The sequence below is a fragment of the Falco peregrinus genome, chromosome 1, assembly GCF_023634155.1.
Source record: "Falco peregrinus isolate bFalPer1 chromosome 1, bFalPer1.pri, whole genome shotgun sequence".
Lineage (NCBI taxonomy): Eukaryota > Metazoa > Chordata > Aves > Falconiformes > Falconidae > Falco > Falco peregrinus.
Genome location: NC_073721.1, coordinates 38814705 through 39034349, shown reverse-complemented (window position 1 = coordinate 39034349; position 219645 = coordinate 38814705). Strand labels below are relative to the sequence as shown.

The 219645-nt window shown below is 44.2% G+C and overlaps 2 protein-coding genes across 13 annotated transcripts; one reads left to right on the top strand and one right to left on the bottom strand.

Moving 5' to 3' along the window:
* The first annotated feature begins 8848 nt into the window (after window positions 1-8848).
* ZSWIM8 (zinc finger SWIM-type containing 8) lies at window positions 8849-72049 on the top strand. 7 transcript variants are annotated; one of them, XM_055793798.1, is made up of 27 exons: window positions 8850-9947; window positions 33576-33729; window positions 34864-34958; window positions 40780-40952; window positions 42733-42840; window positions 45677-45758; window positions 47050-47170; window positions 47521-47722; window positions 48608-48783; window positions 51159-52167; window positions 52971-53102; window positions 54039-54218; window positions 54890-54925; window positions 55526-55709; window positions 56841-56939; window positions 57902-58026; window positions 59189-59420; window positions 60216-60368; window positions 61140-61362; window positions 61554-61843; window positions 62612-62835; window positions 63118-63600; window positions 64195-64363; window positions 66792-66875; window positions 68565-68684; window positions 69642-69820; window positions 71026-72049. In XM_055793798.1, exons 1-27 carry the CDS (start codon window positions 9770-9772, stop codon window positions 71227-71229), a joined length of 5415 nt encoding a protein of 1804 aa, XP_055649773.1. In that variant the 5' UTR covers window positions 8850-9769; the 3' UTR covers window positions 71230-72049. The 7 variants fall into 7 exon arrangements, with proteins under 7 accessions (XP_027645698.2, XP_055649773.1, XP_055649771.1 ...); XM_055793796.1 differs by having other exon boundaries at window positions 66702-66875; XM_055793797.1 differs by lacking the exon at window positions 54890-54925 and having other exon boundaries at window positions 66702-66875.
* Window positions 72050-79767: 7718 nt separating this feature from the next.
* On the bottom strand, window positions 79768-216636 carry NDST2 (N-deacetylase and N-sulfotransferase 2). Of its 6 annotated transcripts, XM_055793803.1 has the most exons (17): window positions 216464-216636; window positions 211803-211973; window positions 163797-163870; window positions 132091-132151; window positions 104479-105877; window positions 97025-97112; window positions 96675-96829; window positions 94988-95173; window positions 94467-94595; window positions 89238-89420; window positions 88338-88434; window positions 86952-87075; window positions 85261-85435; window positions 84851-85021; window positions 83390-83499; window positions 81826-81928; window positions 79768-81666 (listed from the first exon to the last, which is right to left on the bottom strand). In XM_055793803.1, the coding sequence occupies exons 5-17, from the start codon at window positions 105469-105471 to the stop codon at window positions 81541-81543; spliced, it is 2640 nt and encodes an 879-aa protein (XP_055649778.1). In that variant the 5' UTR covers window positions 105472-105877; window positions 132091-132151; window positions 163797-163870; window positions 211803-211973; window positions 216464-216636; the 3' UTR covers window positions 79768-81540. The 6 variants fall into 6 exon arrangements, with proteins under 6 accessions (XP_055649778.1, XP_055649782.1, XP_055649777.1 ...); XM_055793807.1 differs by lacking the exon at window positions 132091-132151; XM_055793802.1 differs by lacking the exon at window positions 211803-211973.
* Window positions 216637-219645: the final 3009 nt, after the last annotated feature.

The window sequence follows — 219645 nt, the reverse complement described above, 5'->3', positions numbered from 1 at the left end:
ATTGTGAGATGGAGATCTGTTTAAGAGGGACAAGTGTACTATTCAGACTTCTGAACACTGTGGTTTTTTAGAACCAGTAACCAAACACACCAGAGGAAAGCTCCTTTGCTTCAAGTTTACTATTTTGTTATCTCTAGCAAGACTCAGGAGATTCTGTGATTCAGCACAACTGTACTGAGGTCTCAACAGAAACCTTTGTAACTCCCCAAATATTTAAGCCACAGCTAGGTTAAGACTAAAAATAACTTTGTTGTCCTATAAGGCCTGTCTTCACAGTTACATAGTTTTAGCAATTTGCTTAAACTGATGCAACTGTTGTTGGCACTTAAGGGTAATGCACTGTTTGAATCAGATGCTTCTGTTCAGGTGAGGCAGGACTGTCTGTCTACACACAAGATGCCTGAAGAAATAAGCAAAGAGTGGGCCACTACTCACTAAATTCCTACTACTAATATTATATTTAACCATCTTGAATAAATATAGGTCACTAGATTCAACACTAATGTGATGACAAAATTATACAAATCTACTTCTCTTCCTGCAAGAAGACATGGGACTTACCTTGGGAAATGCGTTAAGATTTTGGATGGTTAAGTTTTACAGGACTTTGTCACAGCAATTTGCAGGCACATGGCTGAAAACGAAGGTCTGCCTAAAAAAGGCCTTTAAGTCAGCTCACAAAACACCAGCTGTCAGTACCTGCTAAGGGCTGGTCACCTACCTAGAGAGGAGAACTGAAAATAGAACCAGCTGATTTAATCTGGGTATCTCTAAATCTCCTAATGGAGAATGATGCCGTTCAAAGAGCTTGCCTCCTGAATACATCAAGGATAGGAGATATGCAAGTAAAACAGAATGAGATGAAAATTCTTTACCTGTAAGCATCCAGATAATTTTAAGGATCTACTGATTTACAGAGCACCCTGCAATAGGCACTACTTGCTCAAGTAAGTAGGTCTAGGAAAAAAAAAAAATATTTTCTCTCTTGCTTCTTACAGAAACAGAAAAGTGACTGAGAGGTGTTATCTCTGCAGCCCAGGTAATCATCATGACAGGCATAATGTTTTTGTTAGTGTCTCCTCTTCCTTACACTGATGAGGCCAGTTAAATATATCACTCTGAAAGCGCTCACCCTTAGCCACACTCATGACCACAAAACTTGTCAAAGTGCATTTTCTTAAATGGAGTGCTGCCATGTGGTTGTAGCAACCACACTTTTTGTAAGAGAAAACCTTATGTTGAATTGACAATTCGATTGACAGTTGAACCTCCTATTGAGTTCTGATGGGGGACAGCATTAATTAAGTTTTTTAAATGAAAAACCTCAGGTCCCTAACTCCAAGGTTAGATTATTTTTCTGAGGAAAGGCTGTGCAGAATATATAGACTATTTCACCGTCCACATAATATTGTATAGTGTTGTTCTTGCACTTCAGAATCACCTATTCTTAGCAATGTTATTCCTATATTTAAGGGCTAAGGTGTCTAATTTTTACATTTTACAAGACTTAAGTGCTGAGAGGCAGCTATAATGCAAATTTTGCTATGGCCAGTTTCATCTGAAGGAGCAGGTTTCATAGCATGTAGAAAGATTCTTGTCCTGAAGATGTGAGAAGCATGTAATACAGCAGGGCAAGTTACCTCTGAGTTTGCTGGATTACTTCGATTAGCCAAGATCTGCTCACATATATTGCAGAATAGCATATGTTGGTCTTGACATGAATGAATGGGCTTCCTATGTCTCCCTACAGTGATCCTTTACTGACCACCCAACTGTACCCTCAACAGCAAATACAGATACCTGACTTCTACAGCAAAGGCGTGTTGAGAGTCATCACTTGCAGGTTTTTTTCTGATTACCATTTTTGGTTTCTAAATCTGTAGGTTAATAGAGGAGGAATGTCACATTTAGAAACTTTCCTTGATTATTTTTTGTCAGACTGAAAATAAGCCAAGGAACCTGTTTTACTTAATGTCTGCATAAAAAGAGGCTTCTCAGAGTATTTAGGAAGATTTCAAGTCTGTAACATTGCTAGTTAGGGTAATACGCTCTCTAGACAAACTGAGTTATTGATTGTTGAGTTTCTGTAAATGGGATATCCAGCCTTCTCTCTAGACAAAGGAGAGAGATATTACTGCTTTCACACTCTTTTCACCTTAGCTGAGGAAATATCCAAACATGATATCAACTGGAAAAGAAAAAGAGGACTTGCAGTGTAACGTTTTTTTTCTTTCACCTCTGAGAAATGAAGAACATCTCTTTGCAGTTCCTTTTAGCTTCATTTAGCTACTCCTTTAATTTATCTGTGAACTTAGAGTGCATATTAGAGCCTGCCAGCCTGTCAGCTTTGGTAACGGCAGAGGGAAACAGCATGAAAAAGAAAACAAATGCTCCTGAAGGTTACTGTGAAAGAAATAGGAACATATACTTGTAACCTCTGAAATACAAGATGCCAGACAAAATACGCTCAGTAATCCCTGCAGGCAAGATCATCTATAAATGGCATCTTATGCTTTCTGAAGAGTAGCAGTTATGGTCATACATGAGGTCTTAGCTATAACTGTTGTCTCCTGCTTTATAACAGTATTTTTAACGGCTGTTGCAAAGCGTTCCCCTACTGACTCCGTTTCCATGTATATGTGTACGTACCAGTCACTTGTCTCACAAACAGTGAATTTACTTTTGAATAAGGCTTTAATATAAGGCATATGTTAATTTTCTATAAAGTTCCAAAGAGAGAACCTTGGACACCATCAGTTCAAAGTCTCCTGTGGAAAGGATTAGCCAAAGATTGGAAACTGCTCAATCTGAACGGAGGAAATCTATTTTCCAGGGCTTGTGATTCCTCAGGGCAGCTTTGCTTTCAGCTTCCCAGTATGCAGGGTCTGGGAAAGCTCCATGCATCGTGCACAGCCGCTTGTCTAGTTAGAACAAGGGTATGCGAGCTGTGTGCTGTCCCTTCTTTTGTGCTAAAGCAGTATTCGCTCCATCTGTTCTACAGGCCCAGTGTTGTGAAATAAATAACAATGATGGTCAGCTGTAATGTCTCTGGAGATGTTTACTATTAGTTATTAACTGTGATCAGTATATTGTGAAACAGTGATCTTCTAGGAGGCACAGGAACTAAAGATACAAGAATTATCTGCAGTTTGCTGTAGTGTCGTAGTGCCAGAACACAAGAAACTATTCTTCTGCACATCCATGTATTGCTTAGACACAAAGCCATATGTGTGCTTTAAAAATTTGCCTTTGCTTGTCATTTCTGAGTGCATTATCGCACGTGAAAAGACAATGAAATCTTTGCTGAGTCAGAATGTAGCTGAACAGCTGGGTCCCACCGCATCAGCAGTGATAAAATCTCTAGAGTGCTTTATTTTGTTATTAGGTCTGTGTTAGATTCAAGCCATAGCAAGGATGTGGTTTACTTTCTGTGCAATCAGAAATAAAACCACGCTGGATGTGACTTGTAGAGGACCACATGACCCACCAGTGAAAAACAGACACTTCTGGGGTGTAATGCAGGCTCTCTTTCATTTTTAGTCCCCAGTGAGAGCTTAAGACAGGAAACAAATGTAAATGTTGCAATTCTGCTTCAGGGTATGTGCGAGCGCTCATACATGTGTCTCTCATATGAAATGCTCCATTCTGAAAATTATGTATAACAGAGGCAGAGGGATTCTGCACAGCTATTTCTTTCTCTGAAACAAGGGGGTGGGGGGAGTACATCCCTGCAAGGGAGGCACCATCTTAGTGGCAACCTTGTCATCTCTGCAGGATTTCTTACTGATTTTCTTTCTTCCTAGCAGAGGACTGCTGAAATTGTCAGATACTATTTTTCATGGTCTCTTCAGTAGGGAATATAGTTTTTATCTGTTGGGAGACCACAAGGGAAAAAAATACATGTCTGTCTCATGCAATAAGTTGGCTGGAAAAAAAAATAGATGAGTGTTTATGAACACCCGTGCCTTTCCAAGCCATAGCCCTGAGGACAAGAAGAAGTGAGTAATCACACCTGTACTCCCTTCACATTAGCCAGGGGAACAACACACCCAAGTCTGGTCCGCACAAGCCAGAAGACACATTTTTTTCAGCCTCTTGAAATGCATTTTAAGATAGAAGTGCAAGTGTTTACCCTGCTTTGCTTGCCTCATTGCTTTTGTCACCTCTTCCATGCTTTCAGCCTGTGGTGTTTGCCAAAGTGAAAACAAGATTTCTTTGAAAATTTCCACAACTTGTGGTATCTCAGAGCTGGCAGAAGAAGGAATGGGAATGAGGATTGCTCCAATTTAATGCAGTTAAACATAAGTTGCTGAAGCCCCTTATAATTTGAAGCATGTCACATTAGTAAATCTGTACTACTTTTCTCCTCTGTTCTTTCTTGATGTAATGTGTTCTCTGCTGGATTGTGGTAAAAGCTAACAGTCTGTGTTACACATAATGTTGACAAAAGATACTGGTGAGTAGCACTGGGCTTATGCCAACACTGTATCTCCCTGCCCATTGATGCCAAGTACCACAACATCTAGGTCAGGGTGCCGAATCTCACCTGTAGTTACCTCTTCATTCCTTGGACACAATGTGTTTAGTTTATTATTTTTCTCTTCTTTCATCTCCTTTTCCCCCACCAAAATATACTTCAAAATTTAAGCTTTTTTTTTTTTTTTTTTTAATTATTCGTTTAGGCTCCTGCAATCTTCTAAATAACTTTTTCCTCACCAGGGAAACACTTTTCCTGCAGGTGAAACCCTTCTTTCATGCAGTGTTCCACAACGTATTGTGATAACTTCATGTATCTGCTTTCTCATCTGGCAGATTCTCTGCAATGCCCTTGACTCAGAGTGCCCTTGATCCCAACCTGCCAGAATTCCCATTTTCAGGCAGGTGTGTCTCTCTCAAATTACTGCTGGTGCTGCGCACTAACAGGTCATTTGGAAGTACAAATTGATCAGGCATCAATGCAGGACAACGTTTCTGCCTGATGTGAGACAACTTGCCACTGTGCTATGGCACATGGCCTTGTACCTGGCTCAAACGGTGTCCTGCCTCTGCTTACCTGCCCAGTGCACCTGTGGGATGTTGACCTTTGTGCATTGTGGCAATGCATGTGGTAGATTTCTTGGAAGAACAGCCTGTTACCGACCTTAGCCACCACCTGGGAAAAAGTCTTGGGAGAAGCACCAAGCCAGTGTCAGGATGTCATTTCCAGCCTGGCATTAGCCAACTGTTAACATGGTAAAAACCATGACAAGCCAGTTTCATCTCTTTATTCTTTTTCAATATTCAAACAGACAGCAACCCTGTGGCACACGGGCCTCACCTTGTTATATGAAATTTTGTACACACTGTATAAATTTGTCTTCATTGTCTTTTCAGTGCATGTGTCTTTTCATTTGCTTCAAAGTTGTTGCCAGCTGTATCAGACACAGGGAGTTCAGGAGAAGGCGCAGGAAGGTACAAAAAGCCCAGAGTAGGGTAGCGCTGCACCTCCCCAAACCAAAGCTGGGGAGGCAGCAGGGCAGGCATACCCTGCCAGGATGGACAGGCTGGGGAGTTGTGGCTGCAACACCAGCCTGGGAGCGTGGCACGCATGAACCTCTGCAAGTATGCATTCAGACAGAAATGGTGGGAGCAGAGAGCCTGAGAGCTGCTTCTTGGCAAAGAGCCTGGCACTTATCAGAGCACCCAGAAACAAATCAAGACAAAACAGATCCATCCCAACTTAATGACAGGATGCAATAAACAAGGCTTTCTTACCTGGAGTAGTCTTCCTCATCCTGTCTTCCCCAGCTTCTAGAGATGGGGCATCTTCTTGGAGTATTTGATTTAGATGCTTGACAGTGGGAGCATCATCCTTCTCCCCCATAGTCTCTTCTCTTGTAGTGTTCTTATCTTCTCTCTCTCCATTGGAGGACGCAAAGTGTCCTTGAGCTTGGGAAGTCCCAAATGCTGCTGCAGAAGATCCCTGTTGAATCTGGAAATTATTTCTGCATCTTAGTTTAAGAGGTGATAACCCTCCTGAAACCACGGAACAGAAGTCCTGCTGACAAGGAGCATTCATTGCTGACAGTCGCCTTGTGAGCCCAGATCAGAACCTGTACCCTGCACTGGCTCAGGTCACCAAGGTGTCCACATGAGCACCTGAGCAGATGCTCAGGTAATTGCATCATTCCTCAAATTCTCATAGAAGCCCATGTGTGGAAATGTTCTCCTCCCAAAACCAAACAGCTCCCATTCTCCTGCTTGGTAAGACTGCAGCGAGCTATGCTTGAGGAAAACTATCTTGTATTGGAAGAATGAAGACAATCATCAAGTTTGCAGGCTGCACTGTGAGCGGCTGTTGTTTTGTCCTTGGCCATGACTTTGGGCCACTTTGGGTTGATCAGGAGGTCAACATTTCTGTTTGTTAGGTATTACACTGCATTTCCAGATAGTCTTAATCCAAGTAACTCAGTAGAAGGTGAACAAAACTCCAATTCTGGTAAATTCATAGATGAGAGGGTACTCTAACTAAATCTACTTGAAAAAAAACCAAAGTGATATTCCCAAACCTCAGACCACCAACAACGGAAAAAAGGAGAAGCAGCAGCTATGGGCTAGACGACGAAGTACCAAATCGTGTGGTACCAGCTGCAGTTACACTGATGAAGGTCCAGCTTCAGACATCTGTGGAGAACTTTCTATCAGTAGAGTCACTTTGCACCAGCTCAGCATTGACATACTGCAATAGTGTTTTGAGGATATCAAGTACCCTATCCCTGTTATCTTTGTGGAACCACAGCCTAAACATTTTGACTTTGCAGAACTAAGGGCAAAGCATTTTACTCTACTTGATGCTCTAAATCCCCAGGCCCGCTAAGTATCACTCTCGGCCTGCCCCTGCACTCTGTAGAAAGGGACTGAGCACAGTAATTACCTAATTGCCCAACCGTGTGTCATTAGCTTACAGGGTAATTACAACAACTATTGTTAATTAATAGTATTCCTTGCTAGCTGAAAAACAGGTTCCAGGCAATCCTTTTATTGTTACCAAGGAAGAGTCTCTGAATTTCAGAGATCCTGAATTGATTTAATAGGCTTTGATACACATATTTTTGTGTAACAGACTATTAAAGATAGTATCACCCATCAGATGTCAAGCCTTGCCAAATGTACGTGCGCACAAGTATAAATGAGCTCTGCCTACGAAATGAAAATGTATACAGACAGCCTGACGGCAAAAAATTCAGAGATAAAAGCACAGCAAGCCTATTAATGTTGTGAGAGTTTATTCAGCTAAAAATTATTTATTTATGTAAAAAGACTTGAAGTCAATACTTTTCTCATGTATCTGACTATTACCTCAGATACACTTTCAAGAGGATCCCTGAAAGGAATTGTGTAACTATTTTTAGAACAGTAGCTTTGGACAAGCCACACATTGTTAGATGAAGTCTGGGAGAAAAATTTGAAGACATGGAGGCTGTGGACTCTCCCTTTTTCTTTACTGGTAGGAAAGCCACTGCCTGCCTTTGCTCAAGGTTCTGGCCCTCCCCAGAAGTTACACTACACTAGGAGGCACTGAAGGATCTGACCTTTACACAAGTAAACATACCTTTTACAGTTGATGGACTTTTTAGTAATGTATCTTTGTGTTCAAGATCTGAAACTAGTAAGCATTACTTATGTAAGAACAAATTATGTAGATAGTCTCCCCTGAAGTCCAAGGGGCATTTTTTCAGATCCACTATGAGGGCCCATCAATTAAATAATTTTTTCGGATCAAGGACTATAGTGAATTAAGATGAGGAGATGGTGAGTGTTCCAGATGCAGTTCATTTTCCCTCACCTCTAGGACTGCCATTTCTTAGTATGTCATTCCTTTTTCCCCTAGATCTTTTTTTTTTCTCTGTCATTTGCTTTTTTTTGCTCTGTACAGACATGGGAAAGGAGCTGCAGGTCCAGCACACAGCTGTTTGGCTGATGCTTACTCAACCTACAGAGAAAACTTATCAATTCATACTTTACTGGTCAGGTCTCACAAAACAAAGTAAAATTCTAGAAAAAAGCCCAAACAGAACATCACTCGGGCCACTTTCAGAGCAGGTAGGATATGGGAACCTTACCCAGCCTCTGCAACTCCTCATGGAACCGCCATGCATGTTACTGTCTCTGTTCTGCTCTTGGAGTTGTTCAGACTCCAGCAGCTCCCCCAACACCCGCCTCCACCCCTCCGCCCCGGCTGGAAGGTGAAAGGCCTTTTTGGCCTGGCAAAAGAGGTCAGTGCAGTTTGAGTGGTGTTTTTGAACAAGCATTATTCTTTTAAGAGCCATATTCCCCTCACATTTTATTTCCTTTGTGTTCTTTCCTCGGTCTTCTTTCCTTTGTTGGTTTTTTTTTTTATTTAGTGGAAAACGTTAGGGGGAAGTTTAGTATTGTTTTCACCTCCCATCAGATGATCGCTGCTGAGTTCTTTCTACCTCACGCAACTTCTCTGCAGTACGTCCTGGGGGCAACCCCCCGCCACTACAGCCTAACTCGCGCTCTCCCGCTGCCTTTGGCGGTACGTGCAGCCACGACGGGCAAGCCCGTGCCCCATTACAGCCCCTTCAAAACAAAGCCGCACTGCAGTCCCCGGGCGCATCCGCTCGCTAAAGAGCCGGCCCAGCGCAACGGCCCTTCCGGCGGGCCGCCTGCCCCGCAGCGCACCTGCTCCGGCCGCCAGGCACCCCCCCGCCCCCAGGCCGCCCACCGCAGTGCCCCGGCCCCTCAGCCTGCCCCGCTGTCCCGGCGTGCCCTGCGCGCCCGCCCAGTGCGGCGGCGGAAGCCGGAAGCGCAGCGGCGGAAGTAGGGCTCAGCTGGCGGGGGGGTGTCGCAGGTGAAGCTGGGAAGCGCGGAGCCATCTTGGTGCCCGCGCCGGGCAGAGACCCGCTGCTGCCGCCGCCGCGCCAGGACAGCGAACCGCCACCGGGCCGGGCACGGGGGGGCGTCCGCGCGCGGGGCCCCGCCGGCCATGGGCACCTAGAGCCGCGGGGTGCAACCGCGACGGGAGCGGTGGCGGCGGCGAGAAGGAGAAGGCTAAGGCTGCCCCCCGCCCCTACTCGCCGGCCACCAGAGCCGGGCTCTCCCTGCCTGCCGCCCCCATGAGGCCGGAGCCGCTGCCCGCCGCCCGCTGGCGCCGGTGACCAGCCGCCGAGAGGTCGCGCCGCCCCCGCCGCGGGCACCCTGGCCCCGCTGGGCCGTTTTTAAGCCTTGGCGAGCGGGAGGGAAGTTGTGTCCCCCGCCGCCCCTTCCCGCCCTCCCTCCGGTTCCTGCGCCGAGTGAGACAAGCACGACCCCGGAGCGCTGCCCCGCCGCAGCCCCCTGCTGTGCCCCGGCACCCCTGAACCAGCTGGCCCCGCCCCCGCCCCGGCCGGCGCCTGGGACCCCCGCCGTGCCCGGCAGCACCTGGCCCGCCCGGCGGCCCGCGGGGGCTGGCGGCCGCCCCGCCTCAAGTACAGCTCGTGGACATAAGCATTTTTTTAACTTTTTAAGGAACTTGGAGGGTTTTTTCCTTGTTATTGGTTGGTTGTTTTTTTTCCCTGCGATTTTTATGAGCTTCCCCTGCGTCGCTTTCCTGCTTCTCCCACCTCGGCCAGCACTGGCTCTCCGTTCCCGGCACTGTAGGATGGGGATCGAACCAAAACTGAGGCGTTAAGTCTCGCAGGAGCCCGCCAGGCCATCCACCTGTTAAAAAGTGAGCAGTGCTGTGCCTGCCTTTCTTCTTTTCCCCTCGCGTTGCCTGTCGGATGTGATGGAACTCATGTTCGCAGAGTGGGAGGACGGGGAGAGGTTCTCGTTTGAAGACTCGGATCGCTTTGAAGAAGACTCTCTTTGTTCCTTCATCTCTGAGGCAGAGAGCCTTTGCCAGAACTGGAGAGGATGGAGGAAGCAATCCGCTGGACCCAATTCTCCCACTGTCAAAATGAAAGGTGAGGTCGCCCAGCTTCATTGGGATGCTCCTGGGGGTCGTGGGGCAAGGGTGGTTGGCAGGCGAGGAGATCTTCAAGAGGACTGTCAAAGCTGGGAAGAGAAGATACCTGTGGGATCATCATTGGGATGATTTTTGACCCAAGTGAAACTGAAAACATACAGGGGGTCTTAAGTCAAAGCTGTCTTTTGGGGAGATTTCATGTGCATGTGCTCTGTAGTATTGTAGTGCTGCTTTTCTGAGGAGGGTTTGTGGGCTTGCTCTTGGGAATCTGGGAATGGTTTTCTATAAACAAACTACTGACTTGGCTGGGAATAGCTATACATAGGTGCCCACTTGCTCTGACTGCGATACACTAAGGTTTCATTGCGGTTTTTGTACCTGCTGTAAAATTCCTTGTGTAGAGGCATGCGAGCCATCATTGTATAGAGCAGTCTACTTTCCTTGCCTGTCTCTTTACAGTTCTCTTTTTTTTCAAGTAAATCAGCAAACTTACTTGTGCAGTAGTACAGCAAGAGGGCCTTAAGGCTGTCACAAAGAAGTCGGCAAAACCACAGTGTGCCTGCTTCAAGAGTTGTTGTATTTCCTTTCTTTTGATAGTAATTTATTTTTAATAGTAGACAGGAAAACAGATAATATTAGCAATTAAAAATTATTTAAAATTACCACATAGCTACTAAATCTTTGCTTGATTATTGTGTTGTGTTTTTTTCTAAAGTGAAACGTAATTTCTCTTTTATCTTGATGCATCTTGACCCTAGAATTTAGGTGGAATTTACAGCAAGCAGAACCAGATATAGAGTTAGCAGAAATTACACAAGCCCTTTCTACTTCCTTTTATCTTCTTTCTTTTCTTTCAGCCCAGTGTCAGTACTTTTCCTGTTATTGCTGACCTTTGTGACCATCACCTGCCTTATATATGTTTCCCTATCTGGAACTGCAAAACTTCGTTCTCTTCTGAATGTTGGCCTTATGTGAACAGAGAATGTAATTTATATTGAGTCGTGCTGAAATCTGGCCATGGTATGCTGTTACAGCATATATATTTATATATATATATGTATGAGATAGATGTTCACTTGTCACTGGATTAGGACCAGAAAGTACACTTTCCATTAACCACAGGCTTTCTGGAGCAGCTCAAGTTTTAAATCTTTAATATGTTTGAGAACTGTCCCTAGTCCCAGGTATGTAACTACCTGTGTCTCCTGAGTAGTCAAGATTAGAGTTGAGAGTAGGATGGAAACTTTAAAAAAACCTAACCCTAAACAAGAGGGAGAGAGAAATGCTGAATACATGTCCAAGTTGGATAGCTCTCTTGGATCCTGCTGCCGGGACACATTTGTTTTGGTATGGAACAATCTACTGGTGTAAAGACGGGGAATAGTGTTGGCGTTGTGTTTTTTGAAGCTGTGAATCCAGTGATGCAGAAATAAGCATCGGGCACAGGGCCAATCATAAACTTCATGTTTTGCTTTAAGACTTGTTGCATATGTGTTGTGGCTTAACCCTAGCCACCAATTAAAGCACCACACTGCTGCTCACTCAGTTCCCCCCCTGCCCCAGGGGAGAGAATCAGAAGAGTAAAAGCATCAAAACTCATGGGTTGAGATAAAGACAGTTTAATAAGTAAAGCAAAAGCCATGTAGACAAACAAAATTAACCAAGGAATTCATTCTCTACTTCCCATCACAGGCAGGTGTTCAGCCATCTCCAGGGAAGTGAGGCTCCATCACCATTAACAGTTACGTGTCCCCCGCTTCCTCCTCCTTCCCCCAGCTTTATACGCTGAGCATGTCATATGGTATGGGCTATTCCTTGGGTCGGCTGGGGTCCACTGTCCAGGCTGTGTCGCTTCCCAGCTCCCAGTGCAGCCCCAGCCTGCGAGGAGCCCAAGAGGCCTTGGCTCTGTGGAAGCAGTGCTCAGCAATAGCCACAACATCCCTGTGTTACCAACACTGCTTTCAGCACAAATCCAAAGCATAGCTTGTGCTAGCTACTATGAAGAAAAATAACTCTGTCCCAGGAAAAAACAGCACAATATGTTAACTTGCTGGATAGGGGCTGAAGTTTTGAAAATGTGAAAAGAAAGACAACTCTAGTTTGGCAGAGGTGTATGAAACCGGTTTGTTCAGATCTACAAGTCAGACTGATGTTTGAAAAGGTGATAGCTCTTGCTCAACTTCTGAGATGCTTTTAGCCGACTGTTCTCCACTGTATGATTGTGTGTTTTTCTGGGTCTTGGCCTAGTTCCTTCAGCTCTCTTGACCAATTTAAAAACAAGCATCAATTGCGTGCTCTGCTGTCATCCACTTGTTGCATTAAAATGAAAAATCACTTAAGTAGATTGCATGTATTTGCAGTCCTCAGTGTCTTTTGTGACATGAGAAACACAACAGCTAATGTTAATGCTGTGATACTTGTAATTATTTACACCATATTGAGATACGGCTGTTCCGTGTTCTGCGGACCTGCATAGGCAAGGGTTGTATTGCTTGTTCTTGGTTTGCATTTTTTAGGTTTTATCTGTTGAGAGACTTAGTTCCTTTGTACAAAAGTTTTACTTCAACAAGACAGACATTGTGATAGGGTACCCTTGCCTGCTTTAAGGCCTTTGCTAGCAATTCCCAGGCTCTGGCCAGAGTTATTTTGAGAAGTATGTGAACATGGATTTGCTGCCTAAATAATTATTTATCCACTCTACGAAGTCACATATGATATTACCAACATGGAACACTTGCAGGTATTTAGTGCACACAGTGTGTTGCCAGCAAGTCTGGTCTGATGAGGGATCTGTCATCATCTGGGATCTCCTTGGATTTAAGAACTCCTGTACCAATTTAATGATTTTTTAACACTTCTTTTTGACAGTGTTTTTGTAGTCAGAAAAAACAGTTTGTATTGAGAACTTGCTGGGTCCTGAGGCTGTCAGTTGCAGTGAGTCTTCTAAAATGTGATCATTCTGAATTGAGCTGTGTGGTTTTGTTTCCACAGTTTACCCATTTTGCAGTGGTTTGTGATGTGTTTGTGTATGTAAACAAAAAATGGGGTAGACACTGAGTTCTTAAGTGTTAAATGCTAAGGGAAAGCAAGAAGAACTGTATTCTGTTAGCCTTGTTGTCCAGTTTGGAGCTCAGCCTGTATTTTGATTTGGAATGAGCCAGACAAGTTATGTAATAGAAAGGATTTCCAGCGTTTTCAGTTGTTTTCACTTTGTCCTTGTGAGCGTCCAGTTCTTCATTAATTAGTTCAAAGAGAATTCCCCTGAGACTGATGGAAGTGCTGTTGGCTGGGGAGTCCTCTTAAACAAACTACCCGCATGCACTCTGGGTATGGCTTGCTTTCTTCTTGCACCTTTTTATAGTAGTCTTGGGTATTTTTAATATTATGATTGTTCTTACTGTGAATTTAACAATAAGATTTGGGGTAGCTTGTTGCAGATACATACAGTATTCACTGCAGAGAGTCGCCACAAAGTTGAGTTGACTTATGTGTCAGTCAACCCACCAGCTTGCTAGAAAGATGACTGAGTTTCTCTAATACAATCCTTGGAATGGAATTCTTTATGAAATCTGGTATCTTGAGTAGTTGTCTCAGAAAAACAGGACTGTAACTGGTTAATTTTCCCTCATCTAATTTTCACTATGGTAAAGTCCTCTTACAGTCCTTGTATATGACTGTCTAGAAAGGAGTTTTCTCTTTAAATGTAAAATTGCTAATGTGCAGGAGGAATGCATTGTGTCTGCTTTATGGATGCCCTTAGATCTTGAAACTGCTCTCAGTCTCCACTGATTCACCTGTTCTGAAATCTCAGAGTAAACTTCAGCAAAGCATGTCAATTTTGGGAATACCAAGAGTCCTCTTAGAATTTTGAACATTTATTTTAGGAATGACTTGTTCTCTTGTTAGACTGCCATGATTGCTTGTTTTTACCCCTTGGTTTTTTCATTTTTAATGAGGTAGTGCTTGTAACTTATAATTGCCAGTATTAGAATTAATTGCATTGATTAGAAGCTTTCAGCAGTACTAGGCAGATGGGGTCTTCAGCTCTGAAGTTAAGGTGAATGGATGTTTTGATGAACAATGTCCATGCAGTGTATTCAGAACCGTCTGGTTCCCTGAGTCTGTTTGTGGCTCCAACTCAATTTCTTCCATATCAAATTATGTTCCACCAATTTGTTACCTTTCTACCAGTAAATGAATGTACCCATTTGCCTTTTCTCTGCTTTTCTGGACAGTATTTTCTTTCCCAGAAACCATTATAAAAGCCGTTGTGATAGTCTCATTTATCTTCTCACTTTTTAAAGCAGTTGTATTTTTCATTGGTAATTGAAATAAGTCTAGTGTTTCTGCAAATGTTTTGTTATCCATTGTCTTCACATAAGGATTTTTGTGACAGAGGTCTTAAGAGTACACTCATTATCTCTCCAAACCCACTGGTGGCTTTGTTTCTTCTTGAAAGCTTCTAAGCTCTTTCCCACCCTTATTCCTTTCTATTTCACAGTTTCTGAAGTATAAATGTTTAGCAAACACTTAAGAAGTTGCCATAAATACTGTAGGATTGCTAAATGGTGTGTTCGCAGTATTTTTGCTCAGTTTGTATTCATTCATTCACACCAGCTTCCACTGGAAGCGTGCTGATGAGTTGTGTTGAAACTATTCTCAACAGGCAGCTAGTGAAAAAGCTGGATTATTTTTTTCTTTCCTTTGCTGTGAGTTTGAACCATTGTAGACCGTATTGCAAGCCTCCCTCAGACTTAACTAAGGATTGATGCAGGCAGTGATCATCTAGAAAACGTTCTCATTATCCAGCCCCAGAGAGTTTATGTTCTTCCAAACTGTTAGGAGTGCCCACAACGTTAAGTTCTGGGCACAATGCCTCAAAAAGACAAGCTGTAAGAGAGGGAGTCACTGGCAGACAATCAACAGAGGCTGAGCTGAGGATATGATGGGTTTAGAGAGACAACCTGATCAAACTCTGAGCAGTGTCTACACTGGTAAAATGCAAGTGACTGAGTTTCATTAATTTATACAGACAAAGAATAAATGGCTTTGCAACACTTCATCCTCAGGATTGCCAGTAACTAATAAAGTTAACACTTGCTCAAGCAGTAATTGCAGAAAACAGCAGGAGAAATGTCTCTTTCAAATTCATACTGTGCTCTTCAGACTCTTGTTCTTTTCAGAGAAGAATGTTGGTGTCATCCAAAGTGTGTCTGCTCCTTGAGCCTGGTGAAGCTGGAGCTGAAGACTTGCCGTGGTTTGCTGCCATTTTGCTACTATTACTGTGTGTTATAAAGTTACTACTGATTTTCCCCGCCCCCCCCCCGTGTTATTTGTGAGGTAGCTTATGTAATCAACTCACACTTCTGGGAGGTACAAGTGTATTAAGTCTTGTTTGTTGTGGTTTTTTTTAAATTTAGTACAACATGATAAATCTGTTTTAGCCCAAATATATTTTGAAATATCCAAGTTCACTAATAATCTTAAAACACAAAACAGTAACAGTTGAGCAAAAGTATTGTATAGCTCCCTAATGAGTTTCTGAGATCAGATGCCTGAAAGGTAAAGGTGAAGTGGAGGCTTAGCTGCTAGCAGAAAATAAGTTTCTTTACATTTTCTCACCCTAGTAAATGAATTGCACCTGCTTTGTACTCTCTTCCATAGTGGTTGATGTTGACTTGCTGTGTAGCAGAGGCAAAAGCTCAAGCTGAGGAAGGGGCTGGCTGGGTTGTAATACAAAGGTGCAAAGGGGACATTGATTCATTAGAGTTGAAGACACCACAGAGAAGTTCCAGAGACAGTAATGTATCAAGACTGACTGGCATCATTAAATGCACTGCTTCAGGGCTGGGGTGCAGATTTCAGAAGCTGTCTAGAAGTTTCTACTAAACACAAAGGTGGTTTCAAAATGCAGTAATACCTCTGTCTTTTGGAAGGATGACATGTTGAATGACTCTCGCACATTTGTCTCTTCATTTGCATTTTCCTGTGCCTCTCTGAGACAATTGAATGTGTGTAGCCTGTCTTCAGAAATGGGTACTGGAGAAACCACATAAGGAAGCTATCAGGAGAAGATGCTTTTTTCCTACTGAGATTTTAAATGGCCAATCCAGTTTTAACTCTCTTGTGGTCTTATGGCCGTTTCCTTTCGAAGCTTCTCTTCCCCTCACAAGAAGTCTTGCACATTCTTTCCCTATTTTAATGCCTCATCTTTCTACTGGGAAATGTCACATTTTCTCCTGTCTCATCTTTCTACTTACCTTTCTTCCTGGCTTCCATGGATTTTTCTTTTTGTGTATGTTTTCTCCTTCCTTTCACCTTGAGGAGATCCCTGTGTTGCTGAATGACCAGAGATCACAGATGCTCTATTTGCATTTCAGGCTGATAGAAGCTACAGGGGTTCCTCTTCTCTGTGTCACAGTTACAGCATGTTTACTTTTGGAGAAGCAAGGATAAAGATTCAAGTTTGATCCTAGACTCAGGATTGTTCTCTCCCTTTGCCTCCTATCCCTTTATTTATCTCCCTCCATTTCTTTTCTTTTCTTTTTTTTTTTTTTAACCTGTTCTTCATCGCTAAAAAGTGGGGTTTATTTTTATCTATTTTTCATCTGTAGGTAGTTAGGTCTGTCCTAAGGTAAAGCCAAAATGAAGAGAAAACATCTTGGGATTTCTCTCAAGCTACACTTCAGATTTGAAGTGTGTGGTTATCTGGGCAAATGTAATTCTACAGTGAAATGCAAGTGTCTTTCTCTGGTTGAGTATTTTACTCAGAATAACATATGTTAAAACAGCTTTTTCTTTTCATGCTTAAGAGTTTTTTTTCATGCTTACAAGTACTTCTTATATCACTACTTTGAATGCTAGCACCAAAGGTTGTTTCTTTGTTAATGTACTTGAATATCTCTATGATCTGGTGCTATATGCAGGGAGAGCAGGCAGGAGACTAATGTGGTGTGTCTTACAGCTGCCACAGAGGGCCTTGTGTTTTGAGCTGTCCCCCCTCTGCGTACCTGGGGTCACTCAACAGTGAAGCAGTGGGCAATGAAGCTGGAAAAAAAATAATTCCTGCAGCTTCTGGAGTGTTGCTGATAAAGGCGAGGAGCAAAAGAGATCAGATTTTTTTTTTTCCGGATAGATTATAAAACATGTAGCAGATTATGTAGTTTCTGCCCTGTTGATAACCCTGGAAGCTTAAAATTAGATTTAAAATTAAAGCTTAGTTACTCTCAAGATGCATCTTTGTTTCTGGGCAGATTACTCAATTTCAGAACCTGCATTTTTTGAGTCTGCTTTTTGCTAATGTCCTACAACATAAACGCATTTCTGCGACTCTTCACTTGACCATTAGAGGTTTTTTTTGCAAGCTGCTGAGTTCAGAAAGTCATGGGAAGTTTCAAGAAGCCAAGGCAGGTCTGTTCAAGAGGCAGAGGTGTCCTCCTTGCTTCATGAATTGCATTGGGCTGTTGTCAGTTCCGTGTTCCACTTGATCTGGTTTGATGTTGCTTGTAGTCCTAGTATGGCGGCATGCTCTGTAAGTTTGAAGAGCCATCAGTTAAATGTGATTTAATGTTCAAGTTTACAACTTTGGAGTCTCTGTTCAGTTTGAGGAACAGCAACAAAGCCATAGCATCACCTATATGCAGGAAAATAGCACCTTTGGTACAGTCTGTGTTTCTTTGAGGGAGCAGAAGCAGGCATCAGTGATATGAACAGCATCTTTTATGCTGGTTATAAAACTGGGAGCAGAAAGCATCCCCCCTTAATTGTCTAGCATCCTAGTTAATACACAGTACTTTACTCCAGAGGAAGAAAGGAATGTATAGCTTCAAAGGATGTTTCACATACTTTAATAAATTTTGGAGTAAATGTTCGGCTGTTTAGAACATCTCTAATTAGTTTGGCTTTTTTGTTTGTGTTATATTTTTAAGGAACATTTCCAGAGTCCAAACCAGTTTATTCTTTAGAATAATGACTTTTAAAGTGCAAGAATATCTTTAAGGTTTCATTGCTCTTTTTAGACTAATAACTTTCTGTCACCTGTCTAATTGTAAGACTGTAAAGCAGTTATAAGAGTAATTTAAAATAGTGTTATGGCTACAAGTTATTTTTTCAACTTCATTTTAATGCACTTTATCTGCATTAATCTCTTTCCTCCCTCCTTCTGTTCTGTGACACCCTTTCAAACCTTTCAAATATAAAATTCATAGCACATATGTATGAACTAGCTAAAATATTAGGCCTAGATTTTTTTTTTTTAAGATTAAAGAACTATGATGCATAACATACTAAATATTTAAAATACTAGTCTAATTTCAAAATACCATATCACACATTCCTAAGTTACCTCCTCTGAAGCTGTGTAGTCTTGAGCAGCAAGTACAGGGTTACCAACTAGAAGCTTCTCATACTTTTCATAATTTGTGTCTTTTGATGCATTCTTTCTTCTTGGTTTCTTTGCCTGTAGGATGGCAGTAAAATTCTAGCAAGGCTGTGGATAGTTGTGTAGCATTTTAAACAGAAAATAGTGAAAGTGATGTCTCTGAGCACACTTTGTGATGGTGCTTTAAATGTTATGGACAAGGCATGTGGAAACTGCCGTTTTGTTTATGTTTGGTTCATCTATGTTTGTTTTCATACAGCTGGAAATGTACTATCTTTGAAAAGAACAAAACAAAGGAGCCCTGTCAAGCTGTGATATACCTATGACTTAAAATCTTCTGGAATTGCGTATTTTGAGAAAAATGATGCTGTGAAAAGTATGCGGTTGTAATGAAATATTGTTGCTATTTCGAATCATGATCAATGTTTCTAGATCACTGCAACAAAAACCTAAGAAAGGAGAAAAGGTCAGTACTTACCAGTATCAATTAGGAGAAGGCTGAACATGTTTAAGATTTATACAACTGGAAAATCTGTGTATTGATTTTTCTTTATTTACCTAAATCTCTGCAAATTACTGAAAAAATTTGGAAGTTAAGACATCTTCTTCTCAGTAGAATAGGGAAGTCTGAAAAGATTGCAGAAGTAGCATCTTTAAACAAATTCTCAACGTCCTCATATGGCTGCTGCTAGCAGGGGACCTGAGTGTGATTTCTTGATGCTGCAGTGACTTTTATGCCTTTCTTCTGTCTGCTAGGTTTAGTTTGTGTCCATGAGACACACTGTAGAGCTTTCAACTTCTTTTTCATATGGGATAAGAATTGACGTATAAAAGAAAGGGATAAAGGACTAGGATGGAGGGAGGAAGAAAAAAAAAATCTGTCCTCAGAAGAAATCCTGTCCCTTTGTGGGAGGAAAGCTGGATGCTAGAGGGGAGAATAGACTTCAGGGAATGAAAAAGAGGAAGGACAGAGACCCAAAGCAGTATAGAAAAAGTAGCCCAGACTTTTTACTAAGATATAAATAGGTAGTGTGATAAGAGAAATACTACCTAGAATTTGTATGCAAGCAATGAGAGTCTTTACTCTCAGACTACTCTCAGCAATGAGAGTCTGGAAGGCATCCAGCTGTACTTTTTCCTTCCAAATTAAGATACTTGTGAGGTGACCCATTGAAGCTAGTGGGCAGGTGTACATCTGGGCCACCAATTCTGGCTTCCTCCTCTGTTCAGAAAAATGAAGAATTTTAGTGGATAATCATTGTTCTTTGCCATTCAGAAATACTGGTAAACACGAGTAATTTATTGGCAGAGATCTGAAAATCAAAACACCAATGTTTTAAAACCCAATTAGTATGGTTCTTTGTTTTTTCTCCAGATAAACTAGTGGAAAAAGTTAATGGCAGCTTTTTGAGTTCATTAGGCTTGAGATTGCTAAAGATGCTGCTTTGAACATGTCCTCCCAGCCAGAACTAAAGAAAAAGTGAGGCAGCCTTAAAGTGAGTGTAGTCAAGCTACCATCTGGACTCTTTTTTTTCGATAGATTCATTAAAACAATGCCTACGTGCAGCCAAGCCATTCTTAATGGCATCTCATCAATGTATGTGACAGAACAAGATTCTTCTTTGAAGTACAGAAAAAAATTGCTGAATTTGTGAGTATTGAGTATTGTATGACCTCATGGAATCTGTCTGTGTCTTGTTTTTGGTCTTTGTAAAGCTTCAGGTTGACTGTTCTGCGTATATGCTCGTGTTTGCCTGGCTTTGTGTATCATAAATTGTGATTCTCAACACTTACCCTTTAGTCCTTTTCTTTTAAATATCCCTATACTGGAATTCTTACCTGGTAGATCTGCGTCTGTCTCATCCTGTGGAGAGTGTACCAACACAAATCCTTATTAATCTGTGTAATTGAACTGCTTGAATGCCCAAGTTTCATGCTTTTAGGAAACACTGATTGCTGATGTAAAAATTATTGGTGTTTGACATTTAAGCTTCATGGTAGTCCTGCTTGTGGGTTAGTATGTAATTAACAGGTGTACAAATGAAATGACTTCACAAAGTATTAGATTCTCAGAAGAAGCTGTCTATAGGTTGTCTTTTAGTGATTCTCTTGAGCTGTTTACAGTTCCTGCTGTATATTGCATGTAATTGCATTTTCTACCTCATATTTAGGTCAATAAATGCTGAGATGGGAGAAAAAGGGAAATGCAGCTGTAAACTTATTTACCAGAGCTCTAGGTGAAAGTATCTATAACTTACACCTGCATGTAACTTTCATGCGTGGCTTGAAGAGAAGGTGATGTGACACAGAGAAGTTAGTTGTATTTGACCCGCCCGAAATGCCTTTGGAAGTTTTCACTGACTGATTGCATATAAAGCAGCAGTGCGTGGGGTCAGCTAAGCTGCTTATCCTTCTCAAGGACAGGGAGTTAGTTTCCCCTAGCTAGTTATGAGCAGCATTTCAAGACTTCTGTGGACATTTTCAGAAGATGGTTGGCTTTGCTTCAGTCTTGTGGTGGAGAGATCTCAGGAGGTATTATGCATTTGCCTAAGCAAATTCATGCAATGGGCTGTAGTTGATCAGTGCCTCACAGTTTTCCAGTGCTACTTTTGTTATTATTTTTGTGCACTGAAAGTGATAGGCACGCTTGTAATTTAACTCCTTCTCTCTAAACATTCTGTAGCTGCCTGCTTCATATATTCCTTGGTACCCCCATTTTGTCTCCCCCCTTTTGTTCTCTCTATAGGTGATGCGAGGGAAGTGGGAAAGAATTTCTCTCTTGTTAGAGGAGGAATCTTCTCCAACCATAGGATACTAAGAAATGATCAGATGGGTGCCTTACTTGGAGTGAGAGGAGATGTAATAGCTGCGGGGTGAGAGCTTGAGGAGGGCTAGGGATGCCGGCTCTGGAAGCCTGTCCCCCGTAACTGTCCCAGTTCAGGCTGGTGGGGACTGCTGTGCTGCGCCTTTGAACAGCGGTGGGAAAGCTAGAACTGAAGGACATTGCTGAGTGGGCTCTGTAACCTCCCAGAAGCCATAGACCTAGGGTTAGATTTGGGGAGGTTTTTACAAAACTAAAGGAGATAAAAAAGAAGAGTCAGGTAAGATTTTTTTCAAAAGCATTTAGATATCTTACTTCATTTGACTCCTGTCTATGAAACAGATTTTTAAACCTCTAATGGTTTCCCGTTTGTGGTATTAAGAGGTGGTATCTTCGTTTAGTTCCTGACAGATATTTAATTAATTTTTTTTTACCCTAGAGGTGAGAGTGCCTCATTCTTGATCTGTTCTTTTCAGACAATAACTTTCCCATCAGCCCCAGAATAATTGCCCTGATCTCATTCTGATATGCTCAGTAATGCAGCTCTTCAGTCTTTGCCAGTGCATTTGTTTAGAGGCCAAGTGATACTGCTCTGGGATTTAGACACAGGCAAAAAGCTGGTTAGAGATTAATTTTGCATGTAATACTCAAGGATGGATACTAATGGTAGAGAGCAGCTCATTCAGGAGTAGAGGCTCCATGGTGTTTTGTGTGACTTCCTCTTGGCGTCTGAAAACACACCAGTACTTCTTGATAGAGATTGAGCCTCAGCTGTGATGCAGTCTGACTTTTCGATGATTGTTTATGTTCCATTGTCTATATTCAGAAAAATATCTTGTCCCTCTTGGTCTTTATAGTTTGTTTTCTTTTTTTGTTGTAGCCTACTGGAGATAATTTTGAATTTTCAGCTTTTAGAATACCTTTTGTGGGGCAGAAGTAGGAGTAACTGGTGGTATGAGCCTTGCTTCTAGGGAAGGGGAGCTGTTTGGTGCCTGTGCTCTGAGTACACCATCCCGATTATGCAGTATGCTTTCTGCACGGGGTGAGGGAGCGACGAGTAACAGTGCAGGGGAAATTACTTGCCTGAAGCTGATCTGCTTCATCAGCTGTAGAGTTATTCTGAATGCAAGCTGCCCATTTTGTCACGAAACCTTGGCCAGCACTGGCATGAATACAATGTTCTGTAGCACTGTCTGCCTTGCTTTACAAAAATCTGCTGTTCATTTTAGGATTTCTAACAGCTGTCGATTGCTTGCCCAGGCTGCTCTTTTTTTGAAATCAATTCCTTTTTTTTTAGGGAAGGAAATGGAAGGGTGTTTGGATTAAGAATTTTCTTGTCTGAAATAACAGGAGGTTTTCATGTTGTGGATGCTGTATTGCCTGCCTAATGCTGGTATTACGGTTGTGGGATCTCCGTCATGTTGGAGTGGGCGAGAGTTTAGAAAAGAGCTTACCGACATTTTGCTCTTGAGATGCAGAGCTTATGAAGAGACAAATAGATCTCATCAGCATAAGGCATCAGCATAACATCGAATACTTCAGTTTCATTGGCACAGCCCTGTGCAGAAGATTTTCACAGTTACTGCATAGGAGAAGCAGTAGAATTAAATGGAAAATACACCTTTCTGATCTGGATTTGACTTGTGTGTGGAGAGGTTCTGACATTTGTTCAGAGCAGATGTTTTCTGTAGGTAGTTGTACATGCTTGCAACAGAATCTTATGTGAACCATGAGGCAGAACTTAAGTGACCAGGATCTTGGGAATTAAGAGTTTAGTGACGGAGGAATGAGCTGATGTTTTTGTTCTGGAGTCACGAAACCAAATAATGAATTTTGGTTTAATCTTTATTTCCCTCCCCCATCAAACATCTCTTTGGTTACCAAATATAACTTGTAGCTTTCCACCTTCACCTTGTCCTGATGTTCTGAAGACTTGATTCAAGTGTTCTTGGTTTTTCTAGAGATCTGGTGTCTAATGTTGTAAGAGTGTTGTAGCTATGACGTTTTAAGGATGTAAGGAAGACAAATCTGAAAGGAAAGAAGGGAAACCTGTTCTTCAGCCAGCTGACCTTCGGAGTGCAGAAAAAGTTTTCACATGTGCAGCTCTTCTGTCTACTAATTGCAGAGGACCTTTGAGGCATGATTATACAGCTGGTTGTCTGCTTAACAATTAAAGTTTACTTGGGCATATTGAAACTCTTTAGTCATGTTTACCAGTGGTGAAAGGAGGAATAACGTGATGGGGTGGTTATTTTCCTTATCAACATCTTATGATGCTCTGGAAAGAGGATTCCTTCAGATATTTTGCTTTTTGAAAGCGTTCCTGCTGACATACGAAACTGCAGACAAAGCTGGGAGGAGTAGAAGCAAGAAGCTGCTCCAAGAAACTGTATTGAGAAGTTTGCCTCCATCTTTACGTACATTGTAGCCTCTTGCCATGAGGAGCTGTTTTTTGCCACATTTTTGAAAAAATCCTGTAGCAGAAAGCATTGGCCTTTTTCTTCCCACATAGGTCTGCTCAGCAGTACCAAGCACCCTAGATTTCCCCTGGTAATGCCAGTACTACGTTATTTGGTTAAATTGTAATTTCTCCCTATTGATTAAGTTGTGACATGAGTAACAGTATCCCCACTGGCTGTTGTTGCAGCAGGATTATGGTAGACACTGATACTTTGTGGTATGAAATAATGTTTCTGCATCATTTTGTGGAAGTTTCCAAAACAAAATTGTGTTTGGATTGTCTGGCAAGGTGATCTGAGTAGCTGATCTGGCAGTCCTTGTGTGGCTCGGGGTCTCATCTGGTGTGGCATGGGGGCTAGAAGGTCTGATTCTCAGGGAAGAAGCCTCATGGAGAGAGTGTGGGAGGAAAACCCAACCATTTCCTCACAAATCTCTGGAAATTCAGGGAAAGTAAATACTGCATTTATCAGTGTGCGCCATGCAGGCTAACATGAGAGTCCCTACTATTCATCTGGGTCTGCTTGATTGTTTTAGCTTTAAAAGGAGGGGCACGGGGAACTAGAGCACCGCAGAGAAAGCCTTTCTGAAGTTGCATCATGACTGCTTTGTACAGCATTAGAAGGTTTTGCTACTGGTAGAAGGTTTTTGCTAACAGGAAGAAATGACGAATTACTGTAAGGAAGGTTGAGACATGGCTGTGGGATTTTTGGCAACTCTTACTGATCTAAAGTCTTAGTGGGTTAGGACTCTTGGACCTTACACACAGGTGCTGCATTTTCTAAGTTTTAGTTCTCAGATCAATTATTGCTTAGCATTATAAAGCCTCACCAGTTTTCTTTATGTAGGGCTTTTTGGTGCCTCAAGGAATCTTGTGGAAGTGTCACCAGGAGTTGGCATAATACTTGATGACTTTATGATTAAAAAGGTGTAGCTTTAAAAATAATACTACAAAGGTGAAATACTTTTTATCTCAGTGTAATATTGAAACAGCAAGAGTTGAGCTGAGTATGTGGGATCCCTCCTCTGTTAGGTGCTCAGATTCTCTAACAAAAATTGTGTTGGGATGCAGTCTCCATGCTTGATGTTAGCAAGATTGTGATGCCATTTCTCCACAGGTGAGCAAAGTTAAGTCAGCTGGGTTTTGGTTGTTTTTTTAACTCTGTATGCATGCAAAGAGTGAGTGTAGGAAACCACCATGAAATGGGTTTGTCAGAAATGTTTTTTTAAAGTAATTCAGATGACCTGAAGGGGAACTGCAAGCCTTAACAGGTTTAATTTAAAATTACTGACACTTGAAAAAGACCAGCCCACTCATCCACTCCAAATCCACAATGTGATTTAGTATTGTATTCTGCAAATCTACAGGGCTTGTGTGCAAATAAAATATGAGGGGTTTTTTGTTGTTGTTATTTTGATGTATTTTAAGGTCTGTCTTATAGAGGAAACTAATTCTTGCTTCCTAAAATGTCTTGAAGGCAGAAGTCATGGTGTCAGGATATGTTTATGCAGTCAGCCAAATAATATACTTCTCCCTTTTGAAGGCAAATGTAAATACAGCAACAAAAAGATAGTCTGAGCCATGAAATATTTTGACTTACATGTATGAGCTGTTTGTGATGTAGCGTTAAGCAATTTTCAGAAATCAAATTGAGCTGAAATTTGACTCTGTACTATGGCTTTTGCTGTAGATGACGGAGACTTTGGTGGTGAATTGGACACCCTCCTGTGATAAAACAAACCTTTTTGGACTGGATTGAAGAAAAAAAAAAAGCCATTCTTAAAACATTGTGATGGTTGTAACAGAATTTGTGTAGTAACCGTTGCTGCAGTTTGTCAGTTAAGCGTGAGGTTTCTGGACCATAATCTGCCCATCTGGATTTTTATTTTTAACAGTTTTTGGCTATGAATCTCATCAGTCTTATCCAGTAAATGCTAATGAAAAAGTTCTGTTGCTTATTTGTCTTCTCAACTGTTTTGTACATAAAAATGTCATTCTGTGGCTTAGGGCTGATGTAGGCCTCCCCTCAATTCTTCTTTTTGCTTTCAATGTGGTCTTATATATGTCTGGTTTTGCTACCCTGTGACATTATTTTCAGTGTAATTTCACTGCTGCAAAATGGTTATGGGATCCAGATAGAGTTGTGTAACTCTAGCTGAGGAAATAAGAGGTATGAAAAAGTCTTGTAAACACAGATCCCATTAGAGTTTTTAATACTGTTAGTAAGCTTATGAGGGTAGTAGCAGTGGAGGAGGAGGAAGAAAACAGCAAATGAGAAGCAGACCTGCTCTTAAAAACAAAAGATACTTAGTTGATAACTTTCCTTCCTGAGAGTTCTGCACTATTGACAGGCAGTAAGAAGGGTAATGTGCAAATTTAACAAGTGAATTACATAGGTAGAAAACCACAACTGAGTAACCCTGATAGTTGTTTGCTTTATCCTGTGAGCAAATGCATGTGCTAGTGATTCAAACTGAATTTTGATTTCTTCTCTGGAGCATTTTGCTTGTTTGTTGATCATTTAGTTCTCTCTAGGGCTATGTTTTCAGTTAGAAAAAAAAAAAAAGTGTGTGTGTGTGTGTGTATTTTCATTCTTGCACAGTGACAATACCATCCTGCCATACAACCCTAGTGGAGAAAGCTGTATTTTTAGAGTTTTTCCTGTGGCTAACTTTGCCTGAAATACCTGATGATTGCATTACAGTGCCCTGTCCTTGCTAGCTTTCTAGATCTGTACTTGCTAGCCTGTTATAAGAACGTTTTAAAAATATAAAAACATTGAGAGAAAACCAAAGGAGCTCTCAAGTCAGAATGCTCCCCCCAGTCATCTTTTCTGAGCAAGCCTGATGAACCATCAATCAGCGGCAGTGTTTGTAGCATCCTTTCTCCATTGCTTGATCCCTATTTTTGTCTTATTTAACCTTCTTGGTCTGTCACAGTGTGTGAAAAACTCACACAGACGAATTCCACCAAAGGCTACTGTTCTGCATTTGTTGTTGGAGCTGGCTTTGTGAAGGCTTAGGTGTTTTGCAGGGAATTGGTTTGCAGCGGGTAGTATCGGAGAAACAAACAGCTGAAACCTTATTCTGACTTGGTACAGCAGGTGTTCTGGTGTAAAGGACTTGTTTATTTTCTTAAGATTGGCACTGCCTGAATACTTGAGGAACCAGGAACAGGTATCTTCAGACTGGTTTCCTTAGTCTGTAAAAGGAAAATAAACTACTTTTTAGCAGTATTGTGGTTTGCTTGATTTTTACAAGGAATGTTGTGGATTTTTTTCTTTCACTATAAATTAGCATGGAATTACTAATCTGAAGCAGAGGAATGCTAACTGAGGACAGCTGGGAGTCAGTATTTGAATATTGCACTATGTCTTCAGCTTTTCAGATGCTTCATTCTGCACGTAGTCAAGCTAGACCAGGACTGGGTATGGATGCAGGTCCTTGTGTCTGTTCAGCTGTCAGGGTCTGACGTTGCAGGGTCCTGGTTCAGTCTTGGGGTCCTCACCCCTGGGCTTGCCAGTTTGGTTTCTTCTCTTGAATTGTGTTTGGGGCAAAAAAATTCATTCTTGGTGCCTGTTCAGTATTTGGCATGTCTGCTGGGCTGCCGCAAAAGCACCCATTAGCTCTAATTGTGCTGAAGCAATTTGTGATGTGTGTGCTATGAACACAACTTAGACCAGCTACCGTGATTCAAGGGAAATGCGTTACTAATTGTAAGAAACAGAATACAGTCCTGAAAGAAGGCATCTTGAGTGAGATTTTTCTTCATTACCTAATGTGCTTTATTAGATAGTCAACTCTCGGCTTGTCTATCTCATCTTTCTTCTGCTGCATGGTGTAGCTTCATAGTTGCTCCAGCTGTTCATCTGTGAGCTGTTACAACAGAATTTTCTCATGCTGTTCAGTTTAGTTTGAACTCTTTTATCCCAAATATTCTCTCCCCTCACTCTGACCCATTTTGGCACGGGTGTTTAAAGGTGAATGCTTCTTCTGTTGTTTCAAGTGCTTGTATGTTATCTCTCTGTACATTTAAATCTGTTGCCTATTTCAGTTGGGGTGTTCATGGTAAGTATTTAGTTTCCTTCTGGAGCTTGGTGGTTGTGGTTCAGTACTTCATGTGTTCCAACTAAAGTCTTCATATGTTCCAAGTCTTAAGGCACAGACTAGAGCAGTTGCAATATTTCTTCTACTCAAATGGAGAACTTTTCCTTTACATCTCTGAAAACACAGCTATCGTTTTTGTGACTGCACTATGAAGCTTAGATTTTGTTGTGCTTAGTCTGATTTGCTCCTCAGAGTGTAATCCCAAGACTATTAGAGGATGCTCTTCATATTCCACCATTTCTATGTATTATGTACTTGTGCATTGTAGGTGTGCTGAGTTTTTTAATAATGTTGCCTGAAGTTTGGGAGGTTGTATGGGACAGGTATTAGCTACCCATCTCACAAGTCTGTGCTTGGAAGCCACAAAGGAGCAAATGGGCAGAAATGTACCCTTACTGCTTACATAGGCTGCAAGTATATCAGGTCAACACTTCTGACGAGATTCCCTTTCTGATCACTTCATAGGGCTGGGACCTACCTGGGCAAAATGTTAATGTGACAGAAAAATGACTGGTGGTGGGGTGTCTGTGACCCATTGAATCAGTTCTGCCCTTAACTGAACGCCTTGTGGACAGAGCTTTGGAAGAGAAATGCTTTTGAAGGAAAATATCTTATTTTCAAACTTTTGCAACATGCTTCTGTTACATACCATGTGTCTTCTCCTCAGTTCAGAGGTGAATTTTGTTTATTTTTAAAAACACATGTAATGTTTTTTATAGGATGTTGATTATGTGGTAAAATAAGCAATGGCCTAAATACCTTGGATCTAATTTATGTGAAATGAAAAGTAAATTTGTAATTAAAAAGCTCATGTTTCATTTTGCAATGTTCACCTTGGGGAACTTTTTTTAAAGTTACAATCAGAGTATTTGTCTCTGAGTATTACAGAGTTGAAGACAAAGGTGAAGTTTTCTGATGTTTCTTGCAGAGTTTGAGACTTGAAGGAATATATTCCTTTGGCCTGTACTTCTTAAAGACATCAACTCTGAGAATAAATTTCTAGGAAGGAAAAAAGAACAAGAGAATAAAGTAAAACCAACACCAGAATTTTAGACATAAATGTAAAAAAAATAGAAAACAGCAAGAAACCAAATAATTTTGAAGAGTTTTTATTTAGCTATGTTACGGTTAAATGTAATGCTTGCTCTGCTTGCCTGTATCTGAGAATTCTTAGCACTTTTTGGTTTTCAAGGGTATCAGAGAGAGAATATATCACTGACCTAAGAGACACTTTACTGATAGGCACTCAACAAAATAAAATGAGCAGAAATGCTTAAAGTGCATTCTACAGTAACAGAATTCTCTTTCTACATGGCAAATCCTTTAAAAAGCAATGTAATAGTTAACCATTTTAAAAACAATGTTAGTAGAACAGGTTTTATAACACCCCCACGTACCTCCTTCACTGGTCAAGATTGCACTCTGATTATTTCCTGTTAGTTTTTCTTCTCACTTTAGCTTTTGATACCAGAAGTGCTTCACTTAATTTTCTTCATCTCCTTATTCAGAGTACAGTCGTATTACTTTGTTCTGCTCTGTTACGTTTTGGACTGAAGCCAGCGGGAAAGGTGAGGGGAAATGTGAGATGGGGGCCAGGGGATGGCTATAAAATCAAAGCTATAGACATGTCTCTAAAAAGATAATGAAGCCTAACGTGCCGTTTTTCTTAAGGTATATATAATAAAAGCAATGCATCCTGTCTTTGCACTGTGCCTTGTCTGTTGCTGTGAGATTTGTTCACTTGCATTTGTATTTATTCAATTACATAGTTTCTTTTTAGGATGTGTGTCAAATGAAAGTAACCTAATGGAAATAATGTAATTAGATAACAAATACATTCATTGCTTGGTCCAGTTGGTTTTCCTTTCAGATCCATTTAATAACTCTTTGGTATTCTCATGGCCCCTGTTTTGTGGATTATTCAAGCAGATTTGTCTATCATAGAAACTCATTTATTGTACTGAAGGAGTAATAGCTCAGTTGGAACATGACCTGTTTTTATGACTAATTGTTGACTGCAGCTTGTTACAACCTACCCTGTATTAGGAAAGCTTAAGCAATGTGGCTACTGTGTCAGTAAGCCCTGCTGGGACAGAAGTTGTTTCCACTGATGAAAATGCATGTTTGTGTGCATAGCTTGTGTTGGATGTTTTGGGGTTAAGGGTTGGGGTTTGGTGGTTTTTTTTGTTGTTGTTCCAGCAGAAATAATTATGTCTATGCCAGAGTTTTAGCTGTTACAAAATGGCTATAAAAATCAAACCTGTAATTTACATAAAACAGTACCAAAAGGGTAGGATAGTCCCCATCAAAGCTGCGTGTTTCACATGGCAGTAAACAGATCGAGATGTGATTTGTTCAAAATGGTTTGGATATGCTTGATCCTGCTTCTCACGTAGGAGGTATAGATGAGATGGCCCCTCAAAATCCCTTCCTGACCTGGGTTTTGCTAGGCGTTTAACCTGTAAGTGAGAATGGTTTGAGGTTGCTTATGCTTTGCCTGTGACTTTATTCTTCCAAGACTTGAAATTATTCCTTTGTTCTGCCTGGGTCATCATGTCTGCTTCCCAAGAGGAAGCACTGATTTTTTGCTAGTTTTGCTCCACAATTTAAAATGATCTTCTGCCTTGGATAGATTTGTCTTCCAGATTTGTCAGTTTTGTATTACATCTTTGATTTCACTACTGTATTGTTTTTTATATTAAATTTGCAATCTTCCTTGCTGTCCTTAACTTTTCTTTCTGAGCAGAAGCTGTGATGCTTTCTCCTTTCCTTTATTAGCAATTTTTTTTTTCTTGCCCAAATTTATTATAGGACCGGAGAGTACCTTTTATCTGTTTTATTGATAATACCTTTTGTTACATCTAGGTAAGAATCCACCAACCCTGGATTTGTGTACCTAGAGATAAACATTGAGAATGGTTCTCTCTTTGTTTAAGACTCAAAGGAGAGTATTCAGAGTCGATTTTAAGCACGCAACTCAGGCTGTCCTGCTGACTGTACAGGAGGCCTAAGGGGAAAAGACCCTCTGATGATCCCTAAGTGTCTTACCTTGGCTACATAGGGCACTAGCCCTTGGAAACTTAGGGCAGCTTAACTTCGTAATTTTGGTGTTTGTTTTGTGTGCCAAGTTAGCTACTGTGAATTCACTTGCCCTCAAAGTATCATTGAAAAATTATTTTCTACTTTTCAGTTATTTTCTACTATTTCTTTTCCATGTCTCTTTTTCCTTGTAGAAAATTCAGTGTTTTAGAAAGATGCATGGTTTTATAGATAAGGTCATTGCTTTTTAGATTATTTTTTCCCCCACCAGGTTTTACTGCTTTCACCTGATTCTGAAAAAGTCTGGGCCATGTGCTGTGCCCGTCCGACTGTGGGTTATGACACACCAGATAATTGGCCACCTGTCTTCTGATTACTGCTAACACAGTACAGCTGCTGAATCAGTTAATAAGTTCAACACCAAGTCAGCCTGTTACCTTAGTTCGCTGTGTAAAACCATTGAAATCGAGCTGGCCGACTTGTGCTGGAGCAGGTGAGGAGAGCTCATGTTGTCTTCCCAGTTTGAAGAAATGCTTTCTCAGGAGAGGTAATTTCAGTAACACTTGTCAAAGTATTTTTCTTGAGCTAGTTTAGTTTAGCATGAGCGAGAACAGCCACATTATGTAATAGAGAGGTTGAGGGGCGATTGCAATGATCGTACTACTGCTCCTAGTACCAGTACTACTCTACTAGTACCACTGAGACCTAGTAACTGTGTGTGTGTCCTAGTCCGTTGCAACAGTAAAGTAAAATATTTTTTAAGAGTAAGGTGTACTGATAAAATAATAAACAGAATGCATTTGCTTTTGTTGCTTTTGTCTGTCTTTAGCATTTCTAATTTAATCTTCTAAACCCAGCATCAAATCCTTGTAAAAAGGAATACCATGTAGGCTGCAGGCTCGCAGCTCTTCGAAGAATGTGCAGGTGTTTCACCTGGTAGTGAAGTCTTTTTTGAGTCTTGTACCTTGTAGAAGCTGTTTAGGTTTTATCTCTTTTCTAGTGTTGTGTAATGAAAGACTTGGATGAAGTGCCTCTATACAGAAAGTGCAGTTAAAACCACAAGAAATACCTCTGCTTTCATTGCTCAGAGGAATTTCAAGCGCTGAAGTGTCTCAGTTTGGACTTTCTGTGGTATCTCCTACTACTGTACTAGCAGCAATGATATTTAGGTTGGCTATGTTGCACTAATTAAAAACAGTATTTTGTTTTGTGTTGTGACGAATTAAAAACAGTAAATTTTTTTAGTGACTTGATAAAAGCTGTACACCTGTTCTGGTTGTCAGAAGTGGAAATCTGATGACTTTTCTGCCAAAATCTTGTTTATTTGCTAGCTGTAGAGAAAGGGACGCTCTACTTTTCTGTCGTTTTTCATTTTACAATCTGCTACTTTCACATTTGTGCATGGGATTATAGCACTGTAAAACAGAGGCTCTGTCTATAACATAGAGTGAAAGTCACTGGTGATGGAGAAACAATCCTGACGGTAAAAGACTGACTCTATTTGGGAGATGGGTGTGCTGCCTAATGAATCTAATTTCACTGCAATCAAAAAATCACAAATGTGGATGTTTGAGAACTATTTCCCTTCCATATTTATGTAATCCTTCCACTTTGACAGGTCTGCTTGGTACTGGGGGAGTTGTTGGCTGCTTTGCTGTGTGCGTGTGCTTTCAAAGCCCTCTCCTTCCCTGTCTGTTTCCCAGCTGTTCCGACTGGAGGTTGTCTCTAGGCAGAGGGTGAGAAAGCGCTTACTGACATCAGGGCTTAAGTTTTCCTTTGATATGTTGCCTGGAGGCTGGTGGGGAGGGAAAGCTGAGGGCCAGATTGGTTTACATTCTGGCTTCCAGTGGTGTTTTAGAAGCTGGTTAGGGAGGTGAAGAAACATAACATTGAATATCTGAAACTGAACCAATTAGGCTCTTGGCACCAGGGTTTGGAAGACAGAGGAACCAAGGCTGCTGTGGCGATGGATCAGGAAGTGATCTCAGTGAAGCACCGAGGTGCTTGCAGATAAGGCAAGTCTGGCATTTTGTATGGAGTGTAATCCAGCTCAGAGTGAAGCAGAAACATAAGACTCCCATAGCCCGATTATAAGAAATCTTCAGCTGCCCTTAAAAATGTAAAAAGTGAAGTTAGTTTGGTAGAAAGGCAGTGGTTAAATGTATTTGCATAAAGCTCTTGGTGCCTTCAGCTAAGACCCTCATGAGCTCAGTGTAGTTAGCACTGGACAAACGTGTGAATTCACAGCTGCTTCTGTAAAGAACTAGAAATATAAAGACAGGTATCATATGAAGGGTGGTGGCGAAGGAAATAAAACAAATACTAATTGAAATTAAAATCTTGCAAACGGTTGAATACTGAATGTTAACAAAAAAGTTGATACTAAGGTTACTGGATAACCTTTCCATTGCCATCTTGTGCATATAGACTGCAATAGTTCTCTGCGCAATCACCTGGTGTTCACAGGATGTTGCTGCCATATTCTAACAGAAATGTATGAAAAATACTTGGTTACCTTAAGTTTTGGTAAAAGGCTTCAGTTTTGTCAGGAGACAAAGTTGAAGTCACTGATGTCTGCTTGGCTAACGTAGCTTTCCTGACAAACTTTTTTGGGAATGTGTACCCATGCCCTTAGGGGGCTGAAAACGAACGTGAAGTTGGCAGGCAGTCCTTCAGAAAATTTCTGTGCTACTTTTTGTCTATCTGAATTGGTCCTTGAGCTTGGTGAGAGAAGTGGAAGAACTCCCTGCTCCCGTCTCTTTAGCCTCTCATGAGTTTTATTCTTTGAATGGCTAAGTGCATTTTGCTTCTTGTCTCGTTAGATGGGTTGGTGATCCCATTGGTGGAACTGTCTGCAAAACAGGTTGCATTTCACATTCCATTCGAGGTGGTGGAGAAGGTTTATCCTCCAGTGCCCGAGCAACTGCAGCTTCGAATCGCTTTCTGGAGTTTCCCAGAAAATGAGGAAGATATCAGGTAACGAATACTATTTCATTGATACTTCAGGAAAAGTTCTGTTCACTGCGAGAGAATTGTTGCCCATTTGATATCCGTTATATTTGCTGCTTCTGCTGTTCTCATGTGTGTTTTGTAATATGTGGATGGATTACTGTGTGATATGCTATGATACGGGGTTTTATTTCAGGGTGAGCTGCCCTGCACGCATCCCAGGAAAAGCATGTACACATGCAAGTTTTATGTGTAAATGACAGCAGAATAAATGCACCCTTTAGTTTGCCTGATAGTAACTATTCTGTAGAGTTTTGTCCTTACGTTATTCTTAAGCGGTCTTTCCAGTTTAAATCTATTGCTTGAGTCAAGAGCTTTAACTGGGCTCAGAAATTTCTGGGGAGGACTGGCTTAGGGTGCTGTGCAAGCCTTTTGTTGGTGCAAGTGGGAGAATCGGAATTTGCTGAGTACATCAGTGATCAGAGTGGATACAGTCAGGGATGACTATATTTCTTATGTTTCCACATAAATTGTGTGAGTACATAGTCAAAAACTCGGTGCTTTTAGATCTTTTACCCATGTGTTTATGCTGAAGCTTTTATACTACAGGAGGCCTACCCATGTAAATGCGCATTCAGAATTTTTTTGCAAAGTAGTGATATTACACTCCTTTTAGAAAGAATCATCCTGAAAGTTCTCAGATGCATTCATTTAATGATCTGGTGTAGATGGTGCTGGTGTGATTTGTAAGATCACCTGTGGGGAATCAGAGCAAGCCAGCTGGTTGTACGTGTTCATTACTCTGATGAGCACAGATGTGAAAAAATGGCATGTGAGCCTGCATGTAAATCTTCTGGAAGTACAAGGATTTTTTACTGTGGCATGCTAACGTTGGACCTTAAATTGATTTATACTGTATATAAAACCTTAATTTTAGGGTATGTATGAATTTGTATTTCGGAGCCTTAGTTTGGAATTCCTAGAAGAGCCAGTGGCAATACACAAACCCAGTTAGGAAGAGACTAATGATTTTTATGGCTGAATTGTGATGCAGAAGTGGCGGAAAAGAGCTGGAAATGTCAACAAAGAATTTAAGAAGATAATACTGTGAAGTTTCTAAAAAACTGATTGATCTTGATATGTTATGTGTATCTCTTACAGATTGTACTCGTGTTTGGCGAATGGCAGTGCAGATGAGTTCCAGCGAGGGGAACAACTGTTCCGGGTGCGGGCTGTCAAAGACCCTCTCCAGATAGGTAAGGACATTGCAGCTCCACGTATGTAGATATTTCAGATTCCCAAACCCATATCTGCAATGGGACAGCAGTGCTATGACTATGTCTCAAAACAAGCTTTTCTGTCATCCTAGACTAAGCTCCCTGCCCCATATGTTCTTTGTGATGTGGTGAGCTAAATACTGTGTTTATTTCAGCCTCCATCAGCTCAGCTGTGAAACTGAGTGAAAAGCCAGAAATGTTTTGAAAATTAGACCTTTAATCTGACTCAGCATTTTGGAAAAAAAACGTAAATGCCTTTGCCTCCGTAATGCTTAAATTCCACATTGATAAAGAGAACTTGGTTTTTTAGTCATATGATCAAATTAATGCCTTGCCTAAAGTGCATGTATGGCAGAGAGAAAGTTTGCAAGGTTTAATTATTCTTACAACAAAAGGATTGCTTTAATAATACAACTAAAAATACTACTTGTAGTATTTTGGCAAAGCAAATCCCTGTTTTAAAACAGTGGGTTTTATTGCTTCTCCTCACTTCTCGTGTTCTTTTTATGTTTTATGGCTGTAGAAACTAATCTTAAAGAATTGGACTCTGGATTTTTCATTAAAGCCTTTTGAAGTAAAGAAAAACATTGAGCTGGCTTTTCCAGTGTCAGCTGTTAGGAAGGCATTATGTGAAGTAAAGACACTGGTATGTCAAGGTGGGCCATGTCAATCTAACGCAGACGTATTGGGTTTTTCTGCAAGTGTAAGCTTCAGAAATAGAATACTAATTGGCTTGTGGGAACTGAGCCTGGTTGTAATAAGAAAAATGATAATATCAAAAGCAGTGTAATGTTAAGGAGGAAAGTTCCTCTGTTTTCCTGTGATGAGGAATGGAGACTTCTATGGACCTGTTTATTTGCTAGCACCAGTAATACTTAACTCTCAGTGATCAGTGGAATGAATGAAGTTAGGTGAAGAACCCTCAAGAAAGAATGAAAGTGACTTGTACTGTAAAAGTTTGGGGAGAATGAAAGGAGGAGATAGTCATTGAGATAGCAGATTGCAGAAGACTGATGAACTGCTATCTGAATATGGGGTAAAGCATCTGAAAGGATTTTACCTAGTCTGTTGTCTACTGTAGTAACAGTAGCAGGAATTCTTGGGAATGGAAGTGAAGTACTTGCTCATACTTTAGGTATGTTGAGTTGTCAGTGAGACCAGAGAGTAATTTTGGAACATCAACGAAATTGAGCTAAATAGGATTAAACTGACTTTTGAGTGCATTTGTAAGCTCCTGATATCAGGACTGAAATGCTGAGAGACGCCTCTAAGGCATCTGCTGAACTTCAGGAAGGCAAATGTTTGAGAGAGGCAAAATGAGCTAAAATGTAACTGGCTGAAATTCCGTAATTCCTGGGACTTTCACTATGTAAAAGGGCAGAGTATTTAGTATACAGTGGTAGGACTGTGCTCAAAACTTGTTTCGATAGTCAATTATAAGGCAAGGAGGTGTAAAGCAGTGTAACTGAGCAAAGGCTAGAAATAGCGCAAACCCTGTGACTGGGGGAGGAATAGGGAAAAAGAGGAGGTGGGAAATGATACAGGGGAGAGGAACTTCTGAAGTACACATATGGCAACTCTGCTTCTTGGCAAAGGATTATGTGCGTGGAAAGGGAAGTAACTCTGTTTAAACAGTAACGTTGTTTCCTCCTTAGTAGAGGAACTTTATCCAATGGAGGGATTTTAACTCAGCCCCCCCCCCCCCCCCGGCTATGAGTTGCAGCCCCAAAACTAGGCAGTACAGGTGGGGTGGATATAATTTCAGTTGTCTGCTCCAAATGATTTTAAGGCTTGTGGTTGCATTTTTGACTTTCATATACTGACAAATGGGAAAAAACCCACAGGAAACGAAGCAGCCCTTGAGAGGGGCTTTGATTTGGAGGGGGGTTGGCCAGTGCTTTGTGATATTGTGATCAATAGGACAAAGCTTGAAATGTGTTGTGTGCTCTTTTTGTCCCATTTGCCTTTGCAGTATAAGATATGTTTTTGATTTAAACATAAATGAGTAATCTTAATCATCTTGCCCACATGCAAATCCATATCCATAATTTCTGAACAATAGCACCTCTTCATCACATTCCAAAACCCCACTTTTTTATGGCGTTCTACTGTATATACACAAAGAATTGGCTTTTACAGACCTTCTCCTGCGCATTCCCTTTGTAGCAGTCATATACCGGGCTCCTTGCAATGAAGACATTATTGCTGTTCTCAAATAGGTGTGTTGTAGTTGCTGATTTCAGGCACTGACTTTCTATCAATCTCTTAATTTCTTTTTAACAATTGAGGGAGCCAGTAGCAGGTTCATTCTGGGTTCTAACTTTGTATCTCCTTGAGTAGTGTCTCGAGGTCTCTGTTTTTTAGAGATTCTCCTATCTTGGTTTTAAACAAACATGTCCACAATTGCCTTGCGTAGTTGCCTGTCTAAAAGCTTTTGTTCAGCTTTCATTTTCCTATTTCTGTTAGTCCTGAGAAAGTAAGAGAGAAAGTTCTTAAATTCTGTGCAGAGGTGTGTTTGCTGTAATTGTTATAGGGGCATCAGAACTACCAAATGTCAATGAAGAAACCCTGGAACCTGTATTGCAAGAAGTATACTTAGCAGGGTGTTGTTAACTCATAGGTCACCTAATAAGCAACTGGAATGAAAAGATTTGAGTACCTTGGGGTATTTCAAATTTGTGCATTTCTACCTGAAATCATGAGGACTAATAGGACCTCAGAAAAATTAATAAACAGAACTGGAATTTCACAATAAGTGAGTTTCATGATAAAGTAAATATTAAATGCAAAAGACATTGATGTAGCTAGCCTAAAATTCTGAAAACCAGTGGGGAGCATACATTTCTTTTGAATACTTTTCCTGAAAGATTAAGTTTCAGGGGTAGAGCAGTGAGAAGGATAAGGTATGGACTGAAAAAGAAGTCATCTCTGTTTTGTAGGTCCTAGTCTAAGCAGCAGTTAATTATTTCCAGCTTTTATGTTTGATCAAACCATGTGTCTTAATTGAGTATCAGAGAGGACAGTGTGCTGCTCTCCCTTCCTCACTACATGATAAAACCTGCTTCATGGGTTGCAGCAGATCACTCCTGGTGCTCTCTGTGCATAGCTAGTGTGTTTTACAGTGCAGGTACCTGACACATTCTCTGAAGTGTCGGTGCTGGATGCTTGACATATTCTGTGCCTGAGTAGTAAATCTGGTGCTCATAAGAAGTCTAAGATGCGCTTTCTGTGTAGAAAGCCTAAATGCATTCACAGAAGCACCAAGCTTGCTCTGTGCCCACAGTGCATTTAAGAAAAATGGGAGCCAGAGAGGTGAGACTCCTAGCAGAGTGATTCCTCTGGCTGCAGCTCATTCTCGAGGTCTCCTGGGGATGGAGCTTGCTAAGAATAGGGTATAGATTTTGTTTTTTTCTGGTGGGCTACATCCAGTTGCAGAACGAATGCTGCTGGTACATGCAGACATGTTCTTGTAATGTATTGTTATGCATGGAGTAGATAAGCCATTATTAGGCAGTGGGAGCAGGGGATGGGTGGAACAGAAGAACATTCTTGTGGTCTCCATGAGGTGGCCAGGTTGCTCACATATGTGGTAGATGTGATTCTTCACATTTAAGCAGGAGGGTAGGAGCTGTGGTCTGCAGGAAAAGGCAATAGTTGCACTTTGGCTGTAAACAAGTACAATATGATGACCATTTCTTTAAATGGTAGCTTTGGGCTAAAGCATTCTGGAATTGTGCCCCTCATAGTCACCTTTTCAGTCCTTACAGTCTCAGGCTTGTAAGCTGTGCAGCGAACTGAATTGTGGCGGTTTTGCTGGTAAAAGTAACCATTGATTTAATCCAGACTTTTTTCCTGGTATGGTTTCCTGTGCCGTCCCACAAACCGTTGTTCAGTGCAGCAAGGCTGGTGGTGCAGAAGAACTGGGCAGAGCTGCTTGAATTAGCGGTGTCAGTGGCAGACATGTTAAGCTACAGTTTGAGTTGGAGCTTATGATGTGTCTGAAGCTTATATGATATGATGCTGAAGCCCTTACATTTTCTTTGTCACTTTTTATAACTGTTCTTCCCTCTTAGCATTTAATCAGTTATCTGTCTTTATTATACAAATAAAAAATCCATGGTTAGAGCCTGGTAAAAACGTGTAGCTGTGACCCATTCTTCTCTTAACACATTTTGAATACTTCTTTTTCTCAGTGAAACAGAATTGCTACAGTTTCAATTTCTGAAATGCTTAATTTGCTTTTGTGAAAATTAGGGCATTTTGGCATTAGCCTGAGATGCTTCTAGTATGACAGAAGGACTAGCTGAACTGTTTGGGTTATATTATCCAAGTGTGGAACATAAATTAGAACTGTAGCTAGTAATAAGCAGTGCAGTAATTTTGTGTGAATGCCGCCTTTTGTTTTGGTTCTGTTCCAATTGTTAAAATGGCTGAAGAATTTAGGTGGTATTATGTGTACTAATCAAATTAATCACCCACATCAGGAAGAGGATTTGAATTCTGGTGAACGGGAGAAATGAAAAGGTTAAGCAAGGTAAGAGCAAGTTTGTATTGGCACGGGGATTATATTTTGAGGAAGAAATAGCGCACATTGTTTCAGATGGGATTTAGTCGGTCACATGCACTCCTGAATGCCATCATTATTATAATCTCACAATATCATAATAAAAACTTAGTAGCTTGGATTTATAATGTACTTCCCTGTGCTGACGATGAAGAAACTATTTCAGTCACCTGTCCCAAGCCATATTTTTTCTCTTAAGGTAGATTGTTGAATTGAATTTTGGTTATGGCTTTGATACCCTTGGTGCTTTCTGTGCTTCATTAAAACTGAATTTCAGATCAGCAGAAAGGTTCTGAGGCTGACAGTCAGTGCTGTAGAGGATGATCAACTGGTGACAGGGACCTTCAAGACAAGTAGAAGATTCATGCTCCTGATGTTTTTTTCCTGCTTGTAACACATGTGCCTGTGGATAACCGTTATCTGTAGAAGAAAGTGCATTATAGGTACAACTGGTATGCGTTGTACGTGAGTTTACATGAAAACAAGCCTCAATAAAGTTCTTTATCAGCCTGCCTGAAATGAGATTTGTGATTTGTTTCATCACAGATTAATGTGGCTGGATTCATTCAAGTGTGATTGCTGAGATTTCCCTTTTCCCTTGACTTTAGTCTAAGCAAGAGTTTTGTGGGTTTTTTTTTTTTGCTTTTGGAGTACAAGGTTTATAAAAATGGGATATTTGCAGAATTGCAAGGAAGTATATAATTTTTGAGAAATGGATAGCTTCTGAAGCCACAAAGTGAAACTAAGTGTTCAGGTGTAAGTGTAAAGTTTCCCTGTAAAATTGTGAAAGGTTAGTGACTTGAAAATAATTCTGAAGAAGTCACCTAGCCTGTTCTGCACAGTTGCCAGAGTTAATTAACATAGAAATCATGCCTGAAATATGTATAGTCTAGCTTTGACCCTGTGATCAGAAACCCACGCTTTTCAGTCATGGCTTTATCCAGTTCTTTTCTTCATTAAATATTAATAGAAATAAACATACAGGTAAATGAATGTATTGAAAGCTGCAAGTTTTGAACCTCTTATAGCACATTATGTCTTTCTGCTAATATTCTGCTGTAGCTGATGGGGAAAACACAAATGTGGGAGACTCTGGATCCATGTCCATTCCTGTGTGGATGTTGTTGCTAGACATGTTGTTTCAGTGTTTAAATGGCACGTACCTAGAGTTCTGTGCTAACTGAATCTGTCTCCCAAGCACTGGAAGGGTAACTTTGGACTTTTGAATTTTAACAGGCTTCCATCTGAGTGCCACTGTGGTACCCCCACAGATGGTGCCACCCAAAGGTGCGTACAACGTGGCGGTGATGTTTGACCGATGCAGGATCACCTCGTGCAGCTGTACCTGTGGCGCTGGGGCCAAGTGGTGTGCTCACGTCGTGGCGCTCTGCCTCTTCCGGATACACAACGTAGGCCTTTAAATACAGTTCTGCTCTCCCCTAGGCATCTTCTCTGAGTCTCTCCTTATTACAGTTTTATGCAACACACACTCTTTTTAGGGAAATTGTTCTTGGCACTCCTTTTGGTTACAGATTGTGCAAATGTGCGCTCACAGTTGCAGTCTGCAGAGTGAATTGTCTGAGGCTCTAAACTGCAGCATGTCCTTTGATAATGTGCAAATTGCTAAGGGTAGATACAGAGTCCTTTTTGGCTCCTTCCTGTTTCTCATTTACATGCTAAATTGCTCATTCTTTCTTCAGTTCTGCAAGGAGTGAAGGGCCACCAATAGTTAGTCTTTTATTAAAAGTCTTTGTAAATATGGGATTTGAAAGCTCTTTCTTTAGGTTGTTTGATCAGAGTGCAGAAGGAAAGTAATTTTGATCACTCCTGGCCTTTATGCTCACTAGTTCATTTTAACACGTACTGAGGCAGGTAAGTGTCATTTTGACCTGTAGATATCAAGCAGTCAGTTAAGGTTATGGTTTTATTTGACTGCTTCTATTCTGTGTGGCCTTGTGGAGAGTGAAAAATAGGTCTTTCTTGTTCCAACCAACTCCAGGTGAAAATGCGTAGAATCAACATGAAATACACAAGTTGGGGGTTCAGTCTGGCATACAGATTCATTTCCATTCAGTCTTTGGGAAGCTGAGAAATACATCTTAGGGAAGGATTAAGCTTAGGTGATTGAAAGGAACAGAAGATTTTTCTTCTGTCACAGAACATTTTATAGATAACATGCTTATGATCAACTCCAGATTCTCAAATAAGTGCTAATAACCTGCTGAAGCTTGTTAATATTTCTCAATGGACAATTTTAATAGGCTTAAATTGATACTCGTGAAATCATCGGAATATTGGTGTACTTTCTGTACTTAGGACTGGAGAGTTGGCAAAAAAATGGGTTCTGCTTTGAATTATTAGTCCTCATTTTAAAAGGTGACTGCAGAGAGTGAGGATAAGAGGGAAATTTTCATTTATATTATTTGCACTCAGGAAGTTTGGACCCTCTGTAAGATAAATATAATTCTTTTCCCTCCAATCCTTTCTTCTACCTGAAAAACACTAGTGAAAGGATTTTTTATGTTTGTATGTACTGATTGCTGACACTAGCAAGTTACAAGCCAAGGTATATTTCTCTATGTAGACAATTCAGTATCAGAAGCATCTTTCTTATCAAACTGCTCTTGCCTGTTGCCAGGTTAAAGTTTAGGTAGGTGCCATTTGGGCATTTTTTTGTTCTGTAGAGTGAAAAAGGTTAAGGAACTAGTGGTGTGTTTTATTATAGTCTAAGTTGTTCTGAGATACAGAAAGAGACTGATTTTAAGATTGAAGAAAAAAACCTCTAATGAGATAAATGAGGTGGTTGTGATTCTGTGAAACAGCCCCCCACAGAGCTGGTTGGTTTGCCAGAAGCTTAAAGAATAATGTCCTATTTTAGAGGTTTGTTTGTAAAATCCCTGCCAGTATTTGTGCAATTGCTAGCAACAACAGAACTTAAGCACATCTGTTAAAACAGTTTCCTTGAAAAGAAACTCTTAAATTAAAACAGTTTTTATAAAGCCTAGACAGCTTATTTGCATGTTATCTGCAACACACCACATAATTACAGGAAAAAATATTGTCCATCAAGACCAAGCATGATATGCATCAGCATAGCTAACTGTTTGTGACACTTCATCCGTTCAGTGGACACAGCTTCATTAAGTCTGACCTGTTAATGGTGGTTTATATCTCCTTTTCTTTCTTCAGGCGTCCGCGGTATGCTTACGAGCACCTGTTTCTGAGTCCTTGTCTCGGCTACAAAGAGACCAGTTGCAAAAATTTGCTCAGTACCTAATCAGTGAACTTCCACAACAGGTAAATGGGGACAATTGATAGGACTGACTTTTTGTTAAACCCAGTTATCTTTATTCTGGGTCAATTTATATGATGTCTTTTGTTGCAAGATAACCAGTTATGCTATTCATTTGTGAGCTCTGGGAAGGCTTTCAATTACTGCCCTTTCAGGTTTGCCATTCTATTATTTGAGAATTGTCTACTGCCAAGTAAAAGATTAGAAGTGTCTGAAAAGGAGAGAGTGGTGGCTATTCATATTAGCATAAATATGTGCTTAGCTTGTGGAAGATCAAGCACAATAAAATAAATGCATGGTGGTGAAAAACTTAGGTCAGCACAAATCGGGTTGCTTCTTTTTTGTGTGCTTCGTTAGTGAAGTGGAGAAGACTACCCAGGGGATATGTTGTGTATGCCTTAGGTGGGCGCTTTCTAATGCACCCCACTGGTGACCTTTTGACTGCCCCCGCTGTAGCTTCTTGGTAATTCCTAAGAATCATTTGTATTAAGGAAAGTAATAGACATGAAATTTTGATAGTCAAAGGTAAAATCTGCTCTCTCGTTCCTTAAATATCTATGTTGTTCAAGGTCAGGTCATTTGTATCCTTTGCCCAAAATGCTTGCACAAAATACACAAGGATAGCTAAGTGATTGTGAAATGTCTGCTTTAAAAATATAAGGGCTTGACAACTTTTTCATGCTGGTTCGACCAGAGGAGGTTGAGAAAAAACTGACCTGCATGGGTATCTGTCACATTTCAGTAGCATAATGTCTTAAGTAGGAGTTAGATTGTTGTCAGCATGTACCTAAAATTTAATTTATGGTGCTGTGCTTGGGACACTAAGATATTCTGTTGCTAAAATGTACTCTGAATTTCCTACAGAAATAGTAATCCTCTTACGAGAGGCAATAAAGGAATCATATAATACAAATGTGATATTAAAATACGACTTTTTTGTTGCTAAGAGTTCAGCACCAGTAGTGTGTACTTCTTGCAGCATTATGTAACAGGCACAGCTTTTCTTCTCTCCTTAAGGACTCGGAGCTTTATGTCACATAGTCTGGGGCTTAAAAAAGGAGGGTTTTGAAAGCATGTTTCCTCAATAGCATGTGAGTTATTTACTTTCAAATATTCCATGTCTGTTCCTTTTTACTGGGTTTATTTTGCTTTTGGTCATGTGTACCAGCCGTGCACCCAGGAACATCTGGATTATTTAATTATTGCTATCTTACCAGATAACTTGATGGATGCTGCCCAACAGAAAAGTTTGGGCACTATTGGCAGATGCCTCTTAACCTGTGTTGTGTAATTCCCTTGAAAAAGGCAAGGCATGCCCCATACTCTTTTCAACAATCTCATTCCCGGTCTTCAAGATTTCTGGGTGGAGATAGATACTCCGATACCTTGGGACCCCATATTTTGACTACATGATGTAGAATTAGAGTAGGCTGTACACGTGATTCTGTTTGATCTTTGTTTTCAGCTTGTGAATGACATCATGATACAGTAATGTAATGCTGAATGACTTTCAAGTGTAAAGGGATGGTGGTCTGTAGGAATGCAGCTAGATAAGGAAGTGTTTTTCAAAATCTCTGTAGAAAGTGTTTTCCATATCTATAAAAATGTCAGTGATTCTGAGCAGCTGGAATTTATTACCCAGTTCTTCTCCCAAGAGCTGTTTCCCTCCGTGAAGCCAGTACTCCTATTCCAATTAAATATTAATATCTTGGCAAAAATGCCTGAAGGAGATTCACTGCAGGTCCCTGATGTTTCAACCTTAAGGTGTGACATTGCCTAGACATGTAACTTTTCTGCTTTGTGGTAACTTATAATTAGTGGGAAAAAGTACAGGACTAGCTTAATGTTGACTTTGTTCCTTCAGGTGGCTGAAATGCAAAATACCCTTCTGAAGCACTGTTATTTTTCCATCTGTATGAGATGGATCTGTATTATTTGAAAATATAGGTGTACTGAATGTGTGAATGTGCCTTGCTTTACAGTAAATGTGATCTTTAACCTCCGTTGTTGTGTGGAGAGAGGTGGGGGGATATCGGATGTTCTGTTGCACGTTAAGTCCTAACTATATGCCTGACCTGTTGTAGGTGTGCATGCTAAAGGCTAAATGGAACTACGGTTTCAGCTCAGACTTAGTTTGGGGAAAAAATGCTTTCTACTGTGCGTTTTTCTTTCAGAAAGAGCATATTAAGGGTATATCTACTTAGGATTTTGCAGTCAGGTCTGAGCCTTCTCTGCTTATGCTCTGACATGTCCAGAAGCTATGATTAGTTTAGTGCTGAAATTGCATTAGTTTACTATTAAGTCTGAGCTAATATTTAGATGGTCCTTTTGCTAACAGAGTGGTAGATAAGCTAAAGTCTGCCCTGAAAGTTGTGTAATGCAACTTATAGTTTGATCCTCTGTTCCCATTAGTTTGGGTTTTAGAGAAATTATTTAGGAAGGAGAAATAAAGAACATTCAAAGTGCAGGATAATGCTCACCTTGACTGCAGTCACTTCCATATCTCTCAAAATCAGCTACAGTATCACTCTCTGTGGGCTCCTACTCCTCAAGAAATAAGAAAGGAGATGATAACCTATGATGCTTTTGTTTACTTCTTAGGGTGTGGATGTAGGAAGTAAGCCTTACGTATAGGTTTGCTTTGAGAAAGGAGAGGAGAAAGTGTAACAGCTGTTTTGCTATCGTATAATCTTTAGCACCCTCTGTTGTCCTTTCTGAAAACATGACTCTGTGTGTTTCATACACCTGAAATTACCAGAAGCATGAAAATCCAAGCAGAACTTTGGATGGGTAAATCAGGATAAGACACGTGCATATTGAAAGTTTGCTTCATGTTTTCAGATTCTCCCAACAGCTCAGCGCTTGCTGGATGAACTGTTATCTTCTCAGTCTACTGCCATCAATACAGTGTGTGGAGCCCCAGGTAACCTTGAGATATATATGATTTCAGTAATCTGTGTCACAGATAGGAAGTGGGTATATTTCCGTTGCTTTGCATTTCTGAACTGGTCTGTTACCATGTAGCTTGGATTGCGGGTGGAGGTCAAGGAAAAGGGCTAAGTACAGGCACTTGCATCTGTATATATGGCACAGCAACAGGCAGTTGTTGGTGTAATGGATGCCTTGGAGTGCACGCAGATGAGCGAGACATCAGGCAATGCATCTTTCTAACAAAAGATTTTTCTTTTATATTAATTTTTTATATTAATTATAGACTCCTGGAAATGTTGATTGGAGGGGACCTTTCTAATTTGGAACAAGGCTGTTTGCAACACTAGATTGGGTTAGCTGTGCCTGGGCTTGCTTAGCCAAGTCTTGGTTACCAGAGATGCTACAGAGTATTCCTGTTTTAGTGCTGTGTTATCCTTTTGGTCAAGATATATTTTTTTTTCCTAATGTCTAGTACCAAATACCCTTATTTATCGTCTGCTACTACCAAGAAGAGTTCATCTACATTGTGTTTGTGATTCCAAGTAGTTATAGGCTGTTAATGATCACCCATCACCCTCTCCTTTTTAGATTAAATTAGCCCATCTTCCTTAATCTCACTTCATAAGTCATGTGCTCCGTGCCCCCAGCTATCTTGATGCCTCTCCCCTATATCCTCTCTAGTTTCTCAGTATTGTTCCTGGCCTGGGGGACCCAAAACTGGATACAGTATTCCAGGTGTAACTTTACCAGTACCAGGTAGAGGGGGATGACTTAAGTTCCTTACATCTGCTAGCTGTGCTTTTCTTGATGTAGCACAGTTTGCAGGTTGTTTTTTGTGTTTTGTTTTGTGTTTTCAGCGAAAGTTTGCCATTGGTTTGTGTTCAGCTTGGCATCCACCATAATCACCAAACCCTATCAGCTACTCAGCCATTTGGTTTTCAGTCTGTACTGATGCATGGGATTTTCTGTCCCAGGTACAAAAGCGTACATTTTTCCTCAATGAACGTCGTGAGGTTTCTGTTGCCACAGTCGTTGAATTACTCCTGTCCCACTGGTTGTAGTGCTACCATTCAGCATGCCAGCCATGTCTCCCAGTTTAGTGTTGTCTGTGGTTAAGGTAATGTTATGACAGCATTTTAAGATGGTTCTGAATAGTGAGTTCTGTAATGGGTGAAATAAACTGGGTAACTGCCTGTGTACTCCCTATAATCTCTGTGGTTGGGCACACAGAGGAAAATACCTTTGAAGCCTGCAGACTGTATATGTGTTGTTCTTTTGTCAAGATCCCACTGCTGGACCCTCTGCATCAGATCAAAGCACCTGGTACTTAGATGAATCTACTCTGAGTGACAACATAAAGAAAACCCTTCATAAATTCTGTGGACCTTCTCCTGTTGTTTTCAGGTAAACTGTTTCCCATTGAAGGGAAAATGTGATGTGGCATGTAATCTGCAAGCTCACTGTACAGCCTGCACCCTTACGTGATGCCATGGACTGAAGGATGCTTCATTTCGTGGTCACTCCGTATTTTTGCATATCTTGTCCAATGTTATTTCAGTACAGCACACTGTATGTGCACAATGCCTTGCTTGTGTGGTGTTCTCAGTCTCATTATGCATTCTCTCTTTTAGGTTCTGCATGTCTATCCTATTTAAGGTGTGAATGTACTTCTGGATGTAGAATATATTCAGGATTTTGTGTGGCTGTACTTGATTTAATTTGTTCTCATTCTTGCTCTTCTGTTTTATCTACAGTGATGTGAATTCAATGTATCTCTCTTCCACGGAGCCACCAGCTGCTGCTGAGTGGGCCTGTCTCCTGCGTCCCCTGCGAGGAAGAGAGCCTGAAGGAATCTGGAACCTGCTTTCCATTGTGCGGGAGATGTTTAAGAGGCGGGATAGCAATGCAGCTCCTTTGCTGGAGATTCTGACTGACCAGTGTCTCAACTATGAGCAGGTATTCAAATGTTTGCTCGGTGGGAGGGGGTGGAATTCTGGGGAACCAGGATGAGCCAGTGACTGGTGCCGTATGCCTGTACAATCCATGGTTGAATAGTTATTATTTTTCTTAACAGTCTGTATGCTTTATGGACATGTGCTTCTCCACACTAAAAAGGTGTTACAGATTGCTCTTGTCCTGACTTAGTGATGTCCTGTTAACACTCTATCCCCAAAATACCTTGATCCTTTTAACATGAATATATGGAGTCTGGTCTCTTTTGTTCAGCATGTTTGATTTAATTTCTGTCTAGTCAAGGTGATTTATTTTAATGGGTTTGTTTCTAAACAAAGTACGTCATGTATGAGCTGTCATTTTGATAAAACTGAAGAAATATGTTGGGTGGTAGAATCTCAAATTCTTTTGTTATTTTTGTAGAAGATCTCTTTTGATGGGTTTAAGTAATACTTTTTAAATTTTTTTAAAATAATATTGGGAAAGAGGTTTCCTTTTACAGTTCAGGACACTGATCTCACACTGAAAAATAAATTGCGGTGTAAGTTTCCTTATTACTCTATCACATACCTCAGCTTTGAGCAGGGGAAAGCAAATGCTTCATTTGTCACGTTTGTTCACTTTTTCCCCGCTAAGTGTGAAGGCCTTTAGTAAAAGAAGCTCCTGAGAGTGTTTTGTTCTGTGGGCATGTGCCTTCTAACCAAATACATTTTGAGAGGTCCTTAGTTCTCACAAATCATACTGCTTTAATGCTTGTCGTTATTTTGGAATGAAATGAAAACATGGTCCTAGCTGCAGATCCCATTTCCTTGTCGTTACAAGGTTAAATGAGAGCAAGGGATGAGATGCTGGCCACAACACAGCTCCACTGAACATTTTCTTCTGCAGATAACCGGCTGGTGGTACAGCGTGCGAACATCTGCATCACACAGCAGTGCTAGTGGGCATACGGGACGCAGCAACGGCCAGTCAGAAGTAGCTGCTCATGCTTGTGCAAGTATGTGTGATGAGATGGTGGTTCTTTGGAGGCTGGCTGTCCTTGACCCAACTATTAGTCCACAGAGGTGAGCAACAGAATTAGATCCAGTCTCTCTTTTATTTCTGTGATATTCAAGCACACTCAAGAATTTCTTCCTGTGCTTTCTTGCGTTTGTATCATTACCTCATTACCTGTTCAAGAGCGCTAGAATTACTTTAAACTTTAATTGCTATGGCTGCTCACTTTTAGCAGCATCATGTAAGGTGAATAATTTGTTTTCTGAGAGCTCACTTTTACATACAAGTTTAATTCTGCATTTCAGTTTCCCAGTGGAGAACATTTCTTTGAATGATAACACCAGCTACCAATACATTTTGATGTTTTCTAAATTTAACTGTTCAGCAGTTTAATGGATTTCTGTTTAGCCCCATCATTCACTGTTGTCTATTCCAAGATGAACCATTTTTTGCTTTCTCTGCTCTTAGGGAGTTTATTCTCTGCAATGTATTGGTAAATAGTGTCACTGGTATCTGATTTTCAGTCAGTGTTTTCAATTGTCTGAGGAAAAATTGTGTGGCTTCTACAGGTTTCTAAACCATATTGTGCCTTGGAAAATCACTGCCATCTCTGTTTAGCAATGGTTGAACCGTGGTGGAGGTACTGAGGGCTTATGTTGAGATAGTTGACATTTAATAATTTTTTTTGTACATCTGGTCTACAAAGTGGTGTGTAAAATGTACTGAATTAGTTTAATATGCTATAAATGCTCAGAAAATGTTTTTCAGAACAAATGAAAACAGGGTGGTATTTTCAATACAATTGCACGTTAACGGGATTTGCTTTCTGTGAATTGTTATGTAACATTCATAAAATGCCCTATCTATGTAAAGTACATCAGGGACACTAAAATGGATGCAGTTTTTGTCTTGTGCAGTTTACAGTATGAAGTAGCTAAATATAGGAGATGAAGATAAATCAAAAACTGTAGGAAACTGGGAGTGAGGCTTAAAATAAACACAAACATCAATCAGATCACATAGAAAAGCCATAAAAGATTTTGGTTTTTAATAAAGTATGAAGTTGTGCGGTGTGTATTCACATTTATTTGGCACAGTTCAAATTTGCTCAGATCTACTTGAGCTCATGCATAATTGAAACACTCCTGCTTGATTACCTATTCTGTTGGTGTTTGAATAGTCACCACGAAGAATCCTCTTCTACCCGTCCTTGCTGTTCTTTTGAGTGAGAAGGAGACTTGCTATCTCATTCCTAATTCATTGCATTCATCCTTATGTTACCTTTCCTGAGTAGTTCCCTCTTCTTTTTTGTTCTGAAAATCCTCCTTGATTAAGCCCTACCGGTCTGCTCCCTTGTTAATTCATTGCTTCCATGGACAGATAGAAGCAGTCCATTTTGTTTAGTCCCTTTTGTCCTAATACCCTTTACACCTAAACTGGGTCACCCCATTTTGATCTGACTTTTTGGGTTTTTTTTTTTTTTGCTTTTGATGGGAAATCTGAGAGGATTGAAGTGTTGAGCTTGTACCCCAGATCTCTGAAATCAGTGGCAGTAACAAGATGGCAGTTGATTGAGACACTGGTGCAATTTCTAGAAATGTTTTTTCCTCTTCTTGAATTAGGGCACCCAAATGTGTAATCCATTGAGACTGTCTTGCTCCTATGCTTAGGCTCTGTGTGAGATCTGGAGCTGGGAAACGCAGAAATACTTTGTTCTAACCATGGTAATGTGGGGCACGGGAGTAACTGCTGTGTAATTTAAGTCTATGTAATCCTACCAGCTTGCTGCTTCATCAGAGTTATTTAAACATCAATTATTTTTGTCTTGCTTGTTCTGTGCCTATGGCTTGCAACAGTTTAGTCTCTCGAGGACAGCCTGCTAAAGCCTAAATTAAATTGTTGGGCTCTAGGTAGGTGTGTCAGGGTAAAGAGGTAAGTGCCTGGAAGGCAAATTAGGTGGTCCTCTCTGGCATTGTGCTCCCCTGGGTACGTTGTTTAGATTGTACTTTGAACGTCTTGACTGGAGTTGTTCACAGGGTGGTTTCACAGCTGCTGCAAACTGTTTTATGAATGTTTCCAAGAGCAGTTCCCCATGGTACTCGCTGGTCTCAGAGTGCTGAGGCTCCCATCACTAATAGCTCACTTGGGGCAGAGAAGCAAACGGGGCAGACGCTATTTAATTTTAAACCTCTCAGTTTGTATCGTGCTTTCATGTTGGTATCTTCACATTTTGTTTCTGTATCATGGACCTGTCTAGGACTTGGTTGTTAATATACACCTCTTTTCTTTTTTTTCAGCCTGTCTTCTTACTAATGCTGTCTATATTTAATTGATCAGAAGATGTTTCTGACCAAAAGGAGAGGAGGTGCTCTGTGGGTTAAGAGGTAGTTGCGGCTTCATTTTGTGTCCGCTTTCTAACCTGGCCTCTTGCTTCTTCTCTTAGGCGCAGGGACCTTTGCTCACAGCTCAGACAGTGGCAGCTGAAAGTCATAGATAATGTTAAGAGGGGTCAGCACAAGAAATCACTTGAGAAGCTCTTCCAGGGTTTCAAGCCAGCTGTGGAAGCCTGTTACTTCAACTGGGAGGAAGCTTATCCCATTCCTGGGATCACATATAGCAGCACTGACAAGAAGAACTCGTTCTGTTGGGTAAAGGCCATCCAGCAGAGGAGCTGCCGGTTGCAGTGTGCAGAAACTGCCTGTGAGTCTGGGAGAACCCATGGACAGGAGCCTGGGGGACCATGTCTGCAGCCTGGGGACAGGTTGCGTCCCTCTCCCCAGGAGCCAGCAGTCCGTCCAAAGGAACTTACTGGAAAGCGGAAAGTTGTCTCTGAAACACCACAGAGGGTTCTGAGACGACTTTCAGCAGAAGGTGATAAAGCTGTGTATAAGACTGCAGTGGGTAAAGCAAAGTTGCCAGTGAGCAAAGGCTTGACCAGTAAACATAGTGGGAAACGTCGCATGAGCAGTGAAGACAGCTCTCTGGAGCCGGACTTGGCAGAGATGAGCCTGGATGACAGCAGCTTGGCTCTGGGGGCAGAAGCCAGCAACACGTTCAGTTTTACAGAAAGCCCGCTGAGCAGGAGCTACAGGGATGCCTTTGAGGAGGATGGTGGGGTGTACTTCTCTGAGGGACCTGAGCCCAGTGTCAGGAGCAGTTCGATGGCCAAGAAATCGCCCAAGGATCCTGTGGGGGAGATGGGTAGCGGTGATGATGACCTGCCTTCTGCAGATGAGAACAGTGGTGGTGTGAGCCTGAAACCAGAAGAAGTGGGAGAGAACGGTGCAGCAGGAGGAGGGGATGACGGAGAAGAGGAAGACGATTACCAGGTATACTATTTGAACCCACAAGAGGTAGCCAAGGAAGATGATGACAAAGCTGAAGGGGGAAATGAAGAGGAACAAGATATATTTGCTGGTATAAAGCCTCTGGAGCAGGAGAACCGGATGGAGGTGAGCTGAATCTAGTTCAGAACACTGTTTTGCAGTTTTATGTATTGCGTACAGCACTGTCTCGCCACCCTTCTAGCTGTCACACTTAACCTAGTATGTTGTTAAATCAAGTGCTTAATTATAATGTCGTCATAACCCATTGTATCATAAGGATCTACAGTTTTAATGCAGTGGTATCACATATGTCTGTTTCCCACAAGCTCCCTATTTCTTTGCGAACTTCAAGTGTGTCCTGGTTTTAGCTGGTCCCATCTCACACTCCAGGATTTACAAATGTAGGCAAAACTGTGTGCTTTTCACCTTGTCTCACTCTTGGAAATGGCAAAATTGAGCTGAAATGAAAAATAAGTAAGACCGAGACATGTCCAGCAGGAAAAATTTAAATCCAACCATGTAAGCAGAAATCCTCTGGAAAGCCAGAGGCAATCTAATGGACTGTCACATTCCTGTAATAACCTCAAAATATGTTTAGAGCTTGCACCTATATGAGCAAGCAGCTGAAATGGAGATGCATGGCAATAGTTATAGTCAGTCAGTTTAGGTTTTAGGTTTTTTTGAATTATTCTCTGATCTCTTGGAGCGCTTGGAGGGAGAATGGGACTTAATCATGGCAGAAAACGCTTTTTAGGGGAGTGCTTAAAGGGATAGTGGTGCAGGTCCAGTCAGGGAAGACTCCGAGAGCATCTGCTGCTGAAGTTAATTGTGAATTGTGTTTGCAGAGTCTTTGTGACAAGTGGCTTGAGCAGGCTAGCTCCAGCCTGGGGGAGTGTGGTTTGAATATGACCATCTGTTCTTTCTTGCAGATCCTCTTTGCCTGTGCAGAGGCCCTGCATGCACACGGATACAGTAATGAAGCATGCCGCTTAACTGTAGAGCTCGCCAGGGACCTACTGGCCAACCCTCCAGATCTCAAAGTGGAGCAGCCACCGACTAAGGTAGAGAGAGCTTGTCTGGTTTTGAGGGTAGAGAGTAAGTTAGAATGAATATGTGGGATGGATACAACAGTATTCGCAGGCATTTCTCATTTGCTGTGATTCAGGGCCCTTCGCTGATGCTTCCCTCTGGGTTGAACTTCTCTGAATGTCATTAATGTGCCTGATCACTGTGCATGTATGGGTGAATAAAAGGGAGAAAGAAAATACAAGGCCATTCAGCAGAACTTGGAGTCTTCAGAAACCCAAGTTTACTTAAAAGCTTCTTCATTTTTGCTTATGCTCTGGAGAGAAGCTTGGTTTCTGTATTAAAAGCTGCAGCTCCTTTTGGAATCTGTTTTAATTCAATTGAACAAAGCATCCTGTTTAATGTTAGCTTCAAAGGATGTTTTGTTGCAGAGATACCTGCTATTGTGTGCTATGAGATTATACAGCAGCCATAAGAAGTCTTGATTTCTGTGCAGCTTTGTGCAGGTGACCCTGATTCCCTCCAAAACCTTAGTCTCCTTTTTCATAATGTGCACCACTGGAAATGTTAGAAGTTTTGCCGTTTCAAGATAGAGGGTTGGAGAGGAAAGAAATAATCATCAACTTCTGGAAAATCACTTGTCGTGGCACTAAGCAGTGTTTGTTGTATGGAAGGATTCCCTTGGAAGGGACAGGCGTGCAACATCTGCCTGCACAGCATCACTCCAATAGTGGACATATGTCTTGTCCACAGGCCAGATCTTCCACTCTGTCGTGCTGGGGTGAGATAAGGGAAGTAATGATGTTCATCGATAACCACGGGGATTTCTGATTCCTCAACAAAGGGAATACAATTTAAATGCGTTTTGTTCTTTCTTTTGTCTACTAATTATTGTAAAGGGTAGGAGGACAAGCATAGGATCATTTAGGATGTTTAGGAAAGTGTCCTATCACAAATTCCTTCTCAAACAGGGCAAAAAGAACAAGGTATCGACCAGCAAGCAGACGTGGATGGCAACCAACACCTTGTCTAAAGCTGCTTTCTTGCTGACTGTGTTGAGTGAGCGGCTGGAGTACCACAACCTGGCCTTCCGAATAGGAATGTTTGCTCTGGAGCTGCAGAGACCACCTGCCTCTACAAAGGCTCTGGAGGTATGAGACATCTTAATCAGGCAGTATCCATAAGCAACGTAGTTCTGCTTGAACACTTTTGCTTATGTCGTTTCCATTTCAACTCCTGAGGTTTGGTTATGGTTTTATATGCCCCCTTAAAATTGATTGCAGTGGGGCTAAATGGATTGTTAGAACAATTATGTATTAGAACCCATTAGCATCTGTTGTTCTGCCGGAACAATGATTAGAAACATCATTTCAATCTGACGTTACCTTCATTGATAGGATGCTCAGACCTCACGTGCTAACAGGCCTTTGATTTCATATGAAGCTATACGCTTGAAAATGTTTAAATGACTACAAAATCTTTTATGAAATTATTATTTTGATTAGAACAGCTTGCTTATCTTAAATATGTTTCCAATTTTCTTGGCTAATCTGGGGAAAATAAAGCCATTTGTAAATGGAATTGTCCATATTTGCATTGGTGGTTTGAAACTTACTCCTTAGGGTGAATTGGTGCAATTGTTACATGTTCAAAAATTGTTGCTCTTGCTGATATCTCATTTGTTGGCAAGTGAACATATGCCCTGTGCGGGCATATTATTTTGGACATTGCTTGATTACTACTGGGCTTCATGTTTAGGAAAAAAAGTGTCCAGTTGAGACCTTGTCTGTGTGACCTGCAGCTGTCTTGCTTTTCACTGCAGGGTTGTGCGGTCCCTGGAGGTGTGCATTGTTGCTCGGTATCCACCAACTACACTTGCTGCACTGATTATCTGTACTTCTTATGGTCTGATTAGAAGAATGTGAGATTGGCAGTCACTTGTTACCTAAAAGAAAACAATCATTTTCACATGAGAAGAATAGAATGCAGAAATGGCCCGGAGTAGTGAAACGTAATGGTCGTCCTGGTGGCATGCGTGCTGCCACACCATGCCCATTCTTCTGTTAGACAGTCTCTGTGGTCTTGAATGGGTATATTACTTCACGTAGCATACTTCCTTCCTACAATTAAGAGCAATCACCTTTTCCACTAACTTATCCAAACACTTCTCCTGATGTTCTTATGAAAGCTTATTGTTATTTTTTCTGTATGCAGCTCAAAAGTGGTAATTTGAGTTAAAAAAAATTGTATATAACTATGAGGCAAGATTTGGTTTAGATTTCAAAATCTGTGTTCAGTGTGGGGAGAATGGTAAAGGTGGCTAGGGTGCTAAGAGTTGCTGTAATTTAGTGATCAAATAAAAACTGTTGCTGTACTTTATGTATAGGGAGTAATGGTCCACTGCCCACAGGGCCTGTGCTGATGACAGCTTCTTCTGTTTCCTTGTGGGTACTACCAGGTGAAGCTGGCATATCAGGAGTCTGAGATTGTAGCCCTCTTGAAAAAGATTCCCTTGGGCACTAATGAGATGAACACTATTCGAGGAAGAGCTGAAGAACTGCGAGAAGGGACACTATGTGATTACCGTCCTGTCCTGCCTCTGATGCTGGCTAGCTTTATATTTGATGTCCTGTGCACCCCAGGTACTGTCTGCATTGGCTTGAGGGTGCAAAGGGCATGTTCTGAAATGCCAGGTCTTGAAGGGTTTTCAGAGAGAAACTGATTTCTGGATAAGAACAGCCTAGTCTTGATTCTTTACACACTGTTGCTTGCACTCCCCTCCATGTTGCTTTAAAGGTATTTTGTGTCCTGATGGAACCATCTCTCCTCCTGCTTACGTTTTGAAACAACTGGCAACTTACCACATTTCCACACTGTGTGTGTGTGTCCGTAAAATAGTTACAAATTACTGACTTTTACGCTGGTTATATTCAGAGAAAGGAACTGTGTCAGATATAGTGTGGCCAGCAGGACCAGGGCAGTGGTCGTCCCCCTGTACTTGGCACTGGGGGGGCCGCACCTCGAATCCTGTGTTCAATTTTGGACCCCTCGCTACAAGAGGGATGTCGAGGTGCTGCAGTGTATGCAAAGGGCAACAAAGCTGGGGAAAGGGTCTGGAGCACCAGTCTGATGGGGAGCGGCTGGGGGACCTGGCGTGGTTCAGCCTGGAGAGCAGAGGGCTCAGGGGGGACCTTCTTGCTCTCTACAGCTGCCTGAAAGGAGGCTGTAGGCAGGTGGGGGCTGGTCTCTTCCCCCATATAAAAAGCAATAGGACAAGAGGAAATGGCCTTAAGTTGTGCCAGGGGAGGTTTAAATTGGGTATTAGGAAAAATTTCTTCACTGAATGGTTGGCCAAGCATTGGAACAGGCTGCCCCGGGAGGTGGTGGAGTCACCATCCCTAGAAGTGTTCAGAAAACATGTGGGTATGGTGCTTAGAGGCATGGTTTAGTGGTGGATTTGGCAATGCTGCGTTAACGGTTGGACCTGATAATCTTAAAGGTCTTTTCCAACCTAAATAATTCTATGATTCTTTAAATCTAGCATTTAAAAAAGAACACAACAGCCTGGTATTAGAAGTCCGACTTGGAAATATACCTGCCTTGTCTGCAGCCTTCTGAGTTTCGAGAGAGAAAGGTGCTGTGATCTTGAAACTGGTACAAGGCTCGGAATAGGACCTCGGAAGCTCTGCAAATTCAGAAAGCTGTCAGAAATGTCTTGTGCCTTGAGGTCCTGGTTTTGAAAGCTGAGCACTAATTCTATTGCCTTCTTTCAGTGGTTTCTCCTACAGGCTCTAGACCTCCAAGCCGTAATTGGAATAATGAAATGCCTGGAGATGAAGAGCTTGGTTTTGAGGCAGCTGTTGCTGCTCTTGGTAAGAATTTTCTCCAAGAAAAGTCTGTCTTCATCCATGTTCTGCTTACTGCCTCATTTTGGGTGGTGAGAGTTAGTAGTTCATTCCAGTTTGGTGCAGAAATGAAAGTGTGCGCCTATTTGTAAGAACCAGATGCAGAAGGATTCTCCATGCTAGGGCTGAGGTGCCTTTGAAAAAGGTGCGCTGTGAAAAAGGGACGGGGGATATGGGACAGGAAATGAATGTTGAAGTAGTAACATGAATTTTGCCTTTCTTGGTTGCTCATTTGTTGCGGAAGATGTATTGCCACCTTCTTAATGGAGATGGACAGTTTCAGAGAACAAAAGACAATAATTTCAGGAGAGGTTAGACAGTGATAGTGAAAGACTAGCAGAAGATCTCTCGAGCGTTATCGTATAATTCAGGATCTTAGCATAATACTGGATTCTTGCCTCATTTATCAACTTCAGCGACAAAGCAGTGATTATATATACTACGTTGTCAATACTGTATGCCTGTTTTAAAGCAGCATACAAAAAGGAACAACAAGGCCTGTCCTCTGTTGCCTCACCTCTGAAAGGGGGAAGATGAGTTCTTTATGGAGTGGCAATGCTGCTTGGAGCATCTGCAGAAACTGGAAAAGTTTGTTTCAAGATAGAGTGGTGGGCTTGCCTGGACTTTTCCTGAGGCATATGTCTGGTTGGTTTGACAGCTGTAGCAAGCCTAGTATTCTGGGGACAGGCAGCAGCTCCTGTTTACTGGGGACAGGCAGCAGCTCCTGTTTACTGGGGACAGGCAGCAGCTCCTGTTTATTCATGACCTATTTCTGAAATTAACAGAAAAATAGAAGGCGGGGGGGGGGGGGGGGAATCCCCTTTTGCCTGTGACAGTGAGGTGACAGTCTGAGGAACAGATAGTGCTCAAGATGTGGTGTGGTCCCATGAGCTTACTTGTCTCTTCATCCCCTCTTTTCTGGCCTGCAGGCATGAAAACAACTGTCAGTGAAGCAGAACATCCTCTGTTGTGTGAAGGCACCCGAAGGGAGAAAGGGGATCTGGCACTAGCCCTGATGATCACTTACAAGGATGATCAGTCTAAGCTGAAGAAGGTGAGCTTCCCTTGGAAAGGGGAAAGGGAGATGCAGAGCAAACCACGTTTGGGTTGTGATGGATTTGATAGTTTTACCAGTGAACATAAGTTACTGCATCATGTACTGATGATTACAAGCTATGTTGTGATGTTTAAATTCTTCTGCTGATGCAAAATCCGATTGGGCGCTGCCCTGGAAGGGGCACTCTTTCCATAGGTCTCGGGTCCATTTGGGAGTTTCATTCTCGCTGCTTTTAATGCTTTCTCTTACCGGCTAAAGCAAGTCCTTTGTCCCAGGGGTTTTCAGTGTGCACTCTCTGTGTGATCTGGGGATTGCTTCTGTTTTGCTGCAGGGCCGTTGGCTTGCTAAACAGTGTATCTTGCAAAGCCTTTGTTTCTTAACCTCTCCCCTCTTTGATATACTAGTTCAGTCCACCTGTGCCTTAATCTCCCATGCAAGAGAGATAGTAAAACTCTTCCCCTCCACCCCAAACACTGCTGAAGCTTCAGGAAGAGTTTTATTAATCTTTTATATTCAGAAACACTTCTACCTGGTAAAGATATTATTAGTGCCTTTCTGTCTCCTGAAGGAGAAGCACTTTTGCTATACTTTTCTCCAGGGAATAACAGGGACACTGTGATATCAGTCATCTGCAACTAAATGCTCTGTCACACTCATGGTGTTCATCTTGTGTCGACAATGAATAGTAGAAATGGCCCATAAGATGTGGTCATGCATTGATGACCCCAATTATCAAATAAAGACGAGAAGGTGTTATTGTAGGCCAGGAGAAGGCAGTTTCTGTAGTGGGTTTACCAGTTTCTCAGCAATGGTATGACAGGATTTTTTGAATGGTGAGCACAGAATTTTGGTAATTTAAACAAGAAAATCTAATGACTGGCAGAACTAAATATAGAGTCCTCCATTCCGTTCTTGATGTGCCAGAATTCTTTATTGTGAGTTTTGAGTGCTTTTCAAGTAAAGTCAGTGACTGTTTGAAGTGAAAATGGGGATATTACTGAGTACGAATGAATTTTTGCTTCCTCAGTAATGCAGACCACATGGCCCTCAACTGTGCATTGTACATCTTCAGTGCAGGAAGGTGATGCCGACTTCTCTTTTTCTTTTCTTTTTTTATTTTTATTCCTTTTTTTTTTTTTTTTTTCCCTTGCTGTTAAAGATTTTGGACAAACTCCTGGACAGAGAGAGTCAAACTCACAAACCACAGACACTGAGTTCCTTCTACTCATCCAGCAAGCCTACAGTAGCAAATCAAAAATCTCCTTCCAAACACGCTGCCCAGTCCACTGCAGCTATCCAACAGCTCCCAGGGACTTCTGTCACTCAGCAAGCTGCTGTGAGCACTGCAGTCCAGAGCAGTCCCGAGAACTTCGTGGAGAAGAGCGCACAGGGTAAGAGATGCTTTGTAAGGGCTATGCTGAAACCCTTCTGTTACCTGTGCAAAACTGGAACTGTACATTTTTGTCTGTTTGGGGAAGTAGTCAGAGCGATTATATTACCATCTGGCTGCTTGGTGGTTGCTAGAATGTCATTCCCTCCCTTATCTGTTCGGCTGGATCCATTTCTGTATGCATTCTTACTGCATAGAAATTCAAGCTTTCAAGAAAATCAAAATCTTCAGCTTTTCCTATCTTGAGCCTGTTGTATAACTAGTTAACATAAAACTACTGTGACTCTGGTTTTTGGGTTTGTATCACAGAGGTGCAGGATTCCAGAAAGTTATACACTGAGTCAGGTACTTTCATGCAAGATAACTAATTAAGATGGCTGAAGGGCATTGGAGATAAACCCGGTTTTCTTCAAGCTATGCTTCTACTTTGGTGGCAAACTTCAAGTTGAGCAGCATTTGGTGGAAATCAAGTGCCCTCTTAACTGTCCCCAAAGAGATCAATACTAGCTGAGGATGCCTGCAGTAAGGTTAGGATTGCTGGAGCATTTTTATTCTAAAAACTTTCCCTAGTTGCAGCAAATTTTCCGGATCTTCAGTTATTAAGATTAAATGTCCTTGACCTGGTATCGGATGATATGCTTAACAGTGTAAGAAAACGGAGATAATCCTGCTCCTAAAAAGATACAAACATCAAAAGATACAGGATTTTTATAAAATTAGTGGTATTTAAGTGGCCACGTCTGGTTTTAGAGATAAAGAAACAAATGATGTTGTTTACCTTGTTCTGCCTATGCAGAGAGCTCTCAGAGGTCCCCCTGTGAGCCAGCTGCAGAGGCCACTGTCTTGAAACAAGAAGGAAAGGTCCCCAGTCGTCTGGCCCTTGGAAACCGTGGTGGATACAACGGGAGGTGCTGGGGTTCGCCTGTCAGGCAGAAGAAGAAACACACAGGTAGGAACGGACTAGTTCGTATGCTGTCTACTGCTGTGCTAGGCAGCCTGCTGGGGTTTCAGCAATTCCCTTGCTCTTTTGTTCCACTTGTCGCTTTTCCCATACTACAGAAGCAGTTGGTTGTCTCGGAGGTGTTTGGCATGGAGAAATAGGTTTTCCTCCACAGATTTCCTGCCCCCTTCCTTAGGGCAACTTACCGTACCTTTCTCACGCCAGATACATTCTGAGTGATGGATTAGGTATTGGAGCTGAATGGTTGCTGGACTCTGAGAACAGAGCACTGTGCTCCTGGGTCCAGAAACAAATTCAGAGGAGCTGCTGCCTCTCTACACTTCTCTTGGGGAGAAGGTGTAAGTTAGAGGCTGAGGATGTGATGAACCTTTGTGTAAATTGTGCAGCGTATACCAGAAGGATTTTCTTTGTATACGGTCTGTGGAACTTGACTTTATACTTCTTGTGGTTATACTCTGTCACAAAGCTTGGCAGATGGAGTGAGGGATGTTGTGAAGGGGGAAATAAAGACACATTGTCCTTGGACTCTTCTGCTTTTTAATCCAAACACTGCAAAATGACACTGATATCTGTGGCCAAACTGACTAATTTAGTCTCTCTTGATTTGCAAAGTTGGATGCCTGGCAGCTGTGAGGCTGACTGTCACTACTGGCATGACTGATCTTAGTTGGGACTGTAGGTGATGTGGGTAAGAGTTTACCTGTGCACATTGCATTTCCCAACCCTGGTGACGTTACTGTGTTGGTTCTGGTGCTGTAGGCATGGCTAGTATTGACAGCAGCGCTCCTGAAACCACCTCTGACAGTTCTCCAACGCTCAGTCGGCGGCCGCTACGTGGGGGATGGGCAACAACATCCTGGGGCAGAGGACAGGACAGTGACAGCATCAGCAGTTCTTCAAGTGATTCGCTGGGATCCTCCTCTTCCAGTGGCAGTAGGAGAGCCAGCGGGGGAGCCCGTGCAAAGACTGTGGAAGTTGGCAGGTAACGAATGATATGAACACACAGAGGCAACCTCTAGGCCTGCTGTCAGGGAGCTAGGACGTATGCATCGGGAAGTAACTTCCTTGGGAGAGTTTGCTTTGTTTCCCCTGGACCCTAAAGACAGGAACTCTGCTAGTGAACTCAGGGGTACTTGTTGCTGTCTGAAAGGTTCCTCTATCTTTATCTTCTAGGTATAAAGGGAGGCGGCTGGAGAGCCATGCTCCTCATGTCCCAAACCAGCCCTCAGAGGCAGCTGCTCACTTCTACTTTGAATTGGCCAAGACAGTCCTTATCAAAGCAGGTGGAAACAGCAGCACCTCTATCTTCACCCACCCTTCCTCCAGTGGTGGGCACCAGGGACCACACCGCAACCTTCACCTCTGCGCCTTCGAGATTGGGCTGTATGCACTAGGGCTGCACAACTTTGTGTCTCCCAACTGGCTCTCTCGAACTTACTCCTCCCATGTCTCTTGGATCACAGGTTACAGCAAAACTTTATTGGGAACCTTACTTTGGGGCAGGAAGGAAGGAAGGGAGGGAGGCAGGCTTATTCCCCAGAATGTTGGTGCTGATGTGCTGTGGTAGCCATGTAAGCTGCTGGCACAGCTGGCAGTAGAAGCTGAGGGCCAGTGTTTTACACAGTGGTCCTTGCTTTGGCCTGGAAAGTTCTTCTGACCTGTTTCTTCTCATTTGTACTGCAAATGCTTCAGTCTTCAAAGCCGTAGACCACTTCTCACACAGAGACTGGTCTTCAGTTTTCCTTCAGGAGTCTGCTGAAGGGAAATGTTTGTCAAGTCTGAACACGCCCTTTGGCTGTGTTCAGCATTTCACTTTCCTCCTCCTCCTGTTTGCACCCAGACCTACTACCTGCTTACTATCCATGGCTTCTAGAGCCTGAAAAACACCCTTGAAATGTCATGTTTTCCTGACGTGATGGAAGTAGAACAGCAGTCCAGGCTGTGGTTTGTGGGTACTAAAATCACCTATAGAAAATTCCTCCTCACTGCCTGAAATGCATCGTTAGCTTAACTTTAAAAACAGTACCCTCACGCACTGCTTGCTTATCGACGGCTCTTGCCTGTCCTGTGTTTTGGAGGAAGAGCCTAAATTTGACTTGAAGCCCGAGGGGAAAAACTGGGGTCTGCCACTGCTCCTGAAGGAAGTGGGGAGTGCACCTCCTGTTGAGGGAAAGCTGACTGGAACTGTGCTGGGCGTACAGTGGTGTGAGAGTCTTCTCTCTTCCTCTTAGGGCAGGCCATGGAGATCGGTAGCGCAGCCTTGAACATCCTGGTGGAGTGTTGGGATGGACATCTGACTCCCCCAGAGGTGGCATCGTTGGCAGACAGAGCTTCACGGGCCAGAGACTCCAACATGGTGCGGGCAGCGGCTGAACTGGCACTCAGCTGCCTGCCCCACGCCCATGCCCTGAACCCAAATGAGATCCAGAGGGCTCTGGTGCAGTGTAAGGAACAGGTGAGCATCACGTGGGGGCTAGCTAGCGCAAGGCGATTCCTACTATCAAGGACGTGCTGTTACTTGTGGGATAGGCTCCTGTGCCACTGGACAGCCTTAATCCCAGTTCTGTGGATTTCTTATGTTTCATGAATAACTCTGATTATTCTGCTGCGTAGCTGTGATCTGTCTGCTCCCCATAGCATCAGTCATTTTAGAGTGCCTTTTACTTTTCTGCTGTTTTGCCTCCTTGCCTTTCTGGTTTTGCGTTCTTCACTTCTGCTTTTCTTTCCCTGCCCACAGGACAATCTGATGCTGGAAAAGGCCTGTATGGCAGTAGAAGAGGCAGCCAAAGGAGGTGGTGTCTACCCAGAAGTCCTCTTTGAAGTAGCTCACCAGTGGTACTGGCTCTACGAACAGACTGTTGGCGGCACCCCGGCCCAGAGAGAAGGTGCCACTGGCTGCAGTGCCAGTGGTGCGCGGGCTGCCTCTGAAGCAGCACGTGGGTTGACAGACAACCGGGTGACCTCTGAGCCAACCACTGTAACAGTGGCAGCTGCGGTAACCGCCGCAGCAACAGTCATGCCGGTGATCTCTGTGGGGTCCACCATGTACCAGCAGCACACAATGGCAGGGCCGGCGATGGCACATACACACACGCAGGGTCTCCACCCTTACACCACCCTTCAGACTCACATCCCCTGTAATCCCCAGTATATCGGACACACTATCCAGCACATGCCGCGCCCAGCTGTCTTCCCGGTCCCTGGCTCAGCGTACCCGCAGGTGAGTTTTGCCTGTGCCTTGTTCATTTACGGTGACTTTGTGTGGCTGTTTCCGGAGGGAGTAGGTTGGACTGGGGAGAGTGTGGGGTCAGACCTGCCGTGGCTTGAGATCTAGCCTCTGCTCTCGCTCACTGGCCGAGTTGTGGTACTTACTTTGGCTCCCCAGCTCAGCTTTTGCATAATGAGGACCCTTCTGTGGGTGCATTTGAAGTCTCAGGAGAATACAAAATATAATACAGCAGTAGTTTTTAATGTTTATTGCTTTAATGTTTCTCAGAAAGCTTGTCTTCTTGAGAGCTTGCAGGCTAAATAGAGACTACGGAGGGAAAACCAAATGAAAGTTATTTTAACCTCTGCCTATCTTTGAAAGTTCTGGGAGTGGTTTTCTGCAAAGTGATCAGATTTAAAAGGAGGAGCAAGCAGATGTAATGGTTATGTGGTGCAAGGTAGTTTCTGTGCTGCTGCTTCCTGTGCTTCCTTCTCCCTGTCGGATCGGACTTCCCATGCTCTGGGGTTTGTGTGGGGACAGCGTGTTTTGGACTGCCTCTAAATGGTCAGACGAATAGACATGACTGTTATTTATCTTCTGTTTTAGGGTGTCCATCCAGCATTCATAGGAGCGCAGTACCCTTACTCAGTAACAACGCCATCACTGGCAGCTACAGCAGTGTCATTCCCTGGCGTGCCCGTCCCATCCATGACGCAGATTGCAGTGCATCCCTATCACAGTGAGACAGGACTGTCACTGTCTTCCAATGTAGCCAGTAAGTGTTACAGCTGTGGGCTGTGTGTAGCATGGGTTTATTTACCATGCCTCCTAGCTGTGCCCCAGTCAAGTCCTGCTGCTCACTGACCACAGGTGGAACCAGGGTTCTTGTGCTGAAATGTTCTGGCTAAATCCACTCCACCCTAAAGATGTGCACGCTCAGGGATGCATAAGGGGGCTTGACTCAGCTAGCAGAGCTTTAATTTCTGTTCAACTAAATTTCCAGTATGAGATTATTTTGGCCTCTCGGACTACAGTGTATTTGGATCCCTCCTGGCCTTTCTGACTTCTAACTTATTAGAGCTTTATTCCCCCTCTCCTTTGGAGCAGGTGAGCATAGATGATCTTGAGCAGGCTCTTGTGGTTCCTTTGGGTCAGATGAATCGAGAGTGCAGGCAGCAGGCAGACTTGTGCTACAGTAGCGCTAATAGAGGTCTTTCCTGCCCGAAGGGAGTGGAGGCAGCCAGTACCTGAAACGGGGAACTTGTAGACGGGACAGATGTTTTGGCAGAACCACGTCAGTGGCAATCTGAATGATTGCTCACATGTTGTGTTGGTGCTAGAGTGGTGGTGAAGACCCATCTAGTAATGTGTGGCACTGGAACAGCAGATGTTGACTAAACTGTGGACATGCCTCTCATTGCCGTGGGGTTTTGCACCAGTGGGTCGGGGCTGACCCAGGCTTTGTTACCCCCTCACTGGGGAGGCTGTAATGTTTGCCTTTTTGTACATTTGCCTGTTAGTGCTTCATAACTCACTAGGTGCTGGAAGACTGGTATGTGGGAAAACACTTAAGAGCTGTGTGGGCCTCCTTCATATCTAGATTATCAGGAGAATCTTTTCAGTTAATTTTATCTTGCATTTTGATGCCAAAAAGCCACTGCAAAAGCATGTGGGATAGTCCTAAAGGCCACAGGATCTGAAGAGCATCCTTTGCTGACAGCCTTAGTCCTGGGTTGTTACTGTGACTTCTAATTGTGAGAAACTGTTCCTGTACTCCTCAAGAGAGCGATGAATCTTTCAGAACTGCTAACTCATCCTGGAGCACTTAATGAAAGGAAAAAACAACCCCACCCTTTCCAGTTGCCATTGTTTGTCTTGCATAAACTTCTGTTTTCAGTTCTTAAGCTACTGTTTCACTGTTCCTGGAGTACCCGGTCACGTTGCGATGCTTGAGCTCTGGCAGCAATTCAGCTCGCTCTTATGAATTATTCTCCTTGGCCAGACTTCTAATGCAGCATGGATTTTGCCCCACTTTGTGGGTTGTTTGGCACTGTGTGTCTGCTTGGTGGAGGAGGTCAGACAGATCTTTCCTGGAAGGCACATTGTTCTCTGGTATTCAACTATTTAATAGTAAACATTTTAAATAATCAAAAAGAAAAAAAAAAAAAGAAGCTGAAGGTGGCAGGGGAAGAGGAGAAACTGGAAGTTGGAACATTGCCCAAGCTGGTGTAGTATCACCACAGAGAAGCTGTGAAATAAGGGTAACAATGTGCACGCACCTAAAGGCATCTCTGGTCTGGAATTCTGAAGCAAACCTTGCTTTTTCCTCTCTGTACCTTTCTTGAGAGGGAAAGTTAGATACACTGGAGCCCCTTGCCAGAGCACAGCTTACTGGCTCAGTGTTAACTGCTGTCTGCACAAGTTTAGGTGGTACAATGTAATGGATTTTCCTGCGATTTCCCTTGATTTTGCCCGTACTAGTTCGGTGTCTGAAGGTGACAGATTCTCAAGTGTCCTTGCTGTTTTTACTGGTGATACATGCCAGTGGATGCAGTGGCTGTTCTTTCTAAGGCTGGACTGGTGGCTAGCTGCCAGTAACGCTGTTCCCGCACCTGCACGGTAGCTGGGTGGAGTGATAGCTGGCTTACAACAGAAGTGGAGGAAACCTCATGAAGTTGGACTTGATCTCTGAGTGACTTAATGCTGTTCCTGCTCAATGATTTTCCTCAGCAATTTCTTATCAGGTGTAGACATGCACATGCTTGTTTCCTTGGGCAAGAAATCAGAACCAGACATCTCATTTAATAATAGCAAAGTCAACACATGTATCGACATGTAAAACATGAATGATGTGCATACTCATGATATACTGCAAAAGAGATGGACAAGCATGTGACTGACCCCCTTCGGGCCCAGCTTGCAAACAAAACAGAGATATTCCTGGCCCGCTGTATTTCAGGTGTAAGTCTGTGGTTTTTGGTTGCTGTATTTTCTGTTTAGGGGAACAGAACACTACATTGGCAGGGGGCGGTCAGGTGAGGGAGATGGTGGCCCAAGTAAACCTTCTTTTAGGCTGGCGGTGGGTCCTAATGCTGCTGTTTTGCTCTCTTCAGTAGGAAGTGTCCATGCAGGATCAACGTTCCCAGCGATTCAGGGGGCTTCCTTGACAACTCTGTCCTCACAGCCCAACTCCCTTGTTACAGGGGGTTTTCCTGCCGAGGATGAGCAGCACAGTCAGCCTGTGAGCCCCCAGGGTCTGCACTACCTCCACTCCGCATACCGAGTTGGTAAGGACGGCCAAGTGGGTTTCTGTGGCCCCGTTGAGAGGGATTCAGGGCAGGGCTGCAGGTTTTCACTGTCATTTGGCAATTTGCTACTGCACCTGTTGGGGGCGATGGCATCTTAGGTACATGGGGAAAGCAAGTTTGTGGTCATAAGTGGAGGCTAAAAATGGAGGAAAGCTATAGAAGATTGAAGAGTAGCTGTCGAGTGCCAACAGAGTAGAAGAGAAAGCTAGGCGGGTTAGAGCTGGGGAGAGCCTTGCTTTTCAGCCAGTGTACGTAAAGGCTCTGAGGATGTGATTGTGCAAGTTGTGACTATGTGAAAAAGTGGAGTTCAGCTCCTGCTGCTTGTGGGTGGTGAAGGCAAACCTCTCGTCTAATAATTGGTTGAACCTTCAGAGGCACAGAGAGATGTGCCCTGTGCTTCTCCAGCTAGGCTGCTCAAGGCTGACGTGGAGGGAACTTGGATTTTGTGGAGAGTGGGTATGTAATTAGCATTCCTTTCCCAGTCACCCTGGTTAGGAGGAAAAAAGAGTCTCTGCCTCAACTGCTGTTGGTACCAAGATAGCAGTCTCGGGGGTTGTGATTAAGTTCGGATTGCAGTAAGCTACTTGTCGTGGTCCAACCCAGTGGATACTTGGGGAGGGAGGAGGGAGCCTCCAAGATAAGCAAAGACAGCAACAGGGCAGCAAAGGAACAGAACCAGCAAGAAAATGGAAGAAAGGCTAACTAACTGGAGGTTGCTTGAGTTTTTTCTGTTGAACGCTAGAGAAGAAAGTACTTGTTAACCGGAAAGGGATGCAGATGTCGTTGGAAACTTAGCAGCGGTAAGCCAGTGAAAGGCGTTTAATGGAGTATCAGAGAAAGGGGGGTGGAGAAGAGACTCTGGAAGATCAAGACATGTGCCTTCTGGTATTTAAGAACTGCTTTCATGGGAGGATTTGCCTGAAGAGCTGCATGGCTGAGGACTTTGCAGGCTGGCAATGGTGCAGCTCAACGTTGGCCTGTTGCCTTTGCAGCAGAGTAGATTGGTTTCGGTAGCTTCTCTGTTGCAGTTGTGTGTGCTGCTCAGATTGGGCTTGGCTCTGTCGTTGCAGTTATTACTCTAGATCTATGCCAGGGGCATTTTGACAAAAGGGAGATCCAGCACTGGTGGCAGAGTTGCATTGTTTCTGAGGTGGAGTGGTTAAATTTGGTTAATTGGTTAAATTTTTCTTTCCCCTACTTTGATAGTCTGGTCAGCTCTGGATAGTAAGACTGTTGTTGTAACAGTGCTGGGTTAACGGCTGGACTTGATGATCTTAAAGGTCTTTTCCAGCCTAAACAAGTGTATGATTCAATGGAAATTTAGAGCAAACGCGTTGCTTTCAGGACACCTCTTGTAGTGCAGCCATTGGGGCTATCGGCTTGACCCTGCTGTAGGTGCCAGTGGAGTGTCTCTTTGCAGCTCTAGTGAGGTGTGATGGCGGTGCAGATTTCCCAGCCTGGAGCAGTAGATCCAGATGTTCTTGCAGATAGTTCCTGTGCTGACAGGCTCCAAGACAGGCCTTTTGTTTCTCTCTGGACTCTTTGCAGCTAGGGAATTCTCTGCTGATGAAGGGCAGGCCAATCAAGTTATGTTGCAGTGAGTGAAATGCTAGACTAAGTCTTACTGGGCAGAAGTGCTGCTTGACTCTGGCTGCCCCTTTCTCACAGGGATGCTGGCTCTGGAGATGCTTGGCCGAAGAGCTCACAACGACCATCCCAACAACTTCTCCCGCAGCCCACCCTACACAGAGGATGTAAAATGGCTCCTTGGGTTAGCTGCGAAGTTAGGTAAGGCTCAGAGCAGTACTTAGCAGAAATCCACTTGCTGGGATTTGCACTATGGTGGGAAAAAGCTCTCCAAAGAGTGAAACTTCAAAGACTGGGTGAACCTGATACCTGATCCCATTTCTGAGAGTGTTTCGGAAGATCCCTACTGCTCTTTCATCCAGGCAGTTGTCCCATTTCTGGGTTCTGTAGGCATGCTGTTGAATTTTGAGGCACTGGATGAAGTGCATGGGGTTGGACAGGGCTCAGAGCTTGTATCTCTTCCATTCTGTAACAGTAACTCTTGCTTTTCCCTTTCTACTGTCTTGCAGATATTCCTCTTTCTTATGTATATTTATACCTTCTGTGAAGACCTTTTATAGCAATAGGTGCTCAAACCACCAATTGTTTGGTTTTTTGGTTTTACTTCCACTTTGCTCTTGGATCTTTTTTGTCAGCTCATATTTTTAATTCTTTCATAAGCAGTGAGAACTTAAAAAAACCCCAACCTTTATAAACAGCCTGTCTGGTGGCATGGCTTCTCCTGCTGCTGCTGGGGGAGGTCCACTCTAGGCAGAGGTGGGGAAGCTCGACTGTCTCCAGCCTGCCTAAGGCCTGTGTGCTGGTGCATCTAGGCGCTTCCTAGATGAGCGGTCAAGTGGCAGTGGGAGGAGGTGCAGTGTGTCCTTGCCTCTGTAGTTACCTTGCCACATCAGTTTTCTTTACTATCCCCTTTAAAGACAGGTGAACTTGGGAATACCAGTGACTGAGGTAGTACCTGGTCTCTACTCAGACCTGATGGATGTATCGGAATGATCTCTTGTCCCCATGAGTTTGCTAGACTGTGTCCCCTGAGCCTGCTGGAGGATACATTACACTGAGAAGAAGGTGCTCTAAATCCAGGTTCTTGCTGGGAAGTACCTCATTTCTGGTGTGTCTCTTACCTTAACACTGTTGTTCCAACTTCTCCTTCCTGTGCAGGTGTAAACTACGTGCATCAGTTTTGCGTTGGCGCAGCCAAGGGGGTGCTGAGCCCTTTTGTGCTCCAGGAGATCATCATGGAAGCTCTACAGAGGCTCAACCCTGCCCATGTGCACAACCACCTGCGCACCCCAGCCTTCCACCAGCTGGTGCAGAGGTGCCAGCAGGCCTACCTGCAGGTAACGAGTGGGCTGCCTGCCTGCCTGGCAAAGCTGCCGGGCCATTGCCTGCCTTGCAGGACCTGCCTCTGTGTGTGTGTGTGCGTGGAGGGGAAGGGGCCTTTGGTACTGGTAGCAGAAGCGGTCCATTGCCTGACGCGTCCCTCAGCAGGGAGAACGGGCATTGCCTGCCTGTGTGGAGGCTGTGTACAAAGGACCTCATTGTACTGCTTCTTCCACGGCCTCTCGCCTCCTGTATGCTCCACAAAGGATAGGGTGGTTCTGTGTTCCCTGTCCTTTCTTCCTCACTCCAAGTGCTACCTGTACCTTTTAACTTCTGTACTTTTTCTTTGCTATGGTTTCAAGCTCCCTCTCCCCCTCTCTTGCTAGCATGTGGTTTTTTGTTTGTTTTTTTTTTTTTTTTTTTTTCTCTTGTCTGTAGCCTGTCTTCCCCTCATCACGAAACCCTGGCATGGTTGTCTGGTGTGCCAGTGCTGGCACTAATAGTGGAAGTGGCTTGGTCAGCTACCAGTATGGATGAGATATCTCAGGATTTACTGAAACCAGGACAAGTGTGTTTCAGTGAGCCAGCTGGAACACCAGAGTTGCCCGTTCCTTAAAACAGTGTAAACAGGACGCCCCAATGTACCTGCTTCTCTTGAATGAATAACCAGAAGGGTGATTCTGTAGACCTGTCCAGTTTGGATTAGCTGTCCTATCACCTAGATATTTTGGAGAAATGACAGCTGCTTCACTTGAGCTCAAAAGCTAGATTTGCAGTTTTGGGGCCTTAGTGAGAAGCTGATAGACGTGACAGTGTTAAGCCTACAGGTATTTCATAGCCTTACTCATCCATACCCCTTAGCAAAGGAGAAGTTCAGTGAACATGCTGGGTCCCCACGTGTAGCCTGCAGGGGTGCAGTGTTAGCTGGCCCTTTTGTGCTGTACTGCGGCCCAGTTTGGTGCTCATGAAGGAGAGGACACCTGCCGGTGCCATGTGCTTCGTTTTGGTGCTCTCTCTCAGCAACCACTCACCTGGGCTGCCTTAGGGTGTGCGGGCAGCACTGCTGTCCCTTTGAGCTAGCTCTCCTCTGTCTTGAGACCTCTCGTGGGGTAACAGGATCATGTGATGCGTCACCCTGGGAGCTCTTGAGCCCTCCTCTGAGTGTCACCAGCACGAGGGTGGTGAGCAAATACCTTAAGGCTCTTTCCCTGTTCCCATCCAGTACATCCATCATCGGCTGATCCATCTCACTCCAGCTGACTACGATGACTTTGTGAATGCCATCCGCAGCGCCAGAAGCGCCTTCTGCCTGACTCCCATGGGCATGATGCAGTTTAATGATATTCTCCAGAACCTAAAGCGCAGCAAGCAAACAAAGGAGCTGTGGCAAAGGGTCTCTCTGGAAATGACCACCTTCTCGCCGTGACAGCGGGCGGAGCTCCACGGACACACAACCCTTTGTCTCGCATAGTTGTAGTTCCATTTACACCATCCTTCCTTCTGGTGTCTTTTTTAATTTTAGTTTTAACTTGTTGGAAACCACTGATCTGATGTATTTATACCATGACATTCCTCTCCAGCACTGTTGCGTGTTGGCGCTCTGCTTTGCTCGCTCTTCCTCCTCCTCCTCAGTGGGCTGCAGGCTTTCAGAAGCATCAGGAAATGAGAAGGAAGTTGAGCTGGCTGCCCTGTGGTGTAGTCACCGCTTTTTTCCCTGAGCCCCTGGAGGCTGTCCTGCGAGCAGTTTGCAGTGTGATTACGCACGTGTTAGAGGGGTGGGGATTCTGTCTTAAATATTTATTTTGGCATTTATAAATATGTAAACTTTTTTTTTTTTTAATGGGCTTCTCTTACTCCACACACCATCTCTTGGGAGAGGCTGGGACTGCTGTGCACAGCCAGTGCTCCCTCCATGCCTTCCAGCAGCTCCTGCAGAGAGGAGCTGAGGCTGGCGCAGCAGGGCCAGGGCCACAGCTTTCTGCGGCAGCTGCTGAGGGCAGAGGCTGCAGCTCGGGCAGTCGGAGGCCGGGACTGCGCTGAGCTGCCTGGAGGCTGCCAGAAGTGCTTGGGCTGTTTCTCAGGAGTGTCCCTCACTGGGCGCTGCTGGCTCATAGGATGTTTTGATCCTGGTTGTTCAGAGTTGTACAATCGTGTTTCTTTTGGCTGGGGTATTACTCTCCTGTAATCAGTTTCTTATCCCTTGTCTCTTCTCGTTTCCTGATTAAACACTCGTTTTCTTAGACTGACTCTCTCTTCTCTCTGCTATGATGTTGACAGTCTGATGGCGCTGGCCTGCTGCGTGTCATGGGAGCTTCTGTGAGCCCTGGCAGGTCGCTGTCCTGCCTTGGGGAGCAGCAGTCCAGCGTGCAGCAGGTGGCCAGAGCTTTGACGCAGGCTGTGAGCCAAGGGTTTCTTGCTGCTGCTGCGAGGACATCCTCTGCAGAGGCTGAGGAATGTGCAGACCGGGTTGGTGATGGTGGCAGGGGAGCTGGTGGGATGTTCTGCCAACACTTCTGCCAGCCACCAGGTTCCTTTTCTGGTCTGTGCACCGGTGATACCACGTGGTAATGCAGAGCACTGCAGTGTGCGTAGCCAAAGCATTGTGCGGAGTGGTAGCTGCTCACCCCTGACGTAGTTGTTAAAGGTGGCCTGTGGTCTGCTCCCATGCATTTTGAGAGATGTTTGGTGGACTATGCGAGATACCCAATAGGGACAGCATTGCAGAAAACTCATTTTGGAAAGCTTTTATTTTTATGCCAAGGAAATTTAAAAGGCTGCTGCTATTTGTAAGCATACAAGCACATGCATTTCAGGGCTTTTAAAACTCTTAAGTTGGATGATTGATGGATGTTAAGAATCCAATTTCTCACTAGTAATGTATTTTGCTTTTTTTCTTGGGTTTAGTCAATTACAACAGGAAGCTTTTAGTTTCCCCGAGTTAGAAATATGTGCCTGTTTGTGTTTGATGTTTTCAGTGATGCTCTTAAATATAAACAAACTCATAGGCATAGTGCAAAGCAGAAGAACAGGCCCCTTTGGTGTAACTTTGTGTACTGCACAGGCCAGAGAGTGCAGGTGGCGTTCCTCTACCTCTGATTGTACAACAGTAACTATTTAAAGGTCTCCTTCCAGCCCTTGTATTCCTCTTTAAGGTGTCTAGTTGTATGCTAATTATAAATGCTCATGTTTGTAAGAATGTGTTCAGTTTCATGGTTTTTAAACTAGACTCCGTGTTGATTATGAGCTGCCTGTTACTGGGCAAAGCTCCTGGATGTGACTGGAGAGCACAGCCTGATGTCTGGAAGGTTTGTGGTCCTGAGCACCTTCTGTGCTCTCTAGTTTTTGCCTGTTCAGAACTAGAAAAGGAATTGGGAGAAAAACTTTCTAATAAAGCCTGATTTTTTCCGTTCTACTGCTTATAGGAGAAAATCAGGGAAAGAGAAGGGAGCATCTTTTAGAAGGAAAGAAGCAGAAGGGAAATGGGCAAAAGAGCTGAACGTGTTAAATATCAGGAGCAGAAGAGATTGTTACTGCATTGAGGATTTGGACTGATAAGGGAAATGAAATGGCAGAGCCTTGTCTGCGATATCTATTGGAAGACTATGCTTAGACTCTGAGCAAGCAAGTTTTCAGACTACTGTAATTAAAAACCATCAGGAGTACGAGAGCACTGTCATCGGTATCTTTGTTTTGGGAAAATACAGTGGAGCTGCTTACCATGAGGTTAGAATGGACTTTATCTGGAAGTGCGCTTGCTGTCATTCTGTGTAGTCCCCATAAAGATTGTTAAGAGAAAAGAAATCACAATGCCTGTTATCACTCACTGTGCTCAAAACTCTCTCTTTTTGGTTATTTTATCCATTCTAGTCCTCACAGATTGCGCTGCTTCTGTATGCAGACCCTGTCAGAGTTGTCTTCCAGCAGCTGCAGAGCCCACACAGAGGAAGAGCACGGGAATCTCACCTCAGGCTGACACTGACCGAACCAGCAGCTCAGTGGTATGAGGCACAGGTCGGTAGTTTTAGAAGTTTCCAGTTTTTTCTCTGAAAAAAGTGAGCAGAGAGAGATGGGAGCTGTGTGGAGGTGCCGCACACTTACTTATTCAGGTCTTCCAGAACGCGCTTTCAGTCCTGGATCTGTGCATCTGCTAATCAGTTGTTGTTCCTGAGCTAATTCCTGTGGAAAGCTATCTGGGCGAGGACAGGAGAAAGAAGGTGAGAAAGGAGATGGTCATGTTTTTTTCTTGCCATGTGGCTGGGAGGTTCTTGAAGTAATTTTCCTTTATAAGGGGGGAGACGAGCCCTGGTGGCCCCAGAAGCATTAATCTACTATCAAAGCAGAAAAATCGTTATTACCCAGTGCAGTTTTGGTAGTGTGGTCACTATTCCCAGGAGTGGGAGAAATACTTAGCTCAGAAATTCTGGGAAGACCTTTCAGCAGAAGACCTGTAAAAGAGCAGAGGTCGCAGTGTAGAGTAAATGTTCTCTAGGTCCTCGCCCTTGCCAGCAGCATATGAAGAGGCTGCAGGAAAGGCCAGCGTGCAGAGCAGCTGGGCGCGTTACAGCTTTTCCAGTGTCAAAATGGTTTCGGATAGCTGAGAAGCTGTTTTTGGGATTGGCTACTGCCTCTTCCCAGGCTGGGCAGTGAATGCTGAATTTAGTCAGTACTAACGGCTACAGGTATTGGTCTGGACATGATATTGCATGAAGACAGATGATATGGTGTGATGGGAGAGCTTATGGGGGGTGGTTGTGACATTTGGTGAAGTCTAGTTCGTTGTCCGTTCCTTGACGGTGAGATGAATGAGGTCTTAGGCTATAGATGAACGAGTCTTAGCCTATATTTCTTCCTGCATCCTAGGTTCATGATGACTTGCTTTCACTTGCCGGATTTGTTTCCTCTAGAGACCACAGGAAATATACTTCCCCTTTAGCTGTCAGTGTCTGTGGAAATAACAGCTCAAGTCAGTGGGGAGCTGGAGAAGTCAGATTTGTACAGGTGCAGATGAAACCAGCTGAGAAGCGGCTGATGTTTTCCACAGCAAGATACCTGTAGGCTGGTTTTCATGTCCTGCTAGTGTTGAGGATCAAATTGCTTAATAGCCCTAATTAGGGCAGTGTGCTGAGGGCAGCCTGGCTCTCCGAGTTAACCCACTGCCTGCACTTGAAGTTCTGAGGGTGCTTCAGCTGAACGGTCTGGCATGGTGCATAGGGGTGTGTTCTGATGCTCTGCCCAAGGATCGCTACGTGCAGGTTAAAGCAGGGAGTGTCCCAGTGGTAGGATGCCTTAAAGATGGAGATTCCTTCAGTGTTTCACTTTATATATATGTACAGTGGGGGCCATATATCAAAAAATGTAAGGGAGAGTGTGTGAGAAGACAAAGGTAGATACAGTAAAAGGGCCTCTCCCCCCCCCCCCTTCTCTGAGAACGTTAGTGGGCGGCCGTGTAGTGTCTTTACCCCTTGTCTGTATGCACTTCTATTCTCTGTCTGGAGCAGCAGCATTGCTCGTTTCTAGAACTTAAACTACATAGGGATCGACAGTTTCTGAGTCTTTAGGGGTAAAATTTTGGTGTTAGTGTAGCTGGTAGAAGACACGCCAAGACTGCAGCTGAACTTCTGGATATTTCGCTTATTGGAAGGAATAGTGTGATTTTTTTTTTTTTTTTTTTTTTTTTGCTCATACAGAAAGGAAAAAGTAAAGGTTTTAGTCGTTGCAAGTCTCATTCCTTGGAAAACATCTCACACTGCAGCTACACTTTTTCTGTGTAGATCAGGTGTGCCAGGCGCTGAGGGCCGGCTCCGCTCCTCCTCTCTGGGCATGTTCACCTACCACCATCCTTCTTCCCTGTGCACATTTGCCTGTGGAAGCACTGTCCTGGAACATGAGTTAGCAGGACAGCATTTGCCTTTAGATTTCAGTGTCTTTATAGCCCACGAGCAAGCAGCGAGGGAGCTGTCTGATGGAGCGATGTGCCTAGCAACTGGGATGGCCGGAGCTGGCTGAAGCCTGGTTCTGTCTCATTTTGTTTACTGTCATTAGTATTTATTTGGGATCTATGTATTTTCTTTCTCCGAGAACCCATTTGGAAATAGCCTCCTGGGGAGCTGTTGAACCTAAACTGTTTTCTAATTCTTGGCGTGGGTTTGGTTTTTATCAAGCCTAGCACTGTTGTATTTTGGAGCAGAAAAGAGGCTTTCACTTTCCCAGCTTATTTAGCACTAGCTGGGCTATTGCTACACAGCGCGAGAGCGCACGGAACAGCCTTGCAAACCCCAGGCGATGGAAATGGAGTAAGCACTGATGTATCCGTGAAGTTTATCACCACCTCCTGGTATTAGTCAGTCAGCTGTAACATCACATAAATTTGAAATCGTTTTCCCTAAGAGTTGGGAAAGTTGTATTTCTCTTACTTAGGCAGTAAGGGAAGACACGGGAGAGCGTGTGCCAAAACAGAGAAGCGTTCTCACAGTCTGCTACTGGGGTTTTGTTTTGTGTTTTGTTTGGTTTGTGGGTTTTTTTGTGGTTTTTTTTTTTTTTTTTTTTTACCATGAGGACTGCTCAGCATTTGTTGATGACAGTGACTGTTGTATGATTTTGCTTTTAAACACTACTGATAAGAGTAAATGGCTCTCGACTAGTTTATTTAGAATATTTCGTATTTGCTCTTTCTGTGCCTGAATTTAAGTGCCACACGACATCCTTATGCTAAAGAGGGTCTTTCTTAAATAGTATTAACAGTATTACTTTTGCTTTTGTGTTGTTTTGTTTTAAACTGCCTCCTTGCTTGCTACCCCTCTGTCCCCAGTGTAATTCCAGCGTGGCTTTTGAACTTGTTTTTGCTTCCTGTTTCCATTTTAAGGGCACTTGTGCTGGGGGCAGGGTGGTGGAGGCACCTGTCCCAGAGCGGCACTAACTGGGAAAGCTGGCAGTGCAGCTTGGCACCTCCTGTGCTGGGGTTTTCATTCCAGCCTATAGTAGTTAATGCTGTTTTCCAGGGTAACATCCAAATGCAAACATTGTGTGCTGTCAGAACGTAACTGTGCTGCATCATGTGTCTTGTGTTGGTACAAAGACAGTACTGGGCGCTGTAAGCAAGTGACTTTTTTTCTTGTTGGCGTTGCCTGCTTACAGTTCCAGCATTCCTAACTACCTGCTGTGCAGGCTGCGCTGCACAATTACTTTATTGCTGGGAAGGGATGTGAGCTGTAAGAAGGGGAAAATGCTGGAAATGCACTGAAAGTCTGTTGTATATAGTATATGGTACATAGATCGTGTGCGCTGTGAACAGGGCCCGGGTCCCCCCAGTTCCCTTCCCCCGTCATGCTTTGCCTCATTTCAGTCAGCCAGGAGAGTGTCTCCGGCAGGAAGTTTGGGGCTTAGAGGGCAGCTATTGTGTAGGGCCTTAACGTCAACGCGTTGTTGTTGTAAAAGTCCTGAAATGCACCTTTCCCAGTGACTGGAGAGGTTCTGGGTGAGACCAGCCCGATTTATGATCCTCTGCTACCATAAGTGAAATAAAGTGACTGCTGGGGTGGTGTCACCACTAGGGGCTTGCTGCTTTACAAGCATTTTGGGGAGCCCGGGGAGCCAATGCCACTATATAGATGAGAATGGAGACATACATCTTGGAAGCAAACCACTCTTTAAAGCCCCAGATTGATTACTAAAGAATTTCTACATAGTTCTCAAGAGTAGCAGAGATGAGTGTTGGGAATACTTTTTTATATAGCAAAACCAGCTTGCAAAGTATTTCATAGAGGCAAGCATTTGCTCCTAATCTTAACAATGCTCGGTGTTAATGCTTCCCCCCCACAAGCCTTCAAGAAAAAGGGGAAAGAAACAAACTGTAGGTAAAGCCCCGATAACCGAAGAGGAGGTACCAGTGCTCAGTCCGTGTCCTACTGCACGATGGCAGGTGCTACTCCTGGCTGGAAGCAGCCTGCTAGAAACACTTGGGTGTTTGCTGCTGCTGTCTTGGGGTCTTACAGCTGTGCCACGTCAGCCAGGAGCCACACAGGCTTCACCAAGGGGAACGGGCAGATCTGCTTCAGAGTCATTTGGCATGTTCAGCCCTGCTTGTCATGGCTTTTCTTGCCGTGTTGCTATTGATGCAGCAAGGAATCCAAGTAATCTCTCACTCACCAAGTGTGAGGGCTGAAAAACAACTGGCTGAGTTTGATAGAGTTGCTCGTTAGATTCCTACAGCTGGACTCTCGGGGGGCATTCCAGCCTCCAGGAGCTGCAGGCTTCTGCTGCCAGGAGCATGGGCCTTTGCAGTGCTGTTGTCAATTGAAAATTCCAGGTTTTGATGCTCAGGTTTTTATGTAGCATTGACACCTGCTGTCACCTACAGAGAAGTTCTCCCAGTTCCCTTACAAGGGCTTTACCCTGTAGTACTTCCCGGACTTAGCAGAACAAGGTAGCAGCCTAATGTTCAGTGTCTTCCTGATTGAATTCCAGAGGTTGTGTGTGAGTGGAAGTTCCAGCTTCACATGCTGAGCTTTCTTTTCTGACGTTGGTATATATACGTGCACTGACGGCTTTTGTCAAAAAAGTTTCCTACTGTTTGTTTTGCCAATTCTCACCTTTCAACCTTCCAGTTCTGACTAGCAAGGCGACTTGGCTACTGGTTCTGTTACAGTCATGTGCCTTTCTGATACCTGGGTCAAATGACTCCTTTTTACATGTGCCAGTTCCTATGCAGGCAGACTAAACCCCATTTTTAATACATTTCAAAACAGTTTTCAGGTAATATTTTGTGCTTACTGCTTTCCTTGTCTCAGGTGTGACCTGCTTACCGTGAAGTTGTTACTAAACAGCTAGGTAAGAAGATGAGGTTTAATCCCACTGTCAAAATGAAGTGTGAGGGTAAGTGCCTCATGGGTCAGTTATCCAGTAACTGATGTATCTCACTAGAAAAGGTATTTTTGCGTTTTGATACCACAGAGCTTCTGATATTACAAGAGCTTAGAAGGGGGTGTTTGCTTCCACAGCTTTGAAGGGATGTCTGGGACGGGGTAGTTCTGCAGCAACGTGCTGTCAGAGGGAGTTACCAGATTTGAAAATGACAACTTCAGCTCAATCTGATAAGGACATCCTACCACATCTGACCTGAGCGGGCGATTTGTTTGCCACGAGTATAAGCGGTAAGAACTAGCACAGCATAGAAGCGACGCAGGCGGTGGGAAGGAAAGAACAAACAAGGAGAATACACCGCTGCCCCTTGCTGCCTTCAGTGAGGGACTACCACCAGCAACCCAACCCTGACGTCTAGTGCCCCCCCCCCCCCAACACTTATTACTAGTACCTTCATTATGTTTTAATGCTTAAACCTATCACCTCAAAGATGTAGCATAATCCAAGGTAAAGCAGGAAGTAATTGTGTAAGTGACAACCTGTAATGGATGAAGTGCAGGAAACTAATGGAGCACCAGTAGCGATGGTCCTGGGACTCTCCTCCTCCCCCTGCAGCAGCATGTGAAAATAGGTTATTTGTGAAGTGCTTGTTGGAGTGAGAGCTCCAGTGCTGCCACAACAGTGACTACGTAAACGATGTTTTGCTTCCAGTCAGTGTAAGGCTGCTTATCCCTGTGGGGCTGCTGCTGGGCTGGGGCTGGAGCGCGCCCGGACAGGAGGTGCACAGCAAAGCTCCTGCTGTGGCACAGCAGCTGGGCACTCCTGCAGTACAGGGATGGCCCAAAAGCCATCACCAGTGGAAACCGGTCAGAATGAGCCTGTAGCTACAGGTGGTGCGCTGTGCCAGCTTCTGCAAGTCGACAGGTCTGCGGGCAGAGGAAGAAGAAGCCTTTGGACACCGTTTCTGTGGCGTTGCAAATGTAAGTTAAACACCTTTGCTGCCCTCCCACCTATCAGCTGTAAGGCCGGCAGTAGGCTTTTCAGTTTTTCTTAGCCTTGTACCAGCTTAGGGTCTGCGACATAACTCCAAATCATCACAAAGAAGAAAAATAAGTAGTACATTTATTGAATCTCCACTTACTACTACTTCTAGCCTTTATTCAGACACTTGTGCTCAGCTTCGAGAGCCAAGAATTTCTTCATTATCATTCAATGTGAATGATGCTAAATGTGAATCCAGTGCAGGAAGTCGGGCTCTTCTCTCTAACAGGAGTGAGAGAGGGGTTTCTAGTCTTTTTGTCCTTTTTTTTGGCTGCACAAAATAACCCTTTCCAAGGGCACATGAAATAAAATACTATATTGCATACTATATACATTTACGTACAACGGTAAATGCACCATTCATTCAGAAATACACAATACCTAAGGCTCAACGGAAAAGCTTGGTTGAAGCATCTTCTCTCTGGATAGGAGAAAAGGAGCTTGTGACAGTTGTGGAAGGTCCATAATCCATAATCTGTGTTCATATGGATCCTGCCCCTCTGTTCTCTGGAACTGCAGCAATCTCCAAGGACCACCTGTGCCCAGGAGGGAGAAGCCTATGGCTCAGTGACAGAAGACATGTGCAACCGTGATGGAGGATCTCCTCTGAGAATAATTATCCAGCAACCGCAGGAGGCAAAGCACCTTAGTGTACTTACTTGACTGTGTGCAGAAGTAGTAAACTAAACAGCTCCCTTTGGATTTAGGAAACCACTTCTAAGTCCAAGCCTTCCCTTTATATCTGAAAGATTCTTACTTTTAACTGTTTTTTGCTTTTATCCTGGCATTGTTGGGACTGCAAGGGGATTAAAACAGGTGCTAGCTATCAGCATGAGGTAGGGGCCCTGGAGCTGTTGGAAAGAGAAAAATGTTTCTTTCTTTCTTTTTTTTAAGCTGATCAGACATGGGGAACTGAATTGTCTGCTTTCAGCTGTATCAACCTTATTTTACAATGCCTGAGCTTTGCCTCCCCCAGCTGCTGGGCTTGGACTAACACGTGCCTCCAACGTGCTCTAAGGAGACATACTGCTCCTTGGTCATCTTTTGACTTGTGTAACATCCCTGCAGAGAAATACTTGCCACAAATGGCAACCTTTTCCCTAAGATAACAAATCAATTCTCTGTGTGTGTCAATAGCTGCAGCTTTGTCTTATCTCCCGTGGCCCGTAGGCACTGGCCACTGTATCACACCAACAATGCTGCAGCGAGATAAGGAGAGCCAATCTTACATCTACTCCGGCTGTCTTGAAGAAGGTGCAGTCCCCAACAGCCACGCACAGTGGCACTGTGAGTAACCACCACGGCCACTGTGCTCTGCACGGGGAGGAACAAGGTGTTCTTGTACCTTGCTGTTGCCAAACAGACTACTGGATAAAGCTGGGGTTCACTGGACTAGATTCCCCTTTCACTAAGCTGCTTCTCTTCTCTCAGCAGTGGGCTCAATACCTCAGCTCTTAAGTCTTTACTTCTGGACTCAGAGGAGTAACACACGTTAACCCTCCAGCTCCTGCCTGTTTCATACACTGAGAAGAGTATTTTAAACATAAAGTGTTACCCGTGCTCTCTCCCCTGCTTAAAGTAGGGCAGGCATTCCAAATCCTTCCTGTAAATAAAAGTCAAAGTGTAACGCACCATTCACACTCCAGACTGACTTGCAGGCCGTGCCCCAGGGCAGTGCCAAAGGCAGCAGCCCCTCCCGGGGGTAGGGAAAGGCTCCACATGCACATTCTCTGCTCTTGCTTGTTTGTCCAGTTGTTTTGGCTTGACAAGAGATGGCATCTTAGCACACGTAGGAGTACCACACATCCCAATGGCACTGGGGGCACGGGAGTCCCTCTCAGCTCCAGCTGGAGTTCTGCAGTTCCTCTCGGAGCCAGGTTGGAAGGGGCTGCCCGAGTCTGTTCATCAGCTTGGATAATTCAATGTTGTGCTCCCGGTAGAAGTCTCTTAGGAACAGCCGTGACTGTGTGAGAAATACAGACCACATTAGCATGGAAGAAGATGTTACCTTTGACACATGTTCCGTAGATCACCCAGGATGGAGACGGTAGGAAAAGCCAGGCTGGTTTGTGGGGATGTTTCTACATCTCTTGCTTCCAACAGATTTGAGACAGGTACTCACCAAGGAATCCATATCGGGGTATTTTCTTCCTTTACTCTTTCCTAGGCATTTAGTCTTTCCTCCGTCTAGCAGCTGGCACCAAAATCCTTTTGCTTCATCAAATCTGAAAAAGGACACTTGTCTTTAAAAGATACGACCACATGCCCAATTCATAGCAGCACAACTTAAGTAAATCCAGAGGGTATTTCCCATTTTAGTGCCTTACAAATTGGGTTTGGGTTTTCTTTCTTTTTTTGTGGTATTGGCTCCTTTTTTTTTTTTTTTTAGCACTTATCTACTTTGACAAGAAATCCATTACAACCATGACTGTTTCAGCTTCATGCAGATTTCAGAGGTAACATGGTGTTACCAATATTTGCCTGTTAATAATTAACGAATGCTAATAATAATCAATGTTTTAGTGTATGTAAATTCTTTTAAATCTCATTATTGCTGAGAAGTATTAGAGAATCCCCTGACCATTTATAAAGAATCACTGTTTCTTTTCTTGCTAAACCACAGGTAATCAGGCAATGCCGGGAGCTGGGTCTGGGCTGTCCTGTCCCCTCAACTGGCCAAAGGTGAGCTCGAGGTGTAAGCAAATCCCTCTCCCAAACTCTGGGGCAAGCTGACCAACACCATTTATCTTCTGACCCTGGCTGACAGGTGCCAGCCGGTACCACTACTGTAAATAGCCTGTTTACCATCACCCCGTGCCTTTCGGCAAGCAAGGCTTTCAAGGAACTGACATTTCTCTAAATCTGCCCTCCCCTGGGCAGCCACATGCCCCCCGCCTGGAAAACCACTGCAGGAGAAGGGAATGGGTTCTCCCCTCAGTTCAAGGGCAGGGCAGGTGTGGTATGCCTGCGCACCACCTGCTCCCCGAGGCTGCCATAGCAAAGATGTAAAGACACAGGTTTCAGCTGCAAAGGACAATGTTCAGGATCTCCAGTGGGTTTGCAGAGTTTCCACTGAAGACTGGTAACAGCCACAGTTCACCTTCAGGTAGCGCTTACCTAGTCACGTTAAATGTACTTGCACTGTGGGCAAGATCACAGTAATGGCTGAGTAACGTCCTTCAGCTTACTAGCAGTGAGGTAGTGCCTCCACCACCGCTTCCCCAGATAGCTCTGGGCACCTGTCAAGTCCATGTCTTCTGTAATAACAGGCTCTTTACCTCAGAACTGGGCGATATGTCCCTAATCTCCATCTGGTTGAAGACAGGAGCAGCCTGTCACACATTTTTTTATCATCCCTCCTCTACTTTGTCAGATACAGGTGTAACACAAAGCATAAGGAGTGCTAATAATTCCAGCACCTCTTCTGAAACCACAAATGAAAAACATAATTACTGCTGTGAGCAACTTCATGCTTCTCTGTGACAGAGCCAAAACCACCCCTTCCCCTATCATTTCTGGAAAGACTAAGCTACACTTCCAGCCTCAGTTTAGCACCACATGCTATCCGAACCTATTTCTAGGGTTAGGCATGCCTCTGAAACCTTGGCAGGTCCTGTAGTCAAGGGATAAAAGCTGTTCTCCTCATCAAACACTTACTAGATCACAAACAGAAACAGTTTTCCTACCTGAGGGCCTGGGTGTAGTTGAAGAGCGGTGTAACTCCCAAGAACTTCTGGATGCTGTCCATTACAGAGGCAGGGTTGTGTCTCAGCTCCTGACCGTCCACAATGAGAAGCTGAAAAGACAGCAGCTGCCTTAGCCCCCCAAGAGCCTGTGCCGAACAACACCCGAGCGAGTGTCCTGGTCTCCACACTGCCCCTGGCCTTTGTCCCTGTGAGCAAAGGCTGCCAAAGCCCGCTAATTCTGGAGCAACATGGCCTGTTTGCCACCACAGATAGAGACGTTACGATACGGGCCACAAGTACCATAAACCAGAAACATAAACAGCCGATCATGACAGGCTTTGCTTGACAAACCTGCCCTTTGGCCAGACCCCCTGCAACTAAGCACTAAGGCCCAGCAGTAGCACGAGTTACAAATGGTCTCTGAAGACCTCATGTATTCTTTTTAGATGTCAGCAGCCACCGTGCTAAGTATTCTGTAACCTACGATCGCTCTCCTATTAGGTGTATGACGGGCAATAACAACTTTAGTGCTAATAAATTACCTACTCCAAAGAACAGCACAGAAAAAGCCACGTGACCTGAAGCCTGGGGGATGCAGGTGACCCCGACCCATTGTAAGTACAAGGGTGGCGTGCCTGGCTCTACCGCTCCTCACAGCAGTAACCCCCGGGCGCAGTAAGGCAGTGAGATACGAGCCCAAGAATATTTTCCCATGTCTCTCTCAGCCTTGGCAGATCTGTCATGTCCAGTTTAGGCTGCTGCTTTGGCAGAGAATTAGAGACTAAACGGGCATTTTAAGCCTTTGCCTGATTACTGACTGACTGAGGGTAACCCCAGCAGCAGAAAGGAAGGTGAAAGAAAACATCCTGACTCACACGCTGTTAGCTTATACATTTCTTGGGAGTTTAGAGACAGTAACGGTCTCGGTCCGCTTGTCGACTTTCTGTGAATGTATACACAAAATACAGAATCCTGACATCTCTGCAAGTGCAGTTTCCCTTCACCAGACAGCTCAAAGCTTCACAACGCAGGAACAAGAGGCAGAGCCCAAGACCCTCTCACTAAAGCGAGGACAGGGCAGTCAGCAGCTGAGCACCTCCTGGGGCGGCGGAGGGGCCCTGGGTTGCTGGCTGCGAGATTAAAGGGAGGCAGCGCCAACACTGCTGTTCTCGCCGACCTCTGGGAGGTCACAGTACCCTGCCGCACTCCGTTACTTTCACAAATACAATAAAGTGCAAAATTGGAGAACTGCAAATACAATAAAGTGCAAAATTGGAGTACTCAAGCCTGATTTCTTACCAGCTTATAACAGGAGGAATCAAGCGGTGGCTCTTGTTTCAAAAGACAAGGTGAAAAGAAGGGGGGGAGTACGTGCATGTGTTACAGTTCGCTCTCCTCTCCACTCAACCTACAAAAACCTACAAAGGGCTCCACGAGAGCCACTACTGCCAAAGCTCCTACCTGCCCCGAGGGGTAGTACGTTAGCCAGCGCTCTAGGTGTGTTGAGTACCAGCCAGGGAGCAGGCATCGGCTTTGCAGGTTGCGCAGTTCCTGAGGGGCCTGGGATTTTGCAGAGATCACTTGGTAGAAGGTGTAATTGAGTGCCACGGGGTCACTGTGAGCACGCTGGTGCTGAAAAACGTAAGCTGAATTTAAGAGCAGGAACACAAATTCCACCTTATACGTGTCTGTGCAGACGCCACCGTGTTGGCACAACCGCCCACCAACACTTCCGTATGTAACTGCCCACGCTCCGCAGGCGGCGGGCGTCGCGTCCCCCGGCCCCTCTGTGGACGTGGGTCCCTGGGCGTTCTGCCTCAGCCCACCGTCCCATCCCTCCAGCCCTCGCCCAGGAGCGGCAGGGAAGTTACCTGGTACCACGAGTAGGCTCGGTCAGCAGGGTTGATCAGAACAGTAATGATTTTGGCTCGAGGCAGCAGGGCCGCACCACGTTTTGGTACCACCTCTGTGTCAAAGTAATTGGCACTCTTCTCAAACATGAAGTCTGTGCTGGCGTTGGAGGGGATGGGAAAGAATTCCATGTACCTGCCAAACAGACGGGGTGCTGGTGAGCAGCATGGCCCAACAAAGAAACGGCACACGACAAAACGATGCCCTTGCTTCTCTCCAGCAGACGCTGTCCGCAGAACGAGCGCGCTTTGCCAGTAACAGCGAACGGGCACGCAGGCGCAGAGCTGGCAGAGGTGGGACTTGGAAAGGGGTGGCGGAGCACAACATGGAAAGCTGGAGGTGATAACAGGGTAAGAAAGTATTTTGCCGAGAGCATGTTCCCCGGGTCCTTGCACAGTGGAAGGAAAAGGCTGAGGGTCACATCCTAGTTACAAGCTGTAGCAGAAAAGAGGTTTTGTCCCAAGATTAAGGTCAGAATCAGCTGCCTGCCCTGCCACTGTCTGCTTCTCTAAACCCGGCTAAATCATTAGTCTCTTTGTACCTCAGTCTGTAGCTGAGACACAGGGTAAAGAGCTCTGCTCGGCCTCACAGGAGCTTCTCAAATTAGTAACATGGAAGCTGTAAGAGATTCGAGTAATGGTACGGTAGAGGGTAATGGGGGGACAGGGCACTGTAAGACTGGTCTCTGCTGAAATTTAAGCTGTACAACAAACTCAATTTGCTGCTAAACACAAAGATTCTTGTCTTGCATGTGGTGCTACACTCAAATCAACTTGGATGACACTTGAGGGGATGCACATAAAAGCCTACGCTTTCTAGGCTGATCAGCTAGTGCAGCGGCTCTGTTAGTGCTTGACTCCCGTGAGCTTTGCTCAAGTACCAGCCATCTCCCAGTAGCTTTTCAACCGTCCTCTAAATGATCAGGGAAGTCAGACAAAATCTCCCACAGCTCACAGGCAAAGAAATCCCACAGCAGAATGGCTCACTGCTGCGCAGCTGTCCCTCAGAGCCCCCCAGGAGGGAGTGCGGTGCCACAGTCTATCCCAAATTAATGCTCTGAGCAAGAAACACCTTAAGAATTTCTCTGCCTGGGAACACAGTGGCATACCAGTGGCACAGTGATGCCAAAATTCCCCTGCCAGATGGAAACGCTATTATAATTGCGTATTTTTACCAGCAAAGATCAAGGTATTCACGTAGACACTGGCACCGCTGAAAGGAACGCAGGGATGGCTCTGAGTCTAAAGGGCCCAGGACAACAGTAGGGATGTCGTCTCCTCCATACTGTGTGTCTTAACTCGGAAACCGCAAAGAACTTTTTAATGAGCACACTGTTGTCTGTTTTGCATGTCAAATGAAAAGAAGTGCCATGACAGCAGTGCATCTAACAGAGACTCTGAATTTTTAAAGCTAAACCATTGCCTACAAATGATGGTAAACAGTCGGTAAAATCAGAAACTACCTGTCCTGCTCCCAGGACTAAGCAGTTGGGTTAGCAGGGAAACGGAGAACGTGCAGAGCAACAGCAATGAAACCAGCTGTTCCGACACAGAGAAGCTACTGAGGTGGCTGAGGAGGACATACAGAGAGACTTGGGAGAAGACAGCATGGGTGCACCTTATCACAGAAGAACACGTGTCAGGGTTCTTACCAATCGATTCCTTTATGATAGTTGGGTCCATTAAAAAACTGGATCTCCTCAAAGGTGGATGGACTTGGGAAGTTACTGGTGACAGCTGGATGCATGGTCAAGAAGAAGTGCACAGCTGTTGTGCCTGCAACAGGAACCGGTTAACAGGACCTGCGTCACACATGACGCTTAGCTGAATGAAAGGCTTCACGTCTGCTGCCACCGGTCCCCAGGTGGGCACGTGCCTGTCGTGCGGGGCTAACCCACCCCTCAAATCATGCAGGTTTGTGGCACCAAGCACTTTGGAATTGAACTTGGCCGACCAGTTCAATCCCACAGTTCAGCTCATGCAGCTGATTTAAGTCACCTCCTTAGCCTGCCAGCAGTCACCCATGCCAGCTACCTGTCATGGCTTTTCTTTTCCCTGGTGGCACAGCCGTGCTGCCACGTGGCAGGACCCACACCTACCTAACGGGAGGTACTGCAGGGCAGCAGTGCGTTTGGGAAGGAGATGTGCTAGGGACAACATTAGTGTCCTCCAATAGAATTGAGCTACAGGTGCCTTGGCCTGCCTCTGCCGTAGCCAAACCCAATAATCCCGCTCGGCACGCAGCCGTAGGGCTCCCGCAGGCCAACAAACCGGCCGAGAGAAGGGCTTTCTCACTGCACCGCTGCGAGCACCTGGGCTGCAATACGTGCTCATGCTGCGCACACGCCACCGGAGCTTCGCAGTGACACAGGCAGCAGCTGGGCTGGGACAAGCTGCTTTTCAAGGCCAGGGCTGCCATTTACAGTGTGTGGCTAGCAGCTGCTGTTCCGCGGCGCTACAGAGAAAGCCAAGGTTTGAAGATCAGGCTTTGGCTGACGAGATTTTGCTCTCCCCGGTCTAGAAGGTACTCCTCGATACAGTACGTACAGCTGTGTCACTGCCAGCCACAATGCCACAGCAGTTACGCAGTGGTGACAGAGGTCAGACAAAAGAGGATCTCCACCTCCCACTGACAGCAACATGGAGCATGCGGTGGGTACACAGAGATCTGTTGCAATAAAAGCACCCGGGGGCATTCATCATAACCTTGGCTAAGCGCGTGCGTTTAGTCCTGCTGACAGCTTCTGTTTGTGACATGCTAAGGAAGGTCAAAAACACCAGAAGACAACTCTGCAAACAGGGCTTTTCTCTGCAAATCAGGACTGAGCCAAGCAAAGTGCCAGGGTGCACAGTACTGACAGACTTGCCAGATTTAGGTTAGAACAAATCAGAGATTCTCTGAAGGGTCCTCCGCGGCCGTTTGGCAGCTTGCACAAAGGGCAGCCCTACAGATCTACGGCGCAGACCTTTCCAGCTCTCCTCTCTGGAGGAATGAGATGGAAACTGCAATCTATCTTTAGATAAAGCATTCACATTACCAGTTTTCTGAGGTCCCACAATGAGGAACTTGGGGAGTCGATCACATGTCTTCTCTTTGGACCAGATATCCTTGTGCCTCTTATCATCACAGGGGTTCTGCAGCACAAGGGACAGGATTAAGCATTACCACAGGAGCTAATGGAAAGGGGCAGAAAAGCTAGAAGGCCAGTCCTCTTGGGAAGATGCAATTAGCATATGAAGAACAACTCTCAGCCACACTGCTGCTCTGCCAGGCATCAAGAAGAGTTAAGTAAAAACATGGGGGAATGTTTTCAAAAGCTCTTAAGTGACACGGGAGCCAACATCCCTCTGAGAGTGTTAACCACAGGCCTTGCCCCGTGTAGCCACGCTGGGCTGGGCCATCACGATAGTATAGCTCAGCATCTGTGAACTTCTGGCAGACAGACAACTCTATCACCTTCAGTTAATTTCATCTGCTCATTACCATGCAGAGAGCTGTGGCACCGGGATAAAATGGAATAAGCATGTTTTTGTTTAATGAACATGAATTCTGCAGTGTGAAATTACTTTAAGATTAATCACATTAACATGCTTGCAAGCTCCTCTAGCAACAAACAGAGTTCTTCCTCGCACACATAACATTTCACAGCGGCTTGCTCTAATATAAGCCCTTTAATGACCCAAACACCCGCAAGCCTGCCCCCCGGTCACTTATGACAGCCATCCCTGTCCCCATGCTCACACCGTGACTGTGTCCTACTGCTCCTCCTCCCCATCCCTTTCACCCTGTGATTTGCCACTTGCAGCCTCAAGCCACAAAAGCTAAACATAAAAGCTTTATGCACCACCCCTCCGTGCCCTCCAGCAGCAGCCTTGCCGCACTTCACATTCTCCAGTTCTTGGAAAACCACTAGAAGCAGTTAAAGCTGCCTTCTCACCTGCCACAAGGGATTCTTCTCCTGCGGAAAGATTTCGAAGTACTTCTTTGCAAGTTGGACAGGGGGTAATGTTTGCAGGCGAAGGTTGGTCCAGCACTGCACAAACTTGACCAGGCTCTCGAAAGTGTACAGTCCCAGGCGGTCATTCCCATAGTTAGACAGGTGGGTCATGAAGATGCTGATCTGAAAACAGGAAAGATGTGGGATACTCATAAATCAGGTAACAGTACTGTTTCCTCCTAGCCGGACTGTGCTGTCGGCAAGAGGCCATTCACATCTCAGACTGCCCTGATGAACGTCCATCTGCCAGGATACAGCGCTGCTTTGATGAAAAACAGAAGGATGTAGCCCTTGCGAGACAGGGGGAACTCGGGAGAGGAGGGACACAGACCTCTCAGCAACCCCCGGGAACGGTGGTAGGGTGATATCTGAGCCCCGTATGTGAGTCCAGAACAGTTTCAAAATCCCATTCAGGTGGCTTTGGGACATTTATGGGACCAAGAGTTAGTCAGTGAGTCCCTCCTAGTCAAAACCTTGCAACTCCTCTTTCCTGGGAGAGCAAGAGGCTCCCCCCCCACCCCCCCAGGCACAGCCAGGGCAGCTCCTCCAGCAGCAGTGCCAGGGCAGCAGGCTGGGACACAGCAGTGCAAGGGGCACCTTCCACAGCAGGTATTTTTAGGCCCACAGCCTGTCGGCTGTCATTCACTTTGGAGCTGGCACCTCAAGTGTAAAGCAACAACTGGCAATTCACACTTGAAAATACAAACAAGCGTACCTGGGGATCCAAACAGGGACTGCAAAGAGACACTGCACTAGAAGCAGACACCAGCTGATGAGGCTTTAGCTCCAGCACAGGCAGCCCCTGAAACATGCCCTGCCAAGCCTGAGGATGTAAACCCTCGGGCAAAGTGGCACCCATGGGAGCCCCCCCAGCACTGCAGTGTGCAGGAGCTGTGTGTTATCTCTGCCTTGCCAAGCCATCTCCTCCCTCAAGCAGATAGGTTTCTCTCTAATCTGTTTTTCAGTATTTTAACTTCTGGAGAAAAGAGTGCAAAAGCCTGCTGTCAGCTTGACTCTGGTGTGTGGCTTTGACAGCTCCCATGGAACTGGGCATCCCAGTGCCTGTAACACAACGGCACTTTGCCAGGCACAAACTGCAGCAAGGCTACAATTTAGCAAATAGAAGCAGAACACTAAGACCACTGGAAGAATGACTACAGGGATGATTTCGCACTCCCCACCCTGTGTCTGCTAGTGCAGGGAGTGGAAGGAACCTCATGTGCAGTAGGGGCACCCACTGCAGCACAGTTCAGGGCTGAATCCTGGTGATGCCAGGTAAGGTCAGCAGGCAACAAAAGGCTTCCCTGGCAGGGGGCAGGAATGGCTTTCCCACTCACACTAGGGGAAGAGCAAAAGAGGGGAGCAGGATGGTCTTGGGATGAAGACATTTGCTGGCACTCAGGAGGTCTTCATTCAGTTTTCTGCCCGGTGTCACCATGGACCAGTCTCAGTGTGATGGAAGGTACTGACAGAGTAGCTGTTCATACCTGAGCCATCCCCAAGATGTTGTGAAATTAATTTGAGCCTGTCCATAAGGTGCTCACACCCCAGGGTCTTTGGGTAGGCAACAGAAAGCAGCGGTAGGACTCTGGGACACACAGAACGTAAGTGGAATTACAGATTTATCACGTTTCTCTGCCTGTGCGATTTTCTCTTGTGGTTTCCCACTGAGCTGACAAAGAGGCCGTGCCAGGCTCTGGCACCTACACTTCAAAAAGCAGTGAGTGCTTGCTGCTGTTGTGCAAAAAGGATGTGCTAAATACAACACGGAGCAAAGGGCAGAAAGATCTGTGTAACTGCAGGGCCACGTCACGGAGCACGTGAGGCAGCAAAAGGATGCATCTCCTATTTTGCCCATTTCTAGGAGGCACTGGGAAGGTGGTGTGACAGCAAAGGGTGGCTCAGCCCTTTGACTTGGTAGCGAAACATTTAGAGGAAAATTCTGCTGCATGAAGCGCCTGGCTTCGTTACACTGATGTTAAACTGGCACAAACCAAGTACGGTAGCAGGGAGGACACAGGTCCCCACCTGGGGCTCCTTCAAGACTTCCGGAATGAAAAAAGCCCACAAGTGATCCACGTTAGCAACTGCATTTCAAGACTTGACTATGTTGGGTGAAATGGCTCACACAGGTAATGCTGTCACCTGCAAACAGTCCCAAGGAACTGGATGGAGAAGGCAAGAGCCATTTTCCAGTACTTCTGAGCATGCAGTCACGTCCCGTAACACACACACACTGTTTAACGAGGCCTGGCAGCTCGCTCTGCCTTGTCACAGCTACTGCTGCCAAAACAGCTCCGAGCACTGCTTCTGACATAAGCTACACTCAAGTCCCTTCTCTCGATCTCTCCCATCCCCACCCAGTGACTCTGGGGACTGGCTTGGTAATAACAACAGCCTCCTCTCCCCCTCCCTTCCACTGTCAGCACGCCATGATTTTCCCTTCCTTCACACTGAGGAAAGATGAGAGAAAAGGTCACAGAGACCCCAGAAGACAGAAACAGGAGGATACGAGCATCCTTGCAGCACCTAACAAGCAGCTGCGGGCGCAGCAGTAAGCTGCCTGCATGGTGTGAGCAGTGCACAGCCTGTCTGCCAAGAACCCACAGCTATTCTCCTTCCTGACATCAGAAGCTCAAACATCTTCTGTTTGCACTGTGGAGTTAATCACACGCATACAGGCTCGGAGACTCCTGCGTGTGTAGATCCACTCAAGGCGGGCTGGAAGCACCAAAAAGGACTGAAAGCGCCTGGCCCAAGCCCGCTACGGATCACTGCTGGGGCCACGGGGCCGGCCAGCTTCCCATCAGGTCCGTGAGATGGCTCTATCAGTGAGAGGAGGAATGCAAGGGTCTGAGTCGCTGTGCAAAGACGAGCAATGAAGAGGAGCTTAGAGCACAGCACTGCACTGCTGACAGAGAGAGAAATGCTCTACTGCCAAAAGGAAGCAGAAGTGTAAACATTGGAAACATGTGAAGGGACCTGAAAGTGTTTTAAAAGTCATCACGAAAAACCAACAGTAAATCTTGCAAGTAAGTTCATCCTGTACCCCAGGCCAATCTTCCCAAACTTTTGGGTCGCAGATCACTGCCAGCTGCTTCAATCATCGCATGCTTATCAGTGAATTTTAATGGGTAGCTCTAGAAACTGTTTCTATGAATTCCTTGCCACAGCCTCCTAGACCAGCAGTGATCTCTGGGTTACAGTCTGGCAACTGGTTTTGCAAGAGAAACGTAGAGCTCCAAGTTTCACAGTGGCTATTTCTGCAGGCATTCTTTAAGATCTGACAATTACGAAGCGGGACAAGGTGGAATTCACCCAACACAGAGAAACTGAAGCTCAGAAAATCAATGGCCACAGAGAACAAGGCGGTTCCTTTCCATCAGACTGATCATTCCATACATAACGCAAGGAATAGCCACCTCCTTACTACAGACTTCTGTTAAGCAGGTAGATTTGCCTGTTGTGTGTAAAGGTAAAAATACCATCTCAGGTGACAGGGACAGAGGGCTGGCTTCCAGATCTCCAGGACAGAAGTTTGGCTCCCAGACCTGGAAGTAAGAACACCCACAGCCTTCAGCTAGGGCTGTCAGCCCCATACCTTCCGCAGGTTGCACACCAAGCCAGAGCCGCCGCAGGCTAACCTTCAGAAACACAGGGGCTGTTTGTAAACTACAGCCTGCCTGTGTGATGCACCCAGTGCACGTTGCAAGGGTCTCTTCACTACCACAGTTCTGCTCCTAGGAGTGAAGAGGCACTGAACACTAGGAAAAGGAAGAAACAAGAAATGAAATCAAGCTCACTGAGGGGAAAAAGCTTGATTTTCTGATTCACTGAGCCTCTACAGCCCCAACCAAAAGTGGCTAAAGCTGGTATTCAACCCTGCAATCAAGATGCAAAAGGAGGAGGAATGAAGGAAAACATCACGGTGAGCAAAGTCACTGACGTTACACAACAAATCCCACGAACAGGTGCTCAGTGACTGGGACCAGTACTCCAGTGACTCTAGTCAGAAAGAACCTACTTTCTCTCAGATCTGCTTGCATGGCTCCTTGCCCACGCTAAGGCACTGGTGGGAAAGATGTGTGAAGGAGAAGTAGGAAGTCAGAAATTTGGAAGTCGTAAGAAAAGAAGAGATTAAACATCATTATATTCAGGAGTGGCTACAGAGGTAGACATTCTAAAATCGCCATCTCAGCCTGGCAGGGCCATGCCCATTCAGAGACAGGAAGGACAGCAGGTGCCAAAGCAGCTTCACTGAGAAACAAATCCACATGGGGAATCAAGAAAGTTCCCGTATGATCAAGATGAGCAGCATGGCTTCCTGCTGCAGCCAACAAGCAGGAATGTCAGGGAGCGTGACCTGTGGTTGGAGAGAGCTACGAAGCTTCGTCTCCTAATTCTATACGTTCAGGATTTTCTGAAAATGACTGCTTTTTTCCGTGTCTCTTACCACCTAAGTTTGTCTTCTCAGCTTCAATGGGAAGCGAGAAACTCCTGTGATTTGCCATCTCTGTCTAAGAACTGGAAAGGGACCGCACGGTGTTGAAGGTACGGTGTTAGCCTGGTGGCTTGATGGAACTGTCAAGTACTGAAAGGAGGAAAGAAACACCTGTATCAGACCAAGATCCCCCAAAAATGCCTTAGGGTGGTGACAGCTACATCACCAAAAAAGCACGCAGAAATGGTTTCAAGTGTATAATTGAAAAAAAGGGGAGAACACTTCGTAACGGAAGCCCGGAGAAAGTGATTACCGTGAACAAAACTCATCAGTGAGCCAGGGGAGAAGCCAACAGGCAGCAGATGTGTGTGGAACAGAAGGAGCCAAGGCACATCTCACTTCTGATTCACGAAGATGCAGCAGCCTAGGTAACACCCACTCTACCTCGGGCCACGCTCCGCACGTCACCCTGGCTGGTTTCTATCTGTGGAGTGTTACACTTGTCAACACTCAATAGTGATGCTTCCTTGGCAGTGCATAAAGCAAAGCAGCGTTAACTAGCAAGTACTTCCTTGGCCCTCTTTTTCACACCTCCTTAGCATCACGCTGGAGATACCCACACCGTGACGAGTGGTTATACCAGATCTCCCATAAGATCTAGTCCTTTTCCACATCAGACACATAAGCTGCACCCGTGCCCCGATTCCCCTCCTTTCAAATGGGCTTACTGGATTCAGGAGCACCGTAAGGAAGAGTTCACCACCACGAATGCTCTTGTCCAACTCCTTTGAGCCACCGGGATACTCATTATAGAAGATAGTGTGAGTAAAAAGACCACATGTCTGTCGAGGCAGAACCTGGCAATATCAGAGAAAAGCAAAGTTAGATAAGGGGCAGATGCAACAGAATCTACACGTGAAAGTGTCAAAGCAGCACTGTGTGAATCAATACAAAGAGTAACAAACATAAGCAATATGGGTTCAGAGGACCCTCTTGATATTCCTCCCAACCATTTACTCATCACGGTGCAAACAAGTCAGAGGGATCTCAGTTTAGCCTTGTGCTTGGGTTTGCTCTCCATTCAGTACTGAGCTCTGAACTGCACTGAGAAACACAGAAACTAGCTCTAGCCCATTTTTTTTTTTCTCTTTGCTTGACTTAATGATTTTGGAAACACTGGTGGTATTAATGTCTCTGATGCAGGGCACTAGGAGACTGTCCCTTGGGCAGGGAATTAGGCTCTGCTCACCATGATTCCGTTATGGATGAATCCCCGCCGGTACCGGGCAGGCCGCAGGTGTGGGTATTCCTCTGTGCTTGTTACCTGGATGCTCCAAACGGACTTCCATGCCTCATAGAGTTGTGTGTGGACAGGATAAACACCAGAGTGATGGGGGGCTACAGCATAGCCCAAGTCTGTGGGAATCCCATGCTCCTAGAAGCAGAATACGCAGCTTGATCACCAAATATTTGATTAATGTCCTTAATAAGGATCATATTTAGCAATGGACTTCAAGTGGGGCAAGGTGATAGAGTAACATGAAAACTCTCTGGATTGGGAAACCTGAAATGCTGCTTGTACTTCTTATTTTATGCGTCCATAGAAATAGAAGGGCAATTCTGTACCAGCAAGGACGTTCAGCACTGGTAACAGCTGCTGGAAGAACAGTCCTGTAGCTCGCAGGTGTGACAAATCAGATTAATTCACAAGCCTCAGGTCACGCTCCTTGGTTGCTATGAACTAATCAATGCTGTTAAGTGGCATATCTCACTCCCGCTACGTCTAGGTCCGAGTCACTAGAGGAGGAAAACAAAATTTCCTTAACTGATATAGAAGGAAAGGAAGACGATGACTGGGATCTGTCTAGTCCCTAGCAATTCAAAGAAAAGCAGGCGTGAAGCAAGAGGCTATTGAGGGTGAAGATACGGGGCCTGGAGCTATACTAAAACGACAGAAATGTCTGAATTTCATGGGTTATAATTCCACTGTGTGGTTCTGGTAACAATATGAATGATGACAGCTCTGCCCTGGTGGTGTACAATAAAACCAGAGCTCCCAAATGAAGCAATAACCTTCTCCTTCTCGCTGCTAGCCTGTTTTATGTTAAATACGTGGAATTGTGTTCTGTGCTTTGTCTCTCTTTGCAAAAGACTGCACTGTTGATTAACCAGGAAAAGGAGGAGCCTAAATTGTTTCTATAATACTGCAACTGTGCTCTGAATTCAAGATTGTTCCTAATGTGCGTGTTTCATGGGAACACAAGACAGCAGCCTGCTATTCCCAAGGGGATTACCATCAAAAGAACCAAAACAGAGGTGAGGAGGACACTTCTCAGAGAAACACGTATGCTATACTCAACTCTGGGCTGTAAGCATCAGACAGACATTGTTCCAGCAGTGCAGGATGTTCAAGGCTTCCCCCTCCTCTGCCAAAACTGAGGGAATTTCCCCTGCACTTCCCAGATAAGTAATTTCCTTCAGCATTGTCTGGAGAGGCCAGAAGCAGGGCTGTTAGCACACAGAGCATTTCATACTACCAACCAGGCTGACTTCCTCACAAACCCACAGTGAATAAGGATGGAAAAGGAAATGCTTTCTCCCTGCCAGAGTTTGTAAATTAATTGGATTTGGATGGTAATGCTACAAGTTCACACCTCAGCAAACAAGAGCCTTGGGATTTGCACCCTGGAAGGCAGCGGAGCTGCCTGGGGCCATGCAGGTGCCAGGCCAGGCTCCCCCTGCACCGAGCCACGCGCCACCCCCGCCTCTGGGCTGCGGGCAGCAGGAGCCACCTCCAATTTAAACTTTCACAACTGCCTTCCTTACACGCGGCTGAGTTACTAGGCAAGTGTTTGGGTTCAGCGGGGTCAGAAAAGCTATTCCAGAGGAAGAATGTTTAAGGGTCAGTAAAGTAAATAAACTGCGATGCCCCTTACCACAGCAAACTGTTTGTTGAGCTTCATCTGCTCGGCCAGCACGGTGACGTTGTGGAAAAGATGAGGCTGCATGTGACTCCACATGTGAGGGAACCACCAGAACTCCTTCCTGTGTTTGAGCAGCATGTCATCCCCTTCATCTTCCTCATCTGTACCTAGAGAGAGCAGGAAGGGAAGTGCAAAAACAAATGGCAGCAGAGGGGCTCAGTGTTTCAAAGCAGTGGCTAATCCCCTGCAGTGCCGCATCGTTCCGTCAGAGCATCAGGCTCTCTAACGCGTTACACGCGCAGATGCACCCGAACGCAGGGGCCATACACAGGCGCCAGGACACGGGGGTGCCAGGGGCTTACCTGTGTGGTAGAATTTCCCTGAGAAGCCCAGGTTGAAGGTGAAGTTTGGGACTAGAGTTCTCAGCTTATTCTGGGTGCTCAGTAAAGCCTGTTTGAATGAAAGAAAAAAAGAAATGTTCATAGTCAGTTGCTCTGTAACGTCTCCCAGTGCTCTACTGGTGCCCAGCTCAGTGTGAAGAGGCATCAGGGGACGGGACTAAGGCATCGCTGCCTGCGGATAAAGCAAGGTAGCCAAGTGCTCCACATACACAGCCTTTACTTGAAGTAGTCCTGCTGTACACTAAATGATGCCTTTTTAAAACCACAGCCAGATGATGCTCTCCACCCAGGGCTTCTGCGCTAAGGCAAAGGGACACAAATCTCACTTCCATGCAGCAGATCCCTTACTCTTTCCAGGTTCAACCTGAAGGCTCCCTTCCCATCCTGTGTTGGTTGGGACTTTGCCATCAAACATCTGCCCTTTCTCTGAGCCTAGGTGTTAACAAAAAGGAGGATGGGGCAGCACGTGGTGCACAGTGGAAGATTAGTCAATATTGTGAACAAAACCTAAGTGATCCAAAGGGAGGGGGGGTTTTACTTAGAACGGAAAGGTGGATTTGCAGAACTACCCAAGCAAAGAATCCTGCCCTGGCAGGGAGGTACCCTGGGCTTTGTGTCCCTTGAAAGCACCAAAATAATTTTGTAGCAGGGAAGTTTCCTAGATTCTGGAAAAAGACTTGGGGGGAACTGACATTCACAGTCATCGCGTCTCCTACTGGTTCTCTCTTGCACTTGTCCCTGCTTTAAATGTCCAGATTAATTGCTACAGCCAAAGGGAAGGAGCCTTGTGCCACAAACCCCAAGGTCCAGCAGTGTTACAGAGTAAGACAGCAGGCAGCCTTGACAGAAAAAAAAACCAAACAAGCCCAGAGGCTCAGTATGCCACAGACAAGTAAGATACAAACTAATTGCAGTCAAATCTCTTCTGCTGGAAAACAATAAAAAGACAGAAGCCCTGAGATGCATGCTGTGCTGCTACTGGCACGCTTCAGGGAAAGTGTCTTTGGGGCAGCTCCTATGGGAGAAGTTCTTAATCAAACAGGGAGCTGGCAGGAGGGCTGCTGGCAGGGGACAGAGTGGTCCTTGCCCAGGCAGTTGCTTAGATTTTAAAAGCTTTCCTAAGAAACCAGCGGCTCAGTGGCTGCACCAAGGTGAAGGTGATGACCTCTTGACAGCAGACCTGGGCTAGATGCAAACAGACAAGCAACCTGGCATGTAACACCGGGCACAGCATGCAGGCTTCTCAAACCGCGCAGGCAGGTGGCAGATCCTTCTGCATCGGCAGCCCTTCCCCAGCCCCAAGGAGCACAAAGGAGCACTACAATGCTGCCTTCAGCGTGGCTCACACTCTACAGGTGCTGTTTAGGCACTCCGCTCCCTTGGTGGTGGGTCTGTTCGCCAAGGCAGACCCTCACTCAGCGGAGAGACCCGCCTCGACACCTACTGCTTAAGGATACCCTGACAAATCACTGCCATCACTCGTATTTCAAAACAGTGTTGACCAAACACCAATCATCACCCAATGTAAAAATGATGACTTCTGTAATTTACTTCAATCACCCAGCCACTGCGAGTGTATCCTGGGGCAAAGCAGCTGAGCGGTTTTACTCCCAAGGCAGGCAGCCCATGACCTCTCACGCACAGCAAGGTGGGAAGAGCAGACAGATTATTCCTGCAGCGCTGCAGACGCTCTCAGTGCTCTCTCTGAGGGAACCAATCCTTCGGGCTTTTCCCTAGAGACAGACCTAATTGCTTCTTCCTCCCCCATGTCCACACAACAGTGATATCAAATGCAGTCTGGGTCAGATTTCAAAGATCCCAGCTCCTCCATGGCCACATGCCCATCCAACAGTAATATTTAGAGATACGTATGGCACATGACATCTCCAGAACCTGTCACAAACCCAGCCAGTGCTTTTAGAAGGTGGCATGTGAGCAGCACTGCTGGCTGAAGCCTCCTTTGCTGCAGAAGATCCAGACCAGGCATGGGAGGTCAAGTCCCCTCACGTAACCCCGTAAGACATCCCACACATCAGGGAGCGAGACAAAGGGCTGTGCATCTCTCCACAGAGAAGCAGCTGTCTGCCCAGCTGGATGACAACACCACATCACATTTGGGACCAAAACCTTGACCACATTGCCCGGTATCTTAGAGAGGAAACTACCACCCTCGTCTCCAGAGCTGTCCCGAGCCTCACCGCTTCTCTCTGCTGCCCTGAAAGGCACATCCAGTTCCTCAGGCTCGGGTAGGAAGGTGGTGGGAGGAAAGACAGTGGTTAAGAGGCTTAGCATTCCCCTGCACAGAGGGAGATTTAAAGCCTGGCTGGTGTTACCATGACAACACATCTGTCTGATGATAAATCCCAAAAAGCCCTGCTCCAGCAGGCAGCAATCCTTTGTGTCCAGGGAGGGACCAGGGAGAAACTGGGGGGGGGGGGGGGGGGGGGGGGCGCGCAGAAATGCTGAAGCTAATCGCATGCCATCCCTCTGCCGATGCTGGCTCCTTTTCACAGCCACATCCATACGGTGGCACGGCACAAGTCTGAACAAGTGTCTTTCCCCTGCACAGGAGATGAGAGACTAAAGGTGTCAAGTAAAATATCTGGAAATTTGTTTAAACAAATTCTGCATTTGCTGTTCCCTAGCACACTGGTTCAAGGAGGTCTGTGAGCTGTAGTAAGGTGAGACAACACAGACGTGGGAATGGGCCGGGAAGATGGCCCTTCTCCCTGCTCCGGCACCTCTGCACTCTCTTTGTCTTTCATAAAGCAGGATGAGTATGGCAGCACCACCAGTATCTTACAGGTGACTCAAGTGGCATTTCGTTTATATCCGAAATATGCCCTGAGATTCTTAAACGAAAGGCAGTCAAGAAATGTGGCGTAGGCTACCCATTAAGATATAAAATAGCTAACCAGATGCAAACAGATCTTCATGTGCATATTTTAAGAAATTTAGCTGCTGACGGGGTACAGGACAGAAGGCTAGCATTTTAGCTACCCTTATCCCTAAAAAACAAAGCTGCTTCTCCTAAAAAACTGCCCCTCCAATCCCTTCAAGTATTTCTGGTTTATATTTTCTAACTATCTTCCATTCCAAAAATCCTTCCCCAACGCAGCCAAGCGTGCCAGCTAGCCCAAGGCCCCTCCCCAGCTCCACTCCCTGTTGGAAGCTCAGCAAGGCTCCCCCCGGGAAGGCACTGATGGGGTCTCCAGGAGATTCCCACCACTGGCCACCAGAACTCACAAGCCACATCAAGGCCAGACCCGCTTCACGCCTGTCACAGTCTATCAGAGACCATCCTCCGCACCCGACGGACCTTTTGGAGGCCTTTAGTGCTTCCTTGGGGTAGCCGTGCTCAGGTCCCGGTGACGGACACTGGCGTCCCGATGCACACTGCTGGACTGAATGCAAAAAAGGTCCAAGCTGCAGTCTGATGTTTGATGCTCATCACTTTAAAAAGGCTTTTCTATAATCTCAAATTATGATAAATATTTACTTCTAAGCAAACTTTAGGGGAAAAAAGTTTAAAATTGTCTTTTGTTGCAGGACATCAGAAAATTAGATGTGATCTCACTGACGGATCTGCAAAGATGTACTCACCTACAAGCTCTTGATGCCACCCAGTTAGAGACAAAAACCCTCTCAATGGGGTTAAAAGTCCAAAAGCAAGGAAAACATCAGGGAAGCCACGGCACTCTGACTGTACCCTCTTGAGGTTGCTTCTAATCCTCCTCTACGACAGCACAGTGTCCTCGGCACCGCAGTAGCGTGGGGCTAAACCGGCATGCAACTCTGCTTTTTTAGCCATGAAATTTTTAACTGCCGAAAGTGTTTGCAGAGATTTTAGCTGTTCCAGACAAACCCCAAATATTACCTCCCCTATCTCGGGTCCCGCTAAAAAGAGGCAAAAATAAAGGAGGGAAATAAGGTTGAGAGTCAGATGCTGGGAAGAGAGGATACCAGGAGTCTGGAAAAGAGTGCATGGACAAATGAAGAGAAACAGATGATAGAACATGGAGGAAGAAAGCAAAGTGCCTTGACAGCCCCTTCTCAAACGCTCATGCAAAGCACGAGGAATGTGCTGCAGAAATACCTTCTTCATAGGAACTGCCCTGCGGATGCTAGGCAGCACACTCCGAGGAGGATTTGCTCACCGTTCTCTCAGGGAGCAGTAGCACTGGCAGAGCTCAAACAGTGCTGCCAAAAGGGAAAGCATTCATGGTACCGGCATTTGTATCTCCCCTGCGGTGTTAGAATCGGGGAGTTAGAAACTGCTGAGTATTTTCATTTCTGGTAAGATCATCCTCTACAATTTAGAAAGACACAAGCTGGCTGACAGCCACCCTCACTAAATTCTCTCTCTTCCACCCTTCTCATTCATACCCCAAAATGAAATGGCTGTCCTGCCTTTTCACTTAGCCTGCTCTCAGACTTGCCAGCAACAACTGCTTGCTACTTACGCCCTCGTAGAGATTACCAGCAAAAGAGGCAAAACCTCATCTACTTAATCTTCTTTCTTTATACCTAAAGACGACCAGGAAGGATCTTAAAAGCCCGATCCTTGTGCATTAGAAACGGCTTGTCTGTGTTGGCCAGTTCCACGGAGGTTTTGGTAAATTCCGAGGATTTTGATCTTGAAAGAGACTGAATGTGGAATAATTGAGAAAAGAAGGGATTCTGAGATTTTGTTTCATTAATTATGTGCAGCTAGTATGTGATAAACTTTACAAGGGAGAAACATTTTCCTTATGCAACTTCCAACTGTTTCACTCCAATTGAGGACTGCAAGCTCCTGCTGCAGCCCTTCAGCAGAAAGAGAAACTCCAGGGTTATCATCTTTAAAGTGAAAGCAAGCACAATTCCTTTTTTTCCGTGTTAGAAGAAGAAAGCTATTCAGCTCTCCTTTAAGCATCACAAATAAAAATATTTCTCCTCTCAGGAATTCTATCATGGGCACGCATTTGAACAAATTATATTCAGCATTTCTTTTAATCGCCACTTGGTCTGGGCAGCTCTCTGAACATGGACCTGCATATGACAAACAGGCTCACTGGGACAGCAGAGTCAATTTTACACCCTCAGACAACATCCAATCTTCAAACCGCTACCCTGACCACTGTAATCTAAGCTTTAAGATAAGGAGCTGTGTGTTGAGATAACAGCCCTGAAACAGAGCTTTCATATAAAAGGCCACAGAAAATGCCAGCTGTTCTGTCACTATTATATCCCCTTCTCTCCCCATGGCGAGAGGCTATCAACAAATCCATGCAGTTATTTCTCGCTTTTAAAAAATAAAAATTCATTAACCTCTCGTGGCTCTGCAATCAGAGAGCTTCTTTTAAATGGATAAATCTGGGTTTTATCTGCTTTGCCCGAATTCTCTGCTTACTGATCACAGATTATTCCTCCATTTCAACCTGTTAAAACCCAAACAAAGCATCTTTTGGAATTATCTTGTCTGGGTTTGTTTTTAATATCACTAGAGCAGCCTTTGTTTCCAGGAGCTTTGGCCACCTATCTCCTGTTTTCTCCCACGGGTATGTAACCTGTCCAAACACTACAGAGGTGAGAATCCCTGCCAGTTTGGACTAGAAGGTGCAGGGCCTGCTTAGGACCAAGATAGGATTGTGATCCTCCAAAAACAAACAGACAACAAAAAAACCAAAAACCAACCCCAAACCAACTTTCAGAGTATTTCAGCATCTCAAAACACAAGGACACTGCAGTGAAATGAAGACAATTTTAGCATTTTCTTTTAAGTATTACATACAGCTGTTCCATCTTTCTATACCTGTCTGCTTGGAAACACTTCTATACCTGTTTGCTTAGAGACTTACGGTCAAAGGTGGCTCTGAAGAATTACCAAGGAATGAAGCAAGTAAAATAAAAAACGGCATGCAGTTAGAGCTGCTTCAGGCACACAGCTTCAAATGAATTGAAAAGATAAGCTAGCTCCAAACAGAATGCAAGGGTTTCTTTCCCCCCAAGCTAAACTTGGAATCAGAAGCAGAATTTAGAATCTCAGAGACCTGAAAAACAAAGATGAACTAAGATATGCCTTGCATGGATGCATAAAACACACAGAAAAGGTGGTAAGTCTCCTAGTGAGGTGGAAGAGTGCTCTTGGGAACATGTATGGGGTGAGGTGTGGGTCAGGCAAGGGAACATTTGTGTATTTTGTTCTCTACCTGTGCCTCAAATGCTCTGTGCCCTTAGACGAAAGGTTAAAGCCTGCTTTGCTTGAGGTTGTCTGGGAAACATGCTAAGGCGGCTGCTGTTGCAGGCTTACCGTCACTGGGGCTGGTGCCCAGGGGACTCCATCCAGGAGCTCCTCCATCCATCTTAGGGCAAGTGCTAAACGGGAATCCCAGGTGAAAGGCCTGGGGTCTTACGGCTCTGGGAACTGCCTCAGCATGCCTGAAGAAACAGGCAATGCACCTGCCCCAAAAGCTACAGACCAGAACTGATGGGGCAGATACGCAGGCAAGTCCTTGGCTCCACAAGGCAGCATATGCACACATATCACTGACTGAGGAGAACGCTTTATCACGTGCTTTCAAGAACACAGAGAATCAGAAGGGGCACTTAGTTTCTAACCTTCTTCCTACTTGTTTTCTCCTTTGCCTGTCTCTCTTCCCTCTTCCCCCCAGAATCTCTCTCTGTGCCCTTCCCATATCCTTTCCTACTAGGTCACGGCATTACTCAAGGAACTGCCAAGGAAAGCAAACCACTAAGATAGCATCTCTCTTTCCCAGTTGTGAGGCCACAGAGCCAGTTCTCATGAAGGCTTGGTCTGAGCGCTTTGCCCTGTGGTAAATGTTTGGATGTTCTCTGCCCAGGGATGGCGGTTGCTGGTGGAGGATATGAGAGGGGTGTAACGAGGGGTGTTTCTTTTCCCCATTTGTTTATGTCCTGAAAAGCTGGACGGCTAAAACGCAGACTAGTTGTTTACACTGCATGGACTGGCCTACAGTTTGGCAATATAATATATACAGTTTAAAAAAAATAAATAATAATATAATAAATACAGCTTTTCTATTCTATCCTAACACAACTTGCCTTTTCCTTTTGAGAGGCAGAGTTTACAGCTACAGATAGCTGGACAGAAGAAAACTGCATATGCCTGTTCCCTGTGTTAAGGAGGAGATGGGATAGACCACCACAGGCATCCTCCTCTTAAACTCAGAGAGGACACCTCCAGGTCCCAGAATGAAAAATGCTCCATCGAAAACTGGAAAACTGTTGAGAGCATCACATATGGTGTCTCAACAGCTTTGCACGCTACTTCTGTTTCAGATAGGAACAACTGCAGCAATCAACTTCCTCTCCAATTAAACACAACCTTGACTTTCCTGGCATACCACACACCCTAGAAATCTGTCTGGAGCCTGCAGTTATTCTCGGGATTTTACCTCTACATCAGACACCTTCATGCGAGTCCCCTCTTTTCCCACAAATATATCATCAATGTCGACGAGGATATAGCGATCAAGTGTGAGACAGAGGCGCTTGCCAGTCAAGTAGGCAATGGCATCCACAAAAATGAGTTTGTGCAGCCAAAAATTGAGGTTATTGCCGAAGAGAACCCGCTGGATCCCGTCATGCAGACCCAGGTCCTGCACCACCGTGGCATGCAACGCTTTGTGGGTGGCCAGGTGAGGAATGGACTCCGAGGACTTCGTGCTGGCCAACAGCACCGGCTCGTAGGTGCTGTGGTTTGACTGGAACACAGTCCAGTCATCACCCGGCAGGGGACCCTGCTCCACCTCATTCGCCCGGGTGACGTAGAGCAGGGGAGCACTAGGGTTGATGTGATAGTCCCGCAGCCCCAAGTTGGAATGTAGGAAAAGGGGAAAACCCTTGAGCTGTGCACTGAGCAGGCTGTTCTCATTGGCTTTAAAAAAGCCTATAATCCCCACCCCATACTCTACACAGTATTTGTCCAGCAGTTCTCGGTTCCAAGCATCAAGGTTCACATATTTAAGGATGTTCTCGTAGATAATAAGAGCGTAGCGTCCTCTATCTTTGTCTGTCAGAGTGGGCATATCCCCTTTGCCAGGGGCGATCTCTGTCCTGTATTTAAATCGGCTAGATTCCAGGATGGCCACGATTTCCTGCCCCAGCTGGGAGTAAATGCTCTCCACAAAGACTAGCACCACAGGGTCTGTGCGCGAGGTGTCCACAGATTTCGTGAGCCTCCAGCTGGCTTGCGGTGGGATCAAGACGCGGTGCTGGTTGCTGCAGTCACTGAAGGGCAGGGGTGGCGGTTCCTTGATTTTGGGACTGTTAGTGACGTAGTACGCCAGGATGCACATGGAGATCAGGCTGAAGGCAATGAGCAGCAGGATCAATCTGTGGAGCTCCAGCTGTCGCACGTGCCGCACTACTTTCCACAGCTGAATCATGGTGAGGCGGGCTGCCCACCCCCTCCTCACACTCTGCACCCACCTCGCTCTTGAGATCTCCAGTGCCGCTGTGGCAGTACCCAGCGGCAGCTCGCAAAGAAGAAAGAGCAGCTGCGGAGAGAGACAAAGCGAAAGCAAACAGCTACCAGGCTAGACTCCCAGGGATCTGCCATTTATCTCAAGTAACCATGGCCCTCAATTCCCATCACTCCTTTGTGTGCTTCCTCCTGTTCCCCTCCTCTCACTCAGGAATGTCTTTTGGAGGAGCGGGGTTCCCTGAATCTTGTCTCCAACAGCCAATCAGTCTGTCATCCTGCACGCCAGCAGCTTCAGCGCAGCCTTCCCAGGTGTTCTGCTTCTCATTTAGCTGTTTTGCATTCACATGATGGCACCTTCTCTTTGCATCCTGCAATTTAAAAAGAAAAAGTCAATTCTCAGTATGGATTCACGGTATTTAATGGGTTTGAGATGAAGTGGCAGGATCAGCAGGTGCGAGGTGGGCAGCATCACTCGCCTGACAGGAGACAGACCTGTTCCCTGGGACGTGACGCACGCCGTTCATGCAGGAGCTTGGCAAAACCATCGTAAGGGCTTTTGGAAGAAAGGTCCAGACAGCACACAGGGACTCAGCACTTGCCTTGGGTGAGAGTCTTACATGCTAGAGCCAACAGAGCCGGGGCACCCGGCCTCCCTCCACTCCTCTTCATGCCACCCAACAGAAAACATGAACCCCTTTTATTCTAGCCTGCTTTTCAAAATTAACAAGAAGAGGAGAGAGCCCTCACATCCTCTGTCTTGCCCTGTTCTCACACTGATGATGTGCCCAAGTCCTTGCCAGCGACTTCCTAGGCTCTTGGGATATGGCTGTCCCAAACCCAGCACGATGCCTCAACCTCCCACCAGCTCCCTTGCCCCACAGCTCCCAACTTCCATGGTTCCCACGCGACTTGTCCCGGCAACTTGTGTTCTTCCAGGGCTCTCAAAACACGGCTCTGGAGAGGCATGGTCCCCTCAGGCATCATGGAGCTGGCGGGGCATGGGCTGCCCATACCCTGCACACCTAACTCCTATCGACTGATTCAGTGGCAGGTGGAGAGGAAACACCTCCTGAAACTTTCCTCACCCTCCCTCATATGTCACCAAAGAGCAAGAAGCCAGTTTTAAATCACCAACAGCATGATGGAAATTTGGGTTGGTCTCAAAGACGTGAAAACTTCTTGTTACAAAGCTCTCTCACCTCCCGCTTTGTGTTTATGACAGCAGGCTATTTCACCATATGTTGTTATTTTTTCCAGATAAAATGCTCAACAAAGCCAACAAACACCAAGGCATCTAAATAAAACATAAACACCAGGGAAAGCAACTAAATTGCTCCTTGGTTTAAAAATAAAAATCACTGTGTAGTTTCCCTTACCAGAAGCGTGGTGCACCTACAGCAACACCACTCAGGTGTTGGGGTACAGGCACATTTTTGGGGAGCGCCTGCTGCTGCTCCCAGTACAGCGCAAGGATACCCAGAATGCCAGATGTTGCTCACCAAGTCAGTCATGCCCAAAAAGAGCTCTCTGTAAAAGTTAAAAAATCCTTTTTTCTCTCCAAGCCTTTTCTACTCACGCACCCGCACTCCTGCGGACACGTGCTCCACCACGTACAGTCCCTCCAACCACCTGCTCGGCTGGCACAGCTTACAGCACCAGGAGGCACAAGAGCAACAATAACAAAGTACTACCAAAACAGTTCCTCATTCTTTCTCCCTTCCTCCCGTTTTTGAGCCTTTCTGTTACTGCCACTTTGATAAAACAGAGTCTTAGAAGACTACGTTGTCCACGAGTTTCAGACAGACATACGGTTTTATATAGCAAAGTCAGGGTTTTAACAACTCGCTCCACCAGAAAAGAAACTACTTGCGAGACAGATGCTTATTTTGTCATGTGCATTACTAAACAGAAAAAAATCCTTCTGAGCAAGGGAAAATACCAGTTTACAGATGAGGCCAAAAGCCCCACTCCAAAGACTCCCACCAGGCTGTTTTCCAAACTGCTGGTGCAGCTTGAAGCAAAAACAAACACACAAACAAACCAACCAACCAACCAACCACAAAAAACCCAAGCAGATTTTATATGTAGAGATATAATATTGGTAGCTTTGTGATGGCAGATGGAAAAGAGTCAAGAGTGCTCTTTACACGAGCCTTACAATGGTCCTTAAATACTACCTCAAATAACTTCTATGCTATAAGCTCAGCAGAGCAGGGACCGGCTTGCCTGGCACACAATGACACCCTAGCCCCGATGAGGTCTTCAGGATAGCTCTAGCCTGTACATGTGAAGTATATTACAGAAATAATTTTCCACTGGAGAAACTGAGACACAGCCAATCTTATTGAAGGTCACACTGCCAGGCAGCAGATGAATCAAGATTGGGGGCGGAATTATCTCTGTTCCCCAGACTCCAAACGGATCAAGTCACCATTCCCAAACGGCCCTCTGTAATGACAGAGCTGGCTTTGGAAATCCAGCTCAGTGACAATAAGCTGTGTTTTCTTCTACAAAGACAACCCGTCATCTTTTAGTTTTGTCTCTACATGCTGTTAACTTTTTATTGGAAAGCATACAAAAGAGAGAAGGGGAGAATTTATTATGGGAAGATGTAAAAAACAGAATTCAGATAGTCTTTTTTTGTTTGTTTGTTTTGTTACTTAAGTCACAACTGATTTTGAACGCATGACTCTCTGGACTGAGTGCAGGATATGGTTTGTAATTCCAGTTCAAGCCAAGTTTAGTCCCTGTGATACACTAGGACTGCCAGCATATCAACACAGTACCCCAAAGCACGTGCCACCTTGCAAAAGCAACCAGGAAAATAACTTTTACACCTCTGCAATGAGCTCTTCCCATCCCATTGGCCCTGCAAGGAATACCCTGATGTTACCACCTTCAGAGCTCCAATGTCGCATTGATCTGCAGAGAGGCAGGAGCCTGCGGAGGCAGAACGCAGCAGAGCACAGAGAGGTTAGATAGAAACACATAATGCATGCTCTATCTTTTTAACAAGGTGAATTCCCTCTAAGACAATACATACACAGCTCCACTGCACATCGCCTGCTATGAGAACTGGTCTTCATTCTACTCCTGTGCAACAAATTTACATAAAACATTCCACTCAGCTTCCTACATACTCTATTTTGACTGAAAAGACTGAGAATTGCAAGTTGGTGTCTTCCCAAATAGCTCACATCCTTTTGCTTTTTAATTCCATTGAATAAAACAGAACAATTATAGACTATTTTGGATTCAAAGGTTCACTGTCTTAACATGTAGTAGACAAGAAGTTGTTTTTGCAGGAGAAAATAATATAAAGAGAGACTTCAAAGCTCTGGAGCCCATGCGCTGCCTGCAGAAATTTCCAAGCAAGTGTTTCTGGGGTCAAATTTGTAATCCAAACACCACAGTAACAGTAAGAAATCCAAGAGTAGGCTGATCTATGCAAAAGCCTGGCTAAATACTGTCCTACTTTTACAACTCTTTACCCCCAAGACACCCACCTTGAAAACACTTCTCTTCCCTGGTTACACTCACTCACCTCTCCAACTTCATTTTTAGCGTGGAACTGAGTCTTTATTTTGCAAAGAGCTGTAGCTTCAGTTTCCTGGTTATCAGTTTAAAGATGAAAATCACAAGACAACTGGATTATTCTCTAGAATAAGGATGAAACCAGAGTTTAAGCTGGGCTGCCACACCTGCAGCGCCCAGCTGAGGGGCAAGAGGGAGAGGAACCCCCTTTGCTGGGCACTTCTGAATCGCAGCAGTGTTTTGATAACAATGACTCCATTCAATCCTCTAGCGAAGCTCCCAAACAAGCCCCCATTTGTTACATGGGTGAGCTCAAAAAAACAAATTAAAAAAAAAAAAGGCCTGTATCAGATTGCTGCTCAAGAATCTGTCAGCTCCGATCTCTTTAACAAGGCTTCACAGCCAGAGGGCATGCCAGCTGGCACTGTATGCATTTAGCTCTTTGGGGACCACATCAGCTGGTTCAGGTTCAAATGAAATGGAAAAAACCCCAAAACCAACAAAACAAGTACACCAACTAAAATTTATATTAAAAGGTGAGAGAGCTGTCAGAAACCACCCATATCCAAAACACAAAGCCCAGAAAGATCTGTACTGGAGGAAAAAAAACCAGAAGGGGAGGGGGGCGGAAATCACACTGAAAATGGCTCCCTCTTCAAGGAAAATACCTGTGTCCTCCTTTGAGGTCAAACTCCTTGGAATCTAACACCACAAACCCCCAAACCCCCAAGCTTATAGACAAATTAAGGTCCAATCTGAACTCCTGCCAGGACCGCCCGAGTGCAAATTGCAGGAGGCAGCAGCACAAGCAGGCAGCAAGGATGGAGCATTTCACCGGTGCAAGGGCGCAGGCTCAGCAGGCTCCCGTCCTGCCAGGAAAGCCTTGCGAGATCACAGAGCATCAGCTGTAAAGGCAGCTATCTCACAGATCACCAGCATTAAGACAAAGGCTTTATAAAACTTAAGATGTTCTGTTTCCTAGTGATATACAGCGTTAATGTGAAACATAAACCATTTCGTGAATTATCAGCTGCTAAGCCACACAGCAACTGATGCGATACGAAAGGAAGATAACTACCAGAATTGTGTGGCTTTAATGTCTGATCTCCAGATATTTCCAGTGCTTGGAAATTATTGTGGGGGATCAGAACAAATGCTGAAGACCAGCACTTATCCAAATCAGTGACCAGAATACATATATTTGGGGCTGCTGGTACAGTCACGCCAAGGCACATGGAAGATAACGGGGGTCATCTGACACCTTTATCAACAACTTCTGCCACACAAGCTCCTTCCCAGCTGAGCTACTGAAGGTCCTACCCCCCTAAAATAGTGTCATGAGTGCATTTCCCCAGCCCTCTTTATTATTCATAATATAACCCCTCTCTCTGGAACGTACAGCAGCAGGATCTTGCTTTTGCCCACAACAGCTCTGATTCAGAGGTTTTTCTCTCGTGCTTCCTGCAAGAGGGTTGTTGCCTTGGCCCCCAGGGGTCTGCAGTAATTGAGTTACACAGTCATCAGAGAAGGAATCCAATTGATTTTCCAACCCACTCCACTTTAACGGTGTCATCATGACACAAAATTCCTCGTTAGGCTGCTTGATTGCAGAGACACCGCAGTCCCTCCCTTGCCCATGGCAGTCTCTGTATGCCAGGCCCGCAGGTGCAGCCCCCCCCCCCCCCCCAAGGCAGGGAACCTGGCAAGTCACATCACCAGAGCACCGCAAGGCATGCAGCAAGCGGATCAGCGGAACCTCAGGAGAATGAATGCTGGTTGTATTCCACACACTGGATTAAAAAAATACTGTGGAAATGACAGCCACGTTGTAACGCCACTGCCAACCCAGCTAATTTTTGGGCTCCGGGCATGTGTTTCAGCTAGCACCCACTGCCAGTCCAACCCTGCGGTGAGAGCTGCCCAAGGAATACAGAACTCGTATCCAAGAGGCAAGAAACACAAATGGTGCCCACGCGGCTCCAACAGACAGGCTTCCAGCCTGCGGCCGGCGCTGTGCCTGCTTCGGTATGTCCCTGTGCTGGGGCAGGGCTCTTTCCAGACAGACCTGTGGGAAGCTGGAAAGCTGCCAGCCGGCCAAGCAGGCTTGAAATGTCCTGGTCTGATACAAGAGAAAAGAAAACCTGTGCAATGAAGTATTAATTATTTTTTTTTCTTTTATTCTCATCCCTAGGCAGGTATGTAACTTCACACCTTCTGCAACAGCAACAAACTGTAGTCCCTGCTAAACAGATCTGCACGGAGCACCTCTGCCCAGCCTGGGGGAAACCCAGCCGCAGGCTTGAATTTACCCTTGCAGCGGTGCAGCGATGTCTGAAGACACCGTGGAGGCACAGACCTTGCAGAGGCTGGCTCCCAATGCCAGGCCAGCTCCATGGGGGGCTGCACAGGGATCCCGGGACTCCTGCAAGGTTCTTGCTGTCGGGACACATGATACATCCCTTCCACTGACAGCCTGGTTTGCAGCAGAATTTTGTATTCTTACTCCTTTACAGTACAAAGAACCAGAAACAACGGATTTAGTCCTTCCTGTGTCTGTGACAGAAGTGTGGCCCAGCACTCCCTGCTAGAAACGTAAACCAATCTTTTCCTTTGAAAATGACAAGTTCCTCCTTACAAAAGCTTTCAGGAATTTCAGCACCCTGCCTTCTGCCCATCAATCTACAGTCAATACAACTGACCTGACTCATTTTCAAAAGCAAGGGAATGTCAAACTTTTACACAGATGTATTCCCACAAGCTGAATAGCAGCACCACAAGCCCCTACATGTTTCACTGTCTCAGCACAGGACAAATTTGGGAAGGGAAAACAGTTGTCTTGTTTTCCTGCCTAAAGATCACATGTACAAATCAGGAACCTGAAGAATTGTTTAAAAAACAAACAGAAGAACAAAATTTCAGCCTCCAACAGTTGCTGACGTTACCTACTTGATAATAATAATATGTAGCTTGGCAGCTGCGCACCTTTGCTGGAATGAAAAGGAAAGGCTGCAAGTATCATGGCAGTGGAAACGCTCACATGGGCCAGAGCTTCCCACCAGCTGAGGGGATGAAGCTGACCTGAGGGTGCACAGGTCTCTGCGAGGCAACAGCTCACAGGAGAGAAAAGAGGCACCTTCCTCAGAGACAACCAAAGGGGCATGCCCACTCCTCCATTTCACGTGCTATGGAACCTCCAACACCCAGGTATTGGGGCCCCCCAGAACTGCACAGATTCATTCTAGCCTCACCCTTCCTTCTGGCCTGTGCCCTCCCTGACACATGGCTCTACGCACACTGTGACCCAAGCCCTTTTCCCAAAGCAGGTGATAACGTGGGACACCCACTCCTTTCTGCAGCCAACTACTCAGAGCTGCAGGACGAGAACCAGCACAGGTTAGAGCTTGCCACACAAGGCACTTCAAGTTGCTCCCCAGTCCCACACATGTGGGATGGGAGTAAGTATCTGTTACCCCAGACGGTGGGAACACACCATCTGCAGCCCCCTTACACCAGTAATCGGCACATACACTCTATCGTGGCAGAACATCTTCCGCTCCACTGTGCGAACAGGAAATAAATGCAGTTCCTTCCGCATTAGATATGGACAAGGATCTCATTTCCATTCCCTCACACGCCCTCCTTATCACAATTCAAGATGAATGATCCTGCTGCAGAAAGAAAAACATCTTCTCTGCTGTCTTCTGCTAAGTGACTTAACCAAAGGGGGAAACACAGTCAAACTGTGGCAAAAACAAGACAACTCGGTGTCAGTCAGAGTTGAAGTGTCTTAATATAGAAATGTACAGTACGGAAGTTTATCTGTAATTGCTATGAAAGCAGCCTAACCGTTCTTCCTTTGAGCTGCACTTTAAAAATTTCGCCTCAGTTAGCAAGGGGCTGATCTTCTACATTCAACTGCTTCCTCCTGTCAGGTAATGCATCTGAGCTAATCTTCTTCTCCCATCTACTTCATCTAGGAACATATGACAGTAGGGAGCAGATTTAATACTGTTACGCTGAAAGTTTGTCCAAACTGACACCAGAAGAAAGCTGTAAGTACGCTCAACCAAAGCATAACATCTGAGGAAAGCTCTTGTGCTTACCTGTTCTGTATTTGCACCAAGGCCCGTACAGTCAGGATGTGTTGGCCTTGCAAAAGCACGTGTTCCCTGGCTGCGTACAGTGGCTGCCTCCTGCCTGCCTTCAGCTGAGGTCTCCTGTGCACCAGACCTCCGCCCGGTGCAAAGCCATCAGCGATTCTCCCAGCCTTTGTAGCTTCTAGTATCCGGCTCTATGACCTTGCCGTGATTGAAATCAACAAGCCTCCCGCGCTCAGAAAACAAAACAGTCACATTTTGGCTGGCTGGGCTACTGCAAGACAGCTTTTAACACAGTGCAGACTCACTTCAGAAAAAGGGGGTACAAGTGACATAAGCATGCTATAAATCTGGCCTAGCAAAGGCAACATGAGTGAAAACAAGCAACAAGAAGAGCAGAGTAGGTGGAAAAGGCATGGCTTGAGGTCTGTGGAGATCACGCAGGCTGGCTGAGACGGTGGTTGGGAGGCCTGGGTTTTGCAAGACAGGAACAAATGCAAAGAGCCCTACTGCCATCAACCAGCCTTCGTGGCCACCTGTGCAATGAAAACCATCATCTGTTTTTTCACAAGCATTATGGCAGGAATAGAGCTCAAGGGGGGATTCTGCAAAGATGACTGTCAGGGCCCCGCATACACCATCAGCCCCCAAACATCCTGACCTGGGAACTCACCCGAGCTCAGGCATGACCTGAGGTATGTCAGAAGAACGCTCTACCTTCCTGACCTGCCCTGGGGCCTGCCCGATGACTCCGGTCTCATCCCTGGCCTCTCAGGTTGAACCTGGTGGCTGTGACTGACCGCCTCTAGCTGTCCTGTCTGCGTATTGCTGCTGAGGATGCTGCCTGTGCCAGAGGGGGAGGGTGGATGGAGACCCCACACATGGTGGGTGAGGGCAGCCCAGCCCACCGGCACCCCTACGGCCGTGACGGACTTGGCAGCAGCTTCACACACTCGTTAGTTTTCAAGGCATGAAGGCTGCGTAAGTGACAGCAGGACGGAGTCTGCTAGAGAAACAGGGTGATAAAAAGAGTTGTAGCTATTGTTAGACTTCCCTGTCTTAATGTGGGTGGAATTATTTAATTTTCTCTCAAACCATCTGTGTTTGTAATTGTTAGAAAATCAAAGCAACACAGGCAATGCACACTTATTTCCACACTGCGGTTTACACGATGCCATGCTCACCACCATTTTTAAACAAGAATTTCAACACTGTACCTTCTGTTCCCCCTCACAGAAACCTTGTTTTCAGACAATCAACACAGAGAAAACTTACTATTTCAAGACATACATCTGAAATATATTAATCCATTCTAAACTGTACTGTAATTACATGCCACTAGCTCTTAGTCTTCCTCCCATTTTATAGACTTAATTGCTAAAGCGGGTGCTACAGTCTTACATTTTTAATTAGTCAACTGATTAGGAGCAGATTTTTTTCAGCTATGAAGCTGCATCTCTAAAATACTCCTTCATGCAGAGTAAGTCCAGGACCTCATTAACATCCTAATTAACAGTACAGACAAACTCAAGAACAAAAGCTGCCATATTTGCAATCAAATCTACCCTCTGATAAAACTGAATTTTTGCCAGGAAAGCTCAAGAATTTTGCACAAAATGTTCATCTTCATTAGGGACTGCAGCTGAAGACAAAAAGGATCTGGGTACTGCAGACTGCAAGGTACCCAGCTATGGGGCTTGGAGGCTAACTCAAGCTAGCTTGGAGACTTCTTTGAAAATTTACAGGAAGTAAAATTCCCAATAAAATGCGTCAAGCTACTGAAAACGGGTGCTCCTTTATAATTATTAACATGGAAACTATTTAAGTTTTGAACTAAGAAACTGTTTTTCCCACAAAGAAATTTAAAGTTCACTTTTTGTTTCTGATAATGGAAAAACATATGCTTAACCTTCAAGTCAAAATTAATGGGCTTTGTCTCACATGCCACTTTGCAAGCTTGAATAAGTATTTATAGGATTAAACAATTATGAAACTATTACTGTTTCACACATAGCAGGAACAGACAAGGTCAGGTATTACCAGAAGTGGGACTTTAAGAAAACAGAAGCATTCAGAACACTGTTTATTATGAAACTTAGTCTAAAACAATATTAATGTTTTCAGGGTTTCTTCTTCTTTCTTAGTAAAACTTCAGCTTGGTTCAAACAGTTAACTGAAAACAGAAAATCCCAATAATAATAATAATAAAAAACCACAACAATTATCACACTGCCTTGTCTCAGTTGGAATGGAAAGAACGGAATTGGCAGAAAAGTGAAATCTTCTCCAGGTAGAAACGTGCATCAGCCTGTATGGTGAAGTCTTTGGTGGGAAAGGGAACCCCCTACTCCTGGCCTAGCCTGGCAGAAGGCGTTCAGCCTATACAATGTACTGCAAAAAATGCATTACCTTGACCCACCCACCACTTGCATACAACAACGTAAGCACTTACCAACATGTGGTTCTACTGACATGGTGGGTCTTGTGCTTTTCTGTGATGTTTTTGTGGTGAGCCTTGTTCCACAAACAAGGACACGAAAATGCTTTAGTAACAGTAAGCAGATCATCTCCACGATGCCTCCATGAGCTCGTCCAAGCTAGGGAAATGGCAGCCGGAGCACCACAAGTACTGCTGCAGTGAGACCGGGCAGCAACAGCACCGCTACGGAGCGCCGTCAGATGTGCCCAGAGCCCCGTGTTTTCTATCCCCATTTCAAGCAACTTGATAAAACCAGCCAAACTTCGCCTATGCAGCCAGGATAGCTGATGGCACCTGCTGTAATACAGGCACTAATTTTCACAGCCTAGCAATTACCTTGAGATAAAACATGGCTGCTCTTTAATAGCCTAGAGAAAATAGTGAACTAAGTGAAAAACTCCACGCTCAGAATGGGAATTTATTACTAATCACTGTATAAAGAGCTAAGGCAAACAAAGCTCAAAACAGTGGCAAATACAGTCCTTTGTCCTGCCATACATCCTATCACACATTAAGAGACATGATCCAGAACAACAGATATAGGAAAGCAAGCATACAGAGGCAATTAGTCAAGTAAACAACTTGGGAATGACTGCTGGAAGGAACAGGTTCGCGAGAGCAAAGAGAGGGAGGGAGGATTTGGCAGCGGAGACTGGGAGACTGTTCCAGGAATAGGAGGCAGCATGAAACAAAATGCAAAGCTCAGAGTAGGAGGAAGAGATAAAGGGAGGAGTGCACAGGGAGTCAGAGGGGAGTAGGAGAAAAATGACAGCTCACATTGCTCAAGGAGGCAGAAACATAGCGCCTAAAGACAGAATTTGCCTGAGACGTTAGGTCTAGCTTGCCTACTTTTAAAAGACACAGGTTCTTTAATAATCAAAAGAAGCAGGGTCTATAAAAGGCTTAACAGCTCATCTTCAAAGCCCAGTTCCAGCAGAAACACACTAGCACGCTTGCAGCTTACGTATTTAATGCTGATGGAGGAGGGCTCCTACAGTCCACAAGTCTAAAATTCACCATGTCTTGCAATATTCCAGAGACACCACAGCATTATTTCATCTTTATCCTGAGTAAAGCCACTGCTGCTTGGGTTGTGAAAATCTAATACACTTGCAGTGCTAACTGCGGTCATCCCTTGAGGCTCTTTGCCCAGAGAGGCACTGGGCAGTACAGGGCAGCAAGGGCCGCGTCAGGCAGGAAAGTCGCCTCTACATTCTCCATGTGCTTCCAGCCCCTCCAGCTGTAAGCTGTTTCCCATACAGAGACAAAAGCTGCATTAGCTAGCTGACAGTGTAGGTTACCTGCATTAAAGAATACCCACAATAAGACATTAGAAACACTGAAATTTCATCATTACTGTTGAAATCTCAAGTACAAATGTGCTAACTGATCTCAGCGAGGTAAGAGATACATTACCGTTTTCAGACCACTTAACACTAAAATCTCATGCACAGATGTGACGGGAGAGAAACCACCACATCTAGAGCATTCAAGTAATTCAAACTCGACTTTGCATCAACACTACAACTAAATAATTAATGTTTAGTAGGCTCAGATTAGATTAACACTGTACTTTCAGACAAGATTTTTTTTTTCTTCTTTTTCTCCTCAACATTGCTGCAAAGGAGAGAGCAAAGGTAGTGGGAACATCGAAACGCTGAAATTTCTTATCTTCTTCACTGTAGCCAAAACACAAGAATTAAATAAATCTTAGCTAGACAGCAACTTTGAAGAGCTGTAATTATGTTACTAAAAAATACAGCATGATAAACATCTTTTAAAATTTCAGACATTAATTTTAAAGTTAAATACTTAAATTAATTTTAACTCTAATTATTTGGTCTACTTAACTCTCACATAATTAATTTGGTAGCTGGAATATAAAGATTACAGCTTTTTGGAACACATGCTCTGTTTTCTTACACAACAAAGAAACGAAGCCTCTACTTGAATTGTAAAATTGAATCTTCATTATGAATCTGGGTTAGTCTTTCTGCAATAATTTGAAATGCTTTGACTTTGTACTCACTCTCCCGTGAAGCACCAAGTGACTCGCAGAACATCTGTGCAAAGGACCTGTTGACATCTTGGTACCTGTAGCAAGAATCCTGCCCTGGTGCTTTTATGCTTATTTTTGCTCATATTCCCCTTTGCCTGCTGTTTTCCCAGCCGATGCACGTGAGGCGGCCAAGCAGTGTGGCCAGGCAGCCTCCGCGCTGGCGGGGGCACGGGCAGGCGGGCAGATCCACCAGCACCCCCAGCCCTGCACATCCTGCTCCTCCAGGGCCACGCTGAGCTGCCGGTTTGACAAATGCACGGGCCACTGCGCTGCAGGGATCTCTCCGAGGCAGCGCGGGGTGCTGAGCCCCGGTGCTCCTCTGCTCGGCGGGCAATCCCCCCAGCAGCAGTGCCAAGGGCCGTGCCGAGGGTCATCCAGCCATACGCCGCCCTCCTGTGCCAACTCCACAGCTAAGACAGAGCGACTGGTTTCTAACTCACTGCTTCACATGTAAATTAAGGACCCGATTTTTTCCGCTCATCCAGACACCGGTTTTCCAGCGCATTCAGAAAGGAAGACTCCATGGTCAGGAGACCAACACCGGGAACCGCCAGATAAATTTCAGTGCCCTTTTTGGCATCCTTCTCCCCTCGCACAGCTACAGACAGGGCAGAAGGAAGAGCAACATTATCATGGGAGAGGAGACAGGGCAGGATATTAAAACCATCAACTTACCCTTTGTGCACTGAAGCACAGAAATAGGTTCAAAGACCATCTCTGAGACAGTGAGAACTCTGGGAGGGAGACAGACATCCTCCTAAAAGCTAGGGATTTTGAGAATAAGGCTGAGTTCAGTCCTTTATTCCACTTTTAACTTGACGTGGTTACATATTTCCTGAACCACATCTGTACAATGAGAATCATGCTACACAAAGATGCTGAGCACCGATGCGTCGACGGCACTCTGTGAACATATCAGAATGAATTAGTAGCCTGATGTTATCTGGGTAACACACAAAATTCGAAACAGCGATAAGGGCAGGACTGCCACTGCTTGCTGCTCTTCTGCAAACACTCCAGAGAAGGAGATTTCAGGTAGACAGAAGGTGAAAAATCCCCTAGCAGTTTGCAATTAGCAGAAGGGTCGTAACTCGGCTTGGTTTGCTGATAACATAGAGGGTGTTCCATGGAAGGGGGGAAAATTCTCTTCCCCTCCACTGCGTTAGCCAGGCTCTCATACGTTTCTTTTTCTTCACTGCTGCTATCTGCATCGAACAGGGGAACCACGCTCACTCAGCAAGGGCCACCGCAGAGGTTGAACTCCTGGCAAAGGCATTTAATTTATTGGGAAGGGGGAAGACAGTGAATTTATTTTGGGTCAAATTGCTTATATGACAAATCACTTTGGACTCTGCAAACGCTAGGAATACAAAATAAGAGGAGATATTTGAGTCGTTTACTTTTTTAGAGTGAGGTCCACTTCCCTTCAGGATCGCAAACAGACTGATGCCCTTCCACCAAATCAATGAACGCAGGCTGAGACAATGCCACGCACGCTACCCCTAACTACCCTACCACCTCTGAAAGACATCTTAACTTCTACCCCCCCTCCTTAAGAGAAATCTAAACCAGAACCACCATACTGGTACCAGTGGGAGACACCGAAGGTCTGCATTATGTGCTCTCCCACATTCCCCACCCTCCCTGCCCCAGGAAAAAGATTTGGCCGTTACACAAACCTACTCTACAGTTGAATTTTCAGTATAAAAATTGTTACTTACTCTGAAATGAAGCACACAATGTGGAACAGCCACTAAGCACCACAGAAAGGCTGAAAAGCTACAACCCACTAAAGCAGGGAGAGGTGAACTTCTCCATTTGGTCTTTTTTAGTTCCAAAAAGGAGGGTCTGCATAACCTCAGCTCATACACGGGGGTACGAAAAAACACGATTATGCCTCCTTTGTTGTACAATACCTAACTTTACAACCTTTTGTTCTGAACAAGGCATCACACTGGATTGAAAGCTTTTGAAATGGTAAGCAACAAAACCAAATCCCTTTGAGGAATATTTTGCATTAAAGATGGCTTCAAATTTGCAGTGAAAGATTCCAGCACCAGCCGTATTCAGAGAACAATGTGTGCTCTCTCCCTGCGAGCCCCTGGGCCTGGCTTGCTGGCTCTGCAGTGAGTATGTTACTGCCCTAAGGGAGTATTAGATAATGAAGAGCTCAGAATTTTCCTTTCGCTTCATGCCTGGGCTCATCCTAATGTGTGTAAGGAGGCTTAGTTTGCAGACTTTCCTTCTCAGCCTCTTCCCCCTCCTATTTTCCAGCAGCCCAGCAACATTTTTTATAAATGAGCATTACCAATTGCCTCTCTTGCAACAAGCTCATTGAATCCCATCACCTTTTTTAGAGCTTTTCAGAGACTAAAACAAGGTTCCCAGCTTTCAAACGCACCGGAGTGCTTTCACTGCACTAGGCGACTCCATCACAAAGCATTGGAAAACAGGCACCCCACAGGGGGATAACTACTGAGGTACCTGCTCCAAGCCAGCTCTGCACTACAGGTGGTACTTCATCCTGCTAGAAGAAAACTTCAGCAGGTTCCAGGCGTGCGGAATGCCATCTGCCAACGCAGGCACAGCTATGCACACCGATGTGGCAGCACCAGGCTGAACGGCGGCTCGTGCAACCTGACCTTAACTGTGGTTTCAGGCAAAGGGCTGCGTCCGATCACGAAATGCCTCTGACACGCTGTAACATTTTCCTGGGTGCCTATAAATGGCTGTTCCATGACGAAAGATAGCAGTGGGGTGAACGACTTTTGGATATATTTCATCTGAGGTGAACAGACGACACATCATTTCTGGATGGTTTAAAACAACAGAGAATGTTGTTGTTGAAAGATAATTTGTATTTTTTCAGTAATTTATTTCAAATAATCAAAACAGAAAAGCCACATAGGAGGTTGTCTGGCAATTCCAGCAATGAGGTAAGACCCAAGAATCTTGGAGTTAGCAGCAGGTCAACCTTTGTTACTTCAGTGTTGGTTAAACACTCCTGTCAACACAGACCTCTTCATTGCCTCTTTGGGAGTCTTGAAATGAATGACCTACAGAAAGGCCAGATCCTAATACAATATGGAAAAAATTTCACTGCAACTGCAGCTAACCTGAACCATATGACACCACCTAAGCAGAGACCACCACCCTTCCTCATCCTTTACGAGCTGAAGCTGGGAGTGAAGACAGAGACCAGAGAAGGGAGTTGAAAATTGTGTCTCCTCTTCCATGTGGGCACACTGTAGAGGGAAGGGTTTAGAGAGCAAGAGCTACATCTACACAGTCACCTACAAAGCAGCCTAACCATCTGCCAACGTTTGTTACTGTAAGAGGGAAAACAAAGACCCTTAATAGAAGGGGCCCTGTGAGAAGTTTCAGGCCTGCGCTCCCGGCCAAGCTCCTGCTTCCTAGATCTGCAGTGTTTAGTACAGATGCTTCTGCAATTTGGCCATCAGCGTGAACTCGACTGGTTAATCAAAAAACATTTTAAAAGGCCCAAATTCTGTTTAATGTGCTTTGACCAGGATAATGGCAGCTACATCTCAGCTCGACGATCAAGACATTTCTTAATGACCAGAAAGTCCTCAGGGTTCCAAGTGAATCTTATTTCCCAAGGAACTAAAAAATGAAAATCAAACACATTTTTAACCAAAAGGTCTTCTTTTACTAGTTTGTGGTGAAAGGAAAAAGAGTTTCTATAAAAATTTCCATTTCTAAGCTTTTAAGTTGCTAACTATTAACCGTACAAGTAGCTTTGCTCTTGGGATGCAAATGAGAACTTGGATTGCTGTGTGACAAACCACCAGGAAATGTGGAAATGTTAATCCTTAGGGAACATGCAAGACATCATCTGATTTTTAAAATGTTCTATCTGCAATGGCTCTAGTCTTTACAATTATTTCATCAGCTACCAATACTGCTGATGTCTGTTCATCTTCCAGTCAGGTACCCAAGACATAAAGTTACTATGAAGGGTCCAAGGAGTATCTATTTATAGTGCAGCACGAGCAGTAGCCCAGGCAAACACATGTGGCTCTCACCAGCTTCCTTGCACTATTCGGGTGCATTCATGAGCCACCAGCTCCTCACAGGCCTGATTTCATCCTCCTCCAGCACATCTCAGAACCCAAATTTAACCCAGCAGCAAGGTCTGATACAGAGGCATCCTATCAGTGAGGGAAAAGGAGAGCAGAGGGAGGACGAGAGAGAACTAACAAAGAGCCTAATGAGCAAGGAACATAGCAGGCGTATCAGTGCAAGATACAAGCCCTGCCAACTCCACTTAGTGCGCTGCCTAATGCAGTCGCTGAAGAGCAGCTCCTCCATCCTCCTCTCAAAGCTCTGTCCTTGCAGATGACGACTGGTTAACAAGCAGTCAAATAACAAGGCATGAAAGAAAACTATGTTTTCTTGCAACAACCTAGGTAACAATTAGATAAGGAAAAGCAAAGATAAGCACAAAGATTCAAATTCCTACCTTAAAAAGTGAAATCCTCAAGTGAAGTTTCTCTCTCAGAAGGGGTCTGACAGTCAGCAACCCAAGGAAAGACATAGAGCCAAAAGGAAAGCAAGAAAGCCTGAGTGAGAGCTGCTCTTCGCAAAAATCATATCTAACGTGAGCTGGCCTTTTTGGAGAAGGGCAGCTGGGCTGCACAGTTGGTAGATGGCTGAACCATGATTAGTAGCAGTGTCTGCCTTCCTTTCACTCAGTGTTGCCAAAATCTCTCAGACCATGTTGTGGGCCTAAGGATGCTGCAATTTTAAGTGCAGACAAATGAAAAAATGTAAATAAATTCATGCTAAAAAAGAGCACATCACTGCTGAGCATTAGCACCATTACCCGCTAGCTAGTAGATCATGCTGCAGCTACAGGTGGGTGGTGGGCAAAGCAGAGTCCCATATAAACAGTCCAAAAGCACAGCCCTCTTCTTCCCAGAAACTATCTTGCCTTGCAGCTCCTCTCCAAAAAGCTTCCATGTCACTCCCTGAAATCCCACGAACAAGGAGAGGAAAGTAAAGAAGATGGTGTGGAGAAGGAAGGCAGAGAACCATGGTCCAGTACTGGGATTATCATGGCTCATGGCAGATTTGAAACGCTCCTTCAGGGTAGGGATACAGCTCCATCCCCTTCTCTTACACACCGTGCATCTAATCACGGCAGGGCGTTGAACTCCATTTGCACGGCAGACAATGGGATCTGGCAGCAGTTCAAAGGCATTTCTAGCGAAGTGACTGAACAAGCTCGGTGCTGGCGCGGGCAGCCAGGGATGCAGAGCACCCCGCTTCCCTCCCCTTCGCTCCCCAGGCTGCAAGGACAGGGGCTGCACCGCGAGCAGCCAGTTCTCCTTTTGTTCCAGCGGCAAGAGGATCAAGGAGGAAACCAAAAAGGTACCTCCACGGAAGAGGAGCAGCACCTATACCCACATCAATAAGGTAGAGGGAGGCGGGGAGCAGGGGAAAGAGGAGGGGAAGATACAGGAAAGAGAGGCAGGCAGGCAGAGGGAGGGCAAGCGGGTGGGCAAGGGGGGGACAGGGGAGGAAGGGAGCCCACCGATAGCAAAGCCTGAACTGTGGCAGCAAGCTGTCAGAGTGCCATCTTCTGAAGCTGTCACAGGTTTATGGATGCCTCCAGACTGACAAGCTGACAAGACAAGGGAAACTACACTCAGCAAATGCATTCAGCGGCAGTGAAATGCTCTTCTTGCCCTAACGTGGCTTGCAGTTTCACCTGCTGAACTGATCTCATTATCTGGGAGAGGGGCAAACCCACCCAACCCAACAGCACACCAGCTAAATATACTCGGACACTATTAGTGGAATCTGGAAACTGGAATAAATCTGCAGAGGGACACAGAAAAATCACCTTCTTGTGTACCACTGATAAAAAATTAACATGTTAAAAGATCAAATGCATAATTCTGAGATGATGTTCTGTCTCTAAGTATGTTTGGTCACAGTGGTGGTGGCAGAGAGAAACTCTCTTTACACCCCTGACAGACTAGCACAAGAGGGGCTCCCTACTTCAGAAAACAGTGTCCGAAAGGAGCAGAAAGGCAGGGAGGAAAGGAGGCGCTTCTGACCACAGCAGCATGCTCTGCTTTTTGAAGATGCAATGCCCTAGGTGTGTTCAAAAGTTGTATCCTTTCCCAGCCATGATTGAGGAGAAGAGGGTTTTCAGACAAGATGACACACTAGCACACATCTCTAGAGGAGTTATTTTAACAGGAGCTGACAGTGCACAGCAAACACTTCTGTAATAAGACAGTGAAAACTTAATGCGATGGAACATTACAGGGTATTAGGAAGAGCTCTGGAAGAGGCCTGAATCTCAGTGATTCAGGTGCTATCTCTGTTGGAAAGCAAACAAAGCACCTCCTTATCCTGCCAGTAACAAGCTAAAAAGTAAAATCAGAAACAAGGGTCAATTATCAGGCTCTTGGGGTTACCTACTATGACTTAACCCGCTTTTGCAGAACGTCTGGTTTCTCACAGCTAAATCAACCAGGTAGCTGCCTAAGGTCTGTCTCAAAGATATTTTCTACTTTCTCATTGTTCCAACAGGACAGGAACAAGATCCGGAAGCTAAGGTACAAATTTTTTTTAAATGGTTTCTTATAAGTAGATGAATTTGCATTTGAATTAACAATAAAACTAAATCAGAATCGGCATACTACTATGTATCCTTTCTGTCCTGTAATGGCACAATGATTGGCTCAGTGTTGTTTAATCCTAGAAGATACACTACAACAACAGCAAATCATTTATTAATTTATTTAATATGAAAACCGAAAAAACCACTGAATTTTTCAGAAAGAAAAGCTCACAGACATTAAGATAGTTATCGCTAAGTGGTGAATAAAAGACAAGGTGCTGAAGGATAAGGATTACACACATGAAACTAGTGCTGCTGTCCTAATCAATCAGCAAAAGTTAAATGGATGGTAAGTACCTTCGAAAAAGATGGTTTCCACATCTAACGGAAAAGTCAAGTCTTTATTCTCCCGCAGTTAAAAACATCTTCTCACATACATGTCATGCTACAATGCAGCACTGGAAGTTTGCAAGGCTCTTTGTGAACTGCAGATAGACAATGCTGACAAAATTTTTCATTTACACATAACCTAAAACCATTTATGTTTTTAGCTTCCAGCTCCCATCTATGCCAATAAACAAACCCTTTCCATTCAAGCTGCAGTATGCAAAAAGCAGATGTTGGAAATCCCTCGATACTCTACTAATCACAAAGGCAACGTACAATCCTGACTCCACACAACAAAAGAACTGATTTTTAGAATAACCAAGATTTTCATAATGAGCTTTCACCATACACTTCATATGTTTTTCTCCAGCCTCCAGTGTTTTATAGAGATTTGGGCTTATTGGACACTTGCTGGTAGTCTTGTCAAATTTATTCACTTAGAAAACGTTGAAGAGAAGAATGACTGCTGCTCCATGTATATGAAGACAATTAACTTTTGCTCACTGCCTAAAGGCACAACTTCAGCATCTCTCTGAAAGGCTAGGCTTCCTCTCCTCCATCCTCCCTACCCACACCTCACGTACTTTCCCACTCCCTCCCAACTCCCAGGACTATTCCACACTGTCCCCCAGATCAATGGCAAGCAGAGAAAAAAATAGCTCAGTTGCTGTTGAGCATCACTTAGAGGCAAGTACATCAACTGTATCCTCATGCTAGCAGGTATGGGTTTAGTGATGTTTCAGTGAGTCCTAACTACCCTGGAATGACGCAGACTGTAGTTCTGCTCGATGTCACTTCGTGGTGACAGTCTCCCAAGTGCCCTGGAAACAAAGGGGGAAATGCTGTGTGCTGCTACCAGTTCAGGGACAGCCTCCCTGGTCACGAAGATTGGGATAGGACTCTCTCTGTAACATTTCCTGTGCTGGCTGTGATATACCATAAAGCCTTGGAAACCTTTACATGATCTTTGTATTCGCTACTCAATGTATTTTGAGCGTGAGCAGAGGCTCAGCAGGGCAGAGGTTTTCCACCAGGAACAGCAGAGTGTTTCGGAGGGGTTCCAGGAACGGGTACCAAGAAAACCAAGCCAATCATCAGTAGTTTTCATTCACTGTAAAGGTGTCAATATGCTTACTGTACAATGTTTGTATACCTGTGAATTCCAAGAGATTTTAAAAGTAACTTGTGTTAGGGTAATGGCCAGGAAAACATAAGCCAACTCAAAATGTCTAGTTGTGCTTCAGATAAGTCTCTCTTCTGTCACTGGCCGAAATCATGTGCCTGCTGCACCTTTCTGGACTAGTCTGTATCTTTCCTCTACTTCTAACACCCACAATCTGGAAAACCCATCTGAAAACCAGAACCAACTATCTGGATGAAGAGATGGGCCTTTTATAGTCTCTATACCTAAAGTAAGAATGGTGGTTGCTATAAAAATACTAACAGTAGTTGCAGTATTTCCTCCTTACCAGGGTCACACTGTGTGATGGTGTAATTTCCAGATGTTGGTTAGACCCAAACCTCTTGCTGTGCTTTGTCTCAGTAGCTTAAAAGGGTATGTGGTATCAAGGTAACTATGTTTCAGATAAGTGGCCTTTGTCTGTAAAAAGCCCTATCTTTGAAAAGTTAAATAAATAAATAAAAGAAAAGTAAAATCTCACTGTCCAAGCAAATATGGTAAGAGACCTATACTGAAATCCTGGCTTCATACCCCAAGAGAGACTCAATAATCCTCCCTGACGTCTCTCATCTACTAGGCTAAACAAGAGGGTGTCCACTCAGCCCTTTACAATGACTTTAAATGGCTAGGCAAAACACATCTTTTCATGCCCTGCCATGTCAAAAGGACATACACTTTCCTACTACACATTTTTCACAATATCTCAAGTTTAGGATGCTATTTACACAGATTGCACTTGAGAAACAGATGGGGCCTCAATGGCTCTGGAACTACCAAGACATAGCAAGACATGCGTTTTGTTCAGTTTATATCCTTTGGAAATTTTTCTTTATGAAGCCTTATTTGTAAACCACCCCATATGGCATGAACGCATTGGTAGTGCTACCCCTGAGCAATTCTTAACCTGCAGACAGAATCGCACAACAAATCCAGTGCTTTTCACAGTAATGTGCCAAACAAACTTCTCAGCCAGTTCTGCAGCCTCATACACACACATCTCTGTGCACAGGTCTTGTCTCCCAGGGCTCTGCCCACTGCTTCACTTTACAGGTAGCGACAACACACAGGAGTGCTGTAACCTGGACACTCTCACTGAAGCTCGTGAAAACCAAACAGGTTTGCATGCAAAATTCACTGGAAAAATACTAACAAAGGTTGATTGCTACTGAGGCATTTCAATACTGCACTAAGTACCGGGGAAAAAAAATTAGTTCCCCCATCCTTCCTCACCCAAATATCGATAAAGAATCTAGATTACCTTAGCTCTTCTCAAAAAGATACTTGGACAAAAAGTAGATTTTCTGGGGATCACCGAGGGAGGAGGGAAAACTGCTCGTTCTCTTGAGCAGCCTCAGAAGGTATGGGAGAGGATTTAAGGGTGCATTTAGCCCAGCTGATAGCTGTTTGTTAAGGGAGGAACTGTCCTGAATTTCCCCTGTAACAGCGGTTAACAGAGACCCACACCACAGCAGAAGGCAGACTACAATGCGGCGCGACTGTATGTCGCTGGCCTAAGAAGCCAGGTGAACATTGCCAGAACTGAGGCAGGGCTGAGGGCTGAGAAAGGAGATAGACCCTGCACACTTGTGTAGGTACCACCTGTTCAGCTCCAATAAGCTCAATTTATTTGCACAGATTTTGGTAGATCTCTAGCTGGCTCGCATGTTTGTGTTGTCACTGCTGACATCTACCCTACCTGAAATTCAGTTGAAGACAGCTACGTCATATCATCTTTTTTTTGGCCTGCCACTGAAATAGAAAACAAGTGTGGCTCTTGAGAAGGTCTAGATGTGCTTGATCTTTGGATTAAGGGAGGAAAAAACACCCCAAAGAAAAAACAGTAAGAGGCTTGTATTCCGAAAAACATACCTGTGACTCTTGCATGAGGAGAGAAGTGAGCCACCATCCATCCACCCTGTTTGGAATGAAGTGCCTGTCTGAGGGATAGCAACAATTTCTGGGGCCAGAACAAGCATATAAGGGAAATCCCTTTCCTCCCTCCTCAGTGAAACAAAGGGGCTTTGTTACATATACCAGTTATATCACTAACACTTGTGAGAGACGACAGCACACACAGCAAGTAACCTTTCCTCTGTCCCAGTAAGAAGCAGGAGGTGTCGTGACTCCGAGGGCACTGGTCTCTCATGGGACCTCCACGCGCCCCTCCTGCCTACGGTCCAGCACCCCCATTTCAGCTCAGGCCTGGGCCTTTGCTCCTTGCCAGAGCTTTGCTGCAGGCGCAGTGTCTGCAGCCCCATCTCCTGAACGGACGGAGGCTGCAGGCAGCTTGCCTCCTGGAAAGACCCCCAGCTCCAGCTTGCACCCTTTGCCTGTCTTTGGCCACGTCTCCTGGGTCAGCTTTGGAGCCATGCTGTAGCTTTGTCTCCAGCCCCATTTTTCCAGCTCCCGGACAGAGCCTCCTTGCTCCGTCATGCCTGGGACCATCTGCAGAGCCTGGTGCTGGCGGCCGGCTGTGCCTGCGCCGGGAGCCTGCGGGACTGTGCCTGTGGCGAGGCCCTGCCTGCGCTGGGGTCAGCCTCCAGCTCCGGCCCTTGCTGCGCCCTCACAAGGGGCTGCTGCACAGGGGCTGCACCAACAGATTTAAAAATGTCAGTGGAAACAATATTCATCTCTTGTAACTGTTGACGGGACAGGTCCTTCCTGGGAAACCCTCCAAGCTGTCCATAATTACAGCCTGAGCTGATTTCCCAGCCCTGAAGCATGGCCTTAAGCCAGACCTTGGCAGTTTGGTGAAGGCCTTGCATCAACAGCTTTAATGCCAGATCCAATAAATATAATCTGAGAGACTAACAGAGTTTTGTAATATATAAGCACATGAATCATTGTGTGGAAGAAAGTGAAAGAAAGGAAGAACACGTGTTTGCATTTATAGGAGAAAACTTAACGATAAGGTGTTACTTTTCCTCTTCCATGTTAAAGCAAGAAAAAAGCTCAAGGTATTAGACACAGCATTCCCCAACTGTAAGCTTATATTCATTTAAGATGCATGGTGAGAACGGTGAAAGGGCCAGTTAAGCCATTCAACTGACAAAGAGATGATACATGCGTAAGAGAGGAACGTGCCCTGCCAGAGCACCTCAAGTTGTGCCCTTCTGCTTTAATTCTGTCTCTGTTCAGCTGTGCTCACATTTCTTATCTCACAGAAGACCTCCAAAGCCCACTTGGGGACAAAGGAAGCTTGTACGGAGGAAAGGATAATGAAGTTAGTAGGTGTTGCTGTGCAGGTTGCTACCCTTACGTAGTCCTTACACTTAGTAGTGCCTACAATTTGAGACACTTCTTTCATTTTTGTATTCCTCTTTAATACTCAACAAGCTCATCTTCAGCAACAGCCAATCCTTAAAAATGATGTAAATAGTAACTGGCAAAAATCCACCACTAACTTGCCAGTTCTCTTTAACTTCAGTCCAATAAACTAATTAAAATGTTTAAGACCAAAACCTGGCCAAGCATTAGAATTCATCTCTGTTGCATAAATGTGGCATGATGTCATGAAGACACACCATCTAAGCAAAACCAGCATACTTCTGGAGAGGTTTCGATCACAGGACCTCACTGATAACGATTTGATCAACTCTACAAGTTTCAGAGGAACTGGTTACTATAACCTGCCCCAGACAAAGAGCTGGAGAACTACTGACTGCAAAGAAATACCTGGTAAACAAGTCCTTATTAGAACCAACTGTCAGAGCAAAATAGGCACAGGAATCAGAAAAGAATGAAAACACAACAGAAGAAAAAATGAAAAAAAAAAAAAAAGTTATTTGTGCCTCTGCTATGACTAAACAGAGTTGAGGTATCTCACAGAAAAATAAAGCTTTTTAGGAAAATAAACGTCTCTTGAAAAGTAAGCTACAGGCATTTTGTGGCTCGCACTCTTACTTTCTCTGTTATTTAACTGTGGGAAATTATTGGCACAAGCATCTCACTGTAGGAAACATTAAAACATTATTAACCAGTATGTAAGCATTGCTAAGGATGAACGAATCATGGGTTAGCACAAGGAAAGCCCAAAGTCTGCTTTTAAATTAGTAACAGTAACTTATAGTTTCCAATAACTCTGCTTTCACATACAGTGAAATGCATTCTGCGAGGCCTGCCTACCTGTATATTCTACTGCACGGTTCCCTTTCCATCTGCTGCCATTTCTACATTTTCGCTGCCTCCCCCCATTTCCTAGCCTTTTGTGTCAATGACATCAAAGGTGCAGCAGCAATTTACGGTGGCTGTACCTGAAATCAAACATTCTTCTCCTTTTGCTGTTAAAGCTGAGACGTCACATATACATCCACCCCATTAATATTTTCACTCTCTCACTTTGTAGAAATGTGTGTCAATTTCTCATGTGATTATTACACCAAATGCCTCTGGAATTACACAACTATTTAAGCTGGACAGAATGCTGATGTGATCATTACACTCATTCTACTCCATCACAGATTTTTGTTTAATTTATTCTGTTTCTACCCTTGAGAACTTCTACTGCCACTCTACTCCCTCACAACAATGTATTGCAAGTACAAACACCTTTATCACGTGTTTCAAGTTATTTTTGCTCCTTTTCAGAGACTATTAAATTGCACCTGCAAAACTGACAAGACCTTTACCGGAAACAAGATTTACTATTTGAATCCCACTGGAAGAACGAGCTATGGAAACAGGGGCACACCAACTACATAGGTCCTACCTCTTTTCAAACCTTCCAGAATCCTTTTATCCAAACCCATGCCTGAGGACCCTTGTCCAGAGAACTCATTAGGCTTGAGAGAAAGCACCGAGCTGCAGCGTGAGTGGGGCTGGGAACAGGCTGCCAAAAGAAAGCGGGAGCTGCAGGGAGACCAGCCCTGGAAGAAATCTATCATTTGGGCAACAGTATCAGACTTGTCTATGGCTTTCCAGGAAAATTAGGGTTAAAGTTTAGCTTCCAGTTGACAGACAGCAGAAGTTTCAAGCTGTAGCGTATGTAGGGCTCGAAGAGCCTGAAGCCCTTGTTTTAGCATGTCCACCTTTCCTCACCACCGCGGTTTCTGTACACTAGAGCTCAGCATTAAATACTAGCTCCCGCAATTTCATTTTTATAAACCCAGTCCACTCACATAAGGAATGGGTTGTTCCATCCTCCCTTTTTTGCCCTCTGATTTTCTGCCCAGCTGAAGCCATAATGGTCTGCTTGCACAAAGCAATCTGAGACAATTCTGTAACTAAGAACACTCTTCAGGCATGAAAAAGTATTTCATCTGGACTTGTCCAGCACACACACAAACCCAAATAATCTCTGTTCCTCCCAAGTAAAAAACCTAGGAACCTTTCGATGGAGGCAAGACTTGATCACATCATCCCTCTCTACTGCACCGACTGTAGCAACTTCCACTCTTAAGATGAGATCAGCCTTTTTCCAAGTATTGTAGCACCTGAAATCCATAAATGTCACAGAAGCCTCAATCTCTACAAGTTTTGCATCAGGCACCTCAACAGGACTGGCTTTTTCTGCTACATTAGAATGCAGTATTCAAACATGTGTCCTAAATAAACTCCACAAAAATTACGCTCTGTCACTATTCATCCAGATGGAACTGAGGGGAAAAAAAGTAGGACTCCTTTCCTTCAGCACAGAATTTAGAGCAACCTAATATTGCTATTTTTAATTACATTTATGATATTTCCTGTGGGTATAAATCATGAATGCAGTTCTAGTATGCTGGGAGCAACGTAAATACAGTCATTCCCAAAAGGTTCTTTACAGCTGTTATGCACGGGTCAGAGATTCTGTGAAATGCAAAATCTGAAACTTTAAAAGCTTTTTAGCCCACAACCTTCCCATTCCTTTTCAAAGGCAGAGTTAATGGATACTGAACAACACTGCCCCAAGTTTTGTCCACAAGGTATGGAAGCAGTAACTCAAGTAATATTTAGCAATAAGCAACCACCCAGTCCTATCTCACTCAGGAACTGCATCACAAACTCCTTTCTGCTCCAAATTAACTCGTCTGCCACTTCATGCTGACAACTATGCAACTGGAAGGCAATAGACATGGAATTGTTTCCTCTGCAAATCATTTTAAGGGGGAGGAAGGAAGAGTGCAGCCTCACACTGCACCATGCAAGCCTAGGTGCCACCTCCTACCCGATTCCTTCCCTCTCATTTTGACACAAGACTTAAGTAAGCTCTTCCCCTTACTGATCTGGAGATGTCAGCCCATAACAATGCAAAAGCTTCTGCACTTACCTCTGATCACAGTCTGGTGAAGGAAAAATACTCATCGACTGTTTCTCTCAGGAACAAAGTTCTGTTTTAAAATAAATAAAAAAGAAACAAGACTTTAAACAGTGCTCCTCTCACACTTGCCTAATGTTAGCCCACATCAGTGTTCGTAAACATTTACTTAGCAGGAGCACCTTCCCCTTCCAGCACCAAGGTAATGATTACATTACATTAACTGTGGCGTGAGGACAGAATGAGGCCATGACAACAGCCTTGCTGGCACTGATGAGGCAATGACGTAGGGTTGCACTGCAACCTGGAATTGTGCAAGAGTGAGAAAGAGTGGGGCGAGATGAGAAAAGACAAGCCCATGGAAAAAAAAAACAAAAACAACCCAACAACCAACCAACAAACCAGGAACCTGGATTTAGAGGTAATTCACAAAGAAAAAAAAAAAAGTTCACACAAGAAGGAAACACTGTATGAGCTGAGAGAACTGGACACGCCAGCATTGTCCTAATGGGATTTCTCACATCTGTTCATTAATATTATTGCCTTTGAAACAGCCAACAAAGCAAACTGTAAGACACTACCTTTCTTTAGTCTTGGCCACAGCTAAATCAGTTCAGTAAAACTTCAGTGGAGTGACAAAGTCTGTGTAGTCTATTGCCAAAGCCTTTAAAAGAGACAGGACCATTAGGTTTACTGTGAAACAAAAACAAACCACTGAAGGACGGAGTTACACCCTTCCTCCACCCCTCTACCTGGCTAGCGATCACACAGATGAAGTACTTTGTGAAGTTAACTGAATCTCAGGAAACCTCCGTGTGCGTACACACGCACGGAGCAGCCTGCCAGCGAGAGCGTCTCTGCGGAGCCTCGAAACCCCGAGGGAGGGCACAGATTAGTACAGGATCAGGGCAAAAAAGCTAATTTTACCTCTTGGACAGCCTCTAAAGGCAGTTCTTCCACATCAGCTGTGTCTCAGATACAGGAGTACTCTCCTGCAGCTTTCCAGCTCACAGACCTTGAATCAGCAAAACCTCTGACCTTTGAGTTTTCAATAATCTTTAATACCTCTACAGCCAGTTAGTAAACAAGTAAGAACCACGCTTGTCCTGCCTGTAAATATAACCAAGTGCGCCCCGCCCCCTGCCCTCCTCACAAATTTGCAAGAGCAAGATTTTATCTCTTCCTTTTTCCTGGTTACATGAAGATTAGTTGAGGAAAAGTGCGCCTACTCTTCCTCAGCCTCCCTTGGCAACACGACTGTCCTCTTTTTTTTCTGTTCCATAATCCTTATATTTCTTCACTAAATAGTTTCAGAAGGCAGCATGAGAAGACCTGCACGCCTGGCCTCGACAGATCCCAACACACCAGGGTAAACATCAAACAGCCACATGCAACAGCAAAACAACTGAACGACACGAGGGGCAACTATCTGATGCACTGCAACAGGAACAGCCAGCTGGGGAAGTGTTTCTCACAGAACTGTGTCAATCCAGTGAAACTCTGAGAAAAACAAATTAGGAGGTTCATAATCAGTGGAATTTATATGATGGCAGCAGATAAGACTCTCCCACAAGAAGTACCACTAGGGCAGTGGGCCTGACCCATGCAAGCAGGTACACCAACATCCAACTAATTTATTGCATTTAATGCAAGTTTCCCACCGGGTTGGCTACCCCCTGATATTTCACTGTGAAGTATCTTCGCTTTCCAATGCAAACTGTTACCGAAGCGGCAACTTGACCAAGATGGAGTATTGCTCTGGGCTAGTTGGTTTTACTTTCCGTAACACAGCAGACTTGAAAAAACTCAAAAGGATCAAGAAACCACAAATGGAGGTGAGACACTCAGAGAGGAACATGTGTTACAAATAATTTTCTCTTCAGCTTTTAAAAATGCCACTTGCTTACACTTACAGAAGCTCAGCAACAGCTACATCAATGAGGTCAAGAGACTTCTCCCCTTCGCAGTGCCACAGTTCTCCACTAAGACATGCTGCAACCGATAGAAATAGAAACACAACTGGGCAGGGTAAGAGGGGAGACAGAATTTAACACCAGGTGAAGGAGGAATTTAAACAACACAATAATTGATAAATAGCCAGTGATGAAACACAAAGAACAGAGTGATCAAGCAGATAGATTTTTTCCCATCAGTAGAATATGACTGGAATCAGCCAAATCTGATTTCACTGGGTGATTTATCTTAAAGAACCTTAACCTAAATGAGCAGTTTTAAGCCACATTAAAGGGATGACACTGCTGTCATTTCCACAGAAAGCTAAGTGAGATGGCAAAAACCTTACCTAACAATTTCCCATTTGCCTCCTTCATATACTCATCTGCCTATATTGTCCATGAGGAGCGCACAGATTTGTGTTTGGGAAGCACATAGCACACGTTAGCACCATCACCCACAGCTGCTAAACACCACCTCCCAAATGCTTAATCAACAGGGCAACACCACATTGCATCCCTCGGCACCAAAGCATTCACTAATGGAAATAAACCTCTACCTAGCACTCAAACGATTTTGAAAAGATGTCATTAACTCTAGGAGCATCGTACCTTCTCCCGTGTTTGTATTTAGTTTCAAATGCACCAGCCATAACAGCGGAGTGGGAAAGCTCAGGAGCTTGTGCGCTGGCTGTGCAGGCTCCTGCAGGACTGTCAGCGGGCGTGCTGTACGGAGCCTTAATAAGCAATGACATTTGTATTGCTGACAGTTTTATTTCTTTAAACACCAGCCACACTGGAAGTTTCACTTTACTTTTTACTCCGGAAAAAAGGCCAAACCTGAGTGTAACAGATGCTGTCTGGAATGCCCAGGACACATGTGTGTGGTCCCCCTCACCATTCTGAGATAAAACAGGTTTCAGGAAAATGAGAAGGGTGCTTAGTTTTTCTAAGCATAAACCCCGTAATATTTACACTAATCAAATACAACAGGGTCCACTTAGTCAGAAGAACAGCATTCACACAGGAGCCCAACCAAGCAGAACTGTTTTCCCATAAAGATCTTATCCCCAGTGTGGGTAAACAATCCATGTCACACTAAACAGACAACCATTATACTCTGTATGTCTCTGTAGTAATTAGAGCAAAGAAACGTGGCAAACCTTAGTTTAAAAATAATAATTTTAAAACCCCAAATCAGAAGCACAGTAAAAATACACAGTGATAAAGCATACGTTGGGAAAACAAAGACGTTAGCTCGATACAGTCAAAATAGGAAAAGATTTACACGGACGTGAGCAGAAAGTAGAAAGCCCTGCTCAGTAAATGGTGGAGACTTTTAGTTCATTTCTGTGAAAGAATAAAACAAAGAATAAAAACTACAGGCACCTGAAGTTTGCATTTCCTCCCGGATAACGAATACTTTATAACATCACTGAAGGAGTTGTGTAGCTTTACTGTTCAAAGCTGCACAAAGACAAGAAAAAGACAGGGGTGACTTTTAGTGGGTACAGGGAGGAAGGATGAATTGACTGTAGCAATCAAATAGCAAAAAACCAGGAACACGTGCATAGAGAAGGGGGAGAGAAAAAGCATAGAGCTATGTGGGAAAGAATGAAACCAAGGAACAATCATCAGAAAAAGCCACCATCAGGAACTGCAAATGCTCACTCAAGAAAGAAGCACCATGGAGAAAACTGCATTTCCTGTCAGGATCTCCAAGGAAGTGAAAGAAATGGAAATTAGGTAGCAAGGATATACTTGAAATAGTTAATCAAGGACATTTGCCATCAAAACAGTTTACCTGGACACATACAGCTCCTGTATGGTTCATTCACGCGCATCCAGCAGAACTGGTTTGAGAAGGGGAAAGGTTTCTGAGACCCAGTGAAGCTCTTAAGTGAATTCCTATTTCTGATAAGAGAAAGCAGTCTCATTTCCAAAGTTCTAGAAGCGATCTCTTAAATTCCTCCCCTCCTCTTGTACGATGGGCTGCCTTCAACATAATTCACCAGAGAAACTTTCACAGCAGAAGAAAAGGGCAGAGCCATCTGAGGAAGGAGAAGCATCAGTCTGACAACGTAAAGCAAACGGCTTAGCGTGGTTCATCATCCAGGCAATGCCCTACTTCAGATCTAGCACGTCCTTACGTGGCATAACCTTGTCTGCACAGAGGAAAGGATCCCTCCCTGTAAGCCTATGCATCATACGGAGGGCATGTGGCCCAGACCCTGTCTGCCATCAGGACTGCGCTTGCTTGCAACCGTGCTGCTCTGAAATGCCAATGACCCTTACTGCTCCAGCAGTCCAATTTTTGGAAAGGCCAATGCAGGCAGTGAAGTGTTAAAACCGTAACGCTATTTGTGTTTGCCTCTGTCCTTTTCTCTGCTGCTATCAGCTAGCTGTATGTCTCCCAACAAACGAAAAAGCAAATAAACTGCAATCAAGGCCAACGGGGAAGAAAGTATCAGTAACAGCCTTCTTTCCAGTGCTGCAGCCCAGCAGCTAAAATCATGCCATCTCTGTGAGAAGAAATTTGTGAAAAAAAGGGGGGAACGACTACAAATAAAATATTAGGAAAAGGTCTCTCCTTGTTCTCTTTTGCTTTCTGCTCTCATCAGGTGGGTAGGAAGGAAATAGCTTTCTCAGCTGATGTACTTCCATTGCTATAATTCTCTCTTCCTGCCCCTTGTCTTTGACTGTTCCTCAACGAGCAAAGAATGGTCTGGAAGAAGGAAAAATTATGATTTATGTATTAGACAGCTAGATCTTAAAAGACTGTCAGTTTCCATTCTGCCACAGAGCCACTGCTTCCTGACAGCAATGCTGTAATTAAGTTGATAGCATTGAGCATTCTCTGCATTACTGGGTTAAAGCAGCAGAGCACTGTATTTAAACCTTTCACCCCATTCAGATCATTTAAACAATTCTGCTAGTGGGTTGTTTAGGCTACTCCTCCCCCAAAGCATTCAAAATTAAGAGCACCCAAAAGAACTAGACATGCCCAGTTTGGTAACAGTCTTTCCCTGGTCCTAATAAACCATGGCTCTCACAGACAAAGCAATGCCTTATCTTCCCTACACCAGTCACAAAGCCATTGCTATCTTAAGAAAAATAGCATTAAAAAAAATAGCAAACAAATAACAAGATTAATGAAACACAATCACGTGTTAGATTTATGGCCTGAAAACACCCAGGAGGCCAAATCCCGCAGGAATAAACTTGATGCCAACAGAAAGCTATGTAAAGGCTTTATGCCTGAATGGTGACCCCCAATTTACAGTGAAGTTGACAGCCACCATGGAGAATTTCAAGAGGAAGACACTCATTTATCTCATTTAATTCCTCTGTTAAATAAAGCAAATTAAGTCAGAAACCTGCTAACTTTAAGCCCATGTAATTCCTTCTCTACGTTTTTCATTTATCATTGTCAATATTTGATCTGGACAGTGTTGCCTCTTCGGGCTCCTTATGCTTAGTCTTATCTCTGCCTTTTATCATAAAGTGAAGTGCACTCTACATTGCAGCGGAGATTCCTCCAACATCTAAGATTATGTGGGGGGAAAACCCCAAAGTACAAACAGCTCCTTACTTAGCCTCACAAATGTGCCTACAATGTTATGAACCGGTAATTCTAATTTACGATTTACCCCCACACGAAGGAACTGATTAAAATTAACACCGTTCATTTTTCATAAAGGGGAAAACCAATAAAGCCAATAATCTATACCCAAATAAAAGGTATAAAGCACATGTTTGATATGACTGTAAAGACACACAGCAATAAAGAAAATAGATTTTTGCCCACAATTCAGTTCTAATGTGCTGTTTAAACAGCTTTCCTTGCATGATCGTTGAGGTTCATAGTAGTAACTTCCAAGATGTCCGGTACATGGCCATAGCACAGCCGGCTGTACAGAAAAGATACATACTGAGAAGAGATACTCCATCCAATAAACAGAATAAAAATTACAGATATAGGGCTTCTTCTTGGATGCAAATGCACAAAGCTGAATGAAATCCAAAGCTGGAAGAATAAATATGGTATGTTGAAGCCAAATCGTGAAAGGACAGGACTTGCTACCAGATGGGCTGTATCCACACCTGTTCAATTAGTAGCATTTTGCCTTTTTCAGTAAGTGAGAGGAAGGAAACTTGTATACATGGAAACAAGAGAGAACAGGTAAAAATAAATCATGCTTTCAGGGGAATGAGGGGAAAGAAGAAACCAAAACTTCTACTCAGTTACCTTTTACGTGCTTAGCCAGTGTTCAGCCCCAAATTCTGCCAAGCCAATGCTCAGAAACAGACATGTATCTCCAGGATGTTTCCCACACTTTGGGGTGTGACAGCTTTCTCTCTCTCCACACAGTTTTCTCAAGCTCTGCTCCTCACTGCCGTTGCTTTCCAAAACGCCTCTAAACCCGGCCGCTGATGGTGAAGGCTGCAGGTGCAGTCAGCTGGTGAGGAACACGCAAATGTTGAACAGACTGTTCCCTCCTCCCTAGGGGCTCCCAATCACCACCAAGGTTGGCTACAGAAATGTTCAAATCGTCCAAACCTTCCCACAAATGGAAACAGATACCTGATCCATTCACAGAAGTCCCCACTACCACATAAGCTTGTCTGAAAGAATATTTAAATGTGCTACTTTGCCTGCATTCCCTCTTCCTTTTTATTTTCTGGGATGCAGAGGTAAAACAACCTGGTACGCAATCCATTTTAAAAGACTATAAACAATGCAGCTGCTTGATCCTATTGTTCATTATGCCTGGAAAAAAAATATCTTTCAGTGAACCAGTAATTCTCTTTCTCCTCATTTTCCATGAGACAATACTACAGATTGTGGCTACTGCAAGAGTGGCACCAGAACAATGCAAGGAGTATCAATTCTTTCAATGCTACAGGTGCAAGGACTTGGCCACATCCTTTCACTTGGTCTTTTGAAGTCAACAATCTGACTGTGGTTGAATTGTCAGGAAGAATGGCATCTGAAAAAAGGTACACATGATCAGCCAACCTGAGTTCAAGGAACACCATAAATGCTTTGAGATTAGTAGTCCAAAAAGCCTGCAGATTCTCTAGGAGACTGGGTTATGATCAGGGAGAAGTGTCAGTACTTACAGATTGACTCATGGAAGCGTGACTAAAGCAGCTCTGTGCGGCATTGTTTGAGAGTCATTGACCCAGAAAGGCACTAAAGCAAAGCTGTACAGAGCACTCCTGATGCCGGCACTCAGCTCCGTGCTCTGCTGCTGGAAGGAAAACGCTGCGCAGAGCTCCATGATTCCATAGTTCACATCAACAGCTAAGGGAGCTTTTGTGCTTGCAACGAAATGAAAATTTCTACTTCCCTTCTTAATTTCCTTTCCTACCTCAAAGTTAGAAGCTCTCTGCTGCCTGCCTCCTTCTTCCCCCATCTTATTCTATACCCTTTCAGTGATTCTGAGTCAATCAGTGATTAAATTTCCCTGTGCCTTCATGCAAACGTCTGACTTTCCTGGCTCCACTGGAACACCAGTGAAGGCCCTCCTCTCACTCCCCTCTCATCCCAAGAGATCGAGGCGTACAAGCTCTGCCTGAGCATCACTTCTGTGTGGAATAAGGCCACACTTGTGTTTTTAAGAGAGGCATCCAGCCAGCTGGAGGTTTCTTTATGGCTTCACTAAGTGCAAAGCCTTTTAGACTCGTAGACTGAGCCAAAACCCTGACCTACTATGCCCTTGCGGGACCAACAGTATTCTTCCACTACTTGAGAGAAAATACACGAACTGTCAGTTTAGAAAGCATGCAACGTGCCAATTCAATATTATCACTTAGGATGCTATCAAACAGTGTTTCACAAGATAGAACACAGCAGGGTCTGGTGCGGGGGACAACTTTTTTTTTAAGACTTGCAATCAACTCTGCTCCATTTTAAGGCAGGTAGAAAAAAATATGCAAAAGGAGAACGTTCAGTTTGAGTTTTAGACCACATTTACATGTCAGCGTGAGAATCTGATCCAATGCCTGTCACAACCATGAGAAGTATTTCCACTCAATTCAACAAGCACGGGGTCAGGATTTAAATTTATATTGTGCTAGTATTTTTACATACATTTATGTATATAAACACCATGCTGTACAATACTATAATTATTTTTTTGGCATGGAACTGTCTAAGCATTACAGATGAATCACAGCAATGGGTTGGGTTTTTTTAATAATATTTAAAAAACTTCTTTCTCCTTTGGGACCCAACCATAACCCGTTCTTATCTTTGTAATAACATAGATTTTCATCTCACTGATCTTCTCCCCTCCTCAATACAAAAAGAGAATTTGCAAAGCGCATGACTAACCAAACCCCTTTCAGTTAAGGCTCACTCTGCTTAGGTGTTTTGACACTCCTAAGCTATATTTTTATACTCATTTTTTGAGAATGCACTTTCCTTTTGTTTCAACAGATTTACAATAGACAAAGTCAGAGACAATGCCCCATCTGAGTTACTTCATAAATCAGCAGAAACGTCGAGGGAAAATTCCTTTTTTTATCCCAGCAGTGCAAACAGAATTTGCCTTTGTCCAGCCTTATTTACCAGACCATCTTGCTGGTGAAGTGCATAACCCTCGCCCCATGCCCTGAACACATCCATGCTCCTGGGGACCTAGGCAGTGGCAGATTATAAGGCTTTTCATGGGAAACATTCTTTTCTCGCTCCTTCCTTTAAGCCTAACTACCAGTCCAACCTGAACAGTATAAAACCAGACAAAAGAGAAGCAATTTCCCAAATGCCAACACTGAAACCACTTTGTACTTGTAACCACCCTTTTCTCCAGGCAAAGGCTCTGCCATCTCACCCTCACCCAGACTTAAGTCTGACTCAACTGTCAAAAGAACAACAGAGATGTTTAAATACAATAGCACTTAAGCCTTGCGTCAACAGAACAGTAGCAAAGCTCTCCCTAAAAGAGGGTAAGTATAATTTTTCTGATTTACAGGACCACAAAACTGAGGGACCAAGCACATGCTCAGCAGCCGCAGGAATGGAGTCCACTGGCTCCCAACCCCTGCCTATGTGCCCCGGCAGCACTATTTTCTGCCCACCCAGAGCACCCCCCCAATTTTTTTGGCTGGCACGGAGCACAGGCCAAACCGTGCACTCCAACTTTTCTGGCACAGCCAGGGCTGGGACTGTAGCACTTGCAAAGTTGTGTCTTCCAGGTGTCATTCTTTGTCACCACAGATGTTAATCATCCAGCATTCAATACAAGGGCACCTTCAAGTGTTTAAAGGAAAAATCCACCGTTCTTTCCGTTTTCCCTAGCATCTTCTTGACAATTACAGCTCACCCTCAGTTATATGTTCCCCCTACCAAAGGATGTCCCACACTGCAGCACAAAATACAGGAAAACATCTTGTCAGTGACAAGAAGACTGATACCTCCTTACCAAGCAGGACAAGAACAGTTCTTTTAACAAAATGAGATTTTACAGGTTATCAAAGCCATCTCTTCCCCATTTCAATGGCGGCTGGACAAGAGCTTTCTGTCCCTCTGGCTGCCTTTCTTGTCTATTTCAGCTGGACTCAAGCTAATAAGCTTCTCATTAATGAAATGACTATGCCAAGGTACTAGCAGATGGCCCTGTGTTCCAAGCACTTCTTCCCATTCCCTCCCTCCCAGAAGTCCTAATCTATACACAGTGTAATCGTCACAAAAACATATGCTCCCTGTCACAAAGCTTCCCTTCCATTATCTCTGTACTCCAGGGGATTGCCCTCGAAACCTCAGCGACACAAAGCGACTCCCTTCCTACTCAAGTTCCAGTTTCCTGTAAGGCTTTAAACATGTTCACCAGGTCCTGGCCAGAGTGCCTGTAACATGGCTTATATCCATGCTAATCTCTCTGTAGGACTGTCTACATCGTAGCCCATTACTAAGCAAAAAGCACATACACATATATCTGCAAATGAAAAAAATACAAAGTAATACATGCCTCATATTTCTTACATGTAATACTTTGCCACTGTTTTATTTACAGGTCGCTGTAACAGTACACTAACCTTTCTCTGAGATGAAAAACCATCCAATATAATTCATTACATTGGTTACCAGTAAATCTCTTGTGCAACACTTCCATTTAAACGCTGAGTCAGTCACTAATTGGGTATCACAAACATCTTAAAATAATCTGTTTGCTTTATCTGCTGGCTTCCTCTCCCCCATCTATTTAATCAGATTATTGTGATTGATGAATTTATTAATACGCTCATTGTATCCTGAGAGCACAGCAACTTCTACAGAGAAAGTTTCAGGAAGGAAGAGCAAGTATCTCCCTTTTGCACAGACAGATGGTCCTGAGCAGCGGACGAAATGACCACTGTCGCCTGCCCAGCTGTGGGAAGGGCAGCACAGAGGTTCTTTCTGGACACTTCGGACCACTCTGGCTGCCTTTGCTGGAGCTCCTCAGAGAAGGCTAAGGGGTATGATGGGCACAGGCCACCATAATGTGAAGGGTTGTTTTAGCTCTCTGAATTGACCCTGAACCTTCTAAAAAATCATGTCTTCCCAGAGGGAGAGAAAATTTTATCGTTGGTTCTTCTCTTCATTTAATGCCAACAGTACCAAACAGCTTTTCCCCGCTGCAGACAGGGAAAAACACTAGGGGAAGGCAGAGAAGCTTCCCTTTGCTGACTCATTTTCAACTTTGCTTTGAAAGTCTTCAAAGAAAGACCTTTTCTCATACTGCATAACACCTTAAATAACTCCTGATTGTCGAAGAGAATAACAAGCTTAGTAACTCCAAAACTATCAACCTTACCAAAGGTGCAAGAGTTAAAAAGCACATTCATTTCTGGGCTAAAACGAAACCCAACAGGTTAAATACAGGCAATGGCAGACGAGAAAAGAGAGTGAGAAATATTATTTAGCCAGCAGTAAAAATAACTTAATTATGCTTCTGCAGCTTTTGTCATCCAAAAATAAAAAAGCCAAAGCACTTTGAGAGCGCATCTCCTCCCAATCCTCTTAAAACAGTAAAGGAAAGAAAAACAAGGAAAAACGGTAGCTACAGAGAAGCATGCAACAGCAGTGCTCCAGCACCCAGAATCTATGACCACCTGAGGAAGAGGATGTTATCAATGACCTCCGCCTGTGCTTACTAGTTGGCTGAAACCGTACTCACAAGTGAGACAACTCTGCCTTGAGCTGTAACTTTAGATCTTTCTAAAAACGTCATCAACAGGATGAAAAACACATTACTTCAAACCATGGTAAGACACCAAATTCCTAGGGAGAACTCTCTACCTTTTGCTGTCTGCCAGAGCAACATCCAAGATGACACTGAGCGTTTGAGGTTCTTGGTGAGCATCTGTCAAGTGGAGAATCTGGGTGAGGATTGCTTTGGGAGGATGGCCAGCCTGGTAAACAGCAGCAAGCAAACAGGAAAGGCTACTTGTTGGAGGCAAAAATGCACAAGGCTTCCAGAAACTAAACACAACATACGTAATTAAAGCAAGTTATTGCAGTTATGCGGCTTCACTCATTTGGAAATGCATTTTCCCCTTTTTAGTGTCGGACTGATGTGCTTATTCATGCAAACTGAAAGGAAACATGTAAACATTTTTAAAAATGCAAGGAGAAAAGTGTGAGAATGGAACATTAGATATGGCATTATCTTGCAAATCCCTCCAGATTCCTCTCTGGTCACCGTGTGGGCAGCACATTCCCAGGACAGAGCACGGGGTGGGTGGGAGAAAAGAGACTGTAAAGCTATTCATGCCCTGCATTTTGTCTTTTCCCGCGGAGGTTCATTAGTGACCTAGCGGAGCGCTGGGGAGGAGGGAGGGCTCCCTGCGGCAGGAAGCTCACGCACTAGGAGCCCCCGATGCCTGACGTGCCGGGGGCGGCCGTGCCAAGGCAGCGTGGCTCTCTCCCTGACTCCCTGCCCACACAGGGCCTTTTAATTGCTCTGCTCGGGCTGCTAGGCCGGCTTTGCAATCTCTCATTTGGATGTACCATAGGCAATCATTCAGGAGGAAAGTTAATCCATCACAATGAAGTTCTTATAAACCGGGCAGCCCTATCCCCAGCCCCCACATACATAAAAACACAAGTTACATCATCTTCATCACCAAGACTTCCCCTGACCACACCGAAGCTCAGAGACGTATGCAACAACTCCCCAAGACAGATGAAGTGAAGAGGACAGTGGACAACCCGCACTCGCGGCTATGCTGACAAACGAGGCCAGGGGCACCCAAGGATGGCAAAATAAAGCCTCCACATATTGCATCACACCCCCAGCCGCTGCGCGCACGGGAACCATCCTTGCATTTCCCTGCCAAGGCAAGTATCAGGAAATTCCCCATCACACAGCACATTAATTTTGACAACTGCAGATGCTGTCAGAAATAGAAAGGCAGACCCCCAGCTTGCTCGGAGAGGACTCTGCCCAGGGTTTTGTCTCGGCCTTCCCCTGCCAGCACAACCCCCTCTTTCCCATTCACCAGCACCTCTGCAGCACAGGGCAGCCCTATAACCAAGGCAATGCGAGAAAGCAAGGCCTGTCTGGAGCTCAGAAGTCAGGGATAGCTTTTGAAGCTGTGGTATGAAAATAAAGTGCAATTGCTGACAAGTGGATGACAAGCCCCCAGTATATAGCAGACAGGTACTGGTGCAGGCTGGCTGTGGACAGAACTGCACTCATTAGTGCCCACAGGGCAAGAAGTAAAGGAAAAGGGTGGGAGGAAACACAGCTGGAGAATTTGGATAACTGGTTTATCTGTGTAGCCCATCATTACTGCAGATATCCCTCCCAGCAGAGGGATGTGGAGATGACAGCGCTGTGATACAGCCCTGGCCCTTCCAAAACATTCTCTCCGCGAGAGGCATGGCGATGCATTCGCACACGTAGCCTGTGGAAGTGGTAAAAGAGAGCGCCTGGGGTCTTCTGAGTTCAGGGGTAATTTCTGTCCCAATTTCAGACCAGTAACATCTGGGGCTCAAGGGGCTGATGTAGGATGAAGAATGGAATAAAAGAGAGCAAAAATTACTCTGCCATGCAAGAAGAGAATGGCATAACAAGTAGAACTGAAACAAAACAGAATGACAGAAGTTGCTGGGCTGTGATCACAGTGGGCTATAAACCAGGCTACACCGCATCAATCAGGTAGGAAAAGATTTGTCATATGCAGAGGATTACATAGAGCCAAATAAAAACATTCTGTCTCTAATAAGAGAAAAATGTAACCCAATTTGTATGGAAACAACTTTCATATACAAATCATGGTATAAAACGCAGAACACAAATTCAGGAAAAATGGCACGTAACACTGGCGTAAAGCAAGCTGTCAATAAAATCTGGTAAAATTGTAACACTGGTGAATAGAAAATATAACTGTTTGAACTAATCAAATGTAGCAGTAGGAAAAGATTTTAAAGATTTGACATACTCCAAAGAAGCAGAAATGGTGGCGCAGTGGGTTTTTGATTAATAAACCTGACTTCTGTAGCTTGCAAATGAGTTGAAATGAAGGCTATTTTTTTCTGTGCTACATTCACGGAGCATCCAAAACAGCTGGCACCTGACCTGTGATGGGGACTCTGTGCACTTTAGCAATACAAACAAACTGTAATCCAAACATTAATTCCATACGTATGTATTCCCCTCAGAAGAATTGCATTAAGAAGAAGAAACATGATGATACCTTCTATTTAAGCAAAGTACTAAACAGTCAAAATTATAACTGCTCATACTTTTATTTGCACGGGGTCATAAATAAATTACTGACTCAAAAAAGGGGGAAAAACTAGACACCTTCATGAAGGCACGCTGTGTGCTCAGCAAGTAGTGACAGTAAAAAAATGCAGTAAAAATGCAATTTCAGTTACGTTGAGATGTATTAGGAATTAAGAGATCAGCAGAACAAGAATTAACATGTGCTTTCCACTGTGAAACACTGTTCAGTTCTCACCACTTTATCCTAAAACAACAGAAAACCATTGAAGTAATGGATTGAAATTGCTAATTGAAAAAAAAAACCCATAAAGAAATACATCTAAAGTCTGTTGGTTTTCTTCTCTCTCTTTTCTCCCCCCCCCCCCCCCCCCCCCCCTTTTTTTTTTTTAAATCCAACAGGATGTTTTAAGAGGTACATGAAAAATCCAAAACAGTCAAGAGGAGAGACTGGACAGATTAAGAACTATAAATTTGGTTTCCTAATTGAAAACCAAAGGAATACATAATGAAACCCAGGGGCAAAAATCTAGGTAATATGAGATTATATAGTTTCACACCATACACAATTACCCAGTAGTGCTTCCTACAGCATTAACACTAATGTTAAGAGAATTATGGAACATTAATATTTGTAATAAGCATATTTGAATTAATAACAATAGATATCAATCACAAAGCACAGAAATGTTCCTGTTTCAAGGCAAAACAGAACAGTAAACATCTAGGAAAAGTGTAAGACAACAATCTTCTACAGAACTTTTTTCTCAAACAGAGCTACTGTTGATACGGGGAGGATTTTGAATCTTGATGGACAGATGTTCTGATCCACTACGGGCAATGGAGAAGACATACCAGGAGCAGTATCTTCTGCAGGAAAAACATGTTGTAAATTATATCACTGTAGCTACAGTGATAAAAAGTCTTATGAAGCGTGCCACATAAATGCAGAACAAAGAAGAGCTTATAGTTTAAGAAGAGAGACAACAGAAAGATGTATAGGCAAAACTGCAACAGAAGATAAGACAACAGTAATCCACAATACTGGTCTAACTTTTTAAAAAATCAAGTTATTTGTAGGCATTTTGAACATTTCTAGAGACCTTCTTAAATACCAAAGGCAGAACAGGAGGATGATACTTTGACTATTTATGAAGTACAGAATGGAAGCTGTTGCCGTTGACCTGAGATAAAGAAGCTATATACTGCTGCAAAAAGGAAGATGCATTATTAATTTGTTGACATATAAGCAGATCCCTTCACTTTAGGATCCCTTTCATTCCATGAAGCTGTACCAGTGACAGAGATAGTGACCACCACCACCAGTGTCACCGGCACCTCTCATTGTTCGGGTCCTGCAGCAAGTATGGGGAGACAGAAAAGGGAATTTTTGCTATGTGCCATGTGTTGTTTACCACTGCGGCGAGTGGCTGGTGTCAGGCAGGCACAGCTTTAAAAAAAAACAAACATAAAACTCCCTAAAGTACCACCAGCAAGAAAAGAAACACTCTAACCCTGTGCTCTCATGTTTTCACCTTTACAACTGTTTCAGCTTCAAAAGAAGCCCATGATCTTGCAGCTTGGTTGTTCCACCTCTCCTGGCTACTTTCTCACCTAAGTGACTCAGCTAGTACAATGTCTTGTGGTCTCAGGGTACATCAAGGGCTGGCTGCTCCGATAGAGAGCAAGCAGCCCAGAGCACTTATGGGGGGTGCTCCCACCATATCTGAACAAGGTGGGCAGAGCTCAGTGCTAGCGACAAGGTCCACTGACAGTCCCAACCAACCAGAGTGATGAAATGCATCCAATGGCCACCCGAAGGGCCAGTCAGGAGGAAAAGGAGATGGAGCCAGGGACAAGACACGACAGAAGACACACCATCTACAACAGAGGTGCACTGTCTATCCAGGAGACAAGGCTGGAGGCAGAAGAGGAGACAGGCACACCTACCGCACCACTCTGGCCAGCACTGAGCTTGAGGCAGTCCCTGGACCCCTGGAGAAACAGCACACAGGTGGGAATGAAGCCTCTCGGGACACTGGTGCCCTCAGGGCTGATTGCTTAGCTGCTTTCTGTAACTCTGAGTGCAGGGAAGAAGGGCTGCACACCTCTGAAGGGACGGACAGATGATGTGCCAAAGATGTGGTATCAAGGGAGGTTTATAGTCACACATTCTACTGTCCCCACGGGAACATAGAAAAAATTGCAGATCTCTGAAAGCATTTTTCCCCATAGGAATAAACACACAATTACAGATATTTGAGAGCAGTTTTTCTACTAATTATATAAACATATTCCTGTCAAAAAGTGGGGAAAACTTTTTTCCCACTTCAGCTGCACTGGAGTGCTCTCCTGTAATCACTTTTTCAGCCCATACTGGCCTCCCTATACCAGTGCAATCTCCACTCAACTGTATCTTTAAAGCTTTGAAGCAGTGTTGTGCCTCCGGCAATCACCATCCCAAGTGTTCCATACACTCCTGACAAAACAGGGGATACAACTGCATGCCCTTCTTCAAGGGTCTGCTATTGCCTCTCACACCCTCTCCAAAGCCAGGCCAGGGACAGGGAGCCTCACCTGCTAGAGATGGCAGTCTGGAAGTCAGAAGGAAGAATAGTGAGGAGGTGCGACATGAGCAGGGAATAGCAAACCTAAACAGATGATAAAAATCTTCTGGACCAATGCCTTCCACATCAGCAGCGCTGGGCTTGCCTGCACTGATACTCCTCTTTAAAATCTCCTCTGTTTCGCTGCTGCCAGTGCCTGCAGGGGTTGCAGCGTGAAGTGCTGCTCTGTACCAGTTTCCCAGGTACAGCCATTACGGCCATAGAGTGATTCCAGTGGGAGACAGCCATTTCCCTCTTGCCTGGCATTCCCTTGCTTTAAAATGCTTGACAAACATGGTTCAAAATTTAAGACTGTAAATACAAGCTTCTCTGCAAGTTGGAGGAAAAAATCCAGGCCCAAGAATTTTATTTCACACGTTCAATTAGGCCATGAAGAAAAGTACTACGGAAAAATAACAACCTTCTGCAATTTGTTAGGTTTTGCCCCATAAAACTGCCATAATTATTAAATTCTCAATTAAAAACCATACTCCTAAGCTGTGGGGTTTTTTGTCAAATAGCTTAAAAACATAAAGGTACACAAAGTTGTTATCAACGTTCAGCCAACAGTTACAACACACTGACCTCTACCTTAACTCAACACGGCTCTAACTTCAAAGCCTGCTTGAAACTATTTAAACACCCACCTTATTAAGCATAGCAGGCACGCTGAGGGCTCAGACGGAGCCAGCAGGCTTTATGCGAAAGCCAGTCTCTCCAGTGCCTCCCCCTGATTTCCCAGGCTAAGCTTACCTGTTCTCCAGAGCAGGACTTTCCTGTCACACTTCCGCAGAGAGAAGCGGAGTTTCCCTGCTCTCTCATCCTTGGACTACTGCTTTTTATTGCCCCATCCCTTCCCCAGTGGTGGGCTGACCCTGGGCGAATAGCAGGTGCCCACCCAAGCTGCTCCATCACTCCCCTCCTCAGCTGGGCAGGGGAGAGAAAATGAATGAAAAGCTCATGGGTCGAGATAAGGACAGGGAGAGATCACTCACCAATTACCGTCACAGGCAAAACAGACTTGGGGAAAAAAAATAATTTAATTTATTACCAATCAAATCAGAGTGGGATTATAAGAAATAAAACCAAATCTTAAAAATACCTCCCCCACACCCCTCCCTTCTTCCAAGGCTTAACTTCACTCCCGATGTCTCTGCCTCCTCCCTGAGCGGCACAGGGACACACGGAACAGGGGCTGTGGCCAGTCCATCACACGCCGCCCCCACCGCTCCTTCCCCCACAGGGACGGGGCTCCTCACACACTGCCCTGCTCCAGTGTGGGGTCCTTCCCACGGGAGACAGTCCCCCACAAACTGCTCCGATAGACTCCCCCCCCCCACGGGCTGCAGTTCTCTATTAACTGCTTCAGTGTGGGTCTTCCATGGGGTCAAGCCCGGTCAGCAAACCTGCCCCAGCCTGGGCTCCTCTCCATGGGGCCACAGGTCCTGCCAGGCGCTGCTCCAGCGTGGGCTGCTCACAGGGTCACAGCCTCCTTCACCATGCTCTGGCATGGGGTCCTCCCCAGGCTGCAGGTGGGTGTCTGCTCCACCACTAATCTCCACAGGCCAAGGGGGACAGCCTGCCTCACCATGGTCTTCCCCACAGGCTGCAGGGAAATCTCTGCTCCAGCACCTGGAGCACCTTCTGCCTGCTTCTGCACAGACCTGGGTGTCTGCAGAGTTGTTTCACATATTTTCTCTCCTCTCTCCTTCTGCAAGTGCTGTCATGCACCATTTTTTCCCCCTTCTTAAAGAATATGTTACCCCAGAGGTGTTAGCACCATCACCGTTTACCTTGGCCAGCAGCAGGTCAGACTTGGAGCCGCCTGGCATTGGCTCCATCAGACACAGGGAAAGCTGTTGACAGCTTCTCACAGAAGCCACCCCTGTAGCCCCCCATTACCAAAACCTGGTCACACGAACCCAACACATCCCCTTTTTAGTAAGTGCAATGGAGGCAAAGCACGTAGCTTCTTTCTTTCACGTCACAGGCTTGCACCCTTACCCCCACAGCTCTGCAGGCACCTCCACAACTGCTGAGGGGGGGGACCAAAGGCTGGGCTGAAATCCAGGCATGGCTCTCCTGCTGTATTCCCGGCGGAGGTGAACGGAGACCTGTGCTACCAGGGACTGAGCTGGGGGGGCTCGGGGGGTGCATGCCTGATGGCACCTGCTCCTGCCATTAGAGGCTGTAACACTACGGAGAGGTTTTTAAATAAGCAGCGCACAAGGAATCTAAACCTGCAGAGGGACAAAACAATAAAGGAGCTTTTGCAATCAGTCACAAAATTAATGATGAACAGAGCTACTGTAAAAGGCTCCATCTCGTAAGACGACAGGCAAGTAGTGGAAAAGCCTGGACTGCTAAAACCCTTCAACAAAGACTTTCTGGAACTTCCAGCATCTTTTTCACTGCATTTGTTACTGATCGTACATCTTGATTGACACTGAAGCAAAAACACCACATCAAGAAAATTATCTGCCATCAGCAACGGTTACAAGGAAATGCTGTAGTTGAACCAATGTCAAAAAGAGTTTAACTGCTTAACTATCAAATGCTTAACATATTTTAAAAGTAAGGCAAAACTTTCGACACAATTTCTCAATCATCACATAAAGGCTGCCATTAGTAACATTTGGATCTCAAGAGCGTTCAGTAGTATGTATTACTGGTATCTGCCAGCAAAAGAATGTTTAGTAGCCTGAAAAATGTCCAAGGGGTAAAATTACAACAGCTCATTTAAGATGCAGCTATGAGACTGCACAATCAAAGAGTGCAATCCCACAGCAACAATCTTCCCAAGAATTCAGTTTATTTTTTTTAAACCCTTCTCCTTTCTGTCTCTTACGGGTCCTGGCTGCAGTTATGAACCCTAGACTTACACTAATCACTGTGTTTTCTGCATCATTTTCCTGCTGGTCCTTATTGCTGTGACCAAATGCTTTAAATCTCTCCTGAAAACCAGAGCATGGATAGGTACACTGTTCACTGAGACCCTTTACTCCAGTCTGCTGGACTCCAAGGCACAGTCTTTTAATCAAATTATTCTTAGGGCTTATGTCAAGTGGGAAATGCATCAAATTCTTGGCTCTGACAAACACAAAATAACTCCCCTCCAATGTAGAAGATATACTTTCCAGAGTAATGTTTTCAGAACTGTCTTGCCTAAAACCCATAGATTTGCACTACTAAGTCATAATTTGCTTTAAAAAATATTAGGCTTAAACATGATTTTTTGTAAGTGAGAAAGAAAAAGGAGGACTCTGGATATAAAGAGTCTGCGAGCACATGGGGAAACCTGTGTTCTGTGCTCACAAGTTAACCAGTACTTGGCACAGGAATTGCATTTTTCCACCACGAGCTGTCTTCCCTGCTTCCAATGAAATATATTTTAGTCCAATCTACAAAAGGTATATACTGTAACTCAAAGTTTAAAGATCCTTAAGCTTAAGCACCAGCAAAGGACTCCTATTTACAGTCTCCTTCTCCACTCCCTTCTCAAAGCAACTCTTAGCCTCTGAGTGAGGTAATTCTCTGCTATTTTGCAATGATCTGTTTTACATTCTGGATACTTGCTGTGAAACCTCAGAGGAGCTGGGGGATAGATGGGGAGTAAAAGCTGGATATAAGAGACCACTTCAGCACAAATATCCCAGATCAATTACCAATATAGAGCCACTGCATTAAAAGCCTCCTGTTTCTGAACCCTTCCTAAAAGCCCCCTCAAGACCACAGTCCTATTGGATGTACCAACAGGATAAATTGCAAATGGTAGGAGGGAGAGGAAGAAAAGAATCCTAAACATAAGGAACTTACCTACTGAAAGGTAAACATATTCAAATAAACAACCACAAACACAGTAACATCTACAGACTCAAGCTGGAATTTGGGTACAGATTTCTGGTACCTGATCTACAAATCACTGAGAAGTCTTGACCACTACCGTCTGTCTTAACACGCTGAAGCCTTCTACAGCAGAGCTTTCCATAGCATCCTTTGAAAGCTGTGAGTTACAGCTCATCTTGCAGCTGTAAGACACAGCTTCTTTCGACACTTGGAAGACATACAGATAAGGCAGGAAGGGACCCCAGAACTTACAGGTTCAAGCAGTCCTCCTCGCTTGGCTGCAGTGCTATCTTAAGCACTTTCTTAGATCAGTTCAGAGTTGAACTCTGTTTTCCCCTCTCTCAGACATGCTTCTATCCCCTCAACAGACTGTCAGAATCGTAACTTTGGCAAGGAACTTACCATGTATCACTACAGGGATAATTTCCTTTTACCTTCTACTATCACACTGGAGTGCAGTGCTCAGCCTCGCTAAAAGCTTGGAGGGCATGAATAATGTAAGATGACTCCACTGCGAGGACCATTAATGCCTCAGAAGCCTTCACTGGATCTCTCACCAGTTCTCACTTGCCCTATCCTTCATTTCCTTTAAATGTTACAGTACCAGCGCTAAATGAAACTCCAAGCTCTCCCAGCTGGCACCTCCCCACCAGTGATGCAGGGGGGCTGTAGCCTCCTGGTGACACCAGCTCGCTCCTCCACCTTCTCAGCCTGTTGTCAACTGCTCCTTGGCTTCCTTAATCTTTGCCTTCAGCACTAAAATGTTACAACCTTGGTTTAAGTAAAGCCACTTCAACTGCCTTTGAGTTATAGAAAGACCTAACAAATGCAGTAATTAGTGTCCCTATTTGGAAAAAGTACTTTTTCCTTTCAAGGATGGCTGAAATCCAACTGAACTATTCATCTTGTAACATAACATGGACATCAACCTTACTAGAATGCCCATGTCACGTTAAGCTTGGGAAAATCTGGCAATAAAATGAGTTGTGGTTACAAGAAAATCCAGCCAGGTGCATGCACAGAGGGAAATGGTGAGCCTGAACATCACCTGATGAGCCACAAACTTGATACATCACACATCTACGAAATTACATACAGTTCTTAATTTAATAATTCCAAATCAAATCAGGAAAACACAACCAGAATTACAGGAAATACTGAGATCTTGGGCAAATTGCCGTCAGTGTCTGCTCTCAGTTATGCTATCTGTAAAATACAATCGATAAATGTAACCATTAAGTAAATGTAAAACATGATTAGTCCAATTCTTAAACAGAAAAAAAATTAGGCAGGGACTTGTTTGGTATCATGTGTCAGGTATCTGCTTTGTGCTACATTTCAACTATAACACAATTTCTGAATGCTGGAGAGGCTGGAAAACGGGCGCTCGAAAAGCACATTACAGGCAAACAATCTGAACGCAGAAAATCCTTAGGTTTGCATACACACAATTAGGATTTGTATCAGCTTTCCCTGCATGCTCCAACTGAAGTAACAAAATACATAAAAACAAATTGCGAGGACTTAGGGAGGAACATCTTACCCATAGCTATGAACCTAACACTGCATACAGAATAAAACGTCCTTGGCACTTCAGTTTTCAGTTAGTTTGGCAAAGCCCACGCAACAGGAGTTTGAAGCGATGCTGCGTGCAGGCACCAAAGAATAAACCAAGGGAAAGATGGGGAATCACAAATATTTCCTGTGGTGATAAAACAGTACTAAAAAAAAAAATAAGAGAGGAGAAGCTTGAAGAGCAAAGGATTACTTAAAACTCATCTGAATCTGTGGTTTGAAATATTTACTATCTACAGAGGCATCTTGTTCCAGCCTTCAGAGGGTTAACCCAATCCTTCTTCTGCAAGCTATATAGACTGAGTTCTGTGTTAGAAACCACTAGACACCTATTTTGTATACAATTTTTAGTGTTTAGTGCAAGACATCTGTTGAAGTTACAAAATGGCCTGTAGCTCTTTAAAATGTATAAATTTGCTTTGGTCATTATATTACCCGATGTTTTCCCAGTACCATACAGGATTGCGTCAAGTGCTTTGAAATGAAAGATGCTGTGCAAATGCAAAACATTCCTGCAATACACTCAATTTCGACATGCTATAGTAGGATGGCTTCTTTATTGAGACATCTGCTAGGAAACTGATTTGGCCACATCACAGTGAGTGATAATGAGTGCTGTTTAATCAAGACAGTATTAACCATAAATTTTAACTTGTGTCAAGTAGCTTAACGGTAAACTACTGAACGCTAAACAGACGTGGAATTTACACAGGTCTTTCAATAAACAAGTTCTAGAGTGAACTAAAATATACAGCCACAAATAGTTGAAGTCAAGCAATGCAAGACTTGAAATCACAAACTTCATTTTCGATTTTAAAAAAGTTCACTACTGGAATGCTCTTCATCTTTGAACTAAATACAAGATCTTTAACAGGAAAAGTACACCCAGATGTGCTTATTAGAAGATAATAAAAGGTATTTTAATTAGTTTTGGGGGTTTGTACATATATGAAATTTCTGACTTAGATGCTTGATCCTTATCAGCTTTTTACATTTTAAATAGCTAAGCACCAGTGAAATTTTGGCCTCAGCACTGTAAAGATGGCTCTGAATAACATGCCTTTCCATTGTAACCCCAGATTATGTGGTTTCATCCATTAGCCTTTGATTTTGACAGTCAACACGCCCACTTACTATTTGTCAAGAGAAAAATACAACATTTCTGGCACCTTGACTCAAAACTATTAGGAACTACAATACTGATGGTGAAGAGCCACCACGCTCTTGACAGCAAGCAGAAGCCTTTATTGCAAAAGCATAACATAGTGACACATATTTCCTTAGATACTCACTCTTAAAGGAAGGAAGGTTCCCGCATCTAGTATTAAATAATGTAACTGACTTGTGTGAATTTTAAATTAAATGCAATTTTAAATTATTCTACAACATAGACTGTTAGTGAGTGTGTTAACAGCAGAACAGTACTTATTACAATGTTCCCTAGAACATGCAATTCCTAAGAAAAGGAAGTAAAGGATGGACACGCACACACACAAAATCACAGGGAGCAGCTTGGTACTGCAAATTATATGTTCTGCAGGAAAAGATGACCCTTTAGTTCTTAGGACCAGGATAGTGGGGAACAGACAAAATAAAACAGTTGAAAAAATGAAGCAATTGTATTTAGGCTTGCATTAGGCACCCACATATGAAGAGACTCTTCTCTTCACTACAGACGAAAAAAGCCAACCCTAGCAAGATACCCATACCAAATCATATGCTTCTGTTCTCACCCATCTTTAAATAATAATGAGAAGGGGCTGATCTATGGAAGTATTTCAAAAATTGAAAGCTTCTTAGGCCTCCATGCAGCAGCAGATGTTGTACAGACACGCGTACTTCAGTTCACAGGGAAGCGTCTTGCTGCCTACAGGAGGTACCGTGCCCAAGAGGTGCCTTAACATTTACTTCCTATTCCATTGGAGCAATCAAACCTGCCGTGTCCCTTCCCCACAAAGCCAGGATGAATGCTGTGACAGAAGAACACGTTTCTTAACGTGACAGGCACACAAAAGGTGTCTGCGAGCAGGTGGACAGAAGAACGTACACCTGGTTTTGTACTGCACGGGAACACGTGCACAAAGTGGACGTGGGTCCTAAATGATACAAAAGCATGTGTGAAGGGCTAAAATGATCGTTGTTAATGTCCTTGTCCCAGGCATTTCATTTGTGGAGCTTAGAAAGAGACGTGACTTTCAACACAATCATTTTATTTAACACTAAATCCCCACCATTAAGCAGGACTCGTTCCTTCCACTGTCATTTCATAATCACACCGGCTCTGCCGAGAGTCACACGCTCCCCATCCTACTCCTACTCTTGACCTGCGCAAGCTGAAATCTCAATGAGGACAAGGTGGCCAAGGTTTTCCACAGGTCTAATTCTCAAAGCAACAGCCACCTGGGGGGGGGGGGTGGTGCGTGGGGAAGAAAGAAACTGTGCTGTTGCTGTGGAAACAGAGCACAAAAATACTCCTGTTAGGTCAAGTACCTCTTGGAGGATCAAGCACGCCGCCGGCCAGTGAGTGGAACTTGCCCTGGCAGGCAGGCAGGGTTCAGGATGCGAACACAGCTCAGATGTCTTCACCATCACTCAGACTTCAGATCTGGAACAGCTTTTCCAAAGTGAGTCCCTCACCATACTTGGAGAGGAAAGGTATCTTGTTTGTGAAAACAATGACCATCGCATGAAGGCCCTGACCTGGGAAGAGGGTAATTTGCACAGCTTGGTTTTTTTGTATCTTTGATAGATGTATCAAAGCCACATCCTGGGTCCTGTATTAACAAAGGACCCCAGACATGCCTGTGCCTGCCCCAAGTTTACAGGCTGAACTCAAAAGCAATGCTGCTTTATGGTAAAGAAGAAAATTAATCTACATCCTAGTAGAGTTCTTCTATTCCTTGTTCCCTAAGATATGAAAGGGAATAAAAATAATGTGAAAATATAATTAAAGACTACACGATAATTGGCACACAAAAACGTCTGACTTAAGATCACGTGGGCAAACCTGAGATCAGACTAATTTTTGAGTGACTTGACTTTACAATCATTCTTGAGAACAAACCTGTCATAGTTTTGCTCCTCTCTCCATTCCATTTGAGATCCCTTAACTGTGTAAGCTGTTCACACCACACATACGGTATGAGACTGCAAGCGTCTAATACAAACCACTCCGCGAGAACACTGTCGTTAAAACCAGCATTAATGAGAACACCACATACACGAAAGCCAGCCCCAGGTTTTCAGGAAAAAAGGAATTGCCAAGCGCCAGCATTAGAACTCCTCATACTGTCAACTATCAGGTGAAACCTGCAACCAGAGCTATTTGATACTCTAAACCACTGATTTTGCTAGGACATTTTAAACATCAGAGATGGCAGAGGGTTCCAACAGGTTAGAAATTTGTTTAGTTTATTGATGCTACAATGCCAGCAGACATTAATTTCCCCAACTCTGAATCGTCCACACTTCCTTCTCATCCCCGCAACACATCTCATATTAAAAGCAACGAGACACTGGCAAGCTAGAAGAATGATTTATTTTACAAGGGTGTTGTGAAGCTTAATTCATGTTTGTAAAGCCCTTTGTATTGTGCCTTTCATCTGCTGTGGGAACCTCACAGTATTATCAATAAGGTCTTTTCTACAGTAGAAAAGCTTTGCTAAAATAGCTATACTAGCAAATCTGCCTAGGCGAGATGCGGTTTACACAGGCAAAAAAGTTACTTTGCCAGAACAGCTAATACCACTTCCCTGAAAAAAACAAGCTGTCCTGGCAGAAGGACATTTTTGGTGGCATCTAACTGAAGCTAGCGTAGAATATTGCATAGCAGTTAAGGGTGACTGCCACAGAATCTGAATGAAATACAGTTATGCTGGCAAAACCTTGCAGGGTACCTCTGAACAAGATTACTTTGGAGACTGCAGATGAAGGATGTGTATTTACTACTTTCACAATCCCAAGCCTCTGCATTCATTTATTCACGTGAATGAGCCAGAAGCAACAGAGCCCTCTGTAAAGAGATCTCTTCAGCAGCAAATGCATTTGACTTTACTGTTTTATACAAAAATTGTTGGGTGGTTTTTTTGGTTTCCTTTAAGAAGCAAGAAACCAAAGGAATAAAGGCAATTAAGGTAAAGCCTTGGTCAGATAATATTCTGCCAAGTAGAAAAGAACAGAATATTAACAGCACTAGAATTACTGCCAAGAAACTACTTATACAGCTGCAAAGACCACAGGCTGTGGTACAAGAAAACAGTTCACACAACAGTTATTAACTGTGCTAGTACTATTATTTTCTATTCAAGACTCTAGTTTTCTCACTCAAGTTTAAAACAACATCGAATAACCAATTGTTTCTTGTGTCCTAACAAAGGTGGAGAGGTGCCATCATGCCAGGTTCCCAAACGACTTGCCATTTTTTCCTAGTCCTGTTCAGCCTTACTCTGAGCTGTTCAGGCTGGTGGCCTGCAGCTGCCAGCTGCAGTGCATTTATGTTTTGCCTTTCAACATTTCCGCATCTTGCTAGAAGTCTGCAGCAAATCTTATCACCTAAGGGCTTGTTTACACAAGGAAAGGAAACTCATCTGTTTCACACCTCCAAAAGGCTTTTCTCCAGTGGATACCTGTATTTATTTTAGAAGGGTGTCTCTCCATATCCATCTGCAATGGCACACAACTTTCTATCAGCCACAGCACCAAAGCTATGCACTACACCTTAAGACTTTGGCAGAACCGTGTTTCAAATCTGTGGTGGGTTACAAACGTGCTAAACACTTTCCACAGACTGATTCACACTGACATGCTTGAACTTGGAATGGAGTTCAAAATTCAAAGACAGAAATTGCCATAGTTAGGGAAGTAATCTACTTAACAATAAGGAAAATTTGATTTCCATATGAAAGATGGTTTTGTTACCAAAATTTAAGCAGGTGTATTCAGCTGCTTTCCACTGGAAAGTAAAGCTAAATCCACTTTAAAGCAAAACTAAACATGAAACTCAATCTTCTCTGCTATTGAGACAAATCAGAAAAAGACTAGCTACTATAAATTCATCAGTAACCTATTATTTACTACATAGCACTGTAAGAATACACAGCCCACATACCAGGACTACCTGATGCGATGTTCTGTTGCACCTCAGAATTATTTATGTGTCCTCTGAAATGATAAGCATAATAATAAGCAGTAATTTATAATCACTGCATGTTCTCTCAGTCACCGTTGTACCTGTCTACACAGCATGAAGAACAGTGCTGACCTAAAAAAGAGACTCAACAGTTCTGGACTAGGCTTAAAAAGCACAAAGTTCAAGTAAGAGCCAAAATACATGAAATCTTTTTGCAGATTGGCTAAGCTACAGATCAAAGCTACAGCACCAAAAGGCTGGGCTTTCTTATTTCCAGTTAAAAAAGCATTTTCCTGTCATGAGAGCATTAGAAAAAGCTAGATCATGTTTCCTTTTCCCACTAGCATAGCTTTTGCATGTAAGCAGCTGTTCCTAATCAATGAGAATTAGATATTAAAACCTGATATGACATAAAATTTAATGTCACAGCCTTCTTTCAAAATATAAAGACATTTTCCCCACTAGCTCTGTGCCACAGGCCAGACAGCACTCAATCTGCCATACCTACAGCATAGCAAGCTCGTACCCCTCCATCCTCCATGGCATCCTCTGTTGGTATCACTAGAAGGTTGGCCTGAAGATCAAGGATGGAATATGGCCATTAGACAGTAACTACATTTCTAGCTGGGAAAGTTCATCCTTGCCTTTGGGATACTCAGCAGGAAATTTTAAGGTTAACCATCTTAAAGGCAAAGCTGTCTCACCCCTCTGCTTCTGTCCGTTCCACTCATCTCTTTTAGCTCCTTCCCATCCCTTCTTAGCTCTCATCTCTCTTCAGCCTCTGATCACGATGACTGATCCCTTCATTTCTTCCCAGGAAGAAATTCACAGGGAATCTGCAGGGTTCAGTGCGTAATCTTTCTGCGTGCCCTGGGTCCTGCCCACACAGAACTGCTCCCTTGCTGAGCACATCCTGGCAGCGAAGTTTAGCAAAGTCATTTGGAGCAAAAGTCTAGTAGCAAATATGTGGAGGCTGAGGCCAGGCCTCCCAGTGGAAGGTCACCTACTCTGAACATCCCCCGTCGCTGACAGAGATATCCCACATTTATCATTCCCAAGTTCAAGTACACTTCAAGGCCAACTTTGTCTCTCAAGCAAAAATGGAAGAAAAGACAGACACTCAGGCTGAGGCTTTTTTCCTCTTAGTTTTCTGGAATTTATAACTGCTCCAAAGTTTCTGCAGGGGTAGAAATGAAATTTAAAGTGCTGAAACAACGATGACTCGGCATGATCAGTTGTTCTGTTCTACACTGAAGCATGAAGCCGCAACCACAAAGGAAATGCGGTGAAATGATGAGGAGCTCACTTCAGCGGAGAGAGCCAGCTGAAGCACCCTGAACGGTATGGGAAGACAGGCTCCATGTTTTCAGCAAGCTCACACAAATAAGCTCAAGCTGTTGCTTTTGACCTTTGATGCCCTACATAATTTGTGTCCTGAACCACTGAGATCAGGAAAAAGTCTAGGACAGGTTAAAGACTTAGCCAGTGAAGAGCATTTACATCTCGATGCTGAACTTCCTAGCTCTAACAGAATGGAGGTTCACCAACATTCAGAGCATGCTAGGGCTTATGTACTCACACTTTGTGGGGATGATGGGAGGAAGGATAAATACCGAAGAACAAAAGATTTTTTTGATATGTAATTTTTTGCAGCTCTCAAATCACCTTTGTAAACAAAGTTTGGATTAGACCCAACTGCACCTAAAATATTTATTGTAAAGGAACAACACAATTTGGAAAAAAACACGGAGAATTGAAGATATACTAATTTTGCACAAAGGGCTGCAGTACAAGCAATATAAATCCAGATTTTCCTGCATATTAAGTATAATTTTAAAAGTCAACCGTAAGTACATGAAATTTTTTGCAGTAAAAAAACCCCAAACAAACAAATAGGACAAGCAGAACTCTGGGAAATCACCCAGCCCACCTAGGAATCCATTTGTGCACACTGTTTCTTTGAATGTAAAACATTGGGCTTCAAATGCAGCTGCACCAATTTCTTCAATCTCCATCATCTAACTATAAAGGCAGCAGAACCAGTCTCTGCTTACACACGAGGTATCTATGACAAACTTATCATTCCTAATTGAGGAAAATACATCACAGACAGCATTTAGAAAACTAGTTGCCTTTTGGCCTCTGAGAAACAGCACTGAAATTCCAATTTGTCCTCTTTTTAACACGTGCATGTATTTTAACGTATGTGTGTATTTTAACATAAACATACTTGGATGCAGTTTTATCACTTCTTTCACAAAGGAAAAGAGCAGTCACTTTTCAGCTGAAAATTGGTCTGAAAAATGTTTCCTTAAGACTGAACGTGCAAGACGCTTTAAATGCAGGTGCTTCCTCCACCAAAACATTAGCACTTTTAACACTGATTCTCCACAAACATTTTATTTATAAACAATTCTTTCATAAGAAGTTTTTCTTGCAACAGCTGTAAACCAAACAGTTCAAGATCAAAACTGCACGAGGTGTTTCACTTCTCCCCGCTTCCCAGAGATGTGTCAGAGCCAGCGCCTCGTACAGAAGAGTACCTCTAAACCAGAAGATGAACCCATAACACGAAAATCTGAATGTGACCTTATAATAGCCAATCCTGAATTAATTTTAGAGTCCTATGATTTGAAAAGGTGAAGAAAAAAAAGAACTAAATCAGTGCTGGGTAAATTTCATGTAATCATCTGAATGGCTCTATTGTCTCTTTCACCGCGCTAAAGTTTGCTTTGCTGTTGTTTTCATCTTTCCTTTTAAAATAGCCTCCTGCAGCTATAAGCTAAAGATCTTCCTGGAGCTTCTATGCGACAGCTGCAGTATCTTAGCCATCTGTTTAATTTATATTTGCTAATGCAGCTCCTGCTGTTTTCAAGTGACAGCTTTTTTCTCTGTTATTACCCCCACACGGGAAATCATTGCACTTGCCAAAGTTTCTCTGTAGTCTCAGATGTCAAATCAAGTCTGGTGACAAAAGGTGATGAATGAGACTCCTATGCACCGCCCTTTTATTTTGGTAAAATTATGAAAATCTGTAAGGGCACTTTATGTTATTTCTTTAAAGAATGATTATAAACAAAAACGAAAGGAAGGAGTACAGAAACAAAGAGGAAGATAGTAGAGGGAAATCATACCCCTTTCCTCTCAACCCTCTTCTGTGGGAAGGCTGAGGCTGGAGGATCTCCAAGATACTCTCAGAGGCAGAATATCCATTCCATACCCATTGACTACAGCCATGATTCAACCTCTTCAGTCATCTGTGCCCACCTACCAAGCAGAAGGTTTGACTGACTACTGACTCTCCCTTGCCTGCAACCAACATGCCTCCTAACTTTCCTGGAGCGCTCTGGATCTCAGCAGTATTCACAAGTCAATGAGAAGTGATGGAGCCCCAAGGCCCTCATCGCAATGCCAGTAGTTACAGCCGTGCTGTAAAGCCTCCTGTGGGAAGGTGCAGGGCCTACACTCCCTGTTATTAAGAAATGGTGGATAAAAGCAGAACTTGACTCCTGAAACAGCAGTCAGCCTTATACAGCAAGCACAGATGTTACCGTCCCTGTAACTCCCCTAGAGCATGATAACAAGAAGATTAAAGAGCCTATCCCTGCTGAAAAATGACATCAGGTTTAATATAAAACTTTGAAATTTAATGCAGATACCCTTGTCTTGCTTAAAACCGTATCAGCTGAATCACAGCCAGCTCTGCAACACCCATCCCAGGTGATGCAACCTCCTGTGTTACAGGACCAGAACTCCGTACCTAGCCCCAGCTGCATTAAACACAAAGCTGCATATAAACCAAACCCAGAAGTGTGGCCACTCTTCTACTCTGAATTCCCTCTTTCAAACAACTTTATTAACTGGAGAGGCACATAGAAACACGAAATGGGCACTTCCCAAAGGGCTGGAAGACGCATGCTTTCTGGTGCCAGAGAGAGCCCAGTACAGCAGCTGATACGGAGCTAGCAGGGGTGCATGTTTGAGGGAACACTTGGGAGACAACAAGTCATAATCTCATATTACCACTGTTCCCAGAAGATTCTGATGAGAAATTAAATCTACTGTTCTGACACTCTAGAGTTGGCTAACATCAAAGCGACCCACAGGATGGAACTTGTCAAAGCTCCGTATCTAGTGCGCCATCACCCCACCAAGCTCTGGAAGATAAAGTCACTTGAAGCAAAATGAACATTTCTGCTTTTGAAAGTACAGCAAGCTAGTGCCAAAATTTAACTGGTGTACTCTGTAGAAGGTTACTGCTTCATCTTCATATCCCCATACTTGTATAACTGTGGTACAAAAAGGTCAATCTTTGAAGAACATATTGGGAAAAACAGAAAAGCTAAAAAGAATAACCTTATACTTAATACACCAACAGCTACACCATACATGAGGATGTTACGTCCCTTCCCACCCAGGAGATTCTGTTCAAGAGCCAGACAAGTCAACTCATAATTTTCATCCTGTATCTTAGTCCTTCCATCTATAAATATATGTATATGTTGATGTACTTCATTATAGTATTATTATAAGGTACTATAGGCTAGATATCCAGTACAGATTCTAACACTTGTATAACTCAGTGCCAATACCAAGAAAAAAACAGCCCCTCATCTCAAGGAGTGTACAGGCCTGAAAATCTGAAGAGTCACCACTCAGCTTCAGTTGTTTACTTGTACTTTATGACATTTGACAAGTAATGCAATCAAGAAAGCATAAAATATTAAATTATTATAATGCAGATATAGATTAATGTCCCAAGTCACCAAAGATTTGTTTATGAGTTTCATCAACACATTGAACCAAAGACCCACAAAGTATAAATTCTCTCCCAGTGTCTCTGTCTAGCAAGCTACACAGGCCAAAACTACCCTTTACATCAATTCCTCCTTACCTCAAGAAGCGTATGTGCAGTCTCAGGAAGGGCTGTGTCGTACCAGACACAGACTGAGTGAAAACACCATGAACCTGGGGAGAGAGAGGAAGTTTTGTGTAAATACGCGTACCTGACAGTGTAAAGGCAGTAGTATTTTCCAAACTGCAAACATTCTCCAGCCAGCGTGTCCGATTCACTTCAGTACCTGAGCCATGGCAGGTTTCAGGTCAGGATATTAAAGCAGTGCTGATTTTAGTGATTCCTTCAATCAGGAACAGGAATAACTGAACTGACCAGAAATTATCCCAAGTTGCAAATAAAATAAAAAAGATTCAAGAACTATAAATAAGGCATACTGGTCTTATCTTTTCCAGCCAGATTGTTTTGTTTTCCTCCTCCTTACTGGGCTAAGAATTACTGAGCATTACTTAGACTAGCCTCTGGTCACAAGCTCCTGAAGGGAAGAGGAGGCTCGGCCACGTGCCTCTGCTCAGCCTGTTACATGCTCCCGTACCTGGTAAGCAGAAAGGCTAAACCAAGGACATGGGACTCCAGCCGAAAGGAGAAAACTAGTACACAGCAAGGTGCTCTCCTAGGTAAGCAAAGATGTCTTGCACAGCATGACACGATGCTACTTAAGACCCAGCGTAACAAACGTCACGAAAGCAGGTGCAGGAAACAAAAACTGCAACGTAAGACAGCAACAGATTTTACAGCTAACACACTGGGTTAATCGCTTCTCTGCAGACTACCACAGCCCAAAGGCAGAACAATACTTTTCTACCCCTCAGGTGCAAACACAAGTACATATTAGAATCATAGATATATTTTAGTTGGAAAACACCTTTTAAGATCACAGAGTCCAACTGCTTAACAGTGCACCCAGCGCTGCCGTGGCCAGCACTAACCCATGTCCCCCAGCACCGCACCGACGGGGGTTTTAACACCCCCAGGGCCGGTGACTGCACCCCCTCCCTGGGCAGCCTGGTCCACGCTCGGCCACCCCTTTCCGTGGGGACATTTTCCCCAATACCCAACCTAAACCTGCCCTGGCGCAGCTTGAGGCCGTTCCCTCTTGTCCTGGCCCTTGTTCCCTGGGAGAAGACACCGACCCCCCCTGCCTACAGCCCCGTCAGGCAGCTGTAGGGAGGGCAAAGGTCCCCCCTGAGCCCCCTCCTTTCCAGGCTGAACCCCCCCAGCTGCCCCCCATCACACTGGTGCCCCAGCCCCTTCCCCAGCCCCTCTCTGGCTCTGGGCATGCACAGCATGGCTTCCCATAGGAGGTTACATTATGGTAAGCAGTGTGACCGTTTCAAATCTGACAACATAGTAAGTAAGGGGGAAAAACCTGACACTTGTTACTGGAAGAAAATTTGCTGCTTTTTTTTTTTTTTTCTCCTTCTTCGTAAAATACCACTGCTATACAAATTCTTAGTGCATGCAAACCACACAGGCCTACAGGCTTTCCTGGAACCAGAAAACAAAAGAGCAGCTCTGCCTTTCATACTACAGAGATAAAAGATACCTCAAACTGAGTACGTTTGTTTTCGGAAGAAAGCCATTATTCAAGGGTAGACAAATTTAGGAGCAGAGTCAGGTACAGGATTATCTGCCCTCTCAAGCTTTTCCAGAAATGTTCTGAACATTGAGCATTTCAGGAGAAAACATCTGAACTAAACGCTTTATTCTTAGCTCGGTCAGATGCCGCTCGACAGAGCCCTCAACCAAACATGAACAAAGCCAGCCTCCCTCGTCCAGGACAGCGGGGCATGGCAATAGCCAGGTAACGGGAAGACCTGAGCCCACCGACCCTGCTAGATGGAGGCAAAAGCCCCATGTCTGCCACCTGCTTTGCAGCGCTCTGGGATCCAGGAGGAATCTTAGCTGGGATACAGAGACAGTCCTGTGAGAAACCCCATCGACAAATCCCTCAAAGCAGAAGGGACGTACGATTTGGTACAGTTATCCCTCCTGGAACTGTTGCTATCATCAGCTCCACAGCTCTAAGACTTGCAGAGCCAGAGTTTCAGCCCCTATCTGCAAGTTGTGGACCCCAGCTGGCTCCTGAATGCCAGCCTCCAGCTCCTCCAGCACCAGCTTCCCAGCGTCCCACGTTCAGAAGCACAAAGCAGAGACATCAGCAGTGGTGCTGAACAAGGCTGGGAAAGGCTCAGCAGGTGAATTAGCTCAGGGTCTGAGCCTTGCAAAATCCTGTGCACTGCTTCCAGGTCTGAGCCCAGGATTTCTGTATGGATAACTTGTTACCTGCATAATGTACCCAGGGAAAATAACATATTAGCTGTAAAAATTAAATAAAAGAAAGGCCGATTTAGTGTCTACATAGTAATTCAGAGGTCAAAAATTAACCCATCATGATTACAAAGGCTATTTTCAACATCCTCCATACAGTGTTTGAAATCCTGTCCTCTTAACGTTTAGCTCGTTTGTACTCCACTTCCCAGCATCCTCAGGCATTCCCGAAAAGCCACTTCTGTGAAGAGTATGAAGATGACACTCTCAAGGAAATCAGACTTGTCTCTCTAGGGCGTCCAATATATGCAAGTAATATACTTAGTTAAGCATGGCTGTCCATACATACACCGCACTTCAAAACCAAACCGCTACAGACCATAATACTCACCACCCTGAACCTGAACTCTGAGCCCCAACAGGTCAGAGCCTTCCCCAAAAAGGCTAATGCTAGTTTACTTTAAGCACAGAGGCACATTCCAAAGAATTTAAAAGTTTTCCCTTCCAGAAAACCAAGTTTTGTTGCTCATCTGAACTTTAGGTGCCCAGATTTACAACGGAAAGGCAAGTACAGCTGCTCACTGCTGATAAGGCCTCGTGCTACTGGCATCTGTTTATCTCCACGATCCAGAGTAACAAACCCACGTACTTTAAACAACCGAAGCAACTGTTAAGATAAAATATGGAAATGGAAAGATGGGTCCAGAGACCACCTCCTATATAACCCTTCCCCGTGAATAAAGAAAAAGCACATTTGGGTAAAGATATTAAAAGATCCATACTGTCTCTGAAGATCAAATGCCAAAAGCAAAGAATCTCAAAAACAATTTCCAAGTTACTACATGATGGCAACTCCTGATGACATCTTGTTGGTTCTCACCTGAACACCGGGGCCAGCACGCCTGCCAAGCCAGTTCATGTCTTTTGACTGAGGTCACTAAAGAGCTTCTTCGCGTACAGGCAGCCCATGCTGCGCTGCTCAGGAGCAGGGGCATCGCAGGGTGACGTGTGGGAGCACGGGTTTAGTGTTTGCAATTAACCTCAAGCAATGCCTGATTTGTGCGGGAGGCAAAGCACAGATGGAAACATGAGTTTAAGGTCTCGGGAAGTAAGGAAGAGGTTATTGGTCCTACGGGGCTAGGCCCAAGAGAGAGAAAATACGAAAGGCGGCAGAGGAGGATGGAGCAGAACTGCTTCCACCTACAGCCGTGCCTGCTTGGCCTGGAGCTGTTACCGCTGCAGATGATACTGAGCCCAGGTGAGTGTGAAAGCCCCTGCCTAAGAGGACGTCACCACGCACACATACGGTTACACAGATACCGCTTACAGGAGACAAAACTGCAGCTTGCCCTGCGCTCACCCGCAGCATAACACTGCTCCGTCGGTTATCTGCTAGCGTATTACAGAGGAGGAGGGTTGGTAGCTTCACGGTACAGTGCCACGAGCAGCATAAACCAATGTTAGTGGCTATCAGCAAAAAAGGGGGACCCACATCCCTGGCTATTCATAGCACGCTGATCCAAATAACTAACCCACCAAAAAATGATTATCAGTTGCTCAGATCTATGAGCTGATCAAATACACCCTCCAGCTGCCTGACGGCAGGAACTAAACCAGACAGAAATGACACAACTGTGGTAGATGAGAGCAACACCGACCTTTCCAGGGGCAGCACACTCCGAGATCCCCTTTCACAAACCAGGATTATTAGACAGTCTAGAGGGGAAGGCAAGGGATACAGAAACTGGCTCGAGAATGTCCTAGTTCATTAGATAATTATTTTTGTGTGTATATATGTGTGTGTCTAGTCCTAAATCTCAAGAATCACTATGCAACTGAGACACTGGATATTTCCATCTAGACTTTTAAACTGCAAAACGGTAAAAAAACCCTTCTGAATAGCTTCTAGGAGTCAAAACCCTGAACAAGAGTGAAATACAAGCAGCATTTTCAAAAGCTCTCCCTACTGTGCCCTCCTGTTTCTCCTACGGCATCTCTCTGCTGTGAACTTTTATTTTAACTTTTATTTAAAAGAGAAGCAAATACCACTTTCAGATATCTCTTCCCCTGCTTCTCTTCTATCTTTCTGCTCTACTGATAGAATAAAAATCACAGCTGGGGAAAAGCAATACAGAGCCAATAAAAGAGTGGAGAGGGATGTATTGGTATAGAGTACTAGAGCTCTGGAACAAGACTAAAGGAAAGGATTTCACAAGGACAAATCTGAGACAGCCAGCAGCTGGCCTCAAGGTACACACGGCACAAATCTATCTAATTGTAGGGGGCATACCTCATGTTGCACCCAAATGTGACTCCATCCCACACCACTTTGCTATTCCTAGCCTTCACGGTAAACTAACATCAAACACCTCTCCAGAAATCCAAGGTCAGAGAGAACAATATTTACATTAAAGAGATTAATCCTACTTTTTGTCATGCCTCCTGTGCTATATTTTGTTTTATGGTTTTTCATTTCGATTTTGTGTTCCACGTTTGGGTTACGGCGAGACAACAGGAACTTCAGTCATTATGCATAATGTAAAATACACAAAACAAAATGTCTCAGCTCTGAGAATCCAATGCTCTACATCTACATACACAATGCAAGCACCAATATTATGTGCAGGATGCTTAGGCACACACAAAAAATCAGGCAGAAAAATTAGTCTCAGACACCGACCAAGGTAATTTTAAGTATAGAGCATGCCAGATGCAACTGAGTGACTTGGACAGGGATTACAGGCAAAAGCAAATGCACACAACCTGGAATTGTCACTTTTTTCCCCCAGTGAAACCCTCACAAGTATTTAGCAATTATTCAAATCTCCCCATCCCTGATGAGCAGTAATACCACACATCTGAGTCTTTTAACTAGCAGCCACATGGTTTATGGAGCAGCCGCTCTGCCAGGTGAGGAGAAATGATTGCCTGTTGTGCTGACCTAGCACAGAAACACATTTCCTCTCAGCTGGAAATTGTTCTTACACAACCAGTGTTCTCAATACACTAGAAAATAGCTTAGATACCTGATATCATAGATTTTAATATACTGACTGTGAATATGGCCATCAAAATCCCCACTGCCTCTCATTCCTCACACACTTAATATATTGATTTAATTATATGCCTGTAATTCAGTTTACATTTTACAGGAGGCAAAAGGTAGAGAGATTCCACTAAATGACACTTGAGATAAGAGAATGAGCAACTGGAGAGCCGATGCTCATTCTTTGCATATAGGCCAGACTGTATTAAAGGGCTTAAAAATTCACTTGACTAGAGCAGGCAGGAAGCTTTGGCAACAGCTACACTAAAATTAATTTTCGAGACTTTAAGGTTATAAAGGTAACTAGCAAAGTATGCATCAGTGAAGAGCTGTGTTCGTAAATCCCTGGACAGACGGCTTCAGCCTGGTGCTCCGCTCTGGGCTCTTTCCCCAGCTGCAGTGAACAAAGCTTCACCCATCCTCACCGGCCGGGGCAGCAGGGACACGAGCGGAGCTGAAGCACAGAGGTCAGTTCCACGCTGCACCGCCTGGGAAGGCTTTGCACCGACACACAAGCACTGCTCACTGAGGAAAAGGTAAAGTAAAACATCTAGCTAACCGAAGGAGGTTTAGAGCTGGATACTCCTGCAGCTGCCTGTACTTAAATAGCAGCCAGGAGGCTTTAGGGTGAGATTAGAAAAGGACAAGCTCTGGCTACTGTTCAGGTGAGAAAGGAGGAGGGAAAAATGAATCAAACAAGTCTGAATCTAAAATGAGTGAGACATTAAAAAATTTTCCAAGAATAATTTAACCAAAGACCAGATGGAATGAAGCAGAGAAGCTACCAGATGTGTCCTAACAATAAAATTTATTGTTCCTGTTGTTATTATGTGAGTCCAATTCTCATTAGGGAAAACATCAAAATAAATAAAAAAACCAAAAAAACAAAAAAACAATCAAGTAAAGGTCAGTCGGGGGGGAGGGGGGGAAGAGAAGGAGGCATTTCAGAGGACAAAGTACATCTAAATATATCAGTGCTGAAAACTGGAAGATCTTTTTTCAGAAGTTGAAACCTGTCAAACACCCAGAAAAATTTCTCTCAACCTCTGAAATTATTAGCATAACAATCCTCACAAACAGAGCGGGAGAGAAAGATTGGCGATTTCATCTCGTGCAAACTCATAAGCGGGTAGGAGTGTATTTTTTTTTTCATAGAGAATGTAATACCTGAATGAAAAAAACCCAGCAGGTTAAGAGAATAAATGGAAATACACATGCAAGACTCGATGCTGATGCAGTTTCAGCTCACCCAGAATCACGACGTTAAAACAGATGCTCACCCTCTCCCCTATCCCTTCTAAGTGGTAACATGAAGCTGCGTGCCTATTAGGAAGCCAATCCCCAACTACAGTATCATTCCGTGTCCCAGTGGGCTTCCCCCCCTTTCTTCCTCCCTATATCACTTTCTCTCAACTCCATCTAACATGGATGACGTATTTATGGTAAAAAGAAGCTGCCTCAGTAGTGTATTTGAAAATGCACATTTTTTGCAGTACTCCAGACAAACAGGTTCACACCAAAAGTCCTGCACCCTGTATCATACCACTAAAAGTCATGGGTAATTGGGTCCACTCTGCATGTATCCCTTTAGTGAATTCCTAGCTTTGGGGACAAAAATACTACTACAATCTTACCAATAAACTAATTAAGGAATGGGGTGGCATTTTCATACATATTTCATATTTGTATCTCTATTTTTATTTTGTATTTATTGACACACACACACGCTTTCTGATGCAGGAATTAAAAATTCCCTTTTACCACGCCAGTTGCCAAACAGCTAACATACTACCGTCTTGGAAGTGGCTCACACAAGAGAAAAGCAACCGCACAGTAGGAAGACTCCAGCAGGGAGACAACAATCCAACAACGAACAGGACACAAAGCATCAAATGGAAAGTGAACTCTCAAGGAGCCAAGACAGATGCAAAAGCTGTTGGTGGTAGTGTGGAAAGATGTATTTGTTTAGCAAGTTTAGGAACACAGAGAAGGTGTGGAAATATTTACCAGCTCAATGCTCTGAAAAGACATACTGAAAGGAGCTCACAATCACTTATGCAGCACAGCTTTTCAAAAGGACCCAGAACAACTTTCCACATATGACCTTAAACAAACTGAAATGCCACTCGCTGAAGTGTGCCACCAGTATTAATTCCTGTGCCGGTACAGTCCTGACACACACTGGTCTTAGCAGAAAGCCCACAAAAACGCCTTCCCTCTCCCAACAAGTATATGTTTGTGGAATGCTTCTGGTTGGAAAAAATGGCTGAATTTAAATTCTAAAGTCATAAAATTTACTAACCATTACTTCCAGAAGTAAAATCCACACGCCTATCAAACAATGCCAGGTACTCACTTCTGCATAACTCTCTAACCGGACATCAGTCAAAGCAACCCCTCCAATAAAAAGGACAAGCTTAAGCCTTTCCGTGTAAGCTCAAAATTCTCCTGATCCACTTTAAAAACCACAGTTTTATCTTGCATGAAAAGTAATCAATCACAACAAAGACATATTTTCTGTGTAATATTACAGTGCTATTGTTTTGATTCTTTCCGCTTTGTAGCTTCATTTTATGCGCTTCAGCAGTACCCTCACCATCACGTTTCAACCTGGGGCCTGTCAAGATCCACAATTCCACGTATTTGTTATTCTAAGGTACCTTACTCAGGAAGCTGTTTTGACACTGTGCTAATAATACAGCGCGTAGGCAACCAGTGCACACGGGGACTGTTAGAATCCCACTAAACACGGACTCTTCTGCGAACTTCAGCATCGCAGCCAGGAAACCAGGCAAGTCAGACTGCAGGAAAGAAATTCCACTTCTCGTGTGACGTGGCACTAAGAGGAGCGCTAAAAGAAGTACACACGAGAGGAACAGGTTATGCCAGAACATGCATTATATTGATTCCTTCCTTACCTTTCCCTTTACATCGCAGAGGTTACATCACCCCTTGAAACACAGTCATAAGCAGAAGCAAGTCTTGCACATGAATCTTTCTTTCCCTGGGTGCTCTGGGGAAGCGGGAGCATGCACTCAAGTGAGCATTCATGCCTCAGCCAGCTTGAGGACAAGGCTCTGCACCGAAGTCCTTAAGACCTTCTCACGGCTGCTGATTTCATCCACGGAACTGAAAGAGCATCTCAGCAGGACACTGCCAGCCTCCTTTTCAGCTCCCTCTCGCTGACTGCCAGTCTCTGGCAAGTGAAATGTCAAGAACCAGGCAGGGGCGGTGTTTGGAGAAGGAGGGATAAGAGATTCTCACCATCCATCAACCTCAAAACCTATTCAGCCAACAACCTGAATGGAACTGGCATTTCATTCTCCATGGTAACAAGAGATGGAAGGAGGTTGGAAAAAGAGAGAGGGAGGACAGACCCAGGAAAATCTGATGTTGAAGAAGCAGGGAGAGCTGTAAACTTTGCAACTTTTCATTGCTGTGCAAGTTGCATATAGAAGAGGGAAAAGCCCTTTCCTTGTCTGCAGTTCCTGAGACTGTCCCTGTCCCACAGCCACGACGAGGTGCCCTTTCTGTGAGCAGCCTACTGATGTGGGGGGAGGAAATCCTTTATTCCGCACCCGTCCTCCCCAGAGGAAAGACAAATGCCTTCTGAACACTGGGAAGCAGGGAAAGCCGCAGATTATAGAGCCACAGAAAACAGAACTGCCCCAAAGGGAAAAAATACTGTTGCTCCCTGTACAGTGCTTCATGTCTACAGACCGAAGGCACTGATGCGGACTCTGTCTGTGTGCCAGCACTGGCCACAAACTGGAGTGGAGAACTAGCATCACCCTCTTTGCCTGCTTTGCACCTCACATGGAAGTAAATGTTTGTCACATCTATTATGCTGAATCACTTAGATGCACAGAGAAACGGCGTTTTCTTTTCTGAGGCACACCAAAAGGAAGGATGGAAGCAGCTAGACTTAAAATTCGGGCAGCACCTTTGCCGAGCTCGCGGGAGCTCTGGGTAAGTCAGTTCTTATTAACATTTCAGGCCTGGCCATCTTCTGAACTTTTTTTCCTGCTATTTTACATTCATAACTTGAGCTGTCACAGCCAGAATGTGCACAACAGGGAAATTACATTTGGATTCATGCACGTTTGTGTTCCAAGCTGGCCCCATGCAGCTACTGAAAGAGTCTCTGGCTAAAGCACTTATGCAAGATAACCAAACAAAGGACTGAAAAGCTCTGCAAATCCTGGCTGCTGCTGCTGCCATCTTATTTCTTGCTCAATTCTTTACACAGATTCTTTCCCGAAGGACGCATTCAAGACTCCCTCCCCCACCCAAACCCACCACCTCTCAATTCTGAGTTTGTTCTCACTTTTGTATTGCATATGGGACACGCTGTTGTGTGGTGCTTCTTTTAATAGCCCTATCTATACAGTGAGCTTTTTGTTAAAGGTGACCTGCAGAGTTGTTTTGAGTTCTCCCAGTAGTCCCCATGTATCAGCAAATATGTTTAAAAATCAGAGTTGTTTTCTTAAAAAACTATCAATTTTTCTTCATCGTTCCCATTTGAATTTTGGACATTTGGGTTTTGGTTTCTTACAGAAGTCTTAACATGCCTTACGGGTTGTAGTGTCATGAATGGTAATACATGCCCCTGTCCACTGAACTTCAGCCTTTTTCCACCAACAACCATTTCAAAGCCATGTGAACACATTCTTGCTTTTGAAAAATACTTTCCTCCTCTGAAAAAACATGTTTAATTTTCTCCTTTGTCTTCCAAGAATCTGAACCTTGGAAAAACCAACAGGGAACCTCAGAGGGATCAATCCTACAGTCACATCAGTTCTGCAGCTGCTTTCTACTGTTCTCCAACTCATCCTCCCCAGACAGCCTTTTCCTTAGATAAAGCGGGGCTGGGGGGGGGCATACTTACCTTTTGAAATGTACTTCAAGTCATGCTTCAGAAGTTCTTTCCCTCTCTCCTGAACATTTTAACAGGAAAAAGAGAAGTGAGACTGTTCCATTCTCTATCTCCCAGCCAAAGCCAACTGAACTGGGAGTGACACACATCAGCTGGAAGATGCAAGCCTCCTACAATCTAAATAAGCAAATAAACACTGTTAAATGCATCCGCACGAGCAGATGAATTCAGTTCCTTTCACTCACTTCTGAAGGTATTTCAGAATTCCAAGGAGATATTTCTATCCCTTTCAAAAAATATTCTACCCACATATACTAAGATGAAGATATTTAACATAAAAAGCTTTTTATATTCCTTTCATAGAACAATCTCAGAGTACTTCGTTACTGTGCTTTGTTATGGGAGTACAAAAAGGAAAGAAGGTATTTTTGCCACTTGTCACAAAGCGGGATCATCTTCTCTGCACTTGCTGTTCACTGAGTTTCACCTTGATCCTCTTGAAGGTTTGAAAGCATTGTTGTTTATCTGTAGCTCAGGGAAAGGATTTTCTTTCTCTCTGAAGTTGATTCTAATGTACTTCAAAGACCTGCCATTACTAACATCATCCACTTGTCTTTCTGTGATCCAGAAACCGTACCCACAGAAACTGAGAGCTTTCCCAAATCCATTCTAGCAGCATGCTTTAGGCAAGGGGGGAGACACTGACAGTGTTCCCAATATTCAGAAATGTGCCAAAAAGCATTCCAGGAGCAGAGAGCCATACCAACCGTACTGTCCTACTGTGTGTTTTCCTACAGCCACTAGAAGGGGATCGTAGATGTGTCTCACCAGTGAGATACACATTTTGGAAACAAATGTACTATGGAATTGGCTAAAGCTAGCATGTTAAAAGGCACCCTACCGAGAGGTACTGAAGTGAGGCAAGAAGCATGCCCACACAGAATCAAGGTCTTATTCAGCTTCCCAAACCAGAAGAAAAAAACCAGTACAGCAGAGCCAGCATTCAAAGGACTGCCCACCATGTGTGCCTGTCACGCCGTAATAAAAGCTGGAATACAGCAATAGCCTCAGGCTGGCAAGAATGAAGCTGACTTCGGTTCTGATCGAGTTTGGTGGTCTCCACACAGCTCTCACGTTACCAAAGCGACCATCTCAACTGGCAGCAATTTTACAGAGGAGCAAACCAGTGGTGAGCCTGGACCAGTGGTCAATGTCATTAGTGGGATGGCCCTGGCAAGAGCATGTCATAGCATCCTGTGTTGCACCCGCACGAGAAACAAACACATCTTCTGCTGCCACAGCTCTGAACCCAGAAAGAAATCCACTTTTTTCAAGTAGATGCCTACTCTGAAAACCCTGTCGTGCCTACCAAGGAAGCTACAATGCGAAGCGACTAAGCTGTAGCAGTGTTATGATTTAGCAGTAGCATGCTTCAGCTATTCCCTTAAGTACCGTATTAAAACAGGGAAATGAGCAATCCCATTCCACATTAAAAAAGAAAATAAATACATTAAAACTTAGCAAATATGCCAAGTTTTGAGTTAAGTATCCATCGATCAATCAACACAGCCAAGACTGAGCCAGAACTTAAGGACTGTCCAAGAGAAGATGTCTTGAAAGGTGTTATAACACAACAGAGAGATACCCCAGCCCCAGATTGACTCGCCTGACACATGGCAATGGTGGAGACCAAATATTCTCCTGTTCCTGCTCACAGCCTTGACGGACGCTCAATCACATATTCCATATCTACAGGTGTTCACAGAGACTGATACTATGCCACAAATTAAAACAACAGCGAAAAACCCTAGCTGAAAGCCAGAACAGTGGACGAACTGGCTGCACAGACATGAGTCACTGCTCACAGCAATGTTTTTCTGGTCTTCAATGCCCTCTGCTTTCATATAAACCAGAACCCTTCAGACCCAGAATAATGACAGCAGAGAAGGAAAGAGGGCATTCATCAAGTTGACAGGGCAAAAGACTCCAGTCCAGCAGTCTCCACCCAGGCCAGCAGCTACCCCACTGAATACCATGGGCAACAAAAAAGGCAACATCTCAGGCTTCTACGCCTCAGAAGCTACAATGCTGATTTATTATTTTCTTAAAGGAATTTTTACTTCTGGGATTAAACAACAGATTAAGCATCTGAGGAATAAACACCTATTTTGACTTCAGGTCAGAAATCACTCACCACCACAGAAATAATTTATGCAGTAGTTAGGTCAACAGCTTTGCAGATCCTGTCAATGTCAAAAGTTCATCTGCTGTGGGAAAGGAACATTAATTTTTTTAATTTGACATTCCCAATTTCTTCCCAGCTAAAAGACAATTTCTAATAAACATGGCAAAAGAACTACAAATTTACACCTAACCATCGTGGAATAAAACTTGTATTTTACCTGGCTGACAGGCAGAAGTGAGAAAGAACAAGCAAAAAAGATAGACACTCAATGATAAAGGTTCAGAGGACGAAACAGTAAGAATACTACCTGTGAATCTTTCAAAGCATACATTAAAAAGATTTCTGGGAATAAAAAAAAACCGCTAAAAAACATGATTAGAAAGCACACAAAAATGTTCCAGAAGTCCAGACCTCAAAAAGTTCTGAGGACAGCATTCTGGAAAGCCAAAGCATCTTGATTTAAATTAACAACCACGGCTGAAATATCTCAGAGCTATTCTCAATACAAGGCAATCCAAGGCAGGAATGAATACAGAGCGAGTACACAGACCGGGCTGACCCAGTGACACAACACGTGTGTCGTCAGTAAAAGAACACACTGTACCACTGAATTACCAGTCATTTCCCACTGCAGACACACCACTCGAAAATGGGAGGGATGGACTTAACGCATGCAATTTTATCAAAACATATTTGTCTAATAAGTGAAATGATACTAACTCCATAGCTTACTAACTTCAAGTGTGCCACAAAATTTATCAAAGAGAAGAGTTTAATAAAAATATCTTCAAAAGAATCAGCATTATTTATTCAGACTATCCCCATAATGGTAAAAAATCTTCTGAATCCCATTGGATTAAAATTTTAACATACTTTAGGTTAAATATCTTTTTTCCCTTTTTTAATTAGTCAGAGTGTTTTAAAAACATTCCATATAATTGGAACTCATATTCAACATCATCCATTAAACAATCCTTCTACTACTTTACAAACAAAAAGATTAAATGCAAAATCCTTTGCATCATATGAGTTTCATGTTCCAGAAGAGACAGAGAGCAAACGACTACAAGAATCCTAGCAATTTGTACGGCTAACACTATCTGAAAATACCACACAAAGTCACCTCAATCTGTTACCAAGAGCTTGCAGCAGCACTGAACATTAATGGCACATGGAGAGGTGACAGCTATCAAGTGGTGAAGGATGAGCTTTTAGAAGAGCATTTGAAGCACACGTTTTGAACTCTGAAATGTTGTATCTGCAGCAAAGGTTTTCAGTATTTCACATGCAAACGTCTCCATGCACATGAATACATGTTCCTCTAAAGTGAAAAAGTTTACAAGGGCACAATTAGCTGTTTTCACTGAGTATAAATCAGACAGCTGCCTGTAATTGGAACCAGGAGCAAAAGACATATAAGAAATGCTTTCTTCTTTGCAGATGTTTTTCTGAGATTTAAGAGCAAGTCCTACTTCAAGTGATGCAGCTAACTCTATCCAAGTCTACATGGTCTATGGCTTTAATGGATAAATTTACATGTGAATAGTTGGTTTCTTTTTCTTTCTTTTTTTTTTTTTTTTGGTTGTTGTTCCCAATTTCCTCTTGGATTTTACCTATTTCATATAAGATTAAAACAGCTACAAAGATTCTGCAAGCCAAATTAAGCACACCATGATACCACTGCAAATACAGCTATCTTTTAACGAGCCGCAGGGGGGGGTCAATGCAACTGAACAAGCACTAACTGCTATCACTGACAGTGCAAAAAAGAAAAACGCTACCCGTTCATTCTAAGGGGGGTCAGAAAAAGCTGCAAATTATAAAAAGTAAGTTTTGCAGATGAAGAAATCAGATACAAGTTTCATATGACAGAGGCATGTCCAATTGTCTATTTCTGTCTACATTTCATAATGCTACTGAAATAGAAGTGATGTCCAACGTATGCTTGGGACACAGGACTACTTAAAGCACAGCACTAAGCTATGCCTTGAAGGCCCATCAGTGTAAATAATGCAAAAACAATGAGTTTGGGGATTTCAGGTGGGGTAGGGTGGCGGTGGATGGGTGGGAGAACACATTCTAACCAATCTTATTTTCCCACTGTCAGCATCTCAACAGCTTAACTATTTATAAATGAACCTGTCTCTTAAGAACAAACTGGTTTCATTTAATTCTGTATCGTTCCGCAAATAACAGGACAGTATTTAGAACAGATGGCACAATTTAATTCAGCCTTTCTGTTACAACTAACTGCTCCCACGATTTCTAAACCACTTTCCAGTTTTACACACAATGAACCCAGCTGGTACAAAACAGAGAAACTTCCCCTTTTGGGGCGGGGGGGGGGGGGGGGGAAACCAGAATCAAAACACTTTGCAAACATGCCAGCTGACCAAAACACTGCAGATAAATATAAGAACAACCATAAATTACATATTTTCATGCACCCCCTACTCCCAGGATACCCAACTAATGGAAGAACCAGCTGAGGTACCAGTGCAGATGTGACCTAAGAGGCCTCAGGCACAGACAAGTAAGTAACTTCTGCAACTTTCAAAGCAACACAAGTTCCCAGCTGCCGACTTCTCTTCCCCAGTGTAATAAGATGTAGCACAAATTCAGCTTACACTATGATGCCATATTTTGGCTGGAAGGCATAAGAGATGTGAATTTAACAACGTGTTAAATTGGAGTGTAGCACCTGTGTCTTACCGCCAGGCTGCTTGATTTCCCCAGAGCCGGAGCTGTGCCTGCCACCTGCAGCTGGGCAGCCCAGGCTGCCTGCCTTGCCTTGCCAGGCAGAGCTACCTGGGTGCAAGGTCCCAAACCTGCCTGCAGGTCCTCGGCACTGCCGCAGCGGTGGGGAGGGAAAGCACACTGTGAATGCCACCGAATGCTTCGGAGAGAAAGGTTAGTCTCTGAAAGAAAATATTTGACATCATTTACAAGCATCTTGCACGTTACCTCCTCCCACTTGTCTGTGCTGATCTAAGAAAGGTGGGCATGCATTATAAATCAGGCAACTGCTTCAAGTGACCACACTGCAGAGAGAGGCATCAACACCTAGTACAAAAGAACACATTCGGGAGGCTTCCTCTCCCCTACAATATGCCTTAAAACAACCCTCTCTGCTGCAGCATGCACTCTAATCAAACACCTGCATTCTCTCAAGGTATCATACTGACAAACACGGGTAATATGATGTGTAATGAAAGGGGATAAAGCCTTGCTTCCCAGAAAATATCAGACAGCTGATTCTACCAGAGGAAAAAAAAGGAGGTTGAAGCTCTTACTAATGGCTTAGTAAGTGCCTGATTTCTAATGCTAAAAGCTTCCTGCACTTAGGTTATGAGTTTGGATGGAAGAAATTATGAAACAAAAGTATGTTACACATTGTCTCACAGGCATGGTAACTTCCACCCCTTCTGTGAAGGTAATTTGTAGACTGCAGTTTTCTGCATTCCAAAATTTCGCTGCTCCAAAAGCTGATAAGAAAGGAGACATGCTGAAAACATCCCATATTTCCTAGGCTGACCTTGCACTCACTGCTTCCCCACACGAACAAATGCCAATATACTGCACCAGTCCTTCTGTCCTGATGCCTTTTCTCTCTGACCTCCAAGTAATATACCTAAATATTCTGTGACTGCTTGGAAAAACCTACTGTGTTCCCACCCCCTCAAACCATTCCTCTGTAAACCAGCTAATCTTGAAAACACAATGCTGTCACCTTCCTCTTGCAGGTTCCTGCCATTGCTGTCACTATGGAAACAATCAGAACATCAAGTATGTCAGTAAGCATGATTTATAAAATATGAAAGTGCCAAAGGTAAAGACTCTACATAAAAAACAATCAAGACAAAATTAGCTTGTTAGCATGGAAACATTGGCTTTAAAGGATTTTCAAGTTCAAATGAATTCCTAGGGCAACACTGCAGCGAGCTATGTCCAAGGAGAGAGCTGCCAGTGCAGCATCATGCACGAAGTCACACAGCCAACTATCCACCAGGACACAGTAGTGTAATTGTCCCTTTTCCTTCCATTTAAAACACAAAAATCAGACAGCGATGAAAAGTCAGTATATCCCCAAAACATTACACCAACGTCAGAAATATCTAAGACATACAGATATTTGTTTCTCTGAGATTTAGAAATAAAGGCAGGCCCTTGCAGCTTGCATTGCCAGTATCTCAACACCACATCCAGTCCTCTTCCCCTCCATTCATCAGCTTCATTCGCGTCCGCATCAGAAGCAAAGTCATAGACAATTATTCTTAGCTTCCCAACCAAACAAAAATTTTAAACAATTCTTAGAGAAACATCAGCTGTAGAGCGTGGTTGGACAGCTATTCTGTTGTGGTGTAACAGCAGAGCGCTTATTATCGCCGTAAGACGGGGTTCATCCAGCCCTGTATGTGCAGAAGCAGCAGTTTTCCCCCGCTCCCAAACCTCGCCACATACTTCACTTTGACATGTTGACTCAATTATAGAACACGGGAGCCTCCAGGGAAGAAACAGAGCTTTTTGAGACAACTCCCTCTCTACCACACACACATTCTCTCTGTGCTGTTTTAGAAGCTTGTTTCAGGGAATGTTTTGCCTTTCATCATCTCATTATTCTCTCTTTCTCTCCCCTCGCTACATCACTGCAGTGCACCTACTGCCCTATGCTGCTGCTTTTCCTCACCTGTACTGGCTTAGAAAGTAAGCCACAGTTCTGCCTCTAACGCAGCTACCCCAGTTACAATGCAGACAGCAAAAACAAGAGGAACCCCTTCCTATGGCAAGATGGACCATTTCAGATTCAGAAAAAAAGAGCGAGAAGACAGGTCAAACAAATTGGAGCCACTGAGCACTAGAAGAGAGGTACAGATGGAGCTGTGCAGCACTTGTAAAGCATGGAACCAAAAGAACACACACATATGCTTTTCTTAATTATTAAATGGTGAATGGTAACGGTAAGGTCCGGGTGCTATTTCAGGTAGGGGAGACAGTTTGCCCCCTGGTCCGTACCGGACAGGTGACCCTGGAGGCTGCTTTGCTGCCCTCAGGACGTGGCTGAAGGACTTCTGCACATCCACCGCCTGCAATGCTACACACACACACAGCAAATCCCCTTACATTCAGATTCTCCCAAGCGGCTCAGTAAAAGTCTACAGTATTCTTGACTTAAACCGCTTTTTTTTGACTGGCTATCTTACTGGCACTTGGAAAGTTACCACATTGCTCACTATTTGCCACAGTACCAACCAGCCACTTCAGCAGCAGTTCCGGCACTCCAAGATGGAGATACTGCCTCACCTGAAACATCTGCTTTTGATTCCCAATTTCCAAAGCACGAGATTACATACTTTGTCTGAGATTCCCTCTCTTAGATTGTGGGAGTTAGCTGGGAGAACCCAGGCAGGAGCTCCAAGGAGGGAAGGACTGCAGGATTTGGAATCCTGCGATATCAACAGGGTAAGGAAGAACAAAAGAAGTTATAAATTGCAGAACTGAGAGGAAACGTAGAATAGAGGACAAAGTAAGCTGAATTAATTAGTCTTCTGTGGTAGCTCCCCTTCCAAAAAAACATCTTCCAGAAACAGAGTGCATTTTGATGAGCTGCTTCCCTGGTAGTTAATGCTGGCATTAGTTCACAGTATCAGGAAACTGTATTGTACAGAAAACAATTCAGAGCTGAAGTTCATTTTGCTCAAATATTGGACAAGATTAAATAAGCCATTCCACCCCTTTTGAAAAGTTTCAAGAAATCCTAAATTAAAATATTCATAGAAATAATCAGTCTTTAGAAATTGTCTCGCACACTGTACTGTGCGAGTTCAGATCCTCTTCTATCTGGCTCTTTTTTTTTTCCTCTTTTCCATCAGTCATGCATGCCCGGTCCCAATGATTCCCATTTACACCTCAAAATTAATAACAAGCGTGGCCATGAGTTCCACAGATGGATTTGGGCATAAGAAGAAGTACCTCCTGTTAGCAGTTTAAGCTTGCTTCTGCTCAGCTCTTCTGAATAACTCTTTGTTCTTGCACAACGAAATGTAAAATAGGAGGTTTAAAATCACCTGTGCTAAAGTATTCACTGCTTCCAAAATGTATTACTTCAGATTTGCCACGTCTTCAAAAAAGTTTCAAGGTTTTAAACTTAAAATCATATTTATATAGTATGGTGCTACTTCTCATTTGTATACGTACCTCTCTACCCCTCTCTTTTTCTTGCATCCTTTCCTGCCTTATTATACAATATGGTACCTACAGAGTATTTTTCAGCGGTACCATCTATCCTGCATTTCAAGAGAAATGGTACAATTGTGAGACCATAATTAGGCTAGTTTAATCAGGTTGATGCTAATTGCAATGTGACCTCTAGTAAAGACTGCTCTGAGGACTCCGAACAACCACCAAAGTCAGTGCCACAACACCAAGCCGAGAAAATCTAAGTGATAAACATTATGAACTTCTGCATTTACTGTGTGACTTCTGCTGGATCAGTTACACCACCAGATCAACCGGGGAGATCACTAGCAAAACTCCCAGACATACACGGAGGGAGCTTTTAATCTTCGGGCATTTGGAAAGGAAGCTAAAGAAACAGCAAACTTGGTTTAACTAATTTCTGAATAAGAACTCCACACCATTATTTAAGGTACCTGGAGTTTACTACATACTGACTTCCTACCTTCAAAATTTAATTTCACCTTTTCTCAATGCATTCTTCAGCAGTCAACATGGTGAAACTCTCCCACCCTACACACACCTTCAGAAAACCAAGCGCAAGACAGAAGAACTGCTTTAAGTGAAAAAATTTTCCTGTGATGGTGGATGTATCAAAAATGAAAATTGATTTTACCAGACACTGGAGTACTTCGTATCAATGGAGAAAAGGACCCCACAAAGGGTCATTATGTCACTATAAATATTATTCCCTATAGCTCTGAGACTGATTACTTTCAACCCCATTACTTGGATATAACTTCCAATGATCCTCTTAGCAGGAAGTGTCTTAGAAAAAAAATCAGAATGCTAAATTTCTCCAGTTTATGGGAAGAAGGATCTGGGCAACTCGGGACAAGTTTAATTTTACCAGCTATCTCAGCAGAAACACTCAGTGCAGCAAAGAAGCCTGATGCATCATGTACACAAGTTGTCAGAAATATTGTTTTCTTAGGGTGACTAGAAGTATAATCACAGTTAATCATCTAACACAATATTTGCACATTTAACCAAACACATTTGAAATCCCTCAAGCTGGCCAACAGGTATTAAAGGCTGAAGAAACCAAGTGTATCTGGATCTTTGTAAGATAAGAGATGGATATCCCAAGTGTATCTGGATCTTTATAAGATAAGAGATGGATATCAGAGAACTGAGAAGCTTCATGAGCAGTTATCAATGTGACAAACCAGTACTAGTGTGGAAAAAGAGGAGTTTCGTTATCCGTGATTCCAGTGAATAAGACAGAAAATTTTTATGGGTCTTGCTCATAAAAGGACATACGAAGGAAGCAAATATAGAAGTGAAGCAGGTAATCCTGTTTAACGGAAAAACGTACCTGGAGTCTGAAACACACAGGCGTTTAATTTTCTCAGGCTGTTCTTGATTAGTATATCCAGAAAATAAAATTGTATCCATTAGCTCTTCCCTCTCTGTTTACCTGATTAGTGAACTAAATACTACCTTCTTACTTGGGGTTCCTGGGAGGTTTGTTTTAACAGAGGAATGACACTGGAAAAGCCACACCACTGAGTAGCAAACATTTGCCATTTTCTTTGCCTTTCATGTATTTTCAAACAGCACCCTGAACTAGAAGGTACTATTCATACACACAGCCCAGGGTCAGCGGTACAAAGCACAGGTGGCAAGGAGGGACCAAGGCACTGCAGGCAGCACCATCCAGCTGCAAACGTGGGCTAGTCAGCACCGACCACGCCTCAGCAGCCTGGACCGGCTCCCGATACTCTGATACCCTACAACAGCGCACCAACAAGGCAAGGAAGCCTCAAAAGATTTATTTATTATGGAAAATAACAGCGATTCTTAGTCACGTAACAGGCATCTTAAAAGAAAATAAACACAATCCAAAGCTTCCTACTGACTCTGCGCTGTTCAGGAGGCGGCACGTAACACTACCCACGTCCGACCGCAGCTGTGTGAGAGCCCAGGGGGCTCTCCAGAGGAATCTACACCAGAACAAGTATCAACATCTACACGTAAACCCAGGTCCCCACTACACTGTATCCCCCAGCTATTTTAAATGCCCCTTCAGGTTAACGTAAGGGGAAAAGACAATCTGTTTGGTAAAAATGAACAAGTAGCAAAAAACACAGAATAAAATATAATTTATTGCTCAATAAACACATTAATTCTGTGAATTAATTGCACTGATGACATTTGTGCCCCTTTTCTTCAGCATCAGCAAAGTAGTTACCCTGCTGAGAGAACAGAATCTCCAAATCCAGTTGAGGTTTGCCATTCATGTATGGAAAGAGTAAATATATGTCATGTGATTGTCACTTTATCACATTTTTAATGCAGTTCTGGAAACTGGAAATGTTCAGCAATAAGCACAGCCTAAGAAGTTCGGCAGAACAAAATGAAACACCTGAAAGCATGAATGTTGGCAAGGGGCTGTCCCTAGGGACGGCTGTGGAAGGATGGCACTTCTCAGCAATTTTTCAAACCCAGCATAAAGCTTCTACTTTGTGGAATCTCTCCTGCTTTTCCTAGGTCACGGGAAATTTCATCTCCGCCAGAAAATTCGAGGGAAACTGAACTGCAGATTCCATTAACTTGAACTCTGTGACAGCAGCTCGGCTACTGTGAGTCACAGACAGCTGGGAACAATCCTGCCAGCTTGGGAGGGACACAGAATTCAATGCAAGATCCACCCCCCACCCCCGTACTCTAATCCGCAAACGCCAGCACATCTGAAAAGAATCACAAGGATGCTACTGCTCACTGGAGAGGGAGATGTCAGACCCCCCCCAGGAAGGGCCTGCAGCAGGCAGCTGCTGCTACCACAGCCCACATGCCCGGAGCTCCTCGCACAGGAGCACTTCACATTCAGACCCAGCGTGTCTAACGCGCTGCTCCGAAACTCTGCCCCATGCCTGAATTTCTGGTTTGAGTGAGGATCTAAAAAGGGGGCTTAGAAGGTTTTCCTGCTGTAAACTTCGCCACTACCTGCAAACCATCGGTTCTGGGTATGGAAAACAAAGAGTAGCACACAGTATATTAATGTAAGGATTCCAAAGATCCCTCTACAGATTCCACAGGTAGCAAAGGTGCTGTTGAAGCCTTCCTCCATCATGAATTGGAGCGCAAAGAAACAGACACCACCGAACATCAGGAATGAGCCATCAGCTTCTTTTGATACCTAGAAGTACACTGCTAAATCCAACAACGTTCCAAACGAAGAAGTATTTTGTACCCCTGGTCTTATCAAGCTGTCCAATTAACAGATCTGGCTTGTGCGTTACTTACTGCCTTTGCTAGCTCTGCAGAGTTACTGCACGTCCGCAGCTCTGCCCATTACACGGTGTGACAGAAGGCACACAGTAACTCGTTACTGACAAGGGGAAAGAAGCAGCTTGATTCAAAACCCTAACCCCCCCTCTTTTATAAACGTATCACATTTGGAAACAAAGTTAAGGGAGTTAGTTTGAGGGATTTGGGTTTTGTTTGCTTATTTATTTTTAAGGAATCCATACCTTCTAAAGGACAACCACAAAACCACAAATACCCTCAGTAACTGCCCTAACACTTTTCAACATAGAAGCTTTGCTTGCTGTTCAGGCCTCGCCTACAACAGCAAGTTTTAGAGAAAAAACCCACAATGCTATTTCCAACTCAGTTGTACTACTGAGTTTCACATGATTTAGTTGCTAACAGTAAAAAGACCAAAGATGCTTAACCTCAAGAGTATCATGGTAATTGCTGAACTAAACCTTATTGGAAATGATTATTCTCTACAACCCCCCAGATACAGAAAATTATTCTTTACGATTATTTAATACAATTACAACCTCATAACTGTAACTTCTTCCAGGCCAGATACTTACATCTACCTGCTACCTCTTACTATTAAGCTTGCTCCCTTGCTTGCTAGCAAATCCTTCTGCATATTGTTCCTCCCGATTGCTCTGCGCCGCTTCCTGACAGCAGGAACACGCCAAACACAACTGGAAACTCTAATTCAATCCACACTGTTGTGCCAAATGGCAGTCAGGGACACACTTTGACACAGAACTAGTTTTTGAGCTGTATACAGTAGACTACTTATTTTTGTGTCCTTCTGTTAAGAGATTGTAAGTGTCCTTAGTCAGGAAAGTTCTTCTCATAGATATCACACAGAAAAAGAATCATGGAACAAGATCTTGCTTTACCAGGAATATTTATCTGTACACAAAAAGAGAAAAAGAATCTTGCCGTGCCTTGTATGATTTTGAAGAAACACCCTGAAATTTCGTAGACATCTTTGAAATCATTACAGTCCAAAAATAACCCAAAACCAAGACAAATTTAAAAAAAGGAAATAAAAAAGGGTAACGCCTTTTGGACATTAAACTCCATGAAACATTCCTATAAGGTCGGAAACACAATTGTGATACAATAGTGGCACATGACTGTGGACTTCTGACACAGATAGACAAATCTTGAAGAGGCTCCAGATCAGACCAATAGCAAAGTATACTGTGAAAACATTCCTGACTTTCAGAACAAGTGGATTCAAAAAACCAGGTCAAATTGTAATTACAGAACGTAAGCTCTTCCAGCCTCTTTCCTTTCAACAAATACCCATATCGCTTCTAAGCGGCATTTAACGGCTTCTTACAAGACGACAAGGCAATACTTAAATCATGACTTTTAGCATATCAAGAAATTTTAACTGTATATATAATAATAACATTTCTCTTACTATGACATAATGATACCTCTACTAAAAACTTCACTACAGGAAAAATTAAGCAAACAATAGCAGTATCTGACAGAGTTTATATCTATGTATCTAAGTAGGTTCAGTTTTTATCAAGTATAGAAGTCCACCTTTGTAACAGGATACACAATATCCGCTTTTCACCTTGAACATTCCAAGGTATTTTTCTTCATAAAGTCAAGATACTTGCCATAGTTTCTTGTACATAAAAAGCTCTTCTAGGCTACTAGTTGGAAGTTTCTAGAAGGTTTTACCCACAACTATCTTTGGTTCCTGCAATATTAAGCTAATGACTCTAATGCAGAGTGGCTTTACAGGCAGACTAACAGATAACACCAGTATTTTCAAATACAGAACATGTACACGGAAAATTGCCTGCAGAAGACCAATATACACACGGCATCTGACAGCATAGTTTTACAGATGCTCCTGAAGAATGATCTTCAAACTGTATGCGTGACATCCCCATTTCTGATGGTTCATGCAGTCTCATGGAAAACAGAGTAATACAGGCTTTACAGGATTACATATTTACTTTCATCTACCCATCCCTGAAGTACTAATACTCTCTTACAAACAAAGTTTTGTTTGTGTGCAGATAAAACAGAAACATTTCTCAACCATCAAGCACTCTCGGTGTTTTTAAAAAGTTCCCTTCTGGGATAATCCTCTGTGGCTTTGCTCTATTCACTGCCAGCTGGAAACACGTGTAGAACGACGCACCCACCCCCACCCACAGCACCTCTGCATGCCTGGCACACGGCATTTCACCCACCGAAGGGAAAGGTATCGAGAAATCCCTGCTAAGTACCCGCAGCAGAGCAATACTGTTAAACTTATCCCCATCTCGTAAGCAGCCTTCTCGATTTGATAAAAGCCTGCCTTCTTTTTCTTTCAGTCAATGCTCAGGTGCCTTGGCTACTTGCAGGACAGCTGATGAGATAGACATTAGATTTCATGAAGAATTCACACAACTCCTTAGGTAATGGGTAGTCAAGCCCTCCTCTCAGCACCATCCCTTCCTACGCTGGTCACAGGGTAATCATCATATTTTATTACTGTTTATTTTCAGGGTCTCAGACACTCTCCAGCTCTAAACTCAGACCTGTATAAGAGATGGAACATGCCTACCTTTCAGCTTCTCTACTCTGCAGCTGAAGAATGCCACACAATTTGCACTAAACCAGAATTTAACAGTGCTTTGGCGGCTGACACTCACTATTTTATGAGCAGGCAGATTAGATTTTCTGCATCGCAAACCTAGATACAGTTTAAGGCGACAGGTTTGGCGAGTCTAAATTAATCAGTTCCTCTGATGGTAAATCTGCAAAGAGGATGGAAGTTTTAAGTACTCACCTTTCCAGCAATACCTTTGTTCAGAAGCCAGCACACAGAGCGAAAGCCAACAATGCCTGGCTCACAAGCATACCCTCCAGCTTGGGGGTGGGGGAGATTAAAATGGGTCTGGATTAGAGACACACAGGGAAAAGATGAAAAAGTACTTTATTTTACACACATACGAAGATCATTGCATGCGGGCTGAGCAAACAACCACTTTGTTCTAAACATGAATTATTGAACAAGACAGTGCACACACTACTGTGCCTCCTTAAAATCACGGCAACTGAAAGTGAAGACAGTATTTCTTAATCACTGAAACTGATCCCCAATTACATAAAGGAAAAGCAGGAAAGGGAAGAATATGCCAAGAACCTCCCGGCTTGTTTTAAGAGCCCACCAGTCAGAGAACTGCAACTTCCATGACCATAAGCATCACAGCACCAAGAACGTGGCTTTGAATTTCACATGAAGATCTTTCTTAGTAATGAAAAAGTTAAAACACACTTTCAGATGAAATCCTTGATACCAGAGCTCAGACAGCCCCTTAAATCTTTGTACGGATTGCATGTAGAGACCACGTACAAAAATGCAACGTAGCATCATAAATTTGCTTTCTCCTAGCTGCTGTTTGAAAACTCGGGTTTAGGGGTTTTTGCTTGACAAAGGAAAATCCTAAAACCGGTATGCTCTCCAAATTCTTTAAATATTCTCCTCAAACTGATGCCAGGGCTGCCTTCCAGCCAACAGGAGTAAGCCAGCAAACACCAAGCTAGCAACGTCCTTCCTCTCACAAGCCAGCAACTTGGGCAGCAGTTCCGTGTGACGACTCCTCGCCTCCCTTCGTCACACCAGAGCCCAGCAGGCACCTGACACCGACCCAGACAAGAAGCCACTGAGAAGAGCGGTGAACCTGAACACCTTTTACTATTTACCCCACCACACAAGCCAAACAGAGCGGCTTATGGCTGCTCTCCATCCTCTCAGACGCAGTCAAACTGACTTTCTAGCTGCAATTTAAAACGTACTTTGTCTTATTAAGGAAAAAAACCTCTGCTGTCCTCTACACTGAAAAGGTCTCGCTCCTGTTGGTACCATCCCATCAATTGCAGGTTGCCCGCACATAACACAAATAGTAACTCACAGTCTGGGAGCTCCCCCACCACCATTCGCCTAGATGCAAACAGGAACAAAACAGTGCAACTTAACATCTGGTATTAGTTTGCTGCCATTTATGTGCGCTTTTTAGGTAGAATGTAGCAAGACAATGTTCTTGAAAGTCATTCCCAAAGCTTATTCATCTTTCTTCTCCCATTATATCTTTTTACGTTGTTTGCCCAACTGTTCCTTTTAAAAACATTTTTCCAAAGAAAGACAGCATCTAAGATTGGTATGCATTAATGCAGATTAGAATCAGCAGGAAGCATTAGGAAGGCAAAAATAAAGAGTTAAAGAGAGGCTGCCAACTTGCCTTAATACCTCAAAAGCAAACATAAATTGAATGGGTAAAAGAGACTTACAAAATTATTCAACCTATTTTCATCAGAAAGCTGACTCTTTGATGTTAGATTATTTCCCGATTCTTTCTACTGGTCTTATATATTTGTTCTTCCAACCTTTCCTTTGGGTAGACTATTCCATACTTTAATATATTTCATAATCTCATTCCCTTGTTTCTAGTTATGCCCCTTCTCACCTTACAAAACTAATTAGTTACTATCTTTCAAGCATGCACCTCAAATATTTGTAGACCTTTATCACGTCTCTCAGCTACACTTCTAGCTATCACACAGCCAAGGCAGGCATGTTTGCCCGTCGATCCCTTGGTCTGTACTCATTTGTCATTCCTCCCTCAACTCCTCAGCTGGTTTACATCTGTCTAGAAACAAGATATTTGGGCCCGCACACTTGGCAAGTTAACTCTCACAGTTGTTTGAGAAGGAACTTCTCCTTCATTTGTATAACCCAAACCCATTTTTGCTGCCACGACACAGCTGCAAGTGGATTTATCTGTGGCACAGCTACTCACCCCAAGTGAGTGCTTGCACTCTGGTGCTTGGAAAAACACTAGTGTTTTTCCAGTCTTACTCTTCCCCTGGTGCACACGCAAACACATTTCAGGTTAAACTTTTCTTGACTGCATTCTCTGTTGTGCCTCCCAACAAATGATAAGTACCTAATTTTGAGACTCTGTCGTTATTTCTAGTATCTCTAGTTTATTCTCTGTTTGTGTCTTCATCTGCATCTGATTCACTTGCAATATTCGGCATCTCAGAAGTTTTAAGAAAAAAAACCACCATGAATCTGTAATAAGGGTGTTAAAAACATACATTTCTTAGCAAAATATGAGACGAGGTCTCCACATGCCTAAATGTGGTGGTGTTCAGCACTGTTGTGTTTACATTTCTGTGACTTTCTGTTGAGAATTTCCTACTCTCAACCTAAATTACCTCATGAAAAAGGAAAAGAGCAAAACAGACAACCTGACACAGCTTAAGCCAGGTATGACACAGTTAAACCAACAGCACTGTCAGAAGGCAGCAGGGATCTCCCTCCCTTCCGCTCCTGTTCCCACACACCAACCAGCCGCACATGGCTGTGCCGCCCTGTGCTGTGGTGAGCCAGGTAGTTTCCAGTTTGGGATTTAGTGTGCTGTGCACCTGCACAAATGCTTCTAATGGGACTCCGCACCAGCTCATGCAGGGACAGGAGAACAGTGAGACCGTGTGAGACCTTATGCCATGGGCTCTGGTCCTGTGTTCCTGCTGGTAAGCAACACCCCAGCATAAGAAAGTAAACCTGAAATCCTGTAAACTGGGAAATCTGCAAAAAACTGAAGACTTCCCAAGCACAGAGGGAAGGAGAATCCTTCTGAGCATGTGAATGCTGAAGATTTCTGCATAGCTGAGGGGACAAGATGAATTGAGCACAAGGTAGATCTGTTAAGGATCTGAATTCTTTCAAGGATTAGAAAAAAACCCAGTGGAGTAAAGGAATACAAGAACACATTGTTTATTGGAGCTTTCTCAAAAGATTTGGTCAAGTCCTTCACAAAGGGCTACTCAAGTCACTGTGCAGGCAAGAAGAACAAAGTACTGTCACAAGCGGGAAACTGGCAAAAAGAAACAAAACAAGAATCACTGATCAGTTTTGAGCGTGGAAGAAGGGTATTTGTGGAGCTCTCAAAGATTAGCATCTATTTTCTTTCAGGTTGTTATTAAATAGTTGCAAAAGAAAGCAAAAACCGAAATAAAATTTCAGCTGAACACAAGTCTCAGTGAGGTTGGTTGAATACACAGAATAATGTGGATTAGTTTAGGAAATTCTAACAGAGCACTGCTGGGTAGTTTGGTGCCACAGCAACAAAGAAAATGAGAAAGAAATAAAAAATACGAAGAGAGGGATTATGAGCTATAGAATACCTGTAGTTACTCTGCAAGAATTTATGTTGTGTGTCAGTGAAAACAGTCATTTGATCAGCGTGGTAAAAAAGTAAACAAGACATTGAGAAAAAGTAACACTGACATTACATACATTAAGGTTCTTCAACATACCCTTTCTTAACACATTACCTTCACCTTGACTGAAAGTGTATTTAGCAGAAAGAAAAATCCTGAAGAAAATGCAATGAAAATTACCAGGGCAAAGAATATGCTTAAAACTGAAGGGAAACTATACAGAATCTATTTAGGTACTCTTGAAATCACAGCCAACAGGCTTGGAAAGAAATCCTTTCTGCTAGGATCAGTGATACCTAAAGCACTGCCGGACATATTTGCCTGGTATCTCTGATAACATCTTCCATGACAGAGCATCCGAAAGTCCCTAGGCTATCCAGCCTACTGCTTACCTGTTTGCGCTGCTGGAAAGTTTCTCCTGAAGTCACCTTTAATTCTGCAATCTAAGCCCTTTACTCTGGTGTTACCCTGTGTGAACACAGAGCAGAAATTGTTCTTTTTCCTCTTTGCAGCACACTTAAAAAATGCTTAAATTATTTTAACTTATCCAGCCTGAACAATCCTCATTGTTTCATCCTTTCCTTGTAGATCACGTTTTCATCGCCATTTCTTTCTCCTGAGCTGCTTCCAGTTGGTCCTCATCTTTCCCGAAGCACGGCGTGCAAAACCAGCTGCAGCAGCCCAGCATTCTGGTACACAGTAAAGAGAATGATTACATGTCTCGGGTGCTGGGCTCCTTCCTACACAGTATTTGCACTGTTGGCTCTTGTACAAGGTATGATCCATTACAACTTACTTCTTTCCCATAAGCCTATTATTTATCTAGCCTTTGTTATTTGCTGGTAAATCTTGCCTAAACAAGAAGTTTACTTTAAGCAACAACAAAACACAGTAAAATTAAAAGTCAAGTTATTGGAAGCGGAAGGGAGGAATTAAGGGAAAAGCAGCTGTGCATACCCATGCAATCCATTATCAGAGAAGTATTTTAGTAAAAACTAGCAATAAATATGAAAATAGAAACAACCTTAGTTTCTACAAACACAAAGGAGATAGGCATTTATACAGTTTGGGTTTTTTTAACCTTGCCTTTCAGTGAGATGTTTGTGCTTCAGTGTTTCTGAAACTCTCACGCATAATTACACAATTGTCCATTATGGAGATTTTATCACTTTCTCCAAAACAACTGATCATCAGGTAATACTGGAAACAGAACTCCGTATTACACATATTTCTCTGACTGGATACGGCATTCTCATAATTTTTTTTTTACCCTCGTAATTGCATTTTATGACGCAAAGTAAGCCAAAAAGGAGACTGGGTTTTATAATAAAATGAATCACAGCATCAAAGAAATAAAGTCATGAAATGACAGATAGAAACTTTCTTTTATGTATTTGTGCATGGATGTGTGATTTCTCAAAGCTATCATACAATATTTATGGTGAGACCTAAAAACATCACCTAGGAGGCTGTATTTTGTGACCAAATTGTTGAGAAAGCATCAGAGCATTTGTTTCAACTATATTCTCGCTGCTATTTACATTACAGCACACACCGAAAGGCTTCAGCCAAGGTTAGGATTGCTATATATTATGTATCTATCCAAACACATACAGTTGTGTTCTTGTGTATCTGTACATATAATCAGATTTCTGCATGCCTAACAAAAACCAGTCCCTGTCCCACGTACTTTTCAAAGAGAGAGAGACAGCACACAAGTATTACCCTAATCTGACAAAAACAGAACTGAGGCAGCAACGAAGTAAAAGCTATAAAAGTTCACATGAAAAGCAGAGCAAGGGACTTAGGTCAAATTTTCCCAGTTACAGTGTATTCACTCCAAAACAATCGTGCTGCATTCCTTTCCCTAATCACCAAATAGCACAGATCTAAGATGCCTGCACCCACCACTCATCCACAGTAATACCGGTGGCTAAACAACATGGAATAATTCTCCAAGAGAAAGCAAGAAATACTTCCTTTCTGTACCATCCGGAGTTTAGGACACCAGTACCACTGTTTTCCTTCTTCCGCACGCCGAAGGCGGGCACGGGCAGGGTTGGGGAGAACCACTTACTTCGCAGCTGAAGCAATCTAAGAGCTTGGTCACTGCAGTCCACCTCTAGCAGCTGGTGAAGTCACGAGAACTAAAAAATTGCTTTAGTTACTTCTCCCTCAAAACAAAAGCATCAAGGAGTGCTATTAGAACAGCTGGAAAAAGAAAATACCACACCTTAAGTTAAAGTACAGCGCTTCTGTATGCGAATAGGTTTCACAGAATCGAGGATTAACTGAACAAACATTAGCAAACCTGTCACAGATGTTTTCATCTAAGCTTGAAAAAAAAGCATGCAAAAGGAGGCAAGCGTGGCACACGAAGTGAGCATGTATTTTCACGAAGAAATCGGAAACGCTGCAGGAAATGATGGAAAAGAGAACAGCTGAACCAGAAACTAGGTTAGCAAGGGACATCTCCCCAGAGCCCTAACAAATCCATTACAAGACCCTAGGGAGATGTTAAAAAACAAGGGGCTTTTGTAGCGATGTTTAACACTCCTTTATGCAACACAGTGCATATATTTACCACGAAGAGCAATTCAGCACACTGAAACTAAAAATACAATTGTACTGAAAGAAGTTAAGACAACAAGACAGCATTTGATCAAAGAGGCACAAAAGGTAACAGCTTACAGAAGGGTACAAATGATGTGAGAAAAACTGATACAGGCTTATTTCAAAGAACAGGGAAGAAACCACAGAGGGAGCGCTAGCAGAAAATACCACGGAGGTTATACTGGCAGTTTAGTGAAAAGCCTAAAGCAGCACGACAGCAAAGCAACAAGCAAACACAAGAGCCAAGTACCAACGTGCACAGTAGGCACACAGGAAAAACATCTAAGCGGGTACTTTTATGACCTATTTTGTTCTTTTTATATTAATGATAGCTTTCTAATAACTTTACGTTTGTATCCAGGCAACAGAACCAACCGTGCATGTAAGAGATCATAATGTTATTAATATATCTTTAAACTGGGGCAGATGACAATTTTTTACGGAGGCAGTGAAGAATCCCAGGCCTCGTTCTCTTCCCACCAACTGGGGAAAAAAAACCCACCCAACATCCCACTCACGCTCCAGATAACACGCTCTGCTGCAATACGGCAGCAAGCTACTCCCATCACACAAATTATCACGTGATAAGCGCCAATTCCACTGCTATCATGTGATGCAATTACTTCCAGGCAAGGGACAGAAAAATATCAGAAAAGTTGGCAGGAAATGGGTAATTGGGAAAATTCATGGACTCATCGACTTGCTTTCCAGCACTCTTGGGAGTCCTGAGAAAAAGGGGTGGACCATGGGCCAGATTAACTTTGCTGCTGTCATGAACCTCCTCGCCTTTGAGTGAGAGATTACAGTTCTTGCTCTCATCCTGTATCTCTCACACACAGCTTTCAATCTAGCAACATCAGAATGATTTACATAAGAAATTGAGAGAGTCCTCCCAGTGAAGGTAAGGTAATGTGTGTGAACAGCTAAATGGCAATGGGATTTTATGGCTCATGCCAGAAAGAGTAGCACACCGACCTCAGCTAAATACAGAATCCATCCCCTCCATCCAAAAGAAATGCCTGTATGCTATTAATATCACAAGATGAAGCTCAGCTGTATAAATAAACCCTCTCATTTCAGCTAAGTCTTCATCATCTCTCTGGCATCCACCACCTTCTCCTCTTCACAACAAAACTCTCAGGAGGGCCTTCAAGTGTAGGTTTTTCATAGCAAGCCGGCTGCTCAAGTACACTGGACAGGAATGCAAGTCTGCTTCTATTATCTCCTCTTGGCAAGTTAACATTTACAAACAATTAGTTTGGAATTAAGGAAAAAAAATAAAAACACCAAACAATGAGGTTCCGAGGAAATGCTCAAGTATTTGCGAGTCAGCACAGTTTAAAATGGAAATGTATTGTCTGGAAGTCAAGGGGACCTGCGTTCTCTTTCAAGAGGCTTGCTGACATGCTGCATGATCTCAAGCACATCACTGGATCTTTCCCACATTAAAAAAAAATAAAATCTCCTTATATGACCTTCCTTGGTACCTTACTTTGAGAATTAAAACCTAAATACACTGTAAATCCTCCTATTATTATTACTGCTGTTACTATGGGGGCTGCAACTGTCGTCAGCAAACAGGCAGGACATAATTTAATTTTCTTCAAATATTTATTATGCGACAACATAGCCATCTGTTTAACATTCACTATATTTAGTTTCTGTCTTAAAAAACACAGGGAAAGAAAATACCAGCTTCTGCCTCTCACTTCCACATATCCTTTCCAGGCACATGCACACCAATACACGGCCAGTATCCTTTCAACTGTAACACAGAAGAAATTGCAAGAAAGCAGACAAAACTTCAGCTTGGATAAAAACAATTCCAACCACAAATTTATTGTTCAATATATCAAAAACAGAATCCCTAGTTATAGCAGTTATTAAATAAATTTTGATTTCAGCATTGAGGGCAAAGGACAGGATATGAAAGAAAATGGTGGGATGAAAGGAGACAGCGGCAATAAAGCACTGTGCACAACGACCATATGCTAAAAGAGGGCAGATATAAGAATATTAACATCCATAAAGAAAAAGTAACTTTTTAGTAGCATTTAATTTCTCTCCAGTAAATACAAAATAAACTATCATTCTTAAGTTTAACAGCTGTTACACAAAGGTGCCTTTGGCATCTAAATGTTTTCCGTTTGGACACTTTTATGAAAAGACGTCTCTCCGCTTGCAGTGTATTCTTCCATCAGCCTGTATGCAAAAATCTTTATCTGACATGCCTCATGTCACATCACTGGGACTTTCAGATAACACAAGTCAAGGAGGTAGCAAAAAATCTAAACTAATCAACACACAGAGAGTGAGTTAGCTAATGAGGGGAAAGAAAAAAAAAAAAAAAAAGGCACCAGCTAAAATGCATTCATCTCCTCTTCTTCTAGTCCAATGCTGAGATCACGAACTGCTCCCAACACACCTCAGCTCCCGGAAGCAGCATCTCCTACCACATCAGTCCCGGTCCACCGATGGAATTCCAACACACAGAGCCCAGCCCTCACTGGGAGTACACCTCAATTTTCTAGAGCTATTTACAAACTACGATACCACATCGGGTCAGCCATGCCTCGCTCAGAGACCAGGATCTGACACTGCAACAAAAGAGGGTCTGAAATTCAGGCCAAAACCTCCAGCACACAGGTGAAAATGCATAAGACAAATGCATATATGCAAAAAAGACGCTCAAAGTTATGATGCTTGGATTGTTTTAAACAGCTTCTTTTCAGATCTTCTATTGCTGACAAGTCTTCCTCTGTTTTCACACAATCAAAAGATGTTGTAATAGCAATACGCTGATATCATTAATTAATTTACTGGCATTTGATGGTTGAATGGATATCAAACTGTAACTCCCTAACACAGTGTCAGTGTTTCGTCCATCAACTACACTCGTTTGCTGATGTGTCTTTTCGCTCATGAACTGTAGATTCCAAATACGTGAAGCAAAATAATTTTTCAAAAGCTGGGACTAACAGAGCCATAAGGATCTAAATATTACCTTTTTGCATAAAAAAACCCAAGGAGAAACCAAATCATTTCAGAGAAGTACTGACTGTTTTGAAAATACTTTTGGGTTTACGACCGTAAACCACCAACTGAATTTCCCTCACTCCAGCCTGTGGCACCGCATACTTATCCAGCAGCAATCTGGCCACCAAGGTGCCGGTAGGTAGCCCTGCCGCCTGCCGGTGCCCTGATGCTTCCAGGGAGCACCAGTCTACAAAGAGCGAACCGAAACGGGGCTGCTCTGCACCAACATGGCCCAGCACGGCCACGGCCTTTTTATCTGTAAATGACAAAGCAACAGGGCCAGGCTGCCGGAACACCTCCCGGTGTACCCAGATCCAACCTGGATCAGCAGCACAGAAACACAACTCTGCCCACGTAGAGGTCACGCTCCCATGGAGCAAGGGTTGAGCACAGGCCTCTAAGCTCTCCTCAGTTTCTCAACCAGGACAAAGGTTTAGACAAACACAACAGCAGACAGACTTCAGTCCAAAATGAGATAATGGGGGCCTTTGTTTGATTTAAACATGACTTGAGAAGAGTTTAAAGATGTGCCACTGTCTGCCTGATCCGTCCAAACAACAATTAGGTCTACTCTCTCCTACAGTTCTGGAAGACAGCTCAAATAAAAATCATAATCTATATTATTCCTCTATCCTGTCAAAAGCCTGCATTTTTTTCAAGTAGCCTGCCTGCATTGCAGTATATGTTTCTACCTAATATTTTACCACTAAATCTGAATAAAACACCTTGGTTTTAGTGGGATACTCATAACGGCTTTGTGGTCTTGTAAGAATCATAGCTCTTCAAAAAACACTGCAAAATTATAGAGGACATAAAATTTCATTCTGAATTTGGCCTAAAACTCATTCACTTCAGTATTCTACCATCTGTACTGTCCAGTTCCAGGTATGTCAAAGACTAGCAGAAGAAAGCCTTAAAGACAAATTTGCAAAAGAGCCATCGGGAAAACTAGCCCTTCGGATTACCATCTCCGCTTAGGGATACCTTTGGCACAAGCAAGCTGTCTGTCCTTTCCAAAAGGCCTTAGAAGTTTGGATTTATGTGCAGGATTTGTCTATATAACACTTATGTGTATGGAGAGTAGTAATTATCAGATGACTTTTGACCCCACAAAGTTTTGGCATCAATGATGTACTGCAGCAATAAGGTCCACTATCTGGAACTGGACTAATCTGTGCACTGAACCAAATATTCTTCCTCTGGCCAGAACTGAATTTGTCACTTTCCAGTATTGCTGACATTCTTCCTTTCTGATGACGGCAAGCTATCTATTCCTAAACCACTACTCAAAACAAGAAATTGTCAATATCTCTTTTACAGATAAACTATTTCCTAAACAGAAAGTACTCTGCAAAGGCATTAATTCGTAGAGATGCTGTAATTGGTACGAAAGCCACCCACAATGCATACGCCGCATCTTCTGCATCCGAGATGACGTTTCTCCCCACCAATATTACCCTTTCCGTGCCCCTGCACTAGGGCTTAAAAAGCAGAGACCAGAGCACCTCCCTCACAGCTCAACAATCGGGCCAAGGAACAACGGGACCCAAGTCCCGCCATGAAACTACCATCAATACCATCATCACAAAGAACAATGGTAAATACAGAGTCTTTAAAGGGCTGTTGGGTTTTCTGAGCACATGTCAGCATAACTGTAGTATACTAAAGAGACACTCCTCCGTTGATGATGGGAACAAGCATAACAGCTGCACAAATTAGCTATTCACTGGGACGTTCTTCTTCTGAACTTGCCATCACACAGAATTCCTACCTGCAGGACATCAAGTTTGCAGCAGTTGATGCCTTCATGATGCTGTTCTACAGAATTAAGAAAGTGGCATGAATAAAATCCAGCAACCTCAAATTCACTGGAAGAGGTAACTTAGCTAACTGACAGAAAGGAAGAAATATACTGGACAACGCACTCAGAGATGTCGATACAGTAACTTGTCCTCTTCATCCACCCCAAATTATCAGAGCGGGCTGAGGAAGGCATTTGCTTACACTTTTCACTGCCACTGAAAGGATCTTCTGTCCTGATCTGGCCAGGACTACTGCAGAAGCTGGAGCCAAACCCCCATCAGTGTGCTGGCTAGCTTCCTCTCCATCATCTGAAAACCTCAATAGGAATCATGTGACCCTCTGCCCAATTAAGAAGCTTCACATAGCCAGTAATTTATCTTTTGCAATTACGGGTGGCCCTGAAATAGATTAAATATCTTGCTATCCATCTTCAGAAGTACTCTTACTTCATTTCAATTTTTCATGAATTGACAACTGGAAAACACAGATGGGTATCTGAATACTGTTAAAGAGATCTGATATTATCTCCCTGATGTTAGCCATCAGAGCTTCACTTGGGTCAGAAAATCTCTCTATGTATTAAAGGAACAATTCCAGATGATTCAACAGTTTGTAAAATATTAAATTAAAGGCCATCTCCAATAGGCCTAACAATGAGATCACCACTAATTCTGAAATGACAGAAGCTTCTGCAATGCTCTTGAGTCATTAGATGCTGGCAATGACCAACTACCAATGACACAGTATTTTTAGGACATATGAAAAAAGGTCTTTTGATGCTTTAGAGAGGGGTTACAGAAAAGGCTGCCGTATCATCACAGAGATAAGCCAGAGACATTCAAACTGGTCATACACCAAAACATCAGTGAAACAGCATTTTTCATGAGTTTTGTCACATTTACCTAATGCTAAGGAGTTAAATATGATGAATATTTGCCAAGTTCCTCCTTGTCAACACAGGCTGGAAGTGGAGATGGTCCCACTTGCCTGACTCTGCTCCCTCTCTGAAACAGCAGAGGTACAAACACGGCAGCTACTGCTGCCCTTTCCAGTGCATACACGCTTCCAGTGAATCCGTGACACCACACAGTGTCACCTACTTGGTAAACCTTCATTTGAGCAGGTCCCGTGAAAAAACAAGAGTATGTGATCTACCCACAGACACTAAGACAGGACAAAGACCTGCCCTGCGTATAAGCTACTGCCTTCCTGTTTCTCTCCTTTCATCACTGAGAATTCAGCTTATCTCCAAAGAGTAGTTTGTCCTCTACTCAATTCAGCTGTTTTTATCTTTCCCTGAAATAGTACTGACAAATAACTAAAAATACTTACTTGCTAATTAAGAAGTCAAGGAGGGAGGGATGGTAGACACAGCAGGCACCTTCCATCAATGCATATTATGCAGATGAGATAAAAGGCAAGTGCATTTAACAAAACGGCCTCAAGCAAATGCCATTTTCCATTTGATCAAAAAAAAAAAACCCAAACAACCCCACAAAAAAAACTTCTAGCACAAACTAGCTAGAGCTTCAAAAGACCCAAAGTGAACGCTGGGTACAAAATGAAAAGGTTGCTTATAAATCAACATCTCCTTTAAGTTCCTTTTAAAAACATTTTAAAATCGACTTCTCCGCGTGGATTTCCCTCTTCTGCCTAAGCTTCTCCTCCAAGCCTCAACACCTAGCACAGTAAGTTTGTTCATTAATATGGAAAACATGTATCCAGTGACTTTTTCCTGTGGGTGTTGCTGACAGAGGTAGAGGAATGTGACTCACTTCCTGTTTGTTTCTTTTAAATCCATCCGCAAAGTCCATGGCTGTCTCCCACCTCGACCTTCTGCTTCGGAAGGTGTGCTGCCCGCTCCCACCAGCGGCCCCCCTTCTCCCGTAAGGGGCAGGGGGCTCACAGCCAGCCCTGTGCAGCCCTCCGACACGAAAAGACCCCACAAGCCATGGGTCAGCAGGCAGCAACGCCAACGTGTACTGTGTCCCGCGCTTCTCGTTATGTCTGTCCTCCCACTACTCCAAGTAGTAAGCATCTGGATGGAAGGACTGCCTCTTCCCTTCCATAGGGGAAATTTCCTAGGGCTAAATAAATAAAAATCTCATTTAAACACCTATTGCGACTCTGAGAACTAACAAATTTCCACAAAGTTACAAACGAGGCAGACACCTGAAGATTTGCACGCAGGTTGCCAGCAGCAGTCTTACAATAAGGTGGCCGTGTAACAGAGCAGAGGTGAAGCAGTTGTTTTAACACAGAGGTCAACTGATGGTTAATTTCTCTGGCCTCGTCAGTGTGAACACACGGATTTGAACTAGGTGATATGGAAAAACAGTTCTGCTTTAATTATAGTGCCTAATGAACCACTGATCACACAGAGGTTTCTGTTCCAGACTGCTTCAGAATGAAGTATCAGATCACAGGACTGCTCAGCTATGTCACCAAGTGCAATGCGATCAGGGCTAATGGAACAAAAGATACTCAAGTTCACAGAAAACGCAGCAACTCCACTGACAGCCCCCAAATTTAAATCCCTAGAGATATAAATTACAAAAGGAGCAATCCTCCTGGGAAAATAACGTGGAATTCTTGATGTAGAAAACAATAATAAAAAGTGGTATTTTTTTCCCCCCTCAGAAGGGAACTTGGGGAAGCGTAACTACTGAACCCAACTGCACGGCAATATGCCACTGAGATGAAAAGGGAGCCGTGTCTCTCTGAACTATTGCTTCAGTCTTGAGTCTAAAAGGATTTCCCCACATTCACTCACAGTAACTTGTTTTGTCTAAAAACTTCGTGTGTTAGCTGTTATGTCAGAACACATTCCGAAGCTGCACGCTTCTTCACAGGCAAGCCAGACTCAAGGTGGTCAGTGATCTGGGTTGTCAGGACATGCAGTAGACTGATTAGGAGAGGGACTTGATCATCATTTGTCCTGCTATCTGTGGGATCTGCTGCTCCAGCAGTGGATTCCTGCTCGCATCCTTGCTCTGTCTCTACACTTCATGGCCTGAAAAGCACCTGTGCCATTGCATGTTATTCTTGCAGTTCTTTCCCCTAAAGACACAGGGTAGAAAAAGAGGCTGGCTTGATAAAGAAAAAGAACGTACCCCATCTGGACAAGGTGACTGCAAAAGGAAAGGAAATTACTGAGTCATATGCTGTATATCAAGCCGTTTCACAGGACCTCCCACCCTCAACCCCTCCACTTCTTTTTTCCCTAAAAGCGCTGAGATTTATGGGGTTTTATCCCTGCATGCTAGCAAGCTTCACTATCATTCAGGCCAAAACACTAATGCTGTTGTCACAAAAGAGAAGGACAACATACAGGAAGTAATTCAAGGTATGACTTTTTTTTGCAGCTCATTATTCCCCAAAGACGAGGAGAAAAGTCTTGGCGAACGCAGCAAGCGCAGCTCCCAAGATCTAGTATTTCGAGGCTGCAAATTGCACATACCACTCTGTAACAGCAGTATGAAAAATTAGTAGATAAGCAATGCTTAACTCACACTGTTGGGTTCCAAAAGTTCAATTAATGCCAGTAGATACAAAAAACCCCCTTCAATCTGTAGCATGTTTTCTTCCTTATAGTAATTACAACAGAACATATATAAGTGGTAGAACTAAAAGAATGAGTTTGAGAAAATTAAATTTCTCCCCCTACATTTTCCCAATCAATGCAAGTCAGAAAATATTTTAAGGGGCAGGCATTAAGGTTGTACAAGAAAAACTGATTCTGATATGTTCTATCTTATGAGTGCCCTCACAAACTTCAGAGTATCTGAATGTGGTGGTGTACATCCATACCCATGCCTCTGTGTGTGCCTCTCCTGCCTCCAATTTCCATGCTAAAACAAAATCCTGAATGATGAATTCCACTACATAATCATCCCGCTGATAACACAAGGGCAGAGCTATCACCTCATCGGCCACAGGGCCATCCTGAGCTAACCATAAGTTATAGCAACTATAGGTGGTTGTTTTCTCAGTGTCAAGAACTATGAAATGGAAGCAGCGTTGCCAGATGGTTTTAGGTACTCTCTGAGACTCAGGTCTTCAGATGCAGAGACCTGGATTCCATCCAAGGCACAAGAAAAGTACTACAAACCTTTGTATCTACTTCTTGCCATCTGTATCTTAGCTATTTCATCTTCTTTTTTCCTCCAAACCCTGTCTCTCCCACCTAACCTGTTATAATCTAACCTTCTCATGTTCCTCGTGACATACTTGCCCGTCCTTGCTGGTCACCTGTCAGTTCCCTGTCTAACGTTTCCCCTTTGGCAGCCCCAGCTGACAGACACAGTACCCTCCTGATGCAGTATTTTCCATTTCATTAGCACCCAAAAGCCTACTAGCACCTCAGCACGCCCACTATTTCTACAAGCCCCATTCATTTCCTGGAATGAATCCTTTTTTCATCATCTTTTATTTAACAGCTTACTTTCCCACCACTTAACAGCTTCAGCTTCCATCTCCTCTAAGGACCAGTCTGTGTGCTGCCCTGCCCCAGCGCCCAAGCCCTGGCTGCCCCAGTACAGCAGCTCCCTCCCATCTGCTCTATGCAGGGGCTGCACAGTCCAGACTCGGGGACAGGGTCTCAGCTCTGCTGCAGCTCCAGTGCTGTGTCCAACGGGAACTGTGTCCTGGGAGAAACCAGGGTCAGTCCCAGGCTCACGCCTGCTCAGCGGGGATGGCACCTTCAGTGTTTCCAACGAGCTCTACAAGGTCTTAGGCAGGCTGAAGCTACATTTATTCCCCTGACGTTGTAGCTCTCAGCTAATTCTCATGGGAACATAAAACAGTATTTTAGCTGTAATGAAATACCAATAAACACACATTACATACATTTTATATATACGGTTCTATTCTTTTTGATAGTCAAAACCACAGTAACAGATAGTCATGTTCGTTGCAGTTCATACTCATTTCCCTATCCCCCTATCCACATTAGCGAAAAAGGCACCAGCCTCAACAGACAGATTCTCTATAGTGCAGACACAAACCCACTGTGTTGCTTAGTCAAGTTCCCAATTCTCATAATTCTTATCCACCTACTAAAAAAAAGCGAGACTACTTTTCCCCTGGAAGGGAAATGTAGGTGTGGTGGTAAAGACTAAAACTACAGTAGAAAATGCTGCAATCACTCTAAGTACTAGCTCAAAAAAAAGACACCATGCTTCCACCGTCTCCTGATAAAAATTTACGTGGCAAAGTGCTGAAGCTGACTCAGGTGTATTTACAAATGCTTTAAATACTTTTACCTTTTGCTGAAAAGTTGGAAGTTCTTCCTAGGCAAAGGCAACGTGTATTATATACTCTGAAAATATACAGCATGGTTTAGTAAATGTTTATTATTACTTACTCACTGGAAGGGAGGAAAAAAAAATGAAGCAAAGTACAAAAACCTTCCGAAGAGAATCAGATTTTCTACTTTTCCAATTTGCGTACCTGTGTTGGGAGGGTCTTTTGATAAAGCCAGTGGCCAGCCAGCACCCACTATTTAATTGTGATGAGCAGCATGACGTGGTGCGGTAAGAACAGCTCAGAAGGCTGGGAAATGGCACTTGCTAAAAATCAATAGACACCGTTAGGGGCGGAAATCTTCACAGAACCTCAGATGTACGGACATCACAGATCTCTACGCAATGAACTTTCCCCAGATAAAGCTGCTCTTTAGAAGAAAGTTAAGTACCATTGTGCAAAGCACAGCCTGTGCAAAGTCATATGATGAACAGCTCTTCTAACCAGAAATAAATTGCTTTAAAAATGCAGCTTTTTATTGGAACTGACTTTTGGGTCTCCTCCTGACAGCTGACATCTTTCTCCAAAGCAACACAGCAGAATGTCTGATATCTGTAAACTACTTCAGATCTCATAGTAACAGAAGGAAAACATTACATTCACTGTTTAAACAGCACAATCAGGAAGCGCTCTTCAAGAAATTGCCACGTCAGATATAACAACTGGGTGGCAACTGTTTTGTCATCGCCAGCATGGAGCCCTCCACTCCCAACACCATCTTTCAGAAAAACAGCAGCTGGCACATAAAGATCAGAAATGTCAATATTGATTAAAGTCACATTCCAATTTGAAAATTCTAAAGCCATATGAAATTCTCAGACTGCTGGGCTTTGGGAGGGGTGGGGGGGAATGCTGGCTTTCGAAACTGGTTTCTGATCTCCTGGAAAATCCAGATTGGTAATGCAGCAAAAGCCAACATCCCAGCAAGAATGAAAGTTCCTTACTGCTGGTGCTCTCAACCTGGCCACACACATCCCCCTTTCCCACAGACCACCTGAGTGCCAAAAGTCAGGAGGAACAGGGCTTACCTTGAATTAAGAGCCTGACACACTTCACTAGAGTTAGAAGCAGAAAAATATAGCATAGAATACGGCAGAAGTAATCTTATGACTGCCTGGCTCTTGGAAGGACCTGGGGGCTCTGATGAATGTATTTATTGCTATAATCTTGAGCCAAATGCCTAAGGGTGACTGCTATTTCAAATCCTCTAAAGCCTGCAAAAACAGATAATCCATTGTTTAAAGATTTTAACTAAAAAAGACCAAGGCTGCAAAGCCTCAGGCAGAAAAGAACAATGAAACACTAGACAGGAGAGCACTTTGCATTAGTTTGCTGCCCACATATTACTATGCTCTGCACACCACACAAGAAATAGCAGCAATTGGACCTTTGTGCCCAGAAAGAGCTTTTACTGAAGAGGAAAGAGAAGGGGGATTCCTCCGCCCAGTCTCATAGCTACCTGCTCCCAGATGCACTACACACCAAAGGTTTTAAGCCTCAGCAGTGATTAGTTATGCCCAATACGAGCTGCATTAAAGTACTTGGCACTTGCTCTGGTAATGAGGCCCCTTTAATAAAATGCCTCAAGCTGAATACTTAAATATTGCAGCATTCAAAAAAATCAGTAGTCATTTATAACCTCTGCAGCTAGAACATTTAAAGCATGATGATGCTGCGCTACCAGCATAATGGCAATGCTGACCTTGTGCAGGAAGTTTGCCAAGGCAAAGGAAGGCACTGTGCAACCTGCTCCCCAGGAGAGACACCACACCTGAGCCACCGTGACAGGGGAAGAACTACTGCACTCACTGCCCTCACGTACTGCTTCCTAGGATCTGCCATTTCCAAAACAAATGAAAAATAACAAATATTTCTGTGAATTTTTGACATTGCATCTCCTCATCCCTGTTTCAGATGCCTTTGGGCGACAGAGATAGGATGAAGAGTCTTTCACACCAGTATCGTCAACTCAAAGCTAGATTCGGATCGGTACTAGTCAAAAGCCCTCTTTCTACTTTTTTCCCACATTCCCCTCTGATCTCGTATTCCCGCAGTCTCCGTGAAGCCAGCCTTACAGGCAGAAGAAAGGGATAAGAAGTCTCCTCACATTCACAGGATGGACTTCACTGCAGGAGCCAGTCTGTTCCCGTAACTGTACATGAAAGAAAACATTTCTTTCTGCTTCGCCTTCCTTTTCCTTCCAGAATCAAGCTAGATGGCAAGGCTTTCCTAAAAAAATATTACCTAAGCATAAATCATTGTAAGAAAGCCAAATTTAGGATCTGAATGTCAGACATGTCCTGATGTCTGTGCATACAAGGTCATTCCCATTCCATTTGGCTAAGAGCCTCCTCATCTTATTCTGGCCACCTCGGAAGCCCTGGCATGTGTGCTCACAAGCCTTGAACCGCTTCCCCAGCTCTCTCAGCAGCTGCACAGCTACACTGGTAAAAGGGCATGACTGCAAAAGAAGATGGAACTCCATCCAGCGCCGAGAAAAGTTACAGATATCCCAACAGAGAGTCAGTCGCAGAGGCTGTGCAACACCAGTACCAAAGGTGCTTCCATGGAGGACAAGAAAACCAGTAGAGCTGTCAACACTTGTTTTCAAGCTTGGTGCCACCAGTCCCATCCTGATGACTCAGAAGGTTTCTAAATCACCAGCCCATGAAGACCAACCCACCTCTGCATCCCTGCCTAAGGGATCTGCCTTCTCCAGATGAAGCCTAATGACAGAAGCAAAAACGAAATCTTGCATTAGTGGTTACATGCTACATCTCTGTACGAAGAGGTGTTCACCTGTGTCTTCATCTATTGTTAAAAGTTTGCTCATTTTTAAAACTACTCAATATAGACTTTAAGACCAAATGGTTTACAGACATATCCTTCAAGAACAGCCTTCTTCCAGTGCAGACACTGTATCAGTTTCCACCGCTTCATCTTTCAGCATCGCGTCTCGCCAATCTTTACCCTTGCACAGGATGCGCTTCAGGAAGATATAACTGCAGGAAGGGGAAGGGGCCTGAGCACTCACAACAATTTCAGTTCACAAACATCTGTCCAGAACAGTATCATGGGTCAGACTGTCAGTGGCAGGGTGCTAGGAAAAGATGTTGAGGAAAACCCAGAAACATCTCTTTTTTTTTTTAATGTTTTTATAGAAACATAATTAGTTTTCTGACATAACATGTCACATCTTTCTGCTAAATTGCACAGGAACATAAATATAATGCAGCACTGCTCATCAGAGAAGCTGCAAGCTGCCAGAGTAGGACGCAAAAAATAGAAGCGCAGAACCTCTGACCCCAGGTCTGGTACAGACCTTGATCAAAGCGACTGTTTTCTTCTTCTCCTGGATGCATCTCTTTTAGAAATGACTACCGCTTCAATTTCTTCAATCTTTCCCTTCACAGGAAATCACAGATATAAAAATTAATCTGGTGTCCAATTAAATGTGGAAAAGAACAGGCAGCAACAAAGGGCTGCAGTTACTGGCAGCTCAGCTCTTACCATGCTGCCCGTCTCTGATACCCGTGTGGAGTTTGCCACAACCACTGTTATAGTTAAGTGTAGCCTAGATAAATTTGGTATTCAAAATTTTTGCAGAACTGATGCAAATCACCGTAAGCCTCCTCTTCAGTTTACACCATATGAAATTGCACTTTTAAGGCGACCATCTGGCACCTGTTTAGGTGGTCACACCTCTCCTCTCCTCCAAAGAGAGCAGTCCTGGCACCCCATCCTATCCCCAAGGCACTCTGTGGTGTTCCAATACAAAAGCATTTGAGCCTGACTGGGTTTCTTACTGATCAACTGAGAAGTAACTTTTTCTCTCCTGGAGCAAAAAAAGGAGGTTTGTTTTCTTCTGGTTACTTTAATTTGCACATCAGTTTCCTGCTCCTGCTTGCTGAGTGGTTGTGCCAGTACCGAGAAGGGTCGGTACAGGACCAGACTGCTTTCCTCAGTGGTAGCATCAGCTTAAAAGCCAGCCAAGAGGAGCCTGGTCAAAGGGGATCTTCACCCTGTTTTCCTTTAGCAACAGGAAAAAGCTGGGACTGACGTATAAGTAAGATAATTATACAATAGCTCTGCAACATGCAAAAGAATTAACTGTAACAACCTCAGAGAAATGTTACACTCAACACCAACTGCAATTACGACAACCCCTGAACACTAGCTTGTTCTTAACCTGCCCACATACGCAAGGCAAGACCGAAAGGGACTTCCGAGCTCTGTCTGCTACCGCAGGCACCGTACCGTCACACGCGGTTAGTGAGGAATTTGCATTTAAAGGTAATGCTGGGAAAGGCAAACATCAATATTTTGAGGCAAAGCAAGGTATTCCTGAAGAAAGCTCTGTGCTTGTATGTTTATGTGGACTTGAGCCATGGAAACATGCCCTGTTGCACGCACAGTTACACGATACTAAACTGTGGATGCTAACACAGGATAACAGCACGTTTTCATGGCAGCTGTGACTCAGGGAAGCAGGCTTATCCACATCGTGCTTTGACGCGAGTGGCCAGATCTGAAACAGGAACATAAAGGAAGGATATGGATGAGAGCCTGCAGACAAAACTAAATCAGGAGACAGTGACAGATCTCTGCTTATGAGGGAGACGGTTATGACTCAGCCACCAGTAAAGCACACGCAGTTTGAGCTGAAGTATCGCTAACTGAATCCATAACATTTAATTAAAAAGGAGTAAACCCCAAAAAACTACAAGTAACAAATGAAAATACAGTATTAGTAACTGAAAGTGGGGGGGGGGGGGTGGAGAAAGGGGAGAAGCTTGATGTTTCAGAGGTGTTTTGGGCAACGGATCAAACATGGAGACTCCCAGTTTATGCTAGGCTTCAGTGCTGAAATGAATCTCCCTCTTCACAGCTGCCAGACTGGGCCAGGATCCCACTTTATCCCACTGAAAAGACAGATTTGACATTGTGATAGCTCACATCGTTCTCCTGAACGCGGCTCACAGCTGATGAAAGAGGGAGCTGTGGCAGTCCTCATGCACGGCCACTCTGTGTTGATCGATGCAACGTCTACACTAGTTCCTGCCCACTGTTTTTAATACCTGTGAACCCTCGGTAACTGGAAGGACAGGCAGCTCACCAGCAGTATGGTGCTGATGATTTCAGCTCTGTAGCTCCGCAACAGAGACAAACAATGCCACTTCAAAGGCATCTCTACACTTGAGACACACACAGAGGCGATGTCCAGAAGAGAAACACAAACAAGACGCAGGCGATGACAGATGGAAGAGGATGACCTTTGAAGGAGTCAGCCAAGACACCAACCTTTTTGAAAATTTCTGCCTTTAATTAGATTGCACAGAGTTCCCGGTCTTACTGTGCTCCTCGTTCACCTTGGGTTGTCAAATATTAAGAGATATTCGACTTGCTGTGAAATTACATTATTCATCTCAAGAAGGGATCTCGACACGATGTGCCACTGCATCGGGCCGCTCCAAGCCTGACCTCACCATTTGTGCAAAGTTACAACCTCCAGCAGCGTAAAACCCAGACTGGGCAGGTGAGAAGCCTGTCTCTTTACAGAAAAAAATGTTATAGGCCATTACCTGACATTTTGATATTCAGCTTGCTTCCAGAGCCAACTATCATCAGAGCAGTTAAGGTTGTGAACGGAACAAAGACCTACTGACGGCTGGCGTGGCTGGCCAGGACAAAGCAAGGTCCTGGTTACCAGTTACAGAGGAACCCTGGCTGTTGAACAACTTCACCACAGAAGCAAGGGCAAAGACAATCAACAGCTGCAGAGCACACCATAATGTTCAGCATCTGCAAAAGCTTTCAGAATGAAGTGTGAGCGGCACAGTCACTGCATCAGCATTAGCTAAAGAAAAAAAAAAAAATCCAGAGAAAAAGTGCTCTAAAGATGGGAAAGGTAGTTAAGATCAGAAGAGACAGATTTATGTAAACCAGTTATCAGTGAAGGTGTTAGAAAAGCTACACTGAAAGAAATCCAGGATTAGGAGTAAATTAGCATCACTCTGGGAGGTGTTCAATTTACCTTCTGCTCAGATCTCTGTCCCGCTGACATTTCTACATCTGGATTAACACCTTCAGTTTTCATTATATTCAGTGGAAAAACAAAAAAGAGCTTTCTGAATGTGATTCACCTCACCAAACGTGGACATCTGCTTCAGGGTGAAGCGTGCCCCAACGTACCCTCAATATAAAGGGAACTTACAGTGCCTAGCTCAGATGTGGGCGCTTCAGCTGTAGATCTTCATGCGTAGTCAGATGAGTCCAACTCTCATCATCCAAGGTATGACAGAAGTGACCATTTTAAAACCCCTGACATGAAATTTCCCATGCTTTAAAGCAGTGGGTAGGGCTACAGAGCTAACACAAAGCTGTTCAGCAAAAGGCTCTTAAAAAAAATAATTATAAAACAGTCAGGTTCTTTTAATATTTCTGCAGTAAATCTCAAGTTTCCCTTCTGTTCTAAATTGATCTCTACTACTTGGAGTCTATCACAGCTAAGGCATGTCATCCCACTGTCTCCTTTGAGGAATTTATACTAAAGCGATTGAAAAGTGAAGAGTTAAGATCTGTTGAAGAGCCCTAAAAACCCACATGTAAGCTCTGATTTTACTTCAGAAGTATTGCCAAGCAAATTAGCATTAATTAGAGACAAGCTGAAAGACCAATAAAATATTAGGCTAATGGAATCGTCTAGAACTGTTAAGACTAAACACGATCAAAGAAAAACAAGTTGCTTTGTCACATAATCTAATGGTCCTGACACGGAAGCCTCCCAACATGACCCACTCAGAGGAACTCCATACTCTTGGAGAGCTTCTGATGCAGAAATGAAGGATGTAGGAAACTGGAGAAGCAAACAGAGGAGAATGAAAGCATGCAGCCCCAGCACCCTGCCCTAAGAGACTGACCAGATGGCAGGCCAGAACTACAAAAAGAGATTAAGAAAGGATAAAACTGTCATTTTGCCATCCCTCTTTCCTCCTTCTTTGTTGCATCAGCTATGCCACCCCAGCTCCCAAGGGCACTGCTGAATACAGAGGAAAATAATGTGTCAATAAATAAAAGCAGCCGCGATCCCTAGCCCTGGAGAGGGCTAGGACTTGTTGGCATGTCATCTAATGCGTGCAGTTTCATGTTGTACTCTCTCCCAGGCTGTGGAGGAGGTACCTGCAAGCCCTTGTCTCCTCGTTGAGTTACAGTCCTGGGACGGCAATTAGGAGAGTAGGAGAGGAGGGACAGACTCTTCTGCCTCTTGCTTTACAGGGGATGCCCAAGACAATCTCTTCTAGTGGCAGACACTTCCAAAGGGGGCTGAGGGGCAGAATTCAGAGTAAGGCACTACAATGCAAGGAGAGAACAGATCGGACTAATGCAGTGCAGCTGCATTCAGACCCCACCAAAACCTTAGGTCACACTCCCTCATTCCCATCCCACACTCAAAACACGTGCCAAAGCACTGAGGGTGGTGTCTGTGGCCTGACACACACACGGCATGGAGACCAGTGCTAGGACCCATGCAAGCCCCTACACTGAGGGGGGGACAAAACGTGTCTCTGCTTTTCACCCTCCTTCGAATCTGGATGTACAAAAAACCCCAAAACAACAACCCGAACATTGGTATCAAATCCCTGTTAGTTTTAATGCTTAACTTCATAATCTGTATATAATGACACATACTAAATTCACTTCATGAAAAGAAGGCGTGCAGTAGCTCAGGCTCAGCTAAGGTGCTAACATTTCAGCCTGAGAGCAGCTGCAAACACTGCTGATACTCAATGCCTGCAACCCCAGCAGGCAGAACAGCGTCAGTTACGTACAGCTACACAGACTTGGAAGAGACAGGCATTTCTGAACATCTTCGTGCTGGCGTTAGTACATAAACAAGTGCTGTGTGAAGCTGTCCTTAATTATTTTGCACTATTTTACTCAAAAAAATTCAAAAGCAGGCTGAGTCTACACATAGAGATAAACCCTGACCAGCCCTCTTGTTGTTTGGAGAGTCTGGGCAGCTTTAAAAGCCAAGCAAACGCCAATTCCCACTCCTGTGAAAACAGATCTTGTGACGTTGCCCAGTGTAAGCCACAAAAATTTTGTGAAGGTCCAAACTACATTTACAATCTTATCAACCCCCCTGCACTCACTGCTAGATCAGTTAACTTACTAAAAATATTACAGCAGGCAAGAACGTGATGGAGGATACCTTTCTGGTGCTGAAGATTAATTCATCATTCACATCTAGAGGTTTCTACTGCATTTTTAATAGGGCACATATGGATTGAGTCTAGTGATCTATATCACTTCGTTTCTGGATATGGGCCTATATCGAGAAGCAGTCCCCAAACAGCAATTGCGAGAGGCCTGAGACCTTCAAATATCACTATGCAGAAAGAACAGTTAGGGCTCTGATGTATGTGCTCCAGTAAATCTTTCAGTGGCGATTTAAGACATAACTGTGCTCCACAGCTCCGCTGGAGATTCCTGCCTCTGGAGCTGGACCAGCAAAGCAGAGAGGCTGGACCACGCAACCTATGGTCTCGACGCCGGCGGCTGAAGCAGAGGCACGTATTCCCTTCTGATTTTGCTGTAGTGGGAAAACGAGCAGTATTACGGGCATGGGGGCACAGGTCAACACACCCCGCCCCGCCCCCAACCTCCAGCCTTTAAGGTTTCCAGAGCTGATGCCAGAGCTCCGGGAGATGGGGCAGGAGCTACACCAGCGCACCGCGGCTGCAGACCGTGCTGGTACAGGCCAGAGGTGAAGTGCCTCGGCGCAGGCATAATGAAACACAGAGCTTCACCTCTCCGCATTACATTCAATTAACCAAAGCAACTGCATTCAGGGAAGTCACAGTGAATTTTATAGAGACAGCTAACATTGCTCTGGGCCTTCTACAAACATGCTCCCAGCATTAGCCTACCAACCCTGCACTGCTCAAAGCCTGTCATCGGCCAACAACAGCAGCTCAGATGTATTTGTATTCAATCACAAAGGCTGGAAAGACAGCTAGAAAGGGAGAAACTGAACTTAAGGGACCCTCGCATCAGCCACGGCTACAGAAAGGCTAGAGAAACAGAGAGTGCAAACTGGAGCATTCATCCCAGTTATTTCCAGAATCCGGGACACAGCCGGCACTCGTGCCCAGCGCAGCCGCTGCAGACTGCTCCTGTGCTGCTGCTGCGGCATGGCTGCTTTACACCCGCCAACTCCACTGCAACTGCCTGTTGAGCTGGAAATTCGATACACAGCAAAGGTTGCTGACAGCCAGAGGCTGCCCCCTTGTCTATAAAATATCCTATAATAAATTACATTACAGACTAGGGAAAAGGATTTGGAAGAGGGGGAATTAAAACACAACCTTATGAGAGCTAAAATGAGACCAATTAAAAGAGATTTGCTACAAGTGCTGAGGGATTTTGACCTGAGCTGTAATCAGGGATGGATATGCATTCCTTTAAAAGAGGAAAATGAGCGAGAGATCATGTGTAAACAACTCTGCCAATTAAACCGAAATGGATTATCTTATCTATGCAGCTCTGCTCAGAGAATCACCGCATATTCCCGATATAGCAAAGAGATCAGAGATAGGCATTTAAATCTCTGAAGCAAGGCTCAGCGAGGAGATAGGCTGTGTGGTTCAGGACACATCGAGGTCTCTGCTGAATTCGGGTACCTCCTGCCCCCCCCTCCCCCCCCCCCCCTTTTTTTTTTTTTAAATCATAGAATTATAAATGCTAATACAAAGCTAGGCTCAGGCATTTTTAGCAGGTCACCTACATGAATTCTAATGCAGTTCAGAGCGAGGGTTAAGCATCGTTACAGTAAAACGCACGCAGCAGATAGCACCATCACTGCACTACTGGGTACTGCTGAAAAACGCGCAGCTTACCAGTGCACACGCTCGTGTCCTGCTAAACACTCGCGGGTATTATTCCATACCTTACAACAGCTCAATCTTTCTGTATCACAATCCTATTTTGCTAACACATGCCTCAGAGCTCCTCTCTCCTCATGGTCAGCAACGCTGGAGGGCTGGACTGGCCCCTGCCCTCCACTCTGACACCAGGTCTGAGAACCTGTACCAAACAGCTCAGGTCATTTCTGCAACTGGAGTGAAAAATTTGACACGGACAGATGTACCACTGCTTCTGCTCTGTAGTGCATTTTCACTGCTTTTTGAAATATCCAGTACTTCCTAGTTCAAAATCATACATACATACAAAAAAAAAGCGCACTTACAAGGGCTGAAAAAAACACTGAAACAGAGGAAGAAAAGACATGTTAGGAAACCTCATTCAAGAAGCAGCAACAAGGAAAATAGCATCATAGACTTAGGGAAGAGCATAAACTAAAAGGGAAGAAGAAATTAAAAGAGGAATTTGAGATGAGGAAGATTAAGAAGAAAGCAGCAAGCATACAAGAAAATAATGCTGAGACATACATCCTTGTTCACAGCTGCCGAGAGTGGAAAAGTTTTAGAACATTTTATGCTGGTTGCCAGATTCGAGCAGAGGTTTTTCCACTGGCTCAAGTCTGGTCTAGTGGAGTCGGGCTGCTCTTGGAACCAGCCTAGCTCTTAACACAGCACCATCGATTGCTTCTGTGTAGCACAAAACACAAACTAAAAAGCCTTCCTAGGTCCAACCTTCCAGGAGCAGGATCAGTAACCTCAGTGCCACGAGAACAGCCACACTGGGAAGCCCAGCGCAGAACCACCACCCAAAGGCGCTGCGGACCGTGTCCCTCGGGTCTCTGCACAGCAGCGCTCCTGGCTTGGCCCCAGAGCCACCGGCTGGTGCACGTGGAGAGCCAGAGCTCCCGTGGACAATGGGGCACGTGGAGGCACCAGCCCGGTACCGCTCGCAGGGCTGATGATGCTGAGCTCGTCATGATTTCTGGCTCTCAGAGTGCTTTTGTACACAAGGTATCCTGTCGTACAGGCACTACACAGATTCTCCTGTCATCCAAAGCTTCCCAGCCCAAATATCATGGGGAACTGAGCTGACTGCACGGAAACTGTAAAATTAATCAGAAGTTTCTAGTTTGCTTTTCTTCGCGATAAAGGACGAGGTTACACTTCCTAACAAGAAATGCAAGTGCAATTAACGGCTCCAAATGCTTCTTTGGCAAGATTGGTCCACACAGAGCCCCAGTGTGGCACAGCGTAACTTGTGGTTAAATGCAGTGGTTAAATTCAGATATGTGACATCTGCCCACTTCTAAATCGGGCAACACCGAGTTTATTCACTCTTGCATAAGCAAACAGGGGTGTCTCACGCTTTATTTATCACTTTACCACCGCAAGTATGCTCTACCGAGCAAAGGATGCGAGATACTACGGGCATGACTCCTCGCGTTCCAGCAGCTTTTCCTAGGGAGCATCGCTCCCGCCGCGCCTCCCCACCGCCAAAGCCGTGCCTGCTGCTGGCCCCAACCGGGCAGGCGGGCAGCCCCCGGCCCCGACCGCCGCACCACGCCGCCCCGGGGGCGCCGAGCGCCGGAGCCAGGCCGGGAGCGAGCTGCGGCACGGCACCCTGCGCCCAGCGCCGCCCCACAGGGGCTCCGAGGGGCGGCAGCCACCAGGGGAAGGAGTCGCTGCCCCGGGCCGCGGGTGGCGGCTCCCCGGCCCCCCCGGGCCGGCGCGGCGGGCCCCGGTGCCCCCGGCCAGGCTGCACAGGTGGCTGCGGGGCGGGCGGCGCCTCGGGGCGCGGGGGCAGCCGCCTCCCCGCCGCCCGCCTCAGCCCAGCCCCCGCAGCGGCTGCCGCGGCCGCCCCGCCGCCCCCCGCCGGCGCACAACTTCCCCCGGCCCCGCCGCCCTCCCCCTCCTCACCTGCCGCGGCGAGGCCCCGCGGCGCAGGGCACGGCTCCCGGCGGGCGGGCGTCCCCCCGTCCCCGCGGGCAGCTCTCAGGCCGGCCGCGGCCCGCCGGCTCCCGGCCGCTGGGCGTCCCTCCGGCCGCTGGGGGAGCCGCCGCCGCGCCGCTCGGCCGCCATCTTCCGCGCAGGGGAGGGGCGGCAGGCCCCGCCCGGCGGCGGCGGGACCGCGGGGGGGCGGCGAGGGGCCGGCGCTGGCGGTGGGGCTGAGGCGGCCCGGGGGGACCCCGCTGCGTGAGGGCGCTCGGCGCTGCCGCCCGGCGGGCGGGCGTGGGGCCCCGACGGACGGACACATACACAGAGACTCACGGTGCGGGTCCCGCCTTACAGAGCCGAAGGAGCTCAGGGTGCGGAGGCAGGACGGGATGGGGAGCCACGGCCCGCGGGAGCCGAGGGAGCCCTCGCAGCCCCGGCCGGCGGTGAGGGGCGGCGGGCGGGGACCGGCGCGACCGGCGGGGGCCGCAGGTTGCCCCTCGCCCGGGCAACGCGCCGCTTCCCTGGCACCGAAAACCTCAAAAAAAGCAATGCAAAATGTAGATTTGCCATATAGGAACCTATTCTTCCATTGCAAAGTTGGAAAAGCTGGAAAGTCGTTGCTTTTGGACACGCTTACCAGGTGCAATTGCACCCGAAGCGCGGAGGGCGCTGCACGCCTGGGAGGCCCCGTTTGCAGGTGCAGACCGAAGCGGAGCGAAGCAGCGAGCGAGCAGCGCTCCGTGCGCTCCCGCCGCCCCCCCGGCACGGCAGCCCCCCGCCCGCCGCTGGCACGCGGCAGCACGCACTGGAACACGACGGCGTTTCTGCAGAATGAACCTGCAGACATGCGCGGTGCTCCCGCTGTCCCCGCGGCCAGCAGCCACCCCGAAGCCAGGGTGGCAGCAGCAGGTGGTGGCCCGGCCACCACAGCCCCAACAGCTGCACGAAGCCGAGCCAGCGGGGGATCTGCGGCAGCCCGGCACCCGGCGGCATCTGCTTGTAAGCGTTCATGGTCTGGTACTACCTTCTGTGAAAGTGGATTTACCGTTTCAAACCAGAGTTTGATATTCCAGTATAAGAATATGTTTCTGGTAGTTCAGCTCTCTCCCCTGTCCAACCAGTCTCAGTTACACTGAGGGAGGGCAGTCATCGAATCGTATAGCTGTATGCTACCGTACGCTACACAGGTGCAACAGTATTGGCTTAACATTCCAATTAATCCTGCAGTGGAAGAAACCACTTCTTCCGTCCCTCCAAACTGCTCCTCCCTCCTCAAGCCACGGGAGCAGTTTACCTGCCTTCCCTCTCATGTCACCACCGCTCTCAGCCCCTCTGGCATCATTGCTTCTGTAGCTACCTCATATGTAACTTGCTCTGTGCACTCACAAGACACATTTAAATCACTTGTGCTTCTCCACACCAGCCTCCTCACACTCCCAGCCTGTGCTCAGCTTTACTACTCCCTTTCCACCTTCCAGGCTACCGTATCGCCCAGTGCCCATCCCACACAGTACATACTCTCCCTGGTGACGTTGCATTTCTCTCAAGCAACTTCTCCTTCTCGAGGTTACATAAACAAAACAATCCTTCCCTGGATAGTCAGTAAAAAACTGAGTTATAATGAAGATTTCCATTTGCCCACTCCTGGTAGAAGTTTTCATGGGTCAGGAAGCCTGTTTCTTTCAAAAGGGAAGGTCGAAGTACAATGCCGTGTTAAAATAAAAAAAAATCAAACGTGTTCCTGTTTATATGGAAGCTCAGTGGAGCATCTCTAGTAGGTATGGAAGATTTTTACTGATACTGTAAGATACTGTAACAGATTAGAAAGTGTTCAAACTTGCTGACTTGAAATATTTAAAATTATTTCAGCATTAATACTGTTTCGGGATGAACAAGGCTGCAATCTGTTTACAACTCTTAACATTTTAAGACAATATCTCAAAGATAGGGCCTTTTTTATACAAGAAAAATATGATAAATCCGAAGCAATGTATTTCAAATGACACATAAGCAGAACGTACTCTTCTCGTATAAGTACTTCTTTCAGCTTGTTTTGAACTTCTAAACACGTAGTAACGAACAAACAAATCATTGCTTTCTGGAACAGGAACAACCATACAGCAGTAGTAGCACTGCTACAACTGTATAGTTGTATGTGTGTGTATATATATATATAGCCTATAGGATGTTCCCGTGTAAACAAGGCCACTGAAGCACAGCCTTGATGCCATTTTTGCAGGCTGTCTTCTCTTGGTATGAACACTACACTTCTCCACAGAAACATGATGGAGAAATCAATCACGATGACACTGTATTTCATCCCAACAAGAACTGGCCAAACCCCAACTCTGCCAATATGCAGTCGTATGATGGATTAACAAAAAGGCTCTCTGTGAATAAATGTCATCCTGCCCATCCACTCATAAGTAATTACAGTAAAAGGATATTTTTTTACTATATGAATATATTAATATGTAAAATAGTAATATACTTTATGTATAAAAATATACAATATAAATTACTGTATAAGATAAAATGATACATTAGGAACAGCCACCTTTCCCTCTTCCCCCCACCTATTTGGGCTTAAGAGGACCCTGCTGCAGTACAATGAACTTTCAGGCTGAGATGATACTGATTTAGTTATTTGCATCCTGTCACTGTGGCCAGGCTGTCTTAAAAACCATGAACATATGCATTTTTGTTTTCTAACACTTGTTAAGTATTGAAAAAAAATGCTTGCTTAAAATTCTTTAAAAAAACCCCACCACCAACACACCAACCGGTAAATTCTTATTCCTTACTGTCAGGCAGGCAAGGCATTCCTGCAGATGAGGAGTTCTCAGGCATTAAGGGGGAAAAATTCATAATGCCCCACTCAAGCCACTTTAAGTGCCCTCAAGGATGACCTTTCCCAACTCAAAAATGAATTTATACCAAACCCAAATAAACAAGCATTCCAGGTGCATTAGTCTGCAATCCCAAACCTTTCAAATTCTCAGGAAAAAAACCCCACCACCTGTGAGGTAGAGCAGCAGTACCCCCCAGCTGCTCTGCATCACTGCTCATTAGTCTCTTCCAGCAGATTCTCGGAGGTCAGTCTCGTTATCTGCAGGGACAGCTGGGGACACAGAAGCACCTAGCACACAAGTGCTTGCCCACGG

Excerpts from the sequence above, each read along its gene's own strand:
- NDST2 (XM_055793803.1), bottom strand. The coding sequence starts at position 105,471 with ATGATTCAGCTGTGGAAAGTAGTGCGGCACGTGCGACAGCTGGAGCTC. Across the intron at positions 97,113-104,478 it reads TGAAGGTGTCTGATGTAGAG|GCTTTACTGAGCACCCAGAA; the intron begins GTAAAATCCCGA and ends TCATTCAAACAG. Across the intron at positions 89,421-94,466 it reads TTACGGTGCTCCTGAATCCA|ATCAGCATCTTCATGACCCA; the intron begins GTAAGCCCATTT and ends TCCTGTTTTCAG.
- ZSWIM8 (XM_055793796.1), top strand. The coding sequence starts at position 9,770 with ATGGAACTCATGTTCGCAGAGTGGGAGGACGGGGAGAGGTTCTCGTTT. Across the intron at positions 59,421-60,215 it reads CGTGGAGAAGAGCGCACAGG|AGAGCTCTCAGAGGTCCCCC; the intron begins GTAAGAGATGCT and ends CTGCCTATGCAG. Across the intron at positions 69,821-71,025 it reads GCCAGCAGGCCTACCTGCAG|TACATCCATCATCGGCTGAT; the intron begins GTAACGAGTGGG and ends GTTCCCATCCAG.